Here is a 288,358-nt window from a genome sequence, read left to right as displayed (position 1 = left end):
TGTAGTGTTGAGGAACGAGCCCGGGGCCGCAGGCATGCCAAGCGAGTATGCTACCGCTTGAGCCACATCCCCAGCCCCCCAAAAATCAAGTTTTAAAAAGTTAAAATATAAAAAAATATACACTTGAGAAAAATAAGATTAATTACCCGTCACAGTTACTTAATGGTAATTTTTGTGTGTGTGTGCTAGAGATTGAACTCAGGGGCAGTTAACCACTAAGTCACATCCCCCATGCTTTTCTTATTTTTATTTTGAGACAGGGTCTCATGAAGTTGCTTAGAACTTTGCTAAGTTTCTCAGGCTGACTTTGCCTCAACCTCCCGAGCCATGAACCACCTTACTCTTGGCCTTTAATGGTAGTATTTTTTTTGTTGAGAAATTGGAAAGATAATTCATATTCTATAAGGGTTGGCCATAATTTTCTTATTGCTTGTAATTGGGATGAATAAAGCATACAATTCATGGGATAGAGGTACTTACTCTTTGTAGTACTGCCACAAGATTTTACCCTGAAAATCTATTTTACAGAATTACCAACAAAATAAAAAAATATGTACAGTGCATGTATTAATGTTTAGACAGTGTTGTTCCTGACTTCAGAGACTTCTGTTTTAATTAGATGCTCATGGGAGCCAAACTCTCTGTTTAGTTTTATGTGACTGATTAGAAGGATTTTCAACAGACTAGCTTCTGGCCCCATACACTTCAAACTCTATGTGTCCTCTCACACTCACTTATTTCTGCCTTGGTTAATAACTTTATTTGACAATAAGCTCAATCAAAGTGACTTTCAATACAACTTAACCTTTGCTAGAACTCAAAAATGTCCGTGGGCATTCCAACACTGGGAAAGTCACTGGGGAGAGACAGTAGTTTAACTAATTGCAATTTTTAAAAAATTAATCTCGATTAAGCAAATGTTACCAAAATGTATGACTATATAAATATATTTATAGGGTTCCCCCAGAGCATTGAAAGGAGCCCATATTAAATGAGGGACACTGTTACTTGAGCTCCATTCACTTCATGGAAAATATACTTCTGCTTTTTACTCTCTATTATAAGATTTATGTATGCATCTAATTATGCATAGTATATTCAAGAGCATTTTTACATTTTTAGATCCTGAGAGAGTTCTTTTCACAGGAAGGCTGCTCAGTAATTTTTGTTGCATTAAGTAAACCATCTACACTAATGGATGAGTTGGAATAACCGGAGCTCTCTCCCTATATGATTTTGTGTGCAGACAAGTTCCAGGCTGTCCACCTCAAGGGTAGTGACCATTGTGCTTCTCCTTAGAGAGGGCAGCAGTTGGTGGCTTTGGTCTTGAGGTTCTTCCACTGGTCTCAAGAAGGCCAAAAACTTCTTGGTGAGAATTTCTGTAAGGTTTATAATTCATTATTAAGTAAGATGAAGTATTTCTTACTATGATTTAAAATAACACTAATCTATCTACCTGCCTATACACACATACATATTTACCAATCTGTAAGGGATTGACTTAATTATGATACATCTATAAAATGGAATACTATATTAAAATGCATGAACTAGAACTACCTTTTGAAATGGGAAAACATCATGTCATTTCACTAAGTAGATGATAATGCTCACTCCAAACTGTCACCAGTTCAAACCTCTCCTATCTGTCTGTCCAGCTTGCCTGCTGTCTGTTCACTTGCTGTGTATTAACTCACCTCTCCATGCCCCACCCCCATTTTTTGGCACTTACCTAATGCATCTTGGATTCATTGCTTCAACTAATCTCTTGTAGCCATTCAAAACTCCCTTGGCCCTTATACCTTTAGTTTATTTCCCCAGTTTTCTTTATTGTGGTAAAATACACATATAAAGTTTACCATCTTAACCTTTTTTTCCCCAGAATAGAATCTATTGGTATTAAGTGATTTGTATTGTTGTAGTTGGTGGCAACCATCACTACTACTACCTCCCTCCAGACTTTGTTTCATCTTGCAAAACTGAAGCTCCAGACTCATTAAACAATAACTGCTCATTCCCTGATAAACACTATTCTTCTTTCTGTGTCTATGTTTTTGACTACTGTAAGTATCCCAGTATCAGTCTTTTTGTGACTGACTGTTTTCACATATATAATGTCCTCCAGACTCACCCGTGTTGCAGTATATGTGAGAAATCCCTTCCTCCCTTCCTCCTTGATTCTTGGATTCTGTGTGGGATTCCATTGTATGTATACACCACATTTTGCATATGTATTATCCATTCATCTCTCAATGGATATCTGGTTTGCCTCCACATACAAGTCATTGTAAATAATGCTGCAACACATATGAGTGTACAAATGTCTCTTCATGAATCTGTTTTCAAACCTTTGGGGACACACACCCAGAGGCAGAATTCCTCGTTTGTGTGCATGTTTTTTTTTTTTGAACCACCATACTTTTTATTGACTGTGGCTGTACTATTTACATTTCATCAATAGTGCATAAAGCTTCCAATGACGGCAAATCCTTGATAACACTTGATATTTTCTAATTTTTAATAGCAGTAATCCACATGAGTATGAGGTGGTATCTTATTATGGTTTTGATTTGCATTTCCATAATGACTAGTGATGTTGTGCATTTTTTCATGTGCTTATTGTCATTTGTAAATCTTCATGGGAAAAATATCTCCTTAAGTCCTTTGTCCTTTTTGAATCAAGGGTTTGTGTGTGTGTGTGTGTGTGTGTGTGTGTGTGTGTGTGTGTGTGCACGTGGGGCGGGGGGTTCAAGAGTTCTTTATATACTTTGGTATTAATCACTTATCGAATACATGTTTTGTAAATATTTCTTTTCATTCTATGTGTTTCCTTTTCTCTCTGTTGATAGTGTCTTTGATTTGATAACAAAAGCTTTAAATATCACAGATAAGTTGTCATCCCCTAGAATCCTCCCTGGATCCTATGCACTTCTGTCTTCTCTCAACGATAGTTGCTCTCAATCATTTGGTGTTCCACATAAATTTTTATACTTTACTGCATCCTATAGTTTAAATGTGGTTTGTCCCCCAAAGGCTCATGTGGTGGAAGCTTGGTCCTCTGTAGAGCAGTGTTGAGGTGGTGGGCCCAGTGAAAGGTAATTAGGGGTTTCACTCTAGGAGCATGAGTGAATTAATGCTTATCTTTTTTTTAAAAAAAAAAAACATTTATTTTTTAGTTGTAGGTGAACACATACCTTTATTTATTTATTTATTTTTTACGTGGTGCTGAGTATCGAACCCAGTGCCTCAAACATGCTAGGCAAGCGCTCTACCACTGAGCCACAACCCCAGCCAGAATTAATGCTTATCTTGAGAGCAGATTATTATAAAGTGATGCTGTTCCAGGTTCTTGTCTTCTTTACACAGCTGTTTCCTTTTCTGCTTTTCTACCATGTTTACACAGCCAAAGGGGTCCTTACCAGAATGTCAGCATTGTCCTGTTTATACCCTTTGGCCACCAGAATCCTGAGCCTAATAAAACTCTTTATTCTATAAGTTACTCAGCATCAGGTATTCTGTTATAGCAACACAAAATGAGCAGATATACTACATATGTGGAGATCTCCATAATAATAGGCAGCAGTATAATTTTGAAAGATGATAAACTTTATATAAATGGCATCATATTTACATATCATTTCACAACTTTTCCCTTCTATATTATGATTTTTTTATGTCAGTCCATGTTGATACCTATGGCTCCAATTCATTTTAAGTCATATAGTATTCATTTTTGCTTGCATGAATCACAGTTTGTGTATTCTTCTATTAATTGACATTCAAATGGTTTGAGATTTTTACCATTACTAAAACCACTACAATGAACATTCCTATGAAAATTCCCTTGCATGACAGTCTGAAAATGTTCCTCTAGTAAGGATCCCTGTCTAGGGCTTAATGCTGATGCATGTTAGTGCATCAATACATAGTTTCGTCTTTTCAAAAATTATTTTTTAGTTTTAGATGAACACAATACCTTTATTTTATTTATTTATTTTTATGTGGTGCTGAGGATCAAACCTAGTGCCTCACATGTGCTAGGTAAGCACTCTACAACTGAACTAGAACTCTAGCCCCTGTAGTTTTGTCTTTATTAGATATTGTCAAACTATTCTCCAAATATTTTGTATAAATGAACATCTCCAACAGAAATATTTGAGAACTCTCCTTACTTCACATTCAAGACACCATTTGGTATTTTCAGGATTTGAACACTTTTCTAATCTCATGATGTGAATAAGAGCTTACTATTATTTTGAATATCTCTGACAACCAGAAAATCTGAACCATTTTTCATGTGTTTACTAGTTTTTAGGCAATTCTCTTCTATAAACTGTCATCTAACATAACTTTGCTTAGTTTTTATTGAGCTATTTCTTTGTTAATTTGTAGGCCGTCATTATATACATCAGCAATTAATCCTTTGTCAGGTATGTACATTGTAAATAGCTTTATGTTTTTACCTCAGTGTTATTTATAGTATCTTTTTATAGTTTTACATTTTTTTCTTTTTAATTTTTTTATTCTAATTTGTTGTATATGATAGCAGAAGGCAATTCAATTCATATTACACAAATGGAGCACAATTTTTCATGTCTCTGGTTGAACACAAAGTAGAGTCACACCATTCTTTTTTTTTAGTTTTATTGATTTTATTTTTTAAATACACAACAGCAGAATGCATTATGATTCTTACTATATGTATAGAGTACAATTTTTCATATCTTTGTATATAGAGTATATTCACGTCAATTCATGCCTTTATACATGTACTTTGGGGATTTTTTTGCATTATAATTCTTATTACACATATATACCACAGTTTTTCATATCTCTGTTTATATATAAAGTAAGTTACCACCCAATTCGAGTCTTCATACATGTACTTTGGATAATGATGTTCATCACATTCTACCGCCTTTGCTAATCTACCCTGCCCCCTCCCATTCTCTCCCACCCCTCTTCCCTATCTAGAATTCGGATGAATTCTACTTTTACATTTTAATGAAGCTAAATTTATCAATTCTTTCCTTAACTTCTTTCATATATTAATAACTTTCTCTCTGTCCACCCTTGTGTCTTAAGGATGTTCTCCGGTGCTATTTTCAAAGTTTTTTGAAATATTGCTGTACATATTTAGTTTTGAATCCAGTCTGGGAAATGAGGTGAAAATTAATAGTTTTTTTTCACATGGATAATTAATCATTCTTCCATAGTTTGATTAGATTGCTGATATATACTACAAATAAATCTTAACTTTCCCTCTATCCAAGGGCTGAGATTTGTATTGTGTTCTGCTTGTCATATTGCCTGTCTCAATGCCAAAATTACACTGTATTGATTACTGTAATTTTACAAAAATTATTGATTCCTTCTTCACCTAGTTCAATTCTTAAAACAAATTAGCTATTCTTGTCCTTTCGTCTAACATGAATATTAAGGATATTTTTCAAGTTCTTATGGATTTTAAAATGGAATTGCATTGAATTTACAAATCAATTTGGAGATAATGTTTATATTTGCTGTACTGAAACTTTTTTATCCAAAAACATATTTTTTATTCAGAATTTCTTCATTTATTTGGGATTTCCTTCATTTTAATGATACGTCATATTATTTTAAATTATCTTGTACATTTTCATTGGATTTATCCTTTGTTTTTGTGGTTTTTATAAAAAGTCTGGTTTTTGTATTACTTTCCTGATTGTTTCGAGTGTTATTGATTATGTTCAGCTTTATATCCAAAAATATGAACCACCTCACAAACTGATCTTTACATTTTATATTGTTTCATTACCAGAAATAATATTATCTCTTAGATTTTGTGTATATATAAATATGCCTCACATTTCTTCCCAGTCTTCATACTGCTTAGGTTTTTGTTTTTTCGATTGTACATTAAGAGAGGAACCCCTAGTGCATTATTGAGTACAGTGGTGATATAAAATATATCTTCTCCTTGATTTTGATGATGAAATCTTGCCAATAAACATGATTACTTTAGGCTGTGATTACTTAGGCTGTTAAGAAAAGTTCAGTTCTATCCCTAGTTAATTGATTTCTTAAAAAATCATAATGAAAGCTGGGGTTGTGGCTCAGTGGTAGAGCACTCACCTAGCACATGGGAGGCCTGGGTTCAATCCTTAGCACCACATAAAAATAAATAAATAAAATAAAGGTATTTTGTCCAACTACAACTAAAAAATGAATATTTTAAAAATGATCATATTTGGGCTTATCAACAAAATGAGTCTACAGTTGTATCATTTTTCTGATCTCAAGATTATACTTAGTTTGAAGCTATATGGCTTTTCCTATTTTCCCATTCCTTGAAATAATGTATATAAGTCAGAGATTATCTGTAACTTGAAAGTAAAACATGGCAGTAAAATCATTAATGCCTGGTAACTTTTGGGTGGAAAAGACAGTTTTAATCACTGATTTAATTTCTTTAACAACTATTAGACAATTTGTGTTCTCCAATTTTTCATTAACTTTAAATTTTATTTTAAATTTTAAATAAATAATTTATTTTATCTATATTTTTAAGTTTGGGGCTTAAATTTGTTCATAAATAATCTTTTTTGACTTAAAAGAAAACTGTAGTATATCCCCCTTTATTAATGTTTTTATTAATGCATTATAGAAATACTAATTGTAAGATTCATTTGGACATTTATAATGCATATAACATAATTTTTCCATTAGATTCCCCTATTTGGATACTATTACTATAAATGATTGCTTTTTGTCTTTTTTTGGTGATTTTTAAAAAATTGTTGCAAGTTACTGGTTTATTAATTTAACTTCTTTATTGAAGTATCATATATCGCAAGGAAATCATACATGCGTAGAACTGGATTTCAGTTCACATTTCCTCCCTCTTACTTCCCCTCTTTTTTTCCCCCATTCTCCTTCTACTACTGATTTATTTTTGATTTTTTTTCTAGTTATACATAAATGTGAAATTCCCTGTGGTACATTTTTACATGCCTATAGCATGATTTTTAAAAATTCATTCTATATTTCCTCCCCTTTCTCACCCCTCCTCTCTCTTCGATTTCATGATCATTTTTATTCATTTTTTTCAGATGATGGGTTTTGGTTTTGTTTATACCCTCTTCTATTCCTTTGCTTTTATTTAATTAATTTCTATTCTTTACTAGTTCTCTTCTTCTACATTTCTTGGACTTGCTTGCTCTTCCATTTTCTAGATTTTTAACCCAAAAGTCCCAAGTTTTCAGTTCTGGTAATATTTCAATAAAATTGACAGTGTTTTATTAAAATATTTTAGAAATCACAATCTAGAGCTTATATATAATTATATTAGTTAATAATATGTTTGTCATATTATAATATAATTATATTATTGTTCTTATTATATAATCATATCATATTATATAATTATATATACTACTTTTAAGTTTTTATAAGTGTTTCACATCTGGAATAATAGGACAAAATAGAATAATCCAATCACTTATTTTTAATATATTTTATTTCTTTTTTTTGCGGGGGGAGGTGTGTACCAGGGATTGATCTCAGGGGCACTTGACTGCTGAGCCACATCTCCAGCCCTATTTTGTATTTTATTTAGAGGCAGGGTCTCACTGAGTTGCTTAGTGCCTCACTTTTGCCAAGGCTGACTTTGAACTCTCCATCCTCCTGTCTCAGCCTCTGAAGGCACTGGGATTACAGGTATGTGCTACTGGGCCTGGCAATATATTTTATTTCTTAAAAAGGCATTTTGTGTTGTAAATTAACCTCTAACTTTAGTTGTTTCTTATGTAGTGCATTCATTGCTGTTTAGTGCTAAGTATAATTTCTAGTATGATATCTTCTTTAACAACTGAAGTTTCCAAACATGTTTCCTGACCTTTTATGGTTGATTTGAAGCTAAACTTACTCTTGTCATAAAATGTTTCTAAATGTTAACAATTCTTTAAAACTTATTGTTTTCCTTCATTATTTAATTCATGACCAATATTTTAAGATATTTTATGGTTCTTGAAAAGAATATATATTTTCTATAAGAGCAGACATAGTCTTTTATACAAAACTATTAGATCAAGCTTATTAATTTTATGTTTTATAGTAGAAAAAAATGACTGGAACCCATTACTTGTAGACAAGGATATATTCTATAGTATTGCAGAAGAGAACAATAGGTAACTTAAGTAACTGATTGATAAACACTCAAGCTTCCTTGGGCTGCCAGTGGATAACCCTGAGGCATGTTCTACTCAGTCTCCCAGTGTTCCACAGTGGTAGCTGGCTTGATAACACATCTCTAACTGACTTTCTTCTCTTCCTTTTATCATGTCTCTACTTCCCTGCTAGTTTTTCCTGGGATCACCTTTCAAATAAACTATCTGCCCTTGCATTGTTTTCCCAACTTGTGCTTTTGGGAAAACCAACCCAAGATGTCTAACTTTCCTTTGGTTAATAAAGTCGTATGTATCATTTCCCACTTTTCATTATATTTTTTCCCCTCTTCTTTTGTGAGAAGTACATAGTTCACTTTTTAAAAAAATCAACCTGGAAATTTTTGTCTCTTAAAAATTTAATCCAGAGGTTGACCAATTACTCCCATAGGCCAAATCTGGCCTGAAACCAGTTTTTATATGGCCTGCAAGCAAAGAATGGTTTTTACATTTTTAAAGGGTTGCAAAAACTGTATGTGATTTAAAATGCCTAAAATATTTATAATAAACTTTTACAGAAAAGTTGGTCCTTTGCCAGCTCCTAGTTTAATCCACGCATATTTATTATGATTGCTGACATACTGTATATATTGCTAACAGTTACAATTTTAATACTGTTTCCCTTGCACTTTTCTCCTTTGCTATTTTCTGTTGGGTTGAAAAAAGTTTTTGATCTTTTTCTTCTCCTTGCCTTATCAACTAAGAAGCAATAGATGCCATTATTTTTGTTGTTGTTGTATTTTTTGTGGGTTTTTTTAGGATAAATTAAATGATTTAATATTATTAACACTTAAAAAATAGTCATTTGTAACATGCTGATATAATTAGAACAACCAGTTTTGGGGTTACTGATACAAGAATTTCAACAACCATCTTAGAGCCTCCTTAAAACATAAAAATTGAGACAATGAATTGATGCAAGCATACTACATCTTAGAAAAATACTCTTATTGTAAATATTAATACTCAGCAAAATATAATCACTGATATTGTGTCTTGAGCCAGGTTTTTAAATTTGGGTTAGGCCAGTGGGGGTGGGGGGAGTTCCCAATGGAAGAAGGACAATGAGGAGAACTGTTTTGGGGGAGCAGAGTTATATATATCAGAACAACAGAAAAATATTTTTAAAATGAAAATATATGTTTCAAAGCATATGCATCAGAACCCCATGGTAAGTTGAAACTTTTTTTAACAAGTTCCCAGTATGAAAAATGCATATTAATGAGAATTTAGAGAGCCAAGACACATCTTAGTCTTGCTGAGTGCAAGGGTATGGCTTTGCATTTTGTTCAGTGTCACTGCTAAATTGTAGGGACTTTAGAAATGATGATCTATTTTTAAAAAGATATTGCTTGCTTATTTAAAATAAACTATTTTAGTTAAAAGATTTGACCAGGTAACAGCTCACGGGCATCACGCTGACTTTCAGGTTTTACCTCTCAAATTTCCTGAGAAATCAGTAAGAAAAACGCAGCTTTCCTCACCTCAGTTTTCTAGATGAATACACAGGCAATATTGCAGTTAAAGGACAAACTGAGGAATGCCTCTTACTTAAACCAAATGGGAAGAAAACTTAAAACAATCTGCTATAAACTGCAAGACAAAATGCACCTCAAAACTGAACAGAGCATGGTTCCTTGACTAAGTAAAGGACGAAGCGTGATTACCCACTTGAAGTTCCCGTAACATCATGAGTGCAATTCAGTTTTGGGAAAATGGTTTAATGTATCTCTCAGAAACAAAATACTTTATACTTTGCATAACAAACAAAACAGTGCTTATGATGCCCAGTGAACCTTCATTCTGTTCCATACTGCCGAAAGCAAATCCAAGGTGGGGTGGCCATCCAGGACAGTGAACGGGTAGTCCTTAATGACTTTGCCCCCCTGGTACTACTCTATCACATATGTAACTTGTATGCCACAAACGTTGATGATCCAATCATGCCTGTCGAAAGGCAACTCATACTCCACCCAGGAATGAATTCTTGCCTTTGGTGAATAGTCTTTTGCTTTCCCTTCAAATCAGATCAACAATGGACCACAAGGATACTTCAAAATCTCTCTCCACGCCTGTGCATTGTTTGACTGTGAATTCTGATGGTATTACACATATTTTTCTGATTAGTATCCTCATCCTTCCACTTCCACCCTTTCCTAAACTTTTCATTCCAGAGCATCAGTTAGGAAGGATAAACCCGTGTTTTCTCTAAATCTGCTCGTGGAGTGGATGACTCCTCTCTGGCGGTAGACAATGCAAAGGGCTGATCTGGAGCCGGTGTTTGGTTAGGTGGTGGCATCAGATTTGAAGGATTCATGTTCTCCTTATTCTTAGCAGCAGAGCTGGCAATGGGACACACTGTACGTACTCATATGCAGGATCTTGGAGGGCAGGCAGAGTATGTTTTGCTCTCAGAGCCTGGACCAGAGGGTTCTGTGCTCTTCCTACAGCCTTTCTTTTTCCCTTCACGTATCAGCCATCCTGAATTTGAGGATGCTGTCTGAAGATCTGAATCATTTGAGGTCTGAACAGGAACAGTAGGAGTAGAGGGTGACAAACCCAAGATAGAAATCAATTTTGCCTCAAAAAAATTTTAGATTTCCAGCTGATTCCTCCCCATTGGCTAATTCAGGCTGCTGGCCCCGCTTCTAAGCCTCTAACCCAAGCCAGTGGACAGAGACCTGTGGTGGGCGGTCCTGCCTTCCTCTCACTGCATCACCGCTGTCTCCTAGATGTTATTATTATTATTATTTTTTTTGGCGATCACAATTAAATCTTAACATAAATTCCTACCTATAAATTTTTAAGCAAAATTTAAAATTGTTCAGCATTTTAATCTCTTCCTGTTAAGCATTTCAAATTGTTATTTAGAGTTATAGTTTTTATCAATTTTATCATTCAGATTAAAGGCAGTATTACACCAAAAATTATATAACAGTAGTTAATAGACTTTTATTTCTATTGATATCTATGTTCACTGTAATCTTAGATTCCATACCTTCTCTCTAGCTTCCTCCTATTTTAAAATAATTTTCCAATGAGAACCTGTGATTGGCTAATCATTTAAGTCTGTGTAATTATAAAAATGTCTGTTTTGTAGTTTTGATGGGTATCGAATTTTAAATTGAAGTTAATTTCTCTGAGTTCTTGAGCACATTACTGTCCTCTTCCATCTATTGAAATAATGACAAGTCTGAGGACAATCTATTGAGGGCCCCTTTGCACAGAATCTTTATTTTGTCTCTGATAGATTTTAAGATTTTTCTGCTTGTTCCTAATATTCAGTTTCGCTATGTTATAAACTTAGTCATTCTGCATTTTACTACTGTAATTTTAATATAAGGATTCATACCATCTTACAATTCTGGAAAATCTCAACTGCAATATATAAACAGTGCTTCCCCATTCCCTTTTTAAATCTCTTATTCAGCATATAATATAGAACCTCTATTAATTTATGTCAAAATACTTACTATGCACACAAGATTATGACAGTAATGTCCTTCCAATTCCAAATGAGTAACTAAGATAAAATACAAATAGGAAAGCATTTATTCTTTTCTTAAAGCAAAATGTTAATTTAGGTATATACTGAATCACATTATTTTAAACCAGGAGCAATCAGACTATAAGTTAGATTATTAAAAAATCACATTTATCACACAGTAAGGCTAAAAATAAAATTACTCATTGAATTTGATAAACTAAAAATCAGAAAAATTTCTGAGTCCTGAAACTTGTGACATTACTTAAGTATGATTTCAAACTATTTATATGAATTCTCTAATTTTTGAATTCTGAAGTCATTAAAGAACTTATTGACATATACTCAGAGTAAAAAAACCTGTATAGTCTGTACCTGTATTTTTGTGTATGTTTATACATGTATGTATATGCATGCATATATGTATTTGTGTATACATGTGTGTCTGTATATCCTACATAAAATGATACTCTCTAGAGAGCCCCTTAAGTTTTCTACATAATGATCATTATAGCAATTTTCTACATAACTATCGTGTGTTATATTGTTTATTTTTTTTGTATTCTTCCTCTAAAATGTCCTTCCATAAGGGTAGAGACTTTGGGGTCACTACTATATTGCTTGGAATATTTCCTAGTATATGGTTTCTTAAGTATTTGTTGAGTTAATGATGGAGTTAATATATTTTTATGTTCCAAATCTTAGTTTGACTTAAAATAGAGAAAAATAGATATTTCCATGAAAATTATATAAGATAGGAGAGTCAATGGTATATGGTAGGCCCAGATGGACCACAGATATTGAGGAGCAGTATACATCTCAAACCAAGGCAAAACAAATTGGGCAATGGTACAAACAGAGGATGCAACCTGCTCTTGTTCTAGACACAGCTCAGGTTAATTGTGGAAAGATTCGAGAGTAAAGCTGGCCAAATGATTGGGGGCATACCAACTGGTTCAGGATTAAGCTTAGATGCTTAGATAAAGTATATAAAGCATCTGTAGGTGGTTGCTCTAATAGAAACATGATATGTAGGGTACATCCTTCAACAGGTGCCAATTCCATTCAGACTACTACTTAGCATGGCAGATAAGGTCTTTCATGGTCTGGTCTCCACCTGTCCTCCTCTTCCACCATCATTGTATTATTACTGTGTTATTGCTCCATTTATGAAGTAATCATATTTCTCTGAACTAAATTTTCATGATTCTCGTAGACTTTAGCCCATTCTTTTTCTTCTGCATAGAGTATTCTGTCCTGTCTCCTTACCTTCTCTTCCCTCTTAGGTCTCTTAATCATCTTCTACTCTTCCTTTAGAGCTTTGCTTAACCACAGGCACTACTTGGAAGTGTTTGCTCCTCCCCAAGGTCAGTATAGTGCCATTCTGTTGTGTTTCCACAGCACATTCTTTTTCTAAAATTGATTTTATTATTTTTTGAATGCATGACAGCAGAATGCATCACAATTCTTATTACACATATATACTACAATTTTTCATATCTTTGTTTGTATATAAAGTATGTTGACACCCAATTCGTGTCTTCATACACGTACTTTGGATAATGATGTCCATCACATCCCACCATCCTTGCTAATCCCCTGCCCCCTCTTTTCCCTCCCACTCCTCTTCCCTATCTAGAATTCGTCTATTTCTCCCATGCTCCCCCTCCCTACCCCACTATAAGTCAGCCTCCTTATATCAGAGAAAAAATTTGGCTTTTGGTTTTGGGGGATTGGCTAACTTCACTTAGCATTATCTTCTCCAACGCCATCCATTTACCTGCAAATGTCATGATTTTATTCTCTTTTATTGCTGAGTAAAATTCCATTGTGTATATATGCCACATGTTTTTATCCATTCATCCACTAAAGGGCATCTAGGTTGGCTCCACAGTTTAGCTATTGTGAATTGTTCTGTTATAAACATTGATGTGGCTGTGTCCCTGTAGTATGCTGTTTTAAGTCCTTTGGATATAGTCCGAGGAGAGGGATAGCTGGGTCAAATGGTGGTTTCATTCCCAAATTTCCAAGAAATCTCCATAGTGCTTTCCATATTGTCTACACTAATTTGCAGTCCCACCAGCAATGTATGAATGTACCTTTTCCCTCACATCCTTGCCAACACTTATTGTTGTTTGTCTTCATAATAGCTGCCATTCTGACTGGAGTGAGATGATATCTTAGAGTAGTTTTGATTTGCATTTCATTGATTGCTAGAGATGTTGAATATTTTCATATATTTGTTGATTGATTGTATATCCTCTTCTGAGAAGTGTCTGTTGAGGTCCTTGGCCCATTTGTTGATTTGGTTATTTGTTTTTTGGTACTTAGGTTTTTGAATTCTTTATGTACCTTAGAGATTAGTGCTCTATCTGATGTGTGAGGGATAAAAATTTGCTCCCAGGATGTAGGCTCTCTGTTCACCTCACAGATTGTTTCTTTTGCTAAGAAGAAACTTTTTAGTTTGATTCCATCCCATTTATTGATTCTTGGTTTTAATTCTTTTACTATAGGAGTCTTATTAAGGAAGTTGGGGCCTAATCCCACATGATGAAGATTAGGGCTTACTTTTTCTTCTATTAGACACAGAGTCTCTGGTTTAATTCCTAGGTCCTTGATCCATTTTGAGTTAAGTTTTGTGCATGGTGAGAAATAAGGATTTAATTTCATTTTGTTACATATAGATTTTCAGTTTTTCCAGTACTATTTGTTGAAGAGGCTATCTTTTCTCCAGTACATGTTTTTGGCAACTTTGTCTAATATAAGATAATTGAATTTTGTGGGTTAGTCTCTGTGTCCCCTATTCTGTACCATTGGTCTACCAGTATGTTTTGGTGCTTGTATCATGCTGTTTTTGTTACTAGTGCTCTGTAGTACGGTTTAAGGTCTGGTATAGTGATGCCACCTGCTTCACTCTTCCTGCTAAGGATTGCTTTAGCTATTTAGGGTCTCTTATTTTTCCAGATGAATTTCATGCTACAAGCACATACTTACTACATAAATGCATTTACTATATATTCCTGAAGTTGCCAACTTTTGTGGCTATCTCCCCAGCCAGGCAGTATTATCCTCTGGGGTTTGTTCACAGATGAGTTCCAGCACCTAGTACAACAACTGACACACTGAAGACACTTGGTAAACACTTACTGAATAAGCGATGAGTAAAATTAGTGACTGAATGAATGTGGCAGGTCCAAGAAGACAGTTGGAATACAGCAGCCTAAGAGGCATGATGATGCAATTGGTTAAGTCTCAATAGTAACAAAGAAGGGGGTGTGTTTGGTTTAGCAGGTAACAGAACCTTAGAGATGAGTGGAAGACCTCAGTATCACTGCGGGGTTGTGTTAAGAAATGGTAAGTCAAAGACAGGTTAAAACCATCAAGTGGCCAGAGTTGTCATCAGAAATTCCAGCTTTACCTTTCTGGTGCTTTCACCAGTCCCTGCAAATGGAAGTGTCTTATTTTCAGTGACACCAAGCATCAAATTCCCTCCTTGTCTTTCTCCTTTCTACAACTTACCATCTCTATAGACATCTTATTTGTGGAATTTAAGGCACTGATTGGTATAGAAGGAGTCATGGATTATTTGAACTTCAGAATGTTCTCAGAGACTCTGGTGTTTTGACCCATAAAAGGCTACCTGCTCCTCTACTGACTGGTCTGATGGGTGTGGGTTTCATTCATTGCTAAGTGGAGAATCAAGGACCCTCCCAGGAGGACATAGGGTTAGCCTGGGGGACACACTGAGGTGTTAAAGAGGTAACTGTTTGCTATAATTTCAGTGATTGAATCTGATCTTTAATGATACACAAATTATATATATTTTTCCACCAGCCAGAATCCATTATTATTCTTTTGAGCCAGCTGTTCCCAGGGCTTTGTTCCCTATAATAGAAGGGATACCTTGAGATTATACCTTGTCAATCCTACATCTACAGAAATCTATACTGATACTAATAAAGGGACTCAATTCTCCTACAAAAACCCCTCTGTGACAAAAGTATGTTTGGGTATTGCCTAATGCACTCATAATAAATATATACAGCCGTAAAACACAGCATGGTCCTGGTAGCCTGTTATTTGAAGTAATTGTAGATTGCGAGTGGACATTTTAAAGAGAAGCTTACAAGTTAGTTGTACTTTCTGGTAGTAATTACCTCCCACAAACATGACTCACTTAAGCAGCTTAAATGCAAGAGTTGGGTGTCCCAAAATCAACGGTCTTATAAATAAATCTCTGAATCATGAACTGAAGGCATAAATGTTTAAATATTTCTCCCTGATCTCAAAAACAGCTTCAGAGTTGAGATTTTTTTAAAAAAATGCATTAAAATATCAAGGTAAAAAATAAAATCAAAAAGCAAGAAAGACCATGGGAGTCTCTGTATACTGTGGTGAGGCTCTTTTCACTTTGGAAGTCAACATCCTTTCTATAAGACTCACACTCCAGCAAGCAGAGTGTACGTGCATTTTCTTCAACTCAGATGGGGAGAGCTGCTATTTGTTTAAAGGAAGCCCGTTTGTTTTTCTTTTGAAATTGTACTCACAGGGCAGACTTTTATGGTAATGTAGCAACATGAATGTTTTGGATGGGACTTCCCAGGAGTCTCACGGGTAAGAGAACATATAACTGAAGAATTGTGGCTGTGTCAACTAGGAATGCTGAAGAGAGAACAATCCATGCCAGAAGGAGATGTTCATTTTTTTGGAATGCTTACTCAAAAGACTTTGTGTATCCCAGTGAGCTTTGGTCTTCCAATTGGTGAAACTTATTGTTAAAAAATATGAAAAAAGTACACTCTGAAATTATTAACAGAAATTTAGATGCTGACATCATCCACCCTCTAGGTTCATTTTTTTTTTTTTTTGAGCAAGAAGTTCTAAAGTTTTATTTGTGGTTCATCATGAAGGGAGCTAAGTTAGATGACTATTCTTTTCTTGATATATCCATATATTTTAAACTATAGTATCAATTACCTGCTTGGATCTGAGGGTAAAACTGAGAGAATTCTACCATCTGTGTTTAAAATCTGAAATCACACGTCCACCTACCTCTGATTTTCCTGCCTGTTCAAAATAGCCGGGTGGTAGCCAACTTATCACTGAATTCTACAGAATGTTCAGGGTCAAAAGAAAACTGCTTTTACGGGAAGACTTTTTCAGTATTTTTTTTCTGAATCTGTGTCTATTTTGTTCCCAGTTATTTTCATATGCCCAGCTGCTGCTGTAGTATTCTCATCTCTTGGAAGAATCCAGAAAAATCAGGGTTCCTCTGTGGCCAAGTAGAGAAATGCCTGCCAAGAATGCTGAACTCCTGATGAAGGTCACTAAATACTATAAAAAAGACTGAGTACAGCAAATAATATTGTTGGTGCACACAAATGAATAGCCAATTGCAATGGCAATTCATGGAGAAATTTGATATCATATAATAATAGGAGTATATCTAGGTAGAAGATCAGAGTAAGATACCTCCAAAGGTATGGTACCTCCAAAGGGCACATAGCAACTCTGTTAGTTAGACAAAGACCAACCTGAAGCTCAGTGTGTCCCAGAATAATCTTCATGACAAATAACTGGGACCTTGGGTTACACATATTAGAACCCCTGTGTACAGCTCAGCATCACAGGCCAGAAACTTGGTTCCCAATAAAAGCCCTTTGAGCAGGAAAGGAAAACTAAGCCCATAGAGACTATCCTCTTCAGTGCAAAATGACCATTTATAACTAACTTTCGGACTCAGAGCATGTCAAAATATGGGGCAAATTAGTTTTCTATGTTTCACTGGAGTTGCTCAAAGCAGTGCCTATAAATTTTAGGGAGTGGGGAGGAAAATGGTGTAGTTTGGAAGAGTCCATTCTCAATCTATTTTTTGAATAAGAACGCTAAGGAAGGAATTCTAAGGGATCTTAATAAGCATCCAAGAAGAATAGAATCTGCCTTGAGGCTGATCAGAAGGGACTTTTGCTTTAAATCAGCCAAAGGAGAGTGACTAACCCTCTAATCCCCAAGTGTCTTTGCCAAGGAATGAATGAGCTCTCTCCTTTAAAGACAGTAGCAAATCTTTTGTCTTAAAAAATGGTATCAAATCATCTGCATTTTCCCTTTAACTGGGTTAAGCTACCTCACAAAGACTAGTGGTAACATTGGGAGACGGTATTTCTTCATTAAGTTGATGGTTCTTGCCCTCCCTTCTTCATAATACACATTTTTTTTTCTAATTTATTCCTAAGGGAAGCAAACCAAAGAGAATGTAAACAGCATGCTTTTAGGAGTAAATGGGACAACTCCCTCTGCACATGTTATCACTATGTTCCAGAATGTAAAACTGCATAATGTAAAGATGTGAACTTATTCCAAGCAGGTGAGAGGCTCTCAGTTTCACCTGTCTGGCTCCAGTTTCAGCTCTGCAGACTGTCCCGCACTGGCTCTGCCTGGAATCTGTCTAGAGCTCTGCCTGATACCCAGGAATGACACACCATGGGACAGACACATTAGGCACTGAGTCATGTGGAGTGGCCCCCCAGTGGGATGAAACGTTACCCCATGAAGGCCAGTGGGTAAAATCCCTCCACTTCCACCATCACCATCGGGATTGACTCCTTATGATGCTGTTCATACACATTCTCAGAGAACAGTCTTGTAGTACAGATGTATAAGCTGCATAAAGCATAAAGCAGCAGCCAACTAGGTAATACCTGCCTAGACTGGCTGTCTCTGCTTCCCTGCTGTGTGTGATCTTACCTCTGACTGTACCCACTGCTGGTGTATACCCTGATGAGCTTAAACCTTTTGTCTTGCCTCTGCTTTCTGGAGAAGCCAGGCTAAGACATATTTTCACAAGAATAATTTGCACTCTACTTCACCTGGGAGAATAGCCTTCTTCTCCAAACAGTGTTTAATTTTATTATCACAAGCAGGTTGGATAATGTGGGTCCTTGTGATTTCATCAATGGTAACAAAAGTATCACTCTGGTGGGAGATGTTGATAATGGGGGAGGCTGTGCATAGGTGAGGGTAGGAGGATGTGGAAAATCTCTGCACCTCTCCATTTTTCTGTGAAACTGAAACTTCTCTAAAAATAAAGTTTTTTTGAAACAAAAAGGAATACTGACAAATGACTAGGTAAAATATTAAGGCATTGTGTTAGTCAGCTTTTTGTCACTGTGACCAAAATACCTGACACAAACAACTTGGAGGAGGAAAGATAGTTCAGGCTCATGGCCTGAGGTTTCAGTCCAGGGCCGGCTGGCTCAATTGCTTTGGGCCTGAGATGTGGCAGAAGAGCATGGCAGAAGGTGTGATGGAATGGTGGAGGAAAGCTGCTCAGCTTATGGCACCCAAGAATCAGCAGGCAGGTAGGGGCCATAGGAAGGTAGAGTCCCCAAGGCCACACCACGGGTGGTCCACATCCTCCAGCCATGCCCCACTCATCTACAGCTTCCATCACCTCCCAGTTGTCCATTCAAGTATCAATGGATTAATCCACTGATGTGGTCAAAGCCTTCATAATCCAATTACTCACAGAAGTCCCACCTAGGAACATTGCTGCATAACACATGAGCTTCTGGGAGGACATTCCAGGTCCAAAACACAGCAAACATAAAACTCTAGTGATTAAATCAGTCAGTGCCTACTGTGTTAGGCCCTACACTATGCAATGTGGTGAATAATCACCAGTCTTCAAAATGGCCCTGTTTTGTAGATATCATTTGCATGGTCATTTTATAATTAAAAACAAACAAATCTAAAGACTAGAAACCCCCCCAAATTTGCCTAACTTGATATGCTGCAGAGATAGGAGCTGAATTTTTTAATGACAGAAAAAATATATAGTACTATTTAGTAAAAAATAAGGATATAAATTATAATATGATCCATATATGATAAAAATTTTAAAATAATAAAGAAATTAGAAAACAAATGAATTTAATTCTTAATAGTTTCCATCTAGAGCCTAAAGACAAATGTTTTATTTTTAGTTTTCAATAATTTTTTAATTTTGGGCACAATATTCACTAACCATTTACAATGCTATATATTCACTAACCATTTCACTCTTACTCTGGACACACAAGAAGACTAAAATTACAAGTGTCCCTTGAAATGTGATCATTTGACCCATTCTGCCCATTGAAATATGAGTACAGTAGTCTTCACTTAAAACCACTTTCTGTAGTTTGGGGTGGAAGTAGACTCCCACCAACTTGGACACACTAACTTAGGGATTGTTATAGAGGAACTAGATACACGTCTATCTGATTTAAACAACTGCATTTTGCATCTCTGTTATAACAGCAAAGTAATTAACATAACAAATATGTTATACATAAAGCAGGGGCTATGTTTTATTTGTTTATGTAAACCCACTATGACTTAGCCCAGTGGTTTATATTAAATAAGTTTTCAGTGGCTGTTTATTAAATCAATATTGAATAAATGAATTTCATATATGTATAATGTTGTTCTTGAGATAAATATTCTTTATTAATTTTTATTCTGTTTTTAAGACATATTGCCCAGGCTAGCCTTGAATTCCAGGGCTCAAATAATTCTTCTGCTTTAATCTCCCAACCATCTGGGACTACAAATATACATGAGTGCGCCCAGCTCTGAGAGAAATATTTTAAATCTTACAATCCCATGTAATTTTTATTTTTTAAGTGGCATCAAATTAAATATGTTCTACCAGTTTGATGTAGACACATTATAATGTGCCTAAAATTAAGTTGATAATATAAACAGCACAAAAAGAATAATTTATAAAAGTGGTTTATAAAAACAAATACATAATGCTTTACTTATTTTTAGTTTTCTTATTATGGAATCATAAAATAATACAATTAAAGATGAATTGTGGATGAACCATTTAAACAAATTTGGTATCCAAATGTATACTTCTTTCTTTCCAAGAAAAGTTATTAACTTCCATATAAGCTAAAACATAGCTATAGAAATTAACTGGAAATATATGTTTCATGTAAGTTAACCAATAGAAATCATATTTAAAAGTACAGATTGACTTCCCACAGGGGAAAATATTGATTTCTTGTTGACTCTATCTAGTCAAGACAATTTATAAATCCATCCTGTATTGCTTTGAAAAATTAGTAGTGAGAAAAAAATAGAATTATTTTTTAAAATACAATATCATTTGTCACTGTTATTAACATAAAGAACTACTTAAAACTTTTTACAGCAGAGAGGTCAATACAATTTCATACTGTTTCACAAATATGGTTTTGAAAGGTTATGTTGCTGCTCATGGCTGAACTACTACTTTAATGTCATGCTTTCTGATGTCAAAGCTTTGGAGGGAAAGACTTTTTAAAAAATACAAATAAATATAGTATAGAGTCTAGATGTCAATATGTGAACTTTGACTTTTACTGCTGCTATAATTTTTATCTTAAATGTCCTCCAAAGTTCCATGTGTTGAAGGCTTGGTCCCCAAGTGATGCTCCAGGGAGGAACCTTTGAGATGTGGAATCTAGTAGGAGTCCCTAAGGTCACTGAGAGCATGCCCTGGAAGGGGACTGTGGGACCCAGGTTTCTTCTTCTTCCTCTCACTTGGTTCCCAGCTCATGAGGTGAGTGATTTGCTCTGACATGTGCTCCTGTCAGGGTGTGCTGCTTTGTCACAGGACTAAAGCAAAGTGCCAAAATAAGTCTTTTTCCTTTAGATATTTTATTATGGTGATGGAGATCTGACTAACACAAGGACTTGCACTATGAGGAAGCATCTTGGTCTTGTTTATGCAGGGGAGATAAGCAATTGCCAGTCTACCCACTGGGAACTCCTAAAAGAAGAGTTATTTCTTAAGGTCAAACTAATCAGCTGAAGTTATACTTGTATGTTCTCACCCCTAACTGACTTATTTTTAATGCTAAAATATAATTTTTTTTATCTTAGCAAATCAATTTATTTTTCCCATGGGCGTTGTTTAAATATATTAATTGATTAGCATCCTTTTAGTTTAATAAACTGTAAATGTTATGCCTGCATTGCACTTACATTAATATCTTCAACTACTCACCATTTAGGATAATGAAAAATCACTTATGGCCATTTACATAACTGGCATGTAAATCTAAAGTAGCTATCCATCACTACAGTATTACATGGAATTATTAAAATGGCATTTCATTATATTTAAAATTGTTGTACTAGTGTGAATTTTAAGTAGAGTAAGTTAAATACATTTTCCAAATAATTTCTTCAAAAAAGACTTAGCATGACTGTTATCTGAAGCAGAACTTCAACAAATAACAATTATTTGCTCCACAATAAAAACTAGAATGACTGTTTAACATTTAAAAATTGAAAATGGAAAGTTCTTTTTATTCCCCTTGCCTACCTTAGGGATTGCATTTTTCTTCATATTTTATTTTTCTGTGAGGAATTCAGCCAGTTTTCCTGACCTGGGGTCACAGGGACTTGGAAAACTATTGTGTAATGTAATAAATCACAGTGAAAAGGAATTGCTGGAGGGTCTTCCTCTATTTGCCTTTGATTCTACTTGCCTCTTGGATGAGGAAGAGGAAGAGGAGTAACAGTTGGAAGGGATGGGAATGGAGACATGCCAGAAAGGGAGCAATAAGGTCAAGGTGAAAACATCCATCCCCCATGTCTTCCAAGGCAGTGCCGCTCTTGAACTGGCTGCGAGGGACAGATTGTCCTAGGGGGGAGAACACGCCACCTGGAACTGACAAAAGAGATTAAGAGCAATGATGGGTGGCTGCTGGCTCTCAGGATGTCGCCTGTATATCTTTGTAGAACCAGATGCTTTCTTGGATGCACCAGATTAATTCCAGGCCCAAGAAGCAAAAGAATCCTAGAACAGAGTAATAAGATGTGAAGAGTGAAAGCAACTATGGTTGTTACTGCCCTGATGTTTGGAAGCTCAGATAGTTCACATGCCGTGCCTGGCTATCATAAAGCCAGGAGCTAAGCTAGGAATCCAAGTCCCATGACCCCAAGTCCACATCCGCGTGAGACACAGTGTTCCTAATCAGGTCCCAATTGCAGCGTGGTCTTGCTCTACATTCATGCAAGCGCAACAGGGCCAGTGGTGGGGGTGAATTCTTTGCTTCCTGCATTGTCACTGAATTCTTTGCTCCCTGGCTCAGGCCATCTGAGAAAGCTTGTTCTGGACTTTTAAGCTCTTGTCTCTCTTTCCCCAAATCTCCTACTTCCTTTCTTCTTTACTGTCCCTCACACAGGCTAGCAAGGGAGTGGATGGAGAGAAATCTCCAGCTCCATGAAAAAGATGGTGTGTAAAGATTACAGCCATTGAATGGCTTTAGAATTATTCACCTAGGTGTGTTGGCAAATTAATTCATTAATTAGTTCAGTTATTAAAATTTTTCTTCCAGTTAGAAGCCTAAATTCCTACACTGCCACTACAGTTATGGAGTCCTTTCCCCCCCCCACAACTTCCACTATAGTGGCGGTGTCTTATTGAGGCCTGCAATGGACTTACCGCCAACAATGCTGCCCACATTTAAAGTTTTCAAGTTTTTTGAAATCTATGTCATTTCTCTTTATAAATATACATGGTAACCAATCATATTTAAAATGAAATGACTAAAAAAAAAATGAGACTGTCTCACACCAGTGTTCCAATATCTACTCTCCCTAAGTCATCTTTTAGTACCTCTCTCCCTTTGTGCAAATTTTAGAAATTACTTTTGTTCATTAACTACCTCCCTGTGCAGGCATTATTTAAAATATTTCTCATGTAAAACTCACTTATAACTTGCAATAAGGTTCTGAGGTGAGCTATGATTTGCTCCCATCTGACAATGGAAGAAACTGAGAAACAGAGGTTAAGTTCAATTATTGGTCCACCGCCCCACACCTAGTAACTAACAGAGCCCGAGTCTGAATTGGGTCTGTGTCTATTTCTTTCTCATGACTTTATACTACCTCTCTGAAGCCAGCCAGTCTGCATCAGGGGCATACATGTGCGTCTTTCCTTGTGTGTATGGTATGGTATAGTAAAAACAGTATAGATGCAAAAGTCACCTCAAGAGTAAGTTTTATTCTAGCTTGTCCCCTATGCTATGTAGCCTTTGGCAAGTCTTAAATGACTTGTTTTCCTCACCAATAAAATGAGAACAAAAATGAATCTGTCACTGAGTTTGAAGAATTAAAAGAAAACATCTGGAAAGGGCCTAGGTGTGTGAGATTCATCGTAGGTACCCAATCTGAGTTATCACCTTCTCTTCCCTCTGGTTCTGACTCAATCACTTAATCTGACTGATCTGAACAGTATATTTGCATTAATGTAAATCCTAAGGGACAAGAAGAGTTCGAATACACCATGAAAATGATAGAACTTTTTTTTTTGGTTTGATTCTGTGGTTTCCTGACTCAGCTGTTTACTGGTCTCAAAAACACAAAAGTAGTCCTGAGGAACTATATTTTCAAAGACAAGGGGATGAGATAGAAGAAAAAGATGAAAGAAGAAAGAGATGGCCAGTATTTTAAGTTTTTGTTGTGTATTTTTGCTTCATTCTATTTCCATACTCTCAAAATCTTAAAATGTTTGTCCGGGGTATCTTCCTTTCCATGTCATATGCTCAGGGCCAAGAGACTAACACAGTCCACCAACTTCCTCGATGCTTCTTCTTTTGTCCATTTATCAAAAAAATTTAAAAGATTTAAAATGGTAAAAAAAAAATACCAATTAGCTTTCTATTCAAACTAATCTGTGTTATTATTTCTAGTTAAAATGTTGTGTGTATTGGACCTATACAAAGTGTGTCCAAGATTGTCAAAAAAAAAAAAAAAGAGCATATTGCAGTTCCAAAATCAGAGGTGAAACCTATTATATCAGCTCTGTCCAGCATTTACATTCCTCAGCAGGAGAAGAAGCTGGTTCTTTCAAGGTGAGGTCTGAGGAACTGGAAGGTATTTGGCACTTACAGCTCTTGGTCACCATGTGAGGACATTTCAGGAGAGCTGCAAGAGACAGAACTTTGTGTGGCTGATAGGCAAAATGTATTTCCTGCCTGTATAATCACATACAAAACTGTTTCTTTTGGGGAAATGTCCTAAAGCACACAGATAGCCAATCTTTTTACTTTTTCTGGCAAAGACAACATGTCTTGCTTGTTTCAACACATGCTGCATATGTCAATTAGCAATGCTTTCCCCATTCCACTGACTGAAAGCCACCACAACTTTCATTTAGCCAAACTCTGATCTTTCCATGAAGCCATGAATTAACATAGGTTGAAAATACATTGTTGCAGTCTCTGTTTCCATACAGCAAGTATTCAACTTACTCAGGGCAGCATATTTTCTATGTGCTTTTTTTTTCTTCAAGTAAGTCCATGATGTCCTATATTGAGGCAATCCTGTGTTGACTATACACACTACTGTCCTTTGGGGGAAAAAAATGGCATGGCAAGAAAGACAAAACCACCCTCACTAGTGGTAGAAAGAGCATGTTCTTCAGTTAGAAAAGCCATTCCAGCTCTGCTACCTATTTGCTAGCTGTATCACCTTACAGATAAATTTAGTCTCTTTGGGCCTCAATTTCCTCATCTCTAAAATGAGGACAATACTAGTCCCACAAAATGGGACTAAGATGAGATCATAAATAGTAATAAAAATAACTATGATTTATTCAACACTGATTATATGCAGTATATATATATATATATCACATAAATAATATATAGTATATATCATGATATTATTTGCTCCCAATGCTTTGTGCTACGCTTATTTAATATTCAAAATAATACTAAGAGATAACTTCTATCGTGATCCCGATTTTACAATAAAAATCTTGACCCACAGTGACAGCTGTACTAGGAGCTATTATTAATAACCAATTTCATTAATATTGTTGCAATTTAAAACTATTAACAGCTATAAAAAGGAAGTAAAACCAAACAGGAATTTCCTCACTTATAAACATTATAAAAGCAAGATTTATATAGGAAAACACTGAGTAGAGGTAAGATGATTCATTGTTTGAGTTGGTTTCTTCCTCCAGGCTTCTGTCTCCATAAAGATAAGTAATCAAGAAAACTATTCGCCTTAAATGAGCTTTCTATAAAGATATGAAAAGAAGCTGAAATTATATTCAAGGTCTAGAGAGAAGAGAGAAAATGGACAGAGGAAAGAATAAATAAATGTATTTTTTCAAATGCTAAAATTCAAGGATATGTTTCCAGATAGAAAGAGGCTACTATAATGAACAAGGAAAAACTCGTGCCAGGACACATCAACGGTGAAGTTTAGGAACACCAAAAAGAATGGAACATCCTGAAAACTTCCCAAAGGGAACAGACTAGCAAAGAAAAACTGCAAACACGCACACACACACACACACACACACACACACAGAGATGACAAAAGCATCAAACTTCCCAAAAGCAATACAGGAAACTACAAGGCAACAGACAAGCATCTTTGAAATGTTAAAACTAAGTCATTTTGAATGTAAAATATCAAACCCAGACATGTTATCAATTCATTTTAATATTCTATCATATTCAAAGGCTCAAAAAATCACCTCCTCTGAATGCTGTTTCTCAGGAAACTACTAGAGAAGGTGCTTCACTAAAAAGAGGAAGTTTTTAAAGAAAAAGGAAGTCTCAAGATACAGGAAACTGAAGCTGTAGGAGACAAAGGAAATTCTCAGGATACAGTGAAAGAATGTTCCAGAATGACAGCTGTGCAGTATCCCTGGATAGCAAGTCTGGAGTTGAGCAAGAGGATTGCTGTGGGAGAGAACTCTCCAAAGACAAGGAAAATGGAACGGGTTGATTTGCTGTACTTAGCTTTTATTACATTTAGTTGTATGACAGATACGTTCCAGCATTCAGAAAAAAATCCAGTGAGAGAGAATATAACTATAAAGAAGACAATTATTAATTCTAGGAAGAAAGAAAAATTGTGCCAAAAAAGGAAATAAAGTATACTATCTGAATGAGCAATGAAAGCTGTATAAAGTCCAAATTGCAATGACTTCAAATTTATCCAAATGTTAAGAACTAATTATCGGGCAAATAGGAATGGGGAATAAAGACACCAACAGCCTAACCCACCCTAATACCAAGTTGAAATTTTTAAAATTCATAAACCAAGAAACAGTATTGTAAATATTATTTAAAATATGGTGAGACAGCTAAAACAGTTGAACTTGCCTCTGGGTAGTCAGTTTTAGGGGTGAAAAGGGATAGGCAGGGTATCATTTTAACAACAAGACTTAGGTTTTTTTAATTTCCAAATGTATGAATAGATTTATGTAATACTTTATGTAATAAAAATTTTAAAAATCACATTTTTTAAAAGGCTCATCTTGAGTAGGTAACTTCATCAGAGGTACTTCTAAGTTTAAGAAACTGGTTTTAGAACCACATTAAGTGATTCCAATCTTAAGGTTTAAAGAGTAGAATTTGCTCTTCAAAAACAAACCACCTGGGGCTGGGGTTATAGCTCAGGGTTAGAGTGCTTGCCTCGCACTTGTGAGGTACTGGGTTCGATCTTCAGCACCACATAAAAAATAAATAAGTAAAATAAATAAAGATATTTTTAAAAACCACCTAATGTTCTCATTCCCAAAAGCAAAAGAACTAAGCAGGAATATTAAGGATGAGATATTCATAAAGAGGGTGAAAAGGAAAGAGGGCAAAGCTAAAGAAAAACCAAAAAGTTCAATGAAAACCAGGGAATCGTGGAGAAGTTCATTAATTCTGTAGGAAAGGGGAGGAAGATGGACTCAAGAGACTTTGCTGGCCATCCATGTGCACAAACCCGGGCCACAGGAAAAGAAGAGTCTCAAGGCAGGCAATCAGCCAATTGTTAAAAAAAAAAAAATACTGGTAAAGGAAAGGGACCAAGGAGCAGGAAGTGGGTAAGGAAGGGGAAAGTGCTGGGGAGTGATACTGGCCAAATTATATTGTTACATTGTGTATTATGTACATGTATAAATATGTAACCACAAATCCCATCAGTATGTACAAGTATAATACACCAATTTTAAAAAGGTGGAAAAAAGTAAATACAAAAAAATTACCAGTGATTGATATGAAGATTGATATGAAACTGGCTACTTAAAAATATTTTATTTTTTTCTCTTTTGAGCCTTAGATAGGAAATTGATGAAAATACATATTTAAAAGAACAGAACAATACTGGTGGGGGAGGGGTCATTTTCAGAGTCTGAGAGCTCTTTCCTCATGTGTAACAGGATTCCCAAGCTGGATACTGTCTTCTGTGGGATAGTGCAGAACCAGGGCAATTAAAAAACTGGGGGAAAGGCCATTCGGAAGGGAAGGGTTCTATGTTTTCCTAATTGCAAACAAGTTTGACTTTAAATTAATATCCTTTCCTTCTTCTATACTTTAATGCTACTTGTGTCACATATATTTCCAATTGTTCTATGTTTCTGGAAAAAAATATATATAGCCTCATTTCCATTTGTCTAATGCATTGTGAAATTTGAAAGTTTGTGCATCCCTGTGGAAACTGTAGATTGCAGGTAGATCCTGCTGAGGCTACACTTGCCATTTGGATATCACCAATGTTTATGGTACTAGAAGTTTGTAGTTCCTTAAACTGAAAAGAGAAAAAAATTTACTAGCTTTTCTATAAGGCTAGTAAAGACATTGACTGCCTATTCCACAATTCATATTGGATTTATTTTTAAAACATTTCTAATTACAGTCACAAGAATTCTGGGATTAACATAGCTCACGTCTGGAGTATTCTTTTACCATAAGTTCTGGAACCAACGTACAGCTTCCGTCCTCTGAAAAGAAAGGGCAAGACAAGAGTCATTCCCAGAGTTCCTACCTGCTCTCTTCACTTGGCTTTTGTCTTGCCAATGCTTTTCACCAGCTGGCTACCAGGCTCAGATAGCTCCTGTCTGCCAAAAACCTGGTGGGGGCTGATTATTGCAAAAAAGTACCACATGAATTAACTGCTTTTATTTGGTTTGATTGAAAACAAACATAAACATAGAAAGTGCTTAAAATGTCTTTCCTGTAGATACACATCCATGTTCTGTGGAATAGATACTTGCTTTAGGAAACCCCTGGTTACGAGAGGAGAAGCTAGACCAATTTTTGTATATTTAGCTTAGCATATAATCTAGATGATTGAGTTATTACTAAGATCTAGCTCATGTTATGCTAAAAATACTTTTTTACCTAAACAGTCAATGGTCCTTGTTTGTCATAGAGGACATTGCTCAGGCAATTCAATCCATTTTATTCCCTCTCTTCCACGTTGGGGAGACCTTGCTAATAAAATGATTGAAAAAGTACATGTATTCAACAAGTTCTTGTTAAGCACCATCTCGTAGGTCAGAATATCCAGACAGCTCTACCCTCATGAAAACTTTGGTTGTAAAATACTGAGAAAAGGAAAGTTGATGTTAAAGTGGATTTCTTTTTAGAGAAACGTGCTGGACAGCCAATTTTGCAAAGTTTTTCTAAAAATAAAATGCAGGAAATTTACATTTGATTTTTAAAATATTTCTTGATTCGGAAAACTTCAGGTTGGAGTTAGGTTAATTTAAGTAGTTAAAATTTTATGAAAGCATCATGAAATTCAGTTAGTCAGAAACTCAACAATATCATATATTTCATTGTGGATCAAACACACATAGTGGTTGTATCTAACTTCCTATACCACAGAGAGCCAGAAATAAAGAGTTATCTTATACTCCAATGTCTATAGTATAACAAAGGAATCAGTTCTAGTTAGTTGTAACCAGATATCTATCTATCCACCCCTCTCTCTCTCTCTCTCCCCACAGTTTTTATATAATTTCAGTGCTAATGTTTGAGATAAATCTATTGATATCAGTTTTAGGAGATGTCAATTACTACATAAAAATTATCCACTTATTTTTACATGGCAACATTAACAACAATGACAATGAAAAGGACAGTGGACCCAGAGTCAGGACAATCATTCAGATACTAAAAGCGGGTAAAGAGTTAGGAAGGGCTGGGCAAAGAATCACCCAATTAATCCAGTTAGTTTATTATACACAAGATTACTACTGTACTTCCTCTTGCAATGCAAATGAAAACAAGGATAAGGGGGTGAAAGAGGGAGTTGTCAGGGAGTGACTATCAATATGGGAGAGCCCCCTGCATGACAAATTTGGAAATCTATGTTCCTTCTGAGTTCCTCATTAATTGAGGATTAAGACAGCTAGTAGAATAAGGTAATGCTTCTTTTTGTCTTTAATCAAGCTAGCAAATAGAGGAATTACTAATGGTATAGCACTAAAATAAAAGACCAATGAGTGAGGCTGTGCTTCTTAAACTTTGATGTGGTTTAAATCACCCAGAGGGCTTGTTAAAATAGATTTCGGGGCTTCCAGAATTTCCAACATAAGAGACCTGGAGTGGAGCCTGAGAATTTATATTTCAGATGATGCTGATGCTGATAGTTCAGGGATCACACTTTGGCTATCATTTCAGTAAGACATACAAAAAAGACACAAAAAAGGGAGAAGGCTATAACAGGCAGAATTCTAAAATGGTTCCCATTATCTTTGGATCCTTCCCTTGACTATAGGCAAAACTGATCACAATTAAGATGTTGACTTTGCACAATCAAAACAGAGATTATTGCCAAATGTTTTCTCTGATACAAGGAGGCTGACTCATAGTGGGGCATGGAGGGGAGCATGGGAGGAATAGATGAATTCTAGACAGGGCAGAAGAATGGAAGGGGAAGGGAGGGAGCAGGGGATCAGCAAGGATGGTTCAATGTGATGGACATTATTATCCAAAGTACATGTATGAAGACACGAATTGGGTGTCAACATACTTTATATACAACCAGAGCTATGAAAAATTGTGGTATATATGTGTATTAAGAATTGTAATGTAAAAAAACTAACAAAGTACATGTATAAAGGCATGAATTGGCGTGAATGTTCATACTTTATATACAAAGATATGAGAAGTTGTGCTCTATATGTGTAGTAAGAATTGTAATGCATTCCACTGCTGTCGTGTATTTAAAAAAATAAAATCAAGAAAAGATAAAAGAAAACAAAAAACAGAGATTATCTTGAGTAAAAATATATGTGGTACTTCAATACACATATACATTGTTTATAATACTTAAGTCAGAAAATCTATATCCTTAAAAATATCATTTTTTAATTTTTTGGAAATATATAGTACATTATCATTATCTATAGTCTTTCTACTATGCGATTCTAGATAAGAGTGAGATCATGTGAAACTTGTCTTTCTATGCTGGTTTATTTCATTTAATATAATGACCTTCAGTTCTATTCATGTTGTTGCAAATACTATGATTTCATATTTTTTATGACTGAATAGTATTCCATGTGTAAATATATATTTTCTTTATCCATGCATCAGTTGGTGAACACTTAGATTGTTTCTATTCCTTGGCTATTGTGAATGGTGTTGCAATAAACGAGAGAGAGAAGATGCTTCCTTGGTATGTATACCTAGTAGTGAAATTGGTGGATCATATGGTGTATTTATTTTTAATTTTTAGGCACCTCCATACTGTTTTCCATAATGGCTGTACTAATTTACATTACCACTACCAGTATGTAAGTGTTCCCTTTTTATATTCTCTTTGGCACTATCTTTTGCCTTTTTGACAATAGCAATATCTAGAAAGAAGTGTTAGATATTTCATTGAGGTTTTAATTTGAATTGCCTTGACTATTAGTGATGGTGACGATTATTTTTTATATATTTGTAAGTCATTTTCATGTCTTCTTTTGAGAAATATCTATTTATATCTACTGTCTTATTTTTCAGATTTGGATTTTTCACTATTGATTCATTTGATCCTATTTATTCTGAATATTATCCCTTGTCAGATTTATAGTTGCAAAGTTTGTTTTTTTTTGCAAATGAGTGTTTAAAGAAAGGTGAAAATTCAAGGGATATGGCCTCGAAGAAAATAGATATCCATATTATAAAACTGCCTATGGGAGCCACATATCATTTATATAATTGAATCCATGTTTATTAACTGAAGAGCATTTGCAAGATTTTTGGTGAGCCCCACTGTGGGTTTAAAAAAGTCACAGTTATATTCCTTAAAGAACTGACTGTCTAATAAGAGGGATAATACAAGAACACAAACAATTTTTCTTCAAAGCAGATTATACTAAAAATCTTGAGAGAGAGAAATAAGCAAAGTGTTACAGCAGTTTAAATGAAGAACAGGTCAAATCTGGCTGGGATTGGAAATATTTAATAGGGGAGGAAGCATGGGAGATGATAAAAATAAGTAAGATTACCATAAACAGAAAGATAGGGAAAAGAAGAGCAAAGGGGCTGGATAAAATAAGATATAGTCCAAGGAGAAAGACACCAAATAAACAAAGGCATGGAGATATATATATATATATATATATATATCACATTTATTAGAATTGCAAGGGTAGTTGTTCCTTAGTATCTCCTGGGGATTGGTTCCAGGAATCCCTGCAGATAAAATCCACATGTACTCAAGTCCCTTATATAAAGTGGCACATCCTCCTATTCACTTTAAATCATCTCTAATTACCCATAATAATTAAAACAATGTAAACTCTCTTTAAATAGTTGTTATACTGTATTATTTAGAGAATAATGATAAGAAAAACCACCTGCACATGTTCAGTACAGATGCAACTTTTTTTTTTTTTTTGAGTATTTTCGGTCTGTGGCTGGGTGAATCTGTGGGTAAGAACCTGTGGATATGGAGGGCCACATACAGGTCAGTATGGGCTGGAGTTTGAGCAGTAGCAGAGGAGCTGGGGAAGGATAGATCCAGGAAAGGAAGTCGTAAAGGCTTCTGAATGTTAAAGAAGGATCCATGACTGGAAGAGGCACGTGGCAGTGAGTGACAGGAGCTTCAGAGTGGGACTTCAGTTCACTGACTGGGTATTAGGTTGATGATTCACCAACCTCATATTCCTTCTTTTCTGCTAACAGGCCTAGGATTGTTCCAGAGCCTTAACTACCTTGACTTTAAATATAAATGTGTGAGGGCTGCAGTAAGTGTGTGCTTAGCCTGTGCAAGGATCTGGGTTTTATTTCTGGTACCAAAAAAAAAAAAAAAAGAGTAAAATGATATTACTGTGTGTTTGGGGTATTAAGAACAGGAGTTTATGAGTCATGGTATTTCATTATATTTAGATAAACTTCTTGACAAATTGGAAATTTCCCATGTATTTCTCCAGCTGCTTAAGTGTACTAAAACCAGCTTATTCTAACCTTTAATACCTACACTTAACTCTTGACATCTAGATTCAGGAACTTAGCTTCACTGAAAATTTGGTCTTTTAATATAGACAGATTTTAATTTTTTTGGCTCCCCTTTAATAAGGACAGCAAAGTCTCATACTGCATTTTCTGTACTGGTCATTAGAAATACAACTATCCCTATGAGTCAGCCGACTTCTTTATCTTTCTGCAACTGGTCAGATGTTTCCCTGTTCCTAAGCCTAGGAGGTACTACATGGTGGAAAAGAGATAACATGTTTTCTGTATATTGAGTAGCATCTGCTTCCTGTAACATAAAGAGATTTTCTTACATGATTTATAATTTCAAAAACATTTTTAAAAGGACTTGTTTGGATTATAAACATTAAAAAATATTACAATCTTTCCTTGAAGAATTACTTCTAGACCCCTTTTGAATTACTTATAATGTGTCTGCCATATAGTACTTAGTATTTAATAGTGTTAACTGACCTCACTCAGAAACACACCGAGTTCTCTTAAGTGAGAGTGCATAATGTGAAAAATCAACTTCCATTTTAGGATATGTTAGAGTATCTTAGAGTAGACCAATGTAACCACTGTGGGGGAAAAACATGGATAAAGCTGTACATAAAAGATACATAAAACATCTACTTAAATCCAGTAGATCACTGAATCTACTGAAGCCATCAAGAAAGGAATTCAAGATTCTGTAGAAAAGCCAACTATGGAAGGGAATAGCTGAGAATTTGCAGCTACATTTATCCTAGGTACCTCTGGCAATTCTGGATCCTAAAATCTGAGAACTCCCTGGCCAGAGGGCTGATAGGGAAGAGTGACATCAGCAGAGTTTGGGGTGGTTTTGCAGTATTGGAAACAGAAAATTAGAGATTTGAAGGGCTAGTATTTGATTGGAAAGGGGTGAGTGAAGCACTAGAGTTGGCATATTGTAGATTCTGCCCGGGAGATTTGCTAAGTTGTGAAGCTGCAGGAAATGAGAAACTAAGAACAAAGTCTTAGAAAAGAAAATATATGTTTCTGATTGAGCAGAAATAAAATAATAATAAAAGTAAAAACTGGCCAGAAGGAAAATCTCCAGTGAGCACACTCCAGCTTTGTAGAAGACAGTAGAGCCTGACCCTGGGTGAACAAAGTCTAGCATCTGATTTTATTTATGTGATCAGTCTTCATTCTGTCTACCCAGAGAGGAAAAGGCAAAATTTCTCTAGAGAAAGATGATATGACCTGGAGCCACCATGATTTTTTTTTCATGTATTATGTCCAGAATTCAGTAAAGAAGCTACTTAAGATGACAAGAGAATGATCATATGATCAGAAATCAAGAGAGTAAAATCACCTTTATGATTTAGTGATGGGACTTAGCAGACAAGGATTTTGAAATAATTGTCCTTAATATGTTCAATAAGATGGGGGAAAAAAGAAAGAAAAATACAGTACTCAAAAAGGCAAGAGCTGAAATTAAAAACTCAACACGTAGATTTAACAATGAGTTATATCTGCAAGATTCAAGTTGTGAAAACACTCAGGTCGATGTCAGGCATCAATACTAAAGAACAGAGTAAGTAAAAAAAAAAAGAATAGAAGACAAAGAAAAAGTGTGAAATATATGTATAGGAAAGTGCAAATGTCTGGACCAAAACATGAAATTGGAATCTCAGAAGGAGCAGGAGGGGAGAACAAAATTGAAGCAATAGTTGAAGATAGAAATGACTATTCCAAAAGATGAAAGGCAAAAGACACAGACCATTAAGCTCTGCAAAATTCAAGAAGGAAACATATGAAGAGGTATAAATATTCCTGGAACATCAGAAGAAAACTTAAAAAACAAAACAACAGCCCAGCATTCACACCTGTAAACCCAGCAAGTGGAAAGGCTGAGGCAGAATTGCAAGTCTGAGACCAGCTTGGGCAATTGAGTAAGACCGTGTCTCAAAATAAAAACTAAAAAGAGCTGGAATGTGGCTCAGTGGTAAAGGGCCCCTGGGTTCAATTCCTAATCCCAAGGAAGAAAGTCTTGAGAGCAACCAGAAAAAAACCTTTACCTTCAAATGATGGACAGACTGGTTGACAATTTCTCAACAGAAATAACAAAAACCAATAATGTGACATAACTAAGAGTGCTAAAAGATAACAACTGCTGATCTAGACCTGTGCCCCCCAAAGGCCTTAAAAATAAAGTTAAATGAAGACTGAAAAACAAAAACTGACCCCAAGATAAATTGTTGTCAGTAGACCAGCAGTTCAAGAAATATAGGGATTCTTCAGAGAAAAAGAAAATAGTCACAAGATGAAAACACTAAACATTAAAAAAAATTCTTAACAATCAAGAGAACAAAGAAATATTTTGGATGAATATAATTGAATATTGACCTACACAATGAGGATGGTGATGGTGTTGATGATATGTCTGAGTTTAAACTCTATGAAGAATTAAATGCATATAAAAATAAAAAGCAGAAGGGGATAAATGGAATTAAAAAGATATTAGGTATTATCTGGAAAGCATTAAAGGCAATAATTTAGTTTGGGTTATAATAATCAAGAACATGAATTCCAATTTCTAGGATAGTCAAAGAGTCAAAAAGTGAATAACTAAAAAAAGTAACAGATAAAGCAAAATAATAAGACTGATTAATATAAAAGTGAACAAGAAAGAACAACATAACACAGGTTGATCAAATAGAAAAAAACATAAAGAGAAGGTATTTAAATCCAGTATTATCAGTAATTATAAGTTAATGTTAAGTGAACTAAATATTTCAAATAGAAGGCCAGGACTATTAGACCAATTATATTCCAGTTACAAGAGATATACTTAAATATAAGAGCATAGGTTGAAAGTAAAAGTACTGAAAATAGCTGCTTTACTTACACTAATATTAGATGAATAAAATTTACAACAAGAAGCAAGAGGTAAAAAAGAGAGACATCTTAAAATAACAACGAGGTCCATCCACAAGATCCTTCCACAAGGAAATATTAAAACTCTAAATCTATGTTCACTCAAAGAGGTTCAAAATATATACATCAGAAATTAGTAGCACTAAAGAAAGATTTTTTTGTCAGATATTCTTTTTCTTTTTGGTGGGTTATAATTATAAATAATAGTAGGATTCATTGTTATATATTCACATAACATAATTTGGTCAAATAATTATGCAGGGATTTTTAACACATTCCTCTAAATAGCTGACAGAGCAAGCAAGTTCAACCTTAGTAAGACTGAAGAAAATTAAATGCAATTAACAAGCCTGGCATGATTAACATAGCAAAAAGGATAAAAATCACATTATTTTCAAACATGCATGGGAACATTTACCAAATCCAACCATATATTGAGTCATAAGGAATGTCTCAGCAAATATAAAAATACCAAAATTATTTATAATATTTTTTACAATGGAACTCAGCTGTAAATTGAAATTGAACCTAAATCTATGTCAATAAACAATAACAAAAAATTACACTACTAAATAATATATAGAAAAAGTGCAAAAAATATAAAATATTTTGAACTTAATTATAATGAAAAAATAACTTATCAAAACTCATGGCTTGATGCTAAAACTTTAGTGGAAAACTACATCTTTAATACATTTATGAGAAAAGAAAAATGCTTCAGGGGCTGCGGTTGTGGCTCAGTGGTAGTAGAGTGCTTGCCTAGGATGTGTGAGGCACTGGGTTTGATCCCTGGAACCACAAAAAAATAAAAACAAATAAGTTACTGTGTCCATCTACAAATAAAAAAGAAAAATTTTTAAAAAATGCTTCAGAGAAATATTTTAAGCTAAAAACCTTAAGAAACTAGAGAAAGAAAAGCATGTCAAGCCTTGGTAAAGTAAAAAAATGAAAATAATAAATCCAAGTGTCAAATCAATTGAATAAAATGATGAAAACTTATGAAGACTAATCATTCTAAAAAAAAAAAAAACAGAGCATACATACACAAGCTGGGGATATAATTCAGTGTGAAAGTACTTGCCTACCCTTTGTGAGGCCCTGGGTTCAATCCTCAATAATAATAAAAAAAATTCAAAAGCATACACTAATTAAAACATTAGGAATAAAAAATAGACATCCATAATCTAAATAACTTTGTGCCATAAAATCTGCCAGTTCTGATGAAATGACCAAATTCTCAGAAAATAGAATTTACCAGAGCCAACAAAAATAAATAAATAAATTCAAAATCTGAATATATGTGTATTTAAAATTCTTTAACTGATATTAGAATTCAATCTTTACATACACAACATATATATATATGTATATAAACATATACATATGTGTCTGCATGTATTAAATAATTAAGTCTATTACCACAAATCTTCCCAGAATAAAACTCCAAGTCAGATAGCTTCACTGGTGAAGTCTTTCAAAATTTGTAAGACTTTTCATGAATAAAAATTCTTCTAGAGCATAGAAAAAGAGGGAACATATCATGATTCTTTTGTGAGACTAAAATAATCTTGATACTACAATTCAAAATCTTTCAAGGACATTATAGGAAATTTATGTCTAAGCCACATAATAGCTAATCAAATTCAGTTAGTATATAAAAACTAAAGTTTGTAGAGTTTAAAGGACAGCAGAGCTCATATAAAATCATTTGAAAATCAACTTATGTAATTTACTCCATTAACAGAAAAAAAGGGAAAAATGATACAATTATTTCAATAGATAACAGAAAAGACATCTGATAACATTCAAAACCCATTTATGACAACAACTAGGAATAAAAGAGAATTTCATTAATCTAATAAGCATTTAAAAACAAACAAAAAAACCAAAGAAACAAAAAAAAACTTATAACAAGCATCATACTTAATATTGAATTACTGAAAGTTTTCTGAGATTAGAAATGGGATAAGTACGCCCTTTTCCACCATTTATATTAGAGCCTGGAGTAGCGATCTTAGTTGATGTGATAAGGTAAGAAAAATATAAAGATACTTGCAAAATATATCTGACTAAAAACCGTAACATAAAAGAACTCCTGTGAATACAAAAAAAAAACCTAAAAAAAAAACAACTGATGGAAAATTACATAAGCAATAATATTAAATGTAATACACAACATGAGTGAAAAAAAATATCAGGCTTCAGATAGGGCTTATCTTTCAGTTTTTGTCACTCTCACTTATGCAGAGTCAACTTCATTCAAAGGCTGGCTCTCATTTTGTTAAGGTCTCATTTTGTTAGATGTTTGTTAATGTATCCATAACTACATGCTTTTTCAGGCAGAAAGAGAGACACATGGAGTTGAAGAGAGAGAGAGAGAGAGAGAGAGAGAGAGAGAGAGAGAGAGAGAGATTGGAGGATTGAGATCATTCCAGCATTTACTCTGGTTTGGCTGAATTGGATCACATTTTATTGTTTTAACAAGTCACACAATCATTCCTAATAAGTTCACTTCTTAACAAGAGGAGGATAGACTGTGCTGATTAATCTAGCTTGATCCCATGCATCATCTCTAAAATCTGGGGGTAAATTCAGTGTCCCATACTTACATGGATCCACACAAAAACACAAGAATTGTTGTGAAGTGGGTAATTCACAAGTTCCCAAACTTCATCTGTTCACAGTGCCCCTAATTCCTCAGTAATGTTTTCATGGTGCCCTAGATAGAAAGTAACATTAAATGAGTCTTTGTTCCTTACATTACATAGTCAAGTGCAAGCAACCTAGTAATAGTAGTTCATGCAGTGTCCCACAAATGTAACTTGTTTATCTCGAAATTTAAAATATCCCACAGTGCTTCTGTGAGTGCTCTGTGTTGCCCTCTGGGCACCTCAGTGCATAGTTTGAGAACTGGGGAAGGGGGTTAATGGCTGACAGGGAGACTAAATACACACTCACTGGCTTCCTAAGTCAACACTCATGAAAAAGTCAAACCAATTTTTTAGAAACAAGGGATTTAAACTTTCATAAAGGAGAAACTAAGGAAGCACAGTTGCAAAAAAACACTTGTCAACATTTTGAACATCCGTGACCCCTTAATAAGACCCTAGTAGGTTGAGGAAGAAAGGGCTTCTTGGAAAGGACAGAAAAAAATGGTAAAGTTTGAACGCTGCTTGCTCCCCACAGGGCTAAGAGCACTGAAAAGATGGTGAGACTTCCCATGCTTGGATCTGAAACTCCAAGTCTTGGTTCTCTTCTACAGTGGATCCTCCTAGGCAGATCAGATCTCTAAACTATGATAATTGAACAACTTTGTTAATGAAATAACTTGAAAAATGACTAATAAGGATATTCAGATGGCAAAAATATGGAGACAAAAATAAGAGATGATATTTAATAGCTCCTATTTGAAAGGCTATGGCTTTTAAAAAAAAAAAAATCAGGGATTGAACCCAGAGGCTCTTAACCAAAAGCCACATCCTCAGCCCTATTTTATGTTTTATTTAGGGACAGGGTCTTACTGAGTTGCTTAGGGCCTTGCTGAGGCTGGCTTTGAACTCGTGATTTTTCTGCCTCAGCCTTCTGAGCCACATGCACTACTGTGCCTGTCAAGGGTATGGCTTTTGATACAAAAATTTAAAACTTATCTATGGCTAACTATAGTAATCCAATTTCAATGGCTCTGTTAATTGCTAATACAGCACCCAAGTTATGTAGGATCTTGTGAGTTTCTGGGAGTTCCTAGACTGTCTCAGATAAGATGATAACAAATCTGTTTTGGTTTTTTTTACCCAGATCAGTAAGGAAATTCATGATGTATGATTTCAATCTCTTTTTCTCTGTGTGTTCTCTTTGCTGGGTATCATCACACCCAGTGGGCACTGCTGCACCTACCTGGGTACAGCCGGGCCTGCCAGGTACATTAGGCCCTACTGTTCTATGTGGGTATAAATGGACACTGTTGCCACTACCTTCAGGTGTCCTTTCCTGTACAGGATGGAGATGCATAGTTAACCATGAGAAGAGATACAGAAGGCCTCTTTTCCTATCATGTTCTGCAATATCATAGACGGGAGCGAAAGAAGTACTTTCTGTGTCATGATGTTTTATTGTGATTTTAGTGAAATGGTTTGTATCAGTTGGAGTTTGGTTAAGAAACTGTTACAGTTGTTTGAATAAAGAGAACCTAACATAAGGGATTTCTGCCATAGTCTGAATATTTGGGTCTGCCCAAATTTATGCATTGAAACCTAATCCCTGATGTGATGATATTAGGAAGCGGTGGGCTACTAGACAGTGATTAGATCGTGAGGACAGAGCCCTCATGAATGGGATTAGTGTTGCTATCAAAGAGATCATAGAGAGTTGTCTTTTCCCCCCACACTATGTAAGGACACAATGAGAAGGCGCCATGAACCAGAAGGTGGGCCCTTGCCAGATACTGAATTGGCAGGCATCTCGATTGTGGACTTCCCAGCTGCCAGAACTGTAAGAAATGTCTAAATTTCTGGTTTTTGTAAGCCACCCAGTATATGGTATTTTCTTATACAGTCTTGCAGTCTTCCAAGCTTTGTATGTCATTCTCGCCCCACCACAAAGCCTACTGTCACAAAGCACAATAGGAGGGTAGGTCTGGTGTTTAATAACTGGTGCATGGTTCTAGTTAATTTACCTGTAGATTCAACATCTATGTAGAACATAAGTTCATAGAGCTATGAGGTTGAGAGTAACAATCATCTGCTATATTTAGTATTTCCCTTTTCTCAATAATTAAAGTTTTAGTTACTGGGGTGGTTTCCCTACCTGACTCTGTCCTTTTCTGTGTCTCTTTTCTTCAAATGAATTCTTTCCCAGGAGCTTCCTCAGTCATTCACATAAAGGAACCTCTGTTGGGCCTGCCCCACCCCTTCCCCAGAACAGTCAGCTCCCCCAGGAGAGGACATAATAGGTCAAGTTAGGAACCTCTCTCACATTAGCATCCTGGAAGGTGCTGTTTCATGGATCATCTGAGAAGAATTGAATGAGTTTGTATTGCTACTCACCCATGACAGGGTTCCAGTTTTATATTTACAAAATTAGATCATCTCTTTGGAGCATCCTTCAAAAATGGTATGAAGTAGACAGTGGCATGGGCATAGATGGAATGAAATGGATTTGAGAGATATTTAGGATAGCACTGGTAGGCCTTGGGGTTCAATTGGAGTGAGGGGGAAGGAAGAGAAATCAAGGTTGACATGCAGATTTCTGGTTTGAAAAATAGGGTACATCTTGGTGCTATTCACAAAGAAAGGGAACATTGGAGCAGAAACACATTCCATTTTTAGACAAGCTGAATGTAAGTTCTTGGGGAACATTATAGTGGAGCTGAATACATAGTTTAAAAGAGAAATACAGCTGGAGTAATAGAGTTGTGAGTGATCAGCATTTAGATGGAACCTACACTATGTGAATATATATGATCATCCAAAGGAAAAGTTAGGTAGTGTGCAAAGAGGAGCACAGATAGAGCCCTAAAAGAGAAAAATTTAATATCATGAAAGTAAAAGCAGGAGCTAGATGTGGTGGGGCACACCTGTAATCCCAGTGGCTCAGGAGGCTGAGGCAGGAGGATCCTGAATTCAAAGCCAGCTTCAGCAATGGTGAGGCACTAAGCAACTCCGTGAGACCTCATCTCCAAATAAAATATAAAATAGGACTGAGGATGTGGCTCAGTGGTTGCGTGCCCCTGAGTTCAATCCCCAGTACACCCCTCCTCCCTCAAAAAAGAGAAAGCAACAAAGGGCCCAAGACTAAGTATTCTAAACTAGTCAACTAGGGAGGTAGCAGGAAAAATGGGAAACTATGTTGTCTCATTTTCCTAAGAAAATTAGCAGACCATGAATATCAATTCCTGTGATCACTTGTTTTGATCTCCCATAGTAGTGGTACAAAATGTGTGGTCAAATGTCAGGAACATCAGCCTCATCTGGTAACTTGTCAGAAATGCAAATACTTAGACTCTGCCTCAGCTCCAGTGAGTTAGAAATCCTGGGGTTGGGGCTTAGCAATCTGAATTTTAACAAGTCTTCTGGATGGTTCTGAGATGCATGCTGAAGGTTGAGAACTCTTGTTCTGAGGCATGGTTCTTAACTCTGATTACACGTGAGAAGCTGAGTGTGTGTGTGTATGTGTGTGTGTACACGCATGCACTCGCAGAATGGGGCAGGAGAAAGCAATGCTAGGCATCAACATTTAAATAAACAAATAACAAAAAAAATTTAAAAAATTTCCAAACATGCAGCCAAAATTAAAAACCATCATTTTGATGGCAAGATTTCCTCTCTATGTATTATTAGCAAATGACAGGACTTCACATTGTAAAAAAAAAAAAAAACAAAAAAAAAACAGGTTTGAAGATACTACCTGCTATGATCTTAATTTGTCCAATATTCTTGTTGCAACCTAATCCCATTGTGGTGGTATTAAGAGGTGAGGTTTTTTTAAGTAGTGAATGGAATTAGTGCCCTTATCCAATAGGACACAGCAAGAGGAGCCATCTGTGAAGTTAGAGTGAGCCTTTATCAGACACAGAATCTGTTGGTGGCTTGATCATGGACTTCCCAAACTTTAGAACTATAAGAAATAAATTTCTATTATTTATAAACAATGCAGTACTTTGTTCTGGAGTACACTTCCTAAATTTTGTGAAATTATATGTTCGTCCTTACCATACTCTCAGAGAAAGAGGTTGGAAGTTGTCATCATCATACTTACCAGAAAAAAAAAAAAGCTAAACAAACTGAAAATCAACATTTCTTCTTAGATCCTTCAGAAAACTGAAGGTACAGAGTAATCCACTGCCTCAAAAGTTGGAAAGACAATTATATTACACAGAGGATTGTATCTTATTAGAAATAGAAGTAACTGAGCTGGGTGCTGTGGCACACGCTTGTAATCCCAGCAACTCAGGAACCTGAGGCAGGAGGATCAGGAGAATCACAAATCCAAATCCAGTCTCAGCAACATAGTGAGGCCATAAGAAACTTAGTGAGACCCTGTCTCAAAATAAAAACTAAAAAGGGATGGGAATATGGCTCAGTGGCTAAGTGTCTTGTATAAAAAAATTTAAAAAAAAGAATTAGAAGTTGCTATAATAACTATCTACAGAAATTCCTGAATTATGATAGTTCATCTTAAGAATGTTTGAGTTTATCATGATGTGAAAGCAATATGCATTCAGCAGAAACCATACTTTGAATTTCTTATTATTTTTAGTTCCACATACTAATTGTACACATTAATGGGATTCAGGGTAATATTTTCATATATGTATACAGTGTGTAGTGGTTGTATGTTACTAATCACTATTCTACTTTCAGATTGACTTTTTTAAACTTTCAGTTTTTATATATGAAAGAGAACATATAGCACTTGTCTTTTCACGTCATGTCCTCCAGTTTCATCCATTTTGCTGAAAATGACAGGATTTGGATGACCAATACTTCACTGTGTATAGATATCATATTTTCTTTACCCAATCATCTGTTGATGGGCACTTAGGCTAATTCTATATCTTAGCTATTGTGAATAGTGCCACAATGAACATGGACATGCAGGTATCTCTTTTGTATGAGGGTTTCATTTCCTTTGGATATACTCTCAGAAGTGAGACAGCCAGACAATAGAGTTATTCTATTTCTTAGTTTTTTGAGGAATCTCCATATTGTTCACCATAGTGGCTCTACTAATTTAAACTCCCATCAACAGTGTATAAGAGTTCCCTTATCTCCACAACCTTACCAGCATGTTATTTTTTGTTCATTTGTTTGTTTGAGGACAGCTATTCTAACTAGGCTAAGATAGTATCTCAATATAGTCTTAATTTGTTTTCCCTTATAGCTAAATATATTAAACATTTTTTTCATACATTGGTTGGCTATTTATATTTCTTCCTTTGAAAAGTGTCTACTCAGATCATTTGCAGTTTTTTAATTGAATTGATTTTAGTTTTTTAAGTCTTTATATATTCTGGATATTAACCCTCTGTCAAAGAAATAGCTGGAAAAGATTTTTTCCTATTCTGTAGGTTATTTCTTCCCTCTTTTGAATGTTTTCTTTGCTGTGCAAAGCTTTTTAAAAAATTTTAATCCAATTTGTTAATTTTTGGTTTTATTTCCTGTGGTTTTGGATCCTGTCCAGAAAATCATTGCCTGAACCTTACCTTGAAGTGTTTTCATTATGTTTTCTTTCAGTAGAGTTTCAATTCTTGCATCAAGGTCTTCAATTCATTTTGAATTTTGATGTTTTCCAAGATTAGTAATATGAACATGAACTCTCTCATAGTGCCCAATTTTTTTCAAATGTTTCCATATTTATATATATATATAATACAATATACATATAATAGTTTTATTCATATAATATATATTATATATATGTAATATACATATAATATATATATTTGTCAATGAACCTTTATTTTACTTATTTGTTTATATGCAGTGCTAAGAATCAAACCCAATGCCTCATACATGCTAGGCAAGCACTCTACCACTGAGTCACAACCCCAGCCCTTCATAGTGCCCAATTACAGCTAGTTTAAGTGTTCTGGGCACATAGGATAAGCCACTGTGATGTTAAATACATTAAATTCTTACTTTACATACACCATTTCAGTTTATGATGGGCTTATCAGAATGTATCCCTGTTGTAAGTCCAGGAACATCTACACTAGGAATACCAAAAAGGTAATTGACAAATTGCTAGAGGCTGAGTATGGACCGGCTTGAAAGTTAAAAACTCCTGGGGGCCCTAGTCTTAAGTTTGGGCTTCCTCAAACCTTCCTGAGTTTCAACTCCTGGTGCCTTACCAGGATCTCACTGTAAAGGTCAAATGAAAATTCTCTGTTGCTTCAGGCAGGAGGAAGGGGCAAGTAAGCATTTTGGATACACCCATAACTATTTTAAAATAGATTTCAAGAGTTCTTTCTCAATGAAGGCCTACTCTCAAAGAAACTTTTACTACTTTAATAAAGCCTTATCTCTCTCAGGGAAGTCAATTAGACAGCTTGAGTCTCCTCCAGCTTTCTCACCTCAAGGGAAAGGGAGAGAATGCTAAGAAATTCTGATGGACACAGTCTAGAGACTCCCCAGTACCTTACCACCACATCAACAGAGCTTCAGTAAAACAATAGAGGATTACAATTTAGAGAGGTGCAGGACAGACTTTATTTAAGAAAGGGATTCTTAAGGAAGCTCAATGACAATAGGGGTGTGGGAAAAACATCAAAAACCAAAAACCAAAACCTAGAGGAAACCACTACGTGTCCTGGTAGAGCAACAGCAACATCAAACATAGTCCAGTTCCTCCACATGAACATAGTACCTCACAGAAAAAAATCTGATTACCTTAGTTCCTGTTACCAGATATAGTTATCTGGCTTTCAGCAAAAAATGAAAACTCATACAAAAAGGCAAGATTGACACAGTTTTCACTGGCACATATGTAGAATCATCTACCTTTGCTCAAGTCCTCCTCTCAGAGAGGTGGGAGGAACTTATGACTAATTGAATACTGTTTTCTGAAGTGAGCAAAGGAGGAAAAGATGTGGAACCCCAAAGTTCCAGAAATTTACAACCAAACAAAACCTTAGCCAAATCCAACGGGTTCATCTCTTGGTGAGTGCGAAGTCAATAAGTACAACCAGGAGATAAGAGTGAAGAAAGGTTTATATTGTAGCAAGTAAGGAGACCACTGGGGCATTCCCAAGCACTGTTCCTCCTAGGAGAAAAGAAGCAATGGATTTTATTGTGGAGACTTCAGCATATTCACACTGGAGAGACTTATCATCCGGTGCAGAGGTGTGTACACCTCATGTGTACACCAGCATGTGTACAGTTCAAGGTTTTTGCTACTTCATACATGACATGTTTAAAAATGGCAGACAGAAAAGCCTTCAGGGGAGAGAATTTAGTGCTATGAGATTATAAAGAAAAAAGTTTACTCTAGGCCACCTAGAAGATGGGCTGGGTAGCTTTCTCTGGTTTAAAATGATTAAAACAACTTGAAGAGATAGAAGCAGCCATCATGGAGGGCAGCAGCTTCTGCCCCCAGAAGCCTAGGTATTTGACACTAAAATTTCCTGCCTAGCAGCTAACAAAGCCGCATTCTAGTGAAACGGTAGAGAGGGACTAAATGGTTTGAGATTACCTGGGTGTGAATACTACCCGTGATGTTTGCCAGTGATTCACCAGGCCCGGCCTTTCCATACTTTCTAGCCCTAACCTGTAGAATGGTGTCTATAGTGTTCTTATGACAAGTAAATGAATTAATATAATTAATTATAATTTCACCAAGACTATAATAAGCACTCAAACATAAGCTATTTTTATCCACAAAGGCTAAAAGTCATTTGGCTATTTAGATTTCTACTATATTTCATGTTTTCTTACTATTAACCATCTTGTATATGCAGGGAAAAGTTTTATTCTGATGCCTGAAATTGGTAAGTAACTAGGATCCAGAATACTAATTTGTTGACTATAAAGAAATTTTATTTGTTCCTATCTATAGTCAACCTACCTTTACAGTATATTGATACATATAATGTCCACTGGTTCATTTCTGAGAGGTTTTGATGTCTTCATGTCCTGGTATTAGACTAAAAACCACTATCAGCAGTAGGTGTAGACTTAAAGGATCCACGAATCCTCCATTAGAAGAAACACTCAGTTCTTAGAACAGTATGACTCAGAGATGATGGCTTTTCAGAGTAAATGTGGTCTAATCTTGAGATGAAATTTTCTAGTTTGAAAGAATCAAGCAGAAATATTTTACTTGACTTTTAGAAGTATAAATTGATGATTCAATTATATGTTATAATTTTATTAGTAAATACTGTCTGTAGTTTTAAATCGTTTGTCCATTCAATATTTGACAAAACATTTTTTAAATGTATTGGTTCTTCGACATAACACCTGAATCCATTTTGATATAATCATACAAGTATGGAGTATATCTTATTCTACTTACAGTCCCATTCTTATGGAAGTATTTGGTGGAGGGATGCACTGGGTTGTTTTCATGTGTACATGGGAAAACTATGTCAGATTCACTCCATTGTCTTTCCTTTTCCTATGCCCCCTTTCTTCCATTCCCCATTGTCTAATCTACTTTGCTTCTCTTGTTCCCCTTTCCCGCCTCCCTTTTTTTGGGGTTAGCTTCCACCTATCAGAGAAAACATTCAACCTTTGATTTTTGGGGGGACTAGCTTACTTCATTTAGCATGGTAACAGTTTAAATAACTACTTAAAGGGAAAATGGGTTCTCTGGCCAGAGGCTTGGGGCACGGGTAAATTATTTCCCATCTGCATTCATTGCACTGAAGTCTGACACTATCATCATTGAATATATTCTGCCTGCTTTAAAAGACCCATTGGTTCCCATTTTGGTGCCTTACTTTAATTCCAAATGACATTATTTTTCTTTCTATATATCCAATTCTCAAGGACCATTCATAGAAATAAAGTATGGCTTGAGTTGTTTGAAATATTAAAAAGTATATCCTTGGCACAACATTTCCTAAAACATATACTCTCAAATATATAAAGATACACATATGACACACCCAGGAATGTTTATTATAACACTTTTGTAATAAAAAAATAGCTGGAAACAATCTAAATACCTATTAGTAGGAAAAATACTAAGTAAATTATGAAATTTTCTTATCTTGGAAGATTATGCTACCATTAAAAGGAACACTGTAGATATTATTCACATTTTTAAAAAGACACAAATTTTATATGCTGATATGTAAATGTGCTAAAATTATATTGATGAAAAAAAGCTGTGGAAAAAGAGTATGACTTCAAATTCCATAAAACACAAAAACTCACACTGGCATACACAGTTTGTGGAAGGATACAAAAAGGCTCTTAACATGTAAGGATAAGGGGGGATTTAGTTTCTACTCTATAATATTTTGGTTTGAATATGTTAGTATTTACTTTATAAATACTTTTAGCCAGGCATGGTGGTGCACGCCTGTAATCCCTGCGTCCTCAGGAGACTGAGATGGGAAGATTGCGAGTTCAAAGCCAGCCTCAGCAACATGGAGGTACTAAGCAACTCAGTGAGACCTGTCTCTAAATAGAATACGAAATAGGTTTGGGGGTGTGATTCAGTGGTCGAGTGCACTGAATTCAATCCACAATACCAAAACAAAAATAAAAACACATAAAAATAGGGCTAGATGAAGGTTGAATGTTTTAGCTGATATATGGAAGCAAGCCTACAGTAAATAGACATTTATTAGATTAGACAAAGGGGAATGAAGGTAATGGAGGGGGATAGGAAAAAAAAAAGAATGGAATGAATCTAAAATAATTTTCCTATGAATACAACATAATGAATCCCACCATCATGTACGTTCATAAAGAATTATATCAAAATGAATTCTATTGTCATATATAACTAAAAAGAACCCCCCAAAATGGGGGTGGATGTGGATGTGACTTAATGGATAAGTTACCCTGGATTCAATTCCTGGCACAAAACAAAAAGTTAATACTTTTACTTATAACATTAAGTTATTTTTATAAAAGTAGATATATGTTGGGTTTTTGAAATTAATAATTTTCAAAAGTAGATTCTAAATGTAAAAATGTTACAAATGCTTCCATATATCAGCTAAAACATTCAACCTTCGTCCAGCCCTATTTTTATGTGTTTTTATTTTTGTTTTTGTTTTGGTATTGGGGATTGAACTCAGGGTACTCGACCACTGAATCACACCTCCAAACCTATTTTGTATTCTATTTAGAGACAGGGTCTCACAGAGTTGCTTAATGTGTTAGGTATGATCATTTTTCATTTTAAAAAATTATATACATATTTCTCATGTAAAGAAAAATGAGGAAATAGACTAATGTCTAGACCATAGAAGATTGCATTCATTTGGAACTAAAATAATATTTTTTAAAAAATATTAACTTGATAAAATATATCTTAAAATTGTATTTATTGCCATTCTTGTTAACTGAAAATATCCAGTACAATATCCAGTACTGTATTTTTAGCACCAAAAGTTCTAATACATTTATTAGCATACACAAAGCGTTTTCCAATTGTCACATACTAAAACAAATAGATCAATTAACAAAACAGTATAAAAATGGCACCTACAAAGTCTGAGTTGCTATATAGCATTGGATATTTTTTTAAAAATTATTGAAGTAGTAACTGACTTTTATTTAAATATAAATTCTAAGTATATAGCTCAATGACTTACACAAAAGAAACATTTTTATAATCACTATACCCACATTGAAACAGAACATTACTAGCATCCCTCAAACCCCTATTGTTCTTTCTGTGGTGTTCTCTTAGAAAGTAATCAGTATTCTAATTTTTATTTTATAACTTGGACAATTTTTATATGCTAAACAACAACCAAAGCCCCCAAATTCCTACACCATTGTAAGCCACTGTAATTTTGGTGTAGTTTTAAAAATTATTTTTAGAGATATATATGGCAGGAGAGTGTGTTTTGACATATTTTACATACATGGAGTATAACTTATTTTAATTAGTATTCAACTCTTGTGGTTGAATATGATGTGGAGTTTCACTGGTTGTGTATTCATATATGAACATAGGAAAGTTATTCATTCTACTGTCTTTTGTATTCCCATCCTCCTTCACTTCCCTTCATTCCCCTTTGTTTAATCCAATCAACTTCTATTCTCCCCGCTGCCCATATGGTATGTTAGCATCTACATATCAGAGAGAACATTCAGCCTTTGGTTTTTGTGGATTGGCTTATTTCACTTAGCATGATAGTCCCCAGTTCCATCCACTTACTGGCAAATCATAATTTCATTCTTCTTTATGTCCAAATAATATTTCATTGTGTATATATATCACATTTTCTTTATCCATTCATTTTTTTGTGGGGCACTTAGGTTGGTTCCATTGCTTAGCTATTGTGAATTGAGCTGCTATAAACATTGATTGGCTGCATCACTGTAGTATGTGCATTTTAAATTGGGGGGGAATAGTGAGGAGTGGGACAATTGGGTCAAATGGTGGTTCCATTCCAATTTTTCTGAGAAATTTCCATTCTGCTTTCCAGAGTGGTTGCACCAATTTTCAGTCTCACCAGAAATGTATGGGTGTGCCTTTCCCCTACATCCTCACCACCATTTATTGTTACTTGTAGTCCTGATAATTGCCATTCAGACTGGAATGAGATGGACTCTCAGTGTAGTTTTAATTTGCATTTCTCCAATTGCTAGGAATGTTGGACATTTTTTCATATATTTGTTGACCATTCATATTTCTGCTTCTGTGAAGTATTGGTTCAGTTCCTTAGCCCACTTATTGATAAGGTTATTTGCTATTTTGATGTTAAAATTTGTTTAGTTCTTTATATATCCTGGAGAATTATGCTCTAAGATGCAGGCGGCAGAGATTTTCTACATTGTGTAGGCTCTCTCTTCACACTCTTGATTGTTTTCTTTGCTTTCAGTTTGATACCATCCCATTTATTAACACCTGATTTTACCTCTTGTTCTTTAGGAGGCTTGTTGAGAAAGTCAGTTCCTAAACCAATATGATGGAGAGTTGCTCCTATTTTTCTTCTAGTAGGTGTAGGGTCTCTGGTTTAATGCCTAGGTCCTTGATCTACTTTGACTTGAGTTTTGTACAGAGTGAGAGATAGGGTTTCAATTTTATTCTGCTACCATAGGGATTTCCATGTTTCCCAGCACCACTTGTTGAATAGGCTATCTTTTCTCCAACGTGTGTTTATGGCGCCTTTGTCTAGTATGACATAACTATATTTATGTGTATCTGTGTCTTATATTCTTTTCCATTGGTATTCATGCCTGTTTTGGTGCCAATATTATTTTTTTTAATTATAGCTCTGAAGTATAATTTAAGGTCCGGTATTGTGATACCTTCCACTTCACTTTTCTTGCTTTTGATTGTTTTGGCTATTCTGAGCCTCTTACTTTTCCAAATTAATTTCATGATTGCATTTCTGATTTATATGAAGAATTTCATTGGAATTTTAATAAGAATTGCATTAAATCTATATAGCATTTTTTGGTAGTAAGGCCATTTTGACAATATTAATTCTGCCTATCCTAGAACACAGGAGATCTTTCCATCTTTTCAGGCCTTCAATTTCTTTCTTTAGTGTTCTGTAGTTTTCCTTGTAGACATCTTTCACCTCTTTTGTTAGATTGATTCCCAAGTAATTTATTTTTTTGATGCTATTGTGAATGAGATATTTTTCCTAATTTTCTCTTTCAGCTGATTTATCATTGGTGTATAGGAACACAATTGATTTATGGGCATTCATTTTATATTCTTCTACCTTGCTGAATTCATATATGAATTCTGAAAGTTTTCTGGTGAAGTGTTTTAGTTCTACACATAGAATCTTATTGTCTGAAAATAGGCATAGTTTGAGTTCTTCTTTTCATATTCATATCTCTTTGATTTCTTTCTTTTGCCTAATTATTCTGGCTATTGCTTAAAGGACTGTGTTGAATAGAAGTGGGGAAAGAGTGCATCCTTGTTTTGTGCCAGTTTTTAGAGGTGATGCTTTCAACTCTTCTCCATTTAAAATGATGTTGGTCTTTGGTTTAACATATATAACTTTTACTATATTTAGGTATGCTCCCACTATTCCTAGTTTTTCTAGTGTTTTGAACATGAATGAGTGCTATATTTTGTCTAATGTCTTTTCTGCATCTATTGGGATAATCATGTAATTATTGTCTTTTAAGTCTATTTATCTGCTGAATTACATTTATTGATTTCCAGATGTTGAACAAACCTTGCATCCCTGGGATGAACTCCACTTGATCATGGTACACTATAATTTTAATATGTTTTAGAATGTGATTTTCCAGGATTTTATTAAGAATTTTTGCACCTATGTTCATCAGAAATACTGGTCTGAATTTTTTTTTCCTTGATGTGCCTTTGTGTGGTTTTGGTATCAGGTATTTCTAGCTTCATAGAATGAGTTTGAAAGGGTTCCCTCCTTTTTCATTTCATAAAATAATTTTAAAAAATTGGTGTTTGATCTTCTTTGAAAGTCTGGTAGAACTCAGTTGAGAATCCATCTGGTCCTGGACTTTTCCTTATTGGCAGACTTTTGACAGTATCTTCAATTTCATTGCTTGAAATTTATCTGTTTAAATTTTCTATTTCCTCCTGATTCAATTTGTGTAGGCTACATGTCTCTAGAAATCTGTTAATGTCTTTAAGATTTTTATTTTATGGGAGTATAAATTTTCAAAATAGTTTGATTATTGTCTGTAGTTTAGTAGTATCTATGGTGATATTCTCTTTATCATCATACATTATAGTAATTTGAATTTTTTCTCTTTTTTCTTTGTTATCTTGGCTAAGGGTTTATCAATTTTATTTATTTTTGCAAAGAACCAACTTTTGGAGGTGGCGTGGGTTACTGGGGCTTGAAGTCAGAGGAACTCAACCACTGAGCCACATCTCCAGTCCTATTTTGTATTTTTATTTTTAGAGACAGGGTCTTACTGAGTTGCTTGGTGCCTCTCCATTGCTGAGGCTGGCTTTGAACTCGTGGCCCTCCTACCTCAGCTTTCCAAACCGCTGGAATTACAGGCATGTGCCATTGCATCTAGCAGAACCAACTTGCTGTTTTGTCAATTTTTTGAATTGTTTGTTTCAATTTCATTGATTTCAGCTCTGACCTTAATTATTTCCTGTGTTCTACTGATTTTGGTGTTGTATTAGTCTTCTTTTTTTAGGGATTTAAGATGTAATGTTAGGTTATTTATTTGATGACTTTCTATTCCTTTAATGAGTGAACTCAATGCAAGAACTATTCTCTTAAAACTGCCTTTGGAGTGCCCCAGAAATTTTGAAATGTTGCATCACTAATCTCATTTACCTCTAAGTGTTTTTCTATATTTCATCCTGATTTGTTCTACTATTCATTGATTATTCAGTAGCCTATTATTTAATATCCAGATGTTAGAACAGCTCCCATTTTTTATTTTATCATTGATTTATAATTTAATTCCATTATGATCTGATAGAATGCAAGGGATTATCTCTATTTTATTTTTTGTATTTGTTAAGAGTTTCTTTGTGGCTTATGATATGGTCAGTTTTAAAGAAGAATCCATATGCTGCTGAGAAGAAAGTATATTCAGTGATTGATGGATGAAATATTTTATATATATATATATATATATATATATATATATATGTCTGTTAAGTCTAAATTGTTAATTATATTTTCTTAGTTTCATAGCTTGTTCATTTTGTTTTTGTTTGGAGTATCTATCCAGCAATGATAGAGGCATGTTAAAGTCACCTAGGATTATACAGTTGCAGTCTATTTGATTCTTAAAATTGAGAAGGGTTTGTTTGATGTATAAAGACATTACATTATTGGGGCATAAGTATTTTACAATTGTTATGTCTTGTTGATGTACAACTCCCTTTAGAAGTATTAAATGGCCTTCTTTGTCCCTTCTGATTTACTTTGGCTTAAAGTTCATTTTATTTGGTAAGAGGATGGAAACTCCTGTGTGTTTATAGGTCCATGTGAATGACATTTTTTCCCAGCCTTTTTTCTTCAGTCTATGGATATCTTTACCTATGAGGTGAGTCTCTTGGAGACAGCATATTGTTGGGTCTTGCTTTTTAATCCTATATTTGAGTCTGTGTTTTTTTATTGATGAGTTTAGGCCATTTACATACAATGTTATTATTGAAAAATTATTTTGATTCTTTCCATGTTTATTTATATCTGGTTTTTAATTTGAATTAGTTTATCTTTTGATTGACTATTCTTTAATGTAGTTCTTCCTTTTGCTGGTTTTCCGTTTTATTTTTCATTTCTTCATGAAATATTTTATTGAATGTTTAGTATTGCAGGCTTTCTGGTTGTGAATTCTTTTTACTTTTGTTTATAAATGGAATATTTTTATTTCATCATCAATTCTGAAGCTTAATTTTGCTGGGTATAGTATTCTGGGCTGGTGTGCATTTTCTTTTAGAGTGTGGTATATAGTATTCTAAGACCTCCTAGCTTTGAGTATTTGGGTTGAGGAAATCAGCTGAGATCTGGATTGATTTCCTTCTAATCATGATCTGATTTTTTCTCTGGCAGTCTTTAAAATTCCATCTTTATTCTGTATGTTAGGCATTTTTATAATAATGTGCTTTGGTATCAGTGTGTTGTAATTTTGTATATTTGGGGTCATATAAGCCTCCTGTATTTGATTTTCCATTTTATTCTTAAGGTTTGGGAATTTTTCTAGTATTTCAAATCATTGAAAAGATTTTGCATTCCTTTGGTTTGTGTCTCTGAGCCTTCATCTATCCTGATAAATCTTACATTTGGTCTTTTCATGATATTCTCCATTTCTTGGAAGTTCTGTTCATGATCTCCACATCTTTTCTCCATGGTTAATTTTATTTTCAAGATTATATATTTTGTCTTCATTGCCTGCAACTCTGTCTTCCAAGTGGTCTAGTCTGTTGGTGATGCTTTCCATTTAGTTTTTAATTTGTTTTATTGATTCCTTCATTTCAAGGAGTTTTACTTTTTTTTCTTCCAGAATCTCTCTCTTTATTGAAGTGACCTTTGGCTTCCTGAATTTTATCTCTGATTTCACTCCTTATATCATCCTTTACCTTGCAGATCAGTTTAACTATGAACATTCTAAACTCCTTCTCTGACATTTCTTCCAGTGTGGTATCAATGAATTCTGTTACTGAAATACCTTGGTTTGTTTGGGGAAATTTGTTTCCTTGCCTTTTCATTTTGTGTGTGTGTCTACCCATCTAACAGTATGGATGGGTCTGAGGCAGTAGAGTTTCTACCCTGTGGACTTTTATTGTTCATGAATGTTTCCAATACCCCACTGTTAGGGTCTAGTGTTAGGGTCTGTAAACAAGTCAAGATGGCGCCTGGCATTTTGCCAGAGGGAGTGGTTTGTGAAATAATGCCATCGAGCCATTAAGTGTGGAGATTCCTTATTGATTGACTGCTGTATCTAGTTTATGTTAATTAAGATAAGCTGTGTGGAATGTATAAATACCTCTGTTGTCCTACAATAAACTACTCCTACTCCTGCTGTATCAATGTACACAAGTTGTTCGTCACCCCTCGGTTATTTTGCCCAGCCAGCCGGGCTGCAGCACCTCACCATCTAGGGAAAGTCAAATAATAGCAACAAGTAATGCAAATAATATACATAATTAATCCAAGTAGTTCCTGCTATGATATCTACAATGTTAATTGTCACAATAAATAGATCAGTTATTGCCCACAGTAAAAACAGTTAAGTTTGCAAAAAGGTTTACAATTTCAAATGATGAACATGGGGAGAACAGGTGTTGTGGGATGTTATGATTATGAAGGAGGAAGAAAGAAACTAGAAGTAAAAAATCAAAGGAAGAGTGAAAGAACAATAGAGATTGGCTTTTAGCAGAAGAAAAGAGAGAGAATAAAGGGAAACACATAAGTGAGAAAAAATCTATAAAGTAAAATCTAAAAGAAATAAAAGAATACTAAACAAAACTGAAATATACTAATCAAACATTCCAGTCCTCAAAAAACTGATCTATGAAAAATAACTGGCTTCAAAAATGCTAGAAATGAGAAAAAAATATGTGTATGTATAAATGTCCATGAACCATTAAGGTCACAATTAAACAAAGAAAGAAAAAAAAAAGAGTGTGTGAGAGAGAAAAGAATCTCAATAAAACGTTAAAGAATTATTCCTATTGAATTTCAAAAGATTCTCAGCTTCTCCTCTCAGCAGTGTTAGGTGGGGGTCATCTGGAGCATGAGGGATCCCTCAGAATTGCTGGAGTGGGTGCAATATCAGTAGGCGGAATTCCTGGAGGCGGAGTTTAGGCTTAGGTCACTCCAGACCTTTTGCTGAATGCCAACTGGTCTGGAGATTTTAAATCAGTGAACTTCCAGGGCCCAGCAATTGAGACGATTGTGCAGCATGCCTTTCATTTCAGTCTAGCAGTGTCTTTGATCTCTTATCACTTCCTACCCAGACATGTCTCAAGTCTCCTAAAAATGTGGGTTCACTGAATTCCCTTATTCCTCCACTTTGCTCATGAAGAGACTGCTGTGGCTGGTGCCTCTGGAGGTGGCAGTGGCGGTGACACTGGGGATCTCTTCTTATTTTATTATATCCAACCTCCAGAGTCCCCAATCTGCTTTGAATGTCTGGTATTAAATCCCAGTAAAGACCCCTCCATTTTTTTTTCACCCACATTGCTAAGTAGCTCCCTCTCTGATTTCTGTGTTTCACACCATGGAGCAGCATGGAAAGCGACCTTCTCTGTTCTGCCATCTCGAAAAACCCAATATTCGGATTTTTATTACCATAGATTATTTTGTCTGTTTTTTTAATGCCCTTTGGCACATGTTCACACTTGTATGTTTGCCCCCTAGGAACAGAATTATTGGGTCATAAGGTGTGAGCCGTTGAGCTTTAGTAGATAATACCAAATAATTTTCTAAATTACCAGTGCCAATTAACATTGCTATCAGCAGTCTGGGAGTGACCTTTGCACCACATCCTTTCCATAGAATACTATCAGGCCTTTCTATTTTAATCTTTCTGGGGGATTTGAAGTGGTTTCTCTTTGTGATCTTAATTTCTTTCCCACATAATGTCCCCTTTCCATATCTTTTTTTAAATATTTATTTTTTAGTTGTAACTGGACACAATACCTTTATTTATTTATTTTTATATGGTGCTGAGGATCAAACCCAGGGCTTCGAACATGCGAGGCGAGCATTCTACAGCTGAGCCACAACCCCAGGCTCCCCTACTTCCATATCTTTACAGGCTTTTTGCATATCCTCCTTTGTGGAATGTCTGTTCAAGTTTTCCACTTTTCTGTTTGGTGACCTATTTCTTATTGATCTTTAGGAATACTTTCATATTTTGAAGATGAGCTTCTTATTGGTTAGACAGGTGGCAAATATCACCTTTTATTCTATGGCTTTTGATTTTACTCTTTTCAGGCCTTTGAGTGGTGAGTGTTCTTAATTTTAATGTAGTATAATTTATCAATCTTTTTCTCTTCAGATAGTGTTTTTGTTTGTTTTCTAAGAAATCTTTTCCTAGCCTAAGGCCCCAAAGATAATCTTCTTTTATTTCCTGGAATATTTAATTTTAAATAAAGCACATTTATAATATGCTTGTTATATTTATAAGAAATCATTGCAGTCTGCCTGTAATAGATTTTTTTTTGTGTGAATGGTATAAAATAAGGATTAGGTTCACTTCTTACAGTGGTAACCATTGACCCAACATCATTCACTGAAAAGATGTCCTCCATCATAAATCAAAAGTCCATACACGTATATAAATTAGTTTTCAAACTCATTTTTTGGCCCATTGAATTTAAATTTCTTGTTAATTAAAATTTCTAGTTAGTTTTACATCAAATCATGGTATTTGATTTAAAAAATTATGCATAGTTCCTTTTCTTCTAAAGAATCTTATCTATTGTTGAAAGTTTGCATTTCCATATAAATTTTAGAATCAGCTTGTCAGTTTTCATAAAAACCTATTGAAATTTTTATTGTTTGAATGTATTCACTAAATTAAGTCTACTGAATTTAGAGAGAACAAACATCTTTACATACCAAGTCTTCCAATGCATATATATATATATATTTTTAAGATCCTCTAGATTTTTGAAAGTGTTTTGTTTTTCTGTATAAAAGTATACATCTTTTATTAGGTTTATTCCTAGGCATTTGATGTTTTGCAAACTATATTGTATCTTTTTTTGTAAATTATATTTATTATGGGTGGAAAAGAAATACAATTGATTGTTTTATATATTGATTATATACTCATCATTCCTCCTAATTTCTCTGATTCATTTCAATAATTCATTTTAATAATTTATCTGAAGATTCTTACAAATTTTCTTTAACCCAATCATTTCATCTGTGAATGATGAATTTTATTTCTTATGTTCTGTCTTCATGTTTCACCTTTTTTTCTTTTTTTACTTTTTTTTTTCTTCATTGCACTGGCCATGATACTGATTAGACATCATCATCACTTTTGGATCATAGTGGGGTTTTAAATAATAATGTTTGCTAAAAGTCCTTTTATACATACTCTTGGTCAGATTAAATAAATTTCCTTCTGTTCTTAATTTCCTGTGTTTTCTGTTTTAGAAACTTAGGATCATAAATGTTGAATTTTATCAAATGTGTTTTCTGTATCTATTGAGATAAACTTTCTTATGAATTTCTTCTTTATTTTGTTAATATTATGAATTCATTAATTGATATTATATTGAATAAGGCCTATATTCCTAGATTCATTTAACAGTCATCTGTTATATGTCCTTTTGAACAAATGCACCTGCTGGTCCCTTTTGCAAATCACTTGGACCATCTCCATTTTCTCTCTGTCTCTGTTCTACTACTGTATCCATCTAACATGGGACCTGACACACATGTAGTGGATGGTAGCGCTTAGTAGTTCCTAAATACACATTTATTTGGCCGTGCTAGATGCTTTTAATTGAATCATTCATATGAGATAGCCTACATAGGAGACATTATAGAATTGGTTAGATCTTTTTTAATTTTAGTCCCATAATTATTTATATTACATTTTAGGACATAGTCCATAAAAATGAAGTACCATGTTTACAATTCCTATTAATAGCGCACTGAAAAACTAGTATATGGTTAAGGTACTATGTATTTATGAGAATATTATGATTAGGATTTCCAGAGAGTCTCTATTAAATTATTTGGATTTAGGAACTGGCTTTGGAATCTGAGAGACTCTGGGTTCTAACCTCTCCTTTAAGGCAGGAACATGCTTAGAATATTTAAGAAATGTTGAGAAAGCTGGTGTGGCTAGAACACAATAAAGAATGGAGAAGGCAAGGTTGGAGAGTTAAGAGTGTGGACAAATCATATAGACCTTGAAGACCACTGTATGAACTTTGATAATTGTTTAAAAGAGTCTTGATCATGTCACTCTATCTGTGACATGATCTGACTTGAATTTTAATAGGACACTGGCTGCTTTGTTGAAACACACTGAAGGATGATAAAGGCAGAAACAGGGAAATCCAGAGGGAGAGATTATGATGGTACAAGTAGTGATGATGTTGGCTGGACCCAGGTTGTGGCAGGGAAACTAATAAAAAAAAATCAAATTTTGGATGTATTTAAAAATCAAACATAAGAATGTTTGGAAAAATTGAATGGAAGATTAAGAAAGAGAGAAGTCAAGGGTAACTCCAAGGTTTCAGCCTGAGCCTTTAGAAGGATGGACTTATCATTGTGTAAAATAAAAGAGATTTCACAAATAGTAAGTAGGTTTGGAGGAAGAGAGTTTGATACAGAGGATCAGTTGGGAGCAGTTTAAGTTTCCAATGTCTATTAGCCTTCTAAATAGAGGCCAAATAAGCCCGGAGTTAATGGATTAGTTTCAGCCTGAAGATACTTATAGAGAAGCCACTGGCATACAGATGAGAATTAAAATCAAGAAAGTTGATATAATCACTAAAGGGATGCATGTGAAAGGAAAAGGAAAGATACCCAAGAACTGAGCCCTGGCATTTTGATATTTAGTAAAGGGAAAGGTCAAAACAAGTAAGAGGAGCTGAAAAGGAGTAGCTTTGGGGAAACCAGGCAAATATGGTGTCCTAGAAGCTAAGTGTAGAAAGTATCTTGAGAAGAGAGAGCATTTACTCTCTTAAGGTACATGAAGGCTGAGAACTAACCACTGGATTTAACAATATTACAGCACATTGTGTTACTGAAGGGAACACTGGTGCAGAAGAAAGGGGGTCATTTCAGGATCAACATCTCTGTGTGGATGAAATGCTGTGGGATTTGGCATAAGGCTCATTTTTGCCTTATTTCTGGTTAAAAAGTAAACCAGGCAGAAAAATCCCCAAATCCAAAAGTAGTAAGCCACTTGAACAATAAGGAAGAATATCCTAATAAACCTGTAAAAATCTGGAATGAGGTAGTAAATCTCCTTAACTGGGGACTTGTTTCAATCTTTAGAGATACTCTGTAAATAATATGAGGCTTTCCACTTGGTCATCACGTGGGACACTCCTGTGATAATGCTAAATTTCATCTCGTTATCTAATATAAAAGTATACTTATTTATCAATCTCTTAGGTGCAAAAAGAAATCCCCCAAATAAAATTTCTGAACACCAATAAAACACACACTTTCGATTTCTAGCCATTTTTTATTGTCACTGTTTCATAAAACAAAATGCAAAGTTATTTTTTTGTAAATCTAGTTAACTGAACAAGTGGAAAAGAGAAACCTGAGGCAAAGCCTATGGCAGTTAATGTTCCAGACATTCATTAATTTATAGTAAAGGACTAAAAGGACCCAGTCGTTAGCAATTCTACTTCTGTAATAATGAGTATTGAGACTGGGACACTTCACAAGTTTGAATTCTAAAATTTTGGTTTGATTCATAAATTATATACAAAATAGTAAAAAATATGACTTTGAAATATTCATTTTATAATATCCGGTTTTTCAATCTTAAAAACCATGAATTATTAAGGATTATTATATGAGATATTGTTTCACTTTTTAAAAAATTTAAAGTTATAGACTAAGTGAACATAACATTAAATAAGCCAACTGAAGTTATTGTACTTGGTTGTTTCCCTTATTTGAGATTATAATAGCTCTGTTCCTACCCCAGGGATGAAAAGGAGAGATGAGACAAGGTGAGCTAAACTCCTGGCTGGGAAAGAGAAATAGGAAGAGTAGAGCAAGAGGAGAGATGCTTAGTCATTAAATGACAAGTGCTCACCTAGACAATAACAATATGTAGATTTGGCCAGCCCTATTAAATTCTGTCTCAGTTTTGACAACAAAACCAAGCCACTTAAACAGAAATAGCTTAGATGTTTGTTTGTAGAATTCATCTCAGCCTAACACAGAGTACTCTGGACCCTCATACCCAGTAGGTCAGTGCCTTTGGTAAATAGCCTCTGTAAGCCTGTTTCTGGTGAATCTTTCTGGCATCATAACGTTATTATGAAGGCCGAGTGAGATTTTAGCTAGTAAAAAGCACAACATTCCTAAAACTATTACTATTATAGTTTAATAATAATAATTTGTTTTCCTAATTGTAATGATCTTTCAAGGGCAGAGAAAAGGAGGCAGAAGTATCTGTAGCATCTTGAAATTATCTATGTGGTCTTGAATTTATTGTGTATATGGCCTTGAAATTAAGTGTCACTAACAATGACCCCTAGTGTAACTATTACAGCAGTAACATCATTGAATAAAATTAAAAGAGCTAAGCAAAAGGTCCTTATCCTGTCCCTAAGCTAGTAAATCCCTTTATAATTCTTCAGCCTCAGCTTAAACAGATGAGCTATACATATTCATCTGTGGTAGTTAAATAAATTATCCCTATTTTCTCAGGCATACAAACATAGACAATTATATCTTCATTAACACTGATGAAAAAAATGTAAATGTTTTATAACTAAAACTGCACATATGTTCAATTATTTTGTTTTTAAAATAGTAGAGAAATAGTATTTACCAAAATGAAAAACAAAAGTTAAAGTAAATAAAAAGAACAGGTGTTAGGGATTCAAATAATGGGAGACATCACAGACTTTGTTTATTATAGCACTTCTCTTACAGGAATTCTATAACTTACTTTTTGCTGTGACACCTGCTTTGAACTGAAAGTGAATTATTGAGTAGTTAAAAATCATACTGGGCCCCATTGACTTCTTTCTTTCTTCTTTTTTTAATATTTATTTTTTATTTGTAGTTGGACACATACCTTTATTTTATTTATTTTTATGTGGTGCTAAGGATCGAACCCAGGGCCTTGCATGCGCTAGGCAAGTGATCTACTGCTGAGCCACAACCCCAGCCCCTCTTTTAAAAAAATTTTTATTTATTTAATTTAGTTGTTGATGGACCTTTTTAAAAAAATTTATATGTTGTGCTGAGAATCGAACCCAGTGCCTCAACATATTTGAGGCAAGTGCTCTACCACTAAGCCACAACCCCAGCCCAACTGCTTTCTTAATATACTAATATATACCTTTCTGAGAATGTTACAGAGAACAGAAAACTGAGTTTTCAGATTTTGCAACTTATAAGGAAACTATGATGCCTCCACATTTCTAATCACTATCACTCTACTTTATTATTCTATAGCATTTTAATCTTTTTCTAATATATAATTTATCTTTTTATTACTTATTTTATGTTTCATTCCATAAGAATGTAAGGGCTGCTAGGCAGGGATTTTTTTGTTTGTTTGTTTCTGGCCCCTGTAAGTATGCCAAGAACTTAGAGCAGTGCCTTCGCATATAAAAGCAGATAAATAAAGATCTGCATTAGAATGAATGAATTCTTGTCTCCTTTTAAAAAGTCTAAGTACTCTTCCTTGGATCCACATCATTACATTTAAATGGCATCTTTTGATATCTTTAGCTTAATATCTGGCTTCAATTTTGTCTTTCATAGGTACATGGCCCTGCATAATCTCCTAAAAGCAATCCCACATGATTTTCTGGAATGACTTACCAAGTTGGCCTTCCCTGCTACTGAAAGAACAATAAATCCTCTGCGTGAAACCAATAGTAAGCTCAACCCAGAAGTCTTTAAATACTCAATTTCACTATAATTTCTTTTGTTCTAAGATTTTTTTGTTAATGACTTGAATGACTTGTTTGATGAAATTGATAAGTAAAAATTGTGTGCATTTATGATATACAGTGTAATGTTTTGATATGTATATATACATATATAGTTAACACATGCATTACCTCACAGACTTTTTTGTGGTGGAAAAACTTACAATCTACTTTTACCAATATTCAAGTATACAATGTGTTGTTATAAACTATAGTTACTATAATGCCTAATAGATTTGACCTATTCCTCTTATCTAAAATTATGAATGATTCGCCAAAATCTCCCTGATCTTCCCCACACCCAGTCTCTAGTCTCTGCTTCTAAGCTTGACTTTTTTGGATTCCACATGTAAGTAAGATCACACAGTATTTCTCCTTCTGTTCCTAGCTTACACAATGTGCTCCAGATTCATCCAGTCGTTGCAAATGACGATTAGTTCATTTTTTAAGGCTCAATAGTACTCCACTGTGTATGTGTACCACATTTTCTTTATGTTCTAATCTGTTGATGGAAATCAGCTGATTCTATATCATGGCTATAATGAACATAGAAGTGAAGAAATCTCTTCAATAAGCTCATTCCATTTCCTTTGTATATATCCCTATTAGTGGGATTACTGGATCATAAGGTAGTTATTTTTTAATTTTTTTGATGAAATCCCACATCATTTTCTAAAATGGCTATACTAGTCTACAATCTTATAAACTGTTTATAAGGGTTTCCTTTTCTCCTTATCCTTTGCCAACACTTCCCTTTCACCTTTTTGATAACAGGTGTGAGGTAATAATTGTGGTTGTAATTTGCATTCCTTATTAGCGACATTGAATTTTTTAAAATACTTGTTGGCCATTTGTATTTTCTGTTTTGATAATTGTCTGTTCAGACCATTTGCACATCTTTATTTTGGATTTCTTATTTTATTGATGTTAAGTTCTTCAGCAGTCTTATATATCCTGGATATTCATCCTTTGTTATATATCTAGTTGGCAAATATTTTCTTCCATTTTGTAGGTTGCTTATTCACTCTGCTGTTGCCTTTGCTTTTTAGTTTGTTATAATCCTGTTTGTGTATTTTTGCTTATGTTTTGGGATCATATTGAAAACATTCACTGCCCAGATAAATATCATGGAGATTTTTTCATGTGTTCTGCTACTTTTATAGTTTTAAGGGGTTTTATTTTTTTTTTTTTGCTTGTTTTTGTTTTTTTTGGATACCAGGGATTGAATTTAGGGGAACTCAAACACTGAAGCCACATCTCCAATCCTATTTTGTATTATTTAGAGACAAGGTCTCACTGAGTTGCTTAGTGCCTCACTTTTTTTTTATTGGTTGTTCAAAACATTACAAAGCTCCTGACATATCATATTTCATACATTAGATTCAAGTGGGTTATGAACTCGCAATTTTACCCCAAATACAGATTGCAGAATCACATTTTGTCGAGGCTGGCTTTCAACTCGTGATCCACTGTCTCAGCCTCCCAAGACACTGGGATTACAGGTGTGCGCTATGCCATGCATAGTTTTAGTATTTATGTTGAAATCTTTAATCAATTTTGAGTTGATTTTGGTGTAGTGTTTGAGATGAATATCTAATTTCATACTTCTCCATGAGGATATCCAATTTTTCCAGAGCTTGAAGGGTATTTATTTATTTATTTATTGGTAGTTGTAATTGGACAGTGTGCCTTTGTTTTATTTGCTTATATTTTATATGTGGTGATGAAGATCGAACTCAGTGCCTTACACATACTAGGTAAGTGCTCTGCCACTGATCCACAACCCCAGCCCCTTGAATGACTTTTAAAATATATTATTTTTCTGTTGCCATTTCTCTCTGTAGAAAATATTAATTGTATCTATGTATACATTCTTTCCAGTTCTCTCCCATCCTTTAATAGTATTGACTAGGTCCCTACTGTTTTAATATAATCATCATTTTCTCATTTACTCATTTAGGACACATTTACTTCATTATGTTTTATAAAATTCTCAATCACTGTTATCTTGTGTATATGTGTATGAAATCATATTCTTGCAGAAACCAATCTTGGTTCTAAATCTCGGTTTTATTCCCTAGTCTCTAAAACTTTTTTAGGTAGTAGAAGATAATTCTTTGTTTTTTCTCTGCATTATCTTTTGACGGACTTCTAAGATTTCTTCCAACTCAGAAGTAATTTTTTACTAAAGACAGTCCTGTGATACATCTCCTGAGAAAGGTTACTGTATTTTTCAGATTTCCTTCCACAATATCATCTTGTGATATCTTAAAGAACTTTTTCTTCCCTCATCTCTATTTCTACCATGTCTTAACTCTTTTATTTAACTATTTGTGTATTTTGAAGATAACAGTACTTTCAGAGTTCTATTAATTACGTAGCTGGCTGGCACTTTGCTTTAGTCCAATAGGAATGACAATAGTTATTAGTTCTTGGCTTCATATACTATGTTAACATAAGACTTTTTTGTTTCAAAATAATCTTATTATGTTTGTTATGCTATCAGTGATGCAATATTAGATTTTCTCCCAGTTCTTAGTTTTCCTTCTTAGAAGCATTTACTCTAGAAGACATATTTTTGGTGTTTTCTTTGTCAAAATTCCAAAGATATATTGTCATGTGTTCTCATGTTCAATGATAACCTAGATCTCTATTTTAGAGCTTCTAAATTCTAATTCAGAATTTAAGCTGTTTTGGATAATGAAGATTATCAACTTCTGTCACTTTTCTTTTTTCTTTCTTTTTGACTTTTGATTTTGCCTAGTCATTTTAAAGGTTCTTGCTCCAAAAGTTAATCTTTTCTTCCTTGGTTCACAGAACTCATAATATATGTAATGATACTAAAATGTAATGGTTAATCACATGTGGCAGGTAGTTCACTTAAAAATGGTTACTGTTTTTCAGTTTTTGTGCTTCCTATTAAGTTAGGTTCAGATTATTAATCAATCCCTGAGACAAACTGTGATCTCTTTCTATATCAGATTCCAGTCAGGACCCTCTTCCTATACCTGATATACACAGTCTAGCTACACTCAAATATGCTCATAATTGTAACAGGAGTTATCCAAACTTTTAGTCATAAAAGTGTTTAGAATATAGCAGGAGACAAATGGCATGAAACACTTGAGTATGAAATAAATATGTTAAAAACTTGGGGTAGGTGATGAGAGACCTGGGCAATCAATTAAGAATAAATAAATGGCAGATGGGGAAGGATCTTCTTAGAAAGTGAATCATTAGAGCAGGGGGAAATTTTATGTGTGTTCATAAAACTGCCCAACTAGAGGAGTGAGTAAAGAAAGACTCTTATGTCATTTAAAATTTTGCATATTATGAGAACATTTATAGAAATATGAATATAAACAAAATATTAACTAAAATACTTCAAATTGTATTTTTTGAAAATATACATATTTTTATGCTTCACAATCTTGTACCGAAGATTCCTGGGTATGATTTTGTTTATCAAGTTCAACAGAATTTAAGCATGGGATTTGTTGTGATGAAGAATATAGGGCAGATTGGGAGGGGTGAAAGGAGTGGGGAAGGATCCTCTTTTTTTCCCTAGAATCTAAACAGAGGAGAGGTGTGATTCACTATCTTATAGTGGAAAGAAGCTTTCGTTCTTTGTGTGGAACATGGCAGCAATCATTCTCTAGTTAGATCTAAAGGACAGAATTGCAAGGTGAACTGTATTGGTGACTAACTCATTTTCCCTCACCTACAGCACCCTCTTTTCCCAAGATCAAGCAATTTTCTTGTGTAATGAACTGTATCTGCTATCAAGTGGCCTGGAATTAAGAGGTCCAAAGCATCTTCCAAGTCCTTGTTTCCTATTTGGCATCATGATGTCCTTTGCTGCCATAAAACTGATCTGTTTTCCAAGGCTATAAAAAAGGAGGAATGCAAAAATGAATAGAACTATAGAACAATTTTATATATAGGAGAAAGGTTTCAAACAATTTTAAATTATTCAGGGAAGAGTTTTCTAGCTAATAGATTGTCAAATTCTTTGCATCAAATGCTTTTGTCTGGTTGATAGCCTTTTGGTCAGCTTTGTAGCAATCAGAGGGAAGCAGATGGAACAAGAACATGCTTTGAAACCAATATCAACATTCAAAAGTGGGTTTTAGTAGTTTGATTTATGCCCATAACATCCCCAAAGTCTGGAGAGAGTGAGTTCAAGGAAAAGACAAAAATATAAGTAAACTAGGTAATAAAGAAAAAAAAGGAGAAACAGGATTCAAACTATATATTTTCTTAATTTACTAGGTCTTACATGGACATAGAAAATAAGAGAACTGAAATAAATTTACATGATCAGCTCAAAATTCTATTTTCTCATACTGTCAGTGTTTTTAATTTTTTCTGTTAGCAGACAATATATTAATCATTTATTCTACTAACCCTTTCTGCTATAGTTGTCACACATTTAATGTTTTATATATTCATAAATTACCTTTTGGCATTTACCAAAAATATCACCAGTTAGCAAATGAAAATATCTGCTGGGAGACTTTCCATATTTTATATGGAAAATGGACATTTTTTAAAAGCCACATATTTATTGGTGATTTTATAAATTAAAAGCACAGTATCAATGGGTAGATTCAGGAAATAAATGGAGCTACTAAAGAGAGAAGGTACTTATTCAATGACAGCAATTAATTCAGTGTGAAAATAACAAATTCCACAAATATTTACAACATTAATATAAATTGTTAGTTGTAATACCAAAATATGTTGACTAACGCTTATTGCAAATGTATACATTTTATGAACTATTTTAACTAGGAATGACTTTACCTTTAATTAAAATATGGCTACTGAAGTGAAACAATGCAAGTCCCTAAACTTTATAATAAAATACAAAAAGTTCAAAGCTGGAAATAAAACAATTTGGCTCTTTGTGGGCATTTTTGTGATCTATAAGAACACCTTATAAATTACTCTTAAAAGAAAAATGTGATTAAATTCAGTTGCACTTGAGTAAAGCCTAGGTAGATAATTTCAGAGACAAAACTGATTACAAACCCAAAGCCAGTCCTTTGAAAAAATCTTTGGGTGGGAGGAAGGAATGTTTTTAAAAACCAGATCAAGGTGACTTTAACATAAAAGAGCCTGACTAGGTCTTAAGATCCAGAGCTGGAGTGATCATTGATTTAATCCAGTATGGAACTTATTACATATTTATATATGTTCTTGTTGCACTTGTGTTTTCCTATATACCTCTTATAAAATATCAGGGAATTCAAATGTTTTCAGTCTGTCTGAATAAACTAGCAATTTTGGAAAATTTTAAATCATGGTCAAACTCATAAATCTTGAGTGACATCATGTTTGTGTAATCCTTTTCAAAAGTAAGCTGACAATATATTTAAAAAGACAAATATGGTCATTTCCATCTAGTAAGTATTTCCAATTTTGAGAGTATTCTCTGAGGAAATTATAAAAAAATCAAATAAAAACAAAACCTTATTATAATAGTGTTTATTCTTTATAAAGTAAAAATAATGAAACTTTCAACAATATGAACCCTGGCTTAGTAAATTACACTTATCAACTTGAATGTTACAACTATGTAAAAAAGGACAAATATAAAGGTTATGTAGCTATGTAGGAAAATGGATATATGTTAAACAAAAACAACATAATACTAGATTATGTTGTTCTTGTATGTATATGGAAAAACTGACAGTTGTAACTACATTAACTATACATGTGAAAAAAACCCACAATCTTTATTGAATAACACTTTAGGGGTAGGATTTTTCTCTCTAAGCACTATGGAATGGTTATGGCAGGTATTTATCTGTCTCCTCACACCACCTTCATGCACAACAGTGGGCCCTCAACAAAATGAAACAGAAACACAAAGAGCCAAAAAATGGAGAGGGACCACCTGTACATTTAGAGGTATTCATGATTCTTCACTTGGGAGACCTGACTTCACTCTTACTTTTGGATTCTATGAAAAAACAATCACTAATATCTTTATGATGAATTCCTACTTTTTGCTTCTACAGTTCAAATAGGTGTGTGCAAATCAAGAAACAATACTTAAGGCAATTTTTATATTTCTTTCATAATTTTTAACTTGCCTTTTAAAAATGATCTGTATAAGAGTAGCAAGTGCCACAGGTTAGCTAATTGCATTGCAAATAGTGTTATTTTTCCTAGGGTAGGAAGTGTACTTATTGTAGAGACAGTTCCTTAAATAATATAGCTAAGGTAAGCTAACATTTTTAGACAATATTCCAACTAAATGCTAAGCAAAACATGTTAACATCATCTCTTTCTTTTGCTCTTTAGTTATACCTGTGCTTTAAATGACAATTTCAGGGATAAAAATTACCTTTTTGCCTTGAAGAGAAAGACACTATGTAAGAATTCTAGTGGATTATGTCCTTTACATCTGACTTTAATCTTTGCCTAAGAATTTACTTATTTTTTGTCTTTCATGTACTGTTTACCAAGTGCCAGATAACATATGGAATAGTCTGCATACCCTATTCTATTTGCTCTTCACAAAATTTCTGTGCTGCAATGATTCACCAATGACAAGAAACTTTTCCTCTTTTCCATAAATATTAAAAATATTTTGGACAGGCACTGCTTTCAGTATCAGAAACACAAAGATAATTAGGAGAGGGGCCTGATGTAAACAAAACAAAAACCATATAGGGATAATGCTACATCAGTGGCATGGACAAACTAAAGTATGTGGGGAATTATTAGCTATGTGGGGCTTAATTCTATTTGATATGCACCTCAAAAGCACTATAGTTTCATCCTTAAGATTTGCATACACTGTGACTTCTTTTAATTCTCTCACCCTAACCCCATTAAAGCTCTAGGATTGAAAATAGGCATTGAATGAAGGAGTAACACCAACATATTATTCGGATTTCCATGAAATTAACCAATTTAAAATTTTTGATGATTAGAGGATCATAAACTGCTGTACTCAAATGTGTTTGGAAAGTGAGGAACACCAGAAAATATGTACAATTTACACTTGAAAATAATTCTATGTTGAACTTTATCTTAACTTACATGTGAATCTTGTATGAGAAGTAAATAACTGCCAGTAAATTATTAAAAATATGAAAAAAATCAATACTGAAAAAATCCTACCTATTTACACTTTCCCTGTGAATTTGGAAAAGATTATGATTCATTTTTAGACTACCTGTCCTTCACATATATAAAATAAAAAAATTATGGGGCACAATGCTAAATGTTCTATAAAGAGTAATGACCAATTAGCATAGTATAAGTTGCAAATGTATTAAAGGTAAATCATAAAGTAAAAACATATTTCTCAAATCACAAAACTTAAAAAATTTGTACACTATAGTAGGCAGAACAGTGGCCCTCAAAGGTGTTCATGTTCCTAATCACCCAACCCTGTGAATGTTAGGTTATATCACAAAGGGGAATTAAAATTGCAGATGGAATTAAGCTTGCTAATCAGTTGATCTTAAAGTAGGAAGATGTCCTGATTAGCTGGGTGGGTTCAACTGAATAGCAAAGTCCTTTTTATGTGGAAGAGGGAGGCAGTATAAAAAGAACCAGTGAGCTGGCAATATAAGAATGACTGCCAGATGTTGCTGGCTTTGAAGAAGATGCTGAAGAGCCAAGGAATGTGAGCAGCCTCTAGGAGCTGGTAAACGCAAAGTAACAGACTCTCCTTAGAGTTTTCTGAAGTAGACTCATCTTGCCAAAACCTTGATTTTAGTCTCATGAGACCCATTTTGTACTCTGACTTCTAGAATTACAATACATTTTTTTAATCCATTAAACTTGTAGTAATAATGAACAAGATAATTTTGGCTATATATGTCAGAAAACCTAGGATAACTGTAACTTAAATAAAAGTTTATTTCTCTCCATGTGAAAGTGGGTGGAGGTAGAAATTCAAGGGTGATTTTGGTATTTCAGTGTCAAGGACTCAGCTCTTTCAGTCTTGTTACTCTGCCTTCGGTAAGGATCTTAAGCCAGCAAGTCTAATTTCAACCAGCAGGAAGAAGGAAAGAATGGTGAATCATCTTCTTTTGAAGAACTTCCTCAATGTTGCACACACTATTTCCACTTTTACATCTCATGGCCAGATCTAGTAGCACAGTAGCACCTAGTAGCAGAGAGGGAAATAGAGACATTATTTCAAGGAGCTATGTAATAAAGAGTAACAGTTCTATCATTAAAGAGTAGGAAAAATATTGGGGACAACTAGGTGTTGAAGTTGTAGAATGAAGCTATAACCACAATACTATGCTATTGTGATTTTTTTCTCTCATTGTTTTAAGAACATAAAGCAAACCCCACCAGATTTTTGGTCAATCAAGACAGAGGTCTTCATTCCATAAAGTTATTGAACAATTGCTATGTAATTGTATTTACTAGATTTTGCATGTACACATACATTAGAACATGCATATATACATGTTGAATGACTAGAAGACATTATATTCAAACTTCACGGGAGTGAAATGCTTGGCTGATAATAGCATTAAAAGTAATTTTTAATGTCTATTTGCATGTTACTTAGGGTCCTGGCAGGAGACTAATGACATATTCAAAGAGTAACTGAAGAAAGTATAATGAAGAGACTATTTACAAAGGTATGGGCAGGTTTCAAGGGAAGAAATGATAAAGCATTCAACGATTACCATCCATAGGCCTGAAGGCACAAATGGAAGAAGGAGTTTCTGGAACTTTGCAAGGTCTTTAGGCATGGGACAAAGGTGTCTGGCAAAAGCTATGGGCCTTAGTAGAATGAAGCTATAACCACAATCAGGCAGGAGGAAGAGTGGATTATCCCAACTCTTTCTTCCTCTCTGTTTTCTGATCATTTGTCAATGCCTCCCAAATTGGTTGAAACCAAACAGAAACCAGAGGGCAAAGGACTTGGTTGATGTGGTCCACAGAAGTCAGCCACTCAAAGCATGGAATGAATTTTGTGACAGAGTAACAAACATCATATGAAAAAGTAAAGCATTTTATAGAGCTGGGAACAATTTTAAAAATCTTAACTTGAAAGAGAAAGGGAAAAGATCTGAACAGAGCTGTGTCAGACCTGGCACAAAGAAAGATTAAGAGAATGATCAAAAAGTAAACCAGTGGGAGGGGCACAATGGCCGGTCTAGTTATATAAGTAGGATAAAGAGAGTGAGAAAAAAAGAGGCATGAGATGAAAGAATGAGAAAGGTTTGACCAAGATCTTGAAATTGTAGTATAAATGAACACTGGGTTTTGTCACCAATTTTGTTAACACATTGGTGGGACATCTAAAGCCTGTCACTGTTTATAGGTCTACACACACACACACACACTCTTTTTGTTTTCGGTCCAAGGGCTGAACAGCAGTTGTGATATACCTGAGAATCTGTGGATTACAGAAATCCAGGGCTGTAGGTCAAAGAAACAGCCATACTCTGTTCACAACCACTCAGCAGCTAAAAGAAGTCAAGATGTCAGAGAAAAGAAATACACGGTTAAAAGGAAAAAAAAGCAGTAGAAACCAGATACTGGCACTCTGATATCAAGGCAAATACTTAAAATTAATACAAATTCAAAATACTCATGCTGCTGTCTTATATACCTATAATCCTAACTATTAAAAAGGGATTCCATGTTCACAAATAACACCAATAATAAAAATTGTCTTTCATGGAGGCAGTTTTTTGAAAGCAATCCTCTTTACTGTGATTTTACGGAAAAGATCAGTACTAATTTTACTTTTTTGGATTTTCATTGACATCCTACAAACATCTCTACCTAAAAATATTTATACTTAACATCTCATTATACTCAAAATATTCCTGAAAACTTGCTCTGCATATAGAAAGCCCCATCTGATAACATTTCATTGACTTATACACATTTGTCCTTTTTATCACCTCCTGGGAGGCTTTATTTGAAAAGCTGAAATGGGTCCTGAAGAAAACTGTTGGTTCTATACCATCCTATGATCATGTTTCCTTGCTTGACTCTGACAGCAGAATTTGGTGAAATTGCAGCAATGAAATGATCATTGTTCTCTTTGGTACACTGTGACTCAGATTCAGAGTCTTATTAGTTGATCTATGGAATAAGTAGAAGCTTGAACAGACCTACATATAGAATATACTTTGAGAGTTAGCATGTATCAAATGTATTCTTTTCCCCATCAAAGCTCTAGGAAAATAAGCATTGAATGGAGGAGTAACACCAACATGCTATCAGGATTTCCAAGAAATTAACCAATTTTAAAATTCTGATGATTAAAAAATCATACATTGTTGTACTTAAATGTGTTTGGAAAGTGAGGTACATGAAAATCATACCTTTGATGTGGAACACCATGAAATATGTACAATTTTGAGTTGAAAATAATTTTATGTTGAACTTAACTTATACATAAATCTTATACGAAAATCAAATAACTGCAAACAAATTATGAAAAAAATATAAAAGACAATTCTAAAATATTTTACCCATTTATTCTTTCTCAGTAAATTTGGAAAAGATAATTCATTTTTAGAATACTTGTCCTTTAGCATATATGATCACAGTGTTTGGTAAAAGCAAGGTAACATTTCATTAACATATTACTGAATGAATGCTGTATGATGGCACTATTATCAGTGTCCCCTACTCTCTTCAATTTAATCTAAATCTTAATAAATTTCTCTATAAAGTGATTCTAAAGTTTTCCTATCTTCAATTACATTTAAGAGATAAGCAACTATAATATATGCATCAGGTTTAAAGCAAGACTTCATTTTTTAATTTACTTTGCATGCTTTCTCTTCAGTCTAGAGTTCATTGTCTTCAAAAATATTATATAAGGTTTATCAGTCAAGTATTTAATTTATAAAATATAGTTGACACATGCTTTTACAAAATTTATATTAGATTTGGCCTCTCAATATTTGTACATATTTAAAAAACAGGACTGAACAGAATTAATCATTTAGGGAAAATGATTATGAAGAAATTTAAATTAAGAGCAATTAGACTGGATAAGACAGTAAATGGCTTTCACAGTCATGATTTCAACTGTTTCTAAGGATGGATGTGATGAGGGCAAATATTAATTTATTAAGTATCTACTAATGTCTAGGCCCTCTGTTAAGTGCTGAGGATACAAAAATGAACAACAACAGCAACAACAAAAACCTACCGAATAAGTTACCTGATTACATAATATCTGGCCCAAGTTAACCAAATTAGTGACCACTAAAGTAAGGAAGAAAATTACTTTACCTCATTTTGTCTCTTTATGATATTTAAGGTGAGGATGAATAGTGAAAGAAACTTGGTAAGAATTTTCAAGTCAGAAGGAAAAAATGGCATTTGTAGTAAATAATTCCTAAGTTTGAGGGTAGGTAAAATGTGCTTGAGCTAGAAATATATACATGTTTTGCTTTTCTGGTTGGAAATTAGGTTAGCAATTTTTAAAAACTTTGGAGAAAATTTCTGGCAAAAGACATTCTATGATCTGATTCAGAAGACAACTGAAGAATATCATACAGTCCTTAAAAAGAAAGGAAAAATTACAATTGGACCAAGCATTTTGATGTGCGTAAGTTTCAGTCAACATGGTATTGAGGAAAATGAGAAATGCCTATACTTAAAATGATCATTAGAGACAATGATTTTAGTTTTGGCATTGGGAAAGAGTACAGATACATAACATACAGCAAAGAATATTTAGTCCCATTTTGTGCACTGATAAATAAAGCATTTATGCTCAAAATGCCAAAGCGAATGGGGCATCTTTTAATTTATATTCAGGATTTAATTGTCTGATTTTTGAATTACCAGACTTTAGCTGTAAGGTTATTTCGGTTGAGAGATTTGAAGACATTCATCAATGGATCATCTACATTTTCTGGTGGGGTGTGTTTAAATCGCAATTTTAATAAAAATTCCTGACACAGGCAAGACAAAAATCGTAGGCATAAATTGAGCATCTACTATACTAGCACCGTTACGTGTGATTTACTAGATTATTTCTAACAGTCCCATATGTCAGGTTTCAGTTTGCTTGATATCTCTATTGATTGCTCTTACACTGTTAATTGATAACATTAGTTGAAATATAGCTCATTTATTCCATAAAGTTGTTCTCAGAAAATTCCTCATGTTTTTGCAGGGAGCAGGGAGGAGAAACCTCAATCCCAATCCCACATTCTGAAGACAACTTTTTCAGTATTTGTGGTGCTACATACGTGGTCTTTCAGAAATCCTCGGACTTGTACAAAGTCAAGGACTTAAGATAAAAATCAGCAATCTGTCTGCATCGAAGACATCTGTTTCTTGCCATAAGGTCCTTACACAGCGACGACCGCTCATTTAAGAAGTAAACCGTGGCCTGTTAAATACCTAAACTCTAAGTCACGACGCCTACGATTCCGGCGGTCGACCCAGAGAGGAAAGCAGGGAGGGCGGGGAGGAAGGCAGGGGCGGGGGAGGCCAAGGTGACAGCAGGTGAGCGCCGTGCTCGGATGAGGAAGTGAGACGGGCACCGTGTGGGGATTACTCATTCCGCTTTACTGCAAGCGGAACTTCTCGCCTCTTTCGGTCCAGCTTAAGTTCAATCTGACTGAAGTCACTTCCCATCCTGGTTCTCTAGGGGGAAAACCGTGCGTCCCTGTGAGGGAAGGCAGTCAGGACAGAGCGGGTCAGGTAGCTGCTCTCGTGACTCTGCGTGTCCTCGCCGTCAAGGGCCGAGTTCCCCAATCACTCGTTCCCGGATCCCCGAACCTGCCCTTCCCCGAATCCTGGGAACTCCCCGGGGTTGCCCAGGGCTCGACCCTCTCCCGAGCCCCGGAGTGCGCAGGGTTGACGAGTGGGGCGTGGGAGCCGGGCCCAACCTTCAGGAAGAGGGAGGGCCGACTGCCGCCCGGGATGCTCAGAGAGGCCGCTCTGAGGGCACAGGGTCCAGAGCAGCAGCAGCCAGACCCGTTGGCGTACTAGACAGCCGCGGCGGGTGTGGCTAGTCCAGAGGCAGAACGCCGCTGAGCTTCCAACTTTACCTTTCCCACTCGGACAGCCTGTCGCCCTTCTGACCACGTCCCCACAGTATCCCAACGACCCAATCTCTCACCCAACCACACCTGAGGAAAACTTTTCCCTCTCCTCTCAATTCAAACTCCGCAGCGTCCTAGGTTGCCGCAAACCGTCCTGTCCTTAGCAACAAGGTTCCGGCCGTAGAGCGAGCGCCTCTAGGTGTAAGGAAGGTGATGTCGTAAAGCCGCGAGTGTCGTAAACCAGGTGCGGTGGGGAGGGGGGAGGGGTGGAGGCGGAGGGGTGGGGGGGAAGGGGGAGGGAGGGAGGGGGAGGAGGTGACTCGAGCATTTAGACACAAGCGAGAGGATCATGGCGGATGGCCCCAGGTGTAAGCGCAGAAAGCAGGCGAACCCGCGGCGCAATAACGGTGAGTGGCGGAGGGGACCGGGGAGCGGCGGAGTCAGGGGGAGCCGGGCAGCCGGGGCGCCCCCGGGGATGAGGGGGGCGAGCCGGGTTGGGGGCGGCCGGGGCAGGGACGGGCAAAGTGGAGTGGGAAAGTAGAAAGTAGTGCTCTCTGCCCCCCTCCGCTGCCGCCACTGCCGGAGCCGCGCCGCGGCCGCTCGCTCTCCCTGAACCGTTATGTCTCTTACCTGGTCTCTCTCCGCCTAGCGGCTCCTGCCGCCCCTGCCGCCTCCCTGGACCGTTAGCCGCGGCCGCCGCCGCATCCCCGGCTCAGGGCGGCCGGCAGGGACGCGGCCGGCCACTTTTCTGGTCTCGGGTGGAGCGACTGTTGCTTCTTTTCGCACTTTTCCCCACTCTTTTCGCCCCTCGGCGCCTCTCTCTCCCCCTCCTCTTCAGCCCTCTCTGCGTTCTGCTCCCTCAGCGCCCAGGCCCCCGGGAGCCTAGGAACAAACTTGTGCCCGGCGCTGACCGTGCAAAGTGGCTTCCGCGCGCCACGGCCACGGCGGGCGCTGGAGTCCGGGGCCCGCGGTTCGGGCAGGGCTGCGGGCGCGCGGCGGGCGGCGGCGACGGCGGCGGGACGGACGGCCGGGCTGCGTGTTGTCCGTGCGCGCGTGTGCGCGGGCGCAGGCGGTGCGCGCCGCGGGCGGACCCCGCTCGCCCGGCGGCGGTAAAGTTGTGACCAGCGCGCTCGCGGAAAGGGGCTCCAGAGACGCGGGTCCCTACACGCCCCTCCTCCCTCTGCACCCCCGGCCACTTTACCCTCTGGCTCCCGATGTTGGGGCGCGGATGCGCGTGAGGGAGGTCCCCATTTTGTGAGGAGCTGGTGGGGCAGCACAGAGGGGACAGGCAGGAACGGGCACCTACTTGCTGCTGCCAGGGAGCTCTGTGGATGGCGGCGAGCTCGGTGTGTTTGTAGAGTTATTACCTGGTTTTAAGAGATCTGGAAGCACCACAGACAGATCCCCCTCCCCAAGCAGGACTCGCTCTGGGCGCCTGGATGGGGCTGTGTGCTTATGCCTCTCTTTTCTCTTTCGGTTTTTGGGGAAGTTATTACCTGGGCCGGACGCACGGAGCGCTGAAGCCGGATAATGGAGCTTGGATGGCGCTCTGGGTCTCGGGTGGAAGAGGGTGGGGGATGGGGCGGACGGACCGACGGACGCTCGGGGCTGCTGCTCGCGCCGCAGCTGCAGTGTTTATTGATTTGTGCTGATGTGCCAGGGAAACACACACCCCTCTGCCTGCCGTGGGAGTTTTTTTTTTTTTTTTTTTTTTTTAAAGAGGGAGGCAGAAACAAGGAGAGAGATCGAGACCCGAACATGTGGTGGTTGCACGGTCGCCTTTTCCAGTTTGAAGAGACGTTGTAAGTTGATTGTATTTCAGCTTATCTGGGGGGCGATTCCGTGCCTTCTCTCCCGTCTGCTCAGCGGTGAAATGTCTGCTGATTGTTATTGTCTGGACAGTTCCTGTGGCGAGAGGGGCGAGACTGGCCGGCCGGGGGCGGCGGGAGCGCGGCGGAGAGATGCCCCCGCCCGCGCCGGGTACCTGTTTGTATAATAATGGGCGGCAACGGCCCTGCGCTGGCTGCGGCCGAGTCTATATAAGGAATTACGCGTGCATTTCGGACCCAGGATCTCATTTTGGCTCCTGCGTTATTTTTTCGACGAGTTTTTAAGAGTAGGGGAATAAATGCATCCCTGATGGGATCGGTGTCGCGTCCAGAAAATGAGGAAATATGTGTTTAAGTGAAAACTCTGCGCGGTCCCCCCGCCCACCCCCCGGCTCCTGGGCTCTCTTTCTCCCTCCCCTCCGGGATGTGAAACGCAAGGTTTTGTAACCTTTCCTGGCAATTTTAGATTTTGTGTGGGATTTCCTGTCTAGAAGCAGATAGGAAGGTTTTAGGCTGTTCCAAGATGTTTTCTTCCAATCGTAAACATATTTTTAACATATTTGAGCCGACATTAAAATCACCGCTTTCATGAATGATTTCAGTTTCTTAAATAAATACCTGCATTTTAAAGACGTTTGATAGTTACCACCGAAAGGTATATGTGGTATCCTCATTGTGGTGACATGACTTGTTATAGCAAGGAGCAGAGCATAGGCTATTGCAATTTTAATTTCCTGTTTTAGCGTCACATAGTGTGTGTTCTATATTGAGCTGTTGCGGCTGCTGCTGATGTGGCTTTATGAAAGGTAAGTTGGTTCGGAGAGGGCTGCTCGCTTTTTACGTTATTTAAAATGTTGATCGCCTGAGAAAGGGGCTTTTCTTGTTGCTGACGACATGTGTGTGACATGTGAGTCTGAACCACCCAGCGACTGTGCAGCTGCTGTAAACATGTTTACCTGAACAGGAAAGAATGGATTTTTCTCCTAGACATTCAGTGATATGAATATTATACTCGTAAGACGTATCAACAGATGACTTAAAGGGGAATAAAGCTATCCTGAAAGGTACTTGAAAACAACAGGAAAAAAGAGATTCTTGATCGCTGCAGCAAATGGCAACTTGTGCAGGTAGAAAAAAGATGGTGTTTAGTTTTCTCCTGCATGTATGTCAGCCCCCTCTTGTCTGCTGCTTTCATTCTCGAGGGAGGGATTTATTTACCAGGCTTGCTTTCAGTGTTTTTCCTTTGTGTTTAATATTAGAAAAACAGATTTGGGGCTTTTTAGCACAAAAAGCCTTGTCTGCAGTATGCATTACTCTCAGAAAACAAAAGGTGTTTAAGATAGCACTGTACAGGTATCTTCCATTTTCATCACTTTTGCTTGTATTCTTGCATTTCTTTTTGTTCTCATGCATTTTATCCATTGCTGATCATTATAGCCATGCTATTTGATTTATTTTGCAAATTAAAATGAAGTTACATGCCATTGTGTTGTGAAACCTCAGGATAGGTGCTGGTTAATATTCCTTAGCAATGCAGTCATCTTTAAGTTGCAGATGTGTTTTTGGATAGAATTGGCTGGAAAAAAACTCTTAAATCTTTTTAATGAAATAATGGTATATACAGTGAGAGATAATCATAGAGATATTTTATGTTGTTTATGCATACATAATATTTTTATTAATTTTGAAATAAGGTATGCAGATTTTACTACTAAGCCTTTAGTAAAACATTTTAATTTCCTTTCTGGAATATATCTGCAGAGTACAATATTAATGGGAGTTTCAAGTAATGTAGCTTGACAGGGATAAGCCAGTTGAGTAAGGTTTGGCTAAAGTATCAAGCATTGTGGGGTAACTTTATGGTAATGCCATTAGTCATCTATAAAGGAGTGATATTAGAATTGCTTGAATTGATTATTGCCATTTATAATTTAATGCTCTGTTATATTTTTAAAATATGTCTTTTATGATTTTCCACATTCTACTCTCTTTGTGACATGGTTTTCTTATGTTTTTTTTCCTTGAGAAATGTACTGTAGCTGCTAAGGACCACATGCTGATTGATTAACCTTAGATGGAATAGCAGGTGCAGATTTTTCTGTCATTAGCACCATTTCTTCTTGCTGTCTTTGGAAACCACCAGTAGAGGATGCTAACAAAAATGATTATGGATATAGTTGTGTCATAAGTCTGTCTGTCTTCTGTGCTCATTGGGATCTGTTGTATAATTCTGGATTTTATTGTTATTTAAAACTAGCCCAGGATAAATTAGACAGAAGCATTTTCTTGTTTATGGAGACTAGAAAGATGTAGGAATATTTTAACTTGAATAATCTTATAAACTTGAGCTTTTTAAATCTTGAATTGAGGTTGATATTATTTTAGTCTTGCATTAAAGCAATCATGTTCCTTTTTAAAAAAGTTTTCTTAGGCTTGAGGAAGAAAATGTAAAGATTGACTATTTACAGTGTATATTTCCTATACTTTTAAATCTCTTTTGTTCATAGGTTTCCTGAAAATTTTATTATTTTAGATATTAAAAGGTATAAAAGTTTAAGTATGATAAGGAAAACAATTAATTGATAATACTGTGTAATAATTTTTCCATAACTTATACAGGCTTAGAATATAGATGGGATGGCAGATAACTATGAAAGTTTGTTAACCAGTACTCTCAGATATTAGTGGTTTCAAAATTTTACCTTTTTTCCCCTTTCAAATCCATTTCCTATTGATAACCCTCCCCCATCCCATTTCCTTAGTCAAGAATTGCATCTTATATAAATTGTAAATTTACTAATTATGAATTAAGGATCTAAGTTTGATTTAAGTGCAAAAAATTGGTAGTTTATTAATTGTTCATGCTTGTATTCAAAGAATACTACTTTCAGCAAAGTATATAAATTAAAATTATTACTTATACATAATGGCATAGAACTTAATGTATTCAGTCGTGTCTTTTTGTTTTGTGTCCCCAAGATTGTTAATATAACAGTCAACTTTAAGCCTTTCATTAAGTTTAATGTTAGGAGTATTTATTTCCCTAATTATTTTTAATGGTGTTTCCATAAATGTACTCATACAAGTACCACAATGCAGTAGTCTTGAATTAAATTAAAGCATTACCTGAATTGTCAGGTAAGCTTGCATGAACTTCTCGTGGGTATTGAGTGTGTGTGTATGTGTGTGTATGCATGCATGTGTGGTTTTTCATTTCCTGTCAGGTAGTTCTTTAATTCTGTATTCTAATTCCTTAGAGCTCATTAGTTGAATAGGTGTGGTTCACTTTTTGATGAATTGAAAAACTTTACTATGGAATTATGATGTATGTAATTGGGTATGGAGCATAATTTAAAAGTATTTTATAAACAGAATGCATAAATTACTTCTTAATACAATCCTGATATAAAAGCATGGGAAATATTTATTGCTTCTTGTTTTGTTCCCTTATTAGTCTCCAATATTTTTGAAATTCCATACCTTTCTATGTTTGCAGTTTTAGTAGCTTTGAAGCATGTGATGAGAAATTTGTATTAAATTGTGGAGAGTATTTAAAAAATAATAGCATAATTATTTCTCAGATTTGTGTTTTTATGCCTCCTTTTGCTTTCCTTTGTATAAATCACTTCTAAGTGTGTGAATAGAGCCAGATGTAAACACAGATGCAATATCATGGAATTATGCTCTTACTTACTTCTAACTACCTATGTTGAATTGCAGAACAGGAGAAAAATCATACAGATGTTGGAAGAAGATATGCATTAGCTTGCAAAAGTACAATGAGAGGTTAGATGACTTGATGTAACTTTTGAAATAGTATTTAAGATTGAAAAAGATTTATCTTTGCAGCATGACTTAATTTATGGGAAATATATTTCGAATACAGATATAAGCTAAAATAAAAAGTGCATTATTGAGAGAAAATTTGGAAAATTTTACATTAGAAAAGTACCTTGATGATTTTTTAAAAAATATCCTTTTAAATGATAATGTTGTACATATTACTAGCTGAATAGCTATCATATAGGCTAAAAGTTGTATAGATTGATATGTATATAGTAGAAATGGTTTTGTTGGGACCATAATTAAATTTTGTACTTAAACTGCACTGTTGTACACAGAGGAACAACCCATTTGGCATAAACCTAAGTAAATGTATTTTGGCCACTGCAGCAATTTTCAAAGATGCATCTGAATTTTTATGAAATGATAATAAAGACATATCTTAAAAACTTAAGTCTGATCTTTAGGTATTGCTAAAGGAAATAATATTTTCTTTGTATGGGAGAGTGTTTTGAATATTGTATTCTTAAAAGCAGCATTTTAGGACATTAGTTTTACCACATGAAAATTTCCAATATACAGTGAGCAAGTCTGGATTTTAAATTTTATGGAGGTGGGTTATACTGTTTTTAACCTGAAATTGGGTGCTGGAAAATATGGCAATGTATTATTTAAATAACAAAATGTTCTTTAGTAAGTAGAATTTGCCTTAAGATTGTTTTCAGGAATAAAAATTGAAATTTAGAACTTCATTAATTTTGTTAAGACATACTTTGGAAGTATATCTTGTGTATGTAGATATATTGAAAACTTTTCAAAGTGCAAGAAACAAAACAAAAGCCAAGTTAATATGTATGTTTTTATTAAAGCTCTGAAACTTTATTAAATTCTTAATTTTTCATTTTCTAAGAAGTTAGTTTTTTTCTGATTTATTTCTTCAAACTGCTTCTGCTATTCAATACATGTTCCTCTATATAGAGATTACATTTATCTGTCTGCATATAGTCCTGTATCAGTTAACAACATGAGAATACACTCTGAGAAATGTGTGATTAGGAGATTTTATCACTGTGCAAATATCAGATTGTACTTACACAAACTAAGATGACTGTGATATCACTAAGCAATACAATAGGGGATCACCACTGTATATGCAGTTTTTCATTGACCAAAACATTGTTATGCAGTACATGACTGTACAGTAATCTTCTCTTAAAGGAGGTCATATTCCAAGATGTTCCAATAGTACCCCCAAATCTTGGATAGTACTGAAACCTATAATTATAATGCTGTTTTTTCCTGTATATACATAGCTAGGATAAAATTCAACTTACCATTTATGCACAGTAAGAGAATAACAACAACTAATAATAAAATGTGGCAATTATAATATATGTTTTAGTAAAAGTTATTTAAAACGTTCAAATTGTGAAACAATAGGTGAGGATTATTACATACATTTCTCATCATGATTAGCATTTTATATTTATTGAGATTTGACATATGGAGTTTGAGGTATGAACTGTTTATAGAAGACCCTATGTTGGAGTAGCATTTAAAAATCATCTCCTTTGCAGTAACAACCACATCTATGCAGAAATTATTGGTAACTGATATTTTATGATCTCTTAATTCCTTTTTTCCTCTCCTCTATCCATATTTAAACTTAAAAATGAATGAACTATACGTCTACAAGTTATGTAATTTCTCATTTCTCGTATTCATTGCTGTATTCTATATCAAAAATCATGTTTTCCTTTTTTAAAGTCTCCTAATTTCAAATTTTTGGATATTTTAAATATTCTGATTGTAATTTTATCAAATAGGATGTTGTTTTTCTTTGGATATCTCAGTAACTATTTATAGTCACTAACTTACAATATATTTTAGTTTAACTTTTTTTTTCTGGCATGATGTTGAGGATCCCCTTGAGAGCCTTGGGCATGCTCCATCACTGAGCTACATCAGTAGCCCCTTGATATCCTTGTTCTGGAAGTCTGTAATCCATAATTCTGACAGAAGGGTTGGGATTTGTTTATTTGTTGTTAAGTAGGTAGTTTTCAGGGTGTAACTAGTTTCCTGATTTAATAAATTGACAATTTTTTGAATCATAATTTTTAATGTGAAAGATTGTCATGTCCAAAGTAATATTTTATCCAAAATCTGATACAGATGAACTGAAATTTAGTCTTTAAGTAGAAACTGCAGAGGATACTTGAACATGTGCTTTGAGAAGGTGTAATGCCAGACAGATGTAAATGCCATGTGGAATAACATATACTAAATAAAACCTTCCATGGAGTTTATTTTCTGAACCAGGGCTCAAGTTAACCTTGCTCTGTGTTGGTACATGAAAAGGCTGTGAAATCACTATCTCTCTTTAATGTTTTCTCCTTTCTACCCTAAAACTAAGTTGCTAATTATTTCTATTGCTGTATCATTTTCTGAATGCTTTTTGGTACTCTTGGTGTTTTTTGGTAGAGGTGTTTTGCTTTTATGATGGGGGAGGGCAGCAGCAGGGAGGAAGGAGTTGGACTATGAGAAAACAATTTTACATGAGTGTAAGTATTAATTAAGAAAGTAAAGTGAAATAATATTGGAGCTGGTTGTATTTGAGAGAAGTACCCAAAGCCTCTTCTGCAGATAAACAGATTCCAAGAGATACATTACTAGTTAGCTGGGCTAAGTCACAGCTTCTCAGATTCCTAGTTTAGTATTCCTTTTATTAGGTCATTTGTGCATATTTATCTATCATGGTTATATGAATTAGATGCCACTTTCAGATTTATCATAATTAAACCCAAAATGTCTTGTATAGGATGCTTATGGTCTGAGAAAAAGTAATTTCTAAAACATGTATCAACCTATGAAATCTAGTAGTTTATGTTACTGTATTGCTTAGAACATTTCAGGTGCATAGAGTTAATGTAGTTTTATTTAGAGGCCTACTCTCATTTGAATTACGTTGTCTTCATTCCCAATCCTCATACCCCTTTATTTTTCCATACCCTCGTTTAACTAAAACTAATGTGTTTTTAGGTATGTCATTTGTTGCATAGCTCTTGTAAAATTTTGTAGTTCTTTACATGTTTGTATTTATAAAATTGTTGCTTTTCTCTTTATTTTACTTATACATGGCATTGTTTGAAATTTGTTTGTGTTGCTGAATGTATATCTTGCTTATTTTTTCATATTTTTTTTAGTTGTTGTACACAATACCTTTATTTTATTTATTTTTATGTGGTACTGAGGATCCAACCTAGAGCCTTGTGTGTGCTAGGTGAGAGCTCTACATAACCCTAGCCCCTTGTTCATGGCTTTTAACTGTAGTATTTCATGTGTATAGTAAACACAAATTGCTTATTAATTAATTTAATGATGGATGCCCAGGTTGACTCCAACTCTTGGATACATTATGTAATAAGCATTAATTATGTAATAAGCATCTTCCTTTGTGTCACTAATGGCAATGCAAGAGTTTCTCCGATGACATATCCAGTTATGAAATTGCCAAGTATAGATCAATCACTAATTTAATATCACAGAATTCTACCAGATTGGTTTTTAAAATGGCACCAACAGTTTCTACCCTCACCAAGAATGTATAAGAATTCCTATTATTTCATTTTTGCCAGCTCTTGGGTGCTGTACAATATCCTGAATTTTGCTAATTTAATAGCTGTTTAATAGAATTTCATGGTTGCTTTATGTTTTTGTTTACCAGAAGGTTGATAATTTCTTCAAATCTGTTTAGCCATTTGGTATCCCCTTTACACATCTGGCCTGTTGATACCTTTGTCTATCTTTTTAATTGTGCTTCCTCTTCTTGTTGAGTTTCAGAATTACTTGTGTATTTGATAGGATAATTCCCAGTTGTCTGTTGACTTTGACTATGGTATAAGCATTCCTTATTTCCATGTATTCAAAACTCAAATTTTTCTTTGTGAGTAGTAAGAAGTTCTTCTTTTTAAATTAAATTTTATTTTTTTCAATTTTTTATTATGTAATTATTTATTTATATATGACAACAGAATGCATTACAATTCTTATTATATATATGGAGCACAATTTTCATATCTCTGGTTGTAAACATTGTATTTTCACACCAATCTGTGTCTTCATACATGCTCTTTGGATTGTAATGATCATCAAATTCCACTATCATTAAAGGAAATCCTTAAATCCATCTATTACAAAGATGCTTTCCTAGAATTTCTTCTATTCAACTCATAGTTCGATCTTTCATATGCACATGGAATGCACCTTTTGAAATACTGTTTCTTTCTTAAGGGGAACATGTATTAGTAGTTAAGAGTTTTGGTTAATCCTGTATTTTACTAGCTATCTCATTTGGCTAAATTAATCTCCCTATGTTTATATTTCCCTATATGTAAAATAGGTATGATAATCTAAGAGTTGGGAAGGCTCAGTGGCATGTGAAGCATTGTATCTAGTGCATATTTAACCATTTAATAAATGCTCATTTAAAATTTTATAAGATTTGTTTTAAACACATCTTACATCAATTGACAATTTCTTGTCTAATATTAATGCTAACTAATATGACTACTATCTTAAAGAAGTTTGCTAGAAAATATGTTTATTGTTTCTGTAGCTTTAACCTTCAGTATTAATTGTTTCTAATCTTAGACAAGGCTGTTTGTTAAATCATCAGTAGTCTAGTAAAATACAATGAAGTTTCATCTTTTTAAAATTTATTTTATTTACTTTTTATAGTATTGGAAATTGACTGTCAGACAATAGACACAATGTCACTGAGCTATCTTATCAGCCTACTGAAATTTCATCTTAATGCTGCCTGTGATGTTTTTCTTAGCTAGAGGAGGGTTGCCTTGTACTCATTTTTTAAACATTATATTGAAAGAGCCCTTACCATATCAATTTTATTTGTGATATTGAAATGGACTTCAAGGATAAAGCTCTATTCTTATTCTGCTGTATGAATCAAAGAACCCAACCCCAAGGGAATGAAACTGTGTATTTTATATTTGAATAATCTAAGCTGCATTGAGTCTATGCTTTTCAGACATCCTTTTGACATGGAATATTTCGAGAAGATAGGAGTTTTACATATTACATATTCCTTGGTATAGATCAAAGCAATCCTAGGACAAAAGTTAAAATCATACCCGTGTGTGTGGGTGTGTGTATTTTAATTTATTGAGGAATAATTACATATAAGATATACTGTTATACATATACATTTTGATGTGTGTGTGTATGTATGTATATACACACACATACATACTTGTGTAACCATCATCACAATTAACGTATAGAATATTTTATCATCCCCAATATTCTTTTGTACCTAATTTCAGCCAGTCCTCTTCATCTGTGGCCCTAAGCAGTCAGTGATGTATCTGCTTTTGGTCACTAGAGATTAGATTTATTGATCCTAGAACTGGAATCATACAGTATATTCCTTTTTAAATTTATTTTTAGTTTTAGGTAGACATAATATCTTTATTTTATTTTTATGTGGTGTTGAGGATCCAACCCAGTGCCTCGCGCATGCCAGGCAGACGCACTACCACTTGAGCCACATCCCCATCCCCAGTATATTCCTTTTTGTCTTTTTTCTTTAACTCTTCATAGAGTTCTTGAGATTAATGGTACCAGTAGTTCATTCCTTTTATATTTCTGAGTAGTTTCATGGTATGAGTATACACAATTTGTATAGCCATTCAGTTAACAATGGTCTTGTAATTTTGGCGGTTTCTGTTTTTTTTTGTTGTTGTTGTTGTTGTAAGTAAACATAAGCATTCACATATAAATTTTATGTGAAGTACACTGACTTTTATCTTGAGTAAATACTCAGAATTAAGAATTTCTGGATCATTTAGTGTCTATATGGTTAATTTGGTAAGAAACTCACTGTAAAGTGGTTTTAGCATTTTTACTTTCCATTAGCAAATGTATGAGAGTTCTAGTTGCTTTACATTCTTGTAAACACTTATTCATGCTTTTAAATTTAGTCATTCTGATGGGTTTGTGGTAGTATCACTTTGATTTTCATTTGTATTTCACCAAGACTAATTATTTGTGATGATCTTTTGGTGTACTTACAGACCATTTGTTTATTTCCTTTTGTGAGATGTTCAAGTCTTTTGCCATTTTAAATTGGTTACTTCTTATCATTGAGTTGTAAGAATTCTTTGTGTATTCTAGACTAAAGTTCTTTGCTGGATATAGGATTTAAATATTTTCTGCCTTTCTGTGGCTCATATTTTAATTTTCTTAATGATATTTTTGAAAGATGTGTGTGTTTTAATTAACTTTATTGAGTAATAATTACATACAAGATAGACTGTTACACAAGTTTTAAGTTTTTATGAAGAACAGTTTATAATTTTATTCTTTTAGACTTATGCTTTTTCGTTCTATCTAAGAAGTGTTGCTCACTCAAGGTGAAGATTTGAAGATTTGGTCCAATGTTTTTAGACGTTTATGGCTCTAACAGTTAGGTCTATGATCCATTTCAGGGTAATTTCTGTCCATATTCTGTTCTACTCTTCATCTACAAGCCTGCCGGAGTCAGCCTTCAATAATTTGCAAGAACCAAAATTTAGTTCTAACTCCCTAAAAATTCAGTATGAGAATTTGCGTTTGAATTTTTAAAGTATGTATTTTTTTCAGGGCTTACCTAAGAACTAAAGCTCAAGATTATAGAGGAACATGAATCTATATGAATATGAATATATATATATATATGAATATATATATATATATATGAATATATATATATATATATATATGAATATATATATTTAGTGTTCGGTGGACACAACACCTTTATTTTATTTTTATGTGGTGCTGAGGATCGAACCCAGTGCCCCGCACATACCAGGCAAGCGCACTACCACTTAAGCCACATCCCCAGTCCTAAACATTTTTTTAAAAGATAAATTGCATTGTATTTCATCAGTGGTTTCAAGATTTCTTGTGTCTATCACATGTTTTTAATTAAATTATTTATACTTTTTTAAAGCTACAATTTCAGAGAAAGATGCCTAAGGAGAGTGGCCATAGTTAAGCAGAATGTGAGTGTTTTCTTTGTGGTTTCTTATTTCCTACAAAACTTTAATGAGCTTAGTACTATACCATTTTTTTCATATTCCATAGCTTCTCCCTTTACATGGTAATTTATTTAAAACTACCATTTATTTTGAGTTAATTAAGGGGAATAATTTTATCTTCAGTATGACTACTTGATCTTAATGATTTTTAGTTATGTATTTTGTCCCTCACTTGGCTAGTGTTAAAAAAAATCTTTAGTTACATTGAACTTTGATAAGTTGATTACAATATACATTTATTTACTTACTCATATGTATCTTTTTCATTTCCCAAAAGATGTAGGTATCACTGGATTAATTCCTGTATAATTCTTCCTTTGTATTTTCTGTTTCTTTTCATCATCTAAGTTTTTCTTTGAAAATCTATTATAACAAATTTATATTTTATTTTTATTTTTCTCTTTATATTTCTTTTAGTTCTGTGTTTATTTTGGACATTCAATGTATTAATGTGGAATTGCTTTTGACCTGGTACCTTCATAGGAGCATTAACTGGGAGATAATCATAGATTCTAATATGGAGCCTGCCTTTAATTGGCTTATGAAATTGGGAAAATAAATTCACCTGGGCCTAAGTTTGTTCATCTGTGTAATGAAAATGATGGATTACTGTGTAGCAGGCAATAAGACTGAAGATGACAGATACAGTACCTTGCCCTAAGAAGTTTACAGTGTAGTAGGGAAGAAAATTGGAAAACAAACTCTTAGAATATAGTTTGGTAACAGATGTGATATTCTTTCCCATATGCATAAAGGGGACTGTGCTTAAACTGAATCTTGAAGGATGTGTCTGAATTATCATTTCAGGGAGAATAGCATACGTTAAGACATGAGACACGAGTAGCACCTGCAAGTCACATTTGGCTGAGTTGTGAAAGATGAACGGAAGCAATAGCTAGGGAGACTAGAGGTTAGATCAGAAGCAAGTGAGTGGATTATATCATGAATATGATGAGGAGTTACAATTCATCATCTTTGTATGTTTAGTATAATATGATTAAACATTTAATTGTAAAAGGAAAAATTGATTCATCTTGCTTTCCTGAGCAATTTTTGCTTATCCTTATGAATGTATAGTTCATATAGTAATTGCTTTGAAATGGTGCTGCTATCACCATTATATCACCACCACCACTTATACCATCATCATTGTACCAATGAAAGGCTTACTTTCCTAAGTATAAATGGCCTTAGTTTAGAGTTGGTGACTGAAGTCTATACACCAAATTGGTTGTACATTTGTGTGCTCTGTACTTTGACAGAGAATTGCACATTTTCACTTTTTTCTAAATCAGTCACAAATATGTGTGAATTTACAGTCTTATGGAATGAGGTAGTTTTACTGCCATTAATTATGATACTCTAGTGATGTAAAATATTCTACATTTGTTGTTGCTAGGGAGTTTCTAGATTATTTCTGGCATTTATTAATAGTTCTATGTAGAGTCTCATCCTTTGAGCCTGTTATTGGATTTTTTACTATTTTTCTCTACCACAGATATTTAATATAATTCAATTGAACAATTTTTGCCATTCTTAAAACCAGAGTGGTATAGTACCTCATTGCCTATGATGAATGAGGTAATAAGTAAACCGTCTATTTTATTGCCTGAATTGAAATATCTAGTCATCTATAAAACTCTCCAATTCTAGATAAAATAGAATTTTATTTACTGGAATGTTTCCTATTCAAAATACTGCATTCAGGCCTGATTCTTCTATTGAACAAAAATTCAAGTCATATTAAAGAATGACTTTATGACATTTGCCTGTAAATGAATGGAATCTGGAGACTATCATGCTAAGTGAAATAAGCCAATCCCCCCAAACCAAAGGTCGATTGTTTTTGCTGATTTAAGTTAAATCACATTAAAGGGGAGGTGGGGAAGAAGAAAATTTCAGTTTAGACAAGGGGGAATGAAGGGAAGGGAGAGGGGATAGGAATATGAAAAACAGTGGAATGAATCTGACATAATTTTCCTATGTGCATATATGAAAATATCAAAGTGAATCCCACTATTGTGTACATCCACAAGAATGGGGTACTAATTATAATAAGATATATTTCATCCTTGTATAATTTTATCAAAATAGATTATACTGCAATGTATAACTAAAAAGAACTAATAAAAAATACAAATAAAAGGCATATAGAAAGCTTGAAACTAAAAAGGGTAAAAAAAAAAGGTAAAACCCCAAAAACCAATATGCCTGATAACACTAAGTAGAAAAAGATGTGACTATATTAGTTTCATACTGTTGACGTTGAGGCCTTACGAGTATAATTAATATTCATATCTTAAGAGAGTGAGGGTCGCTAAGTAGTGATAAAAGGAAGATATAATTTTAAATTAGTATGTAACTTATAATACAATATATTAAGGAAAAAGTAGGTTCACAATTATCATCATAGTGTTATCATTTGAAGTATCTCTCTTAATAAATATTGGAACAAACAGAGAAAAATCAGCAAGAAAAAAGATTTTAATGATAGGACACACAAGCTTGCCCTAATGAACTTGTAGGTAAAGTTAGAAAATATTTATAATTAGCAATATAATTATGCATAAATTGCTATGCACATGATGTGTATCAGAACTTGCATGTAACTAAGATGATAATTTATGGAGATTTATGGACTTTAGCATTTACCTTACAAGAATAAAGTCTGAAGAATAATAACCATGCGTTCCTAAAAACTGAAAAAGAATAATGGTGTACCCCTTAATTAATGTAAAAGAAAATAATAAAGAAGAGGTATGAGTTGATGAACTAGATAATAATAAATCAGAGAAGAAAATGCAGTTAAAAATAGATTTTTGAGAAAACCAACATAACTAACTAACTAACACATTGCTGGCAAAATAGTGGAAAAGACGTCACAAAGTAGTATCTGGGGTAAAGGGGGAGATGTTACTAACTGTAGGATGATCAACTTTATTGATCATTTAAGTAATGATCTAAGATAATCTAATTGAAAGCTTAATTAAATGGACATATTCCTAGGAAAATACAGCTCATAATGGCTCAAGAAGGTGAAGAAAATTGAATAGACTTACATCATAAAGGAAAAATAGTCTCAACAGAGAAAAATACCAACTCCAGACAGTTTTACTAGCAAGTTTCATAAAACATCCAAGGAATAATAATTCCAGGCTTTTAGAAAGTATTACATAGCTTGGAAAAAGAGACAACAGTTCCTACCTCATTTTATAAAACTTAAAAAAAGTATGGGAAATGGAAATTGCAGCACATTTCTTAACCCAAACATAAATGCATAAGTTAATAAATATCATCCCACTTGATCCAGCCACGTATAAGAAAGTAACACATCATAATCAAGTTGAGTTTATCCTAGAATTTCAAAGTTGGTTGTATATTAGAAGACCAGTTAATGTAATTTGCCACATTAGCCATTTAGAGGAAAAGAATCATGTGAACATCTCAATAGACCCATTTACGATAAAACTTTCAGTGAACCAGTGAATAAAAAGACCTGTTCTTACCCTCATGAAAGCACTTTTTTCATTTAAAGAAAATCTCCAGTCCAGCCTATTACTTCAGTGGTAAAGTATTGAAGGCATTTGTTCCCTTTGGTATAAGGTAAAAGACAAGAGTGCCTGTTAATGTCACTTTAGTCAACTTTGTACCAGAGGTATAGCTAGTACTGGAAGTTTTTTAAAAAATCTATTAGCATTAAAAGGAAAAATAAAACTATCAGTATTTGTAGATTATATGACTATGTATGTGGTACAGAGAAATCAACAAATGAATTATTAGGATTACTTTTGAGTTTAAATTTGTATGTAAAAGTCATTATGTTTTTAAACCCTTTGCTGGCATATGCAATGAAAAAAACTATATAATTACAATAGTATAAAATGGTATGATTAAATCTAATAAACAACATGCAATATCTTTATGAGAATTACCAAACATCTTTGGCTGAGCTAAAGAAAGAACACATTAAGTGGCATAATGTACTATGTTCATGGACGAAAATTGAATTTTGTGATGATGTCCATAGGTTCACTGCCATACAGTCAAAATATCTACACTTTGTGGAAGTTGATAATCTGATTCTAAAACTTAGAGGGAAGAGCTAAGAGGGAAGGTATACTCATTAAGGAAACTTGATCTGTGATGGCACTGAATTGCTGATCAGTTGAAACAGGACGACCCTTTCAATAAATGGTATCATTGATTAAATGGAAAAGAAGTTCTTCACATTATTTAGAAAAATCAGTTCATCTGGATTATAGATGTAAATCTAAATTTAAAGTAAAGTTACACATAAAATAAAACTAACTTCATAAAAAGTAAAATTATCTATATGACTTTGAATAAATAAGAGAAAGGCATAAAGCAGAACAAAAGATTGGTAGTAATATATATATTAAGAATTTATTTTCACTAACGGATTCTGTAAAGGATGTGATGATTGTTAATATTCATCATATTCAAAAATCTACTTGGTGAAATAAAGACAACCTAATAGAAAACTGGAAAAAGGACTTGAATAGGCCCTCACAAATAATGAACTCATTTGACCAATGAGCATATTACATGCTTAAACATTCTTCATCTGAAAGTCTGTAATCTGAAATATTCCCAAAACTTACTTTTTTGAGTGTCAACATAATAATGGAAAATTCCACACTTGATCTAATATGACAGATGAGTTGCAGAACACAGGCACACTAAAAATATTATATAAAATTACCTTCAGGCTATGTGTATAAGGCTTGTATGTAACACAAATGAATTTTGTGTTTAGATTTGGGTCCTGTCCTCAAGATATCTTATTGTGTGTATGCACATAATCCAGAATCTGAAAAATATCCCTAACAAATTTGTTTCCAAATCTGAAACATTTCTGGTCCCAAGCATTTCAGTATAATCAGCCTCTAAAGGATATTGAGCCTTATAAATAATAAGAGACCTACAAATTAAAACCATAGTGAGAAAACATTTCATATCCCCTACGTTCTCAAAAATTAAAAGCAAAGTAATATTGCTGTTCATATGGATTTGAAATAGCCATATCAGGTAGAACATGTTGACACTAATATAAATTGGATATCTTACACCATAATCTTTTTTTCCTATGTCTTAGGAAATAAACCAGGTGATCTGTGCAGTAGTTCATATAGCATTCCTCATAGTAACAAAACAAAACTAAACTAAAATAAATATCATCAACAATAGGATAAGCAAATTGTGGTACAGTTATTGAATACATTTCTGTACGGTAGTACTGACTTTGAATTGGTTATACCTAGGCTCAATAACTTAGATCATATCAGAAATGTAATGTTAGAACAAATACAAATCACAAAATATACAGCAGGATTCTATTTACATAAAATTCAAGAGTATGTAACATTAACATTATTTGTGGGTATGAACATATATGGTGCAACTCTAAAAGGATGAAAACATTTAGGGATGAGTGAGGATGCAAAGTATGTATTGGAGGTCAGGTAATATTTTTTTTCCTTTTTAAAAAAACGTGAATTCTCAAGTGTTTATTCTTTATATTTACTTTATAGAATTCTTTTAATATTTGATATTACTAATTACTGAATATAGTTGGTCACTACTGATAATCAACATTTAATTAAAAATAATAACTAAAAGGTGAATCATTTTGAGTATAGTACAGTATTTGCTATGTATTTCCTGTACACGTGTATTTATTTTTTATCAGTTCTCAAATGTAATCAGTTTTCTTGGAATATTTTTAGTTAGTACTATCTTTGTATATAATTGAGCATAATAATTTCTACTACTCGTTATGAGATACTCCAAGATGTATTTGTTTCAAAAGCAGTTTAGAAATTTTAAATTCTTTTATATTTTTCTAAGAATAAAATTTACATGTTTACTACTTCCACATATTTTCTGGTTATTGTCCATGTTTTATGAAGTTTGAAAAAGGCATTACCTTACCTTATTATATTTTTGTAACTTAAAATATGTATTTCATCTTTTGTTCTTACTATTATGTTTAAATTTGTGAACATTTTGTTTCACAGTCTTACTGTTTTTTATTTATCAAGCAGCATTATTTTCAGGCACTATTATAATCATTTTAAAATGTTAACTCATTTAATCTTCATTATAAGAAATTTATTATTCTTGTTTGATGGATCAAGAAACTGAGACACAAAAAAATTTTTGCCTAAAATCAACTAGTAAGTGGACTAATACTCAGTCCTAGGTAATCTGGCATCATAGTATGTGCACTTAACCATAAGGCTAGAAAAGACCATGTGAAAAGACCTCTGTAGAGGAAGTATGCCATCTTTTCCAATATTATTTAATAAACAGATGCTGGTTTTGAAGTTTGCCAGCATATTGTCAAATCATGATAATTCTCTTTCTTTTAGTTACGGATGAAAAAAACATTGATAAATCATATACTGCCTAGCATTGCTTAACTTTGTTCATGAGATGATAGTAGTAGATAGGGAAAAGTATCTATTTAATTGCAGATCTGGTCATAATATACCATGCATATCTGGTGATGGTGACCTTTTAGATGATGGTTTGATGGAGTTGTAATTTAAAATAAGAAAGTTTAATAGTAGCATGCATAAATTTGGGAAAACAATACTTGATTTAGGGATATTGACATGATACTTTAGGAAAATTCTTATAGTAAAATAGAAGTAAATTGTGAATAGAAGAAATTGGGCAATTTAAAGTTATTTGTGAAAACTTTAGTAGTAATATTCTAAAATAAGGCACCAGGGTTAAAGAAAGAAAAGTGTGACAGATCCTTTAGAGCAGTAATTCTTTACCCATTCAGAGTCACACTCCATTTAGAGCTTTTATAGTAGAGGGTCTTACTTGAGAAAAGATCTTATGCTATAGTCGCATGTTTCAGGTATATGTTATCTCTAATAATTTCTGCTTTTCTTTGTGCTGCTTTTTGTTAGCTACTTCAAATAGATTTTTGTCAGGCAAAACACATGAGTGCTCATGATTTTTCCTTTAGAGCAGAAATGATAGATATAGCCTAAATTCACTTTTAGAGATTCTTCAAAGAGATATTATTTCCTTTATAATTTGCTTGAATGGCCTGTTTTTCTTTTGTGTAAGATTATGCACATATGTAACATAGTGTAAGCAGTTATATACTTTTAAATAAGAAGGAGCTCTTGGAGCTGAGCAAAGATGTTTTTTTAAGAATCCATATAAAAATAGCCGTTTATAACTGTGACTATCAAGTTAGATAATTTGGGCTGTTCACAAAACTGAGTAATTAGGAGTGTACCATCCACACACATCTGGTATTTGTTTTCTTCTACTTCTCTACTAGGGAAAGTAGGTCATATAATTTACAACATTTTAATATTACTTAAATTTAATCCATCCCAGCATAACACAAGTCAGCAAATTATAGCCCTGGCTCATTTGGGGGATTCTCCTTCATTAAATGTTTCTCAGAAAGTGAGAAATACTTATTGATTACATCTTTAAAATTAAATTGGGGAGGTACTGGATACTGAACTCAGAGGTACTCAGCCACCGAGCCACATCCCCAGCTGGTGTTTTGTATTTTATTTAGACATAGGATCTCACTGAGTTGCTTAGGGCCTTGCTTTTGGTGAAACTGGTTTTGAACTCATGATCCTCTTGCCTCAGCCTCCTGAGCCCCTGGGATTACCACACTTGGCAAAAATTAATTTTTAAATTGCTGTGATACTCCATAGTTTGCATTACTGGAAAGGAAAATAGGTATTTGTATAAATTTTTCTTTCATATATTGGGTTAAAAGAATCATTAAGGATGATTGTGTTATTTATTCTGTGACTTAAAATCTCTGTGTTATTACTCCCTTTTCTTCCAAGCACATCCTGTTCTAGGCACAGGATGTCTTCCCTATATCATAACATTTTGAGAAACATTTTACAAATTATTAACTAATATTTTTAGTATAGGCCTGAAACCATTTAGAGGAAGAACTAGAACAATATAAAACTCTGTTTTTTGTTGTGTGGAATGGCAGCTAATCTGTAGGACCAATTGAAAGTATTTTAATAATAGCAATTAACATTTAGAAAGGAAAAATAAATCCCTATCTTCTCATTTTCAGTTTTATATAACTTTACAGTTTGGTACTTGATGACTTCCTTGCTATTCTTAGTATGAGATTAGATAGTATAATGTAACAAATATTTATTGATTTCCTATAGTGTTCTAGGCAGTGTGCTAATCGACAAAATACAGTGATGAATATAGCTGTGATTTTGCACTTAAGTAGCTCATAGTCAAACGAGGGGTAAGTCAAAACGTATGTTCAGTATATGCAGTCGCCATGATATTGAGAAATAGAAAGAATGGCTGAAAAAAATGTTTACTCAAAGAGATAATGTCTGAACTGAATATCCAGGGCAAGGAAGAGAGAAGAGGGATTAGGTTGATTATGATGAAATTGATTTTGTGTGTGTACTTGAGTACTGAAGTGAGGAGGACAGGGAAATAGGAACAGAGGACCAGAATAGAAGATAATAGGAATAAAGGCACATGAATAACATAATATGTTCTGAAAATACAAGCAGATCTGTGTTGGTAGGAGTATAAAATAAAGAGGCGAGTCTGGAGAGAGAATGGAACCAAATCATGAAGAGTATTTTGATGCCATGTTTAGGAGCTTGGATTTGATCTTTTTGTCTATACTTGGGGAGCCCATTCAAAAGTTTTAAATGGAAGTATAATTTGATTATATTTAGACTTAATAAACCACTATAGATGTAATAAACCACTGTTCTATCTGTTATAGAGGATAAATTTGAAAGAATGCTTGGGGTCAAGGAGACTCTTGTGGTACATTAATGTTTCAGAGTGAAGAAGAGAAAAATAAGCCTCACAAAGGAGAAAGTGAAGGAGCTGACCAAAAATGAAATCATTAGTTGGTCAACATGAGGATCCAGTTGAGATATGAAACCACACATTGTTTTCATGAAAAATATTTATATAGTTGTGATTTCCTTAGATGTCTTTGATGAGGGAGATCAGAATGTAGCATTAATCTAAAGTTGAAATTTTATCAGGCTGGCACAGTAAGAATTTTGAGTTTGGGGAAACTAAGATGGTAGAGAACTTTAGATAACCATGTCAAATATTGCATGTTATGTGCCTTGCATTATTCTTTACATACAGTAACTGGTTTAATCCTTAAAACCAATATAGTTCTCATAGAAGATTCAAATTAAGTTCTTGTATTCCTAATGCTTGTAATATAGAATGGGCTGAAATACTTGTTGAAAAAGTGAGTAAGTATGGGGTATCGTTTCCATTTTAGTGATGTTTGGAAAGTGAGCAAAAAGAGGTTAAGTAACCCACAACTGTTTAGCCAGTAGGAATGAAACTGAGTTCAGGACAGGGAGATGATTGGAAACTGAGGGATTCTGGAACTCTAGGTTCCGGAATTACTCTCTCATGAAATGTAAGGCATGAGAGATGTAGAAGAGGAGAAAAGTAAAATGTTGGAGTTGATTTTTTTCGAGGTGGTTGGGTTGGGGGCAATAACAAAGGGTCAGGAGTGGTATAAAGGATTATTATTATAGAAACTCTAATATCTGTATAAATGTTGAAAACTTCTAAAGCTGTAATGTAAATTTGGGTAGAGAGGAAGATTATGATACTACCTTTCATAAATAAGGAGGTATATAATTGAAGATTTGTGAACAAAAAGTAGTGGAGAGTGGAATAAATAAATGTCACTTTTCTTCTTCAAGTTCTAGCTTTTTGAACATAGGTTGAAGTTAGATTTGGCTTGTTGAAAGACAAGAGTAAACTGGGTTTGTTTATTATTTATTCCTCCTGACCATGGATAAGGTTGGAAAGCTTGGGGTCAATTTGGCATAATCCCCGTGCTTATCTTTTTCTACTGTATAGAGATTTGCTGAGGGATGAGTGATAGTTATTTCAGAGGAAAAAGTACAAGCTATGCTGCCTTCTCCATATTTTTTTCAGCAGACATACTGAGTGTTGCTGATTTTCATGTGTTAATGTAAAGCAAATTAGATGGGTTGCTAGTTGTTATTTGTGGTTCTCATTTGATACAAGAACTTATGTTGTATAATAGGTACAATACTGACAAATTACTAAGTAAATTAATATATCACCATGGGCACAATACATGGAATTGCCTCAGTTTTCTTTTATCAGTGAACTAGATTAGATTATCTCATAGTTGTCAATATAAGAAGTTTTTATGCATTTATATATGTATAAAGTATACAATATTATTTAATTTTCTGTGTAAATTTTTGTAAATCTGGTAATTTTTATAGTTTTGTCAGCTCAGATTTAAAATATAATTTTTAACTAGGGTCTTAATTTTATGGTGATGAGGATTAAAAATTCCTGAATATTAGTCTCTTGAACTTTCTGATGTAGGTCCTGATAATCTATTTGAAAATCAGGGATATTTTTAGGGTCACTTGGTGTGTAAATATATATATATATATTCTTATATATATATTTACACACATATAATTATATAACTAATAAGTATATCCTTATTGGCTGTAATTGGTTAGATGCTGCAAATCATTATTTGTGAAATTATAAGACAGCTATAGGGGATCAAATGAAAAGGAACTGGTTACCTTTATTCTCTGTTCCCTGTAACTCATACAATTTGTTTTAGAAGAAAAGCTATTCAGTATCTTGGATAAGAAGACCCTTACCTCTTACCTTTAGACATGGATTGTAGGAAATTTCTTGCTAACTCAGACATTTCAAAATTTGTTCAGGGTTATTTTGAGTGTATTGAGCTGAAGTTACGGAATGGTTGAGAAATGAACCAATTCATATTTTTATTTTTTATTTAATGAATCAATAGCTTATTTACTTTTAATGGATTTATTTTAATTTATTTATTTTGAAATAGTTTCAAATTTGAATTAGAGTAATGTATTACACAGGTGGAATGTCTAATTAAATTTTGATGTAAGAAAACCTAGAAGGTCAAAATATTTGAGTGTTTGTCCATATGATAAGATTTTATTGGTAATTTTCTAACAAAAGATTTTGTTTTGATTTAAGAATTTGGAGGAGGAGGGAAAGGAGAGTACGGTAGTCAGTGTATAAATTAGGATATTGAATATTCAGATTCACAAGCATTTCCCTAAACCATTTGTTTATTCAGCATTTTGGTTTACTAGCCTTTTCATTTACAGTGTTCGTATCATTAAAACTATTTAAAATAGAAACATTAATTTTACCTTTCAGAATTGACTTGCAACAGGAAGGTAAAGTGATAACATAAAATTTTTCTAATTGGATTTGTCATGTTTTCTAGCTAATGTGATGAATCTATATCCTAAGTGCTAAGTTTTCCAACTGTATAAAACCACTTTCCAAAGCCTCGATGATTCTGCAATCTGTATTTGGGGTAAAAATGGGAGTTCATAACCCACTTGAATCTAATGTATGAAATATGATATGTCAGGAGCTTTGTAATGTTTTGAACAACCAATAAAAAAAATAAAAACCAAACCAAACCAAACTGTTAACACCTTTATTGGGAGAGAAACTATTATGGCTTATGAGGCTCCTCTCTAAGAAGGACACATAGGGTCCCTGCCCAGTTAGCATTAGTAGCCAACAGTCTAAAAGGGTTGATTAAAAAAAGGAAGCTGTTAGCAGAAATAGCCTCACTCATCTTTAGGGTTCATTTTGTTTAGAGGGGAGATCAGCTTTTCTGGATTCCAAGGGGGTTACTAAAAATGCTAGGAAAGCATAGAAATTTTTTTATACAGACGAACAGAAAAAGACAAGAATATTTTCTAAGTGTCTTGCTTCCTTTGAAAAAGATATAAAAATGACTGAATGCAAATGTAATATAGATGCTTAAAGTGGAAAGAAACCTTAGAATTCCTCTGGTCTGATTTTTTTTTTTTTCATAGAACTGACAACCTCAAAAAGTTGCATGATTTGGTTTAGATCAGTGAGCTGGTTTGAAACAGAAGCTATGAGTGCCTCACTAGGTTTGGTTGGTTAGAATTGTGTACAGTCATTACTAAAATATAAGGGAGTTATAGAGGTCTATATGACAAAAGAACTACCAGTTAACTGTATAAATTGTTCACTGTACCATATCTACTTTATTTCAGAAGCAAAGTCCTATTCAGTGTCTTGTGTGAAAGATTTCTTACCTCCTTGCAAATAGAATTATGGGATATTTCTTGCTGACTTGGGCATTTCAACCCCTATTTTGGGGCTTATTTCTAGTAACTATATAGTTGGTTTTTAGAATCCTAGTTATAGAGACTTAATAATAAAAGAATATGAAAAACTTCAGGTGCAAACTAAAGGCAAAATGATGTAGATTTAATACTTTGAAATTAAATCAAACCACATTTTTGAGATGTTTTGGCAGTTGCCCTCAAAAGTTTATATTAAATTAGACAGCTTTGGGAGTCATGTTTCTTTTAACAAAAAATAAATGTTATCAGTGTCTGTTTTTTTCTTTTCAGTATAAATAAAGCATTCTGATGTGCTTATCTATTGTGTCTAAAGTGACTGAACTCTTTGCCTATCATGGATGAGTTCCATTACCAGCAGAAGAAAGAATAAAATAAAAAAAATAAGCAAATGTATTTCTTAGAGAATGTAGATCATTCCCAGCCCCTATCCAACTGCTACTTATTTAAATTAAGATTCCACTTTGTCAACCTTAATGTAGTAGAATCTCACTCAATGAAGAATATAAGGATTTATTTAATTGAAAATATGCACTCATGAATTTTTATAACTTGTACCCCATCACAGACATCTCTTGACACAGGAAAATTACTATAAAACCTTCATAAACATTTCAGATTGGTCCATTATAGTTGTTTGGCTTGATGTACCATCTTCTCTTAAGTTATTGGACATATTTTGAAAGTTTTCTTATTAATACCTGACATGACTATTTGTACGTAAATTTTTTCTAGTTTGCATTTTCACCAACAGTGTATATATCCTTTTTTCTTTACTTTCTTACCAACACTTAATTTTGTAGTGAATGACTAGTTAGTAGCTATTCTATGAGGTAGTTTAAACTTGCTTTTCTCTAGTGATTAGTGATAGTAAATGTTTTTTCATAGACCTGTTGGCCCTGTGAATGTTGTCTTTTGAGAAATGTATGTATAGCTCCTTCACTTTGTTTTTATTTTTGTTTTGTGAATCTGGGATGTAGTGAAACCAGGGCCTCACACATGTTAAGCCAAATGCTCTATCAATCGAGTCAAATCCTCATTCCCTTTACTTCTTTTTTGATTTTTTTTCTTGCTGTAGAGTTGAGTTCCTTATATATTTTGGATATTAACCTCTTTTCAGATTATGGTTTCCAAATGTTTTCTCCTATCCTGTAGCATCACTGTTCACTTTTGATTTTTTCCTTTGCTGTGCAGATCTTTTTAGTTTGATGTTAATCCTGTTTATTTTTGCTTTTGTTGACTTTGCTTTTGGGGTCATACCTAAAAGTATCATTGTCCAGACCCCTGCCATGGATCTTTACCCCTGTGTGTTCTTTTAGTAGTTTTATAGTTTAAGGTCTTAGGTTTAAGACTTTAATTCATTTTTAGTTGATTTTGAAAATGGTAGAAGATGAAGGTCTAATTTCTTCTGGGTGTAGCTGTCCAGTTTTCCCAGTACCATTTTTTTTTTTTTGAGATTGTCCTTTCCCCATCTTTATTGAAAATAAGTTGACTTGAGTATTTGGGTTTATTTCTGGGCTCTTTAATCTGTTAATATTTTAAAAGTAGATTATTTTATGATGAGATATTTGGCACAGATAAGATCTGATAATTTTGAAGAAGAATCAGGTACCTTATCTATGCCCTCATTTAAAGGAGACAACCAAACATCATTAGTGGTTATAGAGAAATCTGACATTAGCCTGTCTTTGTTAATCAAGAACCAGGACTGCCTTCCAAAGACTTCAGTAAAATAAATTTCAATAGTATTCACTAGTGGAGAAAGATTTACTTGAAACAGTTTAAAATATTTGATTAATCAGTCAGGCACAAATTATAATAAGGCTCACAGAGGAACATGTCATGTCTATAATTAGCTTCCTAAATTATGAATAACAAAAAGGAATAGTTGGTTAGGGCCTAATGGGTGATGATGAAAGTTATTAACTGGACTTTTGGGTCAGTTTTAAAAATTGTCATTTTTGGTCTGACTTGTAAAATTTATAAATTACAAATGTTAATTATTAAGGTTCTGTCACCTTATTAAAAATGTTTTCAAGTAGAAAAAAAAAGCACAGGTTGGCTGAATAGAGATAGTTTTTAAACTTTCTTAGTATTGGAGTCCAGTATTTAGAGTTCCCTGATAGATTGTTAAGAGTTAGAAATAGTGAGTTCATTGCATGACTGAATAAATAATTCATATGGCACAAAAGAGGCTTTTTCTTTCTCCCCAGTTCCTTTCTCTCCTATTTATATTCACTTTTCCTTTTTTAAAAGGCTCCTTTACAGCCAAAGAGCAACTTTGTGTGAATGTGCAAGGGCTTGGGCATGGTTTTAGCCTCAGTGTTAGCTGAATATGGGGTCACGTAAGAGAATGAAGAATCTGTCTTGAATGTGTATTCTAGCAATTGCAAAGAAATATAATAGTTTTAAATTGCTAGATCTGATCCTTATGTTAGTTTCTATGAAAATTTCTTTCAGCAAAATATATTCTTTTATATATAGAATCTTTCATAGTGTCTGCCTGATAACAAAATTAAAGCTTTAATTTTGAATTTCTTTTTCAGAAACTTTTTTACTTGATTAAGTAACAGTGTCTGCATTATTAGTCTGATAAAATTCTCTAATTGGAATTTTATAATTATTTTCTAATAATTTTGAGATTATAATAAATATTTATTTATGTGGAATTCCATTTTTTCCTAACTTATATTATGATGCCAAAGTAGGAATTATCTTCTTGCTATTGATATCATAAGAGACTTCATATTATTTGTTTGTTTGGGGTTAGGGCAGTTGTCTAAGCAAGTAAACTTTGACAATGACACTATTATTGATTATGTTTAGCTTTCATAAATAAACTATACTTTTTTTGTAATAAGTATCTCATATCTTTAAGAGGTCATATAAAACAAAATTTTATGAAATTTGCATGTATTCAGTACACCTCAGAATAAGTCTTTTATGTTTATATAATAGAAATTTAAAGGAATGAACTATGACCCAGACTCCTATCAGTTGGAAATATTTATTGATTGGTATTTTGCTGCCTATCCAGTATAATTATACTTCACCAATGGTAATATTTTACCTTAAGGTTCTAAATAAGGTAAAATATTTCTGTGTAGTATAATTCAGTATTGTATATTTTATTGTATACTAATTCTTTTTTTTAAAGGGAGAGTGAGAGAGGAGAGAGAGAGAGAGAGAGAGAGAGAGAGAGAGAGAGAGAGAGAGAGAGAGAGAGAGAGAGAGAGAGAGAGAGAATTTTTAATATTTATTTTTTTTTTAGTTCTCGGCGGACACAACATCTTTGTTGGTATGTGGTGCTGAGGATCGAACCCGGGCTGCACGCATGCCAGGCGATCGCGCTACCGAGCCACATCCCCAGCCCTGTATACTAATTCTTAATATGATGGTAATCCATAACACATGTATTACATCTAACAATCCATAGTATATAGGACATAAATCACATCTAAATGCTTTATTTTGATATAACCAAACTCTGTTTTATAACTTCTTTGTTGTTTTTGAACTTCAAGTGATGATACCCTTATTTTCTTCAGATTCAGTGATTTCATTATCATCAATATTGACTTTATCCAGTCATTGTGATTTTGATACATTGTGATTTTAAGTGCTAAGTTGTATTGATTTTGATTTAAACTAAAGTGTAACCATAGTAATTCTTAAAATTTAAGCTCTACTGTGGTTTTTTAAAATTCTGTTTCATTAGTCACAGAAATCAAGTATTATGGTTTTTTTGTGGGATCTTTAAATGCTGTTACTGATATTAAGTAGTTTGGTGAATGTAACTCATCAATTGCTACTTAATGAGCCATCGCAAAGTTTAATGGCTTTAAAAAACAATAATTTATTCTTAAAATTTTAGGGTTGAGTGGGTGGTTAGTCTTCTGCTTTGTGTGGTGTTGGATGGAGTGCTAGGATGGCAGGACAATCCAAAATTTCCTCATTCACATAAGTGACAGTAGATGCAGCCTGGCCTGAGAGTTTTGGTATTTTATTTCTGATATATACTTCAGTGTATATGAAAAATACCTCCCCAGAGAAGGATTGTTCCATGGGCAAAGGCAGACACTGCAGTTCTTTTAATTTCCCGATTCTGGGATTACCCAGAGTTTGCCCAGTCTGTTGGTCAAAGCAATTCCAAGGCTATCCTAGATCAAGGGGGAAGGAAATGGGCTTTATTTCTTTATGGCAAGATCACATTGTAAAAGAGCAAATGGATGGTACTCTGATTTGGCTGTGGTTTCAGCCATCTGCTGGGGGTCTTGGAATGTATTGCTGATTGATAAGAGGGAGCTACTGTATTTGTGATAGTAGTTAAAAGTATGTTTTTGATGACATTTAAAGTATCAGTTTTATCAAGACATTTTGATGGTTCTATTCTCAATATTTTATAACAGTCACATAGTTTATAGTAAAGTATTTTAATCTAAGCATCTACTTACTGCTAGAATTCTGAATAAGCTATTCTGTATAAGGCTCTTTACAGTGTAGCAAGCTACTCATGAAGTGTTCAGTCAAATTGTCCGACTATACCTATTTGCCATAGTTCTGCAGTCTTTTCTACTTTCCATTTTGCAGAATAATCTTGTGACTTTCCTAAGGAGTCTTTTTAGGTAATTCCAGAAGTTGTATATGATTTTTTTTACAGGTTCCTGGCCAAAGTATTAAGATACTGAAGGGAAAAAGTCTGATAATATGATTTCCTAATGGTAATTTTTAAGGAGAGCATAGAGGTATCATACTTAAATTTTAAAAATCATAGCACGAAGGATTCAAATGTTGATTCTTTATGACTTAGCTGTTGTTTGTTCTAATCTCAGTGGTCACCAGGGCCACCAACCTGTAATATTGTCGAAATAGAGTTTTGTTCCCCAGGTAAGGGAGTCATAGAGAACTGGTATTACTACTTATAGAAAATTAACTGAAAACACATGTACTGATTTGCTCTTGGATAAAATTGAGGATCATATTGGTTTTAAACAATATCTACAAAACTAAATGTTTTATTTATGTAACAGGAAATTGAAACAATGGGGATAGATAGAAGAAAGAATGCTTGGACAGTAATAATGATTAGATATTAGAATATATTTCCTGGGGGAAAGATGTTATGAGTTGAACCTAGGGCCTTGCAAATGCTAAGCATATACTCTTCCACTGAACTACCCACTGAGAGTCCCAGGAGAATATTTTAAAGAATTTGACATATCATATTGTTAAAGATTATGTGGGTATTGCTGAAAGTAGGAGCAGGTCAAAAGTAGACGTGGTTTTGTCAAATATGTCTGTTGAAACTTAGGGAAAATGTTTCATTTTCTCTAAAAAATCATAAATATTAGAATCTCAATTCATTTTTCTCATTTTCAAGTTTGACTTTGTTAAGTGATTTTTGGAAGCTTTTAAGTTTAATGTAAATCACTGTTTTTTTATACACGGCACACAGTGGACACCTTTAAAATGACCTATTTGTCTAGCATTTAATTTGCAGAATATGTTCCTGCATATTACTGTTTTTTTCTTGATTCTACAGATTACCACTTGTAAGACATATCCTTTGATTCAAGAAAAAGCCCCTTCATCTTTTGAAAACACCAAATACTTTGCTTGGGAGAGGAAGAAAATTTGATCTAAGGATTATTCTGAATTCTTTTGATAACTCATAGACATTATAGCCACATGCTGCTCTTTTTCACCTCTAGTACCTTCAGGATTGATAGTATAATTCTGAGGCACAACTGGGAATTACTTTGGCTAGATTTCCATTTCCTATTTCATTAATTTTTTTCAAATTTTATTACATAGAAGTTAAATAACTTTTCTTGAAAGTCATCAAGAAGACTTTGACAGGTATTTGGTATCTGTTTAGGATTTTTACTTGGTAAACCACTAAACATAAATGAGCCACACATCACAGGCAACTTTGCATATGTAACTTTTTGTTTCAGTGACACATTATGGTTATCTTTATAAAGACATGTTAAGAGGTAATTAGGGATTAAAAATTGAATTAAAATTCAACTGCATGTAATTTTATCAGTGCAGATAACTGAAACAACAGATAAGAAGGTATATTCTTAGTTATATCAGAGTTCACTTGGATACAAGGATACACATGAATATTTATGCTCTCTTCCTTCTAATCATATGTGTAATATTCAACAAGATTCTTTTGATGTCTGTTAAGACTTGAATTGAAAAATATTAAAGTGAAAAAATATGCCTTTCAGAGTTGAGCATAAATAGATTATTTCTTTTTTACCTTCCAGCAACTGTTTAAGAAAGAAAATGCAGGTAATGAGTAATATTTTTCTTATGGTAAAATAACCTTAGTGTTTTGAGACTTAAGGTTTCACAGTATTTGGTAGACCTGCAGATTATAAACCAGGTCTTTGAGACTTCTGGATATATGTACTGTCTGCTGTACTACACTGTCTTTTCAATAAAGATCCATTTAGTTATGGGTTAACTTCAATTTAATGAAATTCATTTATTCAACACATTTTTGCTGAATGCTATTATTGTAGTCAAGCTTTGTGTTGAACGACAGTGTAAGCCAGTAAACAAGGTAGATATATGGTCTGTGTCCACATTGAAGCCAACAACTTGGAAAAGTCTGAAACTACAGTCTGGTTACAACTAAGAGACGTATTATAAGATAAGTTGTAAAGAGATGAGAAAATATAGTAGAAGAGTTTGGATGGTAAAAATCAGGGAAGGACAAGAGAAATAACTTTTCACCTGAGCTGAGAAGAATCGGCATGCGTTAGCTAAGTCTTTGAATTAGAAGTGTTAGCTAGAACATTACAGGCTACAGAACACTGTCTTCAAAAGTAAAAGGAAGAACTGAAAGAATTCCATTGTTGTGACTTGAAACATTGAGAAAAAGGGACCTAAAAGTGCAGAAGAATGTAAGAAAAGGATTATGCATTCTTTTTTAGTATTTTGGCCTTTATCATAAGGGATATTGGAAAGCCATGAAAATGTTTTAAGAAAGGGTAAGTCATGGTTAAATTTCCATTTGAAAAACATGACTCTGCAATGAAAGTAAAAGCAATGTTGCTAGAAGCTATTTCTGCAGGTCTGGATGGAGGTTATGGGTATAGCTATACAGTTGGAGAGAAGGGAATGCATTTGAAATTTGAGATGTTTCTGTTGTTTGACAGAAATGTAAAACTAGTATTATTATTGTGTGTCTATAGAATATAATGATAAAATCCTTTTAGTAACTTTTGCTTAATATTAGGGTATAATTATATTACAGAATACAATTTAGAAAGCGTTATACCTTAAAAAAGAATGCATGACTTGAGCTGATTCCTGTTGTTTGACTCCATTAAAATAATATAGGAGCAATTAACATTTTTAAATCCAAGAATGAAGTAAAATAGATTTTATAATTCTCTAAAAGTCAATAAATAGAACATTGTGATTTATAGCTTTCTTATCACTAATTAGTTCCCAAATTACTCTAATTTTGTCTTTAAAAAGAATATTGGTTGATCCACATAAAAAATTATGTAAGTAAGATATACTTTAGGGTTGTCTCTTGTGTCTAAATGGCATTTTTTAAAAAGACTCAGATTACTTTATTCTTTCTACCCAGTATTGCCTTTTCCCCAATATTATAGTTACAGAATGGCTACTGGAATAATTAATTCTCTTGACTTTCTCACAGGTATAGCTTCTTTTCTCTAAGTAGTTTCTGTCCACTCCTCACCTGTGTGCTTGCTTCTCATTGGCCTAAGTTTAAGTGTAAATATACCACAACTAGTTATTGACAAGGGGAATATTCTTATAATAGGTTAGACTAATTGTGTTCTACCTTTGCAGCTGAGTCAGTCAGCTTCCCCTGAGATACACTGCCTACTGGGAGAGATGGTGGATATAGAAATGAAATCATGAAGAAGAAGGGAATCATTGGATAGGCACTCAACATGATCCACTAGAGGTCCATTAAGCCTTCTGTATTATCTGAAATTTTTACTTATGTCAATACCACCTTCCTTTCTCAAGCCTGTGTAAGTATGAGGTTAGTCTCTGGTGAATCTACTCTTTTTCTTGTTCCAGAACCTTCGTTAACAAAGCTTCTATAGATTCTGAATTGAAGATAATTGCTTCCCTCATTCTCATCATCTCTTTATAGAAAATACAGATTCCTAAATATCATTACTGTGTGTGTGTGTGTGTGTGTGTGTGTGTGTGTGTGTGTATGTATGTATGTATTCTTGGGCTGGGTTGGGGGGGGGGACAAGTAACTTAGTGGTCAGTGCCTGCTTAGCATGCATGAGGCCCTGGGTTTGATCCCCAGTTTGACAAACACAAACAACAAACAAATCCCAAGAGATGTACTCTCTTTCTGTTCTGTTCTGTTCTTCTCTTCAAAGGATTTTTGTATCATACTCTCTGTAGTAGATAATGTCCTATTGTTGGATTATGTAAAGGTGAGGTGTGTGTGATCCTTTATGAAGCAGAAAAAGATAACTTACTTTAAAAATTAAAAAAACTATGTAAAAATGCTAATTAGTTAAGTATTTGTCACTTTAAATAAAATGTTTAACCTGTCTACCATACATTTCATTTATTTAAGTTTTTAGATTTCTGAGTATTGTCCAGTATTTGGGTTGCACAGTCATTACAAACAAATCTAAACCAAATAGTTTATGCTTTTCAAAAACTTGCCAGTTTAGTTCTTTGACCATGCTCTGACTTTTCATTATTTGATTCCCTTTCAACAAAACACAATTTACTTACATTTGCACAATGCTGTGTTAATTCTTTATGTAGAATTGGTCTTCTTGTGTATTTCCCCCTAAGTTTAGGTAAAAAAGCAAATAAATTACTGTGCTCTTGGCAGCTAAGTTTCAAAATTATTGCTGTATAAAGGGTCACATATATTAAATTACCCACTGCAATACTCATTATTGTGTGAAATGTTTAAAATACTAGGGGGACATTTTTGCTCTTCTGTTGCAACATTTTTTAAAGATCCACCTTTATGGAATTTTATATTGAGAGCTTCAGAATTATATAAATTTAAAATGTAAAATTGTTTTATGTTTTCATAGTAGATGGTAGAGCATTTTTTATTCAAGTAAAATGAAACATTTTAAGTGCTCTAAAGATGAGGCAGGGAAGAAGGAGAGTAGTAAATTGGTGCAACAAAAGTTTCATCTTCATTTATAAAGTGCTTTAGGACCTGAAATTCCATTTTTCAAATAACTTTTTTAGCTTTGAAAGGGTATCGATAGTTTTCTTTCCTAAAAATTAAGAAATTTATATTTTTTGGTATTTTTATTCTTTTCTACTAAATTTATGATGAATGATTTTGCATTCTATATTCCAGTTGGGAAAACATAAAATGTTAGCATAGACACTTCCCAGAGGTTTCTAGATAATGCTTTGTTCATCTAGCATTATTGAACATTTGACTAGCAAAACTTCCAAAAATAAGTGCTTATATTCTTTGATTCCTAGAACATTTTATCTCAACCATTCTTATTGTAAAATATCTTAGAAAGCTTTATTATTTTGATAAGTTGGTATTATTGATGAATTATTGTTAACATGATATCTTCATGGACTACTAAAGTATGTTATAGGGCCATTTATCCTTTCAAAAAACAGTTCTTAGTATAGTGCCTTCTTTTTCAAAATTTGATATTAATTTGCATAGTTACTAATGTACAGAGAAGGGATGAGTGAATAAAGTCATATAATGAAGCTTCTTAATAGGCTTGAAGAGCACTTCAGTAAATAAAGTGCTTGGACTTTCTGATGTTTGCCTTTACTACACTTAGTGCCTATTCTGTACTCTATGCCCTTATATCTGTGTACTTTAGCCTCTTCAGTAGTGTGATACTTGGCAGTGTTCCAGAAAGTTATTATAAGAAGAAAGAACTTTGACTTTATCGCTAGACAGATAATGATAGTAATTATCTCTGGACCATTTTATAGTTCTGGGACCTTAAGCAAGTTCATAGCTGTAAAATGGGTATGTTTTACCTGTCTGAATTATGAGGTTTAAAAACCACATGACTTACATCAAGTGTAGGAGGTGTTTTAACAAATGCTGGTTCTCTTTATGTTTTTAAGATAATTTGTTCATATCTGTGTACAATGGCACACACCTATAATCTCAGCAACTCCAGTGGCCAAGGCAGGAAGATTACAAGGTCAAAGCCAGCCTCAGCAACTTAGTGAGGCCCTAAACAACTTACCAAGACCCAGCCTCAAAATAAAACACAAAAAGGGCTGAGGATGTGGCTCAGTGGTTCAATGGCCCTTCGTTCAATCTCTAGTACCAAAAAAAAAAAAAAAAAAAAAAAAAGGTAGAGGCTCATATACTTCAGAAATAACATTTGCCTATTTTAATGTGAAGTTATAAAAATTAATTCAATATCACTAAAATATGGTAGTTCTTAAGATATCTTTATTCATAAATATCAGTATTATTGATTAATTTGGTTGATCACATGAATAAAATGAGCTGGTGCATTTTTGAAGACTGAAAATACATATTCAGACACAGGAAAAATATTGTTAAAATTTAGAAAACTTATTTTTCAGTCAGTAAGTCTAATCATATTGGATTGTTTTAGTAATATCTAGACCTTCTACAACTAGTGAGTACATTTGTTTTAGTTGAAAGGTAAAAGGTAACATAGAAACAAAGTAATGTTGTCCTTTGATATATGAAGAGGATTGGTTACAGGATCCTCTGGGTACCAAAATTTATATATTCTCAAAGCTCCTTATAGAAAATGGTCTCTGTAGTATTTGCATATACCTACCCAGTCCTCTTGTATACTTCACATCTTCTCTGGATTACCTGTAATACCAAATGCAATGTAAATACTATGTAAGTAGTTGTACTGTGATGTTCATGGAATAATGACAAGATAAGGGTATGTTCAGTACAGATGTAACCATAGGTATGACTACTTTTTACCTGTCAGCAGCAGTAAAATTTTTCTCCTGAATATTTGGAACCCATAGATACTGACTCTATACACTTTTTTTTTTTTTGAGAAGCCCAGCATTCTCAAGGCCATTTTGCTTTAACTAGGGCCACAGCTGTGCTGCCTGAAACAATACTGTGTAAGTGCTTTAGTAATTGTGTATCTACTCTTGTGAAATTCATAACTCTTCATAGCTTTTATTTAACCAGTTTTGATCATTCATGCATATACTGTGGCATTTTGGTAGAACCAGAGGGGGAAAATGAAGAAAAATATATATGTATATTTATACCTAGACCCACACGCAAAAACGTATCTGCCCATATGCATACGAAATGTTAACATCACTTGGTGACCAAAGGAAATATAAGTAAAACTCCTTTAAGAGTGTATTTTTTGTTTTAATAGACTAGATGATCTTGGTTTATATGCTAAAATGTTGTCTTTTAGTAATAAGAAGTAAGATATTTTATGCCCTTTTGATTCATAGGCTCTGGGCAGAGAGGTAAGGCTAACAGATGTGATGGTCAGGTGGAGGGAGGGTATATCAGATTTGTTTAACGTCACTACCCAGAAGAGTTTTGGTGAATGATTTTAGAGTTGCCTAATGAGTGCTCTGACTTCTGAGACTAGTTGAATTTTAAAAAGTATGTTGTACTCTGCTAGAAACATTTTGTGAGTTATGACTTCAAGTAGACAGTGTAATCTAAATTGAATAAGTAACATTTATTCTTACAACTTAATCTAAACAGTGTTTCAACGATTTCTTTTTATGTGTATCATTTATAAATTTTTCAAACTTCTCCTTGCTACCCACTCATATATAGTTTGGATGAATTATTTCACCTGAAGTAATTGAGATAGGATTCTGTATTTCTAACGCTCTTCATTGTTAGGGAAGCCTTGAAAAACTGGCCAGTATGATGCCAGAAGTGAAAAAAAAATGCAGCATCATGAAACATTTGAGGGAATTATCTTTTTTAGAGGGTTTTGATAAAATTTTATATATTCTTTAAACTCTTGTTCTTTGTCTGTAAGAAATACATAGAAGGCTGAATGCTTACCTTAAAATTGATAGTGTAGAGTGGGTAGGTATCAGGTTTAAGTTGATTATGTACCTTTTTTTTCTAACTTTATAAATGGATTCTTTGCATTTTGTGGAGCTGATGATATGAATATTTGAGGTTAACATGGACATTAAAGAGTTGAAATTTTCCTGCCAAAACTTTTCCTTTTCCGAGGTGTAACTATTTCTTTCCTTTGATTATGGTAAATGAAGAATGTATTGTTCTAAAGGGGTTATGATTTTACTGTTGACTAGCTATGTGACTTTGGGCAAATAATGTCATACTACTGGGCCTGTTTATTTAATTATAAAATGAAGAGATAGTGTTGAATTTTAAAACTCCCAGGAGTATATTAGTTAAATTTATTAAGAGTATATAAAAATACATACACACTTGCTGCTCATCTTCTGGATGAATGTTTCGAAATTAGGCACTCTTGTTTAGCATATGTTATCAGTAGTGTTATTCACACCAAGAAAATAATTTTGTGCTTTTTATTTAATGATTTTGTTAATATGATTGTGGCTTTTTAGTATTGTCTCTTTTATTAAAAATTAAAAATGACTACTATGATTGCAATCATTAGAATGACTGAAATGAACATAGAATTGCTTCTCTTGGACTGAAAGCTTAAATGTTTTGCAGGGAAGGGATATATCCATGTTCTCTAATTTCATTTGGCTAAAGAAATTATCCTTGATCTTCCAGAGTGAGGACATGGAATACTTCCACAGCCACATACTATATTTAATCATTGTTTGTTTTGTGGGTTTTATTAGGCTTTATAAGCAAAGAGCAGTTGAATATGTTCTACCTTAAAAATGCTTCTTGATAAAAATTCTTCTCAGATTAGCCCCATATGTAATAAAACATTATTGCTTCTGTTTTGGAAATCTAACTATTTGTATGTCTTTGCACACCACTCCATCCCTGCACACGCATACACCCTGTTGAATTTTAAAATATAAACTCCTTGAGAAAGGAGACTAATTTTTCCTTTGTATCTCATAGCCCCTAAGATAGAATACTGTTAAGTCTCTGAATATTTGTGAATTATGACTATTGGAGATTTTGGTTTAAAATTATTGAATAGAATGTAATAAGCCTGTTTCTAGGATATCTAACTCAAAGATATTATAGTTTTATTAAACTCTAGATTTTTTTTCTGAAGTCAATTTCTCTTGATTTAGTCATAAGCTGATTATTCTGACATTATAACTGACATCACCTTGATGCCAGTTATAACATCTGTCAGGGTGTAGTTTGGACAGTTGTGTATATATATTTGTGAAAGGGGGAGAGAGTGAAAGGAGGATCATGCATAGAATACAAGATTTGGTGTAGACATCAAATTTACAACTATCTCAGTCTTGGAGCTTTGTAGTTACGTGCACTTAATTTTGGACCTTGTATAGTTAATATTCAGAAACTGTTTTTAATGAGAAGTAAACATGATGCTTTAGGAAGATAAGGACATTCTTTCCTTTCCTTTAGTGTTTTCACTTCAGCTTAAATTGTTGAGGGTAAATAATAACTGTTGAAAGGTACCAATTTATAGCTAAGCAAAAATGGTATAAGGGCTCAGAGGTATATCTTAGCAACATTTGGAAAAAAATTAATATGCCTAATATTTGATACCATATAACTGCATAATCACAAAAACATAATGATAAAAAATCATATATAATTGGCAAGCTCTACAAAGAGTGGTAGCTATGATCAAAAGAAATAGAGCCTCAGTGCAGAAAATGAAGTGAGCCATTTTTGAATTATAATTAGAAATTGGTAGCCATATATTTTGAATTCTCAGTACCAAAAATGTTTTCAGGGAGGGCATCTTTTATTAGTAATTTTTCACTTCTTTTATGATATGTACACTACAACTATGAACTAGTAAATATGTAATAAATATAAATAATACTGTCAATGTGTTGTCAAATATTACAGTTTTTAGGTGATGGTAGTGTTTGATAGGATTCAAATTTGGGATTTCTTAATTTGTTACATTGTTGAATAAATACCATCTTTATCATGAATTAGTTTGGATTATAGGAAATTAGAGGAAATTCCTTGAGGAGAGTTTGAAATTTACTTAAAATTATTCTCTAAAGATGTTAGAAATATAGGGAATATTTTTTGGTCATAGTATTTCTTTTCAAACATCATATTATAACTGTTTAAAAAAAGATCATGGTCACTTTATTTTCCAGTTTAGAGTCATTGCTCATTATCAATTGGTGGGTACAGGAACAATTTAATAAAGTTTGGGTAATTTAGTTTTCAGTTTAAATTCTCAACTGGCATTTGGCCGAAAACTCCATCTGAAGACATGAGCATCCAAATGTCATTTTGTGATTTGGCTACTGTCTGCTTGACATAGGAAGGCACTGTCAAGAAAGACTAATGGAGTGACTATCAAAAGGAAATCAATGGTAAGCATCTTTATTTAAATTATGTATATGTGTTTGTATCTGTAAAGCATATCAATTTATGTATTTTAACTCTAAAATGAGATAGTTAATGCCAAATGTTCAAATTTATATGTATATTACTTATACTTTTAATAAAATCAAAGAATGGTTTTGTAGATGAGCAGAAAGTTTTTTTGTACTTAATGTTGACAAGTAACAATGTGCCAAAAATTAATTATATAGTTCATGTGCATTTTAACAGGTTTAGCTTTTGTAGTTCTATAGCTAATAACCTTTAAAAATAGCATATTATAAATATTGCTCAAGTGAAGTTTAAATTTTTCAAAAATATAAAACAAATCAAAATCTTTTTTCGGATTAATAGGGCTTAAAGTATATGTCATAAATTTTGCAGTTATCTGTTCGGTACTTTTGTTTAACCTCCATTACAAAATAATGTAAGAAAAAATTATAGCATCAAATATTAAAATCCTTTTAGTTTAACATTAGACCTTTAAAATGTGGTTATACAAATTGCTACTATTCTTTTGGGGGTAATGTTAAACTTGCATGATATTCTGTTTATATACTCAAAGTTAAGTAGCTATTCATAATACAGTATAGTATCAAATTTTGATGATAAATTCAGACATCTCTTCCTTTTCTCACACATTTTTACTAGAAAAACTTCTAAATTTGCCTCATTTTTATACTTCACATGATCTTATATTTTTATCTTGAATGTATTTGGTCCCTACATATCACTTTATTTGGTTATCTGTGTCCTGTTGGATCCATGATCTCTTATGTTGACTTTGGACAGGAAATCTAAAATTAATGTTTATCAAAGTTTATTCTTACTGTCTATATGGATATATTAGTTTTATGATAATTATATAGTGACTGATGAAGTTTAGCATGTTAATACAAGATGATAATTCTGTTCTCAAATTTAGGACTTTTGAGAGTGACATAGTTTTGATTATATTTTTCTTGCTTAATTAGAGGTGTCAAAATGATATTACTTGAATCTGGTTGTGGTTTTGGGTGTTTTCTAGAGCTTAATAACGTATCAGGAATAGTACTTGTGACAAGTACCTAGCCCAGCATCTGCCATCATCTAATCATTCAAATATTGATAGTGAATTAAGTACTCTAGATGGTAACAATCATCCTCAATTCATCTATCTGATAATTATAAACGATCTAATATATTATCCATTCAGCTAGGTACTGAGGATAAAATGCTGAGATTAAAAACAGAGGTATTCCCTAACTGCTCTTGGACTTTCAGTGTAGATGGAAATCACATTCTAGATATAATTATGCAAACAAATGTAAAATTATACTCTGTTTTATGAAGAGAATCCAATACCATGAAAAGGCCTAAGTTGTTATGAGAGTAGAAGCAAGATGATTGGTGTATAAATGTAGCACAGGGACCATACATTTGGTTCTTGAAGTGAAGTGATAACTTTTTTTTAACTTTTTAAAGTTCATAATTCTGTTAACTTGAAATTTTTCCAAGCAAGGCATTGGAAAAACTAAATCTTAACAATGGATAAAATATACTTTTTTTAAAAAAGGAGAGAGAAAGAGAGAGAAAATCTTTTTTTTTTTGTATATGGACACAACACAATGCGTTTTTATCTATTTTTTTATGTGGTGCTGAGAATCGAACCCAGGTCCCGCCTATGCTAGGCTACCGCTGAGCCACAATCCCAGCCCAGAAAATATACTTTTATGCTGTTATTCTGTTTTCTTAGATTTCTTATAAAGAAAAAAATTCTTTAAAGACAATAAAGCCTTTTCTAAGCAGAATTCTTATGTGAGAATTTTATTTATGAAGGAGAAGTTCTTATAGAATCCTTTAACATTTCAGGAATGAATGCCATGAAGAAAGACCCCAATTTCTTCAACTGGTTTAAAGTTGTTACATGCAGACATTGTTTAATGGCAGTATGATTTTCTTAATCAACTCTACTTTTTAAAAGAAAAGAATGTGAGACTTAAGTTTCTCATTTATTTTAATGTGTATGTATTTCTTAAATCTTTGAAAATAAAATGGTAGGACATTTGGATCCTAACCATTTATATTTTCCTGTGGGTCATAAAATCTTATCTAAAGGAATGACACTAGTGATGTTTGAAAAATAATCATGTTAGTTGTTTTCATATATGAAATCTGTGAACATTTTTGAAAACTCTCTTCGAAAACTGGATTTGATTTGATTTTTATTTACATGTATTATAGCATGTACTGATCAAATTACAATAATTAGCATTTGCCTCTCATCCTTTCTTTATGTTTGGAGCCTTTGAGCTCTTCTTTTATATATAGTCCTAAAACATATAAGTAATTGTGAACTATAGTCATACTACTATGCTAGATTTTCTTTATTCGGTTGTCAGTATAAACAAATTGAATCTGTTCATACAATTTAGCATGAAATTAAAATCACAGAACCCTACTTTTAAAATAGAAATGGTTTTTCCTTAATTTATTCTTCAGATATGTAAGTTATTTAAATATTAAATGAATACAAATCTTTTTCAATGTTGAAATCCAAGTTAAGTACATTGTTAACTTTTCACTTAAGATTACGTTGAAAACTACTCACTTTAGGTTTTTTGGGACATATTCAAAAGAAATTCACCAAACTGACTTTCAAGTGTTCTGATTTGAGTATCTTAGCTCAAGAGATTGAGACAGTTCTACTTGTTAGTCTGGGAGAAATGATGTATTTTCTAGGCCTTTCAGAAGGGTGCCTGGGGGAAACATTTCTTGCCGCATATCATGCCTTTCAGTGTGCTCTTAACATTCAGTTTTAACATCTCCTTTTGCTTTGTCTATAATTTCAGATGGAGAATTAGGTATATAGCTACACAAAGAATTTAAACCACAAAATTTATATGTCACAGATGATGATATACAACATTTTTTTTCTTTTTTTATTTGTTTTAATTAGTTACACATGACAGTACAATGTCATATGTACTTGACATATCTTTTATTAAAATGAATTACAAATGACTTGTTTCTAAAGCAGAGTTCTACCAATAGTCATCAACTTTTTTGCTATTACCTTTTTAGTGTAGCAAATATTATAGTGTCTGTACTGTAGAACAGACAGTACATCTGTACATATGTATTGATTGCATATGGTGTAATGTACTAGTTTAGTATTGAATTTCAGAGCTACTATTGTCAGAAGAAATGAATTGGAATGAACAATGATTAATTTCAGTGGAAACAATCAGAAATTTAAATGTAAAAGGCAAACTTTAATAGAAGTTCTTTTTTATAGTTGTGGGAAGGAAAAAATGTTTTCATTTCAATATATGAAAGAGCCTTTTAAATGTATAAAATAAAATTGGGTACCTTTCAACATTCATTAGTTTTAGGAAGCTCTGACATTTATAAAGGAGTCTTGCTGATATACATCACAAGAATTTATCTGAAAAAATTTTTCACTTCTTAAAAATGTATGGCATATATTGGTAATAATTATAAAACATAAATTTTTATATGAAGTCCTTATTACTAGAAATATTAAGCTACTGCCTATGGTGAGATCTTTACTAAATAAACATAAGAGATAAAAGAGTAAATCCCATTTATTTGTTCTATAAATGCTTACATTGTGCTATACATTGCGCCTTACACTGGGCATTAGGGACATAAATATAATGGGACTAATGTGATCCCCAGGTTATAGCTCGGGAGTGAACATAGACATTAAATAAGTAATTATAATACAGGCATAGTGTCTTGTGACATAAAAACAGCAGTCCTTTCTTAAGGATATATTGAGAATTGATTTGTAGTTAATTTAATCAAATCACTTTACTCATTGAAATGAAGTTATTCATTATGACATAAAAATTGGACAGGAAGACTTTGAAAATATATCTTCAAAATTAGTAAGATTTATTACTTGTATAACTTATTTAAAATGAGAAACTGTTGTGGAAAGATCTTCAAGTTTCTGAGGTATCAAGGAATGTGAATATTAACTGAATAAACTCATAAATGCCTATCATGTATAATAGAAACCATTTAATAAAATTGTTTGAAGAAGTTTTACATTAAATATTTCCAAGTTATAGTTAAGAAGTTGATCTCTAGAGTCATCCTACCTGAATTAGAAGATCAACTTGGGTACTCACAAGGTTTGTAACTTTTAAGAATGTTGTGTAACTCTACTATGCTTCAGTTTCCTAATTGCTAAAATGGAGCTAATATGAGTATACACCTTATGGAAATTAGATAATTTGATGCATTTTGTTTGGAGGATACAAAATATTTTATTTCCTACAGTATTGTTGGAGTAGAAGTTAACAAGTACTTTTCCTCTGCAAATATACACATACACAGTAACAGTATGTGCAAGTCAAATTTAGTTTACAAATGAATCTTGAAGCATGGGCAAATATATACCAGTCACATTCAGGGCACTCTGTTGCATTTGTTGCATCCTTGATTTGTATTGGTTGTGAATGTTTGTTAATATAATAGGGTTGAGGTAGATAGTTCCTATGTTTATTTATACCAGATTTAATAGATAGTGTTTGATTTAATAGATAGTGTTTCAGAAACCAGAATTTAAAAAATGTACCGTAAAAGGTTTCAGACATACACAAGAGAGACTAAGTATAATAAACCCCATATATCAATGGCCCAGATCTAACAATTACCAAAATCTAGCCACATGCTTTATCTATTTTCTCCTTTTCTTCAACCATTTTTAAGCAGACCATAGATTTCAAGTCTTTTCACTTCTACATTCTTCAGTATGTGTCTCTTCTTTAAAAAGTACATTTTTAATATGTAACCATATTATCTTTATTATTTCCAACAAAGTTAACAATCATTACTTATTATTTCATAATATCTCTATATTCACTGTCCCTTCCTTTTGACTGCAAACTATCTTTTTACATTTGGGTTGTTGATTCAGAATCCAAACAAAATTTATATAGCATTTGGTTATTAGGACTGCTATATAATTCAAGTGTCTTTTTCTTTGTCACCATTACTTCCCTCCATCTCCCTTTGCTCCTCTTCTCTTCTTCCTTTCTTCCTCCTTGTTCCTGACTTATTGCAGAAATGGAGTTAACTGTCCTGTCTGGATTATTCTGAGTTCTCTCTGTTAACTTGTTCTTCTAACCTCTACATTTTCTATAAATTAGCAGTTAGCTAAAAAAAAAAAAAAAAAACTCCAAAAAACTTCATTTGATTCAAGTTCAACTTTGGTTTTGGAACTGAAGGTGGGGGAAGATAGGACTGCTTCATACATGGAGTATATTGCTTCATACTGCATCCTATCAGGGAGCATCATGTAATGCCTGTCACAGCCCAATCTCTATCAAGAGTTTTCCAGCAACCTTTCTTCTCATTGTTTCATCCATTTTTCTTGTTCTCTGAATCAATTCTGTCATGAGTATTTGAAAGATAATAAAGTTTTAAATCTGCCATCCTTTCTACATGTAGTGATAGAAATTATTAGAAGAAATTTCCTGAATAAATTCTTCATTCTAGAAAGAAGCCTGATGTTTTAAATATTGGCTCTTAAATACCTAGTGTAATATCCAGAAGTAACTAAAGATAGAAGGACCACATACCTCATTGAGTACCTGTATTTTATATAATTGTGGGGTCTTTTACAGAATGAAGATATTTCTTACTTGCTTTTAATAAACATTGTTAGTATTAGGATAACTTTACGTAGTCAATGTATACAATAGTGATTATATAGGAGTGAGATACCTTTTCCCAGTCCTGCTTGGTTACATATTCTCTATTGTGATGAATTGTAGGTGATAAGTTGAGCTTCGAAGAGTAGGATACTTAATTAAATCAGCAAACTAAACAGTATCACTGAGGTAGTATAATAGATTAACATAAATTCAGGAATGAAAAATTCACCATTTTATTATTAGTTTATTTATCAATTGCCACTAACCACATTTTTATTTAATACTACTAATGAACAAAGCCTAAAGAAATAAAACAAAGATATTTCATTATTAGATATCATGACTATTTACCTAGAAAATCTAAGGCAACCAGGTTTAAAATTCTTTATTTAAATAATGAAAAATAAAATATCAGATGTACTGGATCTTTATGTTAGCTAAGAAAATACTGAAGAAAGACCTTACTCAGAATAGTAGCAAACAAAACACAATACTTAGCAACTAATTAGATTTTTAGAAATAAAATCATATTTGAAAAAATTTTAGGATTCAAATAAATAGAAACTATTTCTGAATTGAGAGTATTGGCAAATTATTTGACTAAAAGCAACTGATAAATTTTTAGGTTTACTTTTAATTTTCAAAATTTGTAGTGATTTATTTATTTTCCAGTGATTCTATGATGAGGGCAAGTCTCACCCTACTAAATATCAGAAGGTATTAAAAAGCAACAGTATCTAAAACAGTGATATTGATACAAGTATAAATGTGTAATTTAGGTACCAAAAGATACATCTCTGCCCCTGAAGATTTAACTATAAAATTTGCTTGACCCTCTGACTTCATGGTTAATAATGAGTTAAGAGACCTGGCCTTCTTATGTGATTTATGCCAATTCCTATGATTGACTTATGAGCTCGTGTTTCTCTGCCTCTGCTTGTATGTCACTCTGGTTTTTGCCAAGATGTGAAATCAACCAGTTGAAAAATGTGTTTTGTGAGTTTACAAATGCAGAGTAGATGATAGACCAGAAAATTATTTTCTTAGTCCTTGAACAGAGCATAGTCTACATCATTCCCTCCTCCTCATCACACTTTCCTGACTTAGATCAGTGCTCCTTGAAGTATGGGCTACAGACCAGTTTACGATTAAATGAGTCAATTAAATGAGTCAATTTATTTTCTTGTTTAGAAATTTGTATTATAATGTAATATTTTCGTGTTATCCAAGCATTCATCTCATTGAACAGTAGACAAGTCTTGTTAATGAAGCTGCCTAGAAACTTGTGACATGTGAGCTGAATATTAGGAGCAGTATTACAGGAACATTAGTCCACACTGGGAAACAAAACAGTTCTTCCCTGGAGATAGTAAGTGAAACATTGGTCAATTTGTAAAAAGAGAAAGTAGATTCCTAAAACTGTTTCATAAGGAGTTCAAAATGAGTTGTTAGTGTGGCAGATATTATCTGTACTTGGAAGTGAAATGTTAAATTTTCGCACTAAACCTCTAAGGTAGTAAACTTAGACATTGTCTTTCCTGCTAGTGGGCATGAACCAAGAATCTTTTTTCCACCAACATAAATGAAGACTATAAATGAATTCCTAATCAGTTCCTCTGTCTTCAGAGAGTGTTTCCTCTTTTTACCTTTTTTGGCCTCATAGTTTCAACAAGCTTTTACAACAAGCTCTCATTTCATGTAAAAATTTCAACTTTGGATTCTTCTTCACCTCTTTGTAGTTTTTTTTGGCACATTATTATTGCACTCAGTTCTCTGCAACTAACAAGCCTTGTTCCTCAAAGTTAATTCAGAAGTTTATAAGATGCCCAATACAGAAAAACTATTTTAAATTTAGTGAGTATATATATATATATATATATATATATATATATATATATATATACTTTTTAGCCTAAAGATTTTTTAAAAAAATCTTCCTTTTAAGTCTAAAAAGATATTAAGTTGAATCATTTGTGAAATGTGGAACTCTTTTTACTGCTATACTCGAGGAATAAACTTTCAGTTAAAGCATTTTTTCAGTGATACAGAGTAAATATAAATACTGAATTTACTACTTTCTTTTTCTTACTGTGGTTTTTGTCTACACAATAAATGGTAGTCTATACCCTGAAATGAACTATACTATATGTATTGTCCAGAACTAATTCCACATTTTTGGAGTTTGAAGTCCGGTAGAATCTAGTAGTTTATAAATAGTTGTTTCTTTGATTCTAGTGGTCTTGCACTTTGTATTTTAAAGAGAATACACATTCAGTCTTTTATCAGTACTGCTGATCTGTTATTTCAGGGTTTTTTCTTTTCTCCCTAATTTATCAAATTTGGAAAGAGTCAGAAAACACCTAAGAGGAAATCATTCTGTTTTTAGTAATAGTCTTTAAATGTTAGGAAAACAAATTAATAGGATTTTGTATCATTTAAATTGTGTTTTAAAAATTGAACAAAAGGTACATATTTACTTACCATATATAAGGAAATTATACAAATAGAATGGTATCTTCCAATTTCCATTTAATATTATGGTAATGATTTACTTAGGCCAAATTATAGATATAAATATTTTATCACTGGGTTCTAATAATCCATTTTCTACAAGATGAAAAAATTAGTACCAAAGTATTAAGGCATATTACTTTTAATCTATATTAATATTTTTATTCTTATATTTGATATCTGATAATACATTTTAAGGTACACTGTATGATTATTTGATCTTAAAGTAAACCATTCTTTTTCCAGAATTTGGATTGTAATACTGTATTTTTAACATTTTTCTTGAATATTATAGGATAAAGCATTTTAAATATTATTTTCTTAACATTTATTTAATGATTAAAGGTTTATATTGTTAACACATTTCAAAATCCTCAGAACATTTTTAGTCTTTAAATTGTTTACTCTTTTAACCCTGAGAATATTAACTAATTGGTTTATTTTTATTTTTGTTCCTCAGATTTTTTTTATTGTTTACAACATGTCAATACTTAAATTTAAGACTCTACAGATAACTAAAAATAAACACAGAAGCCAAAATTAATTTTCCTCATTAGGTTTTATATTCTAGGTCTGGGGTTATGGCTCAGTGGTATTATTTAGAGCGCTTGTCTAGCACCTGTGAGGCATTGGGTTAGACATTAAAAAATAAATAAATAGATAGTTATATCCATCTACAACTAAAATTTTTTAAAGTTTTACATTCTAGTAGAATTCATTTATGATTCATATGGTTCATATATGATTCTATGGCATTTAATACACAGGCTACTTTTTCTGTTAGCTGTCATGAAGTATGTGTTACATAGAAATAGAGAGTCAGGAGAAAATTTCTGCCATCTCTGTTTGACTTGGTGCTTTTCAGCTTAGCTGTACTGATTATTTTATTTAATGTAACTTCCAACTATGATCATTTGATACCATAGAATATTCCCATATTTTTCTCACTTCTCAGTTTCTTAGGGAAACAATAGAAGTTTAACTACTGAAGATTTGGGGTTTAAGGAACATTTGAAACATGCATTATTTAGGGGAGATTATTTTTTGAAAGAAGAGAATGTCATTTTTAGAATACTATGATTTTATCTAATTTCCTGTTTCAGAATCTCATTTTGTAATACAGAAAGAAACACTGCATACAAATGGTATGATCTCAGTATAATATTTTACTTTTCTCTCCTCCTCCAGGAAAATCTTAAACTTCTACAACAAGAAGATTATAAAGAGGTCCCTCCTGTACCAAGAAAGATCTGCAGATCTTTTTCAATATTCTTGGAGGTGTGGGGTGAGAACTTGATCAGTTTGTATCTACCACCTTGTTCTCTAAAGGTAAGCACTGTGTAGTGAGTGCACACTCCTGGGCCCAAGCTCCTAACAGAGAATTGGTTTTGGAATGCTCCATTGAGGGTTTGAGAGTCTTTCTCATAGAAAAAGGCAGCTACTTGTTGGTAGGACATCACACATCTATAAAGAGGTGATTTTTATTATTTAGAAATGAGGCATGTTATAAGGATGTATGGAGATTATCTTTCTATTTGTGTGTGTGTGTGTGTGTGTGTGTGTGTGTGTGTGTGTGTGTGTGTGTGTTTTCTGGGAATCAAACCCAGAGCCTCACATATGCCAGGCAAGTGTTCTACCACTGAGCTAGCTACACCCTTCAGCCCCTTTGTTTCATTTCTTAAAAATCCTAATTATAGTATAACTATATACTGTATTACTGTATTCAAGTTCAGTCCATATATAAGTTAGTTAATAACTGCTGAGGTTAATTCCTCAAGCATTCTTCTTACATATTTTGAGATTTGTATTCAAAATTTTGAACTAATGACAAATTGGCATAACCAGTTTGAAGAACTGCTTTTTATGATATTTTTGAGCTATATCTTGCCTTTACTTCAGGGAAAGATCCTTAAATCATTTTGTAGTCTGTATTGAGCTTTATAAAATATGGAAATAAAGACTTAACTTTAAAATGATCATAACATTTTATCTGTCCAGCCCTAATTGAAATAAATCACTTAAAATCATCACCAGTTTTTTCCTATCTTACAATTTTTTCCTTTGTTAGGAAATGAAAAATAAATATATTGGTTCTAGCAGGTAAATCATATGAATAGTAAGTAAATTTATGTCTTGACTACTTCAAAAACTAATATGAGAAAACCTTATGGTTCTCTTGTGGATTTATTGACACCTATCAAAATGACCAATACTAAATTAAAATGTCATTTAGATATCTTTAATTGACTATGGACAAGAACAAAAAGAAACTTGCTGATTTTGAAAATATCCATATTAAAAATAGGTCATGGTTAGATAAGAATAACATTGGCCGCCAAGAAGAAACTGAATGTTAAAACATTTAAGATTGATTCACAGGATACTCCACTATTGACAATGAAGAGTTAAAGTACTTATGAAATTAAAACTATACATTTAATTTCATTCATCTTAAAGAGATTTTGGAAACTAGTACTATGAAATATGAATTTATAGTGGACCATTAAAATTGGGGAGAAATTGCTGATTTTTGTCTGGCAGCCTACTTCTGATATAAAATAAATTTTTATATATTTTCAAAAATCATTGTTATTTCTTTATCTATGTAATAAAAGTTATCAAATAGGGAAATAATCTTTTATCTTTGTGGTTAGAATTAGGAAAAAAGGGACTAGGGTTGTGGCTTAGTGGTAGAGTGCTCGCCTAGCACAGGCAAGGCCCTGGGTTTAATCCTCAGCACCACATAAAAATAAATAAATTAATTAAAGATATCATGTCCAACTACAATTAAAAAAGAAATATTTTTAAAAATTTAGAAAAAAATACAACTTAGATTTTTTAGAAAAACCTTGAAAACCAGTTTACTTCTTCATATGTAAGTAGTTGAAAATAGTTGAGAAATTAGAATTAATCTTGCTGCAGGTAATTTTAAATGATTTAAAACTTCAAAATAGATATAAAGTAGATTAGAGGAGAAATACAGATAATTGAGAGTTAGGGATTTTATATACCCACACATGTATAATTTTCTTTGAATTTTTATAAGAACATGTTAAATATTTTTTGCTTTTGTAATAGTATGAAAGAGAATGTATGAATGTATGAACTCTTCAGCCAGTTGAGAAAAAATAAAATCTTATAATTAAAACCCAAACCTACTAGAATTGTAAGGTAGAATCTGAGAATTACTAACCAGATGGATTGCTTTTGCCAAGCTAAAGGTTTATTATAACTATGGTTTTTTAATCTAAAAAGTCTGAAATTTTTAATCTAAAAATTCCTCTTGTACACACATTTTTAAAAAATGATATTGCCTTCTGTGTCTGGACTATCAAAAACTAGTTCTTTTCTCAATGAGTATTAATAATAACTTATAGTACCTCCGTTCATATTAGGGAACAAAATAAGTCATTGTTTTATGATTTTTAATATGTATAGTAATGATTCTGAGGGATTCTTCCATTGAAAATAACTGGGAGAGTTTATTTTTATATATACATACATACATGCATATACATACTAGTATTTCTTTTTAATTGTGTAAGAATGATTTGCAAAATATTAGACTTCCAACTTGACCTTCAGTAGTTTTGGATGCTGTTTGTTTTTGTTTTTAAAGCAATCAGAACCAGTCCATGCAAACAATTTCTCCTAGAGATTTTGTTTCCTGGATAGATCATGATTCCTACCTACTCTTAACAACTAGAGAGAGGTAAGAGAGATAGCCTTGTATGTTACTAATATTTATTTTTTAGAGGGGAGACATGTACACAGTTCTAGCCCAGCACTATCCTTGAACACACTGAGACCAACACTAATAAATAATTAATTCAAGTCACAATACAAGTTACATGTACAATTTTTGGTTTACTAGTAGGCATTTTGGAAAGTGTTTTTTAAAAGGCAAATTTAATAACATTTTATTTAACTCAGTGTATACAAAATAATATTTCAAAATCTGATCAGTATAAAAATTCATGAATTATTTAATTTTTTATACTAGCATTCAAATTCTGGTGTGTATTTTTATACTTACCATGTTTTATATTGGAGTAGCCACAGTTAAAGTGCTCAGTAGTCACATGCACTTGGTAGTCAGCATATTTGAAAGTACAGATATAGAAAAATGGAGTTCCCGTTTTGCCTTGTCCATGCTCAAGTCCATTGTGTGGCCCCTTGAGCTCTCCTGTTTTAACATTCCTGATTGACAGAATAAAAAATCAAAACAAAACAACTCCCAGGGCTGGGGTTGTGGCTCAGTGGTAGAGCACTGGCCTAGCACATGCAAGGAGCTGGGTTTGAGCGTCAGCACCACATAAAAATAAATAAGTAAATAAAATGAAGATATTGTGTCCAACTACAACTAAAAAAATTTTTTTAAAACTCCGATTTTAATTTGAATTTCAAGTAAATAACAAATAATTATTTAGTATAATTATGTACTATGCTGTATTTATCCAAATTTCCATTTAACTGGGTGACCTGTATTTTATCTGGCAACCCTGCCCTGTTTTAACTTGAGTGGAAGACATCATCATGCTGCCTAGAAACATGTAACTAGAGAACAGATAATCTCTGCAGAGGATTTTTTTTATCACAAAAGGACATTTATTAGCTTAAAGGATTAAGGGTTTTGATAATAAAAATTATTTGTAGCCTATTCTTTTGATTATCTAGGATATTTAAGACAAAAGGGATTTTATGTAACAAGGTCTCAGTTCTTACATATTTAAACATTTTAAATCAAAATTATTATGTTAAGGTGTAAGGTCTATGAAGTTTTATAAATGAAACAATTACCTACTTTTTTTATACAATATAAATTGTCTAGCAGGAAATCTTTCATTTCTCTCAAGTACTACACCTTAAGACAAACAATTTGCCCTTGGCAGTAATCTCAGCAGTTTTCAGGGTCCTGGCCATTTCAAAACATTTTCCCCACAATTGGTTACCACTGCAGATGTCACTTAACTCTCAAGTTGGCAGATAGTAACACAAAATATTAGGTTGCGGGACACAGAATTAGACTTACTTTGTATTAAAAGTATCTAAATATCGTAGTAATTTGCTCTGTTATTGAACATTAGATACTGACTCAGTTAACAATCAGTTCTTTTACCAGAATCTTTCATTTCTTTTAAAGGCTTCTTTTATAGAGGAACATATTTTAATTTTTAGTTTTAATGTTTTTTAATGTGTTAATTTTAGTACCATTTTTGAAGTATATAGCATCTTCTTCAGTATTACAGTTCTACCTTTTTTGAGCTCTACAGAGAAACTAATGTTCATTAGAGACAGTAATAATAGCAGGTCCAAACGTCTCTCAATGGGAACACTTCTCTTCACCAAGTGAAGGAATTTTGGAGTCAGCTCTGCATATTACCAACTAGACAGGTAGTTAACACTTGCCAGTGCAGTGTGGCGGTTCAGCAGTTCAGAGCCTAAGCCATGGTGCATTCCAAATCCATTCATGCTTAGGAGAATGTACCCAAGAGTGTAGGTATATTTATAGTTACTGCATTTCCTTCAGAGAACAAGAATTACAGGTAAGTTTTTAAAAACTAATCCAGTAATTATTTTTAAATAAGAAATTGCAGGATTTAAAAGTATTGCCTTTCCCCAAAAACAGTTACCTAAAAGGTCTCATACATAGTCTTTGTTAAGTAATAGTTTTCTTCCTCAATCTGAGATGGAAACTGGTGATAGTGGTGGTATTTGGGTGAGACATCTTATTATCATTTGAAAGCTGTGAATGTCACACATTTTCACATCTAGAAATATCCTGTCCTGCGTTTTATGTAAGAATCTTGTTTTGCTTTACTTCTAATGTTGAAGGTATGAATTATTTTGTCAGCTTAGCACCTACATCTATATATAAGTAAGGTGTTCAGCCATTCCCAGCTTATATAAATTCCCAGCAATGAGTAAATTAATGAGTTTTGCTTGGGTTTTTCCAAACCAGGCATGTATCTTCCTGGGCAAAAAAGTTTTAAATTTTTATTCAAAATTAATGTTGTTTAATATATATAAGTTTAAATTCTTCAAATATTCATTACTTTTATTCTCATACTGACTTCCTTTTATTTAAAGAATTTAACCATATTTTCAAAACCACAAATTAAAAATATTAATTTTTTTCTAGCCCCCCTTTTAAAACTCAAGAGATTCTTGTATGAATTTCATAGGGTCTCTGACCCCTCTGATATATAATCATATTTTGTATATGCTTTTGCTAGGGAGAGTGTCCTTAATTTCATCATATTCTCAAAGGACTTTATAACAGAAAATTTGTTCAATCAGCACTGATTTAGTCTAATGTCCTCATTTCATTGATAAAGAAACTAAAGTGCAAAGAATTTAGGTAACTGGCCTTCATCCATTTGAAATTTCATACTTGTGAAAATTAAAGCTTATTTCTTAAAAATTATATTGTAAAAATTATGTTATTAAGAAAAAATTCTTTTAATTTATCAGTATATACCACCTTAAATGAGAATAGTTAGTTTGCTAATAATTTTATTGTGTTCTGCCCTTTAATTAAAACCTTTCCTAGTTATTTACATTAACAGGCCCTCCAATAAAGTGTAAGACTGTAGGATAAATTCTTGAAGATGGATTAAAGAGAAAATGAGTAACCTATAATAATTTAAATTCATTGTTTCTCTTTTCAAAATCTTTCTTAGAAAAGAGTAACTGAAACTCAAGAAAATAGATAATGTTATTTTAGTTATTTCCAGAATAATTTTCAGCGATTAGGGTATTTTAAGATCTTTGATTATAAGGTACATGTAAAATTTTAATAGTACTTTAGAAATGTAAATAAGCAAGTTCTATATAAAATAGGTATCTAATACCTACTTCTCAGTATAAGGAAAAACTTTTTTTCTTCTCTTTTCCCTAGTGTTATCTAGTAAAGTCTGCCTAATTCAAGATTTTAGTGAAATCTAACATTAACTGAACGTTATAATGAAAAGAAATTTAAGGAATGATATATAGAAAACAACTATTTCTCAAGGAAAAAAGTAGGACAAGTTAGAATACTAATTCCCTGAAGACCTTAAAAGAGCGCACTACAGGGATACTGCCACATCGATGTTCATAGCAGCACAATTCACAATTGTTAGACTGTGGAATCAACCCAGATGCCATTCAATAGATGAATGGATAAAAAAAATGTGGCATTTATACACCATGGAGTATTACGCAGCACTAAAAAATGACAAAATCATGGAATTTGCAGGGAAATGGATGGCACTAGAGCAGATTATGCTTAGTGAAGCTAGCCAATCCCTAAAAAACAAATACCAAATGTCTTCTTTGATATAATGAGAGCACCTAAGAACAGAGCAGGGAGGAAGAGCAGGAAGAAAAGATTAACATTAAACAGAGACATGAGGTGGGAGGGAAAGGGAGAGAAAAGGGAAATTGCATGGAAATGGAGGGAGACCCTCATTGTTATACAAAATTACATATAAGAGGTTGTGAGGGGAATGGGATAATAAACAAGGAGGGAAATGAATTACAGTAGATGGGGTAGAGAGAGAAGATGGGAGGGGAGGAGAGGGGGGATAGTAGAGGATAGGAAAGGTAGCAGAATACAACAGTCACTAATATGGCAGTATGTAAAAATGTGGATGTGTAACCGATGTGATTCTGCAATCTGTATTTGGGGTAAAAATGGGAGTTCATAACCCACTTGATTCTAATGTATGAAATATGATATGTCAAGAGCTTTGTAATGTTGTGAACAACCAATAAAAAAGACAAGTTAGAGTACTAATTTTTTAATTTAAATTATTTCTTGTAGAGACTAAAGGCCAAGTATAGAGCTCTTAAAAAATGATATTGATTTCTGAAGTAGATTACAATTATCCCCCCTTGGACAAGATAATTATCATTCAGGTCCTTTGCTTTTTTATAAAAAAATGACTATTTCATCTTTTGTTTTTTGATTGGTTGGTTGTTTTTGTTTTTCTTTTTTTGGTAGTTCTAGGGAATGAATGTAGAGCTTTGTATATGCTAGGTGTGTGCTTTGCCACCGAGCTGTATGCTAAGCCCCATAAAAGGTGACCTTTTAAGTAAGCCAGATTTTGTCTTTTATTTAGGTAGAAAACGTGTGAATGCCACTACACCACCTGTGTTATTTTAAATGAGTAATTCTAGCAAAAAAGTTTTAAATTTTTATTCAAATTTAATGTTGTTTAATATATATAAGTTTAAATTCTTCAAATATTCATAACTTTTCCAAGTTAAAGTGGATAAGCATTAAATATTATTTTGGCTTTTCATTCAAAGAAATCAGCAATTAGTTGATCAACCTACTCAACATTAAATCAGTGGTAGAAACTTGATTTTCATAGTGTCAAAAATAATCCATCACTTGTATGTAGATAATTAGTAGAAATGTGTTTATGATCAATTTTTTTCAGAATTTTATTATCATAGATTGTTGTTTAAAATAGAACTTTCAAATAAACTTGAGAACAATTAAAAGTGTCTTCTCCTATACCTACAAGCATGGCATGTATCTTCCTGGGCATAAATAATTTAGCATTTAACTTTCATTTCCTCTGTGCATCAAAAACCACTAGCAATTTCATAATTAATATTTGAGTCTTTTGGCTTTGAAATTTTGCCACAATTACCTGTCGTGTTCTTATAAAGCTAATAAATAAGTTTATTTGATCATTCATAAAATATAAGAGAGAATTTTAAGAATAGGCTGTTAAACAAAACACATTTCCTGCTATCATAGAATTCACAGACTACTACAGATGTGTGATGCAGTGTTGCCTAGGGAAGGCAGAGGAGATTGCTAAACTAATCTGGGGTCAAATAAAAAACCATAGTCTACTTCAGATTTAGAAATTAAATTGTACTGAATCTGAGTCACTATTAGGAGTTGATAAAACAAAATGGGAAGGCAGAGTAGTGTTCTGGGTTGAGTGCACAACAGGTGGGAAAACTCTGAAGGAGGAAAGGCAGCAAGGTACTCTATTCAAGGCAAAAGACTTACAGAGAAGGGAGAGATGAGAGTGCTTGGTGAAATAACTTCTTCTAAGTTATTATTAGATATTTGGCCTTTGGGTTTTAGCTTAAGAGTGATGAGAAGATATTGACTATCAAATTGTATTTTTTTCTAAAAATTTTTAGAAATTTAGAATGCTTAACATGCATCTATAGTAGTAATTCAAGAATTTAATATAGCTATGGGATTAGCACTCAGATCAAGAAACAAAATATTACTAGCATCCTGGAGGTCTCCCTATCTTTCTTTCCAGTCAGTCCTGTCCCTTACTCATCAAGAAGACCTCTTGCCTGACTTCTTATGGTACAGTTGATACTGCCTTTGGGGTACTTTATGTAAGTAGGAACATATAATATATGCTTATTCAAGTGAAGGAAGCCAGGCACAGTTGTTGAGCTTGGTTGCTAATAATTCTCATGGTAGTATAACATTTTATTATATAGATGTACCATTTTTCTAAGATAGTTGCATCTGTCCTATGAAGGATAGAAAGGTGTCAATTCAGTAAAATTCACAATGTATCTAAGGAAGAGATAATGAGCTTGAGCTAGTGTGGCAATGAGGAAAGAAAAGAAGTGGGCATATTAGAATTTATAGGATGTGAGGATTAGTTGGATAAGTGAATAAGAAGTTCAACAACCTGAGGGATAACTCTTAGGATTCTGATGTGGGCTGGGTTTGATAATGATGCTCTATATTAAGTCCAAACACTAGAAGAAAGTGAATTATTGCTTGAGTTTTAAATTTAATTTCTGATATGTTTTTGGTACCTATGAAATGTTGAACAGTTCTGCTTTAATAACATAGTAATTAATGAATAACTTTTACATCAATTAATACTATGCTAATAAGGTTTCTACATATGGAAAATTGCAAATCTTGTTATCTCATTATTCTCCAACTAAAATCTTATTAGATATTTTTTTCTGAATGTTTATAGGCATGGTCTTGTTTCATGTGTATTTTTTTATTAGTAGGTGTACTTGCTCTAAAGTGGTGCTAACTTTATATGCAAGAAGAGTAACACTTTCTGTGTATATGTTATTAAAGGCATCATTGAAATGCCTTCATACTTAGAATATTATTTCCATCACTATAATTTTTCCTTTAGTTAGCAAAACAACCACAGCTTAGAATGACTTTGTTTATAGGAAAAGATTAACCTAGTTATATGGCAAGACTTTAATGGACTAAAATAAATGTTCATGAAATTTTGTAAGAATAAATGAAAGAAAGATAAGAAATGAGGTATGCCCTGAGCACAAGCCTAGGCAGAGTGCACAAGGAGAATCCTTAGTGTTCAGAGAGCAGGTTGAAAGCACCTGATTTTAAAGGGATGGAATGACAGAGGAATAGGGTAATGAAGGAGTAACTTGCCCACTTTACAATGCTGCCTGGGACTGCTTGTATCATTGGAAAATTTTTTCTGAAGATGAATAATAAATATAGCACTAAATGAAACAAATGGCTAAGAAATTAATAGTGGAATATTAAATAGATGTGGCAGTTTATGCCAATCAGTTATGATTGGATACTATATTTAGACAACAAAATTTGAACTAAGATCAAGGCAGTTTATTCTTATTCCATCATGTCTATGAGAAGAAAACAACAAACTAATCATGATCATGATCAGTTTATAGAATTTTTTTTCTAGCTTTGGGCTGTATCACTTGTCAAATATGCACTTTTTCTAATTAAATGCTCAATTTCATTTCTGTGAGTTTTTATTTTATATTTCTGCTTCAGATTTACTTGAGCATTAAAATCAATATTTTTAGAAGCCACTGAAGTAAATTTATTTATTTAACAATTACCTATTTAATAGTGCTGTAGCCTAAGATGGGGAAACTTAACACAAAAAGATGTCGTAATACAAATTCTCACATGATTAAGTGTTTGAATATTGAATAATGTTAAAAAATAATGGATTCTAGGAAAATAAATTATGGGCTATGATATTAAAGAAGAAATTACAGACATGGTAAATTTAATTTGTGTCTTCATGGATATGTACAATTTGAATAGGTATGTTAGGAGCCATGGAGGTAAAGGGTAACATCTCAAGAGAGCAGGTACAAAAAAAAATCTGGCATATTGGGATGAGTGACAAACTGGCTAAATGACAGGCTAGATGACAGCAGAAATCACAGGCTATGTAAAGAGAAAGAACAGTGTTATTAAGGTTTGATCAAATGGTAAGAAGCTTTGAATCACTGAGAAACTCACCAGACAAAAGAGCACAGATTATTGTCTTTTGTTTTATTTTGGTTTAGGATTTGGTGCTAGGGACAGAACCCAGGGCCTTATACAAACTAAGTATGCATTCTACTCCTGAACTATATCCCCAGCCAATTCTCTTGATTTTTAGATTATTTGTAAATAAAATTTTTCTTTGTAACCATGTGGTAATCATGTAGGTTTTTATCGTTTTAGAAAGCTTATGTGAAATTACATTAGGGAGTGAAGTAACTACTATTCCTGGGATTCATTAATGAACTTTTGAGAGTCTGGATCTCTCTGAAATAAGGGAAGAAGTTTGTATGTATATTTTTTTTTCTGGAGAAATGATCCCTTGCCTTTTTCAGTCTTAAAGGATCTAACAATCTGAAAATAAGTTGATAAATAACTCCCGATTCTCTTAACATAAAATATTTTGAATCTAACTCCTCTGTATTTTTTAATGTATGGAATTTTAAAATGGAGAAATTAAAACATTCCTTTGTTTGTGTTTCCCCTTCCTTTGTTATTTATTGGCGTAATATTTAAGAGACAGTTTTGATAAGTGTTATAAGTTGGGTGGATTATGTAATGAGAAATAGTGATTATTTTTATCAGTTCCATGATTGTCAATAAAAGGACAATTATGTTACTTTAAAATATAGGCATATTTCTTCAATTCACAATAGCTAAACTGTGGAACCAACCTAGATGTCCTTCAGTAGATGAATGGATAAAGAAACTAATATATGTACTACACAATGGAATATTACTCAGTATTGAGATAATAAAATTATAGCATTTGCAGGTAAATGGATGGAGTTGGAGGATATTAAACTGAGTGAAGTAAACCAATCCCCCAAAAAGCAAAGGGCAAATGTTTTTTTCTGTGATAAGTGGATTCTAATCCATAATGAGGGGGGTGCATGGGAAGAATGGAGGAACTTTGGATTGGGCAAAGGGGAAGGAGAGGAGGAGAGGAGTCATGGGAATAGGAAAAATGGTGGAATGTGACAGATATCATTACCCTAGGTACATACATGATTGCATGAATGGTGTGACTCTGCATCGTGTACAACCAGAGAAATAAAAAGTTGTGTTTCATTTGTGAACAATGAATCAAAATATATTCTGCTGTCATATATAACCAATTAGAATGAATGAATAAATGAATAAATAAATATATAAGCATATTTCTAAGTGTGCTAATTGAAGGAGAAATTTCTATTTTTGTGAGATATATTATACATCTCCTTTCTACAGAAGATAAAACACTTAAAATAAATTTCAAATTTTAATCCAAATGTTTGACTCACCTATATCGTGTTTAATATTTTGTACAACTGTTTAAAGGAGTCAACAAATTATGGTCCGTGAGCAAATATATTTTTCATCTTGTTTTTGTATGAAAATACAAACATTCTTTTCACATTGAAAAAAAAAGTTTTTAATAAGAGTTAGAGGGTATTAGGATTACAAAGAGAATGTGCAACAGACTACATATGGTCCTTAAGGTTTAAGTGTTTACTATTTAGTCCCCTTCTCAATGCCCCTGCCCCATGTTGACTTAAAGTAATTCAGTCTTTAAGCTCTCCCACATACAGATATTCTATGTATTGTAGATGATTTTTTAAGTATATATTTGTATAATCTTAGCAAAATTGATGTAAAATCAATTTCTAAACTGGAAATTAAACTGCCTAAAGGCTAGAGTTAAAAAGTGTAAGAACCAGGGCTGGGGCTGTAGATCAGTGGTAGAGCACTTGCCTAGTATGTGTGAGGCACTGGATTAGATCCTCAGCACCACATAAACATAAACAAATAAAATAAAGGCATTTTGTCCATTTACAACTAAAAAAAAAGATGAAAGAACCAAAGGTAGACTTAATTGATTCATTTTTAAAGAACTACATCAATGTTAAAGTACGTTTTTTAGATTTTAATCTTCATGAATGTATTGTATTAGCAACCACAATTCAGATCAATTGAAAAATATTAAAATACAATCTTTGCCAGTGGCTCAGGAAGCTGAGACAGGAGGACCATGAGTTCAAAGCCAACCTCATCAACGGCAAGGCACTAAACAACTCAGTTATACCCTGTCTCTAAATAAAATACAATATAGGGTTGGGGATGTGGCTCAGTGGTTGAGTGCCCCTGAGTTCAATCTCCAATACCCACCCCCTGGAGATTGCATAAAGGAAAAAGGAAAACATACATTAATAATGTCTTGGGCAGACTAGTTGCTAAAAAGTATATTATTCATTTTTATTTTACATTTATTCTTATTACCAGAATCATTAAGTGTATATTGTATCTTTTAATTATGTTATTACTAATTCATGAGATACTGGGATTCTAAATTTGGGGTAAATGTTGATATACTTTTTTAGTGAAAAATTATTAAGTAGTCTCAAAAGATTGGAGTAATTCTGCCTTCTCTCTCCTGCATCATTAGTTTTTCTTCATTGCTAGATCTTTTCTACCGACACAAATAAAGCTGTTTTTTCTTCTATCTTAAAAATAATTCTTGCTTCCAGTTTTATAGTTACTACCCCTGTATCTGTCTTTCTAGTTATAGATAATCTTGTTGAAATAGTTGTGTGTGCCTTCTAAATTCAGTTTCCTTAACTTCTGTCACTCCACTAAAACTGCTTTTTCAGTGATTCACACAGTACTAAGTTAAATGGACAGTTCTCAGGCCTCTTATTTGACCTGGCAGTAGTTTTTAACACATTCCTTGTTTGATTTTCAGATACTACATTCTCCTGATTTTTCCTTCTACATTTCTGGCTGCTGTTTTTTTCCCCAGTCTTTTTTGATGGTTCCTTCTTGCCCTTTCCACCTCTAAATTGGCAAAAGGTTTCAGCTTCTAGAATTTAGACTAACTTTTTAATTCACATTCACTACCATGGGGTATTAGTCCATTTTGTATTCCTGTAACAAAATACCTAAGGCTGGGTAAGTCATATGAAAGGAGAGTCCCAAGAGACTGAACTTACTCACATAAGACCTAATCAGTCTCAAGAGAATCAATCTCTCAGAAATGTCATTAATTGAAGAATTAATCCCCAACATGAGTTTTGGCAGGGACAAATCACACACAAATCACAACACTTGTGACCTTACCTAGTACTATACCTTTATGTATAGATGGCCATCAGTTTGCAAATGAAAAGAATCCTTCGGTCTTATTAGAATATAATGTAATAAACTGAATTCCTTACATTTCCCACCAAAACCTCTTCCTGCATTTTTCTCATCTCAAAAAGCAACTACAGTCTTAATCAACCTTGATTCACCTTGATGTCGTTTTTTTTTTTACTCCATATTTGATGATTCTTCATACCCCTGCTAACAATGATTCTCTTGTCTCTACCTTTAAAGGGTATCTAATCCAGTCATTGCCCACCATCTCCACTCCTGAAAACCCCGATCAAAGTCACCTGTATGTCACTTCAGAAGCTTCCTGTGATTGGTTTTCTAGCCTTCCTTGACTTACTTGTGTTCGTTCTTAATACAAGCATATGTTACTTGATGGGGATATATTCTGAGAAAAATGTTGTTAGGGGAATTTGTTATTGTGTGAAAATTGAATATACTTATGCAAACTAAGGTACTTCGATATCACTAGGTAACAGTCTTATAGGACCACGATTTATGTATTTTTAACTGAAATGTCATTATGCAGCACATGACTTCATAGCAGGTTGTTATGGTTCAGATCTGTAATATCCCCCCAAATCTTATGTGTTGAATCCTGGCACTTTGGGGAAATTGATTGGATCATGAGGGATCTGACCTTGTCTGTAGATTAATCCATTGATGCCTGAGTGGGCACTGGAGGTGGGACCTTGGTGGAGGAAGCAGGTCACTGGGCATATTCCCTGGAAGGGTTGGTCTTCCTGGCCCCTCCTCTCCCACATCTCTGCTGCTCAGCTGCCACAAGTTGAGAAACTTTCCTCTATCATGTTCTTCTGTCATGATGTTTGGCCTTATCTCAGACCCAAAACAATGGAGCCAGCAGACCATGGACTGTATCCTCTGAAACTATAAACCAAAATATCATCTTTTCTCTTTTAAGTTGTACTTGCTAAGTTATTTTGGTCACCACAGTGAAAACTGGACATTAAAAAAATCACATGGCTTATGGAGAAATGCAGCTGGAGTATAATGCTCAAGAACTCAGTGAACATTTTTTAAAACACAGGAAGCTAATGACAGATTTAGCATGGTTTTATACACATTAAATGGTTAAAAATATAAAAGCAATATAATAAATATAGCCTTGAAAAACCCCTGAAGTTTGCTTATAGAAGTGAATGCCAGGTTGCAGTCTATACCTTATTAAATAAAGTGGCAGACAGAGGATTATCTAAAATCAGGAGAGAATTGTATCTTGAGATGTGGTTTGGTGTGGCTCATAATAGAGGCACAATGAACTGAGGTAGCTGGCAGCTTCTTGGGATGTGTGCAGGTGTAAATTCTGTTTATTCTTCTATTACTTAAGTCAGCTGGTTGCAGTTTTATGGTTACAACCTTATAGATATCACGAATAAGCAAATGTGAAATTTTCTTTATGCTCACATTGTTCTCAATATACCAATTGCACTGAAACAAATTTGCATTTTAAAAAAAGTATGAGAGCAGAACAGACTATAGTAATTTCTTTTCCCACCATTTTCACTGAAGTTTTAATGCTGTGCTGGGCTTTTAAGCCTTTATAGAAGTAGTTTATCTGGATATGTTTTTAATCAGATACCTTTAGAATACTAGTCTAATGCAGTTGTACCAATCTGAACCCAACCATTGTAGGCCTTGGGAATGTTTAAAATTACGTTATTTTAAATACTAATAGAATCTTTGTAATTGCACAGTGACAAGGAAAAAATTGGAAGACATATTTTTTGCAAGTATTACTGAAGCCAAAATGGACATAGATATAATATTAATAGGGACACTCCCCAGTGGAGCTAGAAAGACTATTTATGCCAAGATGAAGTAGTGCCCTTGAATAACAGATTAAGGATTTTAAGTTGTTAGTTGGCAATTAAAAGTCACTGTTAACAGAAGAAACGAAAGACTAGGAAAGGTGAAAGGATCAAGGAGGAAGCCATAGAAAGAGCAAAAGAAACTTCTTGTAGATCAAAATTTAAACCCAGGAGAATTGGATATTGTCCTGCAGTCCCCACATATTCAGTTCTTAGGTGGAATAGTGATTATATTTAATGAGTTGTTTCTTCTATGTAAATAGCTATCTTATGCTGCCTTTGTATATATGCTTGTTAGATTCAGAACAGTTCAAATAAGTCACTTAGAAGTGTACTTTTTAGAGAGTTTAGGTGATATAATGCAAAATTTGTGATAAGAATTATGAAAATTTATTTTCTTTTTAAAAATTGTTTATAGTGACTGGGGCTGTAACTCAGTAGCAGAGAACACGTTTAGCATGCACAAGGCTCTGGGTTTAGACCCTAGCACCCCAAAATAAAATTAAATAAAAAATAAAAGGATTATTGACTTGTCTTTTATTTTACAATGTTTGTAACAATGTATTGCCACACCATACAAGTTTCTCTGAGTATTTAACTGGAGAAGAGTCTTTGTGGTTCTCATTGGCCTTTTCTGGGAATTTTATTTTTTTAGGGAATTAAGGAAAGTAATTATGTATTATTGACTTGATTTATACCCTTTAAAGTAGAACTAGAAAGTTCTTTATTCAAAAATATGAAGAAAGGAAATGTAATGAGGGAACAATGATTGTGTAGCTTTGAAATGAAGAAGAGGTGGGTGGAAATGATTTTGCAGTTTATTAAGAAACATATTAATAAGGAAGGCAAAATAGGGAAAAATGAAAACATCAGAAAAATTTCAAAAAACTAATATATTGACCATGCATTTTATAATGAGCAGAATGTTGATGTTCATGAGACATTGAATAATAAAAATCATAGAGATGCTAATATTAATGTCAGATGGATGCTATCGGAGGACCTATTTGGTGCAGAGTTGATTTGAACTAGAGCAAGGATAGTTAGGTTTTCAGATTGATGACTTTCAACACACTTTCCTTAAAAACATGCATATTGTTTTCACTATTCCGCTTAGTATTGAGCTCAGTAGGTATTATGCACTTAAAATGTCTCAATTCATCAAATATATTATACAGTTGTTACTTAAATAGTTTTGACATCTCTTTTTTTCAATTCCTCAACTTCTTTTTGACCAAGATTTTACATTGTTCCCTCATATGTTTTGACTATATTATTATTGAAAATAGTAGGTTTGGTTTATTTGTAAAATTAATTTATTTTTTCTAAGTTTCACTTAAATTGTTTAATTTGTCTAGAGACACTGTCAATTAAAAGTACATGAAATTTGGACGATTTTATTCTAAAGTCCTCATTATACAATTTGAAGACATACTAAACCATAGGTTTTTAAACCTTACCTGTGTCTGAATTAGAGAGGTAGTTTAAAAAAAAAAGATTTATGGGTCTATTCCCAGTTTCTGATTTGGTAGTTCTAGGATGGGACCCCAGAATGTGGGAAAAATTCTTTATTAAATTCCTAAGGTGGTGTTGATGCAGGACCACATTTTGAGAATCACTGAACTTAACTAATAACACCCCTCTCACAAGCAATTAAAAACTAGTAATGTTTGAATGGCATACACTGAGAGATTTTGTGACTCTGTGTTGCTTGATTATACTATGAGTGCAAATAATGACCTTTTTTTCAGGTAAACTAATTTCTTCTTTTATTTAAACCCAATATCACTCATTTGTTTAGACAGGACTAGCTTGTGTAAAATTAGAATGACTTTTTCTTTTATATCTTACATTTGAAAATAGTTATTTCTCAGATAAGTAAATAAAAACCTATTTCAAGTTAGTTTTCTGCTGTATGTGACAGAGTGATAGAATCAACATTCTATAGGTTTTTTTCTTATATTACTTCATTAAAAAATGCACATTATGGATATTAAGGATTGTTTCTGTTTGAGTTGCATATTCAATTTTGCTATTATAAAATTTATTATAAACATTTCAAATAATCACTTTAAAACTTGCACTTCTTAATGTCTCTTATGCTTTCACTTTAAGTAAACACTGATTAAAAATGCTAATGAAGTAATAAAGCTGTCATGTCCTTGCAGAAATCATATTTAATTATTTCTAAAATAATAAAACTAACTTTTAAAATAGAGGCTAAAATTTCAAGTGATGTTTAAGGGCTAAACTACATTTGTGTTGACTATGAACAAACTAATCTATATTTTTATATTGAATTTACATTAAGTTATAAAAGATTTATCATATACTTTTGGACATTTAATATTAAATCATGTACTTTTTCCCATTTTTATTGATTTTTTAAAAAATAAATCACAGCGGAATGCATTACAATTCTTACTACATATATACAGCACAATTTTTCATATCTCTGGTTGTATATAAAGTATATTGACACCAGTTTGTGTCTTCATACATGTACTTTGGATAATGATGTCTATCACATTCCACCATCCTTGCTAACCTCCCTTGCCATCCCCCTCCTGTCCTATCTAGATACACCTATTTCTCCTATGCTCCCCCTTTCGACCCCACTAAGAGTCAGCCTCCTTATATCAGAGAAAACATTCAGCATTGGGGTTTGGGGGATTGGCTAATTTCACTTAGCATTATCTTCTCCAATGCCATCCATTTACCTGCAAATGCCATGATTTTATTTTCTTTTATTTCTGAGTAAAATTTCATTGTGTATATATGCCACATTTTTTTAAATCAATTCATCCACTGAAGGGCATCTAGGTTGGCTCCACAGGTTAGCTATTGTGGATTGTGCTATTATAAACATTGATGTGGCTGTTTCCCTGTAGTATGCTGTTTTTAAGCCTTTGGATATAGTCCGAGGAGAGGGATAGCTGGGTCAAATGATGGTTCCATTCCCAGATTTCCAAGAAATCTCCATAGTGCTTTCCATATTGGCTACACCAATTTGCAGTCCCACCAGCAATGTATGAATGTACCTTTTCCCCCACATCCTTGCCAACACTTATTGTTGTTTGTCTTCATAATAGCTGCCATTCTGACTGGAGTGAGATGATATCTTAGAGTAGTTTTGATTTGCGTTTCTCTGATTGCTAGAGATGATGAACATTTTTTTTCATATATTTGTTGATTGATTGTGTATCCTCTTCTGAGAAGTGTCTGTTGTTGAGGTCCTTGGCCTTTTTGTTGATTGGGTATTTGAGTTTTTTTGGTGCTTAGCTCTTTGAGTTCTTTATATACCCTTGAGATTAGTGCTGTATCTGATGTGTGAGGGATAAAAATTTGCTTCCAGGATGTAGCTCTCTGTTCACCTCACAGATTGTTTCTTTTGCTGAGAAAAAAAATTAGTTTGATTCCATCTCATTTATTGATTCTTGGTTTTAATTCTTACACTATTTGAGTCTTATTAAGAAGTTGGGGCCTAATCCCACATGATGAAGATTAGGGCTTACTTTTTCTTCTATTAGATGGAGAGTCTCTGGTTTAATTCCTAGGTCCTTTATCCATTTTGAGTTGAGTTTTGTGCATGGTGAGAGATAGGGATTTAATTTCATTTTGTTGCATATGGATTTCCAGTTTTCCCAGCACCATTTATTGAAGATGTTATTTTTTCCAGGGCATGTTTTTGGCACCTTTTCTAATATAAGGTAATTGTAATTTTGTGGGTTAGTCTCTGTGTCCTCCATTTGTACCATTGGTTTACCAGTCTGTTTTGGTGCAATATCATGCTGTTTTTTTTTTTTTCTTATTGCTCTGTAGTAGAGTTTAAGGTTTTGTATAGTGATGCCACCTGCTTCACTCTTCCTGCTAAGGATTGATTTCGCTATTCTGGGTCTCTTATTTTTCCAGATTAATTTCATAATTGCTTTTTCTATTTCTCTGAGGAATGCCATTGGGATTTTGATCAGAATTGCATTAAATCTGCATAGTGCTTTTGGAAGTATGGTCATTTTGATAATATTAGTTCTGCCTATCCAAGAGCAAGGTAGATCTTTTCATCTTCTAAGGTCTTCTTTGATTTATTTCTTTAGGTTCTGTAGTCTTCATTGTATAGAACTTTGACCTCTTTTGTTAAGTTGATTCCCAAGTATTTTGTATTTTTTGAGGTTATTGTAAATGGGGTAGTTTTTCTCATTTCCTTCTCAGAGGAATTGTCACTGATATACAGAAATGCCTTTGATTTATGGGTGTTGATTTTATATCCTGCTACTTTGCTGAACTTTTTAAGAGGAGAATTGCAGTTATGTTTGAAGATTTATATCAGTATAACTATTGCTTTTCTACTTGATGTAGTCTTTTTTCTTACAACTTTTTAGTTTTCATTCTTCTTAAAGTCTCTGGTCATTTCAGTTTCCAAAATAATCAATGGTTACTTATTTTGTAATAATAAATACAGGGTTCTATTTAACTGCCTTTATATAGTTTGACTATACATTGCTGTGTAAACTTACCTGTATATAGCACTTACTTATGCAAGTATTAATTTATTGAAAAAAGTTATCAATTTTATAGCCTTGAACTGATTTTAAAATACCTTAACCAGCTTTGATACTCTGATTACAACCAAAATGCATACCTATTGGAGAGGACTTGTTTTTACCTTTATAGAAAAATAAAACAACTTTCCTTTGATCATACTGTAATACTGCTTACTTTCACACATTAATTACTTAGTGTTTGTACAGTGTTTTGGCAAATTAATCTTTTATAATTTATATGTCTTATTATCCTGTAAGACTTGGTTATGATTAAAATAACTCGAATATCATTGGCAGATATTATGTTAAGCGATGAGCCTTGCCTTTTATCTTGTTGAAACTTCATCCCTTTTTATTTTTTGAGTATGAAGATAGTAATAGAATCAGACGTACATGTCTCTTTACCAATAAGTCATGTGATAGCTAAGATTGGTGAAGGCAGAGATGGGTGATTTTAGATTAACTAAGAATTTTGACAGAGTGAGGCCACCAAACAGTCAAGGTCACAGAGAGGAAAGGGCAAGCTAGCTATGTGGGTATAAAACCTAGACAGTTACACAGCCCATCTCTCTTAAGGGGCTTGTGCTTGGTTTAATATTCTGTTGTTGCCATTTTGAAATTCTTAATTTTCAAACTAAGGGCCTGGAATTTTTACTTTGCACTGGGTTCCACAAATTATGTAGCTTATCCTGCAGTAGAGAAATCTTAAGGATTTCTTCTGTCTCTTTTTAATTTTTTTATTTATATTATGACAGTGAAATGCATTCCAATTTTTATTACACATAAAGAGCACAGTTTTTTCATATCTGTGGTTGTATAAAAAGCATATTCACACCAATTTGTGTCTTCATACATGTACTTTGGATAATAATCTCTATCACATTCCACCATCATTTTTAGCCCCATACCCCCTCCCTTTCCCTCCCACCTTCTTCACTATCTAGAATTCATCTATTCTTCCCATGCTCCCCCTCGCTACCCCACTATGAATCAGCCTCCCTGTATCAGAGCAAACATTCAGCATTTGGTTTTGGGGGATTGGCTAACTTCGCTTAGCATTATCTTCTCTAACTCCATCCATTTACCTGCAAATGCCATGATATTATTCTTTTTTATAGCTGAGTAATATTCCATTGTGGTCTCTTTGATTTTTCATTCCTATTCCCAGTGCATCCAGAATGGGAATATTTTTAAATGGTCCTTACAGACTTTGAAAAACTATGGAAACAGCCTAATTTGAAAGCAGTTGTCTGCCTATGCAGATGTTCAGTAATTTGCCAGAGCATTGGGAAAAGGAGAAAAGAATCTTGTTAAAATTTTCTTACGAAAGTATTGAAGATAGTCAAACTTCCAATAGAGATTTTATCAAGTCAGTACTATATATACATAGATTGAGAAACAAAAAGTTGTAGTATTAAAGTTTGTATGACATATTTATACAAGCCAGTTACTATTTGATAATTGTTTCTTCCTAATATTATCTCTACAGTGATACTTGTCCTGCCTTTACAGTGCTTATAAACTTTTTTCTTAATTTTAACTGATAGCTACAATGTACTAGCCTTTTTAAAAAGAAGGATACTGTATGTATCACATCTAGATTGTTTTTCTAGGTCTGTTTCTGCTAAAGTTTTGCTGATTTCATTTACTGCACAATTAAAACTTTAAAAACTCTTCCAGGTGATAGTTACCTTTTATTCTAATAAACTGTAGAGTACTAGGTAGGGAGGGAATTACCTAAGTTCATAAGGATCCTTACAGACTTGAGTGAGTCAATATAAAATTATTTTCTGAAAAATTGAACTTCCATTTCATAAATCTCAGCCAGATTTTATTATATGTGAATCACAAATGATATAGGGTAAGACCCTATTTCCTTTAAGCAAAAGATAAAGAGAAATACCACAAGACTCTTTCTTTGAAAATTTGGTAAAATTATATGACCATTTTTTTGTCATGTTTTCCCCTTTTCATATATATATGATAGAGAACTGACTTTCTAAAACGATCTGGTTAAGGAGAGAATACTGATTTACTGTTGGGTGACTTCTTGTGAAATTTCTGTTTTAAAATGGATAAGGCAAATTTCTGAAAGACATATTTTTATGGAATTTTAAGGACTCATTGACTCAATTTAAAATATTTTTGGCTATTACATTTCTAAAATGTAACAGCTTGTGAAAATTCTCTCCTGAGTTTGTAAATACAGGAAGCATGAGGCTAAAGGTTTAAGCAGGGTGTATTGTTATTAACCCAGTGATGGTAGTGAAATAGCTGCATCCTGGAAATATGACTAAGGGAGAGGACACCACTTAAAGCCAGCTGACTTACCTACCCTGCAGTTTCTATGATTGCAAAAGGAAAATTTTTAAAGGGTCGTATATGTAGGACTTTTTAAAAGTTGTAGAATCCAAATTATGGACAAAAATTCTTTTATTTCATTATTTTAACATTAGAGATGGTTATATATTTAGATTATATAGAAAATAAATTATATTAAAAATATTAGCTCTGCATCTGGATTTGCATAACATTATATAAGGATATATATACACACACACATATATATATATACATATATGATTATTTTCTGAAAAATTGTAATTCCATTTCATAAATCTCAAATAAAATTAAATAAATTTAATATCTGTTCTCTAGATTATATGGAAATTCAATATAGACATATAGAAGATATGTAAACAACTGAACAAGTAGCATAAACCAAAGAACATACTGATAAACTGATAAATGCATTTTAGGGTTCATAGCTAATAGACCTTTGTTTCTGCTGGAATCATCTATTAAAAAGTCCATCTTTTTCTTTAGCCTAAGGAATCTTTCCTTAGGAGGTAGAAAGAACTTTAGTGAAAGGGGAAGGGAAAAAGTGATTGAACATAAAGAGATAGGGAAGTGCTTTTATGGCTTTAGGATTTGGGGAGCCGAGGGGCTGATGGTGTTAAGAAACAGAAAGCAAAACTTACTGGGTGAGGGCACAGAACATTTATCAAGAGACAAGAAGAGACTAACAGGAAAGCTGATGCAGAATCAAACCGGTCAACTCACTGCTAGAAGAGTTCACTAATAGGTGAACTAATAGAATTAATAGGTTCTTCCCTAGAGAACAAATACAGTCTCTAAATAAAACTAAAATTTTTTACTATTATTAGCAATACAGATAAAGTATGTATCTTTAAAACAGTATTTGGTTACAGTTTACTTTTGTTTATAGTCTGAATGTTTTGTAATTTACTGTAAAATTACAAAAATAATTTTATTTAAATTAAAATAAACTTGATATTAACAAACATAAAAAGTGAAATGTGTTGATCTCCATGCCAGTCTGTTTCTAACTGACCCTAAACAACTCTATTAATTGCCAGCTATTATATTGAAGCATGTCTGCTGCCACAAGCTTCTCCAATTGCCAGCACCCATGCAAAGCCCAGCCTTTCCCTAACTTCCTTTTCCTTTTGATGGCACATCAAAACACTGGCAAATTGGGAATAATTTTTTAAATTTTCTTTCCACTTTATGCTTTTCAGACCTGTATAAGATCTTTCTCAGGTTACTTAATCTCTCTGGGCCTCAATTTTATCATTAATGTGAGGTTAATAAAAGTTAATATTGCCATTTTCAGAATTAATTGAGCTAATACTTGAAAGTACTTAGCATAGTACCTGACATGTAATAACTGAGTTTTATTTTAGCACAGGTGATTTTAATTTCCTCTATTTTCAACTAATAATAGCTCTACTAAAAAGGTAATAAGGCAGAAAACAATTTAAATGAATTGTGGTATTTGCCAAAACTTTGTTTTAATTAGTTACACATGACATATCATACATTTGAATCAGATGGGATGTAATTTCTCTTTTTTCTAAGTGTACAGGTTGCAGAATCCTATTGGTCATGCAGTTATATATATACACACAGTAATATATTTATATAAATTAATGTATTTTTCCTCACCTTAGTTGTCTGGTTGTTTTAAAAGTTTAATTGGGGCATAACAAAATATAGCATAATATCCTACCATGAAACCATAAAAGCATAATAATATTACAAATAAGTTTGAATGTTAGTAAGAGGGACAGCTACGTGAGACTGGTCATACTTAGTTTTGACTTTTTAGTTATGAAATTATTTGCTTTTCAACTAAAGCAAAAATCTCTATCTTTATTAATGACAGTGATTTATAGAGGTTGTTGATTAGTATTTCACATCTCTATCTATGGTAATTCATTATAGAGTCTTTGGTTATGATATTCCTGTTCTGTCTAGTGTCATATTGGAGACTTCATACTATTTCTGTTAATGCCTTTAACATCATTAACTATCTTCCTTTTGTCTTTCAGGATCTCTCAGCAAAGTAAAATTCAGACCTCACTTGGTTATAAATAATAGCATTGTCCAGTAAACTTCTGATATATTAAATCAGGAGCACAGATCTCAAAAAATGATAAAAGCATTCTTCATACTTTGTAAAGCTTTAGCCATTGATGAAAAATAGGAGCTGAAATTTATTATGAGGGGATCAACTTTATTCAAACAAGGTTACTGAGAACCAGGAATCACATATTTAGTTTAATCCAGTTTTGTCAGTTGCAGATTGTTTTTCCTCCAAAATAGTTTTATCATCATCTTTACCTACCTCTGCCATCCTGACTTTACAAAGAACTTTAATCATGTTGCCACTGCTGATGGTAGGATGCAATGCCCTAAAGTTTCCCCTTGAAATAAAAAGTCTATGCTTTCAATATAATTTGCTGTTCCGTATGGAGAACATGATTTCTGTAAAAAGATAATACAGTTTTATAAAAATATTACACCCATGTATATTATACCCATATATATTATATAAATTAAGCAAGAATACCCTAAGAATTCTAGCTGTTGCTGCTGCTGCTACTATTACCATTACTAGTATAGAAAGGGTCTCTTGATCTTGTATGTGCAGGGAAAGTTAGAGGGAGAAAATGAAATGATGGATCACATCACTTTTAAAGTCTTTTTGCTTATCTTCAATTTCTGATCTTTCTCAAGTAAAAGATTGTTCTTTACTATTCTTAAAAATAAAAATAACATCTTATTGGACTTGTTTAAATCATCAGATAATATTCATTTATACAATTCCTTATAATGTCTACACAGCCTTTACCATTTGCTTGATATTTTTAAATACTCTTATCAGTTTTATAAATAAAATTTGAGGGGTTGTTCATATACTAAAGTGCAAATTTAGTATGAAATTTTTATTTAAATGTAAAACCTGTATTTGAAATATTTTTGCCTTTTTGTCTTCTTAAAGATAATCTAGAAACATTAATATGGATTGGTTATTTTGTTTCCTAACCCTTTACAGATGATTCTTAGCAGTAAATTTAATTTATCTTCTATTGTGAACAATAACGAAAATGTTATTTAGACTCTCTCCCAATAAGAAGGAGTAAGAGCTACCCAGGTTGACATCCAGATATATAAGAGAGCTTTGGGACATGGGCTATCTAATTGTTGATTGGGGCTGAAATTATTTATACTAATCTTAGATATAAGTACTTATGTCTTAATTTCTCCTGATTACTGTTGGTATAAAAAATGGATGAAATGTTTGCAATTATTTTCTTGGTTACAGTTTATATCCCTCATAGAAGAATAATTACCTGAGTAATGATTTTTCTTCAGATTTAAATATTGTTTACTATTAACATTATTTATAAAGATTGTCTTGGTTAAATATTTCTGTTGTTAACTGGCTATAATTTAATTTTATGTTTGCAAAAGAAGGAAAGTATTTTAGTTGTAAGCATATTTAGAAGTAAGCTATTAATCTTTTTCTCTTTTGTGCTATATATTTCTAAGCCAAAAAATGATATAATTGGATGTTAAGAGTGTTCGTTTTAAAAATTTTACTGTTGTACTACAAAGTCCAATAAAATATTGTTCATTCTTACTCTCAAGTGATAGTGTGGTGATGTGTATTTTCCAGTCTTGCCCTATAGTTATCTACACAATGGAATTGCACCATACTGATTAAATGGAAGAAAATAAATTTAAAATGTTGACTGTGAATCCTCAGTGTCATTTTTCCTGTAAACTGTTGAAGCAATTTTTAAAATATGGCATTTTACCAAAGATATCAAAGTACCTTATAAACTAGGAGATATTACAGATGTTCCTAACCTTATTTTTAGGGAACCAGAGATTTAAAAAAAACACTGCATAGAAAGAATGAATTCTTTTGTACACTTTTTAGTTAATCCAAGAACTCAATGATATGGGTCCATATTTACCAAACAAAATGCTTCTATCAAACAAATATTTTTCTCAAGCATACTATACTATAACAACTTCCACAATTTGTATATGTAGCATTGCTCCATGATTAATGATCCACTGATCTTCCTTTGATTTTTAGGAGATCCACCCCCTCTACTAGCTTCTTTTCTTCTACTACTTCTTCTTTTTCCTTCTGTAGCTTCTACATATGAGAGAAAACATACTTCATTTATTCTTAATTCTTCAATAGCGTTTCCTTTTGGTTACATTCCTAAAGTATGTGTCTGTTCACACTTCCTGTCTTGGTATATCTTTCAAATCTTAAAGGATATACACTTCTCCTCTCTCAAAAGTTTTAAAAACACATTTGTGAAGTTTGAGGCTTAGGTCATCTTTTGTTGTGTATCCTAAAAGCACTATCAAGAAATTGAGTATTCTGGCTGATTTGTGGCTTATCTCATATTATCATATTTTATTCTCATGTTAGTTAATGCTGAGAACTCTTAACTCGGGAAAATCCACATTATAAAATTTATTGCAATATATTGAATGCTTCTTTAATGATGCAGAAGTTTGTTTACTTAGAAGTTTGTAGGTGTAGGAATGCTGGTTAATAAAATTTTTAATTTGTACTATTCAGTATTTGTTAATATTTTATTTGAAACTATTTAAAATATTTTATATGTTCCATAGTTCTCACCAGGTGATGAATATCTCTAGTCCCCAGGCTCAACATCTAATATGATATGCACAAAACAGGTGTTCATAAAGTGCTTGATTTTATTTAGTCCAAAAAAATATTTATTGAGCTTCTACAACATGTCAAGCATTTTGCTGGACTTTAGGACTACAGTCGTGAAATGACAGTCTATGTTGTCAGACATCTTTATAGGCTTGTTGTAAAAAGTAGACAGGTGGACAGCCCCAGTAAAATACAAGCTCTGTAGGTGAGTGCACAATGGTACGTGCTGCCTATTCTGTCTGTTAAGCAAACCTTTTTGTAGAAGCAGAGTCAGTATCAGTGAGGAAATTAGAAAAATTTTAATGTTTACCTCAGTTCCCTGAATCATACCAAATGAACCTCATAATCAAAGTAACAATGTGTGTTTGCTATGAAAATGCAGCTGTAAGACAAAGTTCCAATACAACCTCCCTTTGGAGTGCCACCTTTGAAAGTTCCCACATTGAAATTCTGGAGCCTTCTCTTAGAGGAAGGGCTGTATAAGCTCAGGTATATAGGAGTCAGGAATAATCCTGAATAAAACAAGGAGCAGTGACAACATGGACAAATAACCAGTGGATTTGGGGGTGGGGACCAGGTAAGCTGGGAGAAATAGTCCTCCAAGGCCAGAGTATAGATATGGTTGGTTGGAAGGGGTAGAGGAGGGGCATGTAGACATGGTCAGATGAATTGCAGTAATAGAAGCCAAATAAAAAAGGACATTGAACCAATAATTTAAGAACCCTTGTTTTCATAGTGGTAGAATTGTTAAGAATTTAAATATTTTACTTGGCATACTGCTCAGTATTTCAAACATAACACAGTAGAAATTTTTTGGCATTTATGTTACTTAGAGTTTATTTTGTTGTGTTTTACTTGGGGTGGTGGAGTAGGCAGGGATGATGATAGCTGCCTGGTCATGGTTCTGAAGTGACATTATGTTACTGATTTGGGCTCTTTGATTCTAATTGGTGGTAGCAATAGCTTTCATGATTTGTGATTGGGCTGTCTCATAGGCCTTTACTTTTATTTTTTTAATTTATTTTTTTAAATGACCCTGTATATATTATTTTTAAATATTTTTTTTAGTTTTTTTCTGTGGACCCAATATCTTTGTTTTTTATTTTTATGTGGTGCTGAGAATCGAACCCAGTGCCTCATGCATGCTAGGCGAGCGCGCTACCACTTGAGCCACATCCCTGACCTCTTTACTTTTAGAGTAAAACAGATAATCCCTGATATTAAAAAGTAACCATATGATACAACTACAAGCTAGTGATAAATGCTGTGCAGATATAATATATTTAGAGATCTTGGAAGACATGACATTCAAATAGATATTTAAGCTGAGATCTGAAGAGTGAGTAGGTGGTAGATAAAGACAGAATGTTCCAGGTAGGGGGTACAACATGCATGAATGTACTGAGTCGGTAAGGTGAATGGCAGGCGATGATGCTGGAATGGGAGGCAGAGCCTAGAATACAGAGTCATGTTAAGGACTTGATTTTATCCTTAGTATAATGAAAAAAAGTGACAAAGTTTTGAACAGGGAATTGTAGAAGATGATTTGTTTAATTAGAATAGTACCCTAGCTAATGTATAGAGATTGGCTATGAGAACAGCTAGAATGAATACAGGGACATTAGGTAGAAGGCTGTTATAGGAGTCTTATTTTAATATCTGACACATAGTAGGCACCAGAAGATATTTTTAGATTAGCTAATTGATGACTATATATCATTGCTTCTTATAACATCCAAAATTATTTGCCCTTTAACCATGAATCAAAGTGAATATTTTCAAGGAGTTACAAAAAGTGGCATTGATTTATACTTATTTTTTCTTATAAAATTTCAGATGGTTTGAACTGCTTCTTCACCTTGCACATTATGAAAGCAAGTCATTCATTCAATAGATGCTTAAAATATGCCAGTTACTGACTGGCAGTTAAGGATACAGAATGGATAAATAATTTAGGCATAATGTCTTCTAGTATGTGACTTACAGTCTGGTTAGCCAGGTCTGAGCAAAGCAGGAACTGTGTTGGCCTCATGATAGGGTCTAAAATTATCCTGTGTGTTTCAACCTCAGTACCTAAAGTATCCTAGAGACATGAGATCCTGAGACCCACAAGATCCAACCTTAGTCTCATGTTGCCATAACAATACCTGATGCTGGGAACTTTATAATAAAAGGTTTATTTAGCTCATGTACTGGAGGTTGAAATTCCAAGATTGAATGGCCCCACCTGTTCATCTTCAGGTAAGTAGCCCCCTGACGTATGTCACAACGTGGCAGAGAAGCAGAAGGGAACTGACTGTGTATAGAAGGTAACCATTGGTGTAGGCTGGCACTTTATACCAACCCATTTTTATAAGCACTAACTCAGTCCTTGAGAACAACATGGACAATGCCTCCATGACCTAATTATCTTACCCTAAACCCCATCTTAAAGATTCTGCCACCCCAGAAACAACATTCTGGTGTCCTAGCTTCTAACACATGAACCATTGGGTGATAAAATCAAACCATATCCAAACCATAGCAAACTCTCTGAATTAACATGCATCTTTTCCCTATCTCCTCTTGGGTCTAATTTATAGCACCAAACTGTTTATTCTGATGTTCTTTGCAGGAAATATAGCCCCAATAAGTCCCAACACATTTGGCAAGATCTGATAGCCTAAAGATTGAATCACAGTTCTCTTTTCCTCTTCAAAAAGCTAGGACTTTGCTTAATGCAACCTTTTTGGCTGCATAAAAATTACCATAAATTTAGTGATTTAAGCTGCACATATTTATTATTTTACAGTTTCCATAAGTCAGAAGTCTAGACAGCTTTGCTGAGTCCCCCCTTCATTGCTGAAAGCCAGGCTACTTTCTCATGTGTAGCTCAGGGTCCTCTGCCAAGTTCATTCAGATATTGTTTACAGAATTCATTTCCTTTTGCTGGTAAGAAGTTTGCTCTTCTTCATAGGCAGTTCACAACATAGCTTTTTGCTCTTTTGAGAATTGCATTGCAGAAGAGAAAGAACCTGTCTTGCTTCACATCTTTGAACTCAGAGAAAGTCTAAACCTCTTTTAAAGGAGTCACCTTTTTAAGTCAGGCTCAGCCAGGATATTTTTTGATAAACATAGAATCAACTGATTAGATATTTAATTACATATGCAGAATTCCGTCACATTTTTTAGATAACATAATCACAGGTATGATATAACATACTCATAGGTCCTATCCACACTCAAGTGCAGAGAATTCTTTAGGGTCATTAGAAGTTAGTTATCTTAGAATTCTGTATGCCTCACTTGCCTTTTTTTTTTTTTTTTTGTATACGTGTGTGAAATTGCCAATGTCTTTTAGCCTCCAAGTTGTGCTTATCTCAGTCTTTATACCTTTGATGATTCCTCCACCATTTTCCTCCTCCATTACATAGATGTTGATATTTCCCAAAATGTCCCATTAACTGTTCAGGCAGTTTCTTGATCCTATACATATTGTTTTCTGCTGACTAAGGATCAGTTCCTTTACTTTAAAAATTAGGAATACTTTTTCCTCTAGTTTTTTGCTGAAGAAAGGAAACTCATCATCTGATGAATGAAACAAAAGCAACCTACAGTGCCATTTCTTGCCAATTTTTGTTCCATTTGGGGAGAAACCTGGGCAAATATCACTAGTTATAGCTCCTACCACTCAAGGTAAGGTAATCTGTATGAGGATATTGGAGATAGCCACAAGGAAGAGTGGAAAACCCTTACTGTATTGGGGAGCAGGCACGGATACCATTGGAGTTGAGCAGATGCAGCCTCTGTGGTATGGAGAAGTGTTGTCATATTATGGAAGGGTATCTTAGAAAACTATGGGTTGTGACTTCTATTGAGAGGGAGCTGGACATGTGTGGGTTGAGGCAGCCATGTGGTAGTAATGGTTGTAAGTTACATTGCTAAAAACAAACAATTTATTACAATTTATAGCATTTGCACTTGAATTCAGTCTTCTGTCTTATAGCAAAATTCAGTATCTTTCATATAACTTATGGCTTTCAGTTTTCTAATTTAAGGATACCTTGGTGGCATTTGCTTGAAGAGCAGTTCTCTTTCCTCTTTCTAAAGTGACCTTCATCTCTTTTTATCTGATTGGTTTATCAGTTAAAACCCAGCTTAGGGAAATAGGCTTAGACATTATTTCCCTGCTAAAGCCTTTCCATTTCTAGAAACCTGCCCTCAGTGTCCATCCTTAATCCTTCTTTTTCTCTTTGTTCTCTGCCTGGGGTTGCAGGTGTTTCTACCAATTATACCTATCATAATGTATTAAAATTTATTTACATATCTCCCCACCTACTAGTGAGATACTTGGGAATAGAAACTGATTAATTTTTTAAAGTTATTAGTACCTGATATATGACAAATGCTGAATACATGATTTGAATAAATGAATTACAGTCAGTACTGCACCAACCCAAATAACAGTATTTTCAGCCATTTGACTTCTATTCTTTTAATGGATGAGCTCAATATAATGAATTTTCTTCGTAGAACTGCCTTCATAGAATCCTAGCGATTTTGATATGCTGTGTTGCTATTCTCATTTCCTCTAAGTATTTTTTTCATTTCATCCCTGATTTATTCTGCTATCCATTGGTCATTTGGTAGCATATTATTTAGTCTCCAGGTGTTAGAGTAGCTTTTATTTTTAATTTTATTGTTGATTTCTAATTTTATTCCATTATTATCTGATAGAATGCAAGGTATTATCTCTATTTTTTTGTATTTGCTAAGAGTTGCTTTATGGCTTAGATATGGTCAATTTTAGAAAAGGATCTATAAGCTGCTAAGAAAGGGTATTCAGTCATTGATGGATGAAATATTCTATATATGTCTGTTAAGTATAAACTGTTAATTGTATTTTTTAGTTCTATAGCTTCTTTATTTTTTTTTTTTGTTTGGAGGATCTATCCAGTGATGAGAGAGGTATGCTAGAGTCACCCAGTGTTATTGTATTGTGGTCTATTTGATTCTACCCACCTGACTTCAAGTGAGCAGATATGATCTGATAAAGACTTTGGCTCTTTTAAAACCTGTATTTACTTTGTTCCATGAATATTCTCTTATACTACTGGTCAACTTTTCTGTAGCTAATTTGCTTCCACTGCCCAAAGTTCTACTATTTTTTCCTTCACTGATTATCACAATTTAAACTCATGTGATCAATATTTCAAGCAGATTTTTATGGCAAAACAAAGCGTTTTTGTCTTGAAGCTCTGTAAGTTACTCCTGAGAGTCTTGGAAAAGCTAAGAGCTTGTCATGAGATGCAACAGTTGCAGAGGATCTTAATCACAGCTCTTCACATGTGAGTGAATTGCTGAAAGTAGGAAATCGAAAAGTGGAAACTATCATCCCAGCAACTTCAGTTTGGGGAATAGACCAAAGAAGATCTTCAGGAGTAATGTTCAGTACATGTTTTAAGATTGTAGAATGTTTCTAATACTAAGTAGAATAATTCTGTTTTCACACTTATCAGAGACAATTTAGAAATAGACCTTCAGATTATCATCTCCACCAAGATCCTTGTAAATTTTTACTGTTGAAGAGCAGCATTAAAGATGGTGCAATAGCATTATACATATATGGCCTTGGAAGAATGCAGCTTTCAGGTCACATATGGCTTTTACTAAGAAATAATCCTATAAAATATTGATTCTATAGCATAAGAGTATAGAATTAAGAGGATTTGTGTGGATTAGAATGCTTAAATTTCAGAAACCATTATTTAGCTCTTCTTCTGGAATATAGACAAAAATTAGTTTCATGGTTTTCTCCATGGTCAGCTGTTTTTGTTAGAACTTACTTTGTCAAAAAATTATCCATTTGACCACAATTAACTAAAAGTTGTTGTTTTAAAAAAGGATCTTTTATGGAAAAAGAATATAGAATCTAAAAGGTAACTTATTTTTTATTATGTAAGAAATTATTTTAAGTAAATAGCTCATTGACCAGGTAAAGGAAATGAGGGATAATTAGAAATTGAAACATGCATGTTAAGAATATGTATGCTTTCCAGTCTCTTTTTTGTTATCAAATTATTCTGATAAAGGTTTATGCAGGAGGTATTCTTCTAAAAGGTTGTGTTACTATATAATGTAAGTTTTAAGCAAATAGGTCATCATATCCTTTAATTTATGTCTTTCCAAAATGTAGTGTTTTTTCTCTGGAGTTATCTCTAAGTAAGCAGTTATAGGAAAAAGTGAGAAAAGTAGGGGAAAGTTGGCTATGTAGCAGGTTCATGCATCCAGATAATTTCTTAGATTTTTCTTAAACATTCTATAATGATCAATTTTTATAAAGTATGCATAATGCAAAGGTAGAATTTTGCTTTTGCTATTATAAATGTTGTTTTTGTTTTGTTTTGGCTAGTATATTTCAGCTTATTATTTTATTTATATCTTTGCCTACTAAGTAGTATTTTACCCTTTTCATGCCAAATTTTAATTTAATTTTTCCCTGAAAAATGTTCTTCCACTCCATTAAAACATTTTACATTTTCTTCTCTAGCATGTGTTACATAAATTTATATTAAAGAAACACATTTAGGTTATCAGTTCCACAGAGTTATTAATAGCTGATGGCGTTATCACGAAGACTATAAATTTTCTTTATAGACTATCCTTTTCATTATGACTTTACATAGCATTGTTTCAGCTAGATCAACAAATTAATTACTGTATTTTACTATATCGTGAATAATGACCAATGTGAATGAAATTCAATGGGGAGAGTATTTTTTTAAGCTGCTGTGTTTTTATGGTGCTGCACTGCATTTATTCCATTGAGTCTACATAGAGTGCTTAGTTAATAAAAGATATTAGCTTTCTTTATATTATATATTTGAGCAATACACAATTATTTTATGCCTTAGGATTTTGATCCATTTGTACAAGAAAATTTACTACCTTCTTTGTTTCATTTCACAGTGACCTTATTTAAAAATGTATGAGGCTATTTATAATCAACTCAGTGGCAGTGATTAAAGAAGTGTGAATAATAGGTTATTGGAACCTGACAGCTCCTTGTTTGCTAAACTTGTTTTAGAACATTTTTGTTGCTCAGATGTACTTAGGTGGAATTTTCTCTTTCCACATGTAGGTTTTTGGTATAATACATTACATTAGTTTTTTTGTTTGTTAAAGTGGTTTGACAAACTTTAGTTTTTTATTGCTTTGTTTTACATTTTAAACCTTAGAGCTAATTAATCAATATTTTATACTTAGTTATTTCAGTTAGAATAGCGATCAAGCAGTCAATTTAGATGGAGCATTTGTTTTTAAGTGGTGCATTGCCCTTCTGTCTGAAGCTGTTCTATAAGGTAAATGCAATCAAGAATTCTTTTTTAAAAAATTTTTTTAATGGAAAAAAATAGCAGTTGGGAGGTTATATTCAGCAGTTGTTACTTTGGGAGTAATGTCAAGCCTCTTGAGAAAATTTGGGATACTATATCCAAAAAGGAAGAAACATGCACTTGATATTTCCTTAAACCCTTAAAACCTAGAAAAACATGAATTGTAATTAATCAAATTTGGTATAGATACTTAAATTTAAGAATAAAAGGAAATACAGAAAATTATTTTAAAATTTGGAGTAAACTATTAATGATTTTTTTTCATTGTCATTTCTTATGGATTTAGAAAACTTTGTCATTTGGTAACACTCAAGTATGCTTATGGTTTACTAAACTTCATTTTAGTCTTACAACTGAATTTTCTCTTACCAGAAAGGAGGTTTTTTTTTTCCCTAAAAAATGTGGCTGACAAAACTGGCAGAGAAAGCTGGGCCTCATAGAAAACAAAGATTAGAGAAATTATGATAAAAATTGCTATGTATATATTCCACAATAAATTGGAGATATTCGTAATTTAGAAAAAAATCCAACATAAAATATCACGTCAGCATGATGGGATTCCTCTACTACATAATTTGTCATTTGACCTTTCTTCCATTGTGATCTGTAGTTAGCATTAGGTTTCCCACAAATTTTGAATTGTTTAAATTTCACTCATTTTTAAAGATGTAAAGCCATCTGGCTTGAAACCTAGTTTTTAATTGACTGTTTCTTTATTTTTTCAAGTTTGAAAAATGATTGTGCAACAGTCTGCATTTTGATGGTATTTAAGGGCACATTTTTCTAGACCTGGCATTCTGTCCATGTAATAAGAAGTTGGAAGAACAAATATTCACCAAAGGATAGAATTTTTTGAAGATATCAAATAATCATACCTGTAAACAGCCCAAAATTTTTGTAAAAAATAAGCATGATATTCAGAGCACCTAGCAAGAACATTTTATTAATTATAAGAACACTAGGTAGGGAGCGGGGAGCATAGGAGGAATAGCCGAACTCTAGATAGGGCAGAGGGATGGGAGGGAAAAGGAGAGGTCAGGGGGTTAGCAAGGATGGTGGAATGTGATAGACATCATTATCCAAAGTACATGTATGAAGACACAGACTGGTGTCAACATACTTTATATATAACCAGAGATATGAAAAATTGTGCTGTATATGTGTAATAAGAGTTGTAATGCATTCCGGTGTCATTTATTTTTTAAAAATCAATAATAAAAAAGAACAGTAGGGTGTTTTGTATTGAACTCTAAAATTTTAATCCTTTCTTCCTAATTAATCTTTGTGAATCTGGGTAATTTGATTAACTTCACAAAGTACTTATGCCTTTTCCTTAAAATGTGATGGTAATATCAGCTCTACCAGTCTCACAGTATTATTCTGAGGATGTTCTGGTTTATAATGTGTAAATGGAGTTGTTAAAGTTTGGTGATATTATACTAGATGTCAACTTGAAGATACAGATTTCAGGTCGGTTACAAAATACATATTTTATACAAATGTATAAAATATGCACTCCCCTTACCCTACTCCTGTGACTCAAGTGGACACTTCTATTTAGTTAAGAGATATTTTGGGGAAAAAAAACAACAGTCTGGGAGCCTTCCTATGAATATTCATTGGCTTCTAGTTCATTTTGGCCTTCTGAGACACTTTTAAAACATAGCTTTATGTCTGTAATATCACTTCAAAAGCTTTCAATTACTAGGGCATTTGAACTTTAGAGTCAGCCTAACTTTATAATCCTAGACTAGTACAGAGAGCTTGCTTATTGTTTAGGTTTTCCAGTTGGGGACATCCTGTGATCTAACTGTTCCTAGTGCACAAGCTAATCCCACCCGTATCCTGTTTGTGAGTAATTGGATGGGAGCCTGGAAATTCTAGGGCCAATTTGTATAGTGCCTTCTATATCAGAAATCTCATGATTTGAGTTTATTTACCTTCTAACTAATCACACACCTCTTACAGATGATCTTTGTTCAAAATGGCAAATTGTATAGTAAGTTTGATCTCTTTTGTCTTCATAGTCTTGCTTTGGATAACATTTACATTGATCTGGATGGGAGACATTCCCAAAGTATAAATACAGGACTGCAGTCTTTCTGTATACTTAGAACAGATATTTCTAGGATAAGAAAGAATTTCTTGCTAAATTATCTTCTTGTCTAAATCATTAAGCCTAAGAAAGTGCCATTTGCATCATTGTGTCTCTTTATTATTTGGATTCTCTTCACAGAGTATCACAATATATGATTAATAAACAAATACACTGTAGATGCAAGTTTGTCTTAATTCAGAAAAGTTCATTGTTAAATCTCGAGAATTTGTGTAATAGTGCTGCCATTTAGTACAACATTTAGTACAACAGAACAAAATTGTGAAATCCTCTCTCGGTTATTTAATTGTATTTGCCACTTACTAAAGAATTCTACAGGCCTGATGAAAATAAAGCCTATCTTCTAATTGCTGTATTCTTACCGATAATTTGTATATTAATAAAGAGTGTTTTAGTTATAAGTTTTAGAAACTCAGTTTAATTAGGAGATAAAAGCCAAAAAAGGAAGTAGAGAAAGTAATGGACTTTATTGGCTCATATAACTGAAAAGTACAAGAGGTGATGTCTTCAGGTATTGATTGATATTGAGGTTCAAACTATATTATCATGACTCATGTTTTTTCCTCTCATTCTGTTTCTCCCCTTCCTCTCCATCTCTCTTTCTCCCCTCCCCCCACCTGAGCTGTGAAGGGCTTGAACTAGTTGCTTTTTAAAAGTCAGTGAGTCTGTTGGGAATACTTAAAGGCAGAATTCTTACTTGAAGGAAGGACTCTTAATATTCTGACATTCTGCTTTGATATTCTTTGCATGAAGTACATAAGATTTTAAAATACAGGATTTTAAATTATTTGAACATCTAAATTATATCTAAAATAGTTATGCTATTTTAAGGTTTTGTGTACTAATTCAGGTGTAGATTATTATGAATTCAAGGTGAAATGGGTATGTGTATTTATTTGTACACTGCGTGTGTGGGGGGGGTAAGATTGTTTATTAATCATTTAATGTGTATCATGCTGTACTAAGCAGTTTATATAAATTACCTCATCAGTTCTTAAAACAATCTTATAAGTAGTGAGAGGAAGTCAAGATTTAGGAAGATAGCCTGCTCAAGGACAACCAATTATTGAGTGTTTGACCTGCAATTTGAACTCTGCCTGACCCCAAAGTTTCTATTACATTGTTAGATAATACCTTCTCAGATTTTCAGAAACTACCTTCTCCTCCTGCAAGCTAAGTATTCCCTTTAATATAGTGTCTTGTATTACTACTTACAGACATGACAAACTTACTAAAGATTGCCTTTTTTTTCAATTTAATAATTGTTTAAATAGCCATATGGCTTTTATATAAATTTCCCAATATTTGCTGTGTTAAAATTTAAGTCAGTTTGCATGTGCATTGTGCATGTATGAAAATTTAATAACAAATCCCACTGTTATGCACAACTGTAATGCATCAATAAAAATATAGAAAAATAAATAAAAATTTAAACCAGTCTGAACTATAAAATTTTATTTTTTTTAAATAGTCTCCCACTGCAAGTATGCTATAACATTTTAATCCTTAGCTTTAGATTAATGTTACCTGGAAAATAAATTGCTACATGGACACACATAATTTATATGGAAAATAAAGCAGTTTATTTTGCTAAATCTTTAAAATCACAAGCCTTCCTAGTTACGGAAACATTCTTGTGAATGAACTTACATAACAAGACAAAATTGAAAACAGAAGCTTTAGAAGCCAATGTAATATGAAGTTTATAATTCATAAAAAATTTTGTTTTGTTTTTATTGAAGGAATAAATTCTGATGATTGAATTTATGATATAATATTTTATGTGATTAATAGTTATTTTGTAAGACCCAAGTCAGTATTGCTTATTGTTGTTCAAATAATATATTAATTTTATGCATCATATCTTTGGTTTTGTCACTCCAAAAGGAAATTTTAGAAAAGGAGATTTTACAGGAGTATATGAAAGGGCTATAATGCACATTTCTAATTGGCAGAGAGTTTGGGTAAATGAACAAGCAACTAATTTCTCACCTAGTTCCAGGTAATATCATGGTTGTTGACCAGGAAAACATACCTGGCAGAAGATCACATATTTCTCCTGTTACCCATCTTCCTATAAATGTGGCCTTGCCTGTCAGGGAGTATTGCCTTGAACTGTACTGGAAATAAGAAACATCATTCCTTACACTGTAAATCTGTTACCATTAGATGAGGAGTACAGAGGCAGATAAATCACTGTAGACCAGCCCTAGTATGTTGTCATCCAGAGAGATTTGCAGTGATCTTGTTATATAAGAAATCTCAGAAGTGTATTTTAAACAAATTTTATTAAAAATTTTAGTTTGAAATTTAGTTTGAAATTTCCACCCACTACTTTTAGTAGAATATAAAGATTTTCAAATCAAAATAATAGGTGCTAAAACTTCAAAAAGTCAGGAAGCATATAAGGTTAATCAGAAAATAAAATTCTGTGAACCCCATTCATTCAAAACAAATTTAATAATTTTATTATTTATTGATTTAATGTAATGGAATTACTGTGATAATTTAATGAAAACATTATTTTCAATCAATGTATAGAACTCTTTGGAAAACTTACAAGTAATAATTAGCAGTCCATAACTATGAACTGGAAGACCTATTTAGTATGACCAGTAGACTAGAGGGTAGATTGTCTTTAAATTCTTATTTATGTAAATGTGAAGTGAAGCAACATAAACATTAAATTCTTGACAAAGTAGCTTATTATGAACACCTAAGCAGAAGAAAAATGGAGACCCTATGCTTATAAATTTGGACAGAAATATATTGAAATATAGAAGACAGTAAACATCATTACATCCTTCCTAGAATATGTAAAACTTAATAAATATTGACTTAATAAATATTCACTACTTCAGGTATCTTATTCCGCATCTTTATGCCTAGGGTACATAAATATAAGACATTTGCAGGCTATAGTGACATACCTATATAACAATATCATATCACTATTTTCACAGATACATAAATATGGATTTCAGTGTTCTAGTTCCTGAGCACATGGAGTTATTAAAGCACATTGAATTTGCCTGATATGAATGAGCAACTGCATTTATTTTATATTTTATTGGTATTTTAAATTAACTTTAATCTGAATACATACATGTAACTAGTGGTTTCTTATTTAACAACACTGTTCTCAAAACTTATGTGTCTCAAAATCTGTCTATTTGAAAATGATGGATGGTTCCTACTCTTTGGCATATATCCAAAGCATTTAAAATCAGCACACTACAGTGACACTACCACATCAGTGTTTGTAGCAATATAATTCACAATAGCTAAACTATGGAACCAACCTAGATGTCCATCGAAAGATGAATAGATAAAGAAATTGTGGTATATATATCCAATGGAATATTACTTAGCCATAAAGAAGAATGTCTTTACAGTATTTGCCACTTGATGGATAGAACTGGAGACTGTGGTTCTAAGTGAAATAAGCCAGTCCCCCAAAATCCAAAGTTTGAATATTTCACTGATATGTGGAAGCTAAACTACAATAAAGGGGGGGAAGGAGAAGAAGAGAAATTCAGTAGATAAGACAAAGGGGAACAAAAGGAAGATAGCAGGAAGTGGAAGAGGAAAAACAGTAGAATGAATCTAACACAATTTTCCTGTATACACACAAGATCTAAGTGAATCTCACCATAGTGCCAACTCACAATGGAGTCCTAATTAGAATAAAATATATCCCATGCTTGTATAATTTTATCAAAATGGGTTCTACTGTCACGTATAACTAAGAAGAACCAATAAAAAAGAAACATGTAGACAAATTTAGAATTACAAGAAAAATAATGATTGATTTTCATGGATCTATGGACATGGCTGCTTTGTATAGTTATGGAAATTGGTTAATGGTTGAAGCTGGTAAATCTTTGTTACTATTTTTATTGTTATTTAAATTACTTGAGGCAATTAAGTGGTTCATGTTATAATAAAAGAAGTGATATTTTAAAAAGAAAGAATATAATTTAATTAAAACGTTTGGGTCAGAAACAGTTGTTGAAGCTGTTGTATAAAATTGAGAGATGTTTATAGAGATAATTTTTCTAATCAGATTAGGTCTAATAGAATGTGTGCTGTTTGGGTTTGTTGATAATTTTATGAATGACAATAAGCAGTGAATAATTGTTGGGAAAAATCCTAAAATGTTAGAGAATGTACAAATGTCTGTGTAAATTTTAATTTTAAGATTTTAGGTTATAAAATTAAATTCTGTTGGTAAAATTAAACCTAAAATAGTTATAGCACATGCTAATATTTTTAGGTAGAATGGCATAGCTATTTGAGAGATCTTTATAGGAGTAAAATTGTTGGGATTTTGGAAATATTGGAATTGGAATTCCAGAAAAAACATTGCCAGAGTATTCTAAAAATTATGTGGGTTGAGGCTATGACTGTGGCTCAGAGGTAGGGACTTGCCTGGTATGTGTGAGGCACTGGGTTTGATTCTCAGCACCACATATAAATAAACAAACAAACAAATAAATAAATGTCTATTAACAAATTTAAAAATATTTTTTAAAATTATGTGGGTTATATTTGTTAGCAACAACTGTATTGAGAATTAGAACTTAGAAAAATTTAAATATCAATTCTTAATAACAGTCACTGCATCTTCACATAAATAATATTTTTATGAGAAATAACCTTTTCAAAAAGATGAGACAGTGATGTCATTTTGTGTTTTTTCAGATCCTCTTAATGTCTGGCCTAAAAGAAAGAGCCTAATTCTCAAATGTGTTTCTGCATTTAATTTGTTGCAATGTAGTAGGCCCTCCCTTTATCCATAGGGGGTTATTCCAAACCCTCAATGGATGCCTGAAACTTAGGACAGTGGTATTGAATCCTATGTGCACAATGTTTTTGTTTTCCTATTTGTTCATACTGTAGATCATAGCAACCTTAGCAGACATTTATTTTTCTTTATATTAAGTTGAGAACGTTTACTGTTTCACTTAAAAAAAACACTTTACAACTTCTCTTTGGAATTTCTGAATTGACAACATTACTACTCTTGTGCTTGGGTTCCATTATTCAGTACAGAAAGAGTTATTTGAACATCAGCATTGTGACAAGATACGATAACAATCCATTTGGTAGCCAAGATGGCTATTCAAATGGCTAATTTGTAGGTAGCATGTTTAGTGTGGATTTGGAGGACAAAGGTTATGATTCATGTCCCAGGTTGAACACATCCAGATTGTGTATTTCATCACACTATCATAAAGGCATGCAGTTTTAAATTCATGCATTGTTTATTTCTGGAATTTTCCATTTTATATTATATTTGGACCAATATTGACCATGGGTAACTGAAGTCACAAAAAGTGAAAGTGCTGATAAGGAGGGTCTTTTGTATGTTGTTTTGGTTGAAGTGTATTAAAATCTATTCTCTCACAGACAAATAGTTAGAATTAGCCTTTTCAGAAAACTCTTTGGTTATTATACCAAAACCCATCAAGTTTCTTAAAGTTTATTTTTAATGTGCAAAGTGAAGCCATATCAGTGAATTATGTAGTTCATTATAGTGGATTAACATCCATTGGTGTGTCCTGAACTCTGTACCTTTTACTCAGGAATTTGTAACATTTGACATTGGAATACCTTGGTTCGCTGAATTGTTCAGGTACTCAAAATATTAACATATTTCATTTTACCATATTTTCTTTCTTTTTTTTTCTTTTTGGTACCAGGGATTGAACCCATGGCATTTCCCCCAGCCCTTTATTTTTTTTTTATTTTTACTTAGAGACAGGGTTTGGTTAAGTTGCTGAGGCTGGCTTTGAACTCAGGATCCTCCTGCCTCAGCTTCCTGAGCCACTAGGAGTGTGTGCCACCATGTGCCTGGCTTATTTTACCATATTTTAAAATCACCTTCAGAAGGGCCTTGAGAAGCACTGAAACTTACAGTGGCAGTTAACATATTTTTTCCAAAATTCTAGTTTTCTACTTCAAATTTTAGCATTGGAGACAAATTTGGTATTTTGTTTTCCTTGAAGTGATAGGCTTTCTTGGTTTATTTTTGAGAAAACGTCTGAGATACTTTAGCTTGAATAAGCATACTTTGTCAACTGTTTGTTTTTTCACATTAAATTGATGTATCATCAGTAAAGCAGCTAGGTCAACTAGTAACTCAAACAATTGCAGGATGTTTTTTAAGATTACCATTGTACTCAGATATTTCGGATATTCAGCAAAAGTATTATATATGTGCTTCCCATTTTATTGCACAGAATATTAAAAATATACATAACAAAGAGCCAAGTTTTAATAAAATATTTTTACTACTTCATTATTAAGTATAACTTCCATTTCTCCCTCCCCCCTTTAATAAAAATGAGTGGCAGGGAGGGTTACACGGATGTAGTTTGTGGACATTGTCTTGATTTGAAGTGCCAAGTTTTAGCCACCATTGATATATCATTAGTGCAAATGTCAAAAAAGTGAAAAGACAAATAATGCCTTATTATTATTACAAAAATGGTTTTGATCTTTCTGATATAAACAATAAGGGAGAAAATAATTTGATCTTTGTTAAATTAGGGAAGTTTCTGTGATTGAGATCAGTATACTTATGATTAGCCCCATTTCTTCTCCTTTAACTCTCTTTTCTAATAAAAATAAAAGTAAATAGGAAAGCAATTATTATGTCGGAAATTGTTTAGCAGTGTTACTTTTTAAGTCATTCATCAGTCAATAAGTATTGAGTACCTACTTTGCACAAGTTATTTTTATTGTTGAAAATGGGAAATATATAGCATTTAGAATAATAGTCATACCAATAAGGGCAGCCGTAGCTTCCACTATAGAGCACTTGCTCTGTGCTAGTCACTGTGTGCTTTGAAATGCATCAACTTAATATTCATGGCAGCCTCATCCAGATAGGTTTTATAGAAAGTCTACTTAATTTGGTGTCAAGCTCACATTTGTGTGTGTGTGTGTGTGTGTGTGTGTGTGTGTAACTAGATGAATCGCTTAACTTGTTTGGGTTTCAATTTTTTGAAGTGTAAAATAACAAGACTTATACTTCACATCTTTTCCAGTTTTAAAATTCATTAATTTTAGTGTTTTACAGCATGGTGATCCTTTATTAACAGATTATCAGAATAACCTACACTTTATTAGAAAAATCATAAAATAATTGCCAAATCATTAACATAAACTTTTGAAATTTTATGGCCTTTCTCTTTAAAGTTGACTCAACACATTTTTCATATGTTACTGACATATTACCGGAACACTTCATGCTTGGCCAGAGACCTAATGATAGACATGTAACCATAATGAAAACATGATAAGAAATGGGTAACATTGCAGAAAGCTGTAAAACCCAAAGGTTAGAACAAGAGTTAGGAAAGTTCAAGAAGAGGATCATCAAAGTGGTAGTGTTTTAGTTTGTTCACTAGTTCAGCAAATGTCTTACATGTGTGCTTTTGATAGCCCTTATAAAGATTTGAACTTTAGACTACTGGAGTGAATAAGACTTGACCTTGTGCAACTTATATTTTAGTGGAGAAGTGTGGTAGATGAATAATGGCCTCCCTAATATGATGGCCTTCCAAATATATCCATGTCCTTTTCCTTAGAACCTGTGAATTAAGGTGCATTATCTGAAAAAGGAGAATTAAAGTAGTGGGAGTAATTGTGGTTACAGATCAGCTGATTTTAAAGTAGGGAAGTTAATTTGAGGTTCTCTGGCTAGGCCAGAGAGTATAAGTATAACTGTCCTTAAAAGAAGACTGGAGGCTAAATAAGGACCAGTATCAGAATGATATGAGAAAGTCTTAGAGGGCCACTTTTGACTCTGAAGATGGAAGGGGCCACATACCAAGGAAAGTGGCTATTCTCCAGAAGGAAGAGACAAGAAAATGCAAAGAGCATACCCCTGACAACACATTGATGTTCATGTGAGACCCATCTTGAATGTCTAACCTCAAGAACTGTAAAATAATAAATTTGTGTTACTTTAAGCTTCTTAAGAATATGGTAATTTGTCACAGCCGCAACAGAAAACTAATATATAGAGAAAAATAAAATTAATAAGTAAGTACATCAGGTACTACAGATTGCAGTGAAAGTTTTGAAGGAAATAAGTAGGATGACATTAGAGAGTAAAGAATTGAATATGTTATATTAGGTGGTCGAGGAAGTGTTCTTTGAGATCACAACATTGAATTGGAGATTTGAAGAAAAGAAGGAGCCAGCCACAGTCGCACACATAGTCAGAAACAGAGCATTCCAGGCAGAGGGAAAAGCCAGTGCACAGGCTTAGCGTGGAGAAAGACTTGTCATTTACAGAGAACAAAGGGGCATTTAGTGAGAATATAAAATAGTGGAGAAGAGGGTGAGGGCCTGAACATGCATAGCTTTTCAGGCCATGATAGAACAATGAAAAGCTATTGAAAAGATTTAAGAAGGAGAGAGAGATACAGTGTGCTCCCAGTCAGCCACACAAGCACAAAGACAATAATAGACACTCTGCAGTGCACTGTGTTGCCAGCTGTGGTGTTCAATAGGTTAAGTGTACTGCATGCACTTTTGACTTAGGATATTTTCAACTTTTGAAGGACTTTTTGGGACCAAACCCTATGGTAAGTTGAGCATCTGTATTTTAAAAGGAAACAAATCAGGAGAGAGGGGGAGTACTATTGTAATCAAGAAGGTCTATAAATTTAAATAGGGTAGTCATAGAAAATCTCACTAAGGAGGGAAAATTGGGCTATGCATAAAGAACAGTGACTTGAAGCTCAGAAGCCTTGAAGTAGGAGGTTAGTGTCGCTGGAATGGAATGAGTCAAGTGTAAAGTAGAAGACAAAATCAGAGATAATAGGGTGTCAGCTCCTGAAGAGCCTTTGGATTATAGTGAGTAAGATGACAACTTATTTGATGGTTTGAGCAAAGGAGGGACAAAATTCCACTGTGCTTTAAAAGGAAGTTTTTGTCTGCTGTGTTGAGGAAAACTATAGGAAGACAAAGTAGCGGTGGGGAAACCAAGTAGGAGGCAATTAACTGTGGATGAGATGATGGTTGCTTCAGTTGAGAGGTGATGGTAGTAAATTTGTAGTAAGCTGGTCAGAGTCTGAATGTATTCTTGAAGTATTTTCCTGCAGATTAGATAATGGGGTATGTGGAGCAGGTGAAGTCAAAAGTGACATGAGTATTTTTAACCTGAACAAATGGAAGAATGAAATTACCACTTATTGAAATGGAGAAAACGTGACATATCCAAAACCTGATTCCTGATATTTACTGTGAAAGACACTCAAATGAATGTTTTAGGTAGACAATTTGGTATATGAGTCTGGGGTTCATAGAAGTTTGGACTGAGAGATAAAGCTCAGAATCAACAAATGACGTTTAGAGCTGTGAGACAGATTGGGAACCAAGAGATGGAGGAAAAAATGGAAAAGAAGCAGACAGTGAGTTAAATTAAAAACCAGTGAAGTCAAAAGACAAGATTGTTTTGAAAAGGAAAGAGTAATTGGATTGTCAGATGCTGGTAACTCAAGTAAGGTGAGGAGTGATAATTGTCATTGGATTTAGTGGTGTAAAAATCCTGCACAGTCTTGACAAAAACTTTGATTTTATAGTGCATTATAGTTTTACATAATATTGGGGTTTGTTTTGATATAATTATACATGCATGAAATACAATTTTTAATCGAGTGTGGCTATTATGGTATGTTTAAGATAAAATAAGAATAAACAAATCTGAGACAAGTTTAAGCCAATTTTTTCAAGAATATTGCAGTAAAGGAATGAGATATAGCACTGGGAAGAGTAGAATCTAATCAGGATAAGGGTATAGTTAGAAGAGGGGTTTTTGAAACCCTCTTTTTAAGGGCAAGAAAGTTGAAAATATTAGATTAGAAGTGATTTTGACAATAGGATTGAACTGTATATTTCTTCCATTAGTGAGGTGTGGAACATCTTTTTATATGTTTATAGCCCTCTCATATTTCGTGTGTGCGCATTACCTTTGCATATTCATCATTTTCCATGGGTATTTAAGACTATTTTTAATCTTTAAAAAAATAAGCCTTTTCACATGTATTATATTTTTCACAATTTGTTATTTATCTTTTGACTTGAATTGTTTTACATTAAGTTGTGAGTATTGCTGTCATATTTGCAGTGGCCTTTCTTATCCCAGGATTGTAAAAGGGTATGCCTCTGGGGTTTTTTTTAGTACTATTATGGTTTTACTAAGATAAAGCCTTTGAATGGCTTTATCTTAGTAAAAGATGGATTTCATTCTAGTGATAGTTATGATGTAGAGAACTGGATTTGTTTATTCACAGTGATTTTAATTGAAAAATGTGCCTGTTTTTCCTTCCCACTCCCACTTTTCATGAGACTTCTATTATGGATCTAATTTTGTTTTGTATTCAAATCCATTAGTTGTCTATTCCTGTGAACATATAAATTTCTTTCCATTTCTAAAGTTTTAAGATATATTTTGCTTAATGTAACTCCATATTGTTGCATATATTACTAACTCATTATTTTTTGTTATTGGACAGTACCCCACTGCACATATGTACAATAATCTGTTTACTTTTTAAGTTTTTGATAGAGAAAAAAAAAGATATATTTTGCTATCTGGTGTGCCTATTCCACATTCTCCTACCACCACCATTTTTATTATTTTTCTGAGTTTTACTGAATGAATATTTTTATGTCTTTGTTTCCCCAGATATTTCTAACAGTATATATTGATTATATATGTGTAGTACTGTACTAAGTGTTTTGAGTATATAATTATTTTCATCATTATGAGAACCATGTGAGGGGCATATTATTATTATCCCCATCTTATAGAGGGGAAAATAGAGGTATGAGGAAAATGAGAGGAAACAGAGGCATAGGAAAAGTGTGTTAACATCCCAAGGAGACATGACTACTAAATGGCAAAACCGTTATTTGAACCAGGCAGTCAGTTTTCATAGACTAGGTTCCCATCTTTCTAGATGATCATTAGAATCATTAATCTAACTATCTAGATTTAGAATCTAAAATAGCATGTTAATATTTGGATTCGAATATTATTGAATTTATAACAGTTTTAGAGTGAATTGATATGCTTATAATATGAAATCATTCTGTCTAGTAATAAGATATATCTTTTCATTTATTTGAATCTTCTTTTATGACCCTCAATAGAATATTAAAGGTTTCTTTATATAGGGCCTTCATGTTTTCTTTAAGATTTTCCTTCATGCCTTGTATATTTTGTGTCTATTATTAATAGGATTTTTTTTCCTTCTATTCTAATTTCATCTAGTTATTGTTGGCTGTATTAGAAAGCCATTAATTTTTTCTGTTGAACTCATGATTAATTATTTACCAAATTTTCTTACTGCTAGTAGTTTTTACCTATGACATTTTTTCTGAATTTTCCAGAAATGTATCATACCACCAGTAAATAATAATTTTGTTTTCTTCCTTCCAATATTTATATATTTTCTTTTGTTCTTTTAAAAAATTGGCTTGTTCTATTAGAACATTGTTAACAAAGATGAGAGTATCCATTTTTATACTGTAAATGCCTCTGATACATAAAACATTTATCATGTACTGACTTCAGTTTTGTTTTTATAAAAATGTATTTATCAACAAAAATGGTAAATTATTTTTCCAATGCCTTTCAGTGTCGATAGAAGTCATTGTTTTTACTTTACTATGTTAGCATAGTGAACTCTCATATGTAAAGTTGAATAATGTCTGTATTTTATTCTTTTAATGTATTAATAGGTTTAGTATTTTATTTTATTTAGAACTTTTTGCATCAGTCATAACAAGTAAGCATGTACATGCACACATGCATGTGTGTATGCTCTCAGATTTTAGTTAACTATTATTATGTTGGGTTCATAGGAAGAATTTGAACTCTTTGTTTTCCTCTCTCTTTAAAAAGTATCAGAATTGTCAGTCCTTTGAAGATCTGAAGAAGTTCACCTAGGAAAACATCTGGCAGTTTTTGGGTGGTTAACTATGTGAATACTTACTAAATTTATCCCATTATTTGTCTGTCTCTTCTATATGAAATTGTAATCTCCATCTAAGCTTTCAAATTTACTTCCTTAGATTTGCAAAAAATATTTATGGTTGTTTTAAATTTCTTTATAATTGTAGTTACTTTAACTCCATTTATATCTTACTTTTCTCACATTTTTTATTTGGTGCTAGAAATCGAATCAAGGCCTTGTGACATGGTAGGCAAGTACTCCACCCCTGAGCTACCTCACAGTAGCATTTGCATTTTAATATTAAACATTTGTGCTTATTAGTTTTTCTTCATAATTAAGTGGGCTACTGGTCTTCTCTGTTTTATTGGTTCTTTGAGTGCTAAGCTTTTAAATTTATTTACCAATTACATGACCTGTATTTTTGATTCAATAATTTCTGCCATTGTATTTTTTATTCTGTCTTCATATTTTTCTTGGATTTCATCATACTACTTATATTCCATAAATAACAATTCATATAAATAAAAAATCATGCTTTTTATAAAGAATGATTGCCTAGGGAGGAAATATTAGTTGTTAATAAATTAATGTGAATTATTTTAATTCAAATACTTTTCTCACATGCAAAAAAGAACCATCTATTTCTGGGAGTGAATTTTGCTTAATCTTTCAAGGACTTGGCTCTTTAACTGATTCATCTTCCTGTTTGTAAGCTGAACTTGCTTCAGCTAAAATTTGCTCATTGAGTGAATGGGAGTTTTGACAAGGCTGGAGAAGAAGAAAGTAATTTGGAAGGATGGCTCTTGTTGAGAGCATATAGATAGAAGAACTACGGAAGATGAGGAAAAGGCAGAATAAGAGCTAAGAAAATACCAAAGACAAATCCTGTGAATCCTTAGTGATTATTATATGATGAGAGACAGGAAAAAATTGGAAGTAAATAATTCTGTGAGCAGTCGCAACACTTTTCCTGCCTTTACCTATCAGTTTTCATTCTATTAATAGGCTGTATCTGAAGACAGTAAAAACCACTCACCCTTTTGTAGGTGTTAATAATCATTGCCTTTCATTGGAATTAAATTTTAAAAGATATTTTGAAAATATTAAAATATTTTATGATTATTTTTCAACTTAATAGGTACCCCAGCGTAAGAAAGATTTTATGTAAATAAAATCTTTTTATTTTTAAAAAATCTTCTTAATTTTGCTGACCCATTGTTATTTATTAAAACCTAACATGTTCATAGTACTTGGGCATTCTAAAACTATGGTGATGCTTTTATTTAAAGGACTTAAAATTAGATAATATTCACCTTGCACATTTTATGTTACGTATCTATTACATTAAATATGTATATTATTACCACAAATCCTTCATTATACAGTAAAATACACATAGATGATAAGTTTATGTTATTTATAAATTAAGCAAAGAACCCATATTAACAGATATTTATACTGGGTGGAGAGTATTGTATTTCTGTACAACATAAACTCCTCTTTCCTAGAGTAATAGGTGGAAAAGTTTTCTTTAATCGTATAAATTGTCAGATGACTTCCCCTTTCTATTTTGATTGCTTATTTGCCTTGTCTGTTTACTACAGTTTTGTTTTCACTTTTCTAGATTATCAGTACCACTTAATATACTAACTTGTTTCTTCACTGAGAAAAGTAAAGTGTGGCCCCATATTCAGTTCAACAAATAATTCTGTACCTACTATGTGGAAAGCAGTATACAGGGATTCTCTTTATGACATTATGTTTGTGCATAATGTTACTTTGGTTCCAACTGATGTTAAAAATAATGGAAATACTCATCACCACTTTTCTCTTAATATTTCATAGCACTCATGCCTGAATTTCTGTTGTTCTTAGCAGAGTATTAACATATGTAAAACATTCTGCTCCTTAATAAAAGTAATTTTCATCAGCTCTGAAGAACAGAATTCAAAGTGTGTTTTTCCTAGGTGATTCTTACATCATGACAATGCACTAGTTTGATGTCTGTGAAACTAGTTTGTTAAAAATAGTCTGTATTTGTAGTTCATCCTTAAGTCTTTTTTAAGTAAGATTTTATTTTTATACTATGCAAATGAGTTTGTTTTAGATGTGAATAAGTGAGATGAATATAAGCATTTATTAATGTCATAATGTAAACAGAAACATCTCTGAAAAGAAAACATATGTCAAAACATGGCCTTAGCTTGTGGCTTTAATCAATACATAACACTTTTATCATCTGATAAAAATTGAAGACCTCAAAGTTAATGTTTCTCCTCTTTCACTACCTCCCTAAGTTTTTCCCCTGTGCAGACCTAACCTGCTGTTGATAGCTACAGTCAACCATTATGATGAGATTCTTTATTTATAAAATGCTTAAATGATCTTGTAACAACTGTAGTTGAGACTGTAGTGTTCTTTTCTGAAACCATATTCATCTAATTTATTTAATTATTCTATTATGATTGAACATTACTTAAGAAATAGATGTTTACATGGGACTTTCATGAGTACAGTTGATGTGATGCTACATGCAGTTTAGAACTAAAAGTGATATGTGAATGTCATTCAAAGGTTTTTTACTATAATTATAATATTACCCCATAGTTTATTGTGTTTTGTTTTCTTATGAGATTCTAATGATTAGAATCCCTTCATTTGAAAATATTTTCAGTAGCTAATTGTTATAAAGTGTGGAATTCTAGGTCTCCAGAATAGGATAGACACTTTTTTAGCAATACCTAAACATTAATGAAATGTTAAGTATTCTTGACTTAACATTATTGCAACAAAGTGTGTAGGCTGTGGAATCAGGCACAGGCACACCTGTGTTTTGAGTCCAGCTCTATAACTCAATAGCTACATAACCTCTGATAGGTTAGTTAACTACTCTTATTTTTTGTCTACTAAGGAAATATAGTAGTACTTGCTTATTAATAGTTGCTGAAGAAATTCAGTAAAATGATGATGATGATGATGATGATGACAGCTGCAGCAGCAGATCCACTTCTGTATCCTTACCATGTGCCAGACACTCATCTAAAGCAAATGTTTTGTAATCATTAGATTCTTATAGTCATCTTGTGCATTTGATGCTGTTATATCTGACTTTAAATACCAGCAAATAGCACCAACAAGAACAACTTCCACCAAGTCAATATGTTCCTTACTACATCTGGTGACAATAAGAATGCACTGAAAATATTACCATTTTCTTTTGAAATTTAAATTTATGTTGTGATTTGAGGGTTATGTTTAAAGGTTTAAAAACTGTTTGGCTTACTTAATTTTTTATCCTTGCTTTCTTGATATTTTGTTATTTTAATTAAAACTCAATCAGGATAATCATCTATTGTTAAGAATTATACCACTTTCAGAGTGAATAATGGATACCAAAATATACTTGGGTTAGGGGAGGAAGAAGTTTTAATGATCTGTAGCACAGGTAGGGTTAATATAGCTTACAACAGTTAAATGCACATTTCAAAATAACTAGGAGAGAAGAGTTTGGAAGTTCCTAATGCATAGAAGTGATAATATTTGAGGATATGAAACTTCTGTTTACCCTGATTTGATCATTATACATCATATACATGTACTCAATTATAACATTTTACCCTATACCAAAGTACAAATATTATGTCAATTAAAAAACAACCATATACAACTCTAGACAAAATACTTTATTATTATTATTCAAAGATTAAGCAGTACTGAAATATGGAAGTAGATGTGCAGAAAATTGAGTTACTGACACTCTCATTGGCTACTAGAATTTATCCAGGGCTTTCTTTACCCTCTGTGCTTTTGGTGGTGGTGCTTTTAAAAAGATTCATCAGGAAACTCTTACCGCCAGCCAGTTATGGACCAACCTTTGAGAACTGGTCCCCTTATACACATACACAATTCACTCTGTTCATAATTTGGATGAAGTACAAGAAATTCCATCTTCCCGCCTTGATACATATTTTGCCTTTGCTATATTAAAGAACAATTTTTCTTTATTATATTGATGAAACAAATCTTTCCAGGTAGTATTTTTGGAAATATTTTAAAAGGCATTTTGAAGGGCAGTTTAGCATCATCATCATCACCATCACCACCACCATAAAATAAGTTTTACTGTTAAAGCAATAATTCCACTCCTACTGATCTATTAAAAGTCTTTAAGGACTGAACAAAAATAGATTTGTAAGAAAAATTATTGTGACCTTGTTGCTAGTGTTACCACTGGAAACAAACTAAATTTTGTCAATGGACACTTGATTAAATTTTATCTGTACAATGGAATGCTATATAGCCATCTAAAGGAAAAATAAGAAAACTTCATAGGAATATTGCCAAGATATGTTATAAAGTGGCAAAAAACTAAGTGGCAAAACAGTGTTATTTGGTGCTATATATACATTTTATATGGGCAATGTAGGGCTTATATTAAATATAAAATTAATGAGTATGAAGTGAGGTTTGTATTATAGTTAAATGAAATGAGATATGTGATAATGATTAGCATCATGCTTCCCTAATGATAGAAATAAATATATTTTGTCAAGTTGAAGAAGGAAAAATAGGGGTATTTTTACTTATTTTACATGTTTTATATTGTCTAGATTTTTTCCTACAAAAAAAAGTTTTATAATTAGAAAACCATTTGCTTTTTGGTAAAACAGCTGGAAAAATGTATTCATGCCAAAGTATCAATTAACACCACAAAATGATATTTTTCTTTTGATTCAAGATACTGAAAAATTTCTAATAATGAACACAATGGTTAACTCAGGTAGTCTTTTGAACAAAGGGGATCTTCCTAATGTCCATAAAAGCGGTTTTGGAGATTTGGTTTATTTGTTCTCACCTTTACATATTCACCCATACTTTTAATTGTATCTCTTCATATTCTCAGTGTGTGTGTGTGTGTGTACGCGCACTTATTTAGGGAAATATACATATGTATTATTTAAGCATTTAAGTGGTTTTCTTTCAAGAATGGCTGGAAACTTTAAGGAGGCAAGGCAAAGAATAACTAATTAATTATTGCTTAATTATGTAGACAAAGTGAAACTTTCCTTTCCCTTTTTTTTCCTTCACCCCAATCTTAGCAGATAGTTTAAAAAAGATATTCCAGTGACAATACCACATTTAGTACTAAATATTTATCTCTTTAGACTGATTATTAGAAGGACACCAGAGGAAAACTTTGCTTATACTAGATTATTTGTTTTAGCAAAATTTATTCTCAACTATTTCTTATGGATTCTATGAAGTATAGCAGAATTTCAGAGTAATTATATATCTTTATAATGCAGGTGTTAGATTTCGTTTATGTTTCTTAAAATTGTGGAAATGGTGCCCATTTGAAAACTTGTGAATGTCATTTTTTTATAATTACAGACTTAGAAACATTGGTTAAATTTGTTGATTGCATGGAAATTTGACTAAATTGATTCTTTCTAAAATCAGTATGAGATTAATATGAAATACATGGGCTAATTGACAACTAGACAATACTTTTCTTGTGGTAAATTTGAAGCTGTGCTGCAATTTTATTTAGGAAGATGGCTTTTTTTCTTTAGTTGTAATGCTTTAATGATTTGAATCCCTAATTGTACATAAGCAGTATTGTCTGCAATAAGCTCATTATGGTTTGAGAGAATATTTGTTTAATTTAGTTTAAAAGTATAAGATATGGAATCAAGACTTATGGGCTTCAAATTCTGGCTTTATGACTTCCTAGCTTTCTGATCTTGAACAAGTTATCCTCTTTTTTCTTGGTTTTGGCATCCATAAAATAGATATAAGTAGTAGGTGGTAGAACTCCGTTTCATATGGTTGTTACAAAGTTGTAAGAATTAAATGAATTAAGATGTATAAAGAATCTGTGTGTATAGTTGGTGTTTAGTAAGTATAGCTGCTGCTATTTATCATTTTGGTTATCTAGTATAGAGTAAATGCTGTAGGTGTGTGTGTGTTGTAAAATTAGTTGTTTGTGCATTGTGGTCTAAAAGAAAGTATTATTGAGTTACAGACAGCCTAAAATATCATTTATAATTTCTACTTTTCTGAGGTGTGAAAATGATTTTTATAACACTAGTAAGTTTTGATTATTCATTTCTTGTTTGTATTACAGTTACAAATTATAATACTGTGGTAGAAACAAATTCAGATTCAGATGATGAGGACAAACTCCATATTGTGGAAGAAGAAAGTGTTACAGATGCAGCCGATTGTGAAGGAGGTGTGCCAGAAGATGACCTGCCAACAGACCAGACAGTATTACCAGGGAGCAGTGAAAGAGAAGGGAGTGCTAAGAGCTGCTGGGAAGATGATGGTGAGCCAAACTTTCTACAGTATTCTATTAGCCTGTATTCTACTTTATTTTTAAAAGTATATATTAACCAAAAGATAAATTGGATAAAAAGGTTCAGATGAACAGAAAACTTTCTTGTATATCTAACAATATTGAGTGTTTTGCTTGTTTAAAACAGAATAATAAAGTTGTTTTGGCCATATTTACAATGACACAATATATTGAATTTAGTAAATTTTTCTAACTATAATCAAGCTTGTTGATATAATTGAACCTACCTTTAATTTCACATTGTGACCTCCCCCCATGAAGAATATACATAGAAACATTAGTTTATTTGGTATAGTAAAAATTATAAAAAAATATACCAAAAAATCCCAAACAGATAAATCATGGAAGTATTTTTAGCATTTGTAAGCCTTTCTACATACACAAATATTAGAATCCTATAAGCAAGTTGGGTCTTTTTTTTCTTGGTTTAATTTTTTCACTAAAGGAAAATTTTTACTTAGGTAAAGCATGGTTTAGTGAAAGGAGAAATGAAAGTAAGGAGACCCTCTGCTTATTGCCTTTTTAAACATTGAATGTTTAATCTTCTACTTCATCTATCAAAAGGAGAAATTGGACTTTAGTCTTTTATTCTAGCTCTAATAGTCCTCATTTCTACTTTTCCTGGTAAACTAGTTCAGTTATTTAGCCTGATTGCCAAGATTTAAGCATTAGTGTTATTTTTAAAAGGAAGTAGAAATGGTAGGTATTGTGAATTAAGATATTGAGAATCAGAAAAAAGGGCATCATTAAAGTAAATTATAAGAGGTCAAATCTACGGTCAGTAAAAGAAGAAGCTGCCTAGTAAGAGTCAAGTTTAAGGAGGTCATCGAGATAGGATATCAAAAGTAAGCTAAAAAAAATCTAGGGAAAGAGGTCAATATGCAGGTCAGAGAATCTGGATAATGAAATAAAGAAGCTTAGAAAAAAGTCCAAATAGGAGGCACAGGGTAGCAGAAATTAAGATTTCTACAGCATGGCAAATCTTACAGCATTAAGGAGAAACATCTGAATCAGAAAGGGTAGAAGTCCTAGAGAAAATACTAACGCATCTTAAAACCAGGAGCTGGCCTGCAATGGAGATGGACACTTTTAAATTCTGTTCCCTAAAAATACACTTGCCTAAGAAAAATGCTCAACTTAAATTTTGAAAACATTTTATAATAATTTTAATTTGGGGGTTACTAGGAGCACTTGGCCACTGATCCACCTATTTTGTATTTTATTTATTTAGATACAGGGTCTCACTGAGTTGCTTAGCCCCTTGCTTTTGCTGAGGCTGGCTTTGAAGTCTTCATCCTCCTGCCTCAGCCTCCCAAGTCACTGGCATTATAGGAGTGTGCCACCTCACCAAGCCTGAGGAATTTTTGAGTAAAACAGTGCTGGTCTTGATTTCTAAAGACCTAAAAGAGGTTAATTAGACAAAAGGAGAAAGAACACAAAGGTGCTTCAAGCAGAAGAAGCAACAAGCATGAAGTCACAGGGCTTCAGCAAGGAGTATTCACGGAAAATGAAATCAGAAAAGTAAACAAGGGAAGGAATATAAAGTGCTTGTGTACTAAATCAAGGAATTTGAACTTTATCATGAAAACTATAAGAAGAACAACACTGATATGAAATTTAGAAGTAAGTCTAGAGCAATATGGGATTAAAAAAAACAACCTTCAGGGGGTAGTGAGCCTAAGGCCAGTGCGCACCTTCAATAAAGATGCATTAGTATTTCAGGAAGAGGTAGTAGTTCCTGAACCAAATCCAGGACCTCTGAAATGGAAATAGAAGGGAGGTATTTTAAAAAATGTAGGAGGTAGAATTGGTTGATTCTATATAGAAAGTATTATAGGGAAAAGATTGATTTAAGTCCTAGGTTTCTGGAAAGCAGAAACCAGAGAAATCAACTTGCTTACTTACTGTGATGGCCAGATAATGGTAGAGCAATTAGTTAAACTTTAATATTAAATTCAAAACATTTTCAGCAGGTGTTCCTTATATTTCCTATCTGTGGGTCCAAATCTGTGTACTTGATCCAAAGTCTTAATATGGAAGCTAGAAGAAAATTATCTGTCTGGAAAGAAGGAAATACAGAGAATGACATAGATTAAGGGATAAAGAAAGATGAACAAAAATCAGTGAAGAGGTTCTGTTTCTTAAAATATGTTGGGATAGATTTTTTGGAGTAACTCTCCCACTGAAAACAACTAATGATGCTTTATTTTAAAGAATAAAAAATAAATAAATCCTAATGGTTTAAAGAGCTAAGTAGCTAATAGGACATTAATATATAAAAAACTTAAGGGAAGATAGGAACCTACAGATGTAAGTAGAGCAGATCATAGAAGACTTTTTTTTGTTTTTATCCTTGAGCAGATTGCTAAACCAGGATTATATAAGATATAGTTTTTTAAGTCTCTCTGAGGGGGGTAAAAAAACTGAGACCACTAATACCAGCTCTTCCCCTAGTATGCATGTTAGTTAATTTCCCATTTTTGTGACAAAATATCTGAGGCAAATCAATTTAAAGAATAAAAAAGATTTATTTCAGCTTACAGTTTCTAAGATTTACTTTCTGGTTCCTTGGCTCCTTTGTTTCTGGGCCTGTGGCAAGGCAAAACATAACAGTGTGTGATGGAGCCAAGGTACTCATCTCCTGGCAGTCAGAAAGCAGAGAGGGGAGGGGCCAGGATACCCTCTTCAAGGACATATCCCCAGTGATCTGCTTCCTCCAACTAGGCCCCACCTCCTAAAGCTTTCACTACCTCTTAATATTGCTACCAGTTGGCCACATGAACTTTTGGGGGACATTTCAGATCTAAACTAAAGCAGGATGGATTATATCTTGAATATAAGAATGAACTAAAAGCAAACCATCTGCCATCCCTTCCATCTTCAAAAGTCAGCCAAATTGCCTTAGCTGGGTATTGGGAAGTTAAAGATTGTCTCTGAGAAGTAGGAACCACAAGTTGTCTTGTATTGTTGAATGCCCAGTTCACATTGCTAAAAAACCTAATAAATCTCAAGCCATATTTGAAATTAAAGTGCAACTGTTGCAAATACTCATAGGCACTAAGCAGAAGGGAACATAAGTCTTTTGGAGAAATATATCTTTACCCTAGCACTACAGAAGTCTCAAATAATTTGGCAAGCAGATGGCAACATGAGTGAAAGATAATAAACAAGAGGAACTTATCTATAAAAATTTTAATTACTAGAGTTGTTATGATTCAGATTATAAATGAATGTTCTATCATGTTTAAAGAAAAAGACAACCTTGAAATTAGCTTCTGTAATACCATTTTATAATAAAACTAGATGAGAATAACCTAATGGAATTCATAAAACTGAAAACAGAGTAATAAGTATTCAAAATTCAGAGGATGAATTTATCAGCAAGATAAATAGTTAAAGAAGTTAGAAATTGGAAAGTAGGAAAAAATTCACAAAGTGAAACATAGATAGTCATAAAAAATATGAAAACAGGTTAAGAGACATGAAAGTCCAATATATATCTTAATTCCAGGTGAATATAGAAGAGGGTAGCAATAACATCTGAAGAAATAGTGGCTAAGTTTTTTTCAGAATTGTTGAAGTACACCAGACTAAAGAGCCCCAAAATATCAAGGGGGTAAATAGGAAAGTGGTATGAACAAGATGGCAGAATAGAAGGTTCCATTCCTCATTCCTCCACAGAACATCAATTTTGGCAACTACTTACAAGAATACCTCTTCACAGTGGAGCTTTAGAGTCTTGTTAAAAAAATCCAGCATCTTGGAGCAGCAAAAAATATATCAGGAATAGATACCTTGAAGAGATTAAGAAGAGCAGTTTCACATTTACCTACATCACACCTCCCCAGAAGTGGCACAGCTCAGTTACAAAGAGGGGCCCATTGGCCAGAGATTTCTCCCTCAGGGAAAAAAGAGATCAAAGTGAGTACTAGGTTAACCCAGGACACTGAGAGGATCAGCATGACAAAGTTTGGTATAGCTAGAAACAGGGAGAAGGGGAAAGAGTACATACCAACCAGCATGTGTTGCTCAGCCAGCTCAGATCTTGCTAACCTGTTAGTGGACTCCACCAAGGGACTCACTTATTGACTTCACAGAAAAATTCACCTCTGAACATCCCCAACCAGCTATGTTTGCCCCAACACCCTGCATGCATTTCATGGGCTACACCACATGTATTTCTATATTTGACCAGCTCTGAGCTCCCACAAACAAACAGGGATCTAAAAAAGCAGGAATAGATCTTAGCAGCCAGCTCAATTCTGCTGATTTTTGGAGAAGGCCCACAACCCTGACTCCTTTAGGGCATTGCCTTATGGAAAATCAGTGGCACACTTTTCAGCACCAGATCTGGCTTTGCAGGATCAAAAAAAAAAAAAAAGACACACAATCTTAAGAGGGAATAGAGTACAACTTGTGTAACCACAGAAAAGTTCTGAGAGACCTCCAACAATTTCTAACCAGATTCCTTGGTTAAGGTCTTTATTATGGTCTGAATGTTTATGTCCCCTCTAAAAAATTATGTCAAAACTTAATCCTCAATGTAACAGTATTAAGAGGGGGCTCTCTAAAAGATGATTAATCATGAGAGCAGAGCCTTCATGAATGGGACTACAGCTCTTCCATAGGGAATCAAAGAAAGTAACACTTTTTTCTTTCCATCCCTTTTATTTTATGAGGGTATAACATTTATCCCCTCTGGAGGATGTAGCAAAAAGATGTCACCTTGTAAGCAGAAACTGTGTCCTCACAAGACACCAAACTTGCTGGCATAAGTTCACAGAAGACTTTCCAAGCTCTAAAACTGAGAAATAAATTTCTTCCCTTTAAAAATATCCAGTATCACTTGAGAACGTTATATTAAATGAAATAAGCAAACTCAGAAAGTCAGGGTTGTATGTTTTCTCTTATATGTGGAAGTTAGAGAGGAAAAAGGAAAAGAAAGGGAGGGGGTGGGTCTTATTAAAACAAAGAGAGATCAGGAAACCAAGTAGAAGAAAAGGATCAGGTGGGAAGGGGAATGAAAATGACCAAATTATACTGTTACATTTCGTACATTTATGAATACGTAACAATGAATCCCACCATTGTGTATAACTACAATGCACCAATAAAAAATGTAGAGAAAAGATAAAAAAGTTATACACTCTCAGATACGTTGTTATATCAACAAGAACAAATTAGGACAAACTTTGTCTCTAAAACTCATTAAAAACTGAAGAAAGTGATTTTTTTTCTTTAAATACCAAGACAGAAATGGAAACAACCTAGAAATATTAAGACCCAAAGAAAAATGACATCATCAAAGGAACAAAAAGAAGCCTCAGTTACTAACACCAAAGAAATGACAACCTATAAATTACCTGACAAAGGATTCAAAATGATCATCTTATAGAAGTCAGTGAGCTCCATGACTAAATGAAATCAGGAAACAGTACATGAACAAAACTAGAAGTTCCACAAAAACAAAAAACAATAACAACAAAAAAACTGAAACCATTTAAAAAATCTAGAGCTAAAGAATTTATAGTTTATGAAGTGCAAAATTCAACAGAGGACTTCCATAGTAACCTTAATTAAGCAAAAAGGAAGAATTAGTAAACTTGAAGATGTACCATTTGACATTTTTCATTCAAAGGAGGAAAAAAGAGTTAAGAAAGCCTACAGGACGTCTGGGACACCATTAGGTGAACCATATGCCTGTTACAGGAATTCTAGAGGGATCAGAGAAAAAGGGTAGAAGACTTATCTAAAAAATAATGACAGAAATCTCCCCAAATTTGGAAAGGGAAATGAATATTGAGATCCAAAATGACAATGTTCAGAAGGATTGGTCAGGTATTGTGTAGAACAGTCTTCAATTTGTATTTGTCTGATTATTTTCTCATGATTAGTCTGAGGTTAAATAACACAGTATTTATATATTCTTATCACTTTGTGTCAGGAGTATTCAGATAACAACATTGACATTACTGTGATTTTTAATCTAATATAAGAAGAACTTTTAGGAGGCTCATCAGCAAAGTGAATAATGAAGAGATTGTAGTAGAAATGAGGCTAGAGAGGTAATGAAATGCCAGGATATCTAAAGGTCTTATAAGCTGTTCAAAACCCTTCTACATCAGAAGAATTTGAATAAAATGATATGATGAGATTTTTATTTTAGAAGTATAATTGACTGCTCTGTTGAGAACAAACTAGAAGGAAGGGTAGAAGCAGGAAGACTATCAAGACTTTTGTTAATCTAGGGTGGTAGCTTGGACCAGGATAGAGGCAGTAAAGACAGTAAGAAGATGTTAACTTCTGGTTATATTTTAAAAATAGAGTTAATGGGATTTTTGGTGCATCATATCTAGATTGAGAGAAAAACAAAAGCTTAAGATGATTCCATGACAATTGAGTTTGGAGGGGGTCTAATAATGATGAGACACTTATTAATTTTAGTATCATTCCCACTTGTATCTGTTTTCCTATTTTGATTATGTCATTTAGCATGCCTGTTTCCATCTTGTCATCAAGAAATTTTATGAGTAGAACCTGTCACATGGAAAAATGAGAATTCATACCCCATTTGAATCAAATGTATGATATGTCAAGATCATTGTATTGTCTGAGCAACTAATAAAAAATTGAAAAAAAAGAAATTTTATGAGTAGAACCAAGGACAGAACTAAAGGCAGCATAAACTTTCTTCCATACACTAATTTTTAAATAAATTTATTAAAATATTCTGTGATCTGTGTCTTCAAAAATAAATATGGGAGATCTTGTCAGATACCCAGATATACTAGAGCTGCCAATTTTTTCCAGCCATTACTTTTATGGTGTCTAAAATGGATGAGAGACCAGTTTATGACTTTTTTTTTTCTTTTAATAAACCTATTCTAGATGCTGGTGATCAACTCTTGTTTGGGATTGGTCTTGTTTTGATGCATAGATATACACAAACAATACCTTTATAATCTATTCTAGAAAACATTCTCAGCATGGAAGTTAACATTTCTGATCTATAGTTTACAAAAGGATGTCCGAGGTAGAATATGCAAATTGAATGACATTTGCTCATCTCTCCTAGTTTCCACTATTTCTCAAAGATCATAACCAGATTAGTATTTATTTTCAAAGACTTCTATTTTCTCAAATATATCAGACAGGAGATCAAGTGTTTTTGCACAGTGGCTTATGATCCTGGGTTTTGGTTCTATCTTTTGCTCTTTGAACTTAATACTTTTTAAGAGATCAAAACTAATTCTTGTAGTTCCTAGTTGCCTTTGAATTTGAGTCCAAATTCTATTCTTGCATGACAAATAATGCCATTAGTAATGTCTTTCTAAGTTTGGTTTTGCATTACTCTCCTTGTTCATACCCTTTTACTCTTCTAAACCTTTGCATATTCTATTCCCTCAGCCTCACTTACCCTTCTCTTCCTTTTCTGTTATCTCCTCTATAAGCTAGACATAGTGAATACTTCAAACTAATCAATGTACATAGCTTTTTCCATGATTAGTTGATTATGAATAATTCTCTTCTATTAAATAAATTCTATAGGTTAGGGATTTTATCTTATTGATACTTGTATTTTTTACCCCTAATTCGTGATATACATTAGATGCTGAAAAAAATCTCCTACAAATGAGTTCATAAAGACATTTTCTTTTTACTGAGAAGAATCTTTCTAATTTGATACCATCCCACTTATTGATTCTTGATTTTACATCTTGCGCTTTACTTAATCCAACATGATGACCATTTGGACCTACTTTTTCTTCTGTTAGGTACAGGGTCTCTGATCTAATTTCTGATCCTTGATCTGCCTTGAGTTGAGTTTTGTGAAGGGTGAGAGATAGGGTTTTAATTTCATTTTGCTACATATGGATTTCCAGTTTCCCCAGCACCATTTTTTGAAGAGGGTTTCTTTTCTCTAATGTATTTCTTGGCACCTTTGTCTAGTGTGAGGTAACTGGATTTATGTGGGTTTGTCTCTGTGTCTTCTATTTTGTACTATTGGTCTACATGTTTATTTTGACACCAATACCATGCCATTTTTGTTACTATGGCTCTGTGGTATAGTTTGAGATCTGATATTATGATGCCTCCTGCTTCACTTTTCTTGCTATGGATTGCTTTAGCTATTTTAGGCCTCTTATTTTTCCAAATGAATTTCATGATTTCTTTTTCTATTTCTATGAAGAATGTTATTGGGATTTTAATAGGAATCGTATTAAATCTGTACAACAGTTTTGGTAGTATGGCCAGAAATGGCCAATCTAAAAGCATGGGAGATCTTTCTATCTTCTAAGGTCTTCTTCAATTTCTTTCTTTAATGTCTTGTAGTTTTCATTGTAGAGGTCTTTCACCTATTTTGTTAGATTGATTCCCAAGTATTTTATCTTTTTTGAGGATGTTTTGAATGGGAGTAGTTTTCCTAATTTCTCTTTCAGTGAATTATCACTTATGTATAGAAATGTGTTTGATTTATGAGCATTAGTTTTATATCCTGCTACTTTTCTGAATTCATTTATCAGTTCTAGAAGTTTTCTAGTGGATTTTTTTAGATATTCTAAGTGTAGAATCATGTCATTGGCAAATAGGGATAGTATGAGTTCTTCTTTTCCTATGCATAGCCCTTTAATTTCTTTTGTCTGTCTGACTGGTCTGGCTAGAGTTTCAAGGACTGTGTTGAATAGAAGTAGTGAAAGAGGGCATCCCTGTCTTGTTTCAATTTTTAAAGGGAATGCTTTCAATTTTTGTCCATTTAGAAGGATGTTCTTTTTTAAAAAATTTCAGCAATTATACTATCAATTTCAAGAATATTTTCCCTTTCTTGCTTCCTTTCATTGCTTTTCTTTGCATTTTGAGAGCTTTAGTTCACTTTTATTTTTTATCTACCTGACACTGGTCATTATATTGTCTAAATTTCTATATTCATCTTTGGTTATATGACATTCTTTTTGTCCTTTGTAAATATACTTTTAAAATATGTGCTACCTAAAAGCTTCCTCTGTACAACACTTTTCTTTCTTTTTTAGATTATATATCTCTTATAGATCAGACAGGGTGCTAGAGAAGGCAACAACCCGAAAACCTCAGCAGGTGTACACATATGCAGAAACAAGCCACAAGAAAAACCTACTTTTCTCTAGCCAAAAGACCAGGAAGGAGGCAGCCTTCTAAGACAAAAAAGTTTAGACAATAATTGCTCTACTAGAGCTAAATACCACAGAAAAACCCTGCAGCTTTTCTTCTCCTCCCCACCAGTAAAGGCTGAGTAGGAAGCCTTATACTTCCATCTTCACTGAAATGAGGATCACCACACACACACACACACACACACACACACACACACACACACATTGGTATGGACAAGACCATTTAAAGAGCTGGAACTTTCATCTCCACCAAATGGTAACAACCACATCCCTTTCTCCTTCAGTGTCAATGGAGACACATAAGAAGCTTAGACTTCCATTTCACTTTTTCCTTGTGGTAATAGTGGTAATAAGAAATCTCCTCTCTTCCCTGCTGAGCAAGTGTTAGAGCATACTGGTGGAGAGTTAAGGCATTCAGAACTACACAGAGATAATGGAGTAGCCTTTCATCCATGGTGTCAACGAAAGCCACTTAGGAAGCAGTAATGAGGGCCTTGCAGCTGGGCTAAAAGTCTGGTGAGAAGCCTGAACTCTAACCTCTCTCTTGGAGTAATGAGCAGCTTCTTCCCAGGCAGGGGACCAGAAGCTAATAGAGGATCCTAGACTTCTACTACCACTTGGTACTAGTGGAAACACACCTTCATTTTCCACTGGAATGGTGTCATGGGAGAAATCCTGACCAGAAGACTGTCTTCTGGAGTGCCTCCATCTGTTTTAATAATAATTAAAATGTCCCATGTTTGACTCAAAATTACTTTTCATTCCACAAACTAGGAAATTCCAACTTGAATTAAAAAAGACAGTGAACCAGCACCACAGTGACACTGATGTTAGAATTACCTGACAAGGATTTTAAAGCAACTATGGTAAAAATATTTCAACAAGCACTTCTGAACATGGCTTGAAACTGAAACAGACAGGTTTAGCAAAGAAATAGAAAATATAAAGAAGCACCAAATGGAGATTTTATAACTAAAAAAATATAGTAACTAAATAAAAGAAAAACTTTAGTCTATAGACTCAGTAGCAGAATGAAAGAATCAATGAAGTTGGAGTTAGAATGATAGAATTTACCTAATCTGAACAACATAGAAAATACACTGAGAAAAAATGGACAGAATCTAAAATCTGTTCAGATCTAAAATTAATGACATTAGAATTCCAGAAAGAGGAGAAAATGTTACTGAAAAAAAGTATTCAAAGAAATAGCTAATTATTTCTAAAATTTAATAAAAATCATAAATGTATTCCCCAAACAGCATTAAAGAATCCATGTGAAGACTGAATTTTATAGTCAAACTTCTGAAAAGAGAATACTTAAAGAAATGAAACTAGAGAATGATAAAAGATACTTTTACCTGTAGGCAGATAAAAATTGAATGACATTGATTTTTTATAAAAAAAACTATGGAGACCAGCAGCATATATCGCACACTTCTAAAATATTGAAATAAAAGAATTGTTCATCTAGAATTCTATATCCAGAGAAAATATTCCAAAAGAATTAAGAAATCTTGACATTTTTAGATTAAGAAATACTAACATGGGTTGTCACCAGCAAATCTACCCTAAATTTAGCTTTAAAAAAGACTTTAAAACAGAAAGAAAATGATAGAAGAAAGAATATTAGTATAATGGGAAGGAAGAAATAATGAGACTAAAAATGTGTATACCTTCATAAATACAATGGGTATATACAATAAAATCTCCTCAGGATTGACAATTATGTGATGATTGAAACAAAGATGCTACAAATATGGATAGATAAAATTAATGAAACCAGTATAGTGAGTATTAACAATTTCTAATTTTTTATTGTGTATAAGATACTTTTTAAAGTCATATTTGACCAAATCCTATAGTAAATTTGATACCCAAATCAAAAGATATTTTGAATTGCATATTAATTTCTGCCTTGATACACATACACACACATATTTAACTTTTATAAATAAACTATACTTACATATAGTTTCTAAACCTATGTAAAGTAACAAGGCTAGGCTTTACCTTACTTAATTAATTAAAAAAATAGTAAAAGTTTGTATATATCACACCATGCTTAAAACTATCTTGTCTAGCCAAATGAACAAACCATTATACATAAATTGTAGTTCCTTTGATAAACAATTTTGATTAAAGTAAAATATCAGTGCATTACCCTTGTTAAAAAGTACCCTTTCCCATTATGAGAGTTCAAATATTATTGTGAAAAAGTTCACAGCAAATTTTGTAGCACCACTCATTGATCTAAGACAACCAAAACTTCTTGCCAGAGCACTGATTCAGAGTCTTCAGCAAATTAATTTTAATTCACAAATAAAATTATTCACTCTTATTAATTTACTTTAATTCCTCTTATAAGTTGTCATTAAGTTGCTCTTGATCATGTATTCACCTTAGTTAGATAATGGGACTTCAGATTTCATAAGAAAACTTGTATTTTTAAATTGATTTTGTCTCCTCAAGATGATTCTTTCAGCTGACTTTGAAAGTTTGTTCAGTTTGGATATGCTTGGTCAAACTAACATGATCCTGAAGCAGAAACAGAGAACTTGGGTTACTACAAATGGAGCTTTCTCTGAAAAGCAGCCACTGCTTAATAAAGTTGCACTGTATTTTACCATTACTTTCAAGTTCTGTTCTTTGACAAAACCTGTCTGTTGTATTGTTTTGTTTTCTTTACTTTTTGTGCATTTAATAAATATACTTAGCCAATATGGAATAAAACGGTGTCTTGATCATATTGTAACTTCAAGAAAACATGAATATAAAATTTTTATACTATTGAAAAACAGATAGAAAATTTTGCTGAGAAGCAGAGAAATTGCACGGTTTTCAGAAAGAAGTTTAGAAAGCCAGTTGCTCAATGAAGGGTTTTCTGCCTGCTTACTGGAAAAAGAGCAAAGGAAAATGAAGCAAAGACCTTGTAATGTTGCTGAATTCAAGGAAGTCACAATACTTGTGTCAACTAACTAAAGATTTGTAAGCAAAAGGGGACACAATAAACAAGAAAGTGGTCAGTGATATTCAGCTGTGCTAGAGACCTGATATTCACAGATCTGTAGCATAATGTAAATCAACAGCCTGAATTATATATGAAAATATAATATTCTTTTAAAATGTCATGTAATAAAGATCTATTCTTTAAAAAACTATATTCTTATCTCAATTGAATGTTAATTTATAATTACATTCTTTAAAAGGATTCAATGGAAGAAGCAATTTTATTGTAGATATTAAGCTAGGATGTATTCACCATCAAAAATAAACAACAAAAAAAAAGGATAATTAAGTGCTGAAATGCAGTTGTCTGAAAATACCATCAACATTAAATTTTTATCGTGGGAAAGAAAATATGATTTGACAGTGTTCCAGCATATTTGTATTCATCTTATAAGATCTTGTGGTTCAGCCAAACACTTCAAGCTTATGTCAGTTAAACCTTTTTAAATGCAATATTAACTTTTTAGATAACTGTCTTCAAGACTCCTTATGCTTTCAGTTTAAAAACATCTACAAAATACTAATCTGATAAATGAAATATCATTTAATATATTAGCTATTTCTTAGTATTTTAAAATTGTTGAGTTTTTAAAATGTCCCAATAGCAACTTGAACATCTTTATATGAAGTTTTAATACCCTATAGAAATTTACATATTTATAAAAATGCCAAAGCAATAAAAAGTTGTTATCATAAAAAATTTAAGACTCTGATCTTATATGTCATAGAAATAAGGCTTTCTTAGGCACAGGTAATAATAAAATACTATAAGTAATCTGTGCAGATATATTAGTCAATATCTAAATAAGCACTGAGCCAAATTGTATTTATTTCTTAAGACTTAGTTTAACTTACTCTTTGGAATCTTTTTCAGCCAGAGTTGGAGTGTGATGTAGGAATAGTTCTGCATGTGGCTTCTAGTCTTTACTGTACTACTGTGTCTTGAATTGCCCCTTTGCATTTGTAAAATAAAGAAATTGGGCCAAATTATGCCAGAGGGCTTTTTAAAAACTCTATTTATAAGAGAATTCACTTCTATTTGCACTAAATATACAGCACTAATATTTACAAACCTCTGAATATCTAAGCACTCAGAAATAAAATGACAAACCTCTGAGTATGTAAGTACTCAGAAATAACACTAATGAAGAAGTTAGGGCTCTCCCTACAATACTTAACCTCAGTTGTGCACTCTGCCCTTTTAAAAATCCCTATCAAATGTGCTACCTTCAACAAAGTGTGTATAGTTTATAGTCAAAAGTATTGTTACATGAGTTATTTCTTTTTTTAATTTGAAATTGTTACATCCATATTAGTATCTCATGCTTTCTCAGCAAACCTGATAGTAGTCAGTATACCTAGTGCCAGATCTAAGATTTAAATATCATTCTTCAATAAAAGGTACAAATCTTTATTTAGAGAAATGACTGATTCCAGACCAGCGACAGGGAAAATCTAAGATTAGCTGGAACATTAAGTGAAAATAAACAAACAAATATAAAATTATTATATCACATTAAAAGTCATATAAATCATGTGAAGGAGCTCTCAGTGCCAAATCTAGAACAATATTTGCAACAAAATAAATGATGATAGTATTGGATAATAAACCCTAGAATAAGATAAATATCAGTGCATCCCTATTTTCTTAAATACATGGGGTAAAGGAGTAGTCCTTCTTTATAGTAGGATTCCAATTATAAATTAATGAGTAATTAGGGAAATGAAAATTCACTATTAGACAAACACCATGATAACAACTATTTCAGAGAAGAACTATCAGTGGATGCTTAAAATGTGTGGATGGAGTTTTAATGAGGAAAAAGGACATTGGCATGTTTCAAAGTACTTCTCCACAAGATAATTATAAAGAGAGACATCACAAGTAGTGTGAAGAAACCTGGCAGACATATCTCATTTACCAGGTAATCAAAGTTAACATCACCAATAATATAATATAGTGACATTCGATACCACTGGTGTGATACATTGGCAAGAGCACAGTTGTATATTCTTGCTCAAAATGTATAGCCTCACTCTAATCATTAGAAAACATCAGAGAAATTCAAGTTGAGAATGTTACAAAATACATGCCTAGTAATCTTTAAAAAATGTCAAAGTCATAAGATACAAGGAAAAAATGAAGCAACTTGTCAAAGTCTAACAGATCAGATTGTCAGATTTTGGTAATAGACTATGGAAACAAGACATGGTATCCTAAATGCAATGTAGGATACTAAATTGCTTTCTGAACCAAGGAACAAAATAACAGTTATAGTCTAAAAACTTGCAAAAATTAAATAAGTCTGTAGATTAGTTAATAGTATAATATTAATTTCATGTGTTACATAATAGTAGTTTGATTATATGAGATGTTCTTATAGAGGAAGCTGGTTGAAGAGCATGCAGGAACTCTGAACTATTTATGTAACTTCTAAGTCTAAAATTGTTCAAATTAAAACCATGTTTTTAAATCCTGATCAAAACGAAGCAAAAATTCTCTTTATTTTTGAGTTCTAATAGTATTTCTGAAAAAAGAATTTTCAAAATTATTTTAATAAACATAACAAAAGAGAAAATATTGAAACATAATAACTCAACTTAGAAAACACATAACCTATCCGAAGCTCATTCTCAAATCTGTGACCATTCCTTAGCCTTTCTAGTAAAATGACTGTTAATTAGCCCCCGAGATCTTAAACAGGTCCTTTGTACTTTTTTTGGGTTGCCTCCACATTCGATAGTGTCAACTTATTTCCCCACCATTTCAGAGCTGGTCTCCTTGAAATTGGAGTCAAAGATAAATTAGGCTTATTCCTTCATTAAGACTTTTCTTTTAGATTTGCTTTGGATTGTGAGAGACATTACTGTTTGCCAAACCACTGGAGGACTAGAATGGCTGACACAATAAATGAGCAATTAGTTATACTAACATTTACATATTTATAATACTTTGTGTGTGCCAATCCAGGCCTAATGGTAATTGATTTCCTGAATATTTTTTCTTTTCATTATTATAACAATTTCGTGTCTTCTAGCTCCACTTTATATCTAAAGAAGGAAACTGAGGCTCAGAAAAAAGGTTAAATATCTTGCCAAAATAATACACTAAATACATGGAAAACCAAGATTTAAATCCAGGTCTGTATGATTCTGGATTCTAAAGTATTCTGTTGTTTCCTTTTTCTAGTTAATCCAACAGAAAATATATATACGTGTTGAATATAATATTTAGAAACATCAATAGGAAAGTAGTTTGGTCATACTATCAGCATATATACATACAGAAACATCATCCAAGCAGTTACTATGTCCGTACTCCTTTTGAATTTACCATAGCGTCTAGCAAGACTCAAGCCCTGTAATAATTAGATTTCAGATTCATTGTATGACAAAACTAAAGCAACAAAAAGGAAATAATACTGAACTCTACTCTCTACATAGCAATTTTCCCTGTAGCTATTATCTTCATTCTTCTTCCTTCTCTAAAAATATTTAAGCACTTACATTAGTTTTCTACTGCTACCATAACAAATTATCATATACTTGATTGTTTAAATAAAACAAATGTATTACATTACAACCATCTTAGGTCTCAGTGGGCTAAAATCTTATGTGAATGTTACATTCCTTACTGGAAGTTCATAGGAAGGATCCCTTTCCTTGCTCATTCAGATTACAGATCCTTCTGGGTATATGAGGACCCCATTTCCTTGCTGGCTGAGGGCCATTCCCAGCCTACAGAGGGTACCTGGATTCCTTGGCTTATGATCCCTTTGCTCCATCTTTAGGGCCACCAGTACAGGTCAAGGCTCTGTAATATTAGACTGACTCCTACTTCTTAATATCATCTCCCACACTCCTGCTTTCATTTCTTCCACTTCTAGAGTTCATATTATTAATTGGCCCATCTAGATAATCCAGGATAATCTTCCCATCTCAAAGGTCATCACCTTAGTCACATCTACAAAATCCATTTTACCATTAAAGCTATGATTTTCATGGAGTTGGAGGATTAGAATGTGAATGTCTTTAGGAAGTCATTATTCTGTAGACCACAACCCCCCACACAATAAAATCCACCAGAATCCACAAACCACATGCTAATATTAATAGTAATCATAGAAAACGTGAGTATGTAACAGAAGTGAGTCTGTATTATGTATTTGGGGAGTTCAAATCTCAATTGAGTCGAATGTATGAAAGATGATATGTCTTGAGCTCTGTAATGTTTTGAACAATCAATAAAAAAAATTAAAACAAAAAATAGTAATCATAGATAACTTATATTGGGTACTATATGCCAAGTAATGTTCTAAATTGTGTTTTGCATAAGTTAATCTAATTTTCATCATACCATAATGAGGCAGATGACAGCCCCATAGATGAGGAAATAAAGATTAAAAAAAGACAGTAGATCATTTATAGAGTCACTGCTAATAAGTGTGATCTGAGATTTGAAGCAGGTGGTCTGAGTCTGGGAATTATGCCATTAACCTCTACACTACCATAAGTTATGCAGATGGTTTGATACTTATGATATTTTGAGCAACTAATTAATAGTAAAGATAGGTAACCTGCTTATATGCAAGCAGGTTACTCATTGTTGGTCTTTTGGGTAAATGATATTTTTCCCTACTAGCTCAGAAAAAAGGAAGTACATGAATGATTGAAAATGAATGTAACTTACTTAGATTATTTTACTCATTGTCACTGTTGTACTAAGAATAAATGTCCGTGTTTGTTAAATCAGTTCCTTCTTAACAATTGAATTAAGATGGTAATTATCATGCAATTCATTGGCATCCTGTTGTAGCACCCATGATAATGCAGTTTTCTCTCTCCCTTAAACTATGTTCTTTGAGGTTAGTGATGAAATTTTTTATATTATGTATTTCAGCACTTAGCAGAATAATAATGAGTGGGTGAATGGATTAGTTAGGTAATTAAATGATTACTATAACTGTCAGTCCACTTGTACCCTGCTCTTAAAGTTTAATGAGTTAATTTGAGTTCAAAATGTTGCAGACATGATGATCTCCAAATCTTACATATAATAAAGATAGTAAAATGACTATATATTCATAAAATGACTATATATTCATAAAATCCATTATAATGCCTGTAATATTGAACATTTTCTATCTGATACTCATTGGGCTAAATACTTCTTATACGTTTTCAATATTCACTACATACCTATTTAGTAATTTATTAGCTTTAAATATGTGGAAACTAAGGACAAGAAGAGTTCATATCACTCTTCCAAGATGATTTATGGACTTAGTAGAGCCAGAATATTAACCAATGCTTAATTGACTCTAAATTCTTTGCTTTTATCTATTGCCTCCTTATTTCTTTTCCAAATATAAATCCATTGTTGTATATTATTATCACCTTGTCTCTCAAGTAACAGAGTAAAATATCAAAACAGTTTTTAAAATCTATAAACACTCTAGTTCTGTTAAATTTCCATTTATAGAATTAGCACCTTACTCTAGAAAACATAATTTTTTAATTTTTTTGTTATTGTTAAGAATTCAGGAATTCTTTTTAATTAACATAGAGTAAAATCAACTTTCTTATTGATATACAGTTCTTCAAGCTTTTGTAACATATACACACATACATACACATGCTCAAACACATTCACATAGCAACCACTACAGTCAAGGCAATGAACTGTTCCATCATTGAAAAACTCAGGGGTGTGATACCGTTTTAGTTATATATTTCTTCCACTCAAAATCCTGCACAACTGTTATCTGTTCTCTGTCACTGTAGTATTTTTCTTTTGGAGAATATCTTAAAAATGGTATCCAATCTGGAAAGCAGTATGGAGACTCCTTTAAAAACTTGGAATGGAACCACCATTTGACCCAGCTATCCCACTCCTCGGTTTATACCCAGAGGACTTAAAATCAGTTATACCCTAAGGACTTAAAATCAGCATACTGTAGTCACACAGCCACATCAATATTTATAGCAGCTCAATTCACAATAGCTAAACTGTGGAAGCAACCTAGATGCCCTTCAATAGATGAATGAATAAAGTAACTGTAGTATACATACACAATGGAATATTACTCAGCATTAAAAGAATAGAATTATGGCATTTGCAGGTAAATGGGTAGAGTTGAAGAATATCATGCTAAGTGAAGTAAGCCAACCCCCCAAAACAAAGGCCTAATGTTCTTTCTGATAAGTGGATGCTGATCCATAATGGGGAGGGGATGGGAAAAATGGAGGAATGGTATATGGGAGCATGAAAGATGGTGAGATGAACATCATTACCTAGATACACATATGACTGCACATATGGTGCAAAGCTACATTGTGTACAACCATAGAAATGTAAAGTTGAGCTGCAGTTGTGTATGATGAATCAGAATACATTCTACTGTCATATATACCTAATTAAAATAAATTAATTATTTTTAAAAATGGTATCAAGACAATGTGAAATATTTTGTGTTTGACTCCTTCATTCAGCATGCCTTTGAAAATCAGTCAGATGTATTATTGCATACCTCAACAGTTTGATCCTTTTTATTGATGAGTACTATTCCATTGTATGGTTGTACCACAGTTTATTTATCCATTCAGCTGTTGAAGAACATTTGGGGGTGATTTCCAGTTTATAAAGATAATGAATAAAGTTGTTATAAACATTAGTGTACAGATTTTTGGGTGAGGGTAAACACAAGTTTTTATCTCTCTAGGGTAAGAACCTAGAAGTAGAATTGTTACATCTTATGTTAAATATATATTTAATGTTTTAAGAAACTGCCAAACTTTTACCAGAGTATTTGTACCACATTCTCCATCAGAGATTCAATTTCTCTAGGTCCCCACAAGCATTCGATTTTATCAATATTTTTTGCTTTAACCATTCTAATAGGTGATTTTCATGATAGGTATGGTTTCAATCTTCCTTTCTCTAATACCTAGTGAAACTGAACATATTTTCACATTTACTTACTATATCTAGATGTATATACTTATATATGTAGATGTATATGTCATCTCAGTGAAGTATCTGTTAACATATTTTGCATATTTTTTTGAGTTTCTTCATTAAATTTTATAGTCCTTTATAATTGTAGTAAGTACTTTTTCCCCAAACTATCCTTTTTCTTCATTCTCTTTAGCTAGGCTTTCCCAGAACAAAGTTTTAAATTTCAAGTCCAGATTATCACTTTTTCAATTTATAGATCATGCTCTTGATATCATATCCAAGAGTTCTTTCTTTAACTCAGATCATTAGGATTTTCTCCTTTGTTTTCTTTATAATTAGGCACATGATTGATGCTGTATTAATTTTTTTTTAATGTTAGGTTGAAGTAAGGTTAATTTCTTTCTTTCTTTGTTTGATGTGGAAGCCCAGTAGTTTCAACACCGTTGAAAAAATTACCCTTTCTCAATTGAATGGGCTTTGAACCTGTGTTAATAACTAATTGATCATATTTGTGTGAGTCTTTGTCTGGACTCTGTCCTATTCTGTTGATCTCTGTGTCCCTTTGACAATACTATATAATCCTGATTTCTATGTAAGAAGTCTTAAATTTAGGGAATGTTATTTCTTCAGCTTTATTTTTTCCATGAAATTGTTTTTAATATTATAGTTCCTTTGCCTTTCCATGTAAATTCTAGAATAATCTCATCTGTATTAAAGCTAATCCTACTGAGATGTTGATTTGAATTTCATTAAATCTATAGATAAGTTTAAAGAGAACCCATATATTTATTATGTTGAGGAGAATTTCAATTTGTGAACTTTATATCTCTACATTTCTTTAGGTCTTTGATTTCTTAGTGTATTATAGTATCAGAATATAGATCATCTTCATATTTTGTTGCAATTACACCTACTTATTTCTTTTTTCAGGAAAGGAGCTATTATGAATGACTTGTGGTTTTTTTCCTTAGTTTCCAGTTGTTCTTTACTAATATATAGCAATATGACTGATTTTTATGTGTTGATTTGGTTCTAGGAGTTTCTTGTAGTTTCCTTGTGATTTTCTATGTAGACAATCTTGTCCTCTACAAATAGGGGCAGTCTGTTTCTTCCTTTCTAATATATCTGCCTTTTATTTAGTTTTATTGACATGGCCGGATGCCAAGAATGGTAACAGTGGATATGCTTGCCTTTTACCCCAATATTGAGTAAAAGCATTTACTCTTTCACCTTTAAGAATAATGTTAACTGGGGAAGGGCAAGAAGAGAATTTCAGTAGATTAGATAAAAGGGAACAAAAGGAAGGGAAGGGTAAAGGAATAGGAAAGAAAGTAGAAAGAATCTTAACATAATTTTTCTATGTACACATATGAAAATAAGCTAAGAGATCCTCACCACTGTGCCTATCCACAAGAATGAGGTCCTGATTAGAAGATATATCCCGTGCTTATATAATTTTATCAACATAGATTCTACTGTTGGGTATAACTAAGAAGAATCAATAAAATAAAATTTAAAACAAGAATAATGTTAACTATTTTATAGATGCTCTTTATCAAATTTAGTATGTTCCCAGCTATTCCTATTTTGCTGAGTTTTCATTATGAATAGATGAGATTTCTGGATGCTTTTTCTGTATCACTAGTTTTTAAACACTTTTTATCATTTCAAATTAACATGTGACTTTTGCTTTTTTAGCATTTTAGTATGGTAAAGTGAATTAATGAATATTCAAATATATTCAAATATTCAAATACTCATTCATATTGAATGAACCTTGATTCCCTAAAAAGCTCCGTGTGGTCATTTTTATATATTGCTCAACAAATGGGACTTACTTAAACTAAAAAGTTTTTTCACAGCAAGAGAAACAATAAGAGAAGTAAATCGGGAGCCTACATCATGGGAACAAATTTTTACTCCTCACACTTCAGATAGAGCCTTAATATCCAGAGTATACAAAGAACTAAAAAAAATTAGACAATAAGACAATATATTGCTGAATTTGATTTGCTAATACTTCTTTGAAGATTTTTGTGTCATTTTCCACTGAGGATATTGGTCTATAGCTTTGCTTTTCTTTTTATACTATTGTGCATAATTTTATTATCAGAATAATGTTAACCTGATAAAATGTGTTAGAAAGTATTCCTTTACCTTTTCTTGAAAAAAAAGTGTTCAAATTTACAGTTATTCTTCTTTAAATGTCTGATAAATTTGTAAGTAAAATCATACACATGGTTGTTTTGTTTTAGAAGAATGTTATAAAAGTCAGTTTTTAAATAGCTACAAGAATATTCAGGTTATTTATTTCATCTTGGATAAGTTTTAGTATTTTATGGTTCTGGAGAAATTTTTCATTTCATTTCAAAGTTTTCACATTTATGTGTGTAAAGTGGTTCATAGTATTCCTATATTAACCATTTACTATCCACTAGTTCTATACTGATATTCCCTTTTCATTTTTGATATTAATAATTTGTGTCTTCCCTCTATTTTATGTTTGTCAATCTTACTAAAGGTTTGCAGTTGTTTTGATCTTTTCAAAGAACCAGCTTTTTGTTTCATTGAATTTCTCTATTTTTCTATGATAATTTTGTTGATTTCTGATCTTAATTATTTCATTCTGTGTTTTTTTTTCCTGGGTATATTTTGCTCCACTTTTTCTTCTTTTGTAACATGGCACCTTAGAATTATTGAGGTCTTCTTTTATTGCAAAAGTACTTAATGCTATAAATGTCCCTCAAAACACTCATTTATAGAGATATACCACAAACTTTTATTGACTTTTAATTTACATCTTTGTTCCATAGATTCTTTTTTTTTTAAAGAGAGAGTGAGAGAGGAGAGAGAGAGAGAGAGAGAATTTTTTTAATATTTATTTTTTAGTTCTCGGCGGACACAACATCTTTTTTTTTTTTAAAGAGAGAGTGAGAGAGGAGAGAGAGAGAGAGAATTTTGAATATTTATTTTTTAGTTCTCGGTGGACACAACATCTTTGTTGGTATGTGGTGCTGAGGATCGAACCCGGGCCGCACGCATGCCAGGCGAGCGCGCTACCGCTTGAGCCACATCCCCAGCCCTGTTCCATAGATTCTTTAGAAGTGAAATGTATAGAGATTTTCTTATTATCATTCAGCTATTGATATCAGTTTAAATTCATTCAGGTCAATGAAACTTTGTATGGTTTCATTTCTTATATTTTGTTAAATGTTATTTTATGATCCTTTATATGTTGTATATTATGAATGTTCTGCATGCACTTGAAAGGAATGTGTATTCTGCTGTTTGAGAGTAGAGTGTTCTACATAAATACCAGTTGGATTTACTTGTTGGTATGGCCTAGTTCTTCTGTATCCTTGGTGAATTTTTGTCTAGTTGTTCTATCAGTTATTAATATGAAGGGAGTATTGAAGTTTTCAATTATAATTATGGATATCTCTACTTATCTCTTTTAAAACTCTGTTGTTAAATGCATACATATTTAAGATTATTATGTTTTCTTGGTGAAATTACTCTTTTCATTATGCAGTATTTCTTTTTATCCTTGGTAATTTTCTTAGCTTTAACAGTGTACTGTCTGGTATTAATATAATCACTCTAGATTTATTTTTATCAATATTGCATGACATAATTTTTCATCCTTTTGATTTTCAACCTATTGATTTAATTAAATTTAAAATAATTTTGTAGCTAGCATGTAAATGGAGCTTGTTTTTTCCCCTTTGTATTCTGATAATCTTTATCCCTTAATTGCTTCTTTAGACCATTTACATGTCATATAACTTTTAATGTTAGGGATTAGGTTTACCATTTTAATATTTGCTTTCTATTTGCTTCCTTTTTATCATTCTTCTCATCTTCCTTTCCTAACTTCTTTTGGAGAATTTTTAAAAATATGTATTTATTTAATTAATTTATTTAATTTTTCACTCTATAGATTTTTTAAGTGTTAATATTATAGATCGAAATGTTTATACTTTGGAATACCCAGCTAGCTCAGTTGTTACAACATGAGACTTGGAATGTACATATTTATCTTTTCAGTCTACTTAGAATCAATGTTTTTATCACTCAAGAGGAATATAGAAAACTTAGTGACAAATGGGTTCCATTACCCTCCTTCCTTTATTTTGCAGTTTTTATATATGTCAGATCATTTCTCTTGTTGTTCTTTCATTCTTGACATTTAAAGTGTCCCTCTGATACCATTTGGTTTTGTTGTTGTTGTTGTTGTTGTTTTCTGATGATCTTCCTTTAGCAGTGCTTTTGGAACAGACCTGCTGGCAATGAATTATATTAGCTTTCCTTCATCTGAGAATGTTTTTATTCTATTTTCCTTCATTCCTGAAGGACATTTTCACTGTATATAGAACTTTGAGCTGACTGGGTGTTTTTTGTTCTTTTAGTACTTTAAAGATATTCTACTTCCTTATAGAATACATGATTTCTGATGATAAGTCTATAGTCTTTCAAATCATTTCTCAGTAGTCATGCATCATTTTCTCTGGCTCTTTGACCCATTTTTGCCCAGTGGAAACATCTTACAAAACTATAATGGAAATCACAGCTAGCATTATTGAGATTGATATTTATAGTCAAATACAGAACAATTCCATTACTGCAGAGCTAGTATCCTCTCATGTAATTTCTTGCTCTCCTTTGCTTCATCCCTAAACCTTGGCAACCAAGGGTTCTATTCTGTTCTCCATATATAATTTTGCATTTTCAAGAATGTCATGTAAATTATATAGTATGTAATGTTTGGAATGGCTTTTTCACTTTCCATGATTTTATGATTTCCATGATCAAAGATGTTGCATGTATCAATAGTTTGTTCCTTTTATTGCTAAGTATTTTGTGACTTATTTTTCATGTTATACTTTGCCTTTATTTGAAAATAACAGTCTTATTATTCAGGGGTTTTACTCACTTTTATATATGCTTTGGAATTTAGAAGCCTGAAGAGCATTCTACTGTTCCTTTTTATATTGAATTTAGGTTAACCAATCATAATGTGTTGACATTATTGTCCTATAGAGGAAAATCCTTTGTACAGATAGATTTTATTGCTTTACTCCCTTTGTATTTCCTGAATTAGACATAAGATCAGAACACATTAGGGAAGGTGCTGTGACTTCATGAATGAATGCAAACAAAGCTATTCCTGGACAGCACATTTGAAAAACAGAGCATTTACATTACAAGTCAAAATTAGGATATTTTTTGTTTCTTTAAGCAACATGGTTTTAGTTCTTCAACCAAAATACTTACTGAAATGATGAGAAGAGGAGAATGGAGACTTTCAGTTTTTACATTGTATGTAATAATGCTGGGAATAGATTCTAAAATATGTTAAATTTTCATCTAAAGAGGCTAGATTTTATCCCAACCAAACATGAAGGAAGGAAGAAATGAAGAAATCATTTAAATGAATTCCAGACAGTTTTTTTTTATTTTTTATTTTTAGTTGTCAATGGATCTTTTTAATTTTATTTACTTATATGCAGTGCTGAGATGGATCTCAGGGTCTCACACATGCCAGGCAATTGCTGTACCACTGAGCCACAACTCCAGCCCTAGACAGTTTTTTTAATCATATATAATAACTAAGTAGAAAAATTAGTAATTTTAAAATGTCATTTCATTGTAATGCATTCTGCTGTCATGTATAAATTTTTAAAATGTCATTTTAACTTTTAACATCAGTGTTATAGTTCATCTTAACAAGTGATAAGTCTGATAAGTCTGTTTATTTGAGGATAAATAAAGGACATAGATATACAATAATAAGTAACTATAATACCATCATTTAATTGCCCAGCTGGCATACTGTTTTTTATTTTGGTTTAAGTAGGTGCACTGGAGAGGAAAAAAGGTGAGAGATATTAGAGGTTTACAGGTATTTGGCAAACACTGGCATACATTCTTATTTTTGTAAACCCTTGATAAGAACTTTTAAATTATTAATTATTGTGCTGATAGAAAGTACAGAATGAGAATTTTTTAGAAGTTAATCACATAATTATCTTAGTGTTTTTATGTTGATCTAAAATGATTTGTACTTATTTTAACTATTTTTTATATAGTGATCATCTTTAAATATTAGTATAAAAGCTAAAATCTGCTAAATAATGTACCTACTAATCCAGAGCACTTAAAGAAATTCATTGAATGCAAAGATATTTTACTTAATTAGTGATGTTTCTCAACAAACTAAAGAGAAATTTAATATCAAGATTTTTCAGCTGACATATTTAGTGAGATTTGTATGTGGTGCAGATACCTATATTATGTTTAAAATATTCTGATTAGCCAGGAACAGTGATTCATGCCTATAATCCCAGTGGCTCAGGAGGCTAAGGCAGAAATTCAGAGTCATTCTCAGCAACTTAGAAGGCCCTAAGCAACTTGGCGAGACCCTCTCTCAAAATAAAAAAAAGAAATGGGCTGGGGGTATGGCTTAATAATTAAGCACCCCTGGGTTCAATTATCAGGACCAAAAATTAATTAATTAATTAAAATTATTCTGATTATAATTAGAACATATACTCTGCTATAGTTAAAAGAGCAGTTTCTAACTCCTTCATGTCTTCTAATATATTCATGTGTTCTTAATAAATTTTCATGATAAATAAAATGTACCCAAATATATAAAACATTTTGCCAAAGTATGCATTTATAATATAAAATATTTACTCTGTATCTATTCTGTATTAAATACATTAAATAGCCTACTACAAACACAGGGGGGGAAGGCAGAATCACAAACATGTAGAGTTTCTCTAAGGAACAGAGTAGAAGAAAAAATATAGTGCCTTAGATATTTGCTTTGGGCACAGTGACATTTGGTTTAGTCTTTCTAGTTTTCTAGTGCAGAAGTGTGTAATGGAAAGGGCTCTGAAGTCAATCAGATCTGCATACAAATTCCAGTTCTTCCATCTAATAGCTGTGTGTCCATGGGCAAATTATTTAACTTCTCCAACCCTCAACTTTTTTTTTTGCTTTTTTCAATTTATAAAGTAGATTGTTATGACTTGACACAGTGGTGCACATCTGCAATTCCAGCATCTTGGGAGGCTGAGGCAGTAGGATCACGAGTTCAAAGCCAGCCTCTGCAACTTAGTGAGGCCCTAAGCAACTCAGTGAGATCCTGTCTCTAAAACTATTTTTTAAAAAGGCTGGGGATGTGAATCATTGGTTAAGTGCCCCCGAGTTCAATCCCCAGTACCTACCCACATCCAAAAAAAGTTGTTATGAAGGTTAAAAGAAACAAGTTTATGAAACATTTAGCAAAGTACCTGGACCACAGAAATATGTGCTTTGGAAAATAAATGGAAAAAAATCATTTTACTTATAGATATAGCTCTTTTCCTAAAATACTACTAAAATCCTAGTATGCTTATGCAGGTTGAACATTCATAATCTGAAAATCCAAAATTTGAAATTCTTTGAGCACTGACATGACACCACTAGTGGTTCACACCTGACTTTGTGTGACAGGTCATAGTAAAAATGTAGGCACCCTAATAACACTGTAAGAAGTTATGTTCAGGCTATGTGGATAAAGGTATATCTAAAACAAATGAGTTTCACATTTAGACCTGGGTTCTATCCCCAAGATAACTCATTTATATATGTCAATATTTAAAAATCTGAAATTCAAAATGCTTCTGGTTCTAAGCATTTCAGATAAAGGATACTAAATCTATAACTCCAAAATATGTATAATTTCAGAATTATATCTAAATATACATTGATATCTTAGATTTGTCTAAGACATCTTTGTGTTTTTATTACAAAACTAACTGCTTAATACTTCTATAAAGCACTACTTTTCAACAATGCAGTCCCATATATGTAAAAGAAAAAAAATCCAAATTAAATATAATCTGAACTAATTCTTTTCAGATTTCTAGAAGCTAAAATGTTTGTGGCAAATATGTCTCTTTTAATCCCCTGTTCTTTGATTTCAGCAGGAAAGGAAGGGCAAGAAATCCTGGGGCCTGAAGCTCAGGCAGATGATGCAGGATGTACAGGTACTCTTGCCATTTTCTCATACGATAGCCTTTGAAGGAGGTCTTTTGTGCCACCAGTTTTTGCATTTGTGAATCCTGAATTTAATTTATTTCCTCCCCTTTTATCTTGTCCTCCTAAAATGTTTAAGTAGGCATTTGGAGCACTACATGAAAAGTTAGAAATTAATATTCTTTAAATACAATGTAAATTTACAGATTTACATAATATAGCATATTTTGCAATCTATAAGTATGTCCAGTGTAATCTACAAATGATATAAAAACTTTTACAATTTAAATTTATATCAAATTTTTTACCAAAGTTATGGAAATACACATCTATTAACTATATATTTTTTAAGAGAGAGAGAAAGAAAGGGAGGGGGGGAGAGAGAGAGAGAAAGAGAGAATTTTAATATTTATTTTTTAGTTTTCGGCGGACACAACATCTTTGTTGGTAGGTGGTGCTGAGGATCGAACCCAGGCTGCATACAAGCCAGGCAAGCGTGCTACAGCTTGAGCCACATCCCCAGCCCTATTAACTATATTTTGAGTTTCATTATTAGTTTCTAGGATCTGCTTTGAATTGCCCACAAGACAGACAGCAAAAGAGGAAAAAAATAAGCAATTATAAGGGTTATGTACAAACAAGATGAGAATCATGAATATTGCCGAGTTGAGTGAACATATCACAAAAAATACAAGAAAATCAAATTTTTTTCTTACAATTTCTGTATAATTGATTCAGATTAGGATTAAGAAGCAAAAAAAGTAAATGGAAAACTTAAATCATGTATAATTGTACCAGAGACATTTTATTGTGTCCCTCAAGTCAGGTAGAACTATTAGAATATAAAATTAAAAACTGAATTCCAAATTATTAAAACATTCCCCTAAAATATATACTTCAAAGTAGTATATTTTGTGTACTCAGGCATATATTTTTAACTCTTGATATTAAAATTTTCAATTTACCAAAAAGTTAAACAAATGACTGCTTTCCATCTGAATTCAATACTTGTTAACATTTTTGCCGAATTTTCCACTATACATGTATTAGTTGAACCATTTCTTAGTAAATCATAGAAATCATGACATTTCATAATTAATCTCTAATAAATAAGTACCTTTTCTTAAGTAACAAAACTCAGCCTTCATGTATCTCCAATAAACAATGCATTCTCTTATATGATAAAACTGATAGTAATTCCCTAGTAATATATTAGTCCACATTCAGATTTTCTCAACTGTTCCTAAAATGTCTTTTATAGCCTTCTTTAATAAAATTGTTTCTTATATTAGTGCATTATAATTATAGATATTATCAGGTTCATTTTGACATACTCATAAATGCATATAACATAATTTGCTCCTTTTTTATCTCCAATACTACCTCCTTTCCTTCCCTTCTCCCTCCACTTGAGGCTCTTCCTGTACTCTATGCTTCTTCCTTCTGTTAATTTATTTTTTTAATTGGTGCATTATACTTATACATATAAGTTGATTCATTTTGATATATTCATACATACACATAGCATAATTTGGTCAATTACATTCTGCAGTTCCTCTCTTTTCCCATGGTTTCTCCCTCCCCCTCAATTCCTTTCTCGTCTGTGCTATTCTCCCTCATATTTTCACGAGAACTCCCTTTTTAAAATTTCTTCTCTCTAGTTTTTGCAAATGAGAGAAAACATTCAGCCCTTCACTTTGAGTTAGGCTTATTTCACTTAGCATTATGTTCTCCAATTCCATCTGTTTATCAGCATATGACATAATTTCATTCTTCTTTATGGCTGATTAAAATTTCATTGTGTAAATATTCTGCATTTTTAAAATCTTTTTTGTTGAGGAACAGAACACTTAGACCATTTTCTTAACTTGGCTATTGTGAATTGTGCTGCTCTAAACATTGGTATGCATTTATCACTACAGTATGCTCATTTTGTTCTTTTGGATAAATACAAAGAAGTAGGATAGCTGGATCATATGGTAGGTCCATTCCTAGGCTTTTGAGGAATCTCTGTACTGCTTTCCAGAGTGGTACTACTAATTGGCAGTCCCACCAACAATGCATGAGTGTATCTTTTTTTCTTATACCTTCATGAGCATTTATTTATATTCCTGATGATTGCCATTCTAACTGGACTGAAATGAAATCTCTGTGTAGTTTTTATTTGCATTCTCCTTATTTCTGTTTTCATATATTTGTTTGCCATTTGCAGTTCTTCTTTTGAGAAATATCTGTTTAGTTCATTTATCCATTTATTGATTGAGTTATTGGTTTTGATGGTAAATTCTTTGAGTTCTCTGTATATTTGGGATATTAATCTCCTGTTAGAAGAGTTAAAATTATTTTCCCCTCATTTTTAGGCCCTCTCTTCATGATCTTAATTGTTTCTTTTATTGTGCAGAAGCTTTTTAATTTAAAGTCATTACACTTATCGATTCTTCATTTATTTCTGGAGCTTTAGGAGTCAATAAGGAAATCAGTGCCTAAACCAATATGTTGGAGTTTGACCCTGTTTTCCTTCAGCAGTTGCAGGGTTTCTGGTCTAACACTTAGGTTTTTCATTCAATTTGAGTTGATTTTTTTGTGTAGGGTGAAAGATACGGATCAAGTTTCATGCTTCTACATATGAATATCCAGTTATCCCAGTACCATTTTATTTAAAAGGCCATATTTTTTCTTGTGTGTTTTTGGTAACTTTGTCAAGGATCAGATTTCTATCTATGCAGATTTGTCTTTGTGTCTTCCTTTCTATATCATGGGTTTTTATATTTATTTTTATGCTAGAATCATGCATTTTTTGTTACTGTAGCTCTGTAGTATAATTAGAGATCTGGTATTGTAATGCCACCTGCATCACTCTTATTGTTTAGTCTTACTTTGGCTATTCTGGTTTTTTTTATTCTTCTATATGAATTTTAAAACATTTTTCTGGTTCCATGAAGAATGTCATTGGCATTCTGATAGAATCACATTGCATCTGTATATTGCTTTTAATAAGATGGCCATTTTGACAATATTAATTCTGCCTACTCAAGAACATGGACATTTTTTCATCTTCTGAGATATTCTTCAGTTTCTTTCTTCATGTTTGGTAGTTTCCATTATAGAGGTCTTCCACTTCCTTGGTTAGATTTATTCTCAAGTGTATTTTGAGATTATTCTAAATGAAACTGTTTTTGTGGTTTCTTTCTTAGCAGATTCCTTATTGGAGTTTAGGAAAGCTATTGATTTTTCTGTGTTGATCTTATATCCCACTACTTTGCTGAATTTGTTGATCAGCTCTAAAAATTTTCCAGTGGAGTTTTTCGAGTCTTCTAAATATAGGATCATGTCATTGGCAAACTTATAATATGACTACATCTTTTCCTGTTTATACCCTTTTAATTTCCTTCTCTTGCCTGATTGCTTTGGCTACAGTTTTAAAATTATATTGAATAGAAGTGATGAGAGTGGATATTTTTGTCTTGTTCCTGATTTTGGAAGAAATGCTTTGAGTTTTTCTTCATTCACTATGTTGTTGGCTTTGCTTTTGTCATATATAGCCTTTATGATATTAAGTTCCATTATCCCTAGTTTATTCAGTGTTTCTATAATGAATGAGTGCTGGATGTTGTATCTGTTGAGATGGTCATGTGATTTTTGTGCATTATATTTATATGATGAATTATGTATATTGATTTGCATATGTTGAACCAACCTTTCATCCCTGGGGTGAAACCAACTCGATCGTAGTGTACATTCTTCTTAATATATTTTTAAATGTGAATTGCTAATATTTGTTAAATATTTTTGTGTCTATTCATAGATAATGGTCTGTAGTTTTCTTTCCTTGATGTGTCTTTCTCTGGTTTTGATTTCAGGATGATACTGGTTGCATGGGATGAATTTGGGAGTTTTCTCTCCCTTTCAATATTATGGAATAGTTTTAGAAGAATTAGCTTTAGATCTTTGTAGGCCTGTTAGAGCTCAACTGAGAATTCATCTGGTCTTGGGCTTTACTTTGTTGGAAGGCTTTTCATTACTGCTTCAGTCTCATTACATTATATCAGTCTGTTCTGGTTTTTAATATCCTATTCATTCAATTTGTGTAAGTCATGTGTTTCTGGATATTTGTCAAAGTCTTCCAGGTTTCTAATTTGTTGGAATATAAATTTTCAAAATAATACTTAATAATTCTCTGTATTTCAGAAGTATCTATCATTTCTAATTTTGTTGATTTGGGTCTTTTATTTCTTGGTTAGTTTGACTAAAGGTTTATTAATCTTGTTTATCTTTTCAAAGAATCAGTTCATTGTTGCATTATCCTTTATTTTTAAATTTTTTATTCTGAATTTTATTACTTTTGGCTCTGATCATAATTGTTTCCTGTCTTCTACTGGTTTTAGAATGAGTTTGCTCTTGGTTTTATGGGGCCTTGAGATGTAACATTAGACTGTTTATTTGGCATTTTTCTGGGGTTTTTTTGTTTGTTTGTTTTTGTTTATCTTTTTCCAAGTGGGTACTCAATGCAGTAAACTTTCCTCAAGAACTACCTTCATACTGCCCCAGAGATTTTGAAATGTTCTATTTCTGTTCTCATTTGTTTCTAAGAATTTTTTTTATTTCTCCCATTTTCTATGATCCAGTTCTCATTCAGAAGTGTATTATTCAATCTTTATGTGTTTAAATGGTTTCTATTTTATATCTTTGTATTAATGTCTAATTTTATTCTATTATGATCCAATAAAATTCAAGGAATTATCTACCTTTATTTTTTTGTATTTATGTCCTAAAATATTATCTCTTTTGGAGACAGTTCCTCCTGAGTCTTTGTATCAATTAGTATTTGTTTTATTTAAGTAAGAACACCAGAATTTGGGGTATAAATATTTATAACTATTGTATCTTGTTGTTTGATAGTTTTTTTAACCAGTATGAAGCGAATTTCTTTGTCTCCAGACTTATTTTGGCTTGAAGTTTACTTTGCCAGTTATGAGAGTAGCTATTCCTGCTTGCTTTCAGTCTCCATTTGTATAATATATATATCTTTTTCTATCTTTCACCTACAGCCTGTGGATGTCTTTCAGGCATAGATATTTTTATCACATAATTTTAATTAAATTTTCTCTTTTCCTTCTCTTCTGTGGTTTAACATGTATAGCTGTTTTATTTTTTAACTTTGTAGTACATTTTAGGACTATTCCATAGAGCCTTATAAATTGTCTTCATTAGGAAGTGTGGTTTATGATTACTAAGTGTCAAAAATAGATTTTCATCTATAATATAAACATCATCACTCCCATATTTGTCAGTCAGTTTCATAAAAAAATAAATCTTTGTTATTATTAAAGATGAATTCCAAATTGTCAGTCCCATAAAACAAAGAACCTTTGTTATTATTAAAGATGAATTCCAAATTAATTAATAATAGAGTATTATGATTTATGGTATCTGTACAGCCCAAGATTTTATATTCTTCTCTTAACATAGTTTTATTAGCTTGCATGAATAATGTATTCAGGTATGCTTGCTATTAAATATTTGTCATGCTAACTTGCAGATTATATAAAATATTAAAACTGGATGTTTATTAGTAAAACAGTAATGTTTAATGAACATAAAACAATGCTGTTTAGTACTCTTTTACCTCATGTTCAACTTTGATGACTTGTAAATACTGTATACTAGAGTTACAGAAGACCATTTGCCCTTCTAAACAAAATTCTGTCAAAAAAGATTTATACTTCCAAGTTTACAGTATTTTATCTTACAATTTTCTTTTCACTATAAATATGTATTCTTTCAGGTTGAATTACTGAGTAATACATAAATTTCCTAAAAAATAAAAAAGAAATCCACATCTGGAAGACAGAGTGACCTTGTATTAACTACTTGCTGCTGAAGTGTCAGGCCTCCCCCACCCACAAGAAGTTGATCCCTGTTGCCTATTTCCCTGGAACCTGGGGAAGATTTAGGAGCAAGAAAATATTTAATAAAGTTCCAATAAGTGTGGCTTTAAGGAACAAGGGATGAAAATTGAACTTTTGAGACTTTAGAGCAGTTGAACTTTAACATTATATTTTGTCTTTGCTTTGTTACTTCCTTGACTACTAATGAATAACATGCTGACAAAAACATTGTATGTATGTCACTATCACTAGTTCAGAACTTTGTCAAATCTTTTGTATAGCTTGCTTACTTTCACTGTTGAAGAAATTAAGAGAATTGTTGATTCAACTTAAGAGTGAAATATTCACCAAAAACATGTTTGCTTCTTCCAAGCATCCATTTTTTGTTGTTGTTGTTGTTCCTATAGTTAACAGTTTTATAAAGTTTTAAAAACAGAGGGTAAAGATGGCAGGTTACTGAGAATAAAAATTGTACCTGGGGAGAGAGGGAGGGAGGGAGGGAGGAGGAGAGAGAGAAAAAAAATTTATATTTATGTTAAACATTCTCTTTCTCTAATTTGTAATTATACTCTATAATTTTATACTTTCACAGGTGAATATAGTTCTGTAATCCTATACTTTGATGATTAGCTCTTGAATTTTTACTTATTTTATTATTATTATGTATCTCTGTGTATTTGCTCATCTTCCTAATCTTTAAATACTTAGGTTTATCAATCTTAAAGACCAGTAAATTTGCTTTGTAATTGACCTTTTCATGATGTGCTCTGCCAAATCTTTAAATTTCTTAGGTAAAACTGCAGAATTTCTGGTTTCCATTGAAATTGGGCTTGGTAATGCAGATTCATAGAGACAGTGTTGTTTAATGGAAAGACTCCAGAATTTGATGTCATACATCTAATATTAAAGCATGTGTTCTGATGGTAATATTTTTTTCCTACATGATCTTGGAAAAGCTGTCTAACTTGTTATTCTAACTCTCATTTGTTTTATTGAGAAACAGATGAGGGTTAGAAAACAGTTTTTAATTTTGAAATTATAATGCTTTAAGGAAAACAGCTAAAAATTGTAGCACTTAACTACATACTGGGTACAGTACTAATAAGCATGTTGCTATATTAATTTAATTCTCATAACAACACTAAGTTTTATTGTTATTATCATCTAAATTTTATAGTATGTAAACAATTATATATAGCTCACAAATTTCTTAATGAGCATATAATTTTCTTTTAAATGTAAGTAGTAGGCAAACAATTTCTAGCATATTAAAAACATTGACTTTTTAACATCATTCTTACATGTGAAATATATAACAATTTAATAACTACTATCAGTCATTTTTTTATAAATGAATAAACTCTTTAAGAGTCAGAAATATTATATCATAATGTTTACTCCTTGAACTCATATTTGCCTTCCATCTACCCTACAGAATTTATGCTAATGTGATATATATTTCCTGTTTGCAGGAACTTTTTATCAACTGTCAATTTCTTTAAAAGAAAGGCACATATTTAAATTGAAATTTCTTTTTAATATTCGGGGACCACAGGAATATTAAAGTTTTAAAATATTATGGATTTATCATTTATTAATAGTTCCTAAATGATCACAACATAAATATATTACACATTTTAATAAATAATTGTTAGATATTATTAAAATGAGGTTAATGAGCTAAAGATTTTCTATTTACTTCATATACTATATTACTATTACTTCTAAAAGGGAAAGTATTCAGCATTAATTCTGTTTCTGTTTTTTGTTAGGCACTGAGATAACTTTATTCCCAAATAAAAAATAAATAAATAAAAGTCTTATAACTTACTCAGTTCTTTATACAGCTTCATAATTATATGCCAAAAGTTGTGTTTTTTCAATAAAAATGTTTTAATATCCTATCACTAACAATTAAGTTAAGTACCCCTTTAATTTTGTTGAGAAGAAACAATCAAAGCCACCTAATTTGCAAAGAGATTTGTTTCCCAGTCATTAGAATCTTTTATGTTCTGGGACATATAACAGATAGGCTCTGTCAATACTTGTTTATCAAATTACTTGAAATTATACTTTTTTGGGACCTTGCTTTACTTATCTTTCTCAGTGAGAGCACTTTTTTTCCCCACTGGGGACATTGAAATATGGTTAACTTCAGTAAATTTTTGCTAAAATAATTTTTTAAATTCTATCTGAAGACATGTAGTAACTCTCTTTTGATCAATACCTTAGTTTACCCAATTTCTGGGAAATTTTCACCTACTAACCTAACTAGAAAAACCAATTCTCACTGTCATGCCAGTCGTCAAATGATAAGAAAAAAAAATAAAGGATGTTATAATTTTTCCAATTCTTCAATAAAGAAATGATTGAGGAATATAAATTATAAATAATAAAAGAATATGTAAAGTGTAAATAAATACATCTTATAAAATATGTCATTCTATAATGAAGTTAAGATTAATATGGTATAATCTAATCTAATTTTTATCAGTTGTAAAAATCTTATGTCTCTTCAAATGCACACATTTAGAACATGTCAATATACAGGTAAGCTTATATGTAACTTACTGAAGAAATAAAATTCATTTATAAAATACAGACATATAATTCTGAAAAATCTGTGCTATTTATAAACTCATTAACCTAAGAGCTAGTATATATGTAATTTTTGTTAAAATGATGTTGAAAATATTAACATTTTATAAGATGTAGATTGCTAAATTGAAAAAAAAATTATAACAGTTTGATAAGAATAGCTTTAAGTCTTAAGTCTAACTGTATGGCATCTATGAGGAATCACATAAAATATAAATTTCATTCTGACCTTTTATCTAATTTGGAAAAAATTGAAATTGCATTGAAAACACTCTGCCTCTGACAAGTACTACTTTGGCTATTCAAAAATACTTTTCTCCCAGCTAACAACAGATCACAGGAATGATGTTTGAGAATATCATCACTTTGTTCCTGTCAGTCTCTTAAGAAGAGTGAACAATTTAGTAATACTTAGGAGTACAACCCCTGTGGTTATTTCCTCTATACTATTACATAGTTGATAACAACTTCCCAATCAGGGTTAAACAACTCCTAATTCCATTGCCATGCTTTGCACCTAATAAAAACCCATATACCAGCCTCTTTATATCAGAGGTATAAAGTCCTATCTAGAACATAAAAAAAGAAACACATGTAAACAGGAAAGAGTGGTTTTATATTGTTTTAATTAATCAGTAATGAAGGTTTTCCCCAATCATTATTTGAACTTTTGTCTTTGGCACCATAGAGATTTTTATACTGCAAGGCAATGTACCCTATTAATGTAATAATTGGAGAGAATAATATGTCTCTCTCTCTCTCTCTCTCTCTCTCTCTCTCTCTCTCTCTCTCTCTCTCTCTCTCTCTCTCTTAAGAACACGAGAGTAAAGAATACTGTAGAAAAGGGAGGGCAGGCAGAGAACCTTCAGGATAAGAGTATACATGGAAGTTGAGGATCTAGGAATTGATTTCCTCAAAATCAACTGTATCAGCTTAACTCTTAAAAAGTCTCCACTTGTGAGGAGGCACATGCCTGTAATCCCAGCAGCTTGGAAGGCTGAGGCAGGAGGATCTCAAGTTCAAAGACAGATTCAGCAAAAGTGAGGCCCTAAGCAACTCAGTGAGACCCTGTCTCTAAATAAGATACAAAGTAGGGATGTGGCTCAGTAGTTAAGTGCCCCTGAGTTCAATCCCCAGTCCCCTCAACCCCAGAAAAAAATCTTCACTTATTTTTGGCTCCATTAAACCCAGTTTGGTGATTACTGGCATGAATTAAATAATACACTTTTCAATTTCTACCAGATGCTAAATAATTAATAGCCTATTGGCTGTATTATAATGGTGAAACTATTTGTGAATCACTATTATAACTATGTCATTGATTCTCAGGTTTAAAATAGAAGTCATCATGAGGAGTTCACTTATACTACTGTTTAAGAGATTTAGCAAGAATTATTTCAGTAACTGTCAAACAAAAGATGTCCATGTATCACCATTTTAATTTGGCCCAGTTTTAGTCTGCTACAAACTAACAGTTTAGTCCAAAGTCTATAAAGAAGTCAGCCATGAGACACTTGAGATTCGTGCTAACCCATTATAGTTATCACCAGTGTGGAGTAGACAATCTCACCTAGAGCCAGTGGAGGAAATGGAGGAAAACTGTAGTACACCAATACTGTTTTAAAAAGTAGGCAGCACTCTAAGCTAAGTTCTCAACGGGAACTTAAAGCTTTTACGCTCAAGAAAAAAATTGCCATACCTTAATCCCATGGCTTAATATTTATTTAAGCAGAAATAGAGAAAGAATAGGCTTGTTTGAATAGGACTGTTGGAGGAGGTAAAAAGCAATTCTTATTGATTTGATACCTGTGACTCTTATTAGAAGTCTTTCTAGCTAAAGATTAATACTAAAGCTATTTTCTAGGAAATTGCATAGCTGAACTGAAAGAGTGATTTGGAATGATTCAGATTTGAAGTATAACTATTATAATAGGTTACTAAGAGGTGATTTTTGAGAACTAAGGTCTTCTTTTTTCCTTGCTTTATCATTAAATGAGAAATAAAGAATTCAGTTAACTATATTACCTTATCTATGTTTTGTTTATTAGTAAAATTAATAAAATTAATAAATTAGTTTATTAGAAGTGTAGCTCTAAAGCTTAAAAGGAATAGTGTGAGAATTTGAGATATTTTGACACTTGAAATATATAAAGCAAAAGGATTTTTTAATTACAAAAAAAATAGAATTTATTTTTAGTTTTCAGTAAATACTTAATCTCAGGAATGATTGTATTCTCAAACAATTTCTATTTAAAAAAACTTCACAACTTGGTGATAAAATTGCTTAAGAATGCATTTCCTTTAGTAAAAGATGATGACTGCGACTCAGATGCAGAAAATGAGCAAAACCATGATCCTAATGTTGAAGAGTTCCTGCAACAACAAGACACTGCTGTCATTTATCCTGAGGCACCTGAAGAGGACCAGAGGCAGGGCACACCAGAAGCCAGTGGTCATGATGAAAATGGTAATTGGAATTTAACACTTGTTTTTCTTTCTCTTTAAAGGATTGTTTTTTTCTGTTACTGTACTGTGGAAACCGAATCTACTATGGAGAATACTTTTGAGAACCAAATTATTTCAAGTGCCTATAGGGAATAGGAATATTAATGGGACATTGTCCTTTTTAACAGTACAATATTAAATTATTGGGTGTTCATGTGTGTACTATTGATGCTCCTGCATGTGAAATGATTAGAATGGTTCCTGGACATGAATTTCCACTTACTCAAATCGCAACGGGCAGCAGAAATGAGAAGTAGGATGATTATTATTGCCCTTCAGTTGTTTTCCACTATTTTTTTAGCAAGTGAAATAGTCATGTGGTTCAAAACATACTAATTTGGAGATAGTAGTTTTTTTTGAATATACGTTAATGTGCTCTGATATGAACACTTAGTGCATTAAAAATTGGGAAAACACAGTTTAAAAATGTGTTCTGCATTCCCGAGAAAAAATAGGCTGTCATTCTACCCTTCTAAGTGTAAAAAAAGATGAAAATAGCATTAAAATGTTCCTATAAGAAATTTTATACAAGATCTATACCAAGACCCGGAAGGTATTTGCAATATTTAAGGACTCGAAAAGATTAATATTCTACATCTGGCTTTCTTTATTCAGGTTTTCCAGTTGAGTATACATTTAGCTTTGTATTCAAATAATAAATTTGAAGATTTTAGATAAACTTGAGAACTGTGGTATAAAAACATATATTCCAAGTCAAAAAGTCAACTATATATTTTTAAATCAGGAATTAACTCTGAAAAGCGGAGCCGAAACAGAAGTTTCTTACAGAAGTTTCTCTCTGAAATGGATAGAATCTTAATTTTTTTTTAATTTTTAGTAGATTCAACATGTCCCCTGTACTCTTTTCTCGCAAATTATAAATAGGCAGGACTTTCTTTAGAAAGTTGAGTAATTCTAAATTCTGAATCAATGGGGAACAAATACAAGGGATGTTTCAGAGATTTTATATCAAGAAGTACTACCAGTCAAAAGTGTTAGGACATCTACCGAAGGAAATTTAGGATTTAAAAATTAAAAATTTTTGCTTTTTAAAAAATAGAAATATTCATTGTCATAGATACTTAAAGAAAAGATAGACAGTTCAGAAAACATTTATATATAGATTGGTTTAATTTTTTAGTATCATTGAATTACTTCTTTAAGCTTATCATAGGAATTCTAAAAATTATCATTTCTTCTTTTATAACAAATGTTCATTACTAAAAAGTGATTTTTGAAAAACAAAATTTTGATATTTTTCAAAAGTAGAGACAAATACTTTCATTTATCTTTTAAACTTGCTTAGTCTATGTTCATTGTACCAAATACTCAGATTTACTTTTTATTGTTTTATACTAGTACCTAAAAGAATAAATTCATATATCATATTGGTTTATAAAAATAAGAACTTGCTGTTAAACTATCATGAACAGCCTGTCATTTTACCATATTATTATTATTTTGTTTATAGAATTGTAAGGATTAATCATGTCCAAGAAGGAAATAGAACATAATGAGAGTAGATCTATGACACTGGAGTAGGAAAATGAATTACATGATATTAAAGTGCCAATAACAAATCACCCACAGTGACAGACTATGACTTTTGCCATTATAACCACCCAAAATCAACAAGTTGGACTGGACATTCTAGCAAGGATAAAGTCCTGAATGTTGGCTCCCACTGTCCTGTACAAATAGGAAATTCATACTGGAACATACAACATGATTTCCTCTCCAAAGAAGGTGTCCATGTTAGAATCATGTCCAGCAGATAGCTCTGGTTCAAGTTGCCTTGCTAGCTGGTAACAAAGATACCATCATAAACTCTGGAGCTTTGGTTATTTAATTTTATTTATACATTCAACACAAATTTCAAAATATTTGCCTAGATACTTAGAGTTCAGGTGATTTGTAGGCTGGTCTTTTAGCAAGACATTTAATTTATATGCATTTGAACTCCAATAAAAGAATATATTTGTGAAGAATTTGGTGATTGCCTTTGGTTGTCTGTTTTTTCCCAAAGGAATTCAAAATGAAAAAAGTGAAGATGATATTTGCAATAATGTGTCACTTATAGGCTGATTTTTTGAAGAAAATAAAATATTCAAAACTACAAGTAGTTTTAATATCAATTAAGTATTATACTTTAGGATTGTTAGGCCTAGAAGATAAACTCTATTTCATCCAGAATATTTTTATTTCTGCAAGATATGTGTATATGCATACCAGTAAAACTACACCAAAAATTTGTCACTATATTTGAATAGAGAGAGGATCATGCATAGCAGGTCTTTATGAACCAGGCCCGTATTTGACCCCCATCACTCTTGCCCCTCCCATCCTCTTTCTTTTTAGTCTGAATTTAGTCAGGTGGCCACATCTAGCTGCAAGGGACTCATGGAAACATAGTCTAATTGTGTGCTACTTATTCTTATGTGGCAATAATTTTATAATGTTATTTTCAAATTCAAAAGAGTGAACCTCAAATAAATGGTATACATTTGTTACTAAAAAGATATTGTTGTAGAATGCAGTAAATGTAATATGTATACATGTATAAGTTTGACCCACATCCTAATTTTACTTTAGTTCCTTATCCAGTTAACCATACCAAAAGAAGAGGATTGTGGTTTAGTTTAAAAAGATAAGGGACTTAAGAGTTAGCCTATGCTTGAATCCTGAATCCTGACTGTCACTACTTCTCTTAAAAGCCATGCTTTTAAGTTATTGAACTTTTCTTAGCTTCATATTTTATCCTTTATAAAATAGAGATAGCATTTTTGTATTGTTTTAAGGACTAAATATGAAATGGTTAGCACAATATGTGGTACACAGCATATGTACTCAGTATTATCTTTGGTAATATTTTTTGAATGTTTTAAATTTAAAATATGTCATTTCTTTTACAGGAACACCAGATGCATTTTCCCAATTACTCACCTGCCCGTATTGTGATAGAGGCTATAAACGCTTTACCTCTCTGAAAGAACACATTAAGTATCGCCATGAGAAGAATGAAGATAATTTTAGTTGCTCCCTGTGCAGTTATACCTTTGCATACAGAACCCAACTTGAGCGTCACATGACATCACATAAGTCAGGAAGAGATCAAGTAAGTGCAATGGCCAAGAGTTCACTAACTTTCCAAATTTGAGGAACTCAACCCTCAGTGAAAGGCAAGGATTTTCATATATTTAAAAGTGAAAAGGATGTACTAGATACTGTCTTGTCTGAAACCTTATAAAAATGAAAGTGATAATTGTAGTTTTCATTTCCAGGTAAGATCTTACCTTGTTTTGCTTATATCATAACTAAAACTCCTCTGAGGTTATGGTTGAATTCTACTAAAATGTTGAGTGTAGGAAAATAGTGGTTAAATAAACTACATGACCAATTAGAGAAGATAAATTTTTAAAGATTAATTTTCTTTGAACCAGTGACTATTAATCCTCAGAAAATGACTCATTTTTTCCTGGTGAGATACTATAACTCCTCTAAGAATATAAAGTTTATAGTTTTTATCCTGAAGACTCAGTTTTCATATGATTGTTCTGATTCTGTATCATTGTGTCCCATTTTATAGAAGCATACACAAAGAGTATTTTGTAACTCTTAAGTTACATTTAAATTCTTGGCTCTGTTTTTAGGATTAAAGCCAATGACTTATTATCCTTTTTTAACAAGCTCCTTATAGCCACCATGTATCAATGATCAACTTAATATTAATTTAAACTGCCTGCCATGTCTAAGAAACAGCAAGGAGATAAGTGTGAATAAAGGGGAGAAAGATAGGTGAAACCAGAGAAGTACTGGGGGCCAGATGATATAAGCTATTATGCAGGGTAAGATAAAGATTTAATTTTATTCTAAATTGTGATAGGAAAACTTTTGAAGGATATTGGATTTTTTTTAAATTTTTAAGGAACCACTGATTATTGGATGGAGACAGATCAAGAGAGAGAAGAATGGAAGCAGGGGAAATATTTAGTGTTTTGATATAATCCAGGATGGAGGTTGTGTGGCAGACATGACACAGTGTAGGATGTTGGATTCAATCTACATTCAGATGGCTTACAAGGATTGGTTCAGGGTATTAAGGGGAAGAGTAATCAAAGATAATTCCAAAGATCAAGACTAAGCAATAACTGAATGAGGTTGCTATTCACAAAGGTAGGAGACGCTAGAGACGGAGATAATTTTCTGGAGGGAAATTAATAAGAGTTTGGTGTAAATCAGGTTTCATCTGCCTAGTACCTTACAGTTGACAGTTCAAAGAAGCAGCTGTTGATGCAAGTCTGTAGAGAACTGTGCTCTCATAAGATGAATTGAAAGGTATCTGACTGAATACATCTGAAATGAAATACATTCAAATGAAAATTTGAGAAACCAAGAGGAAAGCTATCATAATCTATCATAATCACATGTGGCTGAAAAAAATGGACATATTTTTTTAAAACCATCAGATTAAAGTACATTTTGGAAATATCAAACATAAAAAAAGAGAGGATGTAATACTGGTGAAAGCTCAGGCTTTTCTTCTCTTTGGTACCTTTTTCTTCTGTTGAGTAACTGTGCTTTAGATAGATTCTTAAATATTCGTGGACTTGATTATCTGTAAATTAGAATATAAACAAGATAATCTCTAGTTCCTAGTAAAGTACATATTACTTTATTTTTGTTCAATACTATATTGCTTAGTTAAGTATGGCTCTAATACTTTAAATTAATCTACATTTTTCTCTGTGTCAGAACTCTGTTCCCACTGTCACCATCCTTTTAGGTAATAATTTCAAATGTTATATTTTTGTGACTGCAATTTGAGAGCTTTAAGAATCAAAACAGTCATCAGACTCACTCAAAATATTACTTTAAACACATTGGATAGTCTTTATGTCTTAAGTTCTTTTGCTTTACGAATAAAATACCAATTTTCTCTTACAGAGACATGTGACGCAGTCTGGGGGTAATCGTAAATTCAAGTGCACTGAATGTGGAAAAGCTTTTAAATACAAACACCACCTAAAAGAGCACTTAAGAATTCACAGTGGTAAATATTTGTTTTATGTCTGCAAACTGAATATCAGCATGTGATAATAAATAAATCTACCCTAATTTGATCTTACATATATCATCAAAAACTACTTTTCTTTTTAATATAAAGACTAATGTGGAGAAATTATCTTTTGATAAGTGGTATTGTATTATCATTTAACCTTTGACTAAAGTATATCGAGTTAATATAAAATGACACATACTCCAAATTTCCTAATCAGAAGATAATATGTCATGTCTTAGCCAATATAACCTAAGACTACTTAATCATTCTTGTGAATGTGAATTTTATTGCCCCTTTTGTAAAGCATTGAGATTTGTAGAAGGAAGTAAGGAGGTGAAGATAGCCTTTATAGAAGGAAGTTAGAAATGGAATTCAAGATGAGAAAATCGTGCAGAGGTGATGTAGAGTTAGTGAGCGAGGCAACATGAGGGGAAAGAGAACTACAGCACTGATGAAACTCTTTTTAATTACACATGAAGGTAGAATCCATTTTGTCATAATTATAAAAGCATGGAATATATCTTAATTCTAATTCAGTCTCCAGTACCTCTCCTTGCCCTTCCCTCCCCATCACCCTGCTGCTTTCCCTCTACTGATCTTTCTGCCATTTACCCATAGTTATTTTTTAAGTTAATTTCTATGGATTGATATACACAATGGTGAGATTTACTGTGATATATTCATACATGTACACAGGAAAGTTATTTCAGATTCATTTCATTTTGATAGGTTTATAAAGCTATATTATAAACTTTTGGCTTTAAAATAAGTACTGGGTAAACTTTTTCTCACATCGATAAAGTATTAGTGTAATTCTCAACAATAAGAATAATGATAACTAGGGACTGGGGTTGTGGCTCATTGGTAAAGTGCTTATCTAGCACGTGTGAGGCACTGGGTTTGATTTTCAGCACCACATGAAAACAAATAAATAAATGTCCAACTACAACTAAAAAAAAGAATAATGATAACTAGCATTTTTTGAATACTTAAGTATGTGTGGCCACTTGTTAGTTATTTGTATTCATTAACTTTTATAGTTCTCAAATAACCCTTAGATGTTCATTCTGTTATTTCGTGTGTGTGTGGGGGGGGGGGGAAGGGGATTGAACCTAGGACCTTACATATGCTATTATTTCTTTTTTAATCTTTTTTTTAAATTTCAATTTGTTATATATGACAAAAGAATGCATTATAATTCATATTACAAAATTAGAGCACAATTTTTCATATCTTTGGTTGTACACAAAGTAGAGTCACATCCTTCATGTCTGCATACGTGTATTTAGGGTAATAATGACCATCACCTTCTACCATCTTTCCTACCCCTGTGCCCCCTCCCTTCCCCTCTTCCCTTTTCCCCTTTTCCCTATCTAGAGTTCATTTAATCCTCCCACTCCCCTTATTTCTCTTTTTGTTGATGAGAAAATGGAAGACCAGAGAACTTAATTAACTTGTCCAGGGTCACTCAGCTAATACATGGCAAAGTCGGGACTCTGGTGGGAGCATCCTGATTGTGTTGTCATTGCTTTACCCACTGTACTTCTTGATTTCCTCTATTTTAAAGAAAATAGTCTATATCATGGATGCTTATCTTCCTCATATCTCAATATGAAAATACTCATGCAGGCCATCTAAAACTGTTATCAGATTATTTAAAATAGAGATATACTAGAACATATTTCTTCTTTTACCTCCATTATAAACTTTTTTTATCTGATCACATTTTGAGTATAGAATCCTATTTCAGGAATTGCTTTAGAAAGATATTGATAAACTGCAGAATATTCAGAGGTAGGCTTAGCAGCAGGTAAGAGTTTTGAAAACCATGTCCTGTGAGGATTGTTTGAAAGACCTGGACATATTTAATATACACAGGAAGATACACAGGGCAGCTCTGTATCAATTTGAAGCTATTATTATTATAGAATAGAGTAAGTTAGACTTATTTTGTGTAACATCAGAAAAGCAAACTAGGTCAAGAAAATATGCATTATAGCAAGCCAACTTTGGTTTAGTTGAGGACTGAGTAGATTTTAAAAGAATCACTAACCTTTGTTAAGGCCACACTGAGAGTTTTACTATAGCATTTCATAACTCTCTAACATAACCAGTGAAAATGTGTCTACATTTACATACCAAAATACTGAAGCTTGGAAAGTTTAAGAAAATAATATATGTCTGAGTCACAATTTGAACCCAAATCCGTGGTCTTCTGCAGAACCTGTCTAGGCTTCTCCATAGGGCTATCCTATAGTCAATATCCTCCCCTTTATTTCACTAAGGAGCTTTAGCAAAGACTAACTGATGTCAAAAATAATATAAAGGAACTCTTTATTGAAAGGAGTATTTCTAGAGGGATTCTTAGATCCCTTCCATTTCTAATATCTGATTTCTCAAATACCTATATTTCTGATAAGACATAACTCACTAGTTTTAATGTTGTAGCATTACACTTAAAACATTAGCAGAGCTTATACTGACTTTCTCCACTGCTTTTCCTGTTAACTCTTAAAAATAAAGGAGGATTGTGAATATACTTTGTATACAACATTATGAAAAACTGTGCTCTAAATATGTAATAAGAATTTAATGCATTCTGTTGTCATACATAATGAAAAATAAATAAAATTTAAAAAGAAAAGAGGATATAAGGGGCTTTATTGTAATGCTGGGGAGGCATTATTTCATAGTTCTACAGTTAACCATCATTCATCCTAAAAATGTTTAATGAGTATCTTTGCTATACTGTAATGGATATAAAGGATAAAAGGCAAACAGGACAGAGGTTCTCACCTTATTGGAGCTGATAGTCTTTAATGTATAAATTATAAATTAATGAACTGAATTTGAACTAAAATGAACAGTTAGGTTTGTATGAAGATATTCCTTTTATCTTAGTGCTTCTCAAAATTATCCAAGTATCTCTGATGACCAAGGAGAATAAGTACCTTGTGTCCCTGGAGAGTCTAAAATATTAGCAGCCGAAAGGAAGTCTCCACATGCAAGAAATTTCTTTGACATCATGTGTCCTGATAATTCATCCAGATGTTATATTTTGCCCTTGCTATAAATCTGTTTCCATATACAAATAATGTTTTACTGTAACGACTCCCTAAAATTGAAACTCTGATGGACTTTGTGTACCACTAGAACTTATATCTTTGGGGATACATCTATTCCAGTTTAATAAATAAGTAATTATAAGAATATCTTATATTGAAATTTTCCTCCATGAGGAAGGATATTTTCAAGGAAACCATATGGATGTTGGAATTTTATAAACCAAGGATAAATATCCATAGTCTTATGGGAGATTGTACTTACTTTTGTTTCTTCTAATATTAACTTATTCTAAATATAGTTGTTAAGTAGAGTGAAATACTGAAAATTATGTAGGTTGGTGAGACAGGATATAAAAAAGATACTTGAAAGAGTAGAATTAATTATTTTTGACATTTGAGAATTATTTGAAGTTAAAGGAGGGCAGAAATGTTATATACATACATGTTAAGAAGATTCCCTGATTAGCACATGTAGTTCAGAAAAAGATTTCACTACTGTTTATAATATTTATGTCATTGCTTAACTTAAAATGATTATTCTAAATAAAATACATGGCGCCAGGCATGGAGGCACACGCCTATAATCCCAGCAGCCCTGGAGGCTGAGGCAGGAAGATTGTGAGTTCAAAGCCAGTCTCATCAACTTAGCAAAGCTGTAAGCAACTCAGTGAGACCCTGTCTCTAAATAAAATTTAAAAAGAGGCTGGGGATGTGGCTTAGTAATTAAACACCCCTGGGTTCAATCCCCAGTACAAAAAAAATACATGGTAATCTTGCTTTTTAAACTTGATATTTCTTGCTATAGAGAAAATTTGGATACATAAAAATGTATATGTAATAATTGACTACGCATATAAATTGTTTGTTTGTTGTTTGTTTAGGAGAGAAGCCATATGAATGCCCAAACTGCAAGAAACGTTTTTCCCATTCTGGTTCCTATAGCTCTCATATAAGCAGTAAGAAATGTATCAGCTTGATGCCTGTGAATGGGCGACCAAGAACAGGTCTCAAGACATCTCAGTGTTCCTCACCATCTCTTTCGGCATCACCAGGCAGTCCCACACGACCACAGATACGGCAAAAAATAGAGAATAAACCCCTTCAAGAACAACTTTCAGTAAACCAAATTAAAACTGAACCTGTGGATTATGAGTTCAAACCCATAGTGGTTGCTTCAGGAATCAACTGTTCAACCCCTTTACAAAATGGGGTTTTTAGTGGTGGTGGCCCATTACAGGCAACCAGTTCTCCTCAGGGTGTGGTGCAAGCTGTTGTTCTGCCAACAGTTGGTTTGGTATCTCCCATAAGTATCAATTTAAGTGATATTCAGAATGTACTTAAAGTGGCAGTAGATGGTAATGTAATAAGGCAAGTTTTGGAGAATAATCAAGCCAATCTTGCATCCAAAGAACAAGAAACAATCAATGCTTCATCTATACAACAAGGTGGCCATTCTGTTATTTCAGCCATCAGTCTTCCTTTGGTTGATCAAGATGGAACAACCAAAATTATCATCAACTACAGTCTTGAGCAGCCTAGCCAACTTCAAGTTGTTCCTCAAAATTTAAAAAAAGAAAATCCAGTCCCCACAAACAATTGCAAAAGCGAAAAGTTGCCAGAAGATCTTACTGTTAAATCTGAGAAAGATAAAAGCTTTGAAGGAGGAGTGAATGATAGCACTTGTCTTCTGTGTGATGATTGTCCAGGTGATCTTAATGCACTTCCAGAATTAAAGCACTATGACCTAAAGCAGCCGGCTCAGCCTCCACTCCCTGCCCCAGAAGCTGAGAAGCCTGAATCCTCTGTTTCATCAGGTACCGGAGATGGCAGTTTGTCTCCTAGTCAGCCACCTTTGAAGAACCTCCTGTCTCTCCTAAAAGCCTATTATGCTTTGAATGCACAACCAAGTGCAGAAGAGCTCTCAAAAATTGCTGATTCTGTAAATCTACCACTGGATGTAGTAAAAAAGTGGTTTGAAAAAATGCAAGCTGGACAGATTTCAGTGCAGTGTTCTGAACCATCTTCTCCTGAACCAGGCAAAGTAAATATCCTTGCAAAGAATGATGATCTGTCTCAACCCACAAATGAAAATGAATCCCAGGACAGCACAAGTCTACATAGTCCTCCGAAGATGACTAATTCTCCAGTTTTAACAGTAGGATCAACTGTCAATGGTTCCAGAAGTAGTACACCATCCCCATCACCTCTAAACCTTTCCTCAGCCAGAAATACACAGGGTTACTCATACGCAGCAGAGGGCGCACAAGAAGAGCCACAAGTAGAACCTCTTGATCTTTCACTACCAAAGCAACAGGGAGAATTATTGGAAAGGTCAACTATCACTAGTGTTTACCAGAACAGTGTTTATTCTGTCCAAGAAGAACCCTTGAACTTGTCTTGTGCAAAAAAGGAGCCACAAAAGGACAGTTGTGTTACAGACTCAGAACCAGTTGTAAATGTAATCCCACCAAGTGCCAACCCCATAAATATTGCTATACCTACAGTCACTGCCCAATTACCCACAATCGTGGCCATTGCTGACCAGAACAGTGTTCCATGCTTACGAGCACTAGCTGCCAATAAGCAAACTATTCTGATTCCCCAGGTGGCTTATACATACTCAGCTACAGTCAGCCCTGCAGTCCAGGAACCAGCCCTGAAAGTGGTCCAGCCAAGTGGAAATCAGGTAAAAAGAAAAAAAGAATTTCCTTAACCTGGTTGGCAAAATGTTAGCTTGACTAATTTCAGTTAACTTTTTCTAATTAAAAAAAAATCTGTCACTGTAGAGTCAAGTTGTTTCTAAAGAGAAATAAGTCTACATTAAGTTTGCAGTAACTTTTGTGACAAGTCTTCAATTACTAATGCAGGTTCTGGTATCAACTAAAGTTTGTGTTACTCTACTGTGAAAAATGACTTATATATCATAATTAGAGACCTATTTGAAGTTAGAAACAAAGAGAAAAGAAAAATCAGAATGCTCATTAATTGGATTTCTGTTTTTGTATTTAAATTCTCAAAATTAGTATTAGTTTCTGCCTTGATTATGATTGTTAATAAATGAAAATATGTTCACACCAGACTTAGCCATCAGTTTTTATGTAATAACACCTCTGTTTATGAAAAGCTTTAATTAAGCACAGAACTCATCTGGTGTGTTTACTGATCATTTTATGAGCCATGAATAAAAAATGTTCAGTCATAATTAATATATGACTGTGAATAAATAAGGCTGTGAATCTATATATGTATTTTTCCCTTTAATTTTCTTGAGAAGTTCATGATAGTTTTGGATAGAGCTCTGTTGTGTCTTATTGTGCAGGATTTTTCTGTGTAACTAACCTTAAATCTCTCCCACCTTTTTTTTCAATCATTGTTAGATTGAATCAAATACAAGAGATGAATGATATTTAATGCAGATACTTTCTATGAGTAGATACCAACTATAATAATTTCAACATCCTGCTCAAATGTATATTTGCTGCTTTTTTTCCCCTTAAGTATTGCCAGATTGGGTTTCCTGAAATTACAACTCTTAAAAAACAATTTCCACATGACCAGTGAATTCATCTAAATTTTTAGTGTATAGAACATTTTGTACCCTTTTGAATAGAACAAAGAGTCACTTTTAACATCTCATGTAATCATATGTCAAGATCAAATACTAATGAAAGTGGAGTTATCACAGCAACCATTGGCAGCTCACAAATGATCCAGGCAAATGGCTGCACCTCTCATGCCTCACAAAGCCATAAGCAATGTATAATACTTTTTAACTTTTAGGAAATTTGTGGATTTAGAGAAAATAGAATGGAAGACCCTAGGAAAAGCACAAAGATCTTAGCCAAATTAATTCTTCAACAGGCTCCCTGTAGTATGATCCTATCATCTAGAAAAACTTCTGCTCAAAATTATCTGCCTGAATATTTTTATGCTGCAGAAATTTAGATTCTTTTTGTCTAGCAAGTACTACTGTTTAAAAATATAAGCTCTATCCAGTTGTTCTGTATTTTTATTGGTTCTTTTTAGTATATATATATATATATATATATATATATATATATATAGGATTCATTTTGACATACTTATAAAAGCATGAAATATAATTTATTCTTATTCAGTACTCAGTACTTCCTCTTTCCTTCTGCTCTTCTTTCTCTCCCCCTGTTCCCTTCATTCTACTAATATTGTGGATGTATATGATAGTGAGATTCACTGTAGTGTATTCATGTATGTATACATGAAAGTTAGGTCAGATTCATTCCACTGTCTTTCCCAGTCCTATCCCATATCCCTTCCCTTCATTATCCTTTGTCTACTCTGCTGATCTTTCTTCTGTTCTTTTTTTTTTAACCACCCCCCACCTTATTTTGAATTGACTTCCACATATCAGAGAAAACTTTCGATTTTTGGTTTTTGGGGGGACTGGCTTATTTCACTTAGCATGATAACCTCCAGTTCTATCCTTTTACTGGCAAATTCTATAAAGTCATTCTTCTTTGTGGTTGAGTAATACTGCATTGTGTTTATATACCGAATTTTCTTTCTCCATTCATCTGTTGAAGGGTACCATAGCTTAGCTATTATAAATTGTGTTGCTATAAACATTGATAGGGTAGCTATGTCACTGTAGCATGCTGATTCTAATCCTTTGGATATATACTGAGGAGTGGGATAGGTGAGTCATATGGTGGTTCCATAGCTAGTTTTCTGAGGAATCTCCATACTGCTTTCCATAGTGGTTAGATCAGTTTGTAGTCCCACCAGTAATGTATGCATGTACCTTTTTTTACATCCTCAGCAACACTTTTTGTTACTAATATTTTTAATCATAGCCATTCTGACTAGAGTGAGATGAAATCTCAGTGAAGATTTAATTTTATTTCTCTAAGCTAGAAATTTTGGACATTTTTTAATATAGTTGTTGACCATTTGTATTTCTTCTTTTGAGAAGTGTCTGTTTTCTTGCTTCAAAAAAGTATAGAGCAAGCTTCTCTTTTCAAGGAGACCACAGAGACTAGTTCAGAGATCTCTACAAGTTCTAGAGGGTAAAATTTAAAAGCCACTTTTTAAAAACTAATTCTTAATTTATGCTTAGTGAAACCCATAATTTAAAAACAGTAAAAAGAGCAGTTAGAAATTAATTATTAATTAGCAAACTCATAAGCTAAAACTATCATAAAAGTAATGATTTACATGGAACCAAGTAAATATTGCCACCCATTTTACATTTTCTTTTGGGGGTCCTTTCTTTTCAGTACCAGTTGAGCATATGGGTTTTGCTGTGGTTTGGCTGTTTTATCTCCAACATCGCTTTTGTCTTTATCAACCCCCATCCCCCACAGTCTAGCCCTCACCCTTGTGACCCATCTACAGTGATGAGCAGTACGTTTGCTGTGGACAGTTTGTTGAAAGTTTAATTTAAAGAATTTTTTTTAACCCAGGCTTTGTTTATCTCTTGTTTGTCTTTTAATTTGAAATTTAATCTTACTTTTCACCCTCCCCCTTAGGATGAAAGGCAAGACACTAGCTCAGAAGGAGTATCCAATGTGGAGGATCAGAATGACTCTGATTCTACACCACCCAAAAAGAAAATGCGGAAGACAGAAAATGGAATGTATGCCTGTGACTTATGTGATAAGATATTTCAGAAGAGTAGCTCATTGTTGAGACATAAATATGAACACACAGGTAGGTTAGTGAACACAAAATATGCTGTCCTTTTTAAAAGTGCTTGTGATATGATATACACAATTATTTTGTCTACATCCACTAATGGCAAGTGTATACTATATAAATATAAATACAGTAGCCATTAATAAAATTATGGGACCAGTGGGGAAAGTTACAGGGAGATGGAATCAGACTTCATAGGAGACAAAGATGCTTCATGAGCGCACTCAGCATTGCTGTCTTAGAAAGTCATTGTTTCAGGTACATCTTTTATTTTAGGATAACTTCTGTATAATAAATTGGACATGATGATTCTAAGATCCCTTCCAACTCTAAAATTCTATAATTCTTCCACAAAATACGCTTCTTGGACTAACTCTGGGATTGGCAAACTATGATTCACAGGCCAGGTTGTGGGCCTCTGTTTTCTATGTCCCACTAAGAAATTTTTAATATCTTTTTTAATGATTGAAACAAATGAAAAGAAGAATAATATTTATGGCATGTGAAAATAATGTAAAAGTCAAATTATAACATTCCTAAATATAATTGTATTGGAACATAGCCATACCCATTCATTCACGTTGTCTATGACCACTCTCCTGCATCTATAACGGTGGAATTGAATAGCTGTAACAGGGACCATTTGGCCAGCAAAGCCTAAAGTATTTACTGTGTAACTTTTGCAGAAAAAAAAATTTACCAACTCCTGGCCCAGCCAGTTCCTCTCATCCAGTGGAGTTCTGGTAACTGCTATTTAACAACTGGTTCTCTGAAGGGTTAGGGAAGCCTTTGGATGTGTAGTGCTTGCAGATTTCTGTGATCTAAATATTCTCACCATGGCTGATTTCAGTCTTGAATCTGTTTTAAATTACGTTGCAGAATTCCTAAAAATTTGCCAATAGATTCCTTCTAGCCAAATGTATCACTCCACTCTTCCTTTTTAGAACAGATTGCTGTAGAAAGAACTGGATTTATCATGAGCTCTATAATCCTCTGCCTTCTCTGCCCTCTACCTGCCTTTTTGACTATAGTATCCATATTTTTTTTGAAAGTCAACATCAGTTTATTATAAAAATTTACATTAAGCATAGAGGGATACATCCTTATTACAGATACATCCATAACACATCTGTTTCACATAAACTCTTTTGATTGTATATTTCAAATATTTCATGATTAAAAAATATTTAAATATTAGCATCCTGTGATTATAATTTATAGTCATATGTGGCAGTCTGCTTGATGTGACTCATTCTTTCAGGAATAAATGTAAATGTACTGAGAAAAATAACTCCAAATTACTCTATATTTGTAAATTTTAGGATTTATTTTTTATTGGTTCTTTTTAGTTATTCATGACAATAAAATCCATTGTAGTATAATTATACAAGCATAGAATGTATCTTATTCTAATTAGGATCCTATCTTTGTGAGTGTACATGATAGTGGAATTCATTTAGGTTTTTTCATATATGTACATTGGAAAATTATGTTAGATCCATTCTACTGTCTCGTCTATTTCTATCCCCCATCCCTTCCCTCATTCCCCTTTGTCCAATCTACTGAACTTTTCTTTTTCCCCTCCCTCACTTTATGTGGTTTAGATTCTATATTTATCTTTCATATTCTTATCAAGTATGCTAATTAGTGAAAAGATATCAAGAACTGTTTTCCGTTCTTTAGTCTGTAGATTCAAAAATACATCAGTGACATTCGAGCAGTTCTTAGAGTTAAAAACTAGTATTACATAAGGGATACCTCTCTCACGCAACAAGCCCCTTGTTAAACTTTTCTCTAGTTGTTTTCAGTGAGACCCGAGGAAAATTAGAAAATCTGCTTTGGACAAGAGTTAAATATTAGTATATAACAAAATGAAAAATATATTTGAGAAATATGCTATAAAAACAAATCATTTCTACATTTGTTAGTGTTATGGCTTGATAGCACTGAAGTTTGACTTTATTAGTCCTGATTATAATCCAGTTGTCAGTTTTTTTCATGTCTGGGCAGTAGCATTTCTCAAGTTCATGCATTTTCAATAGGGGCAAAGTTGCCCTCAAGGGGCAAAAAAGGGTTAGATATTATAATAAGTTGTGGTTTTCTCAAGGACCTCAGTGTATCAACCGTGTTTGTATGCGTATGTATATATATATATATATATATATATATATATATGTATGTATAAATATATGCCAAAACTCATATATATTAGTTTTGGCATATATAAAAAGCTTATATGATGCATTAAAATTTAATTCGGACAAAGGTTGTGACAAGGAAAAAGAAGTTGAAAAGGGTCCTTAAGAAGGAAAGTAAAGAAAAACCAAGTTGAGAAATGCCTCTGTCCCTCCTTGCTCTCAGAGTGTTCATTGCCAGATATCGAATTAGAGCTTCATATTCCATGTTTTCACATCCCATGTTCACATATTCTTTATATATTATGGTCATGATGTGATGTTTGCATGTTTAGAATTTCAATCTTATGTATTTCATATTGACCTTCTCAGAGATGAGACTAAATTCTGACACTAAATGATGACACTAAATTTTCTTGTATGAATGACAAACCAGATTAACATTATACAGAAAAGACAGTTTGGGACCTGGAAGTTTTTAAAACGTGAAACTATAGCCCTCCCCTTCCCACAACCTAAAGTGCTCCCAACACTTACAAAAACTATTAATATCACCATTTGATTTCATAACTTTGTTCTTTCTTGCAGGTAAAAGACCTCATGAGTGTGGAATCTGTAAAAAGGCATTTAAACACAAACATCATTTGATTGAACACATGCGATTGCATTCTGGAGAAAAGCCCTATCAATGTGACAAGTGTGGAAAGCGCTTCTCACACTCGGGATCTTATTCTCAACACATGAATCACCGCTATTCATATTGCAAGAGAGAAGCAGAAGAACGAGATGGCGCAGAGCAGGAAGAGGCAGGGCCAGAGGTCCTGACGAATGAGCACGTTGGCACTCGGGCATCTCCCTCACAGGTCGACTCAGATGAGAGAGAGAGTTTGACAAGAGAAGAGGATGAAGACAGTGAAAAAGAGGAAGAGGAGGAGGAGGATAAAGAGATGGAAGAATTACAGGAGGAAAAGGAATGTGAAAAACCCCAGGGAGATGAGGAAGAGGAGGAGGAGGAAGAAGAGGCAGAAGAAGAAGAGGAAGAAGAAGCAGAGAATGAGAGAGAGGAAGCAAAAACTGAAGGTCCAGTGAAGGATGATGGAGCTGTGAGTCAAGCAAGCAGCTTAGAACAGAAAGTCAGCGAGAACAGCGAGCAAGTATCTGAAGAAAAAACAAATGAAGCCTAATCATTTTTCTAGAAGGAAAATAAATTCTAATTGGTAATGAAGTCTGTTCTATATTATCCATGCTTTTCATGGAAACACAGTAACCTGTATACTGTGATTCCTGTTCACTACTGTGTAAAGTAAAAACTAAAATCTAAAAAAAAAAAAAAAATACAAAATACAAAAGAAAAAAAACACTCAAAAAAAAAAAAATCCGGGTGTGCCTGAACCTCAGACCTAGTAATTTTTCATGCAGTTTTCAAAGTTAGGAACAAGTTTGTAACATGAAGCAGATTAGAAAACTTTAATGACTCAGAAAGCAAAGATTTAACAGGTTAAAGGAAACTGATTAATTAGATAAGCATCTGGCATTGTTTCATTTTTATCAGTATTATCACTCTTACGTTGGTTTATTCTTACGCTGTACAATTGGGAGAAATTTTATAATTTTTTATTGGTAAACATATGCTAAATCCGCTTCAGTATTTTATTATGTTTTTTAAAATGTGAGAACTTCTGCACTACAAAATTCCCTTCACAGAGAAGTATAATGCAGTTCCAAACCGTGCTGACTACCTTTTATAAGTTCAACGTAGAAGGTAGTAATTTCTAATATTTAGACGTCATAGTGGAGCATATTATCATTTAAAGTGTATTGTTAGCCTTAAGGAAGCAGCCGATAGAAGAACTGAAGTTTCTTACTCATGTGATTTAAAATGGAGTTCACAAGATTGTCGTTGAGTTCTGATTGCAGGGACTAACAGTGTTGATACTGGTAAGGACAGCAGTCGTCAGAATCAGTGTTCGTGATTGTGTTTGAGTACGTGGTAACAAATATGAAGGATATGATATGAAGCTTTGTATCTCCTCTGGCCTTAAGCAAGACCTGTGTGCTGTAAGTGCCATTTCTCAGTATTTTCAAGGCTCTGACCCGCCTTCATTCAGTGTGTGGCCTACAATAACTAGCATTTGTTGATTTGTTTGTTGTATCAAAATTCCCAAATAAAACTTAAAACCACTGACTCTGTCAGAGAAACTGAAACACTGGGACATTTCATCCTTTAACTCCTCAGTATTCATTTTATGTTAATTGACTTTCAGAATTTCTCTACAGAAACGAAAGGGAAATTTTCTAATCTGCTTTTACCCATGTACTTCCATTTCAGACATGGACATGCCATTGTTATTTGGCTCATAACTATTTCCAAATGTTAGTTATTATGGACCCAGTTTATTAACAACATTAGCTGATTTTTACCTATCAGTATTATTTTATTTCTTTTAGTTTATAGATCTGTGCAACATTTTTGTACTGTATGTCTTCAAACCTGGCAGTATTAATACCCTTCTTACTGACATATGTACTTTTAGTTTTAGAAAACTTTTATATTTATGTGTCTTATTTTTATATTTCTTTATTTATTACACAGTGTAGTGTATAATACTGTAGTTTGTATTAATACAATAATATATTTTAGTATGAAAATTTGGAAAGTTGATAAGATTTAAAGTAGAGATGCAATTGGTTCTCTTGCATTGAGATTTGATTTAACAGTGTTATGTTAACATTTATACTTGCCTTGGACTGTAGAACAGAATTTAAATGGGAATGTATTAGTTTTACAACTACAATCAAGTCATTTTACCTTTACCCAGTTTTTAATATAAAACTCTTAAATTTTGAAATTCACTGTGTGACTAATAGCATGATGCTCTGCAGTTTTATTAAGAGATTAGCCTAACCATAAATCTCTCATTTCCTTAGCAAGCCAAATTAGGATTATAAACAGTGTTGGGAACAATGTTTAACATTTTGTGCCAATTTGTTCCTGTATTCATGTATGTAAGTTACCAACCTGATTCTTCATTTTTAAGTTCCTTGTTACACCATGGTCATTTTCTAGTTTTTTACCAGACTCCCCCATCTCACAATAAAAAGCATCAACAAGCCTGACCTGCTGTCATTCTTTTAATCATTGTCAAGGATTTCTTTGGGAAATGAGGTTTTCTATTGTTATCCTGTACTTGATTCATCCGGAGCTCACTTTGGTAACACTAAATGTTTTAGACACTCACCACTAAATTATGGATTTTCTTGTGACTGAATGTTTTGGGATAGGTCAGATTTGACAGCTGAAGTCCTCCTGTGCAGAGGTTGCTCCTTCTTACTGAAACTGTTGCCCCTATCCCTACTCTTGATCCCATGGCTTCTTCTCCTTGGTTCACTCCAGGGCAGTGGGTTTAGATGCCTCTGTTCTGTATTCCCACAGCTCCTCTACCTTTCTCAATTGTAGCTCCTGCACTGTTATTTATATTCCTTCCCCACTGGGAACAGGGACCATGTCTGTCATAGTCAATTCTCACAGGCCCTCGCCCAGCAAAATGCCTAACACTAGTTGGTACGACAAATATTTGTTGAATGAAAATATAATTTGCATGTTTACAGAGCTCAGCTATGCTTTCAGTATTTGTTTTGCCTCTAATCCCAGAATATATATGTTAAATGATTCCAGTAATTTAATGACTTTCTTATTGAGATCTTATTAAACCCTGGGCATAACAGACAAAATAAATTGTTCCTTCTTTTTCTATTGCCTTACTGTTATGATTTATTCAGTTTATCTTAAGATGTCTTCCTGATGCTTAACTTCATGGTACGTAGCCCAGACCCTGAAGGCTTATGGATATTACCACTCCCAGTAGGAGTAGTTAGGACTCTTCCCATACTAGGGCCCCACATTCCTAGATTCTCATTACCATGTTGCCTGATTTCCTCTCACTAAGAACAGCTCTCCAAAATAAGCAAATTCACTTAACAGAAATAGGAAATAAAATAAATAATCCTTACAAGTGCGGTGCTTGATCCTTATAGATAGGTGGCTAATAAAGGAATTTAGAAATTATCAAGTGTTCTTTAAAAAGTAAAATAGGTATGTATCTTTCCCAGTATTCTCTCAAATCACATATTGACAGCAATATTAATACTATTCATGTAATTTATTTGTGCCATGAACAGGTGTTTTGCTATGATTATCAAAAATTTTCAGGTTGGAGCTGTAGCTCAATGGAAGAATGCTTGCCTAGTATGCATGAGGCCCTGGGTTCAATCCCCAGCACTCCTTATTTTTTTCAGAAAACCTTATATACATGAATAAAAGCTGTGTCTTGGTGAACATGTACATAATAAGTTACAGAAAAAGGATTTGAATACAGACCTGTCTGACTCCAAAATCTATCCTCAAGTATCCTGTATCACATTTCATGTCAGAACAGTTTATATTATCTACATTTAATTTCAGGCTTACTATTAAGAATATGAATATAAAATATTCATAAAATCAATATACATTTCATATCATGGTACAAAACGTAGGGGTGATGGTTATGAGACTTTTCAAATTGATGTGCAGGGTTAAAAAACATTTCACCTCTTAAGATCAATGAATGTTAATATATAAATTTTGTCTGTGACAAAAAAAAAAAACCACGGAAATGCCTCTGCTCTAGTGAACAAAAATATATTCTATTCAAAAGCAGGCAGAATATACTCTTTTTTTCCCAACAACACATGGGACATTCATGAAGGACTGTAACACAACACTCAAAATTTAAAAGATAACAAGTATTTCCTCTTAACAACAACAAAAAAAAACTAGAAAAAACATTTGGAAAATCACGTAAATCATTGAAAATCAACATCATTAAGTACTCCATGGATGTTAATAAAAAGAGCTTCTAAAATATGAACTGAATGATAATGTCATTTATTAAAACTTGTAGTATGCAACCAAAGCAGTGCATATAAGAAAATTATATAAATTTTATAACTCATGTTAGAAAAAAAACAAAGGACTTGATCATCTTAAGCTTATATGTTAAGAAACTAGAAAGAAGAACAAAATTAAAACTCAAATCAGCAGCAGGAAGGCAATATTAACGAGGAGAAAAATAAATGGTATAGAAAATGGAATAAAATCGGAATTGGGATCTTTGAAAAGATTACCAAAACTGATGAACCTCTAGCCTGATACACCAAGAGGAAAGGAGGTGACATCTTCATGGATCCTACAGAGTAAAAGGACAAAAAGGAAAAAAAAAACTTCATGCCAATAAATGTTGACAGTTTAGATGAAAATGACACTTCTTGAAAGACCCAAACTACCAGAATGAAATAGATAATGTGAATCAAAAAATAAATAAATTTCAACTTGGGAATCTTCCCATAAAGAAAATCCCCAGCCCAAAATGCCTCCACTACTAATCATGTAAGATGTATATTGCACCGATTCTACACAAACTCACCAAGAAGGTAGAGGAAAAAACATAGTCTACCTTTGTCTATGAAACTGATACCAAAACGTGACAGTTCAAGAGACAAAACTAACAAAAATACCCCTCATGACCATGGATGAAAACATTTTTAACAAAGTATTAAGATATTAATTTGATAGGTTTATCAAAAGGAGAACCATCATGATAAAGTGATCCAGGATTGCAAGACTGAGCATTCAAATATCAATTAGTGTAGCTAGATGTGGTGTGCACCCCTGTAATCCCAATAATTTGAGAGGCTGAGGCAGGAGGATTGGAAATTAGAGGTCAGCCTCAGCAATTTAGCCAGACCCCGTCTCAAAAATAAAAAGGGCTACGGGTTTTGCTCAGTGGTAGAATGCCCTGAGTTCAGTCCCAAGTACTGAAATAAAAATTCTAATTTACAGAGTAAAATGGGGGGGGTGTTATCTCAATAGCTCAATAAATGTAAAATAAGTATCCAGAAAAAAAAATCAGTATCAGTTGTCTGGGAATAGACAGTAATGTCAACCTGTTCAACAGCCTTTATATAAATTTAACCACTAGCATCATACTCAGAGTGAAAGGTTAAGCACTTCCTAAAATTAGGAACAAAGCAAGAATGTCTGCTCTCACTTTTACTAACCACTGCTGAGGATCTCACCCAATGCAATATGACAAAAATAAATGAAAGGTATACAGATTATAGGGTGAAGGGTGGAAACTGAAACTGTATTTGCAGACAGAATGGTTGTCTAGAAAATTGGGCTCTATATGTGTAGTAAGAATTGTAATGCATTCCACTGTCATATATAAATTTTAAAAATTAGAAAAAAGAAAATAAGAAATCCCTGGGGGGGAGGTAGAGCAATTAGAAAAGGTGACCGTAGAGTTGCAGGATACAAGGACATGCAATAAGCAATTAAGGTATATTCTTAATTGCTTAAGGTATATAATTAAGGTATATTTTCCCCAAAATTTATCTACTGACTCAATACAATTCCAGTCCAAATCTGAAGCCAAATATTTGTAGAAACTGAAGGCTGATTCTGCAGTTATGTGGAAATCAAAGGACTTCAAGTCAACAAAACAATTTTGAAAAAAACAAACGTGGAGGATTTACACTACCTGGTTTGTAGTGTTATTTTTATAAAGCTACAGTAATGAAACAGCATTGAATTAAGCTTGAGAACAGATGTTGATCAAAAAAAACAGAATTAAGAGTTAAGACCCACACATACAGCCTCAATTGCATTTTGCCAGAGGTGCCAAAATGATGTGATGATGAAGTGATTGTCCCAAAGTGGTACTGATAGTAGAAATTCAGGAAAACGAATGTGATCCTCACACCACATACAGATTTGATTCAAAATGGGTTATATGCTTAAATATAAGAGCTAAGTTTATACAACTTCAAAAAGAAAATGAATTCTTTGTGACTTTAGATTAGTTAACGATTTCTAGACAAGATAAAAGCATGAATTACAGAAGGAAAGAATTGATGCATTGGACTTTATCAAAATTTAACCTTTTTCTCTTCAAAAGATGTTGCTAAGAAAATAAAGTCTCAGAATTGGAAAAAAATATTTACAAAACATACATATATGTATACCAAAGAGAGATTAAAACATAGATACACACACAAAAAAAAAAAACTATATATGAATGTTTAGAGAAACCTAATAGCCAAAAGAGTGGAAAAAGCCTGACTGTCCAATTAAATGATGAATAAACAAAGTGTGATAAATACACAATATAGAATAATATTCAGCATTAAAAATCATGAAATTCTGATACATGCTATGACAAAATAAACCTTGAAACAATTATGCTAAGTGAAAGAAATTAGTCACCAGACTATATATTTTGATTCCATTTATATAAAATGTCCAAAATATGGAAATTTCTATAGAAATAAAACATTCTGGTTGCCTACGACAGGCAGCAAGGGAGAGAATGGAGAATAACTGGTAATGGGTAGGTTTCTTTTAAGGTATGAAAATGTTAGAGATTATGGTGATAGTTGAATAACTCTGAATATACTATTTCATGTAATTATGCATTTTTAATGGGTAATGTGTGTGAACTATATCTCAATAAAACTATTAAAATATGTGTATATACATGTTGAATATATACAGAATATTATAAGGACTTTTACAACCCAAAGCCATTTTTTAGAATTTAAAGTATTTTAAAGACACTTCACCAATTAAGGTATATGGATAGAAATAAACAAATGAAAAGATCAACATCATTATGGAAAGACAAAGGAAAATCACAATGTGCTGTCACTACATGTTGAATAGAGTAGCTGAAATTTAGAACTCTTAGTAATTGCAAATTTTGTCCAGGAAATAAAGCAACTGGGGCTTTTCTGCACATTGTTGGTAGTAAATTTCAAAAGACACAACCACTTCAGGAAAAATAGTTTGTCAGTCTGTTTTAAAGTCAAACACATACTTAACACACAACCAAGAAGTCCTACTCCTTGAGACTTACCCAAATAAATGAAAACATGTCCACTTGAATAATTGTATTAAGATGTTCATAGGACTTTTACCCAGAATAGCCAGGCTGGAGCTAACCAGAATGTCTATCTACCAATGAAGGAATAAGCACATGACATCATATCTATATAATAGGATATTGTTTAGCAATAAATGAATGACATAAATGATTATAAAAGCAGATAGGCTAAGTGTAACATGATGTTATGGTCACTATGCTGATATAAAAATTTTCTAAAGCGAACTAGTTGGGTTTTAATGTATAAGTTTTATAATATGTAAATTATAACAATAAATCTGATCTTTAAACAGGAGAATGTATTAAGACTATAAGAAAGTGAATTCAATCTGTGAGACTATAAAAATGCAGAAGCTCCTCTGCTCAAGCAAAACTACAAATGTTTTTAGGCAAAAAAAAATCTCATTTTATTAGTTTGAAAGGAAAAGGATGAATTATCCTAAAGTTTATCCTTAATAAAACATTTCAACTTAGAACTGTCGTATCAATAGGACAGTAATCCCATACAATGAATTATCTCACTTAGTGTGCATTTCACAGTTTACCTTTGAAATTATCATTGCTGAAAGCTAAGCATTTTAAGGTAAACTAAAATAGAATTATTCAATGTAGTATTTAAACTATAGAAATGGTTATACTTCATCAGAATAATAGAAGTGAACAATTTATAATTTGGGGGACAGATTATCCTTTTGATGTCAACTTCACATAACCTTCATGAATTAAAAACAGACTAAAAGCATCAACTTTACCTTCTAAACATGAAATGGGCACTGGCCTCATGTTCTATTTGGGTTTTATTGGCATTGTTTTTGAACAAACACTGAAGAGTAATTCAATATTTCTGTTATTGGATTGGGTTTGTTTTTCTTTCAGCCTTAGAATAGTAGAAGGTAGGAAGGAGGGAAGTGGTATGGTCAAAAAGGCATGTTTGGGGCTGGGGTTGTGACTCAGTGGTGGAGCACTCACTTAGCATGTGCAAGGCCCTGGGTTCAATCCTTAGCACCACATAAAAATAAATAAATAAACAAAGGTATTGTGTCCAACTACAGCTAAATAATAAATATTAAAAAAAAAACAGGCACGTTCAAGGATAACTACAAATCAGAATTTTTCCAATCATCTGGATCTCCAGAAAATGCTGTGTTCTATTGCTGAAACCTAGACCATTTTTGGCTGTTTTCATCTCTGTTCTGGAGAATGACCAGAGAGCTCAATCACCTCTGGAGCTAGTTCCAAACTTGGCCTCCTTGAGGGAAAGGACTGTCAAACTTTTGAAAAAAACATGGAAACTCAATGTGTGGATCTGTTCTGATGGAAGAGAAGGCAAGGCTGCGGAAGTCCATCCCAGCAGCTCCTGCAGAGCCACCACAGCCCAGGTCCAGGTTCCAGATGCCAACTTCTAGAGCAAACACTTGTGGAGTGCATGAGTTCATGATTCCTGGAGCCTTTCTACACCTGCCCAGATTGACCCAACCTGAGCCCACCTCCCAAGGTCTGAACACCAGACTACTGACAGGGCTCTGATGTTATCGTACAGATCTGAAATGTCATGGCTTCGTCCCCAAAGCAGCAGGGTTTAGAAGTGGGTCCTTTGGAAGATGATTATATATGAGGACTTTGACCTCATCAGTGGATAAATCCATTGATGAATTCATAATTTGATGGACTATTGGGAAGTGGTGGAAACTTAGGAGGTGGGACCTCATTGGAGGGAGTGGATCCTTGAAGGCTACAATGTGTCTCCAGACCCTTCCTTTCACACTCTGTCTCTGTTTTTGCTTTGTCTCCATTGTGCAGTGAGCAGCCTTGCTCCATCACATGCCTTCCCTATTCAGCCCTGCCTCAGGCCCAAAGCAAGGTACCAAGTGACAATAGACTGAAACCTCTGAAAACATGAACCAAAATAAACCTTTCCTCCTGTAAGTTTTTTTTTTTTGGGGGGGGGTATTTTGTCACAGTGACAGAAAACTGACTTACACACCTAGAAATGCAGTATTCTCTTGACACTCAGCTGTTCGTGTGCTCAAAGACAACAAGGTTTTAGAAAACACAGCCATGTTTAGAATATCCCACCTCAATTATTTTGTATTTTCAGGATGATAGTATATGACTCATGTTTAATATTATAGCTTGAAAAAGTTATTGTTTTCTAGTTCCTCAAAATGAGAAAAAAAAATACAAAATGTTCAGTCTTTGATACAAAAATCATCAGAAATTCTATGTATCATGCACAAAATTTCATCAGATGAACCTGAATCTCAGTGAAAATAAATGATAGACATAGGCTGATATTAATTGGTATAGCATTTGGTCAGTAATTGTATTTTTCATTGACTTAAATGAGGGGGAAAATTCTTGCTCACATCTGCTTCTCAGAGATATACTAAAAGACACGGTGCGTGCTCTATGAAACTATGTCATACTCTTGGGAAAGAAGTAGATCTAGAACCATGAGCCCTGGTGTGTGTGCATGTGTGGCTACTTCTAGATCTGGATACAGTGGGAGCTCCCCCAGGGCTTTGTGTGTGGAAATTTACTCTCTGTTGTGAGATACTATGAGTTGGAAAGTGAATCTGGCTATGGTGGTTTGAGGTGGGGCCATTGGGAGAGGATTATGATTAGATAAGTTCATTTTGGTGGAGTCCCTATGGTTGAATCCTGGTGACTTTGAAAGAAGAGTGAGAGAGACCAGACACACACACACATACACAAATGCTCCCTGTCTCCTGCTAGGCGATGCCCTCTTCCACCTCAATCTCTGCCAGCAGCAAGTCCATCACCAGATGTAGCACCTTCAGAGTCATGAGACAAAATAAACCTCTTTTCTTTATAATTCATCCAGTCTGTAATCTTGTGTTACTAGCAACAGGAAATATACAGTGCACACAGACATTCACATATACACATGCATACATACACACTGTTCCCTGCTAACTAGGAATAAGGACATCTAACAGTCCCAGGAGAAATGTTGTAGCTTATCTTGGATTCAGCTAGGCAAAAAGAAGCTAAAAAAAAAAAAAAAAACAGTAGAAATATATAGACCTGATGAGCATCAGGGTTGATACTGAAAGGCTTCAAGGGTCCTCTGTGTGTTAGTGGATCTGGCATTCCTATGAAGAGAACAGCTTAGTGGAACGTAAAGTCTGCAGGTGGTAACTACTCACCAGGCTGACTATTGAGCAAAGCACTCTCTAAAAACCACTGAGAGTATTTATATTTAAATTTTTTCATTTAAGGTTTATGTTAGATTTCTGTCACCATGACAATACCTGAAATAAACAAGTTCTAAGAAGGAAAGGTTGGTTTTAGCTCATGGTTTCAAAGGTTTAATCAACAGACAGTCTCTCTCGCTTTGGGGCCTGTGATGAGGCAGCTCACCCCCAATGACCCACCTTTTTCCCACGAGGATCCACCTCCTACAGTTCCCACTACCTCCCACCAGTGCCGCGGGACCAAGCCTCTAATACATGAGCCTCTGGGGAGACTTCCAAACTATGGCAGTATATAAAGATTGCTTTCTGTGGAGTGTGTCATAGTGGAAAGCTCAACACGCAAGGTGGTAATAGAGTTCTGTCCCCTTTCACTCAGGTAGTCACTAATTTCCAACGAGATTTAGCCCATTAGCAGGGGCCTCCGAAATTGCAAGAATGGACTTGCCAGCCAGAGATGATCAGAGACCATCAAGTCCATTATTATTACTTTTTGACTTGTTCATTCTTTATTAATTGTGGCGATATATACATAACATAGAATTTAGCAGTTTAACCATTGAAGTGTGCACTTCCATTGCAGTAAGGATATGCACAAAACTGGGCAGCCATCCCCACTATCCATCTCCAGAACCATTTCATCTTCCCAAACAGAAACTCTGTACCCATTAAATAGTAATGCCCTATCTTCCCATTCCCAGCCCCTAGTAAACTCTCTATTTTCTGTCTCTATGAATTTTCCTATTCTACATACTTCATATAATTAGAATCATACAATAGTTATCCTTGTGTGTCTGGTTGGTTTACATAGCATAGTATATTCAAATTTCATCCATATAGTGTATGTCAGGATTTTATTCCATTTCATGGGTGAATAAATATTCCAGCGTAAGTATATACTGCATCTTGTTTTCCCATTTATCTGTTGATGAATTTTGAGTCATTTCCATATTTCGGTTATTATAAGTAATGCAGTTATAAGCATTGGTATGTAAATATCTCTTTCAGTCCTTGTTTTCAATTCTCTGTGGCATATATCTAGAAGTAGAATTGCTAGATTATGTGATAATTAGATGTGCAATTTTTTTTGAAGAACTGCTGACTGTCTTCCACAGTGGTTGAACCATTTCACATACCCTCCAACAGTGCTCAAGAATTCCAGTTTCTCCACATCCTCATTAACCCCCATTATTTTTTGTTATGATTCGAATTTTGATAATAACCATTTGGTGTGAAGTCACATCTCACTTTAAGTTTTCTTTGCACTTCCCTGATTACTAGTGAGGTTAAAAAGTCTTTTGTGTTGCTTATTGACTATTTGTATGTCTTTGGAGAAATGTCTGGGGCTTTTGCCCATTTTTGAGCTGTGCTCTTTGGGTTCTTTCCTGTTGTTCATTTACAGAAGTTTTTACATGTTCTGAATATCACTCCCTTTTATAATCTATAAATATTTTCTCCCATTTTGTGGATTGGCTCTTCATTCTTTTGGTAGTTTTTTGATGCACAAAATTTTTAATTTTGTTAAAGTCCAGTTTATTTTGTCTTTTGTTTAATATTCATTTGCCGTGTGCACCTCTTCTCCATTGGCTGTTCCTGAGATGCTTCCTTTTTAATAAACTGGTTGTTGTGAGTAAAGTACTTTCTGGATTTGTTCTATCAAATTACCAAACCTGAGGGGTTTGTGGGAAACCTCAAATTTATGGTCAGCGGTGAAGAAGCGGAGGTAGCCTGAGGACCCCCTATTTGCTTCTGATGTCTTAGGTGGAAGCAGTCTTGTGAGACCAAGACCTTAACTTGTTGGGTCTCTGCTAACTCAGGGTTGATACTGTCAGAACTGAATTGAATTATAGGCTACAGAGAACTGAATGTGTTTGGAAAGACACAATTATCCCACAACTATTCCCACTTTCAAGACAGGAAACTCTCGCACATAGTAAGTGACTTACTCACATTAAGGGGCAGCTTCCATTTTAGCTCTGACTGCCTGACTCCAGAATCCCCATCTACAACATTTAACAGCTGCCCCATGTCTGAGGTTCCAGTCATGTTGGTATTCCATGGACAACCCCATAAAATTCCTGCCTCCATGTCTCTGTTCATGCTGTTCCTCTTCCCCAGAACACTTTTTTTCTGGGCAGCCATCCCCATATTCTAATGCTACATTTTTTTCTCTCATCTCCATATTCTAATGCTACATCAAGGTCAAGCACCAAACTTGACCAACTGCTTATCCGGCATGAGAAATCCCATCTGCAGCCACAGAAGAATGAAGCTCACAAACCTGCAACAACAGGGAATGGAATTGACCTCCAGACCCAAGGCCTCCCCTCTGGATTTCATTGCTTTCTTGATACTGAGGTCACATTACCTCCAAACGACTCTTATTTGGACAGGAAACAGTAAGGCAGGCTCACTCCTGGGACACTCCATTGACTTTGACTCAGGGACTTCCATTGGCCTTGTCAAGTCTTCCTTGGGCTGCACAGTTTGGCACAATCCTCTGTCCACTTTCCTTCACTAAGGGTTAAGTATGAATGGTAGCTTGATGACTGTTCCAGGCTGTCTGAGCTTCCTTTCAATTTTCTCAGAACTGATATCTCCTAATAGAATCCATAAACATTTAGTTGGAATTTAGTTCCTGAAGAACCCATATGAACACACTCCTAGGTTAAAAAGACTGTTTTCCTTCTCTGGAGCCTGCTGAGCACCTCTCGTAACATGGAATGTAGTCTACCTTGAACTGCCCTTGCAGTATTATTTCCTCTACTAGGATTGTAAGATCCTCTCAAGGCTGTAAGATCGAGTCAGTTTTTTTTTTTTTTTTTTTGCATACATCTTATTGGTAGTCGATAAATATTTGGTAGCTAAGTAGATAAATAAATAAAGATATGAGAGAAGAGAATACAGAGTAACAGGGAAACATGGCCCAAACTGTGCTTTCTGGGATATTAATGGGTGTTATTTGGGAGGGGGAAAGGAAGGATTCCATGGTCAAATAAGTTTGGGAACTGCTGAGCTAAGCAAACCTTAACAGGTTTCCCTACCTATAAGATTGCTCAGGACGTTCAAGGTGAGAAATTGTTTTATGACACTCCAGGAAGCAGTCATTCTAGGATCATCTGGTGTTCTGAGGAACCCAATTTGGGTTAACTTAATTAGAAAGATCAAGTACAGCCCACAGAGGGATGGCACATCTGAACTGAGTCTCAGCTGGACAGATTTCAGTAGACCAAGTTTGGAGAAAGATAAAGAAGGGCTTTCCAGGCAGCATTTCATAAACTACAGAGGCAGAAAGTACAGAGCACCCGCAGGAATGAATACAAGGACCATTGACTTAGAAGGTTTCTATATGAGCCTAGGGGTGGTAAGACCTAGAAGGAAGGTCATGGAGGATCTGTAACTCAGATGTCGACATTGTTACTTGATCATGTCACTGAGGGGGTGTCTACTCTAGGAAATGATGGAATAAATTGTGACAAAGGGAATCACTAATTTTAATGTGTGTAATGCTTTGCCAAGAATAATTCCGTGTGCTGCAAAACCAAATGAAGCAACCTCCAGTTTTATATGCAAGGCAATTGATTTATCACATTACTAAACCCATAGTTGTAATAAGATTTTGGCTTGTTTAATAGGCATCTGCAATACGTGTCATGCAAAGAATGTATTTAAACCATGTAAGGATGAACAAATCAGTTCACATCCATTTCTTTGGAACAGAAATGGTAAATTGCATTCCTTTAATTTATTGGCTCTTTTTTGGCTCAGATTTGTAGCCTATTTTCTCACTGCTAGGGCAGAAAAGTTTGTGACCTTTAAGCAGACTTAACGTTTGCTCACTTCCAGAGACATTTAGTGCTTGTGGGCATTACCTTTCAACCAAAAAGCCAGTGTATGGCACTGTGCACAATACCAAGACACACCTGGTCCTTCCCGGGAAGATCAAGGTGTCACAGTTGCATACACAGCTGCTGAATCTGAGCTCTCCAGGAAGCCAGACTGTTGAAGGTTTGAAAATTTCCCAACCAACGCCTTTTCATTCAAGTTACATGAAGAGCGAATACTATTTTAAAAGTTGACAATCTATTCATTTTCAATTTTAAATGGTAGGAAAGTTGAACAAATTTTACTCTAGATCTCATGTTCCCTTGTATTATACGATGTCAAAGAGTCGTATTAAATTTGAACAATCTTAAATCATAAACTTCAATGGTTTAGGTTTAAATGATTTTAAATGCATGTAGGAAGCATTTCAAACTGTTCCCAAGTCAACATTGGTTATGGCACTGTATTCAGTTACAGAGGAGTGTTTTCTGAGGGTTTCTTCAGTTATTAAAATGTTTTGGCAATTACTCTGCTTAGGATGCAAATACAATTTATATCTTTCAATTTTTGTTGTTGTTCCAACTTTGAGTCATTTCTCTTTTAGTCTATAACCTGGGAGTGTTTGTCGGCACTTTCCTGTGTGCACATATGGCCAACCTCACTGTGTTGGACTAGCAAAGAGAAACCTTGACTACAGATGTGTTCATTTATTCTTTCTCTTCTCTCAATCATACTGGCTCCCTGCCCCAGGATCTTTGTTCATGCCATTCCTCTAAGAACAATGTCCCTTCTCCTTCTCACCAGGTTAACTTTTATCATTTGCTCAAAGGAAACTTCTCAGGTATAACCGAATCAGTGCTTCTTTGAAAAATATCTCCTAGCCTTTCCCCACTCCTTCTTAGAACTCAAGACTGGTAATTTTTGTGTTTGTGTGATTGTTCAGAAGCCTTATTTCCCCCTAGAACCTAATCTCCCTGAGATAAGAGATCTAGCATGTCTGTATCATCCTATGTATTTGAAATTACATTTAAAAAATTTTTGTTTAGTTGTTGATAGACCTTTATTTATTTATACACGGTGCTGAGAATCAAACCCAGTGCCTCACACATGCCAGGAAAGTGTGCTACCAGCCCAGCCCCTGAAATTACATTTAATACCTAGTCTTCAAACTCTTTAATATGTTTCTCAAGAAGTTATCTGCTTTGGAACCCACCCCAACCCCATTGAAAAGTGCAAAGAACTATCAAATAGTTTGAAGATTTACTGATTTTAAAAGAAAATCTGATCTACTTTTGCCAGTAAAAAAAAATATATTTTTGAAATGAATCTGTCTAACCAGATAAACAAACCTCTGATACAGCTGTTCAAGGAAAAAGAAAGATGATACGAATCAAATAAATTCTGAATTGGGGAGGGAAACAGTAAGACAAAATAGAGATACTGCAGCCATAAAAATATTAAGAATTTAGCCTTAACAAATGTAGGAAATTTAGATAGTAGGAATAAATTTCTAGAAAAATATAAAATGCCAAAAAAATGACACAAGAGGAAAAGATAAGTATTGAATAGACTAATAATTATCAAAGCAACTGAATTGAAGTTTCTGGTAAGTGCCCAGACCCCCCCCCCAAATATTATAGGTGCATTCTACCAAACTTTCAAGGAAAAGGTAATAATCCTTTTTGCATATTTGATTCTAAACCTGAATAATAAGAAGAAAAGGATGAATTCTTTCCTTATGAGCCCTACACAAAATATTAGCTAACTAAGAATATAGTTATTGATGATAAGGCTGCATCAGGAAGGGTTTATTCTGGAAATTCAAATAGGATTTAACATCAGAAAAGAAATCATATTAAGTTCTTCATAAATGACTAAAGGGGAAAATAGCGATATTATGATAACGTAGGCAGAGAGTAATAGATAACATTCAACACCTATTGATGATTTTTATTTTTAAAAAAATCTAAGAGTTAGGAATATCAGAGTACTTTCTTATTGTAACAAAATCTAAAACACTCACAAAAAAAACCAACACAATTAGCAAAACATCATACTCAATAGGAAAACCAAAATATTCCTTCAAAGAATGGAAATGACTACCCTCCTCATTACTATGTAATATAAATTTGTAAGTATTAGCAATTAGTACAAGATAAGACAAAGAAATAAGACCTAAAAGAATTCAAATAGAAGAGATATCTTGTTGGCAGATATTATAATCTGTGTAGAAAACCCAATGGAGAACTTCATTCTATATGTAGAACTCCGTTCTACATATAAGAAGCTTAGAATTTGCCACTTCATCCTAACAACAAGAAATATCTGATCAAACTGAAAAAGTCAACAACTCTTATAGGTCTATAGAAAAGGGAGATAACAAGGTGAACCACTGCCCCCCGAAACTGGACAGACAGAAAGATACATAGATCACAATGTTTCAGACCACAAATCTCTGCAGGCACAAGTACCAGGGTAGGAAGGCCTAAACTTTAGTAGACAAACTGCTCAGAGTGGACAAGCCTGAGAGGTGAGAACCCCAGGAAGACCCAGTCATAGAGGGACTCCCACACTTTTGTGAGTTTTATCACCAGGAGTTCCACCAGGTTCCCATAGGAAATATCAGAGAAAAAAATGCTCTCATGCTCCCAGCAGGAAGAAGGGAAAGGGGATCTTTTTAAAATATGCCAGAGTATTCTATTCTTACCAAGGTCTGCCCATGGGAGAAAATAATTAACTGGAGTCTAACCCACTGGGATTTTAGCAAAGCCTGAGCAACCAAATAGAAGGAAAAGACCCAACTCCAGCTCAATCAAATCATCCTAAGGGAATGAGAAAAAAACTGAGGCACATTTATGAAGTTCACAGTCCAGAGCCAGACGCTCACATAAAGACTGAGACTTAATCACAGAACTATGAGAGCCTTCCTCTCCCCTCAACCACCACGTCACTAATGGATCAGTTACACACTTCCCTTTACAGTATATCCTGTTCATTTATCAAGAAAAAATAAGGCATACTAAAGAGGAAAAAACGAACATAGTTTGAGAGGATAAGACAAGCATCGGGAACCAGATTTGTGAAGATGTTAGAATTATCAGAGCAGGAATTTCAAACAGCTATGATTAATGTGCTAGGGATTTAATGAGTAGAGTAGACAGCATGCAAAAACAGATGAGCAATAAATATGAGCAGAGAGATGAAAATCCTAAGAAAGAACCACAGAGACATGCTAGGGCTCAAAACCTGTAACAGATAGGAACAACCTTTGATGGGCTTATTTGTAGACAGGGTGCAGATGAGGAAAAAATCTTTGAGACAAGAAAAAAGAAAGTAAGAGCTAAGATAATTCAAAGAGAAGAGATAAAACGTCCTCATTTGCAAAGTTAATAACCTACCTGGAAAACCCCCCAAGGGACCTCTGGTTTCCAGTTCCACATGTTCCACATGTTGGAAGTCAACAGTCCACCCCAATAACTAAGAAAAAGCTCGGGGAGGTCCAAACAGAAACCCCCAAACCAAAAAGAAAAGCGATAAAGACAAAAATGAAAAACAAAACTTACACCAAAACAACAAAAAGCCAGACGTGAATATCCAAAGTCTGTGAAGCAACTACAAAAGGTATAATATGTGCCTAATGGAAATTTCTAAAAGAGATGAAAGAAAGGAGCAGAAGAAAGATTGGAAACAATAATGACTGAGATTTCCCCAAAATTAATGTCTGGCACAAAACCACTAATCTTGGAAAAACTCAGAGAACACCAAGCAGGATGAATTAAAAAACAAACAAACAAACAAAAACCACTACACTAGACATATTGTTTTTAAACCACAGAAAAATAAAGATAAATTTTAAAGAACCCAGAGGGGGAAAAACCACACCTCACCTATTAGGGGGCAAAGGTGAGAATTACACCAACTTCTCAGAGTCCAACAAGCAAGAAAAGAGTGGATTAAAAGACTTAAAGTGCTGACGGGAGAGAGAGAGAGAGAGAGAGAGAGAGAGAGAGAGAGAGAGAGAGCGAGCGAGCTAAACCCAGAAGTCTGTAACCTGTAAAATTATACTTTGAAAGTGAAGAAGTCATCAAAACTTTCTTGAAAAAACAAAATTGAGGAAATATGTTGCCTGTAGACTTGCTTTGCAAGAAATATTAAAAGAATTTCTTCAGAGACAAAGTAAAAATGATAGCTCAAGAATTGTATCTACAGCCAGGTTCAGTGGCACACCTCTGTAATCCCAGTGACTCAGGAGGTTAAGACAGGAGAATTGTAAATTAGAGACCAGCCTCTGAAATTTGGTGAGGACCTCACAATTGAGCAAGACCTTGTCTCAAAATAAAAAAATAAAAAGGGGGATGTATCTCAGTGGTCAAGTACCCCTTGATAAGAGAGGAATAAAAAGAAAGAGGGAGAAACAGGGAGAAGAGAAGGGAACAGAAAGGAGAAGAAAAGAAATTGTGTCTACATAAAGAAAAGAAGAACATTGAAGAAAAGAGTCAATGAAGCTAAAATAAAAGCTTTTATTTTCTTATTCATAATTGATTTAAAAATGACAGTTTATTCAAAATAATACTAATAGTAGCAGGGAAGGGAGGGAGATGGAAACGGGAGAGACAGTAGAATAAATTGGACATTACTTTCCTATGTTCATACATGAACATGGAACCAGTGTAACTCCATATCATGTAAACCATAAGAATGGGGAGTTATACTCCATGTATATGTGATATGTCCAAATCTATTCTACTGTCATGTATAACTAAAAAGGAAAAAATTTAAAAATAATAAGAGCAACAAAGCAAGATGGCAGAACAGGAGATCCCAGGCTTCATTACCTCCCACGGCAAGTTCAGTTAGCAACTATCCACAGACCAGAACACCTTGGTGAAAACCCCTAAACTTGGGAGTAGACCTGAGAAAGCAGCGTGGACCACAGAACTGAATCAAAACTACATTAGGAGAGTAAGAGACGTGATGTCACTTTGACCTCATGGCTTCTCCTCTCCAAGTTGAAACAGTGCCACACAGAGAACTCCCACGGGGTCCACAGTTTCTGCAGTGGGAAGTGAGAACCAGAGGAGGACATCCATTCCCTAGCATTCCAAGATGCTTCTAGTCTCACCTCAAAGGGAAAACAGCAGGGAATGGCACCATTAGATGACCTGAAGACCGGAAGCAGAAGTAGACAGAAGCAAAGAGCACCTCGATACCAGATGTCTGCCAGGAATGGTGCCCAGTCAGAGGTACCAGCCAACAGCATGTCCCACCCGCAAAGCTGAGATGTCTCCTCCCAGGGTGGTGAGAAGTTCTGCATGGCTTGGATGCCTACTCAGTCAGCCTCCAGGATCAGATTTGGACACGTGCCCAAGGCCCCAGCAGTGCTCACCACAATGTACTTCAGCAAAGGGAAGGGACTAGTTATGCTACACCTGGGAGTTTAAGCGGTGCTCAGTGTGGCCATAACACCCACCCCCAGACCCCATCCATGCCAAACTTCAGTGAAGAACAAGGCAAATTCTGCCACACGTGCAAGTTTAAACAGCACTTGGCCCACCTGCAAAGCTGATCTAAAGATCCTGCCAAGGGAGGGAAACAACCACTGTGACAAATTTCAGCAAAATGTGGGGATAGTTCTATCATACTCTGGAGTTCAAACAGCACCTGCTGTGGTCTTGCAGCCCACCTCAAAGCCCTACCTAAAGATGGAGGCAAATATCAAGCATACATTTCTTGTAAGCCTAGCAACTGTCTCATCCATCCCAAGCAGTGACTCCTAAGGGCCCATTCTGCAGCTTTAGAACTCATGTAATGGTACCACCCAGCCACGGAATCCACCCTGAGGTTCAGCCTGCCTGCTGGTGATTGCAATGTATATCCAGCAGCTCTGCCTGATTGCAGAACTCCACCAGTGGTCTTGTTAGATAGCAAGAACCAACCAGTGCTCCTCCTAAACTTAGGGCAAAGGCAGAAACCCAGGCACCTGAGAACCTAAAAGTAAACTCTGCCTGCTGAGGGTTGTTACCAACTGGCCAATCAAGAATTATGGGCTGAACTAAATATCAAAGGTCTATTCCTGCCAAAGAATATCTGTGCACGTTGGAAGGAGTAGCTGTCTCCTTAAATGCACAAATGCTAATGCATGGACTTAAGAATTGCAGAAAACTCAGGAAATCATGACACCATGGAAAGAAACTGACAAAGCTCCAATCTCTAAAGAAATGGAGATTTATAAGTGACAGATAATTCATAATATAATACCAGTAAGGAAGTTCAATGAACTATGAAAATACATGGGCAAAAAATTAAATGAAATTGGGAAAACAATACATGATCAAAACTAGAAATCTAACAAAGAAGGAGAAAAAATTAAATTATCCAAATAGAAATACAAGAGATAAAAAAAAATGCAATGATGCTGGTGGGACTGCAAAGTGGTGCAACCACTATGGAAAACAGTATGGAGATTCCTCAGAAAACTTGGAATAGGACCATAATTTGACCCAGTAATACTACTCCTAGGTTTATACCTAAAGGACTTAAAATCAGAATACTACAGTGATACAGCCACATCAATGTTTATAGCAGCTCAATTCACAATAGCTAAACTATGGAACCAGCCAAGGTGCCCTTCAACAGATGAATGGATAGAGAAATGTGGTATATACACAAAGGGATATTACTTAGCCTTAAAGAAGAATGAAATTATGGGATTTGCAGGTATGGATGGAGCTGGAGACTATCATGCTAAGCAAAATAAAACAATCCCAAAGAACCAAAGGTTGAATGTTTTCTCTGACATGCAGATGACAAATTATAATAAGGGGGAGGGGAGGGGATGGAATAATAGAGATACTTTGGATTATACAGAGGGGAGTGAAGGGAGAGGAGGGCACATGTGTGTAGGAACGACAGTAGAATGAATCAGACATTATTACCCTATGTGCATATATGATTGCATAATCTGTGTAACTCTATACCATGTACAACCAGATGAATGATAACTTATACTCCATTGATGTATAATGTGTCAAAATGCATTATACTGTCATATATAACTATTTAGAACAAATTTTAAAAAGAAATTTAAAAAAGAATACAATGATGGAAACTTTAAAAATTCAATAGAAAGCTTCAATAGCTGTCTCAATTAAGTTGAAGAAAGCTCAAGCTGGAGCTTGAAGATAAAGCATTTGAAATTATTCAATCAGAGGAGTAAACAGAAAAAAAAAGATTTAAAAGGAAAGAAAAAGGCCTATGCAAATTATCGGACATTACCAAGAAAACTAACTGTGGCATAATTCAAATTCCTAAAGAAGAGAGAGAAATAGAGTCAGAAAACCTATTTTTTAAAAAAAAAAATAGTGGCTGAACATTTTCTCCATCTGTAAAAAAATGTCAACATTCAGGTACAGGAGATTCGAGGTCTCCAACAAAATTTGGTTCAAAGAAGAATCTACTCAGACACAAGATAATCACACTATCAAAGATCAAGGACAAAGAAAAATTCTCAGAGCAGGAAGAGATAAGATATATGTCATGTACAAGTCTTGATACAACTATCAATGGAATTCCCAGCAGAAACTCTGAAGTCCGGGAGACAGTGGGAATATATTTAGAGGAAAGAAAAATCTGCCAAGAATGCTGTACACAGCAAATTGTCTATAAAAAATGAGGAATGAATAAAAATTTCCCCAGACAAATAAAAGCTAAGGGAATTCATCCTGCCTGGATTAGCTGTAAAAGAATTGCTGAAGGGAGTTCCTGAAAAGGGCACTAAAAAACATACAAAAGCACAAAACTCAATAGTATAACTAAAACAGAAATATTCAGAATAGTCTAGAATTGTAATGCTATATAAAGCAATTATTAGTACAGGGCTAAAAGATTAAACTATTAATAATAATTTTAATATATTGCCAAAGGAGACATTATAAAACAATGTAAATTCTTACATGAAAACAAAATATGTAGCAGGGTATTATGGCTTAGATATGGGGTGTTCCCAAAAAGCTCATGTGTGAGACAATGCAAGAATATTCAGAGGTAAAATGATTAGATTGTGAGAGACCTAACCTAATCAGTGCAATAATCCACTATGTGGATTAACTGGGTGGTAACTGTAGACAAGTAGGATGTGGCTGGAGGAATTAAGTTCCTGGGGGCTGTACCCTTAGGGTTTGTCTTTTGTCCCTGGTGAGCAGGGCTCTTTCAGCTTCTTGGCTGTTATGAACTGAGTAGATTACCTCAATTGTGCCTTTCTGCCATGATGTTAGCCTCACCTTGGGCCGAGAGCTATGGAGCCAGCCAACCGTAGACTGAATCTCTGAAACCGTGAGTCCAAATAAATGTTCCAAAAAATAAAATAAAATAAATGTTCCCTCTTCTAAGTTATGGTCACAGCAACACAAAAGCTGACTAAAACACAGGGGAAGTGTAGAGTTGTTGTATACAATCTAATGTAAGTTTTTATCAGCCTGAAATAGGCTACTATGTTTTACACAAGCCTCTGGTAACCATAAAACAAAAATCTATGGTAGGTATATGAAAAAAAAAACTGAAAACAATTCAAGCATACCACTACAGAAAAACTATCAAACCATAAAGGAAGACAGAAAGAAAGAAACAATTAGAAAACAATTGATAAAAGGGCAGAAGTCCTTATCTATGACAATTACCTTGAATGCAAATGGATTACATTCTCCAATTGAAAAATAGTTACTGAATATACATAAAGCAAGACCCAATTACATGCTGCTGGCAAAAGACTCACTCTACTTTTAAGAACACATACAGACTGAAAATAAAGGGAGAGAAAATGATATTCCTTGCAAATGGATACCGAGGAAAGCAGAGATAGCTGTACTTATCTCAGACAAAATAGATTTTAAGTCAAAAACATAGAACGAGACAAAGAAAGACATTAAATAATGATAAATGAGTTGATTCCTCAAGAAGATATAACAATTGTAAATATATATGTACCCAACATTGGAGCACCAGAATATATAAATAAATATTAATATATCTGAAGGGAGAGATAGCAAAACAAAAATGGTGGGGGACTTCAATCCCTTACTTTGAACAATGGACAGATCCATCAAGACAGAAAATTTAAAAAAAAAAATTTACTTCAATCACTTTAGACCAAGTTGACCTAACAGACATATAAAGAACTCACCATCCAACATCTGCAAAATACACACTCTTCTCAAACACTCATGGGACGTTCTTTAGGATAGACTATATGCTAAGCCACAGACAATATGTGGCAAATTTAACAATACTAAAATCATATCTCAAATTATTTCTGACCACAGTGGTATGAAAATCAAAATTAGTAATGGGAGAAATCTCAGAAGATTCACAAACAAATAGAAATTAAGCAAAATGCTTCTGAACAACAAATGGACTGATGAAGAAATTAAAAGGGGAATTAAGAAATATCTTGAGACAAATGGAAATGGAAAGACAACATATCAAACGTTACAGGATGTACAAAAACAGTGATAAGAGAGAAGTTTATAGCAATGAATGTTGACATTAAAGAAGAAGAAAGACTTGAAAATTTAAAAGTTCATATTTTGCCTCAAGGAAATAAGAAAAGAACAAACTAAGTCCCAAATTAACAGAATGAAAGAATTAATAAAGATTAGAGCAGAATCAACAAATGGAGAAAAGAAAAATAATATGAAATATCAATGAAACTGAGAGTTGAGTTATATTTAAAGGCCAAGGAAAATTGATGAACTTTTAGCTAGAGCAAGAAAGAAACAAGAAACCTCAAATAAATAAAATCAGAAATGAAAAAGGAGACATTACAACTGATGCCACAGAAATACGAAGGATCGTGAGAGACTATTATAAGCAATTATAGGCCAACAAATTGGGTAACCTTGAATAAATGGGCAAATTTCTAGACTTACACAACCTACCAAAATTGAATCAGGAAGAAATAGAAAGTCCAAACAGACCAATAATGAGTAAAGAGATTGAATCAGTAATAGAAAGTCTTCCATCAAAGAAAAGCCTAGGAATTTATCTAACAAATAATGTAGAAGAAAAAGTGCAATTATTTTTCAACTGGTACAAAAATAAATCTAAATAAATGGCAAGATACGTTATATTCATAGATAGATAACATTCTGAAGTCAATGAAATGCCTCACAAAATTCTAGCTGGATTATTTGAGGAGTTCAATGACTTTATTATAAAATGTTTATGGAAAAATAAAAGTGTACAAAACAAGAAAGTCGATTCTGGAAAACAAAACAAAGCCAGAGAGATGGGTATTCCATTCTGTTGGATATTAACACAATACAAAACTACCATAATAAAAATTTAGTGGTGATACAGAAACACAACAAGATGCAGAAGGAACAGAAAAAAACAAGCTCAGAAGCAGAATAGTCCATCCCCATTACTGGAGATCCTGTATTTGTGAATTCACCTACTTATTGAACTCAGGTATTAGCAGTCATTCCCAGACAGGCACAAAGTAGCGAACATTTTGAGTCTCCCTCTGTAAGGAACACGCACACAATACTCTACCTTCTGATTTCAGTTCTCATAATGTAAAAAAAGTGTTATTTTCCCAGGCTATTTAGTGTCATGTTTTTCACACCGCTGTGCTGTATTTTGGTAATTTTGCTGATTAAAATGACCCTCAAGAATAGTGCTGAAGTGCTGTCTAGTGTTCTAAGCACAAAAGCCGTGATGTGCCTTATAGAAAAAGCATATGTGTTAGATAAGCCTCTTTCAGGCATGAGCTACAGTGCTGTTGGCTGTCAGTTCAGTGTTAATAAGTCAACAATATGGTACCTGCAGAGCAAGGAAGGGGGAATTCTTCAGTATGTATGTGAGGCTGCTCCAGAAAGTGCCAAAGTAAGATCCATAGTGTAGAGGAAGCTACAATGAAGGCTGAAAAGCAGCTACATTTAAAGATTTATGAGATGATGACTGATAAGAAAGGCACAGTCAACAGAGTTGTGAAGTTGAAAGTCAAATAAATTTACAACCAAGGCCATGTTCTGGAGAATCAGGGGGATGTTTCACCCTCTCAGCTGGTACTGACTACCTCATGCATTTCAGGTGACATAGCACAAAAAATGTCACACTGGCAGGTGAGATGGGGTCTTCAGAAGAACCTTAAAAATACTCATTCAATGCTTTACAGGAAAGGGGTTATGGGGAAAAGCAGCTTTCTGACACTGACGAGGCCTGTCTGACCATGGATGTTGGCAAATAAACCTATAAAACACAAATAATATCCAAAGCCCACTGGCTCTAAATAATTTGGATACTGTGAGATTAATTATTTGTAAGAAATACATATTAAACAAGATATCTTAAACAGAAGCATAACAGGGAAGAAGGTCATGTGTTGATTGGTTTCAGAAAATGTCAGACTCAAGGAAACCTAACTTTGTGTTTCCCCAAAGACCAATGTTTTGCCACTCACTAATTCAGTGTTTATAGCAACATTTTAGAACATAACCACTGAACTGGGCACATTGGTGTGCTCCTGTAATCCCAGCAACTCAGGAGGCTGAGACAGGGGGATCACAAGCTTGAGGTCAGCCTGGGCAACTCAGTGAGACCTTGTCTAAAAATAAAATAACTTATTTTATTTTTAAATAAAATGTGATAATAATAACTATTTTATTTTTTAAATAATATCAATATATCAAAAATATAAAAACATGGATAATATTTTATTATTTTACATTGTGGCTCAGTGATAGAGTACTTGCTTAGTATGCATGAGACCCTGGGTTTTATCTTAACATTGGAAAAAAAATGGTAGCAGAGGGATTTGAAACCTTTTCATATTGAGGGAAAAAAAAAAACTACAAGGCAAGGGATGAAAATATAGAAGAATATCTTTGTGACCCAAAAGCAAGAAAAAAAGAATAAAACATAAAGTGAAAAATTTGTATGTTTGGCACCATAAAATTAAAGATTTCTTAATCACAGAAGACATTATAATCAGTTAATTTTACATAGAATGGAAGAAATATTTCCTATATTTAAAACTGATATATCCAAAATGAGTATACAAAAAAAAAAGAAAGAAAAAAGGGGAAAAAAATCTAAAAATCAATAAGCACCAAAAAAAATGCAAAACAAGAAAACCTATACACAATTTTGGAAAAGGATATGAATAGGCTCTTTGCAGATGGAAGATCAAAGTCACTAGGAAAAATATGAAGAGATAGCTAGGAACTGAGGCACAGGCCTGTAATCCCAGCTCCTGAGACAGGTGTATCACTAGTTCATGGACAGCCTTGAATAAGACCTCTTCTCAAAAGAAACAAAATATGAAGAAATGGGCGAATTCACAATCAAAAAATGATAAAGATATACCACTTAACAAATTACAGTGGGAAATGTTAAGGTGAATTAAATCAAGCAATAATGAGAATGTGAAAAAAATAGGAACCCCTCTGTATACTGAGGGGAGAGTAATCTGGTCCAGGCTCCTATCCTTATCAGTGACCCAACAGTCCCAGACCTGAGTGTATAAGCCTGAGTAATTCCCACAGAGGTCTGTTGTGTGGCCTGTGGGAGGCAGTTCACAGTAGTGCAGGAAGCTCAGAAATCTAAGTGTTTATTGCTATAAGAATAAACAAGAAATTATGCAGAATGTGTACTATTGAATTCTGTGCAGTATTAGACACCACAAAATAGATTAGCAAACAGCAACAGGTGGAAGGCTTGTGTTGAATGGGAATAAAGGACAGAATCAGAAATGCACTTAATTTACAAAGATGCACATAAAGACTGACCCTAAAAATATAAAAACAAGGATAATATTTTATTATTTTACAAAGTGATCCCCTGATTATTTCTGATTTCTGGGTATACTAAAAGCATAGATTTATTTGATATAAAATAGAAACAAAAGTGATCAGAGCTAGCACATTCCAGGCACACAGCAGAGATTTTTAAAATGATACATTAATGCTTTCCTCACAATATCTATTGAAATATGAATTACTAATGAATGGCACATTGCACATATTGTGTATTCTAATGGCATATCAATAAACCATGTATTATGTAGGTTTATATGTTTCCAGAATTTATATCCATATATTTATCAGTATGCATAAAATACAATAGTGTGCCTAGCTCTGAAGAGGATAGAATTGTCAGGATTGTGAATTAAGAAGGAAAAAAGGTAAAAGAAGAAAGAAGCTTTACATAAGTTGATGGTAAAGGTGTAGTCCATAAATTGAACCATGAGATCAACTTGACACTGTAATTGATCTTGAATTCTGACTGCAGCCTTGTCTTACAAAAGTTGCAGAAAGTGGACTTGCCCTATCATTAAGGGACACAGACAAATTGGAACTTTCCACTATACCTATTTCTTAGATGATTGCTACTGTAGACAATTTTTGCTAATAGAAAATTTGTTTCCTTCCATCTTTACTAGATAATAGTTAAATGAATCTTAAAAATCATCATGGATTTTTATAAAACCTAAAGCTAGAGGGTTTTCAAGATGGTAAAACAGGAGAGATCATTTTCCTGGCTGTTCCATGGCATAAAACCAAGAAAGCAGACAGGTGGCAGATTTTCCACAAGTGAGGTTCTGGAAACTTTCAGGGACACTATAAGTCCACAGCATAGAAACTCTACTGCCTCAGATCCATACTATTAGATGGGTAGATACACAAACAACATGAAAAAAAAAAGGGAACAAATCACCCCAAATGAACCAAGGTACTGCAATAACAGAATCACTCAACACTAAGTGGAAGAAATGTCAGACAAGAAGTTTAGAATGTACATAGTTAAACTGATCTTCAAAGTAGAGGATGGTAGAAAGAGTAAAATCAGAGAGAAAATAAGTAAGTGAAAGTCACTTCAATAAAGAGACAGAGATTCTGAAAAAAAAAAATTAGAAATCCTCAAAATGAAGAATCAATAAACCAAATTAAAAATTCAACTGAAGCATCACCAACGATTAGATCACTTGGAAAACAGAGTTTCAGGCAACGAAGACAAAATGTGTAATCTTGAAAACAAAGTTGACCATGGAGAAGAGAGGTTAAGAAACCATGAACAGAACTTGAAAGAAATATGGCATAACTTGAAAAGACCAAATTTATTGGGATAGATGAAAACTTAGATATACAATCTTTTTAATGAAATAACATCAGAAAATTTCCCAACCCTGAAGAATAAAATGGAAAAATCAAATACAGGAGGCTTAAAGGATCCCAAATATAAAAAATTACAACAGACCCACAACAAGTTACATTATTATGAAAATACCTAACATACAGAATAAGGCTGCCAGGGGAAAATAACAAGTAACATTTACAGGGAAACCAATTCAGATTTCAGCTAATTTCTCAACTCAGACCTTCAAAGCTAGGAGGTCTTGAAATAAAACATACCAAGTTCTGCAAGAAAATACCCATTTTTCTTGTCAGCCAAGAATACTATACCCAGAAAAATTAAACTTCAGATTGATGATGAATAAAAACCTCCCATGATAAACAAAAGTTAAAAGAATTCACAACTAGAAAGCCTGCACTATAAAATATTCCAAACAAAATATTCCATGACGATGAAATTTAAAACATGAACAAGTGAAAACCAGCAAAGAGAAGAACTACACTAAAGGAATAGTCAATTAAGGGAGAAACTAATTCAAATTAAAAACTAGAAATAAAACAAAATGACCAGGAATACAAATCATACCTCAATAATAACCTTGAATGTTAATAGCCTAAACTCATCAATCAAAAGACACAGACTGGCAGATTGGATTAAAAAACAAGGCCCAACAATATGCTGGCTTCAAAAGACTCATCCCATAGGCAAAGACATCTACAGATGGAGGGTGAAAGGATGGCAAAAAACATATCACTCACATGGATCTCATAAACCAGCAGGGTTTTTTATATCCTCATAACAGATAAAGTGAACTGCAAGCCAAAGTTAATCAGAAGGGACAAAGAAGGGCATTTCATACTGCTTAACATAATTATACATCAACAATACATAATAATAGTAAATATTTATGCACCAAACAATGCAGCATCTATGTACATCAAACAAATCCTTCCCAATTTCAAGAATCAAATAGACCACAATACAATTATATGGGGTGACTTTAACACACCTCTCTCACCACTAGATAGATCCTCCAAACAAAAACTAAATAAAGAAGGTATAGAACTAAGAAATACAATTAATAATTTAGATTCAACAGACGTATGTAGAATATTTCACCCATCAATGAATACACCTTCTTCTCAGCAGCACATGAATCCTTGTCTAAAATATTCCACATCTTAAGTCACAAAGCAACTCTTAGTAAATACAAAAAACTAGAGATAATACCTTGCATAGGCAAAGACATCTACGGGTGGAGAGTGAAAGGATGGGAAAAAACATAATGCAATGAAATTAGAAATCAATGATAAAATAACAAATAGAAGCTACTCTAATACCTAGAGACTAAATAATGTCCTATTGAATGACAAATGGATAGCAGAAGAAATCAGGGATGAAGTTTAAAAAAATACTTAGAGGTAAATGAAAATAGCAAAACAACATATCAAAATCTCAGGGACGTTGTTAAGGCAGTGCTAAGAGGAAAGTTTATTGCATTGAACTCATTCATTAAAAGAATAGAAAGTCAATAAATAAAAGTCCTAACATTACATCTCAAAGCCCTAGAAAAAGAAGAACAAATCAACACCGAAAGAGTAGAACACAGGAAGTAATTAAAATCAGACCTTAAACCAATGAAATTGAAACAAAAGAAACAATCCAAAAAATTGACAAAACAAAAAGTTGTTTCTTAAAAAAAATAAATAAAATTGATAAACTCTTAGCCAAACTAAAAAAGAGAAAGAGAAAAAACACAAATTACTAAAATTCATGATGAGAAAGGATATATCACAACTGACACAACTGAAATACAAATGATAATCTGAACCTATTTTGATGATTTATACTCTAAAAAACAGAAAATCTTAGAGACACCAACAAATTTCTAGAGACATATGACTAACACAAATGGAATCAGGAAGACATAGAAAATGTAAACAGATCAATTTCAAGCAATGAAATTGAAGATGACATTAAAAGTCTACCAAAAAAGAACAGCCCAGGACCAGGACCAGATATATCCCCAGCTGAGTTCTCTCAGACCTTCAGAGAGAAAAAAGCAGGGAACCCTTCTAAACTCATTATATGAAGTGAGTATCACCTTGATGTTAAAATCAGACAGACACATCAAGGAAATAAAATTTCAGACCAATGTTCCTAATGAACATAGATGCAAAAATTCTTTTTTTTTTCCTGGATGAAGGGCAGTTTATTACTTTTATGTACAGAAACCCAATAGCATACATTTATCCCAGTTCAGTGGTGAGTTCTTCAGCCTTTGCCTTCTCCAGCTTGGCAATACAAGCCACAGAGTTTGGACCATTGTCTCCCCAGTAGTGATGGATCTCATCATGTCTATCATTGTAGTCTGGTTCTGATAGTTTCCACCAGCTTAGCCAGAGCTCCTTTGTCTTCCAAATTAACCTGAGTGCAGGCAACAGTGGTGCACCTCTTCCTGTGAACCAGACATCCCAACCTGGCCTTCCACTTGATGGTACAGTAAGGGACTCCTGTCTTTCCACACAGTGTGGGCAGGGAGACAACCAGCTCCATAGGATCCACATCATGTGCGATCACCACCAGCTGAGCCTTCTTGTTTTCCACAGAGGTGGTGATTGTATTGACCCCTGCTCGAAGGAATGGCCATCTCTTTGTGGGGATATCCCCTTTGCCAGCAGCCTTCTTCTAAGCCTGGGCCAACAGCCTCTGCTCCTTCTCCTGTTTAATCTCTAGTCTGTACTTGTGGGCAAGCTTAAGCATCTGGGTGGCTATTTGGCAGTCCAAGGCCTGGGTGAACTGGTCAATCACAGGAGGCACTTTAAGTTGCTTATAGAGAAGATAGCCCTTTGCTGCTGCAGCTGGTTGTAGTGGGGCCATTTTACAAAGTGGGAACGGTCCCTTTGGGCTGGATGTCCTGTCTGATGTTGAAGTTTTTTGGCCTCTTCTTATATAGTAGTTTCACCACATTCTTGGCTTCCTGTTTCTTGACCACAGTGGGGGCCCATGCTACCTTCTTCCTCTTGGCCTTCTTTCCTTTGGGCATCTTGGGCAGCTGGAGGAGATAAAGCCAAAATTCTTAATAAAATACTGGCAAATCACATACAAAAACATATTAAGAGCTTGGTGCCGTGGCACACTCCTGTAATCCCAGCCGCCAGGGAGGCTGAGACAGGAGGATTGTGAGTTCAAAGCCAGCCTCAGCAACAGCGAGGTGCTAAGTAACTCAGTGAAACTCTGTCTCTAAATAAAATACAAAATAGGGCTGGGGATGTGGCTCAGTGGTTGAATGTCTCAGAGTTCAATCCCTGTACCCCCTTCCCCCCAAAATTAAAAGGATAGTGCATCATGATCAAATGGGGTTCATCCCAGGGTTGCAAAGTTGGTTCAACATACAGAGATCAATAAATGTAATTCATCACATCAATAGTCTTAAAGACAAGAATCACATGATTCTCTCAATAGATGCTGAAAAAGAATTTGACAAAATATAGCATCCATTCATGTTCAAAACACTAGAAAAACTAGGGATAGTAGGCACATACCTCAACATTGTAAAAGCTATATATGCTAAACCTAAGGCCAATATCATTCTAAATAGACAAAAATTGAAAGCATTCTCTCTAAAAACTAGAAGAAGATAGGGATGTCCTGTTTTACCACGTCTATTTAACATAGTCCTGAAAACTATAGCCAGTGCAATTATACAAAAGAAAGAAATTAAAGGGATACAAATAGGAAAAGAAGTACTCAAACTATCCCTGTTTGCTGACAACATGATTCTATAATTAGAACACCCCACAAAAATCCCACCAGAAAACTTCTTGAACTTAGTAACATCCATAAATCAACTGAAAGAGAAATTAGGAACAATATCCCATTCACAATAGCCTCAAAGAAAATAAAATAGTTGGGAATCAATCTAGCAAAAGAGGTGAAAGACCTCTACGATGAAAACTACAGAACGCTAAAGAAAGAAATTGAAGAAGATCTTAGAAGATGGAAAGATCTAGTATGTTCTTGGATATACAGAATTAATATTGTCAAAATGGCCATACTACCAAAAGCACTATACAGATTCAATGCAATTTCTAAGGTTCTGATGATGTTCTTCATAGAAATAGAAAATGCAGTCATAAAATTCATTTGGAAAAATTAGAGGCCCAGAATAGCCAAAGTAATCCTTAGCAAGAAGAGTGAAGCAGGAAGCATCACAATACCAGACCTTAAATTATACTACAGAGACATAGTAGCAAAAACAATATGGTATTGGCATCAAAACAGACATGAAGACCGATGGTACAGAGTAGAAGACATACAGACAAACCCACATAAATACAGTTGTCTCATATTGGACAAAAGCACCAAAAACATTCAATGGAGAAAAGATAGCCTCTTCAACAAATGGTGCTGGGAAAAATTGAGATCTACATGTAGCAGAATGAAACTGAATCTCTATCTCTCACCCTACACAAAACTCAACTCAAAGTGGATCCAGGACCTAAGCATTAGATCAGAGAGACTGCACCTACTAGAAGAAAAAGTAGGCCCAAATCTCCATCATGTCAGCTTAGGAACTGAATTCCTCCATAAGACTCCTAAAGTCCAAGGAGTAATATCAAGAATCAATAAATGAGGCCGGGGTTGTGGCAGAGCTCTTGCCTAGCACGTGTGGGGCACTGGGTTTGATCCTCAGTATCACATATAAAAAAATAAACAACAAAGGTACATCAACAACCAAAAAGTATTTTAAAAAAGAATCAATAGATGGGATTATATCAAACTAAAACCTTCTTCACAGCAAAGGAAACAATCAAGAACATGAAGAGAGAGCCTACAGAATGGGAGAAAAATCTTTGCTACCTGCACCTCAGATACAGCACTCATCTCCAAGATGTACAAAGAACTCAAAAAATTTAACACCAAAAAAAAAAAAAAACAAATAACCCAATTAATAAATGGGCAAATAAACTGAACAGACACTTCACAGAAGAAGAAATATGAATGGCTAACAAATATATGAAAAAATGTTCAACATCACAAGCAATTAGAGAAATGCAAATTACAATTACACTGCAATTCTACCTCACTGCAGTCAGAATGGTAATTATCAAGAATACAAGTAACAATAAATATTGGTGAGGATATAAGGAAAATGTACACTCATACATTGCTGGTGAGACTACATATTGGTGCAATCACTCTGGAAAGCAGTATGGAGATTCCTCAGAAAACTTTAAATTGAACCACCATTTGACCCAGTTATCCCACTCCTTGGCATATACCCAAAGGTCTTAAAATCAGTATACTGTAGTGATGCTGCCACATCAATATTCATAGCAGCTCAATTCACAATAGCTAAGCTATGGAACCAACCTGGGTGCCCTTCAATAGACAAATGGAGCCAGGCTGGGCCGAGCACACCTATAATCCCAGTGGCTCAGGAGGCTGAGGCAGGAAGATGGCAGTTCAAATCCAGCCTCAGCAAAAAGCAAAGAGCTAAGCAACTCAGTAAGACTCTGTTTCTGAATAAAATACAAAATAGGGATGGGGATATGACTCAGAAATTGAGTGCCTCTGAGTTCAATCCCTGGCACCGCCCCCAAAAAATAATGAATGGATAAAGAAAATGGGATTCACATGCACAATGGAATATTTCATAGCCATAAAGAGAAATGAAATTATGGCATTTTCCAGTAAATAGATGGAACTGGAGACTCTCATGTTAAAGTCAATCCCAAAGAATCAAAGGCCAAATGTTCTCTCTGATATGTGGATGCTGATTCACAATAGGCAGTGGGGGTGAGGAGAGGGAGGAGTTGGAGGTTCACCAGACTGGACAGGGAGACATGGGGGGAAAAGAAGGGGGATGGGAATGGGAAAGAGTAGAATGAATCGGACGTAACTTCCCTGTGTTCATGAATACATATGAATACATAACCAGTGTAACTCCACACTATGTACACACCACAAAAGTGGGAATTTATATTCCATATACGTATGATATGTCAAAATATATTCTACTGTCATGTATAACTAAAAAGAACAAATAAGAAAATAAAACAAAAACAAAAAAACTCCTTAAAACTATAAACTACCAGGAAAAAATAGCTAAAAATTTTTATAATCTTGGTATAGTCCAAAATTTCTTAGCAATTATGCTAAAACTCTGATCCAAAAAATTTTTTAAAAGATAAATTAAAACATTTGCCCTTCAAAAGACTTTATGAACCAGGCATGCGGGGTGCACACCTTTAATCCCAGCAGCTGGGGAGGCTGAGGTAGGAGGATTCCAAGTTCAAAGCAAGCCTCAGCAATTTAGCAAGGCCCTAAGCAACTTAGAGAGACCCTGTCTCAGAATTAAAAATAAACAAAAGGCTGAGGATGAAACTCTGTGGAAAAGCACCCCTGGGTTCAATCCCAGTACCCTCCCCCATTCCAAAAAAGCAGACATTATGAAGAAAATGAGAAGACAAGCCACAAACAAAAGAAAATATTTGCAAATCATCTATCTGGTAATGGACTTATGCAGATAATATAAATATTTTTTTAATTCTCAAAACTTGCAAATCAATTCAATTTTTTTTTAAATGAACAAGGTATTTGAACAGATATTTCACCAAAAAAGATACCTAGATGGCAAATGAACACATCAAACTGTACTCAACATCGTTAGTCATCAGGAAGATGTAAATTAAAGCCATGAGAACAGACTGAAATACCATGAAATACTTAATAGAATGTGAGGAGAGGACACGGCAATGCTAAGTGGTGACAAGAACAGAGAGTGAGTAGGGAGAACCAGAATTCTCCCACGTCGCTATGGGGATGCAAAATGGTATGTCCACCTTGGAAAACAGTTTGGTGGTTTCTTATAAAAGGTAAACACTTAGGACAGAACCAGTAATCTCACTCCTGGGTATTTTCCCAAATGAAATGAAAGCCATGTTAATTCAAAAACCTGCAAATGTTTGCAAATGTTTCTAGAAGCTTTGTTCATAATTGTGAAAAACTGGAAACAGCTCAAAGGTTTCTCAGTGGTGGAAAAGGGGAAACTAGGGTTCATCCACACATTATAATCATAATTAACAAGAAAAGGGAACCATATGAATGAAGCAAAACTAAAAGAGAACTGATTCAAAAACTAATGATTACATGCACGTTAGTTCTAGAGGAGACAAATTTACAATGGCAGAAAACAGACAGCAGTTTCCAGAGACGGACGATGGGAAAGGGCTTCGGGATAGTTTTGAGAGGTAGGGAACTGATGATGAAATGTTGAATCCAGTAGATTCAAGAGCGGCCAACCTACACCCTGCACCTCTGGTTAATGTGCATCTTTGGCCCTACTGAATTCTGCTCCTGGGGAATTCCCAAGGATTACTGTGAATATGTGGCTTCCCTGTCCCTTACCTGCTTTAACGCACTGTCTAAAATGCACATGTGCATGCATATGCGCGTGCGCACACACACACACACACACACACACACACACACACACATATACTCATACAGACTCAACTCTTTTCTTTCTCACCTTTCCTTCCTAATTCTCTGCTGCCCAGGCTTTCTCCAAAGAGTCCCTGGCTCCTGCCTCACCTCAGAGTGAATAGAGATGAGTTCTTGAAGACAGCTTGCACAGTGTCCAGTCACCTCACAGATCAGTCAAGCTTTTATGGGCTGACCCAAAATGCTAAATGACCAACAAGCAGAGCATGATTTGTACAGGGAAATAACCAAATGAATAACACACACACACTCAGAACACACCATAGCCCTAAACTGAGAGATGTCTAAGTGGTTTTCTTGGAACAACTTATTCCTTTTGTGGGTGCAGAACCAATCAGAGGAGTAGGCAGATCTAGTAGACAGGAAGTCATCCTGTCCCCATTCTGTGTCCTAGAAGTGAGATATTGCAAAGCTGAGCATCAGCAAGCCTATTAAACATCAAACACTAGAGCCAATCGGGGTTTATCTTCTTCTTTCTGCTCCCCCCACCTGCTTCCTTCTGGTTCCAGCACCCTGGAACCTTCTCTAAACTCACTGTACCAGCAACGCTTCTTGGGAAGTCTCATGAAAACTCTTCCATAACAAGCTGCAAAGCATCATGATAGTGAACTTGGATTTGACCTTTATTAGGAAAAAAAAAATCCTACCCCAACTTCTCATTTTATGATTGCAGAAGTGTGGATTAATCAGTTTGGAGATAGGGCAGCAACTTGTTCATCTAAAATCATCAAATCTGTTGGTGATCCCCACCTGTATGTGAAGGAGTCATCATCTCCCCCATCCCAGCACGAGCCCCCATACTCCACTGACTTGGCCTTGGCCTGTTTTTCCAGATACTAAAGACCATCATGCTGCAGATATCCAGACCACTGATGATCACCAGGGCTTTGTCCCTGCTGTCATAACTCATTAATGTGAGATGAATCTCTTATTGATATACTATTTAAAAGGCCCTCCCGGACTGAATATCCCTAGGGAAACATCCCAGTCTTCTAGACCAGAACATGTGGCTCAACAAAACAAAACAAAGCAAAAAACAAACATGCAACTTGTCCTGAATAGGGACAGTAACAGCTGGAATCCCTTGGCTCTGGGATAAAGTGGAGGAGCCATGCTGTCTTTTCAACCCTGGTTGTAGTTCAGCACTGAGATCTGCAGCACCATCACCATGATGCAGCTAGAGGGCAACTCAACATGGAAGACAGCATTAAATGCCCTGGAAATCTCCGCCTAGCTAGAATGGCTCAGGGGTTCCCGAAAGCCTTCAGATCAAGTACAAACCCTCAAATCATGGCTGAGCTCCTCCACAGATTCCTCCAGCCAGTGGGTCATGCCCTACATGCCCTACATACCCTCATTCTCTGGCTTAAAATGCACCCTCACCACCATTTCCTCCCTGCCTCCCAGCCCAGCCAAGCCTCCGCATCCTTCCATTGCTTCTCTCCTACCTGGCTAGGCTCACTTAGATGCCCCATCCTGTGCCTTTTCAGGGAGGTTAACACAGCATGCCCAGGCTGCGCCTAATCCCTGCCTCCTCTTCTGGTCTGCCAGCTCCCAATGGTGTCAGGAAACAGTGCCACAAACTAGTGTCTTTCATCTGTGTCCAAAGATGAAAGGGCCTCCCATCCTAAGCAGGTCTTTAAAAATAGGTCAGACTCTCCTCTGCCTGCTTAGCCTACAGGAGGGCAGGGGCATGGCTGACATGACCCCTTAAGGTGAAACTAAATATTTATCAAACCATGAGGAACAGGGAGTCAGTTATGATGTGGCTTAGGAGAACAAGTAACTTTCCTTTGATGTTGGGTTTGTAAAGCACCCACAATGGAGAATTCCAAGAAATTTCCTGGTCCTCTCAGAGTCTCATTTAGCAGCGCAGACCTGAGCATTTCATCCTCGTGTTTGTAACACATTCAAGGGGGACGTCCACGTCATACAGAATTTACCTCTGCAGAGTGTCTGTGTGAGTGCGCCCTGGGTATCTGGGCCATCTGACGCATGGCAAAAAGAGCTGCTGGGGATTTTTAAATGAGATCACCAATGAGTCACCAGTCACAGGGGTTTCTCCTGTGCTGCTGCAGGGTTCCAGCTCTCCACAAATGACTGTGACGAAGAGGATTTTTGGAACATCTCAGTTTGTGCCTGCTCTGCCCTGGACTCCCACGGTGGGGTCTGGAAGCAAAGGCCACAGGATAGTGCTCAGGAGAACCATGAAACCTAAGTGGCACCAGAGGTTGGGGCTAGTCCAGTGGGAGAGGATGAGAGGCACTGGAGTCTGAGGCCTCAAGGAAAGCATGGAATGGAGTCAGCCCTGGTCTTCAAAAATGTCCCTAAACTCTTAAGATCTCAGTGTTCTTGCCTGTGGTCTCAGTGGGGTGGGGGACAATCTTTAGGATAAGATGAGAAAATGTATGTGAAAGCAGCTGTGCAGCACGACAGGATCATAATCTACTAGATTCTGAGGTCCCTTCCAATCTTAAAGTGCATGTTTTAGTAAAATGGAGACTCAGAGGAGCCAGTGGCTTGGTGACTTGGCAGAGAGGGAGAGGGCTAACTGGAGCAGGGATAGCATGGGAGAGGAAAGAACTAGAGAGAGCAAGTTGTCTTCCCAATGACACAAGCACATGGCAATGACAAGGGGCTGATTTGACACATGGGCTGCACAAATATAGAGAACTTTAAGCACATCACGTGTGTGGTCCACAATATCTGAAATACCTCCTTGGAAAGCTGGGTTCTATCAAGCCTAAGATCTGAGTCCATGACAACTGGTCTTTTAAGTACAGCCAAGTGCAGCAAGCCCAGAAACCAACACTCTGTGGCTGCCGTAGGCACAGGCATTCAAGGTTACAAGGGCCTCAGGAGAGCAGTGCTTGTAGTGCAAAACCACAACTTGTTCACGTCTTACAGTGAGATAGTTGCAAAGGGGACTTTCCAAAATCCCTGACATTGAGGGGAAGCAGTGGGATCTTCATCACCGTGGAGACCTGAGGCCAAACAAACCAAGAAGGAGAGGCACTGAGGAGGCCATTGCAGTACTCCAGCTGTGGGAGAGGGACTGAGCTCTAACCTTTTGCCCTTCCAGCCCGGAAGTTCTTCTAAGCCTGCTCCAGGAAAATGTTGCCTGTCCTTGTAGGACCCCTGAGCATCGACAAAGGCTATTCCCTCAGTCAAGACAGAAGTTGGACAACAGATTGTTTCAGGTAGAGAAGAAAGAATTTGGAGAGGGGTCAAGGCTGAGCATAGGGTCAAGCAAGGAAAGGAAGAGAGGCCCGGATGCCTGCCCACATCTTACACACCATAATTGTGAGGGCCGCGAAGCCCAGAAAATTCTTAACCCACTGGAAGGAGGGGCTCCTTCTTGGTTTTGGTTGGTTTGTTTGTTTTTATGAGCCCTTTTCCTCATAACTCTTTGAGAGAGTTGACTGAGTTTGTCTGGATTTTTTGACCTCTCATCGTGAATGTCCAAAGTTTGGTTTCTGTCTCAAATTCTTATCTTGAAAAGAATTGTGAGGTCACTCTTTTTTGCTAACTGACTTTTTCTTTCCAGTCCCTGGAGGCTGCCTGCTTCCACGAAACCACTCGAAGATAGCAACTAAAAGGAGAACTTGGCTGCCTGGAGTTTCTCTCCATTTCTCTCTGTCATTTCCCCTCAGAGGCAAACCTAGAAAGATGAATGGCTGCAGCCTGTTTGTGTGCAGAGTGCCAAGGACCCCAGAGGGCTAGTCCTCCTCTGATCCTTCAGCCTCCCTCACTCAGTTCTTAGGATTTATACAGAAAAAAAAGCTCTTTCCTGCCTGTCTGTGGGATGATTATATAAATGTAACATTTCATCTACATCAGCTCCTGGAGTCCTTGGCATTAGATTGGCTTTAATGCTGAAGGATCAGAACACAATCCATTTAGGGGACCAGGAACATCTCAAAAATGTCCTTTCTTCCTGTTCCAGCTGCACCATGATGACATTTACACAAAATGGAATAAGAGAATAACATTTTTTTTTTGAGAACCCTGATTCTCTGGCTCTGTGTCACAGAATGAAATTAGCTCAATTTAATTACAGATGACAAATGGCCTTGCTCATCTAATTGGTGCACAGCAATCCTGAGAGTCCTCGTGGCCTCCACCTCTAGTTGCCCCTAAGCGACCACCTTGTGGGAGCCAACATGTCTCCCCCAGGGCTATCCCCAAAAGGAGGTGAGCTATGATCCAGAATTCCTTTGCTGTTTGTTTATCTTGGCAACTGTTGTTAGGACCAGAGGATTTAAATCACCACAGCAAAGCAGGCAGGACAGAAATAAAGAGCCTCAGAGAGCACCCAGGGTTCAGGGCTCCCAGCCCACTATCTAAAAGCACACGGGGTCTCCTCTGGGCACAGCCATCCCTGCTCCCTATTAGCTGCTACAGGCTCAGTTTCCCTGTCCAGTGTGGCCAACCCCGAGAAGTCATGGGACAGACACACATCTGATGCTCCATGTCTTCCAAAAGCCTGCCCCACTGATTCGGGCAATGTCTAGGGGATCTCTCCCGCTTCAACTGTACAACCTATGGGTCATCAGAAAAAGCACTATTCTTGGATGAGATCATTCCTGGCCTGTGCCTGTCTGAGAGTTCATAGTCTCTGTATTTTTTTCAGTAGTATTTTTTTATTTGGTCTAATTGGTTTTACATGACAGTAGAATAAATGCATTCGGCATATCATATGTAAAGGAGTATAACTTCTCACTCTCAGTAGTATTTTTTTCTAGCACATTCTCTGAACAAGGCTCTGCCTAGGCACTCAAAATTCAAAAATAATTAAGATACAGTCACCGCCCCTCAGGGAGCTTACAGTCTGATTATGCAAAAGGCTGCTGCTCCTGCCCTGGAACATTCCAGGGTTATCCTAGATGGGGTTTGTTTTCCTCCTTTTCCAAATTCAGAAATAGCCTCGGATGCAACAGTTTCTGAGATGCATCCTGAGTTGCTGAGCAAACATCTGAGACAAACTTTTGGTCTCCAGCTTCACCCTGAAGGGCATTAAACACTCACTTTCACAAATGTGAGAAAAACAACAGCTGAAGGGGAGGTTGATGGGAGCAAGGTGTCCACACACAGGGAAAGCCATTTGCTAATCAGGGCCCCTGAGGCCATGTTGAGAGGAATCATTACAGTCCTGGCTCTGCTGGGTGGGCTGGGCTGGTCCCCACCCCTAGGCTGAGGACAGCTGACAACGTCACAGTAACCACAGCCAGAACTGACCGACTGGTCCCAGAAGTGAGGATGGCAGCTTCTTGAGTTGGAATTTTTCAGAGTTAATAAGTGTAATTTGTCTGTGACAATGACAGCAGTTATTCAACCAAAGACACTAGATGCACAGGAAGATGGTCAGCTTACTGGAGATGGAGGAATCAAGAAGAAGGTCATCTTACTGTCATGTGTCCCAGACAAAATCAGGAAGGGAGTGCACCCTTCCAGGAGCTAGAACCTTGGAAGTGGAGAGTGTAGGCATCTAGAAAACAGGAAGTGAATTCTGAAAAAGGTGCGGCTGCCTGGGGCCACCTAAGTTAGGCATCATCCTCCTCACCCCCATGCTGACCACCCTGACATCAAAACAGGAGGTCCACAAAGAACTAATCAGCAGTTCTGCACATGAACAGGCTTCTCGGTCTGCACAGGGTTTCTAGATTGTGGAAGAGAACTGCCCAAGGTCTTCAGCCTCTCTGTGGCTGCTCTCCTTTTTTTTTTTTTTTTTTTCTCTGAACCAGAGCTGAACACTTTGCAAACAGTTCAATGCCTTAACTTCTGAGATAAGGTTTTTTGGAAGGTAAGGAACTCCTGGGCTTTTTGACAAAATGTGAGTTTTAGCTCCTCTGGGTTAAACCCCAAGGCTGTTGTTTAACCCTGCTGTCTCTAAAGTCTGGACCCTCTTTCAGAGAGACATACTGACTTAGGGGGAAATTTGTTCCCTCCTCCAGAAGTGACAGTTTGGGGTGCCCTTTTTTCGTCTCGGTAGTTTCTGGAATGAATGGAAGAATGGACAGAAAATATTATTAACAGTCAGACAAAGGAAGACTCAGAATCCAGGACCACACTTCCCTGCCTTGCCTCAGAACTCCAAAATTCAACATTTTATGATTGATTTGAAATTTGAGTCAAAATTCCAAATTCCTTGGAAAGAACCTAATGGGCCCAATGCCATTGGGTCTCCCCAGGGTTTGTGTCCCAGGGCTGTTCTTCAAGGGTTTTCCAAAGAAATAAAGTCAAATATTAACTGCTCCCTTAAGCAGCTTAAAAGCTGTGAGTGTGGTGGCAGCACCATTTCTTCTCTCTTCCCAGTGAAGAACAAGGAAGATTAGAGAGTCATGAACATGCCTTTCCCTCTTCCACGGGCAGCTTCTTAGATGGTGTGTGGACAGCAAAAGGGTTCAGGCCCACCAACCCTTTGAGCATAGAGTCAAAGTCCTGTTATTTATATGAAACTCATTTGATGTTTGTGACTCTTTGAAGAGGGGCTGTGCTATTTACAATCACACCATGCCTATCTTTTAAAACAAACTTATAATGAAGATAGTGATAATGTTCAGTCTATTTAAAAAAAAAAACAAAGCTGAAATCTTCAACCTCTCATTTGAATATCTTCAATTAATATGTTAATTTAAAAGTATGCTTATCTATTCATAAAAGCAAGTCTACCAAGGATTCATTAACCATCAGGTCTTTCGATTACGTGAAAGTATTAAGAAATAACTCATTTTTCAAACTTTTTTCTTTTCTTTCATCACTAATTTGAGACTGACCTCTTTTCCTCTCTTACCTTCTCCTCACCCAGTTAATCCAGGTTACTAGGATTTAGGTTGTTCTTCACAGCATCATCTCTGGATCCCATTAGAAAACTAGAGAACCCTAATATGTTGTGAGTACGAAAGGAAAATCAAGTCAGCCTTTTCCTAATGTCCCATTTTGTAGGCAACTTCCATTGTGGAACCCACCGTCAATACAGTTTTCTTTCTAAGTGTTCACACACTGGCATTTTAAATAGGCCAGGTCATGATGAGAGAGAAAACACGATGCAAATATTTGTGACCCAGCTGCCAGGGAATTATATCTTCAAGGGAAGATATAATTCCAAGATCAAGACTGGGTAGTATAATCAAACTCCCTTCAGGACATCCCATTCTTAGCTACCGTTTATTAGCTGGGCCTGATTGATGTTTTTTTTTTTTGTCTCATAATTTAATGACTTAAACCATTATGTATTTATTATCACAGTTTCTGAGGGTCAGAAATATGAGTCCTCCTCTTCAGATTCTTACAATGTTGTGACCAAGATGTCATCTGAAGGCTTGATTGGGGAAGAATCTGATCCCAGGCTCATTCAGGTTGATGGCAGGATTCCTTTCCCCGTGAAGGCCTCAGCTATCTCCTGGCTATTGGCTGGAGGCCATTTTTGTGTCCTAAAGGGTCTTACAGTCCCTTGACATGTAGACCTCTCCAACAGGATTGTATCTTTCATTAAGCTAATAATAAGAGTCTCTAACACTCATCAGCTAAGAGAGCCTAGTATAATGTAACCTGATCATGACAGTAACATTCCATTAACTTGGCCATTGATATCCATTTATCCATTGATAAAGCACATCCTGCTGGACTCAAGGGGAAGGGATTATGCATGGTCATGGATACCGGGAAGCAGGCATCAAGGAGGCCACCTTAATGTCTTTTCGACACACAGTTTTTAGAATTTGTTTTGGTGAAATGTCCATAAAAATACTTCTATTCCATTTTGGGAAATGATTATCTTAAGAAAAAGGAAGCAGATTCCAATGAGAAAAAATTATTACTAGGTGAGCGCCCACAGCTAATCATCAAGTAGAAAGGCCCTCAAAGTTCCCCCCAGACTTGCTCAAGGTATACTGTTTTAGGTAAAGGCAAGTGGCTGGAGTAAAAAAAAGGATTTGGCCAGACCATGGAGATGCAGACAGACTGTAATTTTGCTGTTCAAGGGAAGATATATAATTTATCAGCATTGGGAAGTTTATAGGGGGCTTCCTAAAAGATATGAACTCAAGATTGCTCAAGAAGTGTGTGGGAAAGTAGAGGAGGAATAGCAATGTAGAGGTGACTATTGGGGAAAATATCTGGCTGTAATAGAGGATGGTACTGGAAAGGTAAGTTGAAATCAGATAATATATAAGAAAGAATTTATATTTTACCCTGTAGTCAGTCAATAGGGAACCACTGAAACAACATTAATAAGGTAACAACACTATTAAAACCCTGCTTTAGGATAATTAATCTATGTTTGAAGATAGAATTATTATTTATTTCCTTATGAATAATTTTTGCCAGATATAGAATTGTAAGTTGGCAATTTTTTTTCTTCTAGCATTTTATATGTAACATATAATTGTATTCTTTCCTCCATGATTTCTGACAAGAATCAGTTGGTAATTTTACTGAGGAACCCTTATATATGACAGGTTACTTTTCCCTTACTTCTTTAAATATTTTCTCTCTGGCTTTAGATTTTGATACTTATCATCATGTGTCTTGGTGTGAGTCTTCTTGGAATTTCTTGAGCATCCTGAATTTGTAGATTAATGTCTTTCCTTGCCTTTGGGAAGTATTTTTCCAAATAATTCCTGGATCATTTTTCTTGCTCTTCTCCTTTTGTAACTCCCATAATTCATTAGTTGGTCCACTCAATGGTGTCTTATATTCCTTTTACTTTTCTTTTTCTTCTACTTTTTTTTTTTAAATCTCAGTTCTCATATTCAACATTTTCAATTGTCCTAGCTTTAAATTTGCTGTTCTTTCTCCTGCCTGCTCTAATCTGGTATTGCACATTTCTAGTAAATTTTTCACTTATTCATTATACTTTTTTGGCTCCAGAATTTCTGTTTGGTTTCTTTTTATAATTTCTGTCTCTTTGTTTATATGCTTATTTTGTTCACATATCATTTTCTTGACTTAATTTAGTTCCTTGTCATTGTTTTATCTTAATTCTTTAAGCATTTTTAAGACAGTTGTTTTAAAGTCTTTCTCTAGTAATTCTGATATCTGGGCTTCCTCGGGGACAGATTCCACCAATTAATGTTTCTTTGAATGAACCTTGTGTTCCTGGTTCTTTGTATGTCTTGTAATTTATTTGTTGACAGTTGGGCATTTGATTATTATCATGCAGTGACTCTGGAAATAAAACTTGCTAAGATTTGCTGTTTCTCTTTCTTCTCTCCCTTCCTTCCTTCCTTCCTTCCTTCTTTCCTTCCTTCCTCCTTTCCTCCCTTTAGTTATTGTTGAAGGCTGAAGTAACACATTTGTTTTGAAGCTTTTCCAAGTAATTTTTTGCAAAGATTTTTCAAGTGCTGAAGTTTCTATTCTTTAGCTGTGTTCAGATAATCTTTATCAAAGATTTCCTGGAATGCCAGGAGGTGAAACAAACCCAAAAAAGCACCTAAAAAAAAAAAAAAGAAACCAAAAATGATAAAACGTCCATCACTCCCAGTCTTTGCAGGTTAGCTCTGTGCTAGCAGCATTTTACCATTTAAGTAGACTTGTTTTAGCCCAGAGATCATCCCAAAGTGAAAGCTTTGTCATAGTTGCCTGAAGAATTTAACCTCACTTTCTCTTCCAGGCTTTTAGATTGTCTAATATAGGTCTCCACCCAAAATCTCTTGTCCTAGATATTTCTGGGTTTATTGTTGCCTTGTAGTTTTTAACAAGCAGATCCTGCTAGTTTTCCTACCTAGGTTTTGAGTTATGTGGAACACAGACTAGTGACTTACATCCAGGCTTCAGGTATCCCCCAGACCACTGAGAACAGAGGTACACAATAATTTCCAACTAGGGCTACTTAGCTTCCTCCAGTTCAAGGGTGAAATTGGATACTAGGGCGGCTTCTTATTCAAGAACAAAAATACCACTATGTTGGATGCAGTGGAGGCAAACAAGTAAAAATGCTATAAAACTTTCCTTTCATTTTGAAGACAGCTCCTTCTTGATTGGGCATTTGGTTGATTATTGTAAATGTTTGCTTGTTCTCTAGAGTTCTTAAAAAGTTGGTTAAGACAGCTCCTGATTTACTTTTTGTTTCTGTTTTTTTTTTTTTTTTTTTTATGATGTTTCCATGGGAGAGATGAAAACATCGAGCGTCCTAATCCACCATTTTGTTGATGTCACTCTCCGCTAGACAACTCTGGACATGGGTGCTGAGGAACTGCCTGAATCAGGAAGAAAAACTGTCACTCAAATGAAAAACAAGTAAATAACAACAAAACTGGCCTTCTTGTTATTTGCAATAAATATTGTCAGGGGTTGCGGTTATAGCTTAGTGATTGAACACTAGCCTCTCATACAAGAGAACTTGAGTTTTAGCTCCAGCACCAGAGTAAATAAATAAATAAATAATAGATAAAGATTTACTAATCACTTAATATATGCAAGACAGAGTTGCAGGTACTGGTATCCAGGGTGACAAGGAGAAAAGAGATGAATTGTTTTTGTTTCTTTAATAGTTCATGTAAGAAATACCCATTGCACTCCATCCATACACCAAGCACTGCTATAGAGCGATAAGTAATGCAAGCTCCCTCATTACTACCATAAAGCTTAGAATTTAGGTTAAATAATAATTAGTTTATCTTAAACCAGTTAAGAGTAGAAATTAGAGGTATTTCTACAGGTGGAGAAATAGCACTGTAGTGAGGGAAAATAGGCAACAAAAGAGGTGATCATAATGCCATGTGATTAGTGAAGTGATAAGAAAGTACAAGGTATTATGGGACTCTAGAGATCAGAATTAAGGTGAGTTTCTCAGAGACAGGTGATAACTAGGGAAATACTTTAAAGTGAGTAGTGGTATATCAGGTAAGAGGCGGTAAAGATGCTGAGGCAGAGGAAAAATATGTGCAAACACATAGACTCAAGGGATAATGTAGCATATTCAAGGAATTAAAAGAAGACCATTTGGGCCAGCTCTGTGAATTTGTAAGTAGTGACAGGCAAGTTGGGATGGTGAGCGGATCCAACATTATGCAGTATCTTTTAAGCCATTTAAACCAGTTCAAAATTGTCCTACAAATCATTGAAGGATTAATAAAGGAAAGGAAATGAAAAGGTGGGGATTTTAGAAAGATTACTTTGGCTGCCTTGTAGATAATGAACTAGCTAGTTGGGAGCTGCTGAAGTAATATAGGAAATACAGACTGGCGATATCAACTTGAATGGTGACTGTGAAAATAGAAAACAGTAAATGGAATAATTAGGAGATCTAATACATATTTTGGAGAGTGATTAGATTATCCAAGGGTTGAAAAAAAAGAAGGAGACCAAAATAACTCCCAGGTTTCTATCTTGAGCAACTTGTGGATGGTGGTGCTATTTGCTGAAATAATCTTGGAAGTTGTTGGTGCCCTGCCCAGATCACTTTACAGGTCAGTACTCCCATCTGCCAACTATCAGATCACTGCCCTCAGCCAAAGAGGAGCCAGGAGCTGTCCCATGCAAAGGGATTGCACCCCCATCCCACTCCTGAAAACTGCAACTAGTAACCAGCTGAGGATACAAAGGCTCTCATTTTTGCTTCATGGACAGTCCAATTCTACGACGTTCTGGAGCTCCTGAGGGATTAAGCTGTATCTAGACTCCAGCTAAGATCACCTTATTGCTTAGGTCCTTCCCAAGCCAACCCTGCTTCTTCCTTACTCCCTTTCTCCTAAGAGCATTCGCTCAGTAAGTCATGGTCAACCCAATTCTCAGTCTGATTTTAGGAAACACACCCTCAAACAGTTGGTATCAAGAATATGTTTTGAAGCAAATTATAAATATGAGGTTCTGATAGATGTCAATCTCATCCAGAAACACCTTCAGAGGCATATTCAGAATAATGTTTAAACAAATAACTTGCCATTCCTTATGCCAGTCAAGCTGACCCATAAAGCCAACTGACCATCACTGCTGCCCCACTGGTGAGTGGATCCAAGATCTAAACTCTAGTCATGGAATATGGAGATTTTAAGCTAAGGAGAAATGTCTAGCTAGAGAGAGAGAGATTTGGGAGTCATTATTGGTGGGCATGGGAGCCACAGAAGTAGATGAGGTAACCAAGGAGAATAAATCGTTTGCAATGAAGGATGGCTTATAACAAAACCCTGAGGACTGTCGGCATTCCAATGGTGGGCTGAGCCATAGACACTAGGGCAGGAGGGAAATCCAGGAGAGAAATGAGAGGAAAGGAAAGAAGGAAAGAGGAAGAGGGGCACATCAATAGGATTAAACAGTGCTCATATATAGAAAGGCTACTATTATGATTTAGATATGAGGTGTCCCCCCAAAACTTCTGTGTTAATGAAGGAATATTCAGGGGTACAATGATTGGATCATGAGAGCTGTGACTTTAGTCAGTCCTTCCTAGTTTGTAACTGAAACCAGTCACTGTTGGCACATGGGGTGTTGGGAGTCGCCTGGCTCCAAAGATTAACTTCCCCATCCTCCAAGAAGAGCTGTCCAATGGTGAGCCCTGCTGGCTCACCTGATCCTTACCCACCAGTCAGACTAGCCCTGCTGTCTCACCTGATCCTTACCCACCAATCAGACTAGCCCTGCTGGCTCACCTGATCCTTACCCACCAATCAGACTAGCCCTGCTGGCTCACCTGATCCTTACCCACCAATAAAAAAGCATCCCATGCCAACTGTCAAACCACCCCTGGCTCTATAAATATGCAGAGCTGTTCCTCAGTAAATGGGCATTTTCTCCAATGGCAAGCCTTGATCATTCTTTCATGGGGCATGACTGGAGGAAGTAGATCTGGGGGTGTGAAGGGTTCATCTTTCTGGAATCCCCCTTTCTCTTTCTCTCTCTGCTTCCTGGATGCCATGAGGTGAGCAGCACTCCTCTGTCCCACTCTTCTGCCATGGTGTCTGCCTTACCTTGGGCCTAGAGGCATGGAGTTTCATACTACATCACTGAAACGGTGGGCCAAAATAAACTTTTCCTCCTCTAAGTTGTTATTATCAGGTATTTTGGTCACAGGTTCACAACACAAAGTGACTAACACAGCTAGCTACACAGCGTCCTTGTCATCTATTGTCCTTGGTAAGAGTCATTCTGGTAATGGAGGTAGAAGCAAGATTGCAGTACCCAAGGAATCAAAGGGGAGAGAATTAGTTCAGTGAGGAGGTGTTTATCATTTTATAGGACTTTGTCTGTGAAGGGGAGGTGAGAGAAACCCAGGAGCTGAAAGAGACACTGGGATGGGTTTGCTAGCTAGAGACTTTAGTAGGTTGAGTTATAGGGCCTGGTACTGGCCAGTCACTCCATGGAGGGAATCTCTGACAAATGCCACAAGCCCTGGATTTGAATGTAAGTGTTGTTCTGTTACATACTCTCCCTTCAAGCCAATTATTTTGCCTCTCTGGGTCTCATTTGTACAATAGCCTACTTCAAAGTACTGTTGGGGTGAGTCATTAATGCATATAGAAGCATTCTACTAATAATCACGATTACTTCCAAATAACCAAGGAAATGTCTGAATTCAAGACTCTTTTAAGCCTTTCAAGCTGGAACATCTGGGAAATAGCACTGTGGAAATCCTGGCAGGAAAGTCTTTGGAGAGGGAAGGATGACAAGGTTGGTTTGTGCAGGCCACTCCTGGGGTCATGGCAGGATGTCAAGAGTGGAAACACTTAGCAGATATGTGGAGACAAGGACCAGATGTAGGAGAAAAGTTGGGGAAGGAGAAGGAAGGCTGGCACTCCTCCACCCAGAGGTGAGCAGGGAGTCAACAGTGGGAGGGGGATTGTTGCATAATGTTTGGCAAAGTCACACAGGAACACCTATAACTGCCACACATTTAGCAATTACTTTGTCAGGACCTTTCCCTACAATATCTTCAAGCCTTATGATTATATCTGTGTTTTTACAATGGAGAAAACTGAGACTCAGAGAGGTCACCAAGCTAATAAATGATGCAGCCCAGAATCAAACACAGTTGCTCTGGCTCCAAAACCTGCATTCTTTCCACTACCTCATGCTGCTCTGAAGGACAGAGTCTTAGGGGAGAACTATGTTTAGGAGACAAAAGGAAAGAGCTCATTAGACAGAATAATGATCAGAAGGTGTGATGTTATGGAGGCCAAGAGAAGGTAAAGTTTCAAGATGGTGGAACTGGAAACAATGCCAGATACTGCTGAGGGAGTAAGGAGAATGAGAATTGAGAAATAGCCACTAGATCTGGTGAGCAGATGGTGACCTGTAACTGTGGACAGCTGGAGATGGCTGTGTCAGTAAAAAGAAGGTGCTGTGTAAAAGCAGTATCATATTCTCCCTAGCCCTCCCCCCAAATGGTACTAGTGGAGAAGCTCCTACATCATCAATCTAACCAAGGTTTGTTGGTCATTGCATGTGACTAACTGGGAAAATAAAAGCCAACAAAGTCTGACTAGTCTCATTATCTAAAATTCACAGGCCAGTGAGTGTCATCTCTGGGAGGGAATTAAGGCAGTGGTCTCCTCCCTTCTGATCCACTTCTGCCTTCATCCTGTCATTGCTCACCTGATGCTGGCCAGGAAAGGGCAAACAAAATTCTTCTGCTGGACCAACCTCACACTTAGGTGCCTCCTGCCAAAAAAGCATTTAACTCCAATAGTACCTAAAATGCCAGCAGTATTATCAATTCCTTTGGTTAAGAATTATCCTCCCCTTTGATTCCTGTCTTAAAATGTTAATTATTTGTAACACTCCAAATTATGAGAAGATCAACTATGTCTTTGCTATGCCTTGAGGAGTTAACCCCCCCTGGGATCCCAGGCAGCCAGAGTTGGCACCAACAGACAGCTTAGGGAACAGAGAGGGAAGGTAGAGGGACAGATGAAAACTTTCACCCACTATGCAATTTGTCCTGGATTAACCTCACCCCTTGGCATGGGTTTGGGAAAGGAGTCATAAGTCATTTGTGGCTGAGGTTGTAGGTGATCCAGGCATATCCCTTGGCCTACTTTAGAATTTACCTGTAGACATCTCTTAAATAACAGCAGGAAAAGTCAAAAGATTGGGAAAATAATGCCCTGCAGACACTAATAAGGGACAGTTTTATAGGGTGTTCTATGTGATCTCTCAGAGTCCCCAGAGGAGTAAGCCACAGTTGCCCACATAAGTAACTCCTTCATGAATACAATTTTTATTGCTTGCTGCGTACTTAGAGTGCTTTCTGAATCACCTCTGAAAAAATAATTACTTGTACCCCTTCCTTGTTTCAGATTTTCTTTCATGGGATTCCAGAAAGGACACCATGTATAAAGGGTCTTTCCCCATTATTCCCAGTACTAATGGAAAATAAAATACAGCCCACTGGATCCTAAAAAAAAATCCACAGACCCTGAATATAGAACTGTGCATCCATATTTTAAATACCTGTATCATTTGACCCAATACTTCAATTTCTAGAAGTTTGCCTTAAGAAAACTGACAGATTGAACATGCAAAAATGTATGTTTTTCACCTGGAAGGGTAAAATTTGAGGGAGCAACTTAATAGATTATAACATACCTTCTGTTGCCATAAGAAATTTCTGCATCTTTCCATGTCTCTGGCAAGTTAAGTGAAAATGCAGATAACAAAATATTTGCACGTATCTACTTTTGAAAATACATCTATATCTGTATGTATATTGAGCACTGAAAGATTCTGGAAGGATGGCCACATAACAATGGCTATCTTTGAGTGGAAGGGTTGGAAGTTGTGGATCATTTTTGCTTTTTTTTCTTATACTTTTCTGAATTGGAAGAAAATTATAATTTACGATTTAATATTTTTTAACTTGGAAAAAATGTAAAAAGAAATCAATGACCTCAGCCACATAGAACTGACCTCCCTAGTGCAAACCCCTGTCCTCCCAACAGGAACTATTGGCCTCAACACCTCGGGGAGGTTGGAGCAGACCCACAGAAGGGAAGGGTCCCTCTTAGGCTAAGCCAATGCTTGGCAGTGGCTATTCTAAGCAAGTCAGCAATCACATCTGCTCACTGGCAGCAAAGGGAGAGCACATCATGTCACGTGTCCGGAATGTGTGGCCTCATCTGACTCAGAGAAAACAGCACAGCCCTGGACCCATGCTTGGGGTCCTTAGTGAGACTCAGACGGCCCCGCGCCTACCCGTACACCACCCCCTCTCACCCCGCCTGCCTGGAGCCCCAGCTGGCACTCAGACAGTTCTTTCCAATTTGCTCCACATTCGGGAGTTCCTTATTCCCACGGGAAGAACTTGTTGCCATGACGATGTGAGGCTCCCAACCCTGAAGCCGACCCAAGAAGCCAAATCCTTCCCTGTGCAGCCCTGCCTGGCCTCCCTGGCTGGGCAGTGGGCTCCAGAAGTTCATCTTGAAAGGGGGTTTCAGGCTCCATATTATTTGAATTTAAGAGGAGGGCACTAATTAAGAACACAAGGTAATAAGGAAAGAGAAGGAGCAAAACGGGTAAGAAGCTTCTATGAAAAGCCCCCGGTCGCTACTGCTTCTTCCTTCCATCCACCAGGGCTCCTGGGTCAAAGGCTGTGTGTGGTTCAGGAGTGTTTGGATGGGGATGCCAGACACTCTACTTTTCCTCTCAAGGTCTTCCAAGAACCTCGGGGCATTTCTTGACGTTTCTGGAATGAAGCACTCTGGACTGAAGCTTTATCCTCTCCGGTTCAGCCCAGGACTGAAAAGAACGGAGGGGAGCAGAAGCGCGGGAGATGCTAAGCGCCAGGGCCCAGGGGTGACCATTGAGTGTCAGCAATCCGAGGCTTTCCGTGCAGCCCCGCCCTGGCTAGGCGCGCCGAGAACCCCACAAAGACCAGGTGGGGAGGAGTTCTATGACCAGCCACGCCCAGTGCGAGACCACGCGCAGGGACGGACCTCCGAAGGGGACCCCGGGGCTAGTGGCCAAGTGCGAGCGCGCGCACGCTCGGCCCCGCCCGCTGGAGCCTCTTCCCGCGTGGGCTGGAGGAGAGCCACGCCCCTCTTCAAGACCGCGCCTCTGGGCGGCGGGCCCTGCCCTTGGAGCTCCTCCTACTTTATAATCCCTCGCGGCTCCTTGGCTCCCTCCCTCCGCAGCGCCAGACTCCCAGACCTCAGCACTCCCAGGGAACCGCCGTCTCCTGTTACTCGCCCGAGGGTAGCTGCCCAGGGAAAAACTCCAAGCATATCACTGACTAGCCTGGAAACCCTTTCATCTTTGCTCCATCAGCAGCAGCGCTTTGATTAATTGAGTCTCCTGGCTTTGGCGTCTTCAACCATTACCATGCTGCAAATCCCTTGGTGCCTGCTAGCTCAGATCTGGGCACGTGTACACCCAGGTGCACCCCTTTCCTAGGCCTCCTTCCTTTCTCCTGTTGCCTGTCCCTGAGTCTTTGAGTCTTAGGAGTGCAGTGAGTCTTAGATTTGTCTAGAAGTCCTTTTTCCTCCAACTTCTCTGTTTTTACACACCCACTTCAACACCTGGCCTTTTCTTTCAGCTACACTCTCCTGTTTGCCCCAGAGTACCCCTTCCCCTACACTCCACTTTTCCCTTCCCCTCCATCATTGGTCCCACCCACCAGGCAAGAGGCTAGACAGTCCCCAGACAGCTGCCCACTGGGCCCAGGAAAGTAGGGCTGCACCCAGCAGTGGGCCCAGGCCTATGCGGAAATAGTGTTTTGACAACCCCAGGCATCAGATTTCATAAGTGAACCAAATGTAGAAAGGATTAGCTGTTTCACCCAATAAACCCACATCTGTAGTTACATTCTGACTGGGATAAAATTACCCTGGTTATTAATCCTTCAGCCTTAGAGTATAAGCTGATCACCAGCTGGGGTCAGAAAAAATTCCACCCCAGCTCCTGCCATCTTCTCCCTGGTCTCCACCTGCTGCATCTCCTGTGGCATATTGTTGCACATCTAGGTCTGCAAATGAGGCTCAAGGCCACCAACCCAGGCACCTCTGAGACAGCTCCAGTCTGGAGAGGGCATCCCTATGATCACGTCAGTATGTACTGAGACTCTATCTTGGACAAGGTATCATTGGTGTCCACTGTGGGGGATACAAAGATGATCCAGGAATGGCCCTTGCTTTTTCATGCCAAGAAAAGCTGGAGTGGGTGGTCAGAAGCTGCACCTGGTTTCTGGACTTCCTGGCCTGAGGTACCCTGGGTGTATCAGATTGCCCCAGGGAATCCAGTTTGGGTACAGGCAGTTTTTCCCTGCCTGCTGTCAACAAGGAACGGAGTCATTCCTCCTGCCTCAAGCTTATGTAGCCTCTCCCTATAGAGAGCCAGCAAGTCAGGCCAGGCCAGCTTTGTTTCTGTCTGACCCTTTCTGTTTAGACCCCAAATCTGCCAGCACTAGAGGCTTCCAAGAGTCTGCATCTCCTTCAATAGGACCTAGAGGAGAGAAGTAGGTTGAAAGCCTAGAGTAACTCTTTCTAGACCATAAGCACAAAGAAACCATTCCCTGAGAAACCATTTTTCCCTTAATCCCTTCAAACATGGCCTTATGTGGACTGAACACATGATTCAGCATTCAAATTGGGATCTCTCAATAAAGAAAAGGGACACCACTGATAATTGCATGGATTTCTCCTGAGCAAACCAGGATGTGTTCATCCTACTTGAGGGAGCATCTCCATCTGCCTCGTAAGAGGCAGCATGGAGACACCTCAAGTTATTAGCTCTTCCCCGGCTCTTCACCTTCTTCTCTGCGCTTCTCAGCCCACATCATCCTTCTGTAGACAGGTCTCCCCCACAACGGTCCTTCCCCTCACCTCCACTCCTTTGTCCTATACTTGAAGCACCTATATTTCCACTCTCCTTCCTTAGATCAGCTTAATTACTTATTTAGATTGCT

General features: G+C 34.2%; 2 protein-coding genes and 2 pseudogenes across 9 annotated transcripts; 1 reads left to right on the top strand and 3 right to left on the bottom strand.

Annotated features, from left to right (window-relative positions):
• Positions 1–9,904: 9,904 nt before the first annotated feature.
• On the bottom strand, positions 9,905–11,782 carry LOC101961174 (holocytochrome c-type synthase pseudogene; annotated as a pseudogene).
• Positions 11,783–70,419: 58,637 nt separating this feature from the next.
• LOC106145065 (uncharacterized) lies at positions 70,420–78,027 on the bottom strand. Its single transcript, XM_078022966.1, has 6 exons — positions 78,022–78,027; positions 77,333–77,609; positions 77,071–77,222; positions 76,205–76,941; positions 71,936–72,013; positions 70,420–70,689 (listed from the first exon to the last, which is right to left on the bottom strand). Exons 1-4 carry the CDS (start codon positions 78,025–78,027, stop codon positions 76,258–76,260), a joined length of 1,119 nt encoding a protein of 372 aa, XP_077879092.1. The 3' UTR covers positions 70,420–70,689; positions 71,936–72,013; positions 76,205–76,257.
• Positions 75,877–235,976, top strand: Zeb1 (zinc finger E-box binding homeobox 1). 7 transcript variants are annotated; one of them, XM_005330808.5, is made up of 9 exons: positions 75,877–75,981; positions 178,565–178,765; positions 205,888–205,947; positions 216,728–216,889; positions 219,840–220,042; positions 221,872–221,977; positions 225,933–227,737; positions 230,559–230,739; positions 233,448–235,976. In XM_005330808.5, exons 1-9 carry the CDS (start codon positions 75,924–75,926, stop codon positions 234,041–234,043), a joined length of 3,372 nt encoding a protein of 1,123 aa, XP_005330865.2. In that variant the 5' UTR covers positions 75,877–75,923; the 3' UTR covers positions 234,044–235,976. The 7 variants fall into 7 exon arrangements, with proteins under 7 accessions (XP_005330865.2, XP_005330864.2, XP_005330866.2 ...); XM_005330807.5 differs by having other exon boundaries at positions 205,885–205,947; XM_078023441.1 differs by lacking the exon at positions 75,877–75,981 and adding an exon at positions 77,230–77,376.
• A 28,128-nt stretch (positions 235,977–264,104) lies between these two features.
• Positions 264,105–271,085, bottom strand: LOC101964872 (large ribosomal subunit protein eL8-like; annotated as a pseudogene). The gene is made up of 2 exons (XR_013426249.1): positions 270,969–271,085; positions 264,105–265,066 (listed from the first exon to the last, which is right to left on the bottom strand). The product of XR_013426249.1 is annotated as a large ribosomal subunit protein eL8-like (transcript).
• Between the last annotated feature and the right edge of the window lie 17,273 nt (positions 271,086–288,358).

Source organism: Ictidomys tridecemlineatus, chromosome 10, assembly GCF_052094955.1.
Source record: "Ictidomys tridecemlineatus isolate mIctTri1 chromosome 10, mIctTri1.hap1, whole genome shotgun sequence".
Taxonomy (NCBI): Eukaryota; Metazoa; Chordata; class Mammalia; order Rodentia; family Sciuridae; genus Ictidomys; species Ictidomys tridecemlineatus.
The sequence above is the reverse complement of the archived record's forward strand: the minus strand, read 5'-3'. Positions and strand labels throughout refer to the sequence as shown.

Excerpts from the sequence above, each read along its gene's own strand:
- Zeb1 (XM_005330807.5), top strand. The coding sequence starts at position 75,924 with ATGGCGGATGGCCCCAGGTGTAAGCGCAGAAAGCAGGCGAACCCGCGG. Across the intron at positions 178,766-205,884 it reads GAGCTGCTGGGAAGATGATG|CAGGAAAGGAAGGGCAAGAA; the intron begins GTGAGCCAAACT and ends CTTTGATTTCAG. Across the intron at positions 216,890-219,839 it reads CAGTGGTCATGATGAAAATG|GAACACCAGATGCATTTTCC; the intron begins GTAATTGGAATT and ends TTTCTTTTACAG.
- LOC106145065 (XM_078022966.1), bottom strand. Across the intron at positions 77,223-77,332 it reads CGACCGTGCAACCACCACAT|CACAAATCAATAAACACTGC; the intron begins GTTCGGGTCTCG and ends CTGGCACATCAG. Across the intron at positions 76,942-77,070 it reads GCTCCGTGCGTCCGGCCCAG|GTAATAACTCTACAAACACA; the intron begins GTAATAACTTCC and ends TCTTAAAACCAG.